Here is a 221,984-nt window from a genome sequence, read left to right as displayed (position 1 = left end):
CATACAATCTCTTTCTGCAAAATTTGATTAACTCTTCGATCGAATATTTAACACGAGTAATTTAAACATGTCAAATATTGTTTCAAGTTATACCTATTTTGATTTTAAACTCTTCTCTCGATAGTGTTAGAATGTTCCTCAAACTTTGTATTACTGGAAGATTTTATTAACCTCCATCTAGTTCTCTAGGGACATTGGTGAAACAACTTACGTTCGTTAACTCCTGCTGCCCCTCCTTTCCCTGAACTCATAATTCAGACTTCTTAGATATGTTTCCAGGTAGTTGTATGAAAGTGAAACGTGATGCCATGACAGGGCCAAGTTCTGCTGCACAACTGCAAATTGTACATGCACACACTTGCACCGATGTGACACTCTCTTGGAGGATTAGTTTTCTACTTTTCTAAAGCAATGCATGCTACATATTGCATAATAGAATGTGCTGGTGGTTTTATGGGATCAGTTGTAGAGAACAGTACAGCTGCAGCATGGAATTAGCAGTGGGCCTCTTCCTTAGCTCTGACCATAGTGCACAGATGATCAATAACTGTTATGTGAGGACTCACAGAAATTGTGGGGTATGTGGAATTTTTCCTCTCCCCTCAGAGCTGTGGCTTGGCTGAGGGCTCAGCCCAGCTCCAGGACTGAGAAGGACGCGTGTGCCCAAGTCCACTTAACCCTTAGTTACCTAGAATGGAGCTAAAACTTATGACTGCAAGCAAACCATAAGGGCTGCTTTAAAGACATTTTTATATCTTTTTATGATTAAAAATTACCAAAGTTAAATTTACAAGTTAAACAATATATACCCAGGAGAAACAATTTATCAAATAGAAATAATAAAGTTTAATCAATTTTTAAAGACTGAGCAAAAGAAAAAAGTTTAGACTTGAGAAGGAAAATAAAGATGGAGCCCCTAGGAAATGTCTGAGGAATTGCCTGGAAATATTCCAGAGCTCCAACCCAAAAGGCCCTGCTACTTCATGGATTCTGTGCATTCAGACCTATGGGATCTATGCCTACACAGAGCCTTATTTGGATTTTGCTAGAGCTCAGCCTCAAGAGTTTGTGTGAGCTGCACCTCCATGAACAAGAGCACATTTCCAAGTGGGTATAGCCCACAACACCATCTTTCATTCTATGACCCCTGCTGTGGTAGCTTCAGGAAGAACTCTCTCTTGGCTCTGCTAGCCGAGTTAGTTTGGCCTCTATACTGTTTGTTTTCCATGTTTATTTCTCTGCTTGCTTCATCTTCTCAGTCTTCTGTTGTTTTTGCATTTTTATTTCCTCTATATCCCCAGTCCCCCACCTTTTTGGTGTGTGGCAGCCCTTGAGGACTTTAAAGGTTAAAATCAGCACTTTGAATGGGGCCCATAGACATATCCGTAGTGCAACTGTTTTAAAATAGGTATGTTATGGGAACAGCATCAAATTAAATACCCATATTTTGCAGAAACTGAAGTTTCTGAACTGTTTTAGGGTAGCTTCACATGAGTACATAGTAGTCCAGCTGGGAGGTCACTAAATCATAAATGAAAGTGACTGGGTCTCTATCATCCAGTAGAAGATGTGGCTTGTGTATTAGTCACAACTGACACAAGGCACTCTGGACCTGAGCCTCCAGGAGCAACCCCAAGCTCATGAGTACTCTGACCACAAACCTGGTCTTTTGCGGGGAGTGTAATCCCACCCAAAGCAGGCATTTCCCCAGGTAATAGGTCCACCCAGTGCCCCACTAATGTAATTTCTGCTGGATTAAGTTTAATTATCAGCCCCTTACTGCCTCACCTGAACCTTATGAAAAGGAGAACTAGAGTAGGGTGTCATGGATAAGGATCTCACCCCAAATGACCCATCTCCTTGGAAAAGGTCAAGCTAGCACCATCGGATCATTCCCTAACACTTGAGAGTTGGTGCAGTGTAGAGGGAACAACTGAGAGCCAGGATGCCTCGCTCTCTCCCTTAGCTGCTATCTGCCGTCTCTTGACAGAACAGGGATCATCTTGCCCTGCCCTGGAGGTTGGTGTAAAGATGACCAAGGAGGACATCAAACATTCAGGAATGGCCAGATGATCCTTAATATTATATTAGAACATTTGGCTATGCATGCCAAGAGTAGTCTGAAATGGGCACATTCTGGCAGATGATGCAGTCAGTCTGGTTTAGAATTTGGAAAAAAATACTTTCTAAAGCAACCATGTGCTTATCATATGAAACAATCATTTGTTTTAAAATTCCACCATGCTGTTAATCTAATTAAAGTCATATGAATCACATCTCCTGATAATAGGCTGACTAAGCCGTGTTCAGTCACATGCAAATAATGTTCTTGAAAGGAGAATCCCATCAGCAACCCCTGTACAGCCGTAGCTTAAGTAGGGAGAAAAAAATTACTCTACTGCACAGGAAATTAATTTAAAGTAAGAGGTTTTTTTAAAATCATGCTCAGAATACATCTTTGAAATAAAAAGATGTATAATACAGGTCATGTTATTTTAAGAATGGTAACATCACTGCATTTTATGAACTCCCATCTCTGCCAAAGAGCAGTCTTTAGATGTTGGCAGCTCAAAAAAGACAGAGCTTTGTTCTGTGATTCTTACTGTCCTCTAATTAAAGTAAGTTTTACTCTTTTTAAAAACAAAACAAAACACAAACCCCTTATTTAAGGAATTAAAGACAAAATCTTTGCAAGAACACATTCCTTGTAAAGTAAATATATTAATTATTATTATTAGCAGCAGCAGTTTTAGATCCACATGCTGATCATTGAAAAGTTACTCATTGGCACCCAGTACAGTTTGCTCCCTCATAGTATTGGGAGACTAATTACGTTACTCTCAATTGCATTTAGAATGTACTCGCTGGGAATTATCCACAATGGCAACATTTGACATTTCTTCATCTGCAAAAGTTTCAACTTTTCTACTGTTTCAGAATTAGCAGCATGATCTCGATGTACAATATAGTGAGCTGGAAAAAAAATGCCATAGAAGTCCAATATTGGCCTTTGTAAAAATTTACATTGGTTAATATTTATAGAGGCTATTGACACAAGCGTGCAAAGAGAGCCCAGCCCACTTTTACACGCTCATATGAACCACCAGGATCGCACCCGATCCTAGTGGCTACATGGTGGCAAACCCACCTATTGAGCCACTTAGTTAAACAAGGTTAAGGGAGCGAGTGCTCCATTGACCTGTTTTTTAAATTGTGTGTCAGCTACAGCTACTTGCAGCTGTGGCTAGCACACTCAGGGGAATCCCAGTAATGCACTGCACACTCGCACGGTGCACTGTTGGGGCTCTGGGGGCAGGGCGACATGTGGCAGCATGTCCTGGCACCCCAACCCTGGGAGCTGAAGTGGGAGCTGCTGGTGGTCTGGGCCGGTGATGTGGAGGTGGTCTGCGGAGCAGGTAGGCTAAACCCATCTTCCCTGCAGCCTGCCCGCGAGCTCTTCTCACTGATTGTGAGAAGAGCTCTATTGAGTCCTTAGTTACAGATTTCTACAAAATACATTGGTTGACGTGATGCACAGCAGTACAGTGCCACTGCACTCTGCGAGCATCGGGCCTGCTGCAAACCCTTAAGGTGTTCACGAGAGTGGCAGTAATTTCAGTAGCATGGACTGCATAGCCACTCATTCCATGCAGTGTTGAGGCTGCTTTTTGAGTCCACGAGAGCCCTGATGCGGTGTGCAACAGTGCCGTTCCACCTGGCATGTCAGCCGCTGTTAGTCTAAAGGAAATCAAGTTTAAAAAATCACATTTATCCTGTCCCCAAGCCACTGGCTGACATCCTGACTAACAGTACGCTTGTGTAAGGGAATTGTGCTAGCCAAGGCTTCTGAGTTAGCTACTTGGGCCAAGTCTGGAACTTGCTTTTCAGACCAGCATGTTTGTGTTTGCACAACAAGTTCACAACCTGTGGCATGCCTCATGTTTTAAGAGTTGGGGGGGACAGGTTGCTTATCTGTAACTGATTATCTTCGAGTGGTCCCTGTGTATTCACAGTTGAAGAATCAACTGAGTGCAGGCACAGCTCCCCAGTAGTATGAATGCACAGAGGACCACAAGAAGTATCTATTATGCAGTGGTGCAACTTCAAAAATCCCCATGGCTCTGTGCAGCTACACAATCTTTTTGCTCAAGTATACTTACTCAAGATCTCTGCCTCTGTCAATTGTTGTGTATGAACAGAAACAGCCTGGATTGGGAAGAAAATCAATCATTCCCTCTGTATTTATTAGCATTTTTTAAAAGTTGGGTTGAAAAGCTTTGCTGATCCAAATGGCAATAATGGGCATTGGGTTTTGCCCCCTCACAAATGTGTCCCACTCTGTACCCCTGTTCACCCACCCAAGACACTGCTATATAGCCACCAATGATAGGCTAGGTTTTACTAAGAAGAGGCAGGGATGGGGGAAAGGCTTATTTTGCTTGTTTTTTACAAGAAAACACCGTGGGAAACATGAGGGCTAAAAATGAGAATTTGAATTACAAGGAAAGGTACCTTGCCCATCACGGTAAGTTCCTCTTGGAAGATGTGGTTAGAATATAATCCATTACACAAGCCCACAAATATCCAGTAGCAATATCTTAGATATAGTGGCTGACAGAGAGCAAGGATGCACTGGTGCAGGGAGCAAGCAGTCTAACAGAACTTCCTGACTAACTGCAGTGGGCTGTGCAAATATGTCTCTGAGGGCTATGCATCTATCTAGGACATATTTTGGGGTGGCACAGTAGGATTCCTGGGGAAGGGGAGGGCATAAACATTGCCGCACCTGTTGGGAAGTTCTGGTCGGTTGCTCTCTTGCTGAACTGGTGCATCCTTACTCTCTCTGTCAGCCAATGCTATGGTTATCTGGAAGTGGGGCAGGGGGCAACTGCCCTCCCCCCCTCAAGAAATTTTCATTGAATTCAATTCAGTGGTGCTGATTCCCAGGTAAGTGGGTCTAGGAGCACACCTTTTTGCACCCCACCCCAGAAGAAGTCCTGCAGACACCCATGACCGATGCCTCACCATTTCTTTAAGATGGAGTAATCCACTATATGAAGGAAAACATGAAGCTGCTTTAAGCTGAGTCAGAGCATTTGTCCATCTAGCCTACCATGGCTGTCTATTTTTCTGGACAGCAGCTCCAAGATCTTGGCAGTGGTTTTTCCTGACCTGATACCTACAATCCTCCAGCTGTATATGCTGGGGACTGAGGATGGGACCTTATGCACACACTGCACTACTGAGCTGGACTCCACAGAAACAGTCATCAGATCGCCCAAAGGCAGCTATTTATCTCTTTCTAGTAACAGCACCTCACCTTGATGCCCAACACAAAATCCCTTCCCCAAGTTCTCAGCTAATGGAAGAGGAGTCAAGGAAGGTGAGATGTGTTTCACTTTGCAAGGGGACCTGACAAATATAAGCAGCAGCAAGTGTCTCCTGTGTTGTTCAGAAGAGACCCGTGCTTCGTGTTGTTTCTTCATCACCACACCCCAGCACAGATTATTATTAATTATTATCATTTATTTGATTTCTATAACGCCCTTCCAAAAATGGCTCAGGGCAGTTTACACAGAGAAACAACAAACAAATAAGATGGCTCTCTGTCCCCAAAGGGCTCACAATCTAAAAAGAAACCATAAGATAGACACCAGCAAAAGTCACTGGAGGGGTGCTGTGCTGGGGGTGGATACGGCCAGTTACTCTTCCCCTGCTAAATAAAGAGAATCACATTAAAAGGTGCGTCTTTGCCAAGTTAGCAGGGGCGAGAAAAGACCCTGCCTCTTCCACAAACCCTCTGCACGCACCAGAAGGTTTTGGTGGTAGATGCTAGCACCAATATGGCTTGTTTGTAGACTAGTGCCTTTCAGCAAGGAGCTCGCAAGGTTTGTATTTTTTAATTATTTTTTTTGGTAAGGATGGTTGATTTTGTAATGGCAGTGATAAACAAATATTGAACCCTCACGTTTAGCTGTTGCACAGTATAAAATACTGAATTTTGTAAAATAGTCTTTATTTTGTATTTAAAAAAAACTTTTCTGAAGTACAGTATCATGCCCTTAAAACTGTTTATTTTAAAATGTATGTCTGAGATTTTGTATGTGCTCAGGGGTGTGTGTGTGTGTATATTCAGGTCAAGGTTCAACAGAGGATTGAGTGTGCTTTTAACCACTGGGTGGCATCCAAATCATTGGTGCAGTGTGAGCACAACCTGCCTGCCATGAATTGAAAGAGCTTCTGTCAATGGCGCACTGCGGTGCCAAAGGTCTGGATGCCACCCATTGGAACAAAGTGCATCTGTGCACACAGCTCTCTGCTGCATTGTGGCCACTAGCACTTAAACAAAGGAATGGATGTCTAAGTAATAACAGCAAACAAGTGAGACTGAATCATCTTTTTAATCGAAATCAAAATCGAACGGTCATAGAAAAAGGACTCACGAGGCTGGAAAACTGGACTGCATTATCTATATAAATTCCAAATTGAAGAAACAAGCATCTTACATAATATTATACAAATAGTACAAGACAGAAAGATATTATTATGTATTTTGTTAGCTAGCATTTATGACTGATCTTGAAGATCATTTGGGTTATGAAATTAGTCACACTGAAACAGAACTAGGAGGCTCTGTACAAACAATTTAGGGTCCATTTAATATGGAAATAGTTAAGAAGAATTGTATATGAGCACGAGTACTTTGATTGCAGACCAACAATTGGGATGTCGTCGTATTTGTATTTCCTAATACTGACTGTTTTAACAAAGGACAAATTGGACAGTAACAACCACATGGTATCTCTTGACATCCTCCTGCAATTTGTTTTTTAACACCAATTTGATGGTTCTACTAAATACTGGCTAGCTGAAAACGGCATTGTTATGAGAAAAATAAAAACGAGTATACTGAGCAAAGCCTTCGAAGTACAAAACCATATATTACAGTTAAGACAAAATTCAGAAAGTCTGGCTTCCCACAGGGCTGCTCCACTTCAGCCCTCCAGCTGTCTTTGAACTACAGCTCCCAGCATCCCCAGCCACAGTGGCCAGTAGTCAGGGATGGTGGGAGTTGTAGGCCAACATCTGCAGGAGGGACGAAGCCGAGCAGCCCTGCTTTACCATGATTGTAGTATTTTTCACAAGCTATTTTTGTCAGCATTTAAAAAAAACAAAAAGCACCTTTAGTGAGAAACACAGGTGAAAATGCATTCCATTTGCCAGTCTCTTTCTCCCACTTCTCATGCCACCAAAGTCACAGCTGGCACGGAAAGGACAGGGGCATCTGTGGAGGCTTCTATTGGAGGGCATAAATTGCACTGAGAAACCCTTGTAATATTGCTGCATAGAGGTCTGGGCTCTGTGGGGCCTGGCACAGGATGCTTTCGACGTGTCTTTTCTGGGTATGCTAGCTGTTCCATGCTTTTTGTAGGTGTAGGCTGCTCTTGGTTTTTAACAGCACCTTTATTTTTTGGCCTAAAGCTGTTATGATGCTGTCTTCTGTAGTCATGCCGTGAGTTACCCTTGGAGGTATTCTGATCGGTTTCATTGCTGGCACTTTGTGACTTAAGGGACCCATTGAGTCGAATGCCGTGATACTGTGCATTAAATCTCCGTCTCTGACTAGAAGACCCATTCTGTCAAGATACGAAATGAACTATTGTTAGTTAACCTCACGAGTTCTGCAGAAGTTAAACTTTCAGCAAAAGGTTAGTTAGACAACATTCCACTATAATTGTCCCATTGCTGGAAACCAGACAGGTGCACTCGGGAAACATTAGCTCACCACAGAAGCTCTGTTTAACCAAATCAAGCAGAGTTCTCCACGTGAGCAAAGGAAAACACACTCCCCACCCCTGCCCTTGACAAACAATTGACGCACATAGCGGGTGTACAGGTGTCAAGTCTGAATAACTAATTGAGGGTACACAAATCTAAGAAACAAGGGTTCTCAACAATCAATATTCTGGTAAACAAGCAAAGGTCAGAGGTGATATGTCCTAAAGATTCCAAAATAGAGGGGAAAGGGGTATAAAGAGAGTGGAAAAAGATAGAAAGGGGTTGCCAGCTCTCCAGAAGAAGCTGCCATGCTAACCCTTCTGGGTTCTGGTCACCTCAGCAGCTGAAAGCAATTGCTTCTTTCCAGTCTTCTGCCTTGGGCCATTAAGCTTGTGGTGAGCATAAGAAAGGAAGTTAATGTATCATTAGCTGAACAACAGTGTCTTGTCTTTTCCCCCCCTGGGTATTAATTAGACAAGTAGTTCTGGAAAACCTAGTTATTATTTCACTGTACTCCTGTAATGATGAATGGCCATACACAACAGAGAATAGTGAACTTTAAAATTAACATTGTAATTTCCTACAAGTGGTGGCAGCTGCTGCTATTCCTTAGCTGTTGGCTGTGGTCCCTGTCAGATTGCGTGGCAGTTGCCTGAGAATGCAGAACCTCAGACACTCTGTGGTGCAAATTAATTGTGCTAAGACTGTCAGGTACAGACTGTGGGGGCTGCCTCAGTTGTGAAACCAGGAGTCCTAGATGCTGTGTTGTGATCCACAGACAGAACACAACTTCCTCCCATGATAAATGAGACTCTTCCCATTGCAAAGCTCATTCTCAAGGAGTTCATCCTGTGCTCAGCAGACGTGGGGAGGAGGGAGCAGAACTAAGCCTGCTGGCCACACCCTCTGATGTAGATATATCCAACATAGACATGCCCCCTGGCCATGCTCCTGGAAGCTATTCTGCATTTATTTGCTGAACATGCAGAGAGAGGGTTTCTCTGCACAATTTGGAACCCAGCCAAAGGAGCATGGCCAGCGGTTAGGGTCCTCTTTCCCCCCTCTGTGTTGACTGAGCATGGGGAGGATTTCTTGCGAATTACACTCAATTATTACACTCTTCTGCATTTGAAGGGAATACCAGTTGGTGAGCTGAGCAACCAAGAAAATGCCAGACAATCAGATCAAGGATGGTGCACTTTAACTAGGGAAAAAAGGGATCTGCCTTGTTCTTAACTATTTCATGACTCCAACTTAGATAATTATAGCTCACAGTTTGTCACCCAACATATTGGGGCCTAGCAGGAAATTTAACCCACAGATTTCCAGACCTACAGATCCTGCTCCCATTGGTCAGCCACCAACAACGTGGCCAGAATGGGGAACTCTTCTTAACGGCTGCTGCAAAGTTGAGGAAGTACAACTGACCCTAAAGGTGAGTGACAGGTGGCAGCTGCCCTCCCCAACTCTATGGGACATTTGTTGGCACAAACATTTGGGTTCAAAGAGGGCATACTAGATTACAGGGCTTTGTCTTTGAAATAATCCCAAGACATCTGCCCAAACAAGGCAAATTAATTGCAGTGGCTGTTGTGCTGAAGGAACAGATTGAAAGATCGTTCTAACCCCCAGGGCTGGATTGGTAATGTAAAAGTAAAAGGCAGCCTGAAACATGTAATCATGAGATGATGGCATTTATGAATCCAGGGGAGATGAGAACAGTGAATAGTAAATGACAGACAGACTTTGAGAGTTGGCTTCTAACCACCTTCGTGCACTGGCTGAGTGGCCCAATGGGAAGCAACGCAGGAGAGCTGCCTTTCTCTTACAGACACTGGTCAGGCTCCAAAGAAGCATATCGCCAAGGTCTACAAAGACAGGGACTGCTGGGAAGTTCCGCCTGCTTGCCCCACACTGCATGTGCAGAGGGGCTGGGGGAGCTGCACGCGGGCTCCAGACACATCCCCACAGCCCTTCCTTATGCCTACGCTTCATTAGTGAGGGCGTTAGCCACGGCTCCTTTCTGGACCTCACCTGTTTGTTTGCTGCCATGTTCTGAGGAGAGGATTCTGTTGCATTGGCAACAACTTGGCTGGAGACCTTAACCGCTGCTGCTTTACCATCAGGAGTCTTGGCCCGATTAGAAGATTTTTGGATGTATGGGCTTCGTGTGCTGGCTACTGTGTGCAAAGTTGCTGACTGCAGCAGTGTGCTGGATGGTGTTCTTGAGGAGTAATTGTTCTTTGGGTGAGAAACTGCAAGGGGAAAAGAAAAAAAAGGCTCAGCATTAACTTCATGTCTCAGCAAATCCTGTTATTGGTTCCCGAGTGCACTAGCCCTGCTATAGCTGATGGCAGAAGGGAGTTCATTGTAATTACCTGCTGGGAAAATAGTCCTATCAACTGTACTGAAAGACAATGTGGGAAGTAACTGAGAGGTTAGTCCTGACAGAACCTCGCTGGCTCTGCTGTCTGTGCATCCCAGATAGGCTTGGCAAGAGGTTATTGTACAAGATAGTCTCATGAACTGTCAGTATTCTGCTGGGAGATTTAAGAGCAAAACTACTTGTTCAAGAGGCACTCGGTCACTGCTGTCACTCTTTCTTCATGGTAACTTTTGGTATAACACAGCATGTGACATGACACCGTTATGCTGTGTGCTTCCCTGCCCTGCCTCAAGTCTCTGGCTGGTGGGAGAACACTCAGAGGTCATTTACACAACTCAAAACTTGGAGGACATGTCTCCTATCCAGGTTTGGGAGCTGTGAGTGCTCCCAGTTTTTGGCTATGAGGGAGCCAGGGGCATAGCCACCATTAGGCGACCGGGTTCAAAGAACCTGGGCCGCCGCCCCTCGGGGCCACCACGTCTGATGTCAGATGCCGGGAGTGATGGTTTAGCTCCCAAGCAGGGCCATGTGGCCCCATTTGGGAGTTTAAAATGGTTGGCGCTGCATTTGCAGCACAGCCAGGTGCGGCTCTTCCCTGCCTTAAAGGCCGGGAGACTCGCTTCTGGCTGTGCTGCGAATGCAGCACCGGCCTGGATCAGGGCGCATGCGTGCCATCCATTTACGTGGTCAGCACTGTGTTGCTGACCACGCAGATGGCCAGCACACCTGCGCCCTCACCATCTCCAGGCTGACGCCAGTCGGGGCTGCAGAAAGGAATGCTGAATCCCTGCACGGCTATTTCTAAAACAAGCACCGGAGGGGGGAAAGTGGTGGGGAGGGGGTGAGCTAACTGTTTTTTAAGGCACACACACATACACCCCCGCCACCTGTTGAGCCGGCTCGAATGCTGGCGTTTGAGCAGGTTCAGTGTTCCAGGGGAGAGGTTATTTTCTGCAATAGCAAATATTGTTTGTTGTTCATGTGCTTACGTTGGTAGTGTAGTCTGATCCTAAAATGCAAAATCAGATCTCAGTCAGATTAGAACGTGGGAAAAGGTTTCTGTTCAAATATTTGCATCACTGGTTGTGACTAATGTTTACTTATCCTTGTTCCCACTGGATTGTTACTGCTTACGTTAGCAGATAAAGGCACTTCTAACTGGGAAATGGAATGTACAAGGAAATTGCTTGCCTATGGGTTTACTCCACCATCATTGTTGGCTATGAATTTTGATCAAACTAGCCTGGCACTCGCCCAAAGAATTTGTGATGTAGCGTGGCAATCCAATAGAAGTGTTATATCAAGGAGATTAATGGTGGGGAAACAACTATTGAATATAAAACCTGACAATTACTTAGATAAGCTTACAGTAGCAAAATACTGTAGAGCCTTCACACCAGCACACTTTGGCGTTTTACCTTCTGATGTGTTGGAAGGCAAGATTTAAGAAGTCCCTTATGCAGAGCACTTCTCTCCTTGCAAGTCAGGAGCTATCGAGACATTAGACAGTGTTGTTATACTGTCGTTTCTATAGAGACACTTGTTATGAATTAATTGTGCCCCTCCTAGCAAACTCCCCTGGCTGCCTGGATGAATTCTGTGTTAGCTATCTTTTATCTGACCGTGATGACAAAATTACTTATGTAGTCACTAGGTTTTGTCGTTGCCATTAGAAATGAAAATAAGAGTGTATCTGTATAGTTGGAGTTCATAAGGTTGATGACTATTTGGATTATTTTATTGTTACTGTTTGAACTGTATGCATATATTTTTCGGGTCAGCGACCATAAACAAACAGAACTGAACTGCTTACCCTTGCACTTAAATTTCACCACAGCTGCCTCAGTTCATTTCCCAATGGATACAGGCATGGATTCTTAATTACTCTCCCCCCACCTTTTTTTTTTTTTTTTGCAGCCTTATAATGGCTAACGGGGGACATTCATGTATGGGGTTCGCCGGCCTCTGCATACAGGTATACCACAGAGTGAGAAACCTATAATAATATTTTCAAATTCCCTGATCAATAACTATTTTGACTTGGAACGAGGGCCACATCTTCCACCACCTCTAGGTAAGGTGCCAACAAGGTTAAAAACCTCTTCAATCTTTCATATTGCCTGAAAGGCAGAGAGAGAGAGCGCGGAGGGCACTGGCAGCAGGAGCATCTCTCCTCCACTTACATAGCCTGCTTTCACTTTCAACCCCCTTTCTCAACTAGCTTGCCAGGAACGAATGCAGGCAGGCAGGGCCAGAAATGGGAGGATGAGTATAGTCTTTAGTCCTCCAAGGTGTAGTCCGAAACATCATGGCTTACTTTCTCCACACTGCTGAATCTGAGTCGTCAACTGCTCAATGTCACAGGAAAAGCGGGCAGATCTCCCCAGTTCTTCATCATATTTACGTTCACTTACAAAGTGCTGCAAGGGGGGGAAAGTTACGTAGTTATACATTGCTGCCTGTGAGAAACCAGATGGCACAGAAACCTCACCTACAAAATCATTATAAAGCCTCATGTGTTGAAACACAAGCATTTGGGGAAGACATTCCCATCTTACAGCCTTTGGGCACATTTTATTCTTTGTAAGTGGCGCAGCGGCGAAATGCTTGACTAACAAGCAGAAGGTTGCTGGTTCGAATCCCTGCTGTTACTATATTGGGCAGCAGCGATATAGGAAGATGCTCAAAGGCGAGGAGGCAATGGGAAACCCCTTCCTGTATTCCACAGAGCTCTGTGGGCGCCAGGAGTTGAAATCAACTTGACGGCACACTTTACCTTTACAATACTTCCACAACTATTGATTCAGCACCAATTGCACAATTGAGGCTGCCAGGTCTCTCAGCTCTCTGCTTCTGATTGTCTTTTTTAATGGTGATTGTTTTTTGGTGTGTTATGTTTTTTATTGTTTCACTGATTTTAAGGTTTCAAATGTAACTTTAGTGGATTTTTAAAAAAATCTAACTTTTGTAAACCGCCTTAAGATGCATTATGAAAGGTAGTATAAACACTGAACAATAAATAAATAAAATAAATACCCTGCACCCACATAATGGGCAGGGGAAGCTTTTAATTTTTTTTAAAAAAGAAAAACCTAAGTGGATAGATGTGTGCTCCAGTGCAGGGTAAACCAAACACAGAATCTTAAAATGATGATAATAAGAATTATGCTGGCTCACATCTGTGCAGCATTAGCAGGGAGGCAGAAAGCAGCGGCCCACAAAAATGCTGTCTTGGAACTCAGCCCAGAGTGCTCCAAGCAGGCAAGCATGTGTGGGGGTGGGAGCAATTTTCGCTGTTCTCTCCTCCCTCCAAAAAATACTTTTAGGCTTCAGAACTATATCCTTGAGGGTTGCACAGCCCTTGGGGACATATTTCTGAAGCCTAAAAGTCCTTTTGGAGGGAGGAGAGAGCAGTGAAAATCACTCTCCCCTCTCCCTCCACATATGTTTGTCTGCTTAGAGTGTGTTGGGGTGAGCTGCGAGACAGAGTTTTCTCCATAATGCCGATCTCTGCAAACCCACTAAGGCTGCACAGAATATGAGCCACTATTATCAGATAATTTAAGAACCAAGAAGTTTCACAAAATTGTGGGGAAAGGAGTGAAACGTGCTTGTTGCTCTTCATGTATTCCACATCTTATTCTGGGTGACACTCCACTTGTTTTAGTATGAAAGTTGGTACTTTAGAGGCAGTTACTGACTGTACTGTACTTGTCCTTTATGGTATTTGCAGGTGGGGGAAAAGTTTTACAGTGCTGCTTATCCTTCAACCTATGTATGTTATTTAAAAGCAAAATTTTAAATAATCAGAGAACAGCCTGGTAATTTCAACAGAATGATGCATGAATATTTAGCTAATAGGTATACACCAGTGCAGGGACACTGAAGAACAATAGTAGTTAATAGAACAATGGCAACAGAGGTTGGTGTGTATCTAGCATAGGAAACATGTTTCGAAGGTTAAATCACAAGAGGTAATAGTCTGAATCTTGCTTTCACCGACCCTTAGTACTTATATGTATACAAAGTTAGGGTTATATATACCCTTTGATCTTGATTTCATGGTAATAAGCCAGAAGACAAAGCAGAGATACCTGGAAGACCAGATCTGCGCTTGCTTTTGAATATCCGGCCCTGATTTTGAGTGCAGAGCTAGCTCTTGAAACTCTGGCTCTGTTATTAGTACAGAGAGGCACAACCTACTTCAAACAGAAATGGCCTGACAAACCAACCTTAATTTCAGCCCTGAGTTCAGCCAACTGTGACTCTGCCATCTGACTCGCTAAATCAGTTAATCTCTTCAATTCTTCAGCTTTTTTCTGACGAGCAGTCAAGATTTCCACTGCCAAACAAGAGGCAAATGCAAAAAATGTTAAAGGTACATTTGATGTCCAGATATGTGCATTTTACATCAGTGTGGGAGGGACACTCTTGATAAGTTAGCAAGTCATCCACTGAAGCCAAACATGATTCTACAAGAAACACGGTTGCTGAAATTGGCACCAGCCTGTCTTATCTCCTCCTTCCTCTAAAACAAATTACCTGCAACTGGCCATTTTGCATTTGTCCCCATTCTACACCATTAGCAGCTGCTGCGGGACGTGGTAAAACACAGAACCTCATAACATCAGGCCATCGATTAAATTGTACTGGATCTTACAAAGTGGGAGAGGGCACTAGACATGTGGGTACTGTTTCTGGCACCACAATAATTGGTTTGGTCCACAGTTGGTAACTTTATTGGGCTATAGGGGCATGCTGCCTCAACCATTTTTTGCTGCTATTGGGAAGTCCGAGCACATCATCAGCAGAGACAAAGAAGACGAAGGATGCGGTGGTGGAGAAGGAAAGAGTGGCAGTGCAGGAGGCAGTGGCCAAGGGCCAGGGACCCTTCCTCCTCCTCCTCCTCCTCCTCCTCCTCCTCCCCTGACAGCAGCAACAGCCACTGCGATAGCCCCCTCTGACCTTGTGTGAATGGGCCCCAGAACCAGTCTCTGCACTAGCCGCTCACCCCAGCAGCCAGGGAGTTCTTCCCATGGCAGGCTTTACCGCAGGTTTTCTGTAAGGCTTTACTGCGAACTTGAAGTTGTCCCAAAAAACTGACACTAAAAGTGGATTTTTTAAAAAAACCTGGATATAAATTGGGCTGCACTCGAACGCACAGTAAAAAAATCCGAATTGTTTGTGACGTGCTCCCCGATAGCTCACAGGGACTTTGGGGTAAATCTGTTCGATATGTGAACGCACCCCCTCCATTCTAAGGGCTTTCAAAGCCCTGTGTGAAAAAACTCCCATGTCCCAGCACATGTCTAGAATGATGATGTCTGGTTTGGCCTACGCTTGGTAGCTTGATGGGGACACTGGGACATCAGCATCTACCCAGAACTGGAACCAGTCTTCAGGACATGTACAGACAGAGGCTATGCATCATTATTGTTCCCAAAAAATTCATTTTATTTTATTTTATTTTATTTCTTTTCTGGTTGTCATTTTGGTTGCTATAGTTGAAACTAAACTACTTTTTAAAATGCTTTACAAAACACCACATCATTTGATAAAATTCAGTGAGATACAGCAAACCTAGCAGAAATAATCCTGTGCCATGAAAAGCTGTATTTTACATTCTCCATAAATTATGCAGGAGCAGAATTACTCAAAGTGTCATAATATATGCAAAGAGAGATACAGAACAGAGTGGCCCAGATCACGAGGCTCCTGTTTTGACCCCGCTCCTGCACCCGTCTTTGGCTTGTGAGAGTTCACCATGCATTAGCCTAGCCCCCTTGTAACTATCTCGGTAGCTAGAAACTTGCTTGCCTCAATAAACATGTCAGTGCTGTGCTATGCTCTCCAGCCGAGAACAGCTTCTGGATGAACTGTGTGATGGCTGGATTCATAAGAGATTTAATTATTCTAATGGCATTTGTAGTAGGGTGGAACATCCACTTCAAAACTTGGGTGAAAATTTCCCCACAATCCAAAACCCGTATATTGTGAAATACACAGCGCTACTTGTGAACACATTAATTATTGTTCTTATTTCTGCAAAAGTAGCAACAATCTTTTCCATTAGTTGCAGACCACATAAAACTCTACTTACTGGCTTCTTCCTTCACCTTGTCAACTTCTGCCATCAAGGCTACTTCTCTGTCTATGATACTGAAAATTAAAAACAAAATTGTTTAGTCCAAGACAATAGGGACGTTACATTTTAAGTACATATCCTGGTTGGAAGGAGTTTCAGATAGTTGTCCTGGCAGTATGTATACATAATACACATTTTCTGGAAATGTTAGGAGGGAAGAAATCAGCACACCTGGACGGGAATCCTTCAGAATGCATTGTTAGTTTGTGAAAATCAGTGATGCCTGATTAATTTATCTTTTTGTACCCACTTTTACTGTACTTATTTTCCTGTAAACAAATAAAATAGAACAAAAAAGCACTATCAGGCTATTGCTAATTCTCTTTTGACCATTCATTTAGTTATTTTGGCTGTCATTTTTTAGTATTTTCATAGTTTGCTAGCTGCTGTGTTTTACCCCTGCTAACTGAGCAAAGAGGCACTTTTTTAAAGCGGTGATTTTTTTTATTAAGCAGGGGGAGAGCAACTGGTCCTATCCATCCCCAGCACAGCATCCCTCCAGTGGCTGAGGCTAGTGTCTATCTTATGTTTTCTTTTTAGACTGTGAACCCTTTGGGGGCAGGAACCCATCCCCCTCCCCTGTAAACTGCTTTGGAAACGTTTGTTGAAAAGAGATCTATAAATATTCATAGTAGTAGTAGTAGTAGTAGTAGTAGTACCAGTACCTATTAGGTATTATTGTTTTTAACTATTACTATATTTTAATGTTAGTTGCCTTAGTATTAAGTTTGATGAATTACAATATAAATGTTTAAAAATAAATTAAACCAATAAAATGATTTCTTTCTTATTGATTTCTTAAATTTGATCCAGAAACTAACTGGACTTGAATTTAAGCCAGTTCTGCCCAACTGATTACACTAAGTTATCTATTAACTTAAATCTCACTTTAGAACTGTTTTGCAAAATGCAGCTATTGAGAGGTTTATAACGGCTGAATAACTCATTCATTCATGTGGCACTAATAAAATGCTCCCATGATCTATGTAACCATTATTTCACCAGCTGAAAGAGAGTAGTTACCATTCTATCTCTTACGTCTGTAAGATAGCTTTAGTTTACACAATGGCCTGTTCTACTTCTACTTCTTTCTACTACTTCTTTGTTTTTTGCTTGGGATGTTTACACACAGCAGGCTTTAATGCTGGTTTACTGGGAGGCTTTACTGCAAACTTGAAGTTGTCCCCAAAACTCAATGAAGTTGCCCCCCAACCCCACAAAATAGTGGATTTTTTTACCCCGGATATAAATCAGGCTACACTCTAACACGCAATGAAAAACCCAAATTGTGTGTGAGCTGTTCCTCGATAACTCTTTTCACAGTTCCACACTGTGAAAAACCCGAATTGTGTGTGAACCGCTCCCTGATAACTCGCAGGGACTTTGGGGTAAATCTAGCCGATATGTGAATGCACCCTGTCCATTCCGGAGGAGAGGCGAGTTAAAGGGCTTTAAAAGCCCCATGTGAAAAACTTCCTGCTGTCAAAAGAAGACACAAAGCAAAATATCTCCTCACATAAAGACATGTGGAAGGTTGCAGGTTTCTGGCCACATGATGAACATCTGGTATTCATTAAAGTGTTCTGTTCTGCTTCATGCCAAGATCCACAGCATAATTCCCTGTGCCTAGCACATATCCTGTGAGCCAAGAGAGGCTAGTTGTACATGGCACATTGTGCCTTGCCAGGAGCCATGTGTATGGTAAAGTTACCAGATGACTCTGCTGATGTGAACTGAAAGAGAGCTGTGAAAAACCCAGGAAAGTGCCTGTTTTGTGTAGGGTCATGCAAATGCCTGGATTTGATTGATGACATACCAAAAAAAGGAAAAGAAAAAAAGCATCACAAATCCAAGACACAAAGGGAGATATTCCAATAGCTCCATTAAACAAAGCACAGCCCCAGTGTGTTTTGACAGAATGTCTTCCTCTGAGGCAATGTTTTAGCTTTCCTCTTATGCTGGTTCCAAATTGAACTAGTAACACCACCCTAATTTGTGCCATGACTTCACAAATGGAGACTTCTGTTGTGCTCAATTAAACTGTTCTCTTTTTGTGCTCTTAATTTGATTTTGCAAAGCAGCTTTGGAAATAATATACCCAGCAGATGGCACCCTTATCATTATCATCATTCTGAACAACATTGTACAGGGCCATCCAAAAACATTTAGTGGTCTAAAAGCTGTGACTTAAATAAAAATTACAAATAGTTTTAGGACAAACATTAGGGAAAAATGTGTTATATATCAGCCCAATCCTAATCCTGTATATTAAGTATGTGTGTATCCTGAAGATATGTTGAAATCTTTTGCATATGGGGTACTCTCTTAGACCACTGAAGTTGTAGCAATATAGGTACAGCAGGCTATTTCTTTACTATTTGTTTGCAAATCAGAGGATAGGTGCATTGCAGTAGCTACTTCAAAACAAGACAGTTGCCCCTGGGTTGCTATGTAGCCCCTGATACATAGCAATGAACTATGAATAGGAAATGTAATGTGAAGTGGCTTCTAGTTTAAAAAAAAAAGCATGAGTTAATTTTCAAAGTACTTTCTGTGATCATAGAGCTAGAAAAGATCTGAGGAGTTATCTAGCTGAGCTCCCTGCTCTGGTCATGATATTCTTAACCCCATAGATCAGGAGTGGGCAGCCTTCCCGAAGTGGTGCACCACGGAGTCTTCATTTATTCACTCTAATTTATGGTTTCATATGCCATTAATATATTTTTAATGTTTAGATGGTGTGTGTGTGTCTGTCTGCATTCACACCATCATGATGATCCTGGTAAGTTAACCAGGATTGCTGAGTCCTGTGGAGCTGATTGTGAGAATTCAGATTTTCTGGGCAGTCCTGGTAAAACCGTTGGAGTTAAACTGCATTTAACCAGGATAACCATGAAAGGAGGATAGGGCAGAGCAGGGACTCAGTGCTGCCTCAACCATTTTTGCTGCTATAGGGGAGTCAGGGCACATCAGCAGCAGAATCAAAGAAGGTGAAGGAGGCGGTGGTGGAGAAGGAAAGAGTGGCAGAGCAGGAGGCCAAAGGCCAGGGACTCTTCATCTTCCTCCCATGGCGGCAGCAGCAGCCAGCCAGCCAGCCAGCCAGCCACCACCGACACTGGGACAGACCCCTCCGGCCATGTGTGCATGGGCCCCAGAACCAGTCTCTACACCAGCCTCCCACCCCAGCAGCCAGGTCCCAGCACTGGTGACTCCCAGCGGACACAGCATGGCCATGGCCATCCATCCAGGGGAAGAGTGGCCTGTCAGCAGCAGCAGCATCAATGGTGGTGCCCACTCACCTCCTAACCTTCAGCTGCTTAGTTGTGTCTCTCCCTTCCCTTCCAGCTGTCCCACCATCCCCATCGGCTTTTCTTCACAGCCAGTGGGTACAGTTCATGGGAGGGGCAGTGGCCTAGGGCAATTGCTCCAATCTGCCCTACCCTAAGGATGGGCCTGATTGGCCATATTGACTAGCCATATGAGTGCCACTCAAAATCATTTTGTATGCCACTTCTGGTATGCATGCCCCACAGGCTGTCGACCTGTGCCTTAGATCTTTTCCAGCTCAATGATCACAGAAACTGCTTGAAATTAAAGAAAGACATATGCCTCCTTAGCTTAAGGACATTTGACAATAACAATTATCTTTTAGAGGCCATTATGGGCTGAATGTGGGCCAACACGCTGAGGCTTAATCCTGTCAAGATGGAGGTGCTTTTAGAGGGGCTGATCTGGGATTGGGTTATTATCTTGTTCTGGATAGAGATGTACTTCCTCTGAAAAAACAGATTCAAAGTTTGGGGGTGGTGGTTCCTGAACCTGGTGTTGCTCCTGGGTGCAGGTTACAGCTGTGGCCAGGAGTGCCTTTGCACAGATTTGGCTGGGGCAAAAGCAGCACCCATTCCTGGAAAGGGAAGATCTGGACAGTTACCCAACTTAATCACATTGTGTTTGGATTTCTGCAACGTATTCTCCATGGGGCCATCCCTGAAGACTATCCAGATACTTCAGCTAGCACAAAATGCAGCTGCCAGGGTTCTCCTTGAGACTGTAGTAAGGGACCACGTTGCAGAGTGCACTGGCAGCCTGTCTGTTTCTAGGCCCAATTCAAGTGCTGGTGATTACCTTTCAAGCCCTTAACAACTTAGGCTCCCAAGCAATGTTCCCTCTAACAGAGAGTCCCAGATGTTGTTGACTACAACTCCCAGAATCCCCAGTTACAATGGCTTTTGCTTGGGGATTCTGGGAGTTGTAGTCAACAACATCTGGGAATCCCTGTTAGAGGGAACACTGCCCCCCAGGTATTTTGAGGACTGCCTTTTCCCTCAGGTGTTTGTCCACCACACGAGATCAGCAGAGGGGGTTCTGCTCCAGATGTGAATACCAAAGGAGGCTCAGTTGTCATGCATGTGGGACAGGGCCCACATTATTGCCCCCAGATTCTGTTATTGCCCCCAGATTGTAGAATGCTCTCCTGGGGCTGTTTGTTCCCTCTCAACCATGTCTAACTTGCAGTTCTGCTCTCTCATGGCTTTGGGCTGACTGCTGTCCTGGTTTGCTGCTTTGGTTATTGAATTTATGCCTTTCTCATTTGGTTGTGATATGTTGCTTTTAATAGTTTTATATATGTTTTATGATGTTGTATTTGTATATTGTATTTTAATTGTCATTAGCCACCTTGAGGTTTGTGATAAAGTGTGATATGAATAATAAACAAGCAAAAGACAGGGACAAGCAATAGCAAGCAGGAAGCCAGGCAGAATCCAGTCAAACATCCAGCAGGCCAAAAGTCTGACAGGATATCATCAAGGAGGGAACCAGGTGGATCTTCTGGGGCAGAGAGTTCCAAATTCTAGGCACAGCAACAGGAAAGGTCCTATCATGTGTTCCCGCCAAATGAGCTTCAAGTGATGGCAGGACAGGAAGGGATAAAAGTAATCCATCTTCTTGAATGCAAACATACCATCTCCCCTCCTTTCCACTAGGGGTGTGCACGGAACCGCGGAGCTGCGGTACGGCACTGGGGGGGGGGGTTTCCATTGAGGGCGGGGGGGCTTTACTTACCCCTCCCAACAATGGCGCCGTATTTACTTGAGCAATCGGGCAGCAGGATACCTCCCTGCCGCCCACTTCAATCCCTGCTTGGCTCTGTTAAGAACTAAAAACCGGGCAGCAGGATACCTCCCTGCCGCCCCCTTCAAACCCAGCTTGGCCGGCGGCCGCCCCCTTCAATCCCTCTGCTGCCCCCAATCCCCCTGCCGCCCCCTTCAATCCCATTCTCAATAGAAATCGGGTGTCAGGATAACTCCCTGTCGCCCCTTTGCCGGCTTGGCTTTTGAGCAGGCAAAGGGGCGGCAGGGAGTTATCCTGCCACCCAATTTCTATTGAGAACGGGATTGAAGGCGGCGGCAGGGGGATTGGGGGCAGCAGAGGGATTGAAGGGGGCAGCCGCTGGCCAAGCTGGGTTTGAAGGGGGCGGCAGGGAGGTATCCTGCTGCCCGGTTTTTAGTTCTTAACAGAGCCAAGCGGGGATTGAAGCGGGCGGCAGGGAGGTATCCTGCCGCCCGATTGCTCAAGTAAATACAGCGCCATTGTTGGGAGGGGTAAGTAAAGCCCCCCCGCCCTTAATGGAACCCCCCACCCAAAACTTGCCGAACCGAACCGCCCGTGTCCGGACCAGTCCGGAGGCCTGTAGAATGGCCTCCGGCCTGGTCCATGCACATCCCTATGCACATCCCTACTTTCCACAACTGCTATCATCTTTGTCTTGAATGCTCTTCAGAGATGGGGATAAAGTTGGTCCTATATATTTACCTTAACAGCAGTAATCTGGCATCATCCACTTGATATGAAAGACATTGGCCGGCACTGGGGCCATTCAGGCAACCTACCAGGCTGGTGTGTGTGGGGGGTGGAAGCTTCACAAACTTTGCCTTCCCCCCAGACGATTCTCTGCTGCTTGGTGGGAGCGTGCTCTGTGCTCCCACACGACCAGCCCTGATCCGTGCAGCATGGAGCAGGGCAGATTGATCGTTGTCCCAGCCACTGTGAATCCCACAATTTGCCAAGTGCAATTCATTGTGCAATTGTGCACAATGCTGTTGAGAAATAGCAGTTGTGCAAGTGAATAGGACAAACTACAGTAGTGCTACTTTTGCAACCACTGAATCTGAACAGCATCAGGGCTGTTCATGAGGCTGCAGCAGTCCCAGGTGGAGCGTTAGGACAATGGGAAGTTTCATGTCATGCTGGCCATTTACCTTAAAGAAAACAAGTTGTTCTAGTAAGAACTAATCGGCCTACTTTCCTGTCACTATCTCTACATCTGGACTAAATCTGGTACAAATCAAGGTCCACACGTTAGATCTCTTGTGTGTTCCTCAAAAGTTCATGCATCTGCCAACTTGGATCATGGTGGATGACATCATTACAAACTGCACCATTGAGGTGTCCCTGTGTGTCACTCACTACAGCTGTTCCATCAGTTAGACAGTCCTCAAGTTAATGCAATTGTGCCTCAAAAATTTATGCATCCAACATCATGGATTAGAGTGGGTGACATCATCACAAACTACACCATTGGAGCATCTCTATGTGTCCATTCAGCTGTAGCAAATTTGGTTCAAATCGGTTAGACTGTCCACAAATTAGTGCACTTGCGACTCAAAAGTTTACATGTCAGCTATCTTGAACTGGGGTGGATGACATCATCACAATCTTCACCATTGAGGTGTCCCTACAGCTGTAGCAAATTTGATTCAAATCAGTTAAGCGGTTCACAAGTTAGCTCACTTGCATCTCAAAAGTTTATGGTTCTGCCATCTTGAATCAGCATAGTTGACATAATCACAGACTACACCACTGACGTGTCCCTGTGTGTCATTCACTGCAACAGTACCCAATTTGGTTCAAATGAGTTAAGCAGTCCACAAACTAGCCCGCTTGTGCCTCAGATGTTCACGCTCCCCCCATTTTTAATTGGAGCCAATGACATAATCACATACCATGCCATTAGGGCATCCCAGTGTGTCCCTACAGCTGTAGCAAATTTGGTTCAAATTGGTTAAGCGGTTCACAAGTTAGCCCACTTGCGCCTCAAAGGTTTATGCATCTACCATCTTGAATCAGTGTGGATGACACCATCACAAACTATGCCATTGAGGTGTCCCTGTGTGTCACTCGCTGCAGCTGTACCAAATTTGATTTAAATAGGTTAGGCAGTCCCTAGGTGTCACTCAGTGCCACCAAATTTGGTTTAAATTGGTTAGCCAGTCCACAAATTAGCTTGCTTGCACCTCAGATTTTCACACAGCTGCCATCTTGAATTGGAGTGGATGATGTCATCACACACCACGCCATTTGGGCATCCCTTTGTGTCCCTACAGCTGTAGCAAATTTGGTTCAAATTGGTTAGATGGTCCACAAGTTAGCCCACATGCACCTCAAAAGTTTACATGTCCACAATCTTGGATTGGGGTGGATGACATCATCACAAACTATGACGTTGAGTAGTCCCTATGTGTCCGTACAATTGTACCCAATTTGGTTCATATCGGTCCAGGCATTGCGAAGTTATTATTATTAATTTGATTTCTATACCGCCCTTCCAAAAATGGCTCAGGGTGGTTTGCACAGAGAAATAACAAGCAAATAAGATGGAACCCTGTCCCCAAAGGGCTCACATTCTAAAAAGAAACACAAGATAGATACCAGCAACAGTCACTGGAGGAAGGACTGTGCTGGGGGTGGATCGGGCCAGTTACTCTCCCCCTGCTAAATAAAGAGAATCACCACTTTAAAAAGGTGCCTCTTTGCTCAGTTAGCAGGGGCATTGATGGTGGGGGGACACATGGTGGTGGGGGGACAAACAGATGGACACATGGACACACAAACAGAATGTCGGGTGATCTCATAAGCCTACTGGACATTAGGCTAAAAAATGAATTTTAATGGCAAAGTTCTTAATATTTTGATGAACAAATTTGGGAAAGTTATGTTACATAGCACACACTGGTATTTGTATCCAAACATTATTTAGGACTAAGAGTAAATAAGATGTATCTTTTGTAGAGCAGCAGGGCCAGAGCAGTGCACCTCCACTGCATTCAATACAAAAGTTTTCCTCTAGAGTTGAGCTTTGAATGCAACAAAACAAAACAAAACCTGGTTCTGAAAGCCTGCAACACAAGCTAGTGGAGGATGACGGGGGTGAGGGGGAGCTGGGCAGACCTGCCAGAGCAGAAAGTTAGTTCAAGTGTGGCTGAACCAAAGTTAGGCTTGCTGGTATGTCCATCTGTCATGCAAACTGCAAAGTCAAAGAGAAATTAGGCTCACATTGAGAGTGAAGAACCTGCTGTGACTTCTCTTTAAATATCAACGTCTGTCTTTGTTCTGAAAAGGATACTTGGGCTTTAGAAGCAGGAAATGGGACTGAAATCTCCAGTGAATGTGGAGTGTTTCCCCATAGCCAATTCAGCAGCTACTGCATGTTTGGCAAGGGGTCAGAGTTCTCAGATAGCATGAAATCAGCCCAGGCAGGATCCAGGCTTAGCATGGGGATGGCTAATTTGGGCTGGCGTCGTGTTGCTCGGAAAAAGCCAAAAGCTGGCTGTCTCACCATATGGCGGACCTTGAACTTGGCAGCTATGATGGGCTTTAGTTAAAACAATGTAAACAGCTTCCTCATTGACAGCTTCAAAATCTGTCATCTGTTTTTACCTTTCATCAGCAAAAACCCAATATTTTAAACTATAGTTCTACCGGACTAATGTAAATAAAAATCAGCTAAAATAACATCTTGAAAACACATCTTGATGGTATAAACATATTTTAAATATAGGATGATTATATAGTATATTCTAGAGGGGACTGGATGGATCTAAAAGGAGAACAGAACTTTCCGTTCTTCATTGACTGACTCAATCATATATTATTAAGTATTGTCAAACTGAATATGGGAGAGGTTGCCATGGCTTTCTATTAGGGATACCAATGAAGTACACAACAAAATGACCAAGTTCCCAAGTTCCCACAATGTGCTCCTAACAAGCATTTTCATGGGTGCTGAGCAAAAATGACAAACCCATTCACACGCAGCAAAGGAAGGGACATTTCAGTGAATCGTAGGTGCAGAGGAAGAGCTTCCTGGTGGAAAAATCCACTATGAAACCGGTAGCGGCCGTGAAAAGAGGGAAGCTGTCAAAAAAGGAAAGCCAGTTTCACCTTTCTTTCATCATTCAACCCTGCCAAATAAATTCAAGCCAAAAGCTTGATTTTATTTTTGCTTTGATTTTTATTTTTTTGAATCCCCTGGAAGTTCCCCACACAGGGCTTATAGTTCACATCTCCTCCGGAATGGAGGTGTGCATTCACATATTGGCCAAATTTACCCTGCAAGCTGCTATCAGGGAGCACTTCACATACAATTTGGGTTTTTCATCGTGTGGTAAGAGTGTAGCCCAATTTATATCCGGGATTTTAAAAAATCCCCTTTTTGTGTTGGTTTTTTGGGGCAACCCGCAGTAAAGCCTGCTGTCTGGGAAAGCTCCTGGTAACATTTGGTTCCGCTCTAATTTCCACTGCCTGCAACATTTGTTTTTATTATGAGTCAAGCACCCTTGCCCTCAAATTTTTACTCTGTTCAAAATTAATGAAACCTATTTTGAGCGTATGTTCCACATTAGTGCTGCCACAGCTGGCATTCCTCAAACCATTCTTCAGTCTCAGTGAGAAACTGCCCTTCCTTCCTGATAGGTGCACTTTACTCCAGCCTGTACAAAAGCGTCTTAAAGCATTATTGTGGAGGAGTGGCTCTCCAGGCTTCAAACCACCCAGTTCCACGGCCTGCCGCTCTGCTTCCTGCTTCTGCTGGAAACACAGGCTGTCCCCTGAGTAACATCAGAGTTCACTTCCACATGGGGAGCAGGGTGTGAGGATTGGGGTGGATGCCCATTGCTGGAATGGGTGCCACATTCTAGGGTGGTGGTTGCCCATCCATCTGGCAGGCAAGACTGCTTCTAATGCCCTGCTCCATGGCAATGCTGCTGGAGCGGCTGATGCCTCCTCCTCCTCCTCCTCCTCCTCCTCCTCCTCCTCCTCCATGTCCCACTGGCTAACCAGTGCCAGGGTAGTGTGATAAAGTGCTGCTGTAGCACAGGGATGTGCTGCTGTTTGCCTACCCCCATACGATACTCCCCAAGCAACACTGTGAGAGTCAGCATGCATGGAAACATTATTTAGAACTGTAAACAAACAAACAAAAGACAACCTGAATCTTGAAGTCAGTAATCAGCAGTGGACGGTTCTAATTGGTGGCCTAAATATGATTAGAGCAGAGAGGGGTTTATAATTACTTCCTTTCATTCTTGCACAGCGGGAAGTATTTAGGAGCTGAACCTTGGAACCATTATGATAGTAGAAGCCAGCAAAAAATTTTTTTAAATCCCACATAAGAAATAAAGGTCAAGATCTTTATCTTGTACAAAATTTGGCAAAGTTATACAGGGCCATAGTAATTTGATATGGAGAGTAATTGTTCCGTGCCCTGCCACAAGATCCTCATTCCTATATTGTTTCTTTTTGGGACAGAAGTGCCTCACACAAGGCCCAAGATATATGAAACTCAACAGAAAGTTGCACCTTCAAAAATTCCTTCTGCTACAAAAACCTTGTCTTCCTTTGCCTCTGGTCATCATATCCTTTATTGGCCATCTAACTACCTAATCCTTTTGCTTCCCAATCAAGAAATGCTGGGAAATGTGTGAGAGAACCTCACCTTACACAGATAATCTTGGATGAAGATCAACTTGTACATAGCATCTTTGGATTACCTGCAACATTCTACCACGGTGACTACTGTATCAGAAAGCATCCAGGAGTTCTGGTCAAAGCCAGAAAACAGGTGCAGGAAATGTTTTCATTGACTTTTGATGGGTCAACATGGGCAACAGCCAACAGTTCTTGGCTGTTGCCCACAACTTATTGAAGTAAGGCTTTTGAAAGGCCATATGATGATTGCTGCAAGTTGAGAGGAATTCAGAAACGGCACTAACAAAAATCCAAACTCTTACCATTGGAGAACATAAGAACAGCCCTGCTGGATCAGGCCCAAGGCCCATCTAGTCCAGCATCCTGTTTCACACAATGGCCCACCAGATGCCACTGGAAGCCTACAGGCAGGAGTTGAGGGCATGCCCCCTCTCCTGCTGTTACTCCCTTGCAACTGGTATTCAGAGGCATCCTGAAAAAATGTAAATATTATTTGATCAAATGCCATGTTAAAAAGCTATCTGTGGCAAAACCTTATTTTAATCACAAGGTAAAAGGGGCATCTTCAATACACACATTTTGCATTTGTTCAATAGAATGTGCAGATCAAGGGACAAAGAATTACTTGTGTGCTTAATGCAAATCTATGCATGACTGCAGATCTAGAAAAGTGATTAGAAGCTTTGTCAAATTGCTGATGAATAAAAGTGCAGCCCGGCTAGAAAAAAACTGCAGTCAGGCTCTCTTTTCAGTTATGATCCCAGGAGGGAAGCTGTTACATTACATATTTTTGCAATGCTTCAATATACAACATTGTTCCATTATTCAATATACACCATTGCTTCAGTATACAACATTGTTTCACTATATTCTGTTTGCACAATGCCCAGGATTTGCATAGCAAACCAGCTTATGCCTCATTTTCATTCTGGCTGCAAAAATAAAGCTTGATGGAAAGAAGACTAAGCACAGAATATAAAGAAAATCAATTGGACAAATCCAGAGTAGTTTTTCTGGTAAAATGGTTTAGATGCGCAAAAACAAAGGGGAAAAGTTATAAGAGAATCAGTCAACTCTAGCAAAAATTTCTATGCTTTAGTCAAAACTGCCCAGAGTACTTGCATTTTGGGTGGTATAAAAATATGTTAAATAATAAGTATGTTAAATAAAATGTTAGGGCCCCACATTTTACAATACAGATCTATTCAACATCACTTTAAAAATATGTTAGAAGTATTAAAAGATTTTTCATTCTATAGTTTTCAAATTATTGCATGTTGTTAAAGTCAAGTGGATAAACCACAACTTGGTACACACAAGAATAACACAAACCCAAACATTTGTCAACTGCAGGCTAATACAGATAAACTATTACTATACAGTGTATTTCCACAGATAAAATATGCACAGAACTACATAATCCCTCTGATGATTCTTAGTAATTTGGTGGGATGTTGACTAAATCTATTTTGAAGTACGTTGAACCTTAACTTCTTAAGTACAGAGTAATGGGTTACAATGCACACATTCTTTTCATTTCCTCCATTGTTTCTAACACTGTAAGAACACCACTATTGTTATCAGAGACTTGGTCCACAAAGCTCAGTATCCTAAGAGTAGCCATCCTAAGAGTATGGGTGCTAAGTGGAAATGAAGCTGAACAGATTCAATGATAATGAACAGATTCATTAAGATAATGACAAAAATATGGTTTTCCCCTAACATTATGTTGGGGGGAAATAGCAGTTTTCTACTCCACATCATGGCTCCCCGCCCCCACTAGGAAGGATCAAGCCCAAACCTCCTCTTGGCAGCCCTGCTATTCCTCCTGTACATCATTTTTCAGGCAGGCCAGCCAGATGAATATATCCCACCACAGGTATCTAGCTTCACAAACACTGCTCTACCCAGCAGTTCAATTTCTGCTACTTATGTTAGAAACAGGGGCAGCTCCCCCAGGAGGCAAGGAGAGCAGCACCTGCACCATGGGGCAGCAGATACGGGCACTGCACACACCCCACCTCACCTGCCCACTTCACCTGCCTGCCTGCCCCATGTCTCCTGTCTGGCCCATGACCCTTCCTTTCGGATTTGTCCCCTTGTGATGTGGATGCCAGCCTCATCTCACTCACTGACATCACCCTTCCCCCCTGCCCATCACCTGGGTGCACCCTTGTTTTAAAGTTCTCGTGAGCAGTGGCAATGAGGAGAGACCACCCCTTCATGCTAGAAGCGCCATCCTTGCCACCAACTTACTTGCACCCAGAAGGTAAGGCCGCCAGGCGATGGGGGGAAAGGGTGGTGAACAAGAGGTTTGCGCTTTATTATTATTGCAAATAACTTTAGAAGCAGCTGGAAGCATATTCTCCAACACATCATTTGAGCTGAAGCCCTCAGCTTGCAGAGCCTAATGATATGCTGTATGTTTTAAGAGCCAATGTTACTCTCTATACGGTGCTCTGTTTTCAGCGGGCCAAGTTAGAAATGGTTTTGCTTTCCACACTAAAGACACCATAGATTGAGCTGAGAGTTGACATCTACAATGCTTAATCTGTTCTAAGATTATAAGCAGGAAAAGAAATGTTGTCACATAAAACACCTGCAGTTTGCAAGAAGCATTTCTGTGCTTTTATTAGCCGGGAGCCATTTATAGCAAATCAAGTGCAGACAAGGATCTAAGGGTGAAACAACACAACCACTCTGAGGCTGGAGGCAGATCGCCCACCAAATAATTGGAGGCAATTTGAGTTGCTATGTCTGGTGTGATGACTCATTTTACTTTCACCTCTGCTGGTGAATTTTGCAGGTATTATTTCAAAAGCCTACAGAAGTATAGACTGGGAACCACAATGGGTCAATAGAAATGTACAGTATGTGTCCACCATGGCAAGTGATAGCTCTCTCAAATCACTTCCAACTCTGTTAAAAACAACCATCCATCTCCAGTTGACTTAATTGGTCTATCACAAGTCCGAAAAATGGAGTAAGTCCTAAGCCACAATCCAACTCAAACCTTTGCTGCAGTTTGATTACAACAGCTTAGGCCTAGCTTGGGCCTGTGGCGAGGCCCAACCTAGCCACAGCAACTTGAAAGTCAGTCTCTTATTTCAATTTACAGTTTATTTCAATGTGCTTAAGACTGCAGTTTTGTGTTTGATGTGCACAAGAGACTGAGCCTTTATGGTGGCTCCCCGGGACTCTCCCTTGTGCTTTTTAAGTGATAGTTGAAGACATTTCTTTCCCCCAAGTGTTAAGAGGTTAGGCAGTGGCAGCCCTTCCATGAAGCAAGGTGAGGCAGCCACTTAGGGTGGCAAAGGGCAGCCAGTGCTGGGCTACCACCACCACTCTGCTGTCCACTGCTGCTGCCCTTCCTCACTCTCCTGGGGCATGCTATTTATTTTCCTTTCCTTGCCCTGCAGAGGTGCACCTCTATTTCCCTGCCCCTTGAACTAGGAGTGCTCCACCACCACTGCCTGGCTTGGTGGTATAGCATGAGAGTGAATGAATGAACGGGTTTATTGGGATCATTGATCAAATACACACTACAACAAAGATACAGTCAGTTTACGAGAATGCTTAAGTGTTGCTGCCACTGCCCCAGCTGCATGGCCTGAGAATGCTGAGCACCCACCCACAGATGTAGGGGGTGGGAAATGTCCTGTTGCTTTTCACTGCAGGCAGCAAAATATCTTGGGTAGTCCCTGAACTTCGGCTATGGTTTGTTCATAGGGATGTGCATGAATCGATTTTTGCCATTCGATTTGAGTTTGAATTTGATTTGATTTGTATTCAAATCAATTTGGCCGAAATCTTAAGGGCTAGAGGGCACCAAAGTAGGTTGAGTGGTAGGGCCCCATGGGCACCAACAACCACCCAACCCCCAAAGGAATCAGGGAAACTGGTGAATTTGTAGGAATTTTTATGTGTGCTGGATTCTTGGTTGTGAAATAACCAAAGGAATGTAAGTGCTCCCTTAGCCCTGACTTTTTAATCGTCTGCCAGCACCGGCTTCTTACAGCTGAGGCTGTGGGGCTCCCACCCATTGCTGGGGGGATATCCACAATGCACTGCACACATGCACAGTGCATTGTGGGAGTTCTGAAGGCAAGGATGCTGTGTCCTGGCCCCTGATCCTCTGCGCTGCCAGAGGATACAGCTGCACATCTGGGCACGTGATCTCTGTACTCAGACCAAGATCAAGGAGGTAAGCTTTTCAAGCCTTCCTCCCCACACGCCCTCTAGCCCTTTCTCACTGATCATGAGAAAGGGCTCTCAATGTTCCAAGCAAGGCAATAGTTAAATCTAAATCTGGTGATGAAGTACCCAGAAAAGATAGGGGAAGAAGACCTCCTGGAATAATCTGGCAGCAAAACACAAGGCACCTGTTAGTATGAAACAAACCAGGAGGTTGGCAAAAGATTAGAGGCAACTGATGAACATGTGCACCCTTCACCTAACAAACTCTATGCAACCTCCATGAAACTGCTTCCATGAACCTGCTCAAGTCTCCACCGGTCTTGAAAAATGTTCCTAGCAAATTCAGAGGAAATCAAGGCTATAAAATTCCATCATGTTTGAGTGTCAGGACAAACCGTTGTTAACACACACTCTCCCTTAGAATGATCACAAGAGGCAACACTGCTTTTAATCATAAGTTGGAGACATAATTACCTAGTTTTCATTTTTCTCTTCTTCCTGTATTTAACTGAAACATACTATGGGAACTGCCTTTTGCTTTCCACACACTTCCTGCTTTTTATTCTACATGAGTTTGAGGGTTTTTTTTTTAGAACTGATAATAATGCCTGGAACTGGTACAGCTCTGAACTACTATCATAAGAACATAAGAACAGCCCTGCTGGATCAAGCCCAAGGCCCATCTAGTCCAGCATCTTGTTTCACAGTGGCCCACCAGATGCCGCTGGAAGCCACAGGCATGCCCTCTCTCCTGCTGTTATTCCTCTGCAACTGGTATTCAGAGGCATCCTGCCCCTGAGGCTGGAGATGGTCTTAAGCCCTCCAACTAGCAGCTGATGATAGACCTCTCCTCCATGAAGTTATCCAAACCCTTCTTAAAGCCATCCAGGTTGTTGGCTGTCACCACATCTTGTGGCAGAGAATTCCACAAGTGGATTATGCATTGTGTGAAAAAGTACTTCCGTTTGGTGGTCCTAGATTTCCTGGCAATCAATTTCATTGGATGACCTCTGGTTCTAGTGTTATGTGAGAGGGAGAAGAATTTCTCTCTATCCACTTTCTCCACCCCATGCATGATTTTATAGACCTCTATCATGTCTCCCCGCAGTCGTCTTTTTTCTAAACTAAAAAGCCCCAGGTGTTGTAGCCTTGCCTCATAAGAAAGGTGCTCTAGGCCCCTGATCATCTTGGTTGCCCTCTTCTGCATCTGTACAGATGGCCCTTGTTATCCGTGGTCCTGGCACCCACAGTTTTGCATATTTGCGGTTGGGTTATAGGGACCAAGTTGCTTAACATGTGGGCTGAAAATACGGTTATTTTCACCTATCTGTGGTTCTTGAATGGCCGGAAATGACTTTTGTCATCATTTCCTGCTGCCATTTTGCAGTGTGGAACCGTTTTGTGACTCTTTTCTGCAAAAAGGAAAAGAAAGAGGAAGAGGAAGAGAAAGAAAAATAGAAAGAGAAAGATAGAAAATGAAAAACCTTTAAAAAGAACAAAAATCGGAGGATTTTAAAGTTTGGGGGGCATTGATGGAGAGCTGAAAAGCAAGGTAATGTGCTTATTTTTGCTTCCCCTGATTTTTCTTCTGATTTTCAGCACACTTCAGCACGATGGAATTTTATAGCCTAGATTTCCTCTGGTTTTGCTGGGAATGGTGCTCAAGACCGGTGGAGACTTGATTAGGTTCATGAAGGTTGCATAGAATTTGTTAGGTGGTGAGCTTAGGAACCTAACCCTCTGATCCCCATAGGATTATGGTCTCTTTATTCATGGTTTTGTTATCCGCGGAAATAGGCAAGAAGGGAATCCCTGTGCACAAAGAGGGCCTCCTGTAGATTTCAAAAGTTTCAATATGCTGGCTTTAGTCTTCAATATATAAGCCATTTGACATATGAACAAATTTGAGATGCAAAGGAAAGGAAATGCATCTCAGGTCTGTTTTGTACACAATGTAATTAAATCGAGACTATACTATTTTCCATGGTTTATTTTCCATTGGTGGTGGAGAACAGACCATATGGGTATATAACAGATGTTTTCTTTTAGTTTTTTAAGACAATTTCATTATACATTTGATACATACACTTATTTTCTTACTGAGAGGTACCTTCTTTCAGTCATGGTGCATTTCAGATATTTCTACAGACTACTTTCAGCACAGGCCCCTCATTCAGTCACTTTAATTGGGAGGTGAGCATATGCCATGTTTTCTTGGCCTGATGTGTGGAAGTACATTTCACTCTATAGTTCTGTGGTTCAAACCTTTTCTCAATTAGTGTAATCCTTTAACACACAGATCCTTCTTGGGTGTGATCCTGCCCATGCATAAAAGGGATGAGGCAAGTTAAAAAACAGAACAAAGAACACTGCGATACTGGCCTAGCTGATATCCTTGCATTAACATCTCACCTTACCTCTTCCTGGGCAAAGTGTCTCAGCATGGAGCTCCAGTTACTACACTACATTTCCTGCTTTCCTATTTGTTTATTTAAAACATTTATACTCTCCACATACACTCCAGGAAGTTCACATCATCAGTCTAAACAATTCCACACAATAAAACAGCCTAAATAAACAGCACCTAAATAAACATGAAAACTGCAAAATGGCAGCAAGATCAGACATTCTCTCCTCCACCTAACCAAAGGCCTTCCAAAACAGATGGAGCCTACAAAATTACCTAAGAATCAGCAGAAATAAACACAGATGAATCTTTTGAGAGAAGCCTTTCCACAAAATTATAGTCACCACTGAGAACCCCTGGCAACGGAACTTCTGGGCAAGAAGGTATTTGAAGCGGACTTCCTGAAGATGATCGTAAAAGGCAAGTAAGCTTCACCTAACACGACTGAAGCTTTAACAGCCCGGCTTGGAATTTCTCCATCGCCTAAGATCACTTTGACTGCCAAATCTCCCCTGTTGGTATTTAGTTTTGCCTCCTGACTTTGCAGGATGCAAAGTCTATGGACATGAGCCTTCTGTAGGTCAGGTGACTGGGTGATATGAGGTTCTCTCGTAGGTCAATAGACTACTTGGCTGCATCAACACCTGTGCCCAGTCTTCAGGAGCTACATGCATTAGGATAGCATCTGGCAGGAACAGTGTACCTTAGCCTCAGAGGCGTATCTAGGGGAAATAGCGCCTAGGGCAAGCACTGAAATTGCGCCCCCTGTCCAAACTTCTGACACCCATCTTTCAGATAACTTTACCATAATATCAGCTGGAAACTACAAGTCTGAAGGTCACATACAAGTCACATATCTGAATATGTGTACAGCAACTTATATTATTATTATTTTTTAAAAAAATTACCTGTAGCCCCTTCAGGGGGCTTCATAAAAGCCATGGGGGGTCCTGCAAAGGTCCCCCCCTTGCTGGCCTCTAGAGCCTCACAGGGACCATTTGAGCATGTGCAGTGGCAATTTCTTTAAAAAAATTTTTTAAATGGCTGCTGAAAACAAAATGGCCACCGCACATGCTCAAATGGCCTCTGTGAGGCCTGGCATGGCCTAGGGCCTCACAGAGGCCATTTGAGCATGCATGGTGACCATTTTGTTTTGGGCAGCCATTTTTTTTTTTTTAAATTAATTTTGAAAAATGGTGTCCCCTTCAAGTAGCGCCCGGGGCACATGCCCTGATACGCCCCTGCTTAGCCCTCTGCTGATGTCAATAATCTCTGCATCAGAGCCTGATCAAAGCTCTAAAATGGTGTCTGCGCGTATATATCTCCACCCCATTCTGGCATGTTTCTAGTTTTAAACAACATTTTCTCTGTTTTGGTGTCGGGTGGGGAGCAGCTTTGGCTCCTACTATCAAGATATCAAGAATAATCACTCTTTTTATTTATGAAAAAGGGAACAAAAACACCACTTGCTGAGCAGGTGACGATTTGAGAGAAAAACAAGAGTAAGCTCACCCAAAGTCATCGTCTCCAGTCAGAAAGATGGTGAGGCTATTCTCACGACTGCTCGAAAGTGGACTAAGGGAGCCCAGCCTGCATTCGAGTGGTCATGAGAACCATTGGGCTCACGGACGGGCCCAGTGGTTCAGTGGTGGCTAGCCCACCTAAGCACCCCTCCCCTAAAATGAGGTTAGTGGTGTGAGAGCTCCGCTAACCCCACTTCCATGATCGTGAGTTGCTGTGGTGTGGCTCCGTGCTGCGGCGACTCATGAAGAGGCCCTGACAGGGAGATCTCCCCAGAATGCCCCGCACATTCACAATCCTGGGACTTCTGGGGGCCAGGTGGCCCCCCAATCCCCGCCACCCCCTACCGGCTCTGTGACGGAGCCAGTAATCTGCTAACCTCATTTTAGGGGAGGGGTACTTTGGAGGGCTAGCAGCCATGAGCCGCAGGGCTCCCAGAGCTGCACACGACCTCCCCAAGCCAGGCTAGGCTCCTTTAGCCCAGTTTGGGGAGGTCGTGAGAATAGCCTCGTGTGACATTTGTGATTATGTTTCTATTATGCCTTTTTTTTTTGGTAAGACCAAGAGCAGCTCTGGGAGGCTGCAAGCTTTACAAACGACTGAAGAGGAAAGGCTTAAGCAGCTCCTCTTTCCTGGCACCAGCCCACTGCTCAAGATGACAACCTCTTTCTTGCAGCTGCATTTGGATTCGATACAATTTAGGAGAAAAGCACACACCGCTGTGTATCGCATGCAGATGTCACCTCAACACACTTGAACATGACGCTAGCATTGTGATGTTAAAAATGAATGGCAAAATGAAGATATCCAGCACCCTTAGTGGCTGCTTTTTCACCACTCCTGTTGCAACTGGTAAGCTGGCGGGGTGCCAGCGGTGGCCCAACGAGGGTGGAGGGAAGGGCTGAACAGGAAAATGATCTGAAGACCAAACTAGATATGGCACTGGCTATTTCTTTCAAGGCAGAGCTGCCTCAATCACATAGAAAAAAGGGGCGAGGGTGAATAGTAAAAAATGTATATGGCTGACGAATGCAGAGCCCTTGCCCCATCAGTGTCTGACCTCCTGGCAGCTTTTCTCTCCAAACACTTTTCTTCTCTCCTGAGCTTTGATATTAGAAATAGCCTCAGCTGAGCAAAAACACTTGGGCAGAGGCCAGGGACCGTAAGGAGAGAACCAGAGCGGGCAGGAGGATTCAGCATCACTCACCCGTGTTCCCTTTTTTGTTAGACCCCCACTCCCTCTTTTTACATGACTGAACAGTATTGTGTGTCTACAGACATGGACCCACTGCTGTCATTTCAGGTTTGATTCTCAGTTACTCTTGGAAGGAATCAGAGATTGATTCAGTGTTCAGTATTGTTATATTCTGTGCTCTCCATTTGTTTGATATATTTAGTGCTTCAAGTCAAATGTAAAGAGTGCAAAGGCCATAAGTGCTCGACCTTCTCTATAGAATGGATATCAGAGAGACCGGGATGGCACCCTTTGTTTTCTAAAATGCCTCGGCTAGCTTCCCCATCCCTCACCTACACAATTCTAGCTTACCAGCTATGTAATTCGGCAAAGGCAGCTTTGATTTTCTTCACAGAATTATCCACCTCCTCTTTAATCGTCATGCGGTATCTAGTTAGTGAAACAGTGCAGCGTTGGAGATCTTTTACGGATTTTTCAATATTTGGACCTATGAAAACAAACGAGCATCAGCCACCATGTTGCTGTCAGATATTGGCTGGAAGTGAGGGAGAGTGGACCACAGCCCGCTAAGCAGCACAAAAGGGAGTGGGCAGGAGAAACAGTCCACAAACGCAAGGCACGGAAACATTTCAGAGTGCAGACACTTTTAGCTGTACTCTTCTTCAGGGATACTTTGAACAAATGAAACAAGCATTGAAACGTGCCTTTTTGGCCAAAGAAAGAATTGCTTCATTTATCTGCGGATATCCTTACCAAGCCGACATATCAGTTCTTCTGAAGTCTCTACATCAGCAGTCAGGCTTGCGAATAAGTTGTTCCTGATGACTGAATATTGCCGTCATGACTGACAAGCCACTCCTAAACACTTATGCTAGGTACCTGCCTGCAGTGCCCCAGTAATATCATGGTTTGCAAACCCTGCATTGGCGCAGCTAGAGTCAGCGCTGATGACCCCAATGTAATCATTACTTGCTGGTGCAGCAAGCCTAAGGGTGGTTATTTATTGAGAGAATGAGATATGCAGAGATACACACCCATGCATGAAGATATGCACACTTTGTAAGGTGAGAATAACTGTCATAATTATTCAGCCTGATAAATGGGCCTGGAAGTAGGGATGTGCTTGACGCGCTTCGGAACCTCTATTTCCAGGGCCTGAAATGATTCAAACTGTCCCAGTTGAATCGTTTTGGCTGGGGGCGAGAAAGCACTTGAAAAGGAGGAACACAGGTCTTACCTGCCCCTTTGTTGCTCCTCCACTGCCCCAGAGTGGCGCTGTTTGCATTAAGCAGCCAAGCTCTCTGTTTGCCCAGCTCTATTTATTTATTTGATTTTGATTTGCTTAGGAGCAGGAAGTTCCCTGTTCCCAGCAGCCTTTGGGCAGTGTCAAGCAGGAAATGGTGTCTCAGCTTGTACAGACGCCATCTTGCGTGGTCAGTCTTGTCTCTCAGCCCTATCTGGAGATACCAGGGAAGGAACTTGGAACGTTCTGCAAGCAAGCATGCAGGTGCTCTTCCCAGAGTGATCTTATCCCCTAAGGGGAATATCTAAGCTACCACAAGACCAGATCTCCTTCCGAAAGGGGTCTCCTCCCCTGACCCTTAAGACCAGGCTGATGAAGTAGATAAACTATGATATACTTTAAGAAGCCTTGGGTCTGGAAGCATCTGATGTCCCCAGGACCTTTTCGCCTATTATATATGAGATACATCAAATTCCCAGTATTTGCTTTTATAGAATAGACAAAAGTATTACAGGGTACTGGAACTGGACAGTTGGGTAACATTTATGGTAATGTTAATAAAAGCTTTGGAAACACTAATACATCTCTATATATCAGATTGCAGTAGGAAGCAGGCAAATTACTACTACCTCTTTTCTTCATTGAATCCTCTGGTTTCATCTCGAGACGGGATGCAGGGATAGGTGATTTAACAGTAGATGTTTTTGCCTTCAGTCTACTTGGGTTTGGACACTGGATTTGGAGGGAGGACTGAAACATATCAGGTAGTTCTGTACTATGTACATATTTTCGGTCTGCTTCTGTAGATATTTGCTTGTGTTCTGCCATTTTATCTGCAAAAAACAAATCCAAACAGAAAATAGTGATAGAGTAGGAAGACCCATAATAGAATAATTGGTATTGGTTTAGGAAATTAAATTAAAGGCTCTTTTTAAAGGAAAGAACTACTAAAGAAAAAGAATTACAAAATGTCTGTGATTAAAAATCAATTTCTATGTTTTAAAATAGTCTAAAAGTAAGGTAAGAACTGACATTTCCATAGAGAAAGTTTGTTTGTTTATTCAAACAAACCCTTCCAAAATGGCTCAAGGCAGTTAAAACAAAACAATTAAAACCAAATTAACAGTTAAAAACAGAGATTATAAAACACCATAAAACAATAACAATTAAAACATTCAAAACAATTTTTAAAAAACCCTGAGAAACCAGGTTACAACATTAAAACCATTTACAACCATTTAAGATTAGGCATGTTTTGTCCAGGAAACTAACACTGTTTTATTCTTTCCGCAATCAGGAATCCCCCAAGGACCTTTCAAATAGGAAACAAGATGGATTATATTTTTAGTGCTTTACTAGCACTAGAGCTGGTCTTGTGGTTAGGGTAGCAAGCATGACTTGTCCCCTTAAGCTAAACAGGATCTGCCCTGGTTGCATATGAAAGGGAGACTAGAAGTGAGAGTGCTGTAAGATATTCCCCTTAAGGGATGGAGCCACTCTGGGAAGAGCATCTAGGCTCAGGTTCCTTCCCTGGCATCGCCAAGATAGGGCTGAGAGAGATTCCTGCCTGCAACCTTGCCAGTCTGTGTAGACAATACTGAGCAAGATGGACCTATGGTCTGACTCAGTATATGGCAGCTTCCGATGTTATGTTCCTATGTAGCCTTGATCTAGCACCAGTGGCCATGATGTTCCATGTCTATGCATTGTGGGAGGACATTCCTTCTTCCTATAAGGGGCACAGCTGTACTGTGGGGGTGATTGGGGAGAGCATATCAATCAATTAAAGATATACAGATTATAGTGAATGTCAACAACTTTATGTCTTTGTTCTTTTCTTGAGGTGCCACTTTCCCACCAAAAATATCTTCTAAGTAGTAACATTTACATGTGAATGTAGACAATCACAATAAATGTTATGGAAATCCCAAAACTCAGACATATACCTGTGAGTGTTGAAAGTCAGTTTAAGTAGTTAAAATGAAACTTTGAGAATACTAATGGAATTGTGCTGGTATGGGTGGAAAGGAGCTGATTGACTTTCAAGTTATGATGTTACAGGCACTTTCCAATAGGTGCTCACTACATTCATACAACCACATGGTATCAAGCCTCTCAGTTGCAACAGATGCACTTTTTGGGAGAGTCACTATTTTTAGCAACTAAATATTGTAGCATGAAAGGTTGTAAATGTAATTTCCCTACAAAAGAAGCACTACCGTGGTGAGAAATATTTAGGGCCTATCCAGACAAGGGTTTATTCTAACACTGCAGCTGATTCCAGATGGCATTTTGTACATTACATAATTTCATTGAGCAAGCTGCCTGCCTGTCAATGAAATAGTAGTTCCTTTTTAAAAACCTGGTCACAGTAGGGGAAAATATTTCACAAAGAGGAAAGGTGTGAATGGATCATAGTGCAGCCTGTAGAGTAGGGTTATGCCTGTAGGTGCTGACATATGAGAAAGTTGGCTCCCAGGGACACACACCCTCAGTCACTTCCACACCTGAGTACACTTTTCTTTTGGTTCTCAGCTGGTGTAGTTTTGTTTTCTTGAACCTGAAGCCAGTTGATCAATTACATAGGTTACTTCCTTCTATTTTTTAAAAAAAGTATTGTTGTTTCTGTTCAATTGCATTTTTCTTCAGCCTCTGGGCAAAGAAGCCTTCTTCCTATCAATTTCTGTTATCATTCTCCTTGTCCCTCTAAATACTCCTTGCTGCTGCTCTTCAATTATTCAGTGTTGCAAACAGTATCAAAGGGTATTGGAAACATCATTTCCTTCTCACTTCTCTGAGATGGCAAAGATCAGGAAGATTTAAATGGCCAAAAATCAAGCCTCAAAACTTTCAAGTGTGTGTTCAGCTGAAATTTGTGTCCAGCTGAAATTCTGCTGGTATAATGGCCTCATAAGAGTTTACCATGTGTTCGGTTAGGTTTCTGACCAGCTATATGTATTTTAGTGATTTTCCACTTCAACCTATGCCCAAAGCATCAAGCAAGGACAGTCAAGGGTAGCAGCCTCTATGCCCTTCTCCTCAGGTTGAAACACTCAACAATCTATCTTTTCTTCTTCCTTTGCTCCCCGAATGGGTTCAACTACAATCATTTACTTTAAAAATACAATACAATACAAAAGCAGTATTTGTACTATAGTATACATTGTCCCACCTCTGCAATAAATGAAAGAGCAGCAATTTAACATTTAAAAAGATGAAATTGTGTTATCATAACAGTTGGTATTTGACACCCAAAAAATTAGCATTAATGTATAAAAATGTTCCAAACAAATGTTGGAAATGTGGACATTGTGAAGGAACTTTTTTTCATATGTGGTGGTCTTGTGGGAAGGCAAAGGCCTTTTGGGATATGATATATAATGAGTTGAAGAAAAAATTTTAAATGACATTTCCTAAGAAACCAGAATCCTTCCTGCTGGGAATAATGCAAGGAGAGTTTTCCAGAAGAAATTTAACAATTTTTATGTATGCAACCACGGAGGCCAGAATAGTATATGCACAGAAATGGAAGGACAATGAAATGCCCTCAAAAGAAGATTGGCTGATAAAAATTTTGGATGGCAAAACTTACAGTACTGATAAGGGATGAAAACTTGGAATGTTTCACCTTAGGGAGCAGTGAAAATGGGAGGGACCAAAACCCACAATGTTCACCTTAGTGCAAACAGAAAATAGCAGGATGCTATAGCAGGGATTCTCAATGTTGGTTCCCCAGATATTATTGGATTTCAACTCCCGTAATCGCCAGCCCCAGTGGCCTTTGACTGGGGATTTTGGGAGTTGAAGTCCAATAACATCTGGGGAACCAACGTTGAGAATCCCTGTGCTATAGCACAGAAACTGCTGCCAGGTGTGGATGTCCAGCAATAACTCTACAAGCAGTTCATTGCAAGAGCTTACAGAAGCTCATGCAAAAATGCCCTCTGGTTAGAAATCCTCCTGGAAGTTATTCAGACATGGCTTCATGCCATGGGATATCTGAAGAGCGAATCTGCTTCACAGATCTGCAGCTGTTTAATTAGGGGGATTAAATGGACTGTTCACATAGGGTCGGCTCCTCTCTGCATTCCCTGCAGATCTTTGTCCTGTGTGTGTTCCCACAGCTTGCTCTGGGTTTTTTCCTCCAACCAATCACATCCCAGAGGAAGAGGCGGCAAGAGACCTTTCTTTTTTGTGTTAGTTTGACAGTTGGCGTTCTGCAAGATTGACTAGTCAAAACAACAGAACGCTTAACCTGAAGCATTGTCTCAGCGAATGTATCTGCATGGATGTTCATAGAGACCACTCCCAATTTTTTTTTGGGGGGGGCGTAATTTTTATCCTTACGACATGAGTAATAACTGAAGGATCCTCTAGGATAATTTATTTGTGTGAACAAAATCAATGGGCTCTATTTTTCAGCGATCGCTTCCCCAACACACACATGAATTATCCCGAAGTTTCCTTTCCCGACTTGCAAAAATGAATGGGAAGTTGGAGAGATGCTGGCCTGGGCTGCTTCTTGACAATGCACATTTTGACAGGGCTTAATTAGTACTAGGGCCCATCTAGAACCATTCCAAACTATGTGAAGCAAGAAAAAAGCCCCTTTGAGCATGTGCAGAGTGCCATTGCAACCGAGTCCCAGACTTGAGTACCAGCACCTCTCATTTGAGAAAATTAAACTCTGAGTTTCCAACACATAGTGAAAAGCCACCCCCTTCATTAGCCCCCCCCCCACAAAAAAGAACCTTGCACCAATCCTTTCTTTATAATGGTCACCACCACCACCACCACCACCACCACCACCACCACCACCTGCCTACACTGTTTTCTGAGCCCAGCCTGGAACAGATTTTCTAGGTTCACCAAACTTTTTTTTTAAAAGCCAGAAGCAAACATGATCTCCCCCTGCCCAAAGCCTACCCGTGGAAATTGTGTTCCCTGCACCACAACTCTACCTCCCCATTGCCAGTGAAAGCATGTATGGCTGGCTCTATTTTGCCAGCGCTCCATCCTAGGTAAACACTGCCAAAGCTGCATGATTGATGACAGGTAGTTTCTCTCTCCTCCAGCCTTTGGTTTCCAGCAGGCTTGCTGGGAAAAGGCAGGCTATGCGGGAGGGGGAAAGAAGGCAGCTTTGAAGAAGTACACAGCAAGCAGTACTTCAAGTGTCCAAAGCCCTTTGCTATATTGCTCTTATTACAGATTCAGAAAGGGCACTGGCTCTCCGTTTAGCCCATTTCAGTAATAGCTTGGATTCTTCCCAAGCAAAGCCAGCCACAGTTGGGAAAGCATACAAAAAGGAGCACAGCTGTCAAACTCCCCTTCCTTGTGGAAGACCGGCGAGATAAGTTGCCAAGCAGCCCCCCTCTGCTGACTCTTAACACTCAGCATATCCACCCAGCAAATATTTTAAAAACAAAGCAAAACATGAAAATGTGAGTTTTGAAAAAAGCCGGTGTATTGGCAATGGCCCCTCCACACATCGTGGAGAAGCATTGGGGGATATCAGAAACCGCGTTTTGCCCCCAGAAAAAGCTGTTGCAAATAGAGGAATTTTTTTTACCCTGGACATAATTCGGGCTAAGCTAGAATGCGCAGCTCTAATTCAGGGAAAGCCAGAATCGTGTGTGAATTTAGGAACATAGGAAGCTGCCATATACTGAGTCAGACCACTGGTTTATCTAGCTCAGTATTGTCTTCACAGACTGGCAGCAGCTTCTCCAAGGTTGCAGGCAGGAAACTCTCTCAGCCCTATCTTGGAGAAGCCAAGGATGGAATTTGGAACCTTCTGCTCTTCCCAAAGCGGCTCCATCCCGAGGGGAAGATCTCATAGTGCTCACATGGAGTCTCCCATTCAAATGCAACCAGAGCGGACCCTGTTTAGCTAAGAGGACAAGTTATGCTTGCTACCACAAGACCAGCTCTCCTCCCTAACTGGTCCCTGATAGCCCGCTGTGATTTCAAGGTAAATCTGGCTGATATGTGAACTCGCACCCTCCATTCCGGAAGAAATGCGAGCTAAAAGCCATATGTGTAAAAGTCCCTGATGCCCCATAAACACTAACAATTGAGCCCCTATTACACAAAAAGAGCCCCGAAGTATATGCTAAAAAAATGGGGGCAAACGGTGGAGAATCAGGCAGTCTTGTTTAAAACAAAAATCACAAAACAGATGGGATATTATTCTTTAGGGAACGTAAGGTATGTAGAAATCAGTGCTCATTTGTATATATGCTTAAAGATTGATTAAAGATGCTAAACACATTTAATGAGATAAAATATATTTGGAAAGCTGGAGTGGGAAGGCAAGGAGAACACATGCCTTCGAACTGCAAATATGCTGCCACTGTTTAGATTTCAGATGCTATTGCCAAACCTGTCACTAATGCTTGAAATGTTATGAGATTCTTACTTTAGATGCAGCACAATATTTATTATTGAGATTAATGAACACACTGGAGGCGCACAAAGAAAGAAGACAAATATAACTCGGATTTTTTCATTCATACCAGTTCATTTTATTGAAAACTTATGAGAGATTTGTGATTCCTGAAAGGAAAAAGAAGGGAGACAAGTGCAAGGAAGTGGGAAATTTGGATAATGAAATGAAATAATGTTGCCTTGCAGTTTTCATGTGATAAATAGATCATAGGAGCATAGGAAGCTGCCATATACTGAGTCAGACCACTGGTCTATCTAGCTCAGGATTGTCTTCACAGACTGACAGCAGCTTCTCCAAGGTTGCAGGCAGGAATCTCTCTCAGCCCTATCTTGGAGAAGCCAGGGAGAGAACTTGGAACCTCCTGCTCTTCCCAGGGCAGCTCCATCCCCTGAGGGGAATATCTTGCAGAGCTCACACATCAAGTCTCCCATTCATATGCAACCAGGGCAGACCCTGCTTAGCTAAGGGGACAAGTCATGCTTGCTACCACAAGACCAGCTCTCTTCTCCCACTCCCTCTCCTCTTCATTCACATTTGTTATAATTGGCAATCCGCCCGCCCAGGGAAGGCGGAATGATCGTCTGTGGGGAGGTAAGGTTGTTAGGGCTTCCTCCCCACAAACCTCACCCGGTTGATTCCTAATTGGAGATCATCCAGCAGGCTGACCAAGGCAGTCTGCACTGCCCAAAACCTGCTTAAAAGCAGGATCTCTCATCCAGTGCAGTGGTCAAACAATTGCCTCCTTAAGACAAGGAGGCACCCTGCCCTCCTTCAGAGAGGCACTAATGATATATTCAGATAACCTCTCCAATAACCTCTCCAATCCAATAACCTCCTTGCTAGATTATACTGGCACAGTCGTGCCTGTATAGTTAAGATGAGGAGTGTTTTCAACTTTCTGCCATTATAAGCCCTGAACATCCTATTGCTTATACAATCAAAATTATCCATCCAATCCCCATGAAATTGTGCACACATCAACGAGGGGTCAAGAGCCACCACTCCTCCATATCTGGTGTAAATTCATTGCAAAATGGCTGAGATACAATAGTTTAGGTTTTTAACTTCTAAACAGAGGGTTCAAAGTGTTGACAACATTTTTTTCACCACAAATAATGAGGCTGTTCAGATGTGCAGCAAAGACCGGGCTTGGCTGCCCAAGCCTGATGTTTGCTGTACATGTAAACCTCTGGGAGCTGCACAGCTCCCAGTGGTGGTGCAGTGATGAACCTGCTTAGGAGGTTCACCACCTAGTCAGGGCGCAAGGGTCCCCTTAACCCGTGCTGATTGTGTGTTGGTGCCTCGTGGCTCCACATGGCACCCACACACCAGCAGCCTCTTGGCCCAATATGCCACTTGCATGGTACATTATGGGCCGGGGGCCTCCCCTCCGGCCGACAAACCTCTATGCTGCTGGGAGCAGCCAGCAATCGTCTAGGTGGGTGATCTGAAGCCTAGCAACGGCGGGGAGATTGTCTGTAGGGAAGGTAAGCATATCGAGGGTTCCTCACCTCACCTCTTTTGGGTCCTTTGTCCCAATCATGAGAAAGGGCTCAATGTATATTTGTAATGTTTTTAATGTTCCCCCAAATTCAAATCCACATTGGACTAGTGCCTTTTGCTGGTTTGAAAAAACATCAATCTAGAAATTTTTAAGTAATTATTGTTTGAAATTCCCATAATAACAGGGAAAATAACTAAGGGCAAGTTAGCGAAGAGCAGAACTGAGTCTGCCCACTGATAATTCTCTAGCCAAAGTTGGAAGGGCAAGAGGAGATCTGGTTTAGGAGAGGAGAGCTGGTCTTGTGGTAGCAAGCATGACTTGTCCCCATAGCTAAGCAGGGTCTGCCATGGTTGCATATGAATGGGAGACTTGAAGTGTGAGCACTGCAAGACATTCCCCTCAGGGGATGCAGCCGCTCTGGGGAGAGCATAAGGTTCCAAGTTCCCTCCCTGGCAGCATCTCCAAGATAGGGCTGAGAGAGATTCCTGCCTGCCACCTTGGAGAAGCCGCTGCCAGTCTGTGAAGACAATACTGAGCTAGATAGACCAATGCTCTGACTCAGTATATAGCAGTTTCCTATGTTCCTATGTAAGTCCTGGCAATTTCTAGCAAGTGACTTCCTGGGTCTGAACATAGTTGCCTGATCAGGACAGAGGTCATTCACATAAGCAAAAACTGTGTTCTACCCAGGTTTGGGAGCTGTGTGTGATCCCAGTTTTCAGTTGTGTGGAAGCAAGGTAGGAGGAAAACTTGGTAGAAGTGATTGTGAGCAAGCAAGGTAGGAGGAACAGCTGGGTAGCTTTTCCTCCTACCTTGCTTCCACACAATCACTTCAACCCAGGTTTTCTCTTACCTTGCTTCCACACAACTAAAAGCTGGGAGCACAGCTCCCAAACCCGAGTAGAACAGTTTTTGACCGTCTATGAGCACTCTGTCTCTTGTATAGTTAAATAACCATTCCTCCCCCCCTTCCTTTCATGGGCATTTTTCTTTCACTCTGCCCCCTTTCTCTCCCTCACCAAAGGGGTGGAAGCAAAGTCTCTTAGCAAAGCTTGGAATAAACAAAGTTTAGAATAAACCCATCCTTTGCCTGGATCAGAGATGCATCAGACAGAAATTCATCAGGGACATCTCTAGGAAGTGATTAGGGAAGCTGCACCTGTTAAAAATCTGCCTGGATGCACTCCCCCAAGACCAAGGCAAAGTGTGGATGCATGGAGCCTCATTTCTAAAGCCATCATCATATACCAGACTGTACAAAGTTTTTACAGCTTATATGGCACAGAAGTTAAGATGGGCACCTTAACTTGCAATTTCCATTCTTTTTAGAGCACGAGTGAACATCTAAAGCATCTTAACTTTCATCTTAAACTGAAGGTTTTTGGATGACTGAATCATATCAGCCATGTTGAGCAAGGGTCAAGAGAACAAGGGTAAGGTGAATCTCTCCAAGCAGCTTGCCTATGTCCTCGGGAGTCACAAACTGAAACTGATCCAGCCTTACCACATAGGGGTTGCTGGACACCTCCATAACAGACTGCAATTCCGGTGGAATCCAGTTTGGCTCAACTCAGAGATTTTATCCACAAAAACCTTATTAAAATCATGTGAAAATTATGGGGGAACATTATGATTGTGTTACCCTGTATTTTTATTATGTTTGTTTAATTGTGATATTTTACTTATTTTGATGTTCCTATTCCATTACGGATTTTTAAGGTGGTTGTTAGCCATGTTGAATATACAGAAATGTAAGAAATATATGTTGAAATAAAACTGGTTGGCATACTGAGGAAATTACTCATAGTGGTCTCATTGAAATTAAAAGGACAAGTTAAAAAATTCTTAATTTTTCATTTCAATGGGATCACTGTGAGTGATCCTTAGCATATCAACCACTAACTAATCATATCAATCTCCTACTTCAAAAGTGGCATGGCCTTGAAATCAGTTCATGCAACAAGTACATGTGTGGACTGCTAACTGGTTGAAGGACAGGAAACAGAGGGTAGGGATAAATTGAGAGTTTTCACAATGGAGGGAAGTAAGAAGTGGTGTCCCCTAGGGATCTGTCCTGGGACCAGTGCTTTTTACTTTATTTAGGAACATAAATGATCTAGAAGTAGGAGTAATCAGCGAGGTGGCCAAATTTGCAGATGATACCAAACTCTTTCAGGAAGTGAAATCAAAAAAATTGTGAGGAGCTCCAAAAGGATCTCTCCAAACTGGGTGAGTAGGTGACAAAATGGCAAATGCGCTTCAATGTTGGCAAGTGTAAAGTGATGCACATTGGGACGAAAAAACTCCAACTTCAAGTATACGTTGATGGGATATGAGCTGTTGGTTACTGACCAGGAGAGGGATCTTGGGGTCATGGTGGACAGATCATTGAAAGTGTCGACTCAATGTGTGGCAGCTGTGAAAAAGGCCAATTCCATGCTAGGGATCATTAGGAAGGGGATTGAAAATAAAATGGCTAATATCATAATGCCCTTATACAAAACGATGGTGTGGCCACACCTGGAGTACTGCGTACAATTCTGGTCACCACATCTAAAAAAGGACATTGTAGAACTGGAAAAGATGCAGAAGAGGGCAACCAAGATGATCAGGGGCCTAGAGCACCTTTCTTATGAGGCAAGGATACAACACCTGGAGCTTTTTAGTTCAGAAAAAAGACGACTGCAGGAAAGTAGATAGAAAAAGAATCTTCTCCCTCTCCCATAACACTAGAACCAGGGGTCATCCCATGAAATTGATTGCCAGGAAATTTAGGACCAGCAAACGGAGGTACTTTTCACACAACCCATAATCCACTTGTGGAATTCTCTGCCACAAGATGTGGTGACAGCCAACAACCTGGATGGCTTTAAGAGGGGCTTGGATAACTTCATGGAGGAGAGATCTATCATCGGCTGCTAGTTGGAGGGCTATAGGCCACCTCCAGCCTCAAAGGCAGGATGCCTCTGAGTACCAGTTGCAGGGGAATAACAGCAGGAGGGAGGGCAACTCCTGCCTGTAGGCTTCCAGAGGCATCTGGTGGGCCACTGTGTGAAACAGGATGCTGGACTAGATGGGCATTGGGCCTGATCCAGCAGGGCTGTTCTTATGTTCTTAACTGCTCATATACGGGGGGATAAGCTCTTCAAGGATTCCTCCCTGCTAACCCTATTGCTCTTTCTTACTGGTTGTGAGAAAGGACTGTGTGAGTTCCATCTGCTGTTTAATTCATAGTATTGATATAGCACTATCAGACATTCCAAGCCCTTCACATACATGTCTATGCTGTTGTCCTTAAAAGAACCATGTACGGCAGGTAAATTCCCCCCCCAGAATAATCATGATTAAAACAGACTGTTAAAGAGAATATTAAAATAGCTTGTCTTCTGCTTTTTAAAAAGCTTCTCAGCTCAACTTTCAAATTTGACTGAGATACAATCTGAACAGATAGAACACTGTGCCAGCTAGGAAAGTTAGCTCTAAAAGACACCAACAATGCTGTCAGCATTACAAACATCAAAAAGTGAAATTGATTGCTGGTATAACAAGGGCTGAGTCACATAATGGTGTAGTGGGGAAGCAACCTGCCTAGAGAGCAGGAGGCAGTTGGTTCAAATCCCTGCTGGAGTGTTTCCGAGAATATGGGAAACACCTATATCGGGCAGCAGCGATATAGGAATGTGCTGAAAGGCATCATCTCACACAGCCCGGGAGGAGGCAGTGGTAAGCCCCTCCTGTATTCTACCAAGAAAACAACATGGCTCTGTGGTTGCCAGGAGTCGACATTGACTCGACGGCACCACCTTTCCTTTCTATAACAAGGGCTAGAAGAGCACACTTTAGGGTCTGTTCCATGAGCGGCTGAAACACTGTCTGAAATGCTGATCTCCAGTGTACTGAGGGCTGAGCATTTATCAGAACAGCTGATAATGGGATGAGCTCAAAGATTCTTGCTTTGAATCCCAAGCTGCCACTTGCCAAGGACTGATTTCTTTATCTTTCTCAACACCTTGATATTTTCAAACCCCTAAAGGAGAAGAAAAGCTCGTACTGAAACACAATCTCCCCCTTAGAAAAGCTACCTTGAAATGTCACCTTGGAGTTGGGAAAGTTGACATGATTTTTTTTTTTTAATGAAAGCAAAACTATAACAAAAAGTGACCTTGAGAAGTTATCCAGACGCACTTCAACCATTTTCAGGTAATATCCAACACACCTTGGATTCTTTTTTCTCTGTATAGCTTTGTATAGAAGACTGAGCCCATTAGAAATAAAGTAGTCAGGATCCTAAATTATCTAATTGTACAGAATTTCTTCCATTTCGGAGTAACGACAGGTTGCTTACCTGTAACTTTGGTTCTTCTAGTGGTCATCTGTCCTTTTACACAAACGGAGTATCATGGCTGAATGGGGATTTGAACTGCACAGAGACCACGTTGGAATCTAACAAGCTCAATTCTACTGCTTTGGGCGGGAACCCCACCTCCAGCCGCTATATGCAGCTGCGCCACTCCACATCCCCTCAGTCACGGAGTCCAGCTTCAGTAGACCCCGCGGGGAGGACGGGAGGACGTTTAAAAGGACAGATGACCTCTAGAAGAACCAAAGTGACAGGTAAGCAACTTGTAGTTCTTCAACCTGGTCTCTGTCTTTTACACCAATGAGTACATAACAAGCTAGCACCCAAGGTGGAGGGAACAAACAGAAACAGGGATGCACGCTGCAAGAAGTATTTATTTCAAGAAAGCAAAGTACATCAACTGAAAACAGACTGCAGGACAGTCCTGCCAAACTTAGCATCATTCCGTGCCCTGGCATCTATAGCATAATGACGAATAAAGGAATGGAGTGAAGCCCAAGTAGCTGCTTGACAGATAGTGTTCAAAGGGACTGCACGATCAAGAGGCCGCCATGGACCTAACTGAGTGCGCCTTAACGGTCGCAAGCAATTGTTTATTTGCCAAGTTGTAGCAAAGTTCAATAGTAGAAACAATCAATCTAGACAGGGACTGAGAAGAAACTTGCAAACCCTTGCGAGGCCCATCATACGGAACAAACAGAGAAGGCGTTTTCCTCCACTCTGCCGATCTCTGAACACAGAAGGACAATGCCCTCCCAACATCCAAACGATGCAACCTGCGTTCTGAATAAGACAAAGTGTTTTGAAAAAATACAGGCAAGGTGAGTGGCAGGGAATGATGAAAGGTAGAAACTACCTTCGGAAGGAACTGGACGTCTGGTCGGAGCACAAACTTATCTTTATGAAACTGAAGGTACGGCTGATCAACCCTTAGGGCCCGCAATTCACCCACTCTCCTAGCGGAGGGGATTGCCACTAAGAAGGCAACCTTCCACATCAAGAGATGAGGTTCAATTGAAGCCAAAGGCTCAAAGGGCGGTCGTAGAAAACTAGCCAATACCACAGACAAATCCCAAGCCGGTGACATGACAGAGTCATCTGGTAAAACATGTGACAAACCCTTCAGAAAACTCTTTATCAGTGGGTCCTTGAACCAGGAAACCTGAGTGGCGGGCGAATGCACCACAATGGCCACCAAATGTACTCTGAGAGAGGAGACCTTCAAACCAGACTCTTTCAAATACAAACGATAGGTACAAACATCCTGAACAGATAGGTTAAGAACATCAAACCCATTTTGAGTAGCAAATGTACGGAAACGAGTCCATTTATGTCCATATGCCTTCCTCGTCAAGGGCTTTCTAGCTGCAAGCAAAATGTCTCTGAGTCTCACCAGGAAGTCGGTGGGATCTTCCAGGCAGTCAGGGGCAGAGACCGGATGTCTGGATGAAGCACCAGACCCTTTTCCTGCGACAGCAAGTAAGGTAGAGCGGGGAGGCGCACACAAGTCACTGCCAGCCGCCTCAGAGCTGCAAACCAAGGCCTACTGGGCCACCAAGGGGCTATCAGGATGGCCCTGGAGCGGTCCTCTCTCAGTTTGCGAAGAACCTTTGGGATGAGGGGGAACAGCGGAAACAGGTGAAGGAAGGGGCCTCTCCAGGACAGGAATCTTCGGCTCGGCAACAAGTAGGACTGTGATACAAGAGAGCCAGCGTGGTGTAGTGGTTAGAGTGCTGGACTAGGACTGGGGAGACCCGAGTTCAAATCCCCATTCAGCCATGAAACTAGCTGGGTGACTCTGGGCCAGTCACTTCTCTCTCAGCCTAACCTACTTCACAGGGTTGTTGTGAGGAGAAACTTCAGTATGTAGTACACCGCTCTGAGCTCCTTGGAGGAAGAGCGGGATATAAAATGTAAAAAAATAAAATAAAAAAATACTTTGAATTCTCTTGTTGTTTTTCTCCTGTTTTCCCTCTTTCACCCCTGATGTTTGTCTATTATGCGCAGTAGCAACTTTTTTCTTGGTGTTTTTATTTTTATGGTGTGTCCCCCGCCATCTTTGTTGGCTCCAATCCTGGCTGAGATGGGGCTTTGTGGCCGGCTGGCCGAAAGTTTCTGTGCAGGGCACAAAGAACTTTAAGAAATGTGTTGGTTGTGGATCTAAGATCCCTTCCCCTGATACACGTACTGAGTGTCTTCTCTGCCTGGGGGAATCCCACATTGTCGAGACCTGCATTCATTGCCAGAGGTTTATGAAGCAGGCTCAAAAAAATAGGGCTTCTCGCTTGCGCACTGCCCTGTGGGACTTGGCCCTCCATTCTTCAGAGGCCTTGTCGTTGAAGCAATCATTTAAAATGGCTTCTTCGATGCAGTCAGAGCATTCAGACTCCGCTCCTCCAGTGCCAGAATTCCTGACTTTGGTACTGGTGCTGTCAATGCCTGCCTCGGACCTGCTCGTGGTTTCATCCCCTTCTATGCTGCTGGATGACTTGCCTAAGTGCACTTTACCTTCAATACCAGACCCCTCTTTGGTCCCTTCGGTACTGAAGAAGAAGAAGAAGAAGAAGAAGAAGAAGAAGAAGAAGAAGAAGAAGAAGAAGAAGAAGAAGCCAGCGCTAGCTCCACATCTATTTATTTATTATTTATTCAATTTTACTGGCAGGACAACATCTACCGCCTAACCCCAAGAAGAAGAAGCCCCCCCAGTCTCTTCTTCAGAGACGCGACTGGTTAAGAAGCTGAAATTGGCCTCTTTGGGGCATGGCTCAGCGGTTGTTGACCAGGCATAAGAAGGTCTGCTGGCCATGGTACAGTTTTCTTCAATACCAAGTTCTACTAACCCTTGCCTTCGTACTAGTTCTCTGGTGGCTTCGATTTCTCCGAGGCAGATGCCTGACCAGACCTTTCCAGGACAGGAACTCTCGGTAGCGGGCGACAAACGGGACTACGCTACATCGGACTCTGAACCCTATTTGCCAGACAAGCCCTCTGTGAATTCGACGTGGCTGCCTAGACATCATTTGTCTCCCATGCGCTGCATGGAACAGCCCCTCCATGGGGATTGGAGGGCGTGTTGGGACTTGGAGGAGCACCCCTCCCAATACAGATATGGGAGAGATTGGGATCGACATGGACCGCCATACACTGGTCGATACTGTGACTCTGCGCGGGGTTAGGTAACGGACCATCCTCCTATGGTGACTGGTGCCAGGAAGCTGTCATTTATAGACAGTATCCCTCTGTTTATTGGTCAGATTGTTCTGACAATGGGAAGCCCCAGTACTGATCTCGGTACCAAGAGGAATTTGCTTAGGAAGACTCCGGGACTAATCATGATTGCCGTAGGGCTCCTTTGCATTCAGAAGGGAGGCCTTGCTCTCCTCGACGAGACCTTCGTGACTGCACTAGTGGGCGTGGATCACCCTTGGAGGTTCCAGTTTGGCCTCCGGTGCCACAACCTTCCTCGGTACCGACTGCGGTGGCAGATTGGGTAACCATCCGGAGCTTCCAGCTGTCCCTCTAGACTTGACCCCGGATCAAGTTGCACCTCTTGAGATGGAAAGTGAAAGTGAACCTGGCTCTCCAGACTCGGACATAGTCTCTCTTGGGTTGTCCCCTTTGGACAATCAATCAGACTCTAAACCTGTGTCTCCAGCGGAAGAGCTGAAGCAATACTTGGCCTATGTGGCCTGCATGGTCTGCTAAGTGGACGACGAAGACTGAGGGGTGTGGCATAGCCGCCTATAGTGGCTGGGGGTGGAGTTCCTGCCTAAGTCAGGAGAATTGAGCTTGTTAGATTCCGACGAGGTCTCTTCGCAGGAGCATAGCCCATTGGTGTAAAAGACAGAGACCACGTCAAAGAACAACGGATATGGCATGTGTCGAGCAATGGGTCCAGTTTGTAAACACCATCGGTATTGTTCAATCCAATCAAACCTCTTCCTTTCCAGGGTTGAGCTCTGGGGCGAAAAGAAACCCCAGTTCTTCTACATTGCAAAAACAAACAAACAAAATCTGTGGACTGTGCCAATTAGCTGCAGGGCAGTCGCCTAGGGTGCCAAATGGGAAGGAGCACTGACAGCCTAGGTCATGTGCCACTCGGCAAGCCAACACGAGTGCCCCCACAGGTGGGTGCATGCACCTCTATTGTCTGAGCAAATGGGTGGGCAACTGACTGGGCACTCCCCATCCCTGTTGCCCAGCTGTCTGCCCACTTGCTCTTCTCGCTGCCTCCTCCCGCTGCCCCTGCACAGCTGGCCTGCCTAGGCGCATTATAATCACATTGCTGCATCACACGGTGATGTCATTATAATGCACGGTGGGAGGCAGGATGCCTAGAAGCAACCAACCATAACAGGAGCAGCAGGCGGAGGCAGCAGAGCCATGAGGATAGCAAGTGGGTGGGCAGTCGACAAGGACTGCCTGCCTGCTTGGACAACGGGGACTGATCACCCACCCACCACCCACTCGGATGATGGGAGGCTCCTGCCCAAGTGGGCAAAGGGGGCGGGGGGCGTCAAAGCCAGACTTTGCCTGGGACGCCAGAAATCTTTGGGGAGGCCCGGATTGGCTGTGATGCCACAAAGACAACCCCCAATGCTCAGACTGTTTTGCAACAACATTTCTGTTCTTTTTGAGCTAAGGGGAAAGATGGATGTATAAGTAAATAAACATACATGCAGCACTTTGAAAACATGCTTTTTAAAAGGAAGGTTTGCTGCCTGATGCATGAGGAGAGCAGGGAAGACTTATGCCTCTCCCAATGCTGAGATGGATTGAATGGATTCACACGCCTGTCATTCGAATTGCCAAGGAAGTCAGTCACAGATACCACAGGTGAAAAACCCATGGTGGCATTACATCTGGCTTTACTGTACTTTCAATGTGAAGTGCTAATTTAAATGCTTTCGGGGACCTTTAAAAGCTTCCCTCTCCCCTGCCCAAATATATACTTTCTAAATGTATGCTATGATACTTGATCTAACTACAGAGAAGATGCCTTCAAAACAATTTCCACATTAAACTGTAGAAACAGCTTGGAAGAAACAGAGTGGAACAAAGTAGCCATATCATGGCTTATTCCAGCACCACATATACACATTCACGTAAACTAAATGAGTGAAACTATCATTAAAGATACAGGTGAAACTCGGAAAATTAGAATATCGTGCAAAAGTCCATTTATTTCAGTAATGCAAATTAAAAGGTGAAACGGATATATGAGACAGACGCATTACATGCAAAGCGAGATAAGTCAAGCCTTAATTTGTTATAATTGTGATTATCATGGCGTACAGCTCATGAAAACCCCAAATCCACAATCTCAGAAAATTAGAATATTACATGGAACCAAGAAGACAAGGATTGAAGAATAGAACAATAGACCTCTGAAAAGTATACAGTGTACTGTGCTTGATTGGCCAGCAAACTCGCCTGACCTGACCCCATAGAGAATCTATGGGGCATTGCCAAGAGAAGGATGAGAGACATGAGACCAAACAATGCAGAATTGCTGAAGGCCGCTAATGAAGCATCCTGGTCTTCCATAATACCTCATCAGTGCCACAGACTGATAGCATCCATGCCACGCCGCATTGAGGCAGTAATTGCTGCAAAAGGGGCCCAAACCAAGTACTGAATACATATGCATGGTTATACTTTTCAGAGGTCCGATATTGTTCTATTCTTCAATCCTTGTCTTCTCGGTTCCATGTAATATTCTAATTTTCTGAGATTGTGGATTTGGGGTTTTCATGAGCTGTACGATCATCACAATTATAACAAATTAAGGCTTGACTTATCTCGCTTTGCATGTAATGCGTCTGTCTCATATATCAGTTTCACCTTTTAATTTGCATTACTGAAATTAATGGACTTTTGCACGATATTCTAATTTTCTGAGTTTCACCTGTACATCAGTTTAAAAAAAAATCTTATCCATAATCTTGAGAGGGACTGGGGTGAGGATGAACAGATCTCCTATGCGTGTTCACTGCACCACTGTAGTTCTGGCCAGAATCCAATTTGCCATTCCTGGCTGCACCCCAGAAGCTTTCTCCATACTACAGTGATTGTCTTTCATGCTATTACTTAAGAACTGCTGCAGAGGTGGACCTGGGCTAGTAAGTGAGAACACCCTTTGCGCCTCCAAGGAAGAGACGGTGACTCAAAAATAAGGAATTGGGATATCTACCATATGGCCTCTGCCATATGAATAGCTTTCCCAAGGAATCAAGGTGCCATTCACATGTTCGTGTTCAAAGGCATCCCTTGTGGAAATTCTCTGCATGGCCTTTTGGATCTTGGCCATTACATGGGATGATTGACCAGTGGCAAGCTACAACAACAGGACCTCTCCTCAAGTATGTGTTTTTTCTTATTCCAGGATAGGATTTCTTTATGATACAAGAGTTATGCATAACTGTTGCATTCTGCTAGACTAATATGTCAGCCAGCAGTTGGCAACACTTTCAAAGTCTTCCTTAAGCATCAAGGAAATTTGTTAAAAGACTGGTATTTATTTAGCATAAACGCTTAAAGCTTATTTTTAAGTAGCATGTCTGTAGTCATGAAGAAGAAACTTTAGGAAAGCTCCATTTACAAAAATAAATAAATACAAATTTTATTTATATTTTTATAGGAAAGTTCCTGTAATGTATTTTTATTTTTATGTATGCTTAGGGCTGAGCAACACAAGTAATAGCATTAAAAAATGATCTAGTCTCCAAAACGTTTGAAACTTTACATATGCAACCATAACTACACATGAACATTACAGGAGCATATCTGAATGAAAGCTGCCAATGTATAGTGTTGCGGAACTGCTATAAAATCCTCTTAGTAAGCATTGTATGTACTGCAACCAGTGTGGTCGTATGGAATAAATTTCTCCTCTTTATGTAGGATTGATGTGGTGGGAGGAGGAGGGATGCCAACATCACTCATGCCAAGATCACTCTTGTAAACAACACATGGTATTCGCTGTCCTGGCAATATTCACCCTTCTCTGTAGTCCAAACAGGTCTAGGACCAAGATGGTCACTCTGCAGCTGCGAGTGGCTGGATGAGTCCTGGATTGCTCATGGATCGGATCCAACATGGATTCAATCAAATCTGATGGATCGAATCCAACATCCTGTGGTATTTTTGGTTAATCCATTCCTTGATCCAGGCCAGCTTTTGAATGGGGCTTTAGTTACTTGTATTCCAGTCCTGGCGTTGAGGCGGGGCTAACAAATAGCCAACAGTAAGAGCACTGAAAAGCAGTCTGCACTTGCCTTTCTGTACATAATGAGGCTATTCTCATGACCGCACAAAACCGGGTTGAGGGAGTCCAGCCTGGTTTTGTGCGGTTGTGTGCAGCACTAGGAGCCACACGGCTCCCGGTTGCCAGTCCTGCTAAATGCCCCGCTCCGTTAAATGAAGTTAGCTGAGCAAGCACTCCTAACCCCATTTGATTGATCGTAAGTCGCCACAGTGCAGCTACGTGCTATGGAGACTTGCGAGGAAACCCCTGACCAGGAGGCTACCATGAACCTCCCGGCCTCAGGGGTCCCCCCAGAATGCACCGTGCACTCCCGCGGGGCATCCTCAGACTTCCAGCGGCCAGGTGGCCCCCGATCCCTGCCGCCCCTACTGGCTCCGTGAGGGAGCCGGTAATCGTGTGGACGGCCGATCCAGTTGCCCAGGGCTAGGTGCAGGATCGTCTGCGAGGAGAATGGGTCAAGCCCACTCTCCCTGCAGAACCCTCCTTGGCTCTCTGCACTGCTAGTGTGGAGAGCCTCAGTATCTATTTCATTGAACTTTTAATATTCCTGATTCCACTCCACTGCCTTGTCCTTGCATATCACAACTCTTTCCCTTGGATTCTACACTCCCCTTAAGCCTGGGCAGGGGACAAGAGGCAGAGGGAAACAAACAAGCTGTTTATCCCCTCGTGCACATAACACTAGAACACAAAAGCTTTTGTAAAGTAAACTCACCTGTGATTTCTGATTTTGTCTCTCCCATGTCCTTGTATTCTAAGCTCTTCTCTTCCAGAGAAATTACTTTTGATTTTTCACTGGCAGGTTTGCTGGGAAAAGTATCCTTATCACAGCCATTCAGATGGCAGCCATTTAGCTCTTGGGATTCCAGAGACACTTTTTCGGCCCCATCATCTTTATCTTTCATATCTTTGCTACGGTAATGCTGTTTAGATTTGCTTCTTTTTCTTTTGCTATTCTGCATAGAAGAAAGATTGCAAGAATTGATAAGTTATTCTGTACAGGTGGAATAACAACAGGAATGACAAACAATCCACACATTTTCATTTTCCAAAATGCAATGTAAATTCTACTCAGTATACCTGCATTATACTAACTGTGATATACTAGATTATAGGATCCACAATCTATGCCCTTTAAAAACCATGTCAAGTTCAGGGTGTTGGTGCAGGGAGGGTGTTGGAGAGAGAACATAAAATATAAGAAACAATTAGTACTGAATATCAGATTTCTTTCCCTGGAAGCATGTAATTTTTTTTTAAACAAAACCAAACCCTGTAAGATCATTTTTAGCTCTTTTAAAGTATCCATTTTGCACTCTAAACAAACATGTTTGCTCTCTCAAAGCAGAGTTACTTGTAGGTATAAAGCACATGCACAAAAAAGGAATAATTAAATTACCCAAAGGCCAGCACATATCCATAAAAGAAAAACCTCTTTACTGTGGATTTTCAGGTTTAATGATTAATGATTAATGATTAATTTTGAGATCTTTTCATTGAGTGTAATCATAAGTGTAAGGCTGCATTACACAAAACTGGAGTTACAAGTTACTGGCAAACCTGTAACTCCAGTTTTGTGCAATGCCTGAATGCACGCAACCACAGCTTCTCAAGCAAACCACAGGGTTCAGTTTACTTCCGAAGCTGGAATTTGTAGCTGGGATTAGTCCTCAGTTTCATTGCTCTAAACCTCTGTTAGATGTTAAGGTCTTGTTGTCTGCATGCATCCACTGATAAAACTGTGGTTTGGAGACCAGTGAGAGGCCAGCTTGGAGCAGAACCAACATGGGTTACGCTCTAGGGCTTACCCAGCACTCCGTGGTGTGTTCCCTGACTGAATGCCAGGCCCCTTCCTGCACTCTTCCTACTTCCTCTGCCTGCCAACAGGCACACCAAGCCCGGCTGCTCTTATAATTAAAGGGCCAGAAGCATTACCAGGGGAGCACTGCTTGAAGTCTGCAATCTTTGCAGCAACAGCAGTAGTAGGTCTATGCTGGACACGCTGGACCTGTAGAAACCCACCCCCACCCCGGTGACTGATTTCCCACAGCTGTGAAGCCATGCTCACAGCCTGGCATCAGCATGGCTGTACAAGTGGGTGAAACCAAGCTCGGAGTACCAGAAAGTGGGAGGGGAAACTCTAACCTTCCTCTGCCATTTCCCAAACTGGAAATGGCGGGGTGGGGTTTGTCTGTGATGCGACCCCCAGTTTAGAATGTTAACTGCAACCTGCAGTTCTTCCTGTGATGTCTGAATGCAGCCAAAATTTTAAATCTCCTCACTTGAGCGTACTCTTGAACAGAAATGTAATCCATATTTTTGGGGAGCAAGCCATAAACATCCATGGCAACTGAATTTTGGACTGCAAACATACTCAGATGCTGTATTCAGATGAGTTTTATTTTTTTCTGCCAAGCACCTGCCATTTGGCACAGTCAGGATAATTTGTAGAGCAGTAATTTGAAGTGCTCACCATAGTTGAAAATTATATATTATGTTTGTTCTGGCATTAATTGCTTGTCGGTTCTCTCTAATTCATTCTCCTGCTTCACGTTAGATACCTTTGAACTGGCAATTGAATGAGCCCCAGATAATTTTATTTTTGAAGAGCAGAATGTTTCTTTGCAGTGATTGGAGACAGATAAGAATTAAGGCTGCATGGCCCACATTCAGTGTCTACTTAATGTAGGCAATACTTCAGACCTTTGCTTGAATTACAGTTTGCATAAACAAAAATGATGAGCACTAGATAGATTCTGTTGAACTAGTGAAGATGTCTTGCTAGAAGAGAATCCACTGTGAATTAATCCCTGATATCAGAAATCTCAGAAGGAGGTCTTCAGGCTGGATCTGGCTTAAAATGTTGAAAATGAGAAGTAAATACTTTTGATGTACCAAGACTGTTGCCAAAGGAAACAAGGAACAGCAAACCACCACATTTTGGGCCCCATCTAAGAGTTGTTGGGGGCACAATGCTCATGTGCACACGCGTGTGCACGCGCGCACACACACACACACACACACACACACACACACACACACACTTTCACTGGGCTGCTGACAACTCTCCAGAGCTGTCAGTAGTTGAGAGCAAAGACCCAATTTTGAACATACACAATGGCTGACATTTTGTGTATACAAGGAGCGTCAATTTTAATTTTCCACCCCCTCCTTCCTTATACAGTCCTCTGTGCCGCCAAAAAATATGTCTTTGAGGGTCCTGCATCCCTCTGGGACATATTTTTGGGAGGCACAGAGCTGGGATTCATGAAAATCACTCTACCCTGTTGCACATGTACAGCATTATTTGGCACAAGCAAAATTACTCTGGATGTCAGCCAACATAGTTATGGGACAATTTGAATGATGCAAAATAGCAAGGAGTGAAATACCAAAGATCCCAAGAATTACTGGGAAAATGTAATTAAAAAGAAGACGACAAACTGATGCTCAGATTATTTATGTATAAAAACAGAGATCCTGCACAGTGTGCAAGTCCCAACAGGGTATGGGTAGAGGTGAGGAGCATAATATATCACAGTGCTCCAGTCATTTGGACTTAGGCTAGCCTGATAAGATGGTCCAGGAGGTCCAACAAAGAGAATAATAAGATCTAGATATTCTGATATAGGGTTTTTCATCTGCGTGTGAACATGAACATCATCCATATTCCCTTAGCACCCTCCCAAAACAAAAAAAGTGGGCAGCAAATTAGGAGTGTGTCTATGCTTCCTTATTAGCTATCCTTGGGGCAGTGCCTTTACCTCAAATGATTAACATGTCTGTCATGGGAGGTTGCTAAAGAACATAAAAACTACCCTTATAGATCAGATCTAACATCCTGAAAAACTCATAAACGGAGCATGAAGACAATAACCTCATTCTACCCCACCCCCACCCCAGTATCTTCCGGCTTACCTAGAGGTATACTTCTCTGCATGTAGAGGATCTATTTAGCTAATGACCAATAGCTGTTGATAGACCCATTTCTGTTTCACATTGGTGGTTTAAAAAAAAGAAAAAAGAAACAGGAAATACAGTCATGGGTCTCCAAAATCTCACCTAGTTTGGCTCTAACAGTATCAATGCATATTCTTGTGATGAGTTCAACAAGCTAATTAAGCTTTGTCTGAAAACACAGTTCCTTTTGTCATTCTAGGCTTCGTAGCCACCGAGAACACTCATGCTTATTAGAGCTGCTATAGGATCTCGAAGAACAGTTTTGTAATCTCTGTATGGATACCCTTAAATTCGGTCAGGACAGGAATCTCAACCTGTGGGTGCAAAAACAGCAACCACAGAGTGGGATTAAAAAATAAAAGCACCTCTTTGTTTTGAAGCTTCTCGAATGCAGACTTGGAACAAGCTCTGCACCATCGTAGAAAACAGGCACCAAAGCCTGGCAATACAGTTGTTGTGCATTTATTTCAAACAAACAAACAAACAAACAAACAAAATAAATAAATTCTAGCAACTCTATGCAGATATAATGGCTTCACTCTCCTTTGGGGATGGAGATGTAGTTCAGGGGGAGAGCATCTGCTTAGCATGCAGGCAGTCCCAGGTTCAATCCCTGGCGGCATCTCCAGGTAGAGCTGAGAAAGATTTCTACCTGAAGCCCCAGAGAGCTGCCACCAATCAGAGTAGACAATACTGAGCTCAGTATGACAGTACTGAACTCAGCAGCTTCCTATGTGTCTTACCTTCTTTTTCCCTGTCATATTCCATTCTTTGAGAACTTGAAGTGCACTGCCTGGAATGGAGACAGAAGGATAAACACACTTCAGCAAGTATTCGTAAGTGATAAAAAGCAATACTGGCTCAAATATCATTCCTTTCTTCCTAAATTGAAATTTACTTAACACATTTTTCTTTGCTTTGGCAGGTGTGTTCCAATAGTGAGGGGATAGGCTAATTTCCTTTGGTTGGTAATATATAAGCTTTAATTCGTGTTATATATTGATATCATGCCAAATCAGTAAAAAGTTGCTATTACTATCAACTGCAGAACTAGGAAAGATGAAGAGAACAAAGTTATAAGTAGTTATGCTGGTCTACATTGATTCTAATAGGATCAGTTTCCTACAGATTTTGTGGCTTCATTCTATTTGAGTCTATAGGGAACAGAAAATGAGAACAGAACAGAACTTTAATATGGTTGTAGACCAATATACAAGAAATACAAACAATGCATCATGTGCGGAAAATGAGAAATGAAAATAAATTAGTAAAGATAGAGGATCTTTTCAAATTAACAACTAATTGAATGAAGTTCATTATAATTAAATTAAATGGAATAACTAAATTAAAAGGTCTTGCACACATCTGGTTGACAGGGATGTAGACTGAATTGCTTTAAATTTATTATTATTATTATTGTTATTTATTTACACAGTCAGACAGGTGTTATTGACTGGTTTGTTTTATCCAGACATCGAGTCCTTCCCAAGGACCTGGGATGGCTGAATTTTATTGTCAATTGTTATAGATATCGTCGCAGAATACAGGCTGTTCCTAGTAAAGCTGCTTTTTGTAATTGGCTGATGGTGATTTCTGTGGCCCCTATGGTGTTGAGGTGCTCTTCAAGGTCTTTTGGAACTGCAACCAGGGCGCCAATGACCACTGGGATTATTTTGGTCTTTTTCTGCCACAGCCTTTCAATTTCAATTTGTAGATCTTTGTATTTGGTGATTTTGTCTATTTCTTTGTCTTCTATTCTGCTATCCCCTGGTATTGCTATGTCGATTATTTTAACTTGTTTTTCTTTCTTCTCGACTACAGCTATATCTTCGGTATTGTGTGGCAGATGTTTGTCTGTTTGTAGTCGGAAGTCCCATAATATTTTTACATCTTCATTTTCTACCACTTTTTCAGTTGTATTGTCCCACCAATTTTTGGCTACAGGTAGCTTGTATTTTTTGCAGATGTTCCAGTGCATCATCCCTGCTACCTTGTCATGCCTTTGTTTGTAGTCAGTCTGTGTGATCTTTTTACAGCAGCTGATTAGGTGGTCCACTGTTTCATCTGCTTCTTTACAAAGGCGGCACTTGCTGTTTGTGGTGGATTTTATGACTTTTGCTCTTATTGCTTTTGTTCTTAGTGCCTGTTCTTGTGCAGCCAGTATTAAACCCTCTGTTTCTTTCTTCAAGTTGCCATTCTTAAGCCATTGCCAGGTCTTGGTGATGTCTGATTTTCCACTTATATTGTGCAAATATTGACCATACTGTGGCTTCTTTTTCCATTTTTCTGCTCGGTTCTTGACTTGTTCTTTCTTGTAGGCCTGCTTTGTTTAATTGGTGTTTAATAGTTTCTCGTTATTGACCATTTGAAGTGCATCTTCTTCACTGTCCTTGATATATTCTTCAAGGCCTCTTTTCTCCTCCTCTACTGTTTGATGGACTTGCACCATTCCTCTTCCACCTGAGCTGCGAGGGAGGTATAGCCTATCGACATCACTGCGGGGGTGGAGAGCATGATTGATGGTCATTATTTTCCTGGTCTTACAATCTAGCGTCTCTAGCTCTGCCTGGGTCCAGTCTATTATTCCTGCAGTGTATCTGATAACAGGTATAGCCCAGGTGTTTATGGCTTGTATGGTGTTCCCGCCATTGAGTTTGGACTTTAGGATTTTTCTAACTCTCCTGATGTATTCAGTTCCAATTTTTCTTTTAACTTCAGTGTGTGCAGTATCAGCCTGGAGAATGCCCAAGTATTAGTAATGTTCTTCTCTTCCAGGTTCTTGATGTTGCTTCCATTGGGCAGTTCTGTTCCTTCTTTTTTTGTTATTTTCCCTCTGTTCATTATTAATGCAGCACACTTGTCTAGTCCAAACTCCACTGCTATATCGCTACTGAATATACGGACAGTGTTTAGCAGTGATTCGATTTCTGACTGGGACTTTCCATACAACTTCAGATCGTCCATGTACAGCAGATGGTTGATTTGACTTGATGTTTTAGATGTTTGGTATCCGAGGCCTGTTTTGTTTAGTATTTGTGAAAGTGGGGTCATGGCAATTACAAACAACAGAGGGGATAGTGAGTCCCCTTGGAAAATGCCTCTTCTAATGCTAACCTGTCCAAGTGTCTCGCTATTGATTGTTAACTGTGTACTCCACATGCTCATTGCTTTTTAAATAAATATCTGAATGTTTTTGCTGACACCAGTTGTTTCTAAACATTTTCGTATCCATGTGTGAGGCAATGAATCGAAGGCTTTCTTGTAGTCAATCCATGCAACACTTAGATTTGTTTTTCTTCTCTTGCAATTTTCTAAAATCATTTTGTCAATCAGCAGCTGGTCTTTTGTGCCTCTGGTGTTCGGACAATATCCTTTCTGTTCAACTGGAAGCTGTTTGTTAGTTAATAAGTGTTGCATCACTTCATCTGCTATTATTCCAGTTAATAATTTGAACATGGTTGGCAGGCAGGTGATCGGTCTATAATTGCTTGGAACTGCACCTTTTGCTGGGTCTTTCATGATGAGATGAGTTTCCCCAGTTGTTAGCCATTGTTCAATGTTCCCAGTTGTTAGCCATTGTTCACCTGCTTGCAAAATGTGATTGAACTGTTTTGATAGTTGTTTATGAAGGCTTGTTAGGTGTTTAAGCCAAAAGCCATGCAGTTCATCTTTGCCTGGAGCAGTCCAATTTTTAATTTTCTTTGCTCTTTCACTTATTAATTCTGGTGTTATTATTAGATCTTGCATTTGTTGATTACATTTTTCGACCTCTTTCATCCAACCTGCTTTTTAAAAATAATCTATTGGATTGTCCCATAATTTCCCCCAGAATTGCACTGTTTCTTCTTTATTTGGTGTTTCTACGTTTCTTGCAGTTTCTCCTTCTATGCTTTGGTAGAAACGTCTCTGATTCAACTGGAATCGGAGATTCTGCCTGTGTTGTGTGATTCTGGCTTCATATCTGCTAACCTTCTTTGACACTGCTGTTATTTGCTGCTTTATTATTTCCAGGACTTCTCTAATTTTCCTTGAATCTAGGTGGTATTTTTGGATCAGATACTGTTTGGTGTTTTCATTCTTCAGCTTCTTGTCTTTCATATCTTTCAATTTACTAGCATCTGATCTGAGCCTGGAGATTTTATTTTCTAATCTAATCTTCCATTTAGGTGATGTACTGCTTTCTTTTTTTACAGGTCCACTGATCTTATATCTGAGCTCTTGTGTTGTTATTGTTGCTGCACTGTACTTTAGTTTGTTTGTTTCTTGCAAATTATTGGTTGTTATTTCTGCAAGTGCAGCATTGACATCTTTTAATGCCTGAGTAAGTTGTTTTTTGGCAACTGTTTTTAGAGCTGGAAGTCAAACCCTGGTGGTTGTTTGGTTCATGTGCTCAGTTATTTTTTGCTTTAGTTCTTGTTGCTTTTCTGTTAAACGGCATTCAGGTTTTTGAGGTGAAGGCAAAGGGGAGGTTGCCTGGTTTTGATTTTGAAACAGTTCAGCAACAGTGGCATCCTCTATTTCCAACACCTCCTCCACCTGCACCTGAGCAACTTCTTCAATTGGTGGTAATTCTTCTTCCATATCTTGAGCCTGTGTTGCTCTTTGCAGTATATTATTATTATTATTATTATTATTATTAATAATAATAATAATTCAATTTCTATACCGCCCTTCCAAAAATGGCTCAGGGCGGCTTACACAGAGAAATAATAAATAAATAAGATGGATCCCTTTCCCCAAAGGGCTCACATTCTAAAAAAACCCAAAACACACAAGATAGACACCAGCAACAGTCACTGGAGGTACTGTGCTGAGGGTGGACTGGGCCAGTTACTCTCCCTCTGCTAAATAAAGAGAATCACCACGGTAAAAGGTGCCTCTTTGCCCAGTTAGCAGGGGATTTAGCTAAGGACTCAAGCTGACATTCGCTGCACATGGTGCGGGCATGCAGGGGAGGTTTTTCTTATAATCATTTTATGTTTGCTGCCTTGAGAGGCTGGACGGGCAGAAGGACGGAGTTCAAACAAAGTGACAAATAAAGGATAGGTTCAGTAGTTGCTGTATATAAGACTGGGCGCCCTTTCTCATGATCTGTGAGAAAGGGCCTTAAGGGGTAGGAGAGGAAGCCTCAAAAAGCTCACCTCCCCTGCGGATGATCCACTCTGTTGGTCTGGGCACGGAGATCGCACACCCAGATGTGCAGCTGCCTTTTCTGGCAGCACAGAGGGTTGGGGCATCACCCTGCCCCCGGAACTACCATAATGCACTGCATGAGTTTGTGGTGCATTACGGGGATTCCCCCGATACCAGCTGGGAGCCCCACTGTCTCCCAGCCCCAGCTGCTGATCAGAGGGTGGCTGGTTTGGCAGTTTTGCCACCGAGGCACCACCAGGATTGGGCGCAATCCCGCCGGTTCTCATGCACGGGCAAGACTGGGCTTGGCTTCACTCACCCGGTTTTGCCTGCCTCTGTTTGTACTCCACCATGTATGTGTTCCATTTACTATTTTACAGAAATATTCATGCTGAAAATTCTAGTCTTCTTTTAAAAAGTAAAAAGAAACTAGTCCTTATGGCTGAAAAGGTAAACTTGAAAATACATAGAAAGTACCTGGTGGCTCCACAGAATAGAATCTGTATTGGAGCAGAAATGGCCTGTTGCACCTTGAAGGCTAACCAATCAATGTTGCTATAACATGAGGAGGAGGCTCATTCATCAGATACAGGAAATGAACAAAAAAGGGCTGGAGATAATGGGTTGTACGCAGAGGTCTCTGGTGGAAGCAACTTCCTTTGGACAAAGGACTCTTTGCTCTGGAAGAGCTCCTTCCACTGGGGAAAGGAAATCTTTGGATGCAATCCCAACACAGTAGTTGTATAATCCTAACACAGTATAGAAGAAGTTTTGCTGGAGCAAGCAATGGCAAATGTTCCTAGCTGATATGGGAAACAACCTTTCCCCTAAATCTGCTTGAAGATACAGCAGAACCCCCACAGTCCAGTGTTCTATCCCATGTGCTTGCATAGTGCTAGAATGCTGGCCTTGATCACTTGATAGCCACATTTGCACTTAACATGAAACCAGAGGTGAAGCAGTCTCTGGTTTCAATTTCTGAATGTCTGAATGAAGGCAACTGCCATTACAACTACAAATGGACCCACGGTTTCCCTCCCCAACCTCCAGTTTGTATCTTCAGAATGTGATGAGGTCTGCCACCTGGACCTCTGGTTTAGTGGTGCCAGCGTTGCGTCCGAATGCAGCACAGTCAGCCTGTTTCACAACCAGAGTTGAGGGAGGAAGCTCCTCCCTTGCTCCAGCTGCTCTTGGCTGCCAGGGCTGTCCTTCAGTCAAGAAGGAAGCCCAGGCAGCCAGTTTCCCCACCTCTCTGCAGTCTCACTGTCTGCAGAGAGGGAGCTCTCCATGACATCCAGAAGTGCGGGGCGGGGGGAGCGGAACTGAGGGGCCACTGGAGCCGCGGTTCCACATTATGGTCAAATGTGGCCTATGTTTTGAGTTTTGACTGTAAGGTGTAAAACTGTCCCATTTTCACTTTTCAACTGATCAGAATGTCTTGATCACCATTTGTGTGCAACAAATCTCTACTTTCTGTTTAGCCTGGACTCTATTAATCTTTTCAAGGTATACTTTCAGGGTATTACCCCTGCTAACCGAACAGAGAGACACCTATATGTAGCAGGGGGAGAGCAACTGGCCTCATCCAACCCCAGCACAGAATCCTTCCAGTGGCTGTGGCTGGTGTCTATCTTATGTTTCTTTTTAGATTGTGAGCCATTTGGGGACAGGAGACCATCTTATTTATGTATTTTTCTATTCCAAAGTTCTGCTTTGATAACTTTGGTTGAAGAGCAGTATATAAATAGTAGCAGCAGCAGCAGTAGTAGTACTATACTTCTTGATCCCACTTGGTTGGGGAGGGAAACCGTAATTTCCAAGCCTCCCTCTCAGACTTTTGTACATATGAACATGTGATCATCCACTAGGCGAGTGCAAAATTTCAATCTTCTGGGTGGTCTGAAACCATTGTAACCATTTGAGGGTACACTGACTTCCACATTTTGTCCCATTTTTAAATGTTTCTAGTAAATGGTGTATCTTACAATAGGCATGTACTAAATTACAGGACTCTAGTTTATTGAAAAATATCTTAACAATTGCAGTAGCTCTATGAGTAAGTCAGTGAGGCCTTAAATCCACACGCAAAGACAGAAACATGCACAGGCAGATAGATACAGGTATGAGAAAAGGAGGGCGGTTTTAGCAAGGGTCACATCCTGATAGCAGAGGCTCAATACAACATCCACACAATTTAAAGCAAAGATCTGAAGCCTCACTAATACCAATGCAATCCATAATCATCCAAACCCCATGCTGCATATGGTGGCACATAAAGGCATGAATAATCATAGACTTGGTGGACAATATCTTCTGTTCAACATTGCGTGTTTGTTGCTGCTGTGGCCTTCCAAAGCATAATTTGAAAGGATACTTTGATAATTGAGAGAATAATTAATTTAATAATTGAAAAAGGATAATTTAGCAAATAATTTGCTATGCCCTGTTGTTAGCAGGGTATAAATAATAAAATGGTGAGATCCAGGAGACCAGAATAGGGCTGAATACAACATCCAGCAGTCAGAGAGTAGTGTTTCAGTTCCATGGCCAGCAAAGAGAAGCAATAATCCTTTTTCAAAACAAAGGTATATATTACACACAGAATGTCTATTACATACTGCTAGTTAGAATCGTAATGCTACTGTGGAGTCAGCCCATTTGGACCACCCACCCAAGTCATTTCAACTTGCTTCAGAATAGCCAGAGATTTTTGTAATAACTCCTAAAAGCAGGCCTAACAAGTGTGCTGTGCCTCCTGCGGTTTTAACAGGATTTCCTCCTTCTGTGAAAAAACACAGTGCAAAGGATTTTATTACAAACCAAAAGAACAGACATCCTAATGGGAAATCAAAATGACCAATGTTACACTTGCAGTAGAAGCGTGTTATTTAAATTCAGTTTTTCTATCAGTTTATTATTGGTCTTCAAAATTCTAACCTGATCTCAGTGAGTTTCTAATTATTTTGGGTTGGTTGATTATGAAAAATAAGGTCTATGTGCAACATTCTAAATGCACACAGAACTGTTTAAAATGTGTGCCTCAAAGTTATTCATGCCTGCTGTCTAGTGCTTATTTCTCCACTGCGGATTGCCTTCTGACTTCTATCGAAAAGGATAATTTAGCAAATAATGCTTGGTGTTTCCATTTCGATTTCTGTTGATTCTTATCAAGAGGAAGTGTAGCTTTGGGATTTTGCGGACAGCTTTGAAAAGCAACCTTCCAGTAGTGGCTGCACAAAGCTGCCGCCTGGCCTGGGGAAGTGATTGTATGTGGCTGCGAAGGGCTCCAGCAAGAATCATTATTGTCTGCTCTGCCTAGTAGAGATGCGCAGGAAGCAGGATTCAAAGCCAAACTGGTTTGTGCTGCTGCCGGTTTGGCAGGTAAAGTGCAGTGTAGGGGGCGGGAGCGAGCAAGACCTTTAAAGGTGAAGGTAGCAGGTCCTTACCTGCTAGCCCACTGCTCCATGCAGCTTCCTGCTACTGTGGTGCTCTCCCCAACAGCTTGCACGTGGTGCCAGCATGCACATGGCTTCCGTACATGCGCAGACACCATTTGCATGGTCAGCTTGGTGTTGCCATTTCAACTTATGGGCGCACCGCACTCGAACCGCCAAACTAGTTTGGTGGCAGCAAAGAACTGGTTCAGCTTTGAACCAGGGCAGGGACCTCGGTTTGTACACATCTCTTCTCCAAATGATCGTGTGAACTGGCTCAATATATGCAATAACTATGGTAGCATAACACCAAAAGGATCTAGACACTGTTCCCTCTAAGGCATGCGCATGTGTGCGCATTCACAAGTTTTTGGATGTCCACTCAGTTCATTTTAGATCCCACTCAGGTTGAATCAGGAAGGCCCCACTCTGCATGCAGGTGCGCACACACTGCCTTGATACTGCCGCCCAGAACAAAGTTCATTCCACACACAGATGAAAAAAATGAGAGAGAGAACACTGGATCTAGAGCCAGTGTATACGTGAAACTCATAAATATTAACTGGGATTTGAAACCAGGGCTTAAGGCTTATTAACAAACTCTATTTAGGAGGCAAACTGGTTAATGTTAACTATAGTTAATGCTGACGTCAGTGCAGTATTTAGCCAGAGTAAGAAGGGCAGGGGAGGGGGAATTCACTCCCAAGAGGAGAAGAAGCACATGAGCACATGGCATGCTGCCAACTTCTTAATCATGGTTAAGAGTCTGGGAGTATTAAGTCTGCATCAGTCCCTAATTGTCTATGCACAACACCAATGAAGGGTTAAGGCAGTGCCCCAATGATTTCAAATTAAGGGCAGCTCCACAGTTTACAAAGCAAACATGTTTGTCACAAGTGTGGTGGTGTTTCCTGCAGCAAAGTGGATAAAATGTGGACTACACATATGCATGCTTATATAACTTATATACATGACTGGAATTTTTTAAAAAAAAAAATTTGGCATGTTTGCTGCAGAAACACTGGTCTATACACAGTGGCTGACATCCTGACTAGGAAAGCACTAAAGCTTCCAGTAAAGCACTGGGGCTGCATGGCTGCTGGTGCTCTGCTCTGGATTAACACAGTGCCTGTGCCAGGGGCTGATTTTCACTGATCTTCCCCACCCTGGAAGCACTACATAAGAACAGCCCTGCTGGATCAGGCCCAAGGCCCATCTAGTCCAGCATCTTGTTTCACACAGTAGCCCACCAGATGCTGCTGAGAAGCCCACAGGCAAGAGCTGAAGGCATGCCCTCTCTCCTACTGTTGCTCCCCTGAAACAAGATGTATTTAGAGGCAGGCTGGAGGTGGCCTATAGCCCTTAGGCTAGTAGCCATTGATAGATTTGTACTCCATGAACTTATCTAAGCCCTTCTTAAAGCCGTCCAGTCTCTTGGCTGTCTCCACAACTTGTGACAAATAATTCCATAGATTGATTATGCATCGTGTGGAAAAATACTTCCCTTTGTGGGTCCTAAATTTCATGGCAATCAATTTCATGGGATGACCTCTGGTTCTAGTGTTATGGGAGAGGGAGAAGAATTTCTCTCTATCCACTTTCTCCACACCATGCATGATTTTATAGACCTCTATCATGTCTCCCCGCAGTCGCCTTTTTTCTAAACTAAATAGCCCCAGGTGTTGTAGCTTTGCCTCATAAGAAAGGTGCTCTAGGCCCCTGATCATCTTGGTTGCCCTCTTCTATACCTTTTCCAGTTCTACAATGTCCTTTTTAAGATGTGGTGACCAGAACGGTATGCAGTACTGACAATGTGGCCTAGGTCGGACAATCCTCAGAACCACAATCCTCTGGGTCTCAGAGTCCTTCTGGTGGCAGGGTAGATAGATTGGGAAAAACCATGCCCCCATGTGACCAGCAGAGCTGCATTAGTCTGCAGAGCAGCAGCACCAAATGCTTTGTCCGTGCCCTGATCCCAGCAACGCAACCTGCACCAGCAAAGTGGCAGTCGGCATGGTGTTGGGGCCATGTTGCCCTGCTGCCAGCAGCAGTTGGGGGTGGGCATGGAGGCAGAAGTGGCCCCTCCTCAGATCTTGCTCCAGGTTTGCCTCCAACCTTCCCACACCCCAGAACTCAGCTCTATGGAAAAAGCTCCTACAGTAGGTTTTAAAACTTAAAACCTGCTTTCTGGCTTCTCTGATGCTCTTTGCTACTGGTGTTAACCCCAGTAATGTGAGAAATCACCCACAGGAGCTCTTTTCACGATTGGTGAGAAGAGCTCTTTCAAAGTCTGCGGGGAGAGCGGGTTTGCCCGATCCTCCCCACAGACGACCACTCGCTCTTTGCTGGGTGGGTGGATCGCCCGCCCAGACGAGCGGGGGCTCTCTTGCGGCTCTCCCGAGCCTTGGCTGGCCACTCCAGGGATCAGATGCAGCAAAGTGCTGCCATGCGCTGCCCCGCCCGCTGGAGTCCCAATAATGCGCTGCGCAAGTGGGCAGTGCATTACTGGGATCCCACCTCCCCCCGAGTGTGCCTGCCACGACTGCAGGTAGCTGTGGCAGACACATGATCAAAAAAATGAGGTTAAGAACAGACGAACAGCCCTGCTGGATCAGGCCCAAGGCCCATCTAGTCCAGCATCCTGTTACACACAGTGGCCCACCAGATGCCTTAAGAACTTGCTCCCATAACCTCATTTAAGCAGGAGGCTTCACAGACGTGTTTGCCACCATGTATCTACTGGGAGCGGGCGTGATCCCGGTGATATGCACAAGTGAGCAAAACCGGGCTGGGCTCCTTAGCCTGGTTTTGTTCACTAGTGTGATCAGCCTCACAGTATTTATACAAGGTTTGCTGGTGTCTATTTCTGCTGGACAACTCTGGCTCTTAAGAAGAAAGAAACCACTTAGATCCTGTATGGAAACAAGAATTCAGGCAAAGATTTATAAAAACAGACAAGGACATCATCACATCCTTGGGAAATGCTGGAGATCCCATTTATATCCCAGGATACAACCACAATCTTCATTCTAGTCATGCAGATAATGCACCATTTGATGCTTAGTATTTCTAAAAGGTCAGTGAAATATGCAAATAGTACAGACCGTCCATAAAAGCTTGTACAGCCTTGTCTACGTTGTTATCAAACTGCTGTAGCACCAGCACTATTTCATTGTTGCTTTTGTTAGGAACTATTGAACGCACTGCATTGATCTACAAGTAAGAGAGATGAACATAATTAAATATAAGATTAGAAATATGTAGGTAATAAACAAAAATGAGCTATACTCCTTTGGCTTTGGATGCGTTCTTCAGCATTCATCTTCACGGCAGTAACCTCTTTTGGGGGAGCAATGTTCCCCTTTTCCACCGGAAACTGGTGTTGACATTTCCATTGATTTGTGTCCTATAGGCTGCTTTTTAAGTCTTAACGGATTTTCAGACAATGGTATACAAGCACAACTGTTAATATATACACATTGTACCAGCCTGGAGATTTTTTTAAAAACACACATTTCAAGTGTGCTAGAGCAGCGTTTTCATGAGGGACATTTTCAGCAAATTTAGATGCACCATGGGGCCTCTTTTCCTTTTTTGCATTCAGTTGCCCAACCGTGCTGGCTATTATGCCTCTTCTGTGTCTGCTATGTGAGATGCAGTGTGGCAGCATGCACCAGAAGACCTCATCCAGCCTTCAGAGGCAAGCTCAGGGTAAGGATTCCAATAACCTAGAGCTGACATAGAGCTCATCAGTGAAGTGCTCTTGGAGAAGAGAAGTCCTCACTAGAGCAGGCAGCAGCAGAGGGGCAAGGAATGGAGTAGCAGAGCTGGCATTAACAATGACAGGAGAGTTCAATGAAAAGGGAGTGGACTAATGAGGATGGTCAGCCTGGCAGATATGCACTAGCTCTTCCTCTATCTGCCAAGGTGACCTATACCTGTCACTGCAGAAAAATAAAAGATGTCCTAGTCTTTATTTCATTACCACTATTTTAAACAAATATTAAAATAAGGAATAATGGGAAATTGTTGTTTATTCTTGAATCAGACTGTCGGGATTTCCTACCCTCCTCCGCGAGACAGGGTTGTTTACCCAGTCAAACGGCAGAGTGCCAAGAGAAACAGGGGGCTCCAGATGCCAGGACAAGCCCAGTAATTACCTTTCAGAAGTCAGGAAGGGCCCAGAGAGGCGGGCAACAGCTGCTGGGGGATGGGCGGGTGCAGCCCAAGAGACAGCAGAATGGTGGAGAGGGAATAGCGATGATATCAGCTCCCCAGCTGCAGACAGGTGTAGAAATGCTAGTGAAGCAGGCGGAGTTGGAGAACAAGGCCCCTTCGGAGACCAGGGATTGGGTGGCCAATCCACTTGCCTGGCCAGGGAAGAAGGAACAAGCTGGAATAGGGGAGGAGTGTCCTAAATGTAGGGTTTTATTTAAGGCAGGGACTGCCAAAGATGAGACGATCAGCAGGGATGGGGTTTGTTGGTCTGATGGACTCCAGGAGAGGAGCTCATACCTTTGCTCCCAATGACAGGCAAAGGAGTGGAGTGACTATACTCCCCTCCTCCCCAAACTCTGAGGCAATGCCCGTGCCTATAATGCAGTGCGAAAGGGGGGGAAGGTTAATTAGAGAATTCCTCCTCCCTAAACACAGACACAGACATTGTAGCTGAAAGTCTGCTTGTCAACAGGAGCATGGATTTACACTAACAGGAGTTTCACTTAATCCTTCTAGGAACCTAGACTTCAAGCCACTCATGGTTTTTAATGCGTTTTGTACTAAAAAGCAGTGCCAGTCATCTATAGATCTTTATAGTTGTAAGCCATTTGCAGGATCTCTGGGAGAGAGAAAATCTGCAGAGACTGGACTGAAAGTTCAAAAGTGTTCCAATTCATGATTTCAAATATAATTTAGTCAAAACGGCATCTCCTCCTTTACATGGGCAGTTGCAGTTCTCCTTGTGTATTTTATGAGTGCAAAGACAGGATGTAAATATTTCAAATATATGAAAATAAGTGAGCAATATATCATGCAGATGGCAAGTGTGTGTGTATGGTGGGGGAGAGGGGTAGCTAGGCTTTTCCTTTAATAGTTCAGACAGTTCAGGGCTTTTATTTCAGATTTGTACCACAAAAGGGGAAGGCAGGTTGAGTTAGGTATCAGTAGCAAAGATAAATTGTTGATGCCAAGAAGCAGTTTTCTGTGCTCTTGACTGCGGCAGGAATGCAGAGCAGTGTTGCAAATTCCCTCCTAGTCTCCTCATGGCATCTATCTACCAAAACTTGCTGATTAAATATTGAACCTCCTTCAGGAAGGGTGCAGCACCAGACCAACATGCAGCGCTTATGGTATAGCATGAAAATTAGAGATCCTACCTTTTCTTTGATGTTTGCTTGTGGGCTGATTTCTGCCATCTCTTAATGGATTTGAATAAGATCTTCAAGCTGAAATAAATAAATGGCAAAATGTAACATTTCATTTTGTGGTTTTGCTGTTTTCTTGGTAATGGTCCTATTTTTGCATTGCTTGAAGTAAGCACATTTTAAAAATGCACTGTGTTGACAAGGAAATGAGTCACCTATATACAGCTTCTTTAAATATTTCTCTTTTTAGAAAACCTGAAAGTGCTTTTAAACTTAGACATTAGATTGCAGATTAAAGTTATCACCCTTTGCTCCTATGTCTTTAACAGCAGCCTAATCCACAGATGTTAAGAGTGATAATGCTATGAAAAGATTCACCTGCATATTTCTGCAGAACAAGCTAAAAACACAGAAACAGTTTGGACCACTGATCAGTTGGCAACCCTAGCAAGACAAGCCATTTCCAGAAACTGTGATTTTCCTGGAGGAAATGTGCTTTCTGATGAATTAGTGTTGGTTGCACATCTGTTGTGGGAAATCACTTTCCGCAGCATTCAGCCTATTAAACATGATTGCTTGAAATTTGTGATTTTTGTTTCAGTAAGTGTGACTATCACCGTAGTTTTGCTCTGGAGGAGGCAAAAGCAAATTAGGCTTCTATCTTGTCTTCACAGGAGCTGGGCGAGGAGAGCGTGCAACAGGATCTAGCAAGATACCGGACTGGAGAAGCAATGGGAAAGCAAAAGGTAACAAGAATGATATGGGTTGCAACCTGGCAAGCCTATCTGCGGTTCTCATTTTTAAACCTTTCAATAAATTAGAAAATATGATTGTCATTAAAAGCATAAGTAGCCAACAGAATTCAGTGGATTTATTAAAGGTGGATGTAAATCTTTGAAGGATAGGAGACATCCTGTTAATTATATTTCTATTTGCAAAACAAAGTAGTTCAGCAGTTCATTAACTGATATAGAATTTCTCCTGAAATGTGCAGCAGAATCAGGCTTTAAAAAATGAGGCCCTTTAAAGTTACAGCAACAATACAAAAACCAAAAAAGAGTCTGCTATGAAAGACCTTTAGCGAATGATTCTTCTTCTTCTGAGAAAGGAAGGTAAAGCATCCCCATTAATCCAAGCCTTGAATACTAAATGCACAGAACATAGTGTACGTATAGACAGCCTACCTAGGAAAAACTTTTCAAGCCTGAATGTCAGCTTCAGTGCTTCGCCTCTTTCTTTTGCAGCATCTCATTCATGTTTCTGATTCTTAAATGTCACTGCATGCTTAGTCTTAAGAAAGAAAGAAAGAAAGAAAGAAAGAAAGAAAGCAAGCAAGCAAGCAAGCAAGCATCTTATTTAAACAGGATCTCACCTTCCAATACTGGTTTCCAAGCACATGTTTCCTGAGACAGAAAAATGGTTTCTATTTACTCCTTACATAGCAGAGACAAGAGGGCAGTTGGCGGTAAACATTCACATTGTGTATTCTCATTCAAAATACACATTCTAGGCTTGCAGAATTGAGAAAGTTTAATATAAAAGCCATGCACTGGGAAAGGCTGTGGAAAGTCTTCCCATGTGATGAAGATTTTCTGCCATATGAGAAGAGCTGTGATTTTCTCCTTTCTCACAGGACAAGAACAAAGAGACATTCAATGAACAGAGGAGTGGCAAACCCTATACTGTGGGGGGACCCAATTACACACAACTGTATTGGAATTTTGAGGCTGGAAGGATGAAAGCAATGTCAAGAGAAGAATTTTGTTTAAAAAGGAAGACATGTTTATAGATACCTTTCCAATTTAAACATGGAAATGTTAATATTAATACTTTTCTCATTGCTTGTGGAATGCATTGCTAACAAACTCTGATGAAATAAAGGCATTCTGAGAAACAGGAAGAAGAACCTTGCTGGAACAAACCAAAGGTCTAACTAGTTCAGAATTCTGCATTCAACAATGGCCAGCCAGATGCCAGTCTACGAAGCTTACAAAGAGGTCAGGAAGAGAACAGTTCTTTGTTGTGTGTCTTCAGCATTGGTATTCAAATGTATACTGCCACTGAAGATGGAGGTTCAATTTAGCTGTCTTTTCCAGCATGCATTATCAGACACTTTTAATGATTAGGTGGATCTGGCTGAACCCTAATAAACTTTGCTTTGGCAATCTAAGCCAAGTATTCTCAAGCTGGGGAACACAAACTCTGGTGAAACTTTACAGCCTCATAGATGGTCCATTGATCCCTCCTGCCTCCCCAACACATTGCACCATTGGCTCCTGGAGGACTTGTCTCACAAGTCAAAATGAGTGCTCTCCAGGAGGAATTGGGAGAAGAGAGGAGTGTCAAAGATCCTGAGCACCCAGCCAGCTACTTACAAAGAAAGGAGAAAGGAGCAGGCAGGGCCAAACCAGGAGTATGCTGTGGAGTCCTGGCCATGAGGATCCAGAGTGCAGGAGGAGGAAGGAAGCCACCCATGTATAGCTGGCATTTCCTTTTGTTTGCCTGATTCCAGTGTAGATTAACGTGGCTCATACTTTCCTTCTACCCATTTTGGCAAGATTCACTTCTTGGGGTATGGGTGTGTGTCACAATTTCCTGGCTCCTTACAGAGTGAAGCTATTCCCACAATCCACAGAAATCGGGCTAAGGGAGCCCAGCCCGGTTTCTGTGGGTTGTGAGAACCACCAGGCTTGCGAGTAAGCCCAGTGGTTCCATGGCAGCTAGCCTGCCCAATTCTCCCTCCCCTTAAACCAGGTTAATGGAGCAAGAACTCTGTTAACCTGGTTTTTTTGGTCGTGAGATGCTGCAGCGCGGCTCCGTGCCATGGTGACTCACAAGGAGACCCCCGACTGGGAGGCTCCAACAAGCCTCCTGGCCTCAGGGGTCTCCCCAGGATGCCCTGTGCCGGGCGGCCTCCAATCCCCGCTGCCCCTACTGACTCCATGACCGTCCAGGGACAATCTGACCGCCCAGGGACAGCTCCCCGCAGAGCCCGGTAAGGCTCTACAGACCGATTGTGTGTAGAGCCTCAGTATTTTATTTCCCATCAACTACAGATCGCATATAGATATGCATGGAGTGTTATGGGAAGTCACCCTTTTGGACACCTCTCTGCACCCCTATATGTGGTGCTGGCATGGAGGACATGTATTTTGACATCCAGGAAAGTTGCATGTACACACTGGCACAGGAAATATAATAAAAGTCACATATATGAGAAACATGGCAACAGATCTCGCATTTTTGCAGAGTCATGCTGATGCCCCAGGATTGACTTTCTGTATCAAAATCTCCTTAGCCTTCCTGAGACTGCTAAATCAGAAGCCCCTTTGTCTGTCTCTGTTTGTTAACGTGTTTGTTTGCACTCCTTTCTGCATTTCCTAGGAAACCCATTAACCATCCTGATCTCTCCGGATTAGTCAGTCATTGGACAAACAAAAGGGCCACCTTCCAGTCCACCTGGCTGATTGATCCAGCAGGTGAAGCCTGTCTGGTGCCAGGGTTGGCACATTTAACTCACATGTTACCTTTACCCAACTCCATCTTCCTTTATCCTGATCCCCAGAGGGTAGGAATTCTTTGGAATTTTCCAGACATATTTTTTGCCCTATTTAAGGGGCCTTCAGTCCCACCCCCCACCCCCGCCACTTTCTGGACTAATCTCAGGTTTGTGACTTCATGCCCAGCCCAATTCTGCAGCAGGTATGTCAGGAGATGCATTGCCCCATCTGTCCTATGTTTCTGGGGATTTTTATTATCCATTCCCCCAAACCTATGCTGTGTATGAATGACTGTGTGTGGATGTGTAGGACTAGCCTGCTAGGAATAGGTTAGAATGATTTAAGGATTTGCCCCTGTGACTTGATTTTTAAAAGGTTTTTGTTCTATTTTTCAGCCAGTTTTGTTGGGGAAGGGAGGCTTAGCCCCTTCCCCTGGGGTGAAAGCATGCTCAGTCTGGGGCAAAACTCATTAGTGGATAATGATGGTTACTATGCTGACTGTATCCCCCATTCTATGAGTGAATCACTCTCTCAGGAGAGTGTTCAGCCATAGAAACGCACATGAGGGCTTTCCCCATCCAACCTGGTTGAAATTTCCATCCAAGCCCCGGGGATGGGTCCCTCAGTAACATCCATCCCGATCCTGTCGGGTACCGCAGACCAAGACTAAAAGTGCCCCCTCTAAGACCACTTTCTTTAACTAACACAGTCCCGTTCCACTGACAGTGTTCACCTGGCTTGCCTGGAATTAACTCTTAGAATCCCTTAACTGTCCCAGAATTCCCTGCTGCGGCTAATTTGCATCTGCTGCAACGTCAGGCCCAGCCAGGATGAATGTAGAGTTAATCCCCATTCTTTCCTGATCTTCATGCTCGAAACTGCTTGGATACATGGAGCGGCCCAGACTTCTTGGGAGTCCAAAGGGTTGAGTGGAAAGGGGAAGGTAAGTGCCAGGAGCCCAAAAATGTGGGGCCCCCTAGGAGGTGGAATGATGTATCTCATGAGTGGGTGATCCAATGAAGACCTGAAGTACATTAAGTGCCCCCTCTCCCATGGATCAACCCTCTCATGAAAAGGGTGAATCCCCTGGCCGGCAGGCCAGCACAAGGCCTAAGTTAGGTAGAGTCTTCCCTGACTGCTTGACCTGGGTCTTGTTGCCTAAGGGCATCCTCAGCTAAAGGAAACCATAGAACTGACCCAAACCCAGAATCCTTTGTCCGCCTTCATATACATATTCCTGCCTAGGTATCCAACAAAAGCCCTTCCTAGAGTACCAGGTAACCAGTTCCCCTGACCATCTCGGTCCAGAATCCGGTGTTTCCCAGGTACTATGAGTTCCATCACTGGCTTCGTTCCTCCGCGTCAAATCAGTTAAAACCAAAGAGTCCAAGCTCGGTTTATTAACACCTCGGCTCATAGGTCTGTCTATCTATCTATCTATCTATCTATCTATCTATCTATCTATCTATCTATCTGTATTTCTAGGTGGTGTGCACAATTTAAAACAACAACTATAAAACAGAGTAAAAACAAAACCATTTCACAGAATTAAAAAGTTAAAACAATTTTATGGGATAAAAACAATCAGTTTAAAATTCATCTCAGTTAAAAGCCTGAGAGAACAGGTGTGTTTTGAAGGTCTTCCTAAAAGCAAACAGAGATGGAGATACTCTTCTTCTGACAAGGAAAATATTCCAAAGCCCCAGGGGAACCAGAGAAGGCCCAGTCCCAAGTCGCCACCAAACAAGCCAGTGGCAACTTGCTGTGTTTCTCATTGTCTCAAACAAAACTGCCCGCCTTTTTGATCCCAGAGGGGAGGGGAAGGTACACCCCATAACAGGATATCTCTCATAACAGGGTTATCTGAGCTGAAGCTTTGAGACAAAGGGACACACTTGTTTACAAAAATGTTGAAAAACTCTTATCTAAGCAATACAAAGAGGAATCCACTGATTATCAATTCAACCTATGATTAGCAATTCAAGAGAGCGAAGTCACCACTTAAAGTGGGCAGAAAACATCCAAATTGTTTGACTTGCCAGCCATTTCAAAATAAGAGTTACTTGGAATCAGACACAAGGGCTCCACTTATGGAGCAGCCTGGATATGGTGCAGGAAAAAGGATGCTTGAGATTTTGTACTGACTATCTTGTGTGTTGCACAGGAAAATATAAGCCGACAGAAGAAGAGACAAATGTGTAAATAATCCAATTTTTGCAATGACAGAGAAAGACTTTAGAGCTATCTCTTTGGAGATCCTGACATAGTAAAGTCTACTCTTCACTTCCCATTGCTTGGGCACAAAGAAAGGAAAGGAAATTAAGGCAACATCAGCACAGACCATACTGTGAGGTGCTTCACATGACATGTGTGAAGTGCCTGAGGGGGTTCTGCGAGAGATCGAGCTTAGCCTGCGAGCCCGGTGGTTCCCACAACCATTGGAAAGCGGGCTAGCTTCTGTGTCTAACTGATGGTCTACTGAGCCTAATGTCTTGCTTCCTACATATCACCAAATCCAGAGACAGGAGCTCCTTTTCCATAACTGTAAAATACAGATTCCAAGGGGTGCTCTTACATTTTATACTAAACAGATTCATTTGATCGAGAAGGATCCTCATGAACAGGCAGAAATTTTTTATTTTGTTACAATTTCGATTTGAAGTTCAGATGTCAAATTTTGGGCCCGAAATCAACAACCAAATGTTGACATCCAAAATATCCAATTGCAAAATGTAAAAATCCACAAATGTTGTGATTCAATCAGTTACATTGACACCAACTTTGAGGGAGCAATAGAGAGCCTTCTAAGGTCAAGGAGGGAGGGATCATTCTTTTCCATACAAAAGCAGAAAAACCCGGTATAGACCCTGATACTGAAGAAACCCCTGTGGCCAATCCTGAATTTTGACCCACTAGAACAGATACCATATGAAGGCCACCCATACCCTGCCCCTCCCTCAAACCTAAACCCCTCAAGGGACTGCCCACCACCTACCCAAAGCATCCTGATTTCCCAGCTTAGCTCACCACAGATGCCAGTGGACCTATTAGGAAACAACTGAATTACACCCAAGCACACGATTCCAAGGTAGGATGCTGCTACCCCTTCTGAGGATGCTACCTGTCTGAGGAGTTCCACTCCGCAGACAAGAGGTGGAAGGAACCTGGGGCAACAGTAGCGGTGGTATGGAGATATAAAGGTTCAGTCATGCTTCCTTTTCCTAGGGCACTGGTTCTCATGATCCAGTGATGTTAGTTATGCCGCTAAAAGTTGAGAAGTGGGGCATACATGCCCCCATGAAAGTTGGTAAAGTGATTGTGTGCTGCTGGCTTCAATGTCAGCTGAGTGCCACATCAGACATTCAGCCATGATCAGCACTGTAGATCAGATCCAAGATCGCTGCTCATGGTTGAATGCCCTGCAAGGCACAGCCCCCAGCTGACATTAGAGCCAGCATAGCATAGTGGTTAGAGTGTTGGATTAGGACAGGGAAGACCTGGGTTCGAATCCCCATTCAACCATGGAACTCACTGGGTGAGTACTCTCCATACACAACAGTCAGGTTGTGCACACTGGTCTAAGCTGCTAGTCAATCATGCCCCAGCTTGTTGCTGCCAGATCCCAGCAGCGGTTGCAGGGAGCCCCAAGCCCTCTTTTCAGAGCAGCGGGCTGCATTTTGGCTGCCAGCGCCTCCTCCACTTTGTATACCCTTTTCCTTTTCCTGCAGCCTTGTGCTCTCCAGAGCATTAGAATCACTCTGTGAGTGCTTCAGCAGCAGCAGCCCCAAACCAAACTCTTTCTGAAAGCTGCCTCTCTCCAGAGCAGCACGCTCCTGCATTTGGGTTGCTGGCAGGCACCTGCTCTGCTTGGCATGCCCTTTTCCTATTCTTGCAGCCACGTGCGCACAGGTGCGTCTGCAGCAGCATGTGGGAAAGACGTTCTTCCAGCACACGGAGCAGAGGAGGAGGTGGCCGTGGCAGCGACTGGAAAGGAGCCCACCGTGCTGTTGGGAAGCAGTGTTCAGAAAGAGTCTGGTTTGGGGCTCCCCACAACCCCAGGTCTGGTCAGCAACGTGGTGAAGTGTGACTGAACAGCAGCTCTGAGTTTGCACGGCCTGATCATCATCCTTGAAGGGCGGCAGCAACACCACCCAGCGCACGCTGCTGGCCACTGAGGAAGGGATGTGATTGAGCAGCAGCTCAGACCACCAGTGCCTTGCCTTTGGAGTGAGGCGGCAGCAGCAACATCCCACCATTTGCACTGCCGGCCTCCCAGGAAGGGGCATCTCAGACTCCAACACACGTCTTATTCAATTAGATATTTGTTCTAACACTGTTTCTATGGGAAAATGTGTTTCGACTTCCAAACAAACTTTTGGAACACAACCGGTCTGTAGGTTGGAGACTTCCTGTATTAGAGGAAATTGCCTGCAGCTTGGGAGCTGTCCTTGGTTCTGTGGATTTTGCCTCTGACTTTTTCTCTGTGCTTGCTTTCTGACCTCACTCCATGACCTGGCCTCTTCAAGGGTGCCTCCCTGCTCATCAGGTGGTATGCTCTCATTTGCTGCTTCCTGTTCATGTGAAGGGTCTACTCCATAGCTCAGTCCAGCTATGCCTGGACATCGACATGCACCAAATAAATCAGTAATAAAGACTTGCTGTGGTATTTCATTTTGACTGCAGTAGCTCATTTGCAGAATGTTCCTTTGTTTCCATATTGCCCCTTCTCATATAAGCTCTGAAAGCATTCTGCAGGGCCATCTTAGTTTTTTCTTTGATTATCCGCAGGGAGGCAGAAATAAGTGCTGTCTGTTTTATTTTTTTAAAAAGTGAAGTGACATGTTGAAGTGACATGTCATTTGGAGCGATTTTCTCTGTACAGATATTACCAAGGGTGCATATTCTCTCTTGATGGTAGCATACTGTGATCTGAATTGTACGAACTGATCAGGGTAGGGGCCAGTCTTGTGGGTGCATAGCTGGCCTCATTGAACTTGATGGTCCTTTGGCCTCTTTCAACCTTGTGTGTCTCTCAACATCCATCTGTGTATCCTCTTAGGTGCTTGCAGGCATAAATCTTAATGTTTTCACATTAGGTGGAGTTTGTGCTGTGAATTCCTATGCTAATCACTGCTAGTTCAAACAAAATACACAGTACTACAGTCATTGCACAAAACCAGTAAAATGAGCTCTCCTATTCCCCACAGTAACAGGTGCCTCTTGTTTCACTTCCCAGGCATGGAACTTCAATTGCTGGGAAAGCTCATGTTGGGATGCAACCCCCATCCCAACCATGTTAATTTGTAAGTCATTCCCAGATGATAACTAGAACAAAAATAGTAACTCCTTCATGATCTTTAGCATCAATAGTGTTTATGTTTTGATATGATTACCAAGGTCTGAAACTAGAAAGACTCTGCTTTCCAGTTAAGCAGTGGCAGTATTCCCCATGGGAAAATATGGCAGAGACTGGCAGAGGAGGAAGGGAGAGTCAAGTTGTCAATGGCTTGCTGTTTGTGATTACTTTATCCCACTGTGATGCCAGGCTTTTAGTATGAGTTTATTTATTTTTATTTTTTTGGTCAGTATTTTTGGTCCAGTCTCAATGGCTAGAACCCACTATTCCACACCAGAGCCCCTGGTGGCGCAGTGGTAAAACTGCTGCCCTGTAACCAGAAGGTTACAAGTTCGATCCTGACCAGGGGCTCAAGGTTGACTCAGCCTTCCATCCTTCCGAGGTAAGTAAAATGAGTACCCAGAATGTTGGGGGCAATATGCTAAATCATTGTAAACCGCTTAGAGAGCTCTGGCTATAGAGCGGTATATAAATGTAAGTGCTATTGCTATTGCTAAAAGCGCCTTCTTAAAACTTTTTGTTAGAATCCAAAATACTGTAAATAAAAATGAATCAATGAAAGTAATTTCCATGAGTTTTTGGCTCAAGATTAGAAATCCCATTATACCCCTAAGCTCAGGAATTTTTCATATTGACTGCAGAATCATTTGATGGGACTGATAATAAAACAGAGCTAATAAACAGAAAGATCAAGCCTTGTACTAAATTGCCCAGTGATTTGTGGAAATGTTTCAGACTGAGTGCTGGCTCAAAAATCATTCTCATGTAAGAGATGGAATAAAACCCTGCTTAACCAGTTCTTAGATATATGAAACCCCTTGATGCTCACTTACTCCATGTCAATGTAACTTGTATGTTACAAGTTAAAATAGAAGTAACCCCTGGAACAGGCAAGATTCATAGGGCATGTTCAGATGTTATTTCTCTCTGATCATTGTATTCAGGCTATGTTTAAGTATGCTGTATGCTGCTCTCCATATCACAGATAGAAGGTAAAAAGTAAACTGGGTGATCCTGCATTATGCCGTATCTCCTTGACCCTGCAAAATAGGATCTATCTTTCTAACAGGCCTGTGCAGAAAGGAGTGCCTCACAGTTTGCAAAGACCACTGGACCAGACAGGGGGCTCAATCCCCGCCCCCTGGCCGTGCACATTGGTGGCTAAAGTAAGGTAACTTTTGGCAGTTGGCGGTGGGGCAGGGCGGGTGCAGTGTGGCGGCAGGAGCCCCCCCATATATGCAGTGGTGCCTCACGCCCGGGGGGGGGCTCACAACAGGGGTGGTCCGGGCACCGGTTTCGCCTAGGTGTGCCACTGCTCATTGGTCACAAGAGCTGCACTAGGATCATCTCATTCATTTTTTTGGAAATGTTTGATGACCTCCCTTTCTCCTGGATGTGCTCTGTGCCAGAAGAAAATATATCCCTGAGTGCTGAGCTACCATCAGGGATCTATTTTCATGTGGAATAGAACACTTATGGGGGAAGGAGAGGTCATCAAAATTCACACATGCCTGCACACACAATCACCACTGCTAAGTTGGTCAAAGCCATTGGGCATGTCACTGCTTCTCATGTAGAAGCGGCACTTCCTTAGCCTGGACATCAGCGATTCTCATTTATTTATTTATTGTTAAAGTTTTATGCCGCCTTTCATTAAAAGACTCTCAAGGCGGTTTACAAAACATTTAAAACAATATAAAACCATTAAAACTGTAATCCATGTAATCCTTGCAGCTACCCTGTAAGGTAGACCAACATTACTATTCCACAAATTTAGGCGGAGGGCAGAGGCAGAGTGCCTTGACTAAGGCCACCCAGCGAGTTCATAGCAGAGGTAAGATTTGGACCAGGGACAGGGTGGAGAGAGATAAATTTCTCTCATGCACACACAACACTAGAACCAGGAGTCATCCAATGAAACTGAAGGTCAGGAAATTTAGGACCGACGAGAAGTACTTTTTCACACAATGCATAATTAATCTATGGAATTCTTTGCCATGGGATGTAGTGATGATGGCCACCAGCTTGGATGGCTTTAAAAGGGGCTTAGACAAAGTCATGAAGGACAGATCTATCAGTGGCTACTAGTCTCGTGGCTGTGGGCCACGTCCAGCCTCAGAGGCACGATGCTTCAATTATTATTTATGTATTATTATTTCTTGTTTACACAGTCAGACAGGTGTTATTGACTGGTTTGTTTTATCCAGACATCGAGTCCTTCCCAAGGACGTGGGATGGCTGAATTTTATTGTCAATGGTTATAGATATCGTCGCAGAATATAGGCTGTTCCCAGTAAAGCTGCTTTTTGTAATTGGCTGATGGCGATTTCTGTGACCCCTATGGTGTTGAGGTGCTCTTCAAGGTCTTTTGGAACTGCACCCAGGGCGCCAATGACCACTGGGATTATTTTGGTCTTTTTCTGCCACAGCCTTTCAATTTCAATTTGTAGATCTTTGTATTCTGCGATTTTTTCTATTTCTTTGTCTTCTATTCTGCTATCCCTTGGTATTGCTATGTCGATTATTTTAACTTGTTTTTCTTTCTTCTCGACTACAGTTATATCTGGTGTATTGTGTGGCAGATGTTTGTCTGTTTGTAGTCGGAAGTCCCATAATATTTTTACATCTTCATTTTCTTCAACTTTTTCAATTTTATGGTCCCACCAATTTTTGGCTACAGGTAGCTTGTATTTTTTGCAGATGTTCCAGTGTATCATCCCAGCTACCTTGTCATGCCTTTGTTTGTAGTCAGTCTGTGCGATCTTTTTACAACAGCTGATTAGGTGGTCCACTGTTTCATCTGCTTCTTTACAAAGGTGGCACTTGCTGTTTGTTGTGGATTTTTCAACTTTTGCTCTTATTGCATTTGTTCTTAGTGCCTGTTCTTGCGCAGCCAGTATTAAACCCTCTGTTTCTTTCTTCAAGTTGCCATTCTTAAGCCATTGCCAGGTCTTGGTGATGTCTGATTTTCCACTTATATTGTGCAAATATTGACCATACTGTGGCTTATTTTTCCATTTTTCTGCTCGGTTCTTGACTTGTTCTTTCTTGTAGGCCTGCTTTCTTTCATTGGTGTTGAATAGTTTCGTGTTATTGACCATCTGAAGTGTTCCCGCCATCTGAAGTGCATCCTCTTCACTGTCCTTGATATATTCTTCAAGGCCTCTTTTCTCCTCCTCTACTGTTTGATGGACTTGCAGCATTCCTCTTCCACCTGAGCCCAACACTCTGGGCTCCAGCCTCACTTCTTGGGGAATTGTTACAGAACAGAGGGCCTACTGTTTCCTTTCCTATTCTAGAAATTTCCTTTCATATTCCTTCAGTGCAAGACAACCCAAAAGAACCCACCACCATCTAACAATGTCTATGAACAAATTGTAATACTCTTTCATCTTTTAAGAAGCAGGCTTTCATGGGTATCCCCTTTCCAATAATTGTCTCTTCAAGTTTAGAGCCTGCTTCTTAATTCTCAGTAGGGAATCTCTGGTCTTCCCGGTCTTAGTCCAACACTCTAACCACTACTCTATGCTGTATTTGTATTAGTGGTATTCTTTACATACAGTTATTTATTCATTGAGATAATGCATTATTTGTTTATAGAGATAGTTTGAAATCTTATTGGCAGCAAATTAAACACCTTGCTCCACATGAGAGCACAGCTGCTGCTTGGGGACTACTGTAGTCCGACTACAAGGATTCCTGTCATAGTGCCACTGAGGAAGGTCTATTATAGGCCGAAATGAGTTTGGAGAAAAAATGACGGATATCCCCCATATGTGGCTTGCGACGGATGTCAATATCCCATAGGATTTGAATTTCATATGAGCATCTGATTTGAGGACAATTGGACTTTCCCTCAATTTATACTGGATTTCCAGCCACTGGGAAGTTTGACTCATGGAAGACTGACCCACAAGTCATGATATTCTTTTCATGTCTATTTTGGGGACCTTGGCAGCAAGGCTGATTGTAAATTCTTAACCTATAAATTTGTGTTCTTATATTTGTTATATTTATGCACTTTTACTATTTTATGCATTTTGTCTATATGTATGTGCTATAGGAGAGTGTCCATTAAATGTTTTTCTATACTATTTTTCCATCCCATGGTTTTTAGAGGTTCTATATATTTCCACTATTTATAACTTCAACAGCTTTTGTATCTTCCATGCATACTTTTTTTAATACTTTAGTATCCAGGTTGTTAGATGGTGGTGGGTTCTTTTTGGGTTGCCTTGTGCTTCAGGTTGAACCCTTTCAGGTCCTTTTTCTATTCCTTCAGGAGTGTGTGATAAATCAATGTAGGGTCCTAACTAGCAGCTGGATGCATCTGAATGCACTGTTTTAACCTACCTTCTGTCACAGGAACAAAGGAAGCTGCCTGATACCAAATCAGACCATTGGTCCATTTAGCTCAGTATTGTATTGTCTACACTGACTGGCAGCAGCTTCTCCACGATTTCACACAGGAGTCTTTCCTCATCCTACTTGGCGATGCCAAGGATTGAACCTGAGACCTTCTGCATGCAAAGCAGCTGCTCTACCACTGAGCTACAGCCCCATCCCCAAAGATGGTACACGTGGGTCTCCCATCTAGGCATACCAAGACCTACTTAGCTTCAGCAAGGTGGTCAACCCCAAGTAACTGGGCAAAGAGGTACCTTTTTAATGTGGTGATTCTCTTTACTGAGCAGGGGGAGAGGTTCTGGCCCTATCCACCCCCAGCACAGTACCTCCAGTAACTGTTACTGGTATCTATCTCATGGTTCTTTTTAGATTGTGAGCCCTTTGGGGACAGGGAGCCATCTTATTTATTATTAATTATTTGTCTCTAAACCGCTTTGGAAACTTTTGTTGAAAAGCGGTATATAAATATTTGTTGTTGTCATATATCATGTACACATGCTTTTATTTATTTATTTATTTATTTATTAATCAATCATAGTTTTATTCCACCTGATATGTACATCTCTAGGTGGTGACCTAGAGGACCCAAATATACAGTATTAATACTTAGGGAAACAGAAATGCAGAATTAGAATCTTTATTACAGTCATCAACCAGGTTAAAACACACACACATACACACAATAGATAAGTCGTAACCTCCAGCAATCATAATTTAGCCAGTACTTTCTTGCAAAACACAGTTTAGAATACAGAGTACAACCAATACTCATGATTTTGCCAATTGCTTTCTTACACAGCTTGCAATGAAGCAAAATTTTGTCACCTTGGTGGAAACATAAATATCACTGTCGAACAAAAGAAGAGACACACAAAAGGCCGATGGCCTACATGGGAATTTAGACAGAATAGGTAACAGAAGTGCTAGCCGAATATCTCTACAGAACAAAGCAACATATGCTCGATCGTCTCAACCACTCCTGACCGACATGGGCATAACCATTGAGAAAAAGGAATACCAAGGGTCTAAGAGAGCTGAGGGCAGCGTATTCAAGCATGCCAAGGCAAATGCCCTTCTCAATTTGGCAAGAACAAGCTTATGTAAATATTTAGCTGGTCTATGGGGCTGAGCTACCTAAGAAGGGTAAGTGTCTGACTTGGACCCTAACTTCCTGAGCCACAATATCCCAAATCTACTAGGGCAGGGATCCTCAACGTTGGGCCCCCAGATGTTCTTGGACTTCAACTCCCATAATCCCCAGGCCCATTGGCTGGGGATTATGGGAGCTGAAGTCCAAGAACATCTGGGGGCCCAACGTCGAGGATCCCTGTACTAGGGTATCTCCTTGGCTTTTAAAACCCCTAAGGAGACCCACATTGGGATACAAAACCCATAACTTCCTAATTTCCTCTCAACTCCCTCTTTCCATGCAGATACAAAGTTGTCAATCAGGACCAAAGGTGTGAGGCCTGCTCGACCCTTAGGAAAGCATATACCACAGTATTTCAGGTGGTAGTGGTGGTGGTGGTGGTGGTGGAATCACGATCTGAAATAAAAATTACTTTCCACAGTCAATCATGGCAAAGTAAGCAATTGTCCTAGTCTTCCTTAAAAACTTTAAAGGATTGCATTGGACATGACAGTGGCATGATTCATGCACTGGCCCATACACGAGTTGTGTTGACCCCTCCCCCATTCATACTTTCCCCCATAAACTGCCTCCCCCCTTTGCCTCTGGCAAGGTTTAGTTCTGGCACTGGACCCCAGTTGGGAAACAAAAAAATGTGGGAGAGAGAGAGTGAGAGAGAGAAAGAGAGGGAGAGCTGAGGTGGGGGCATATGAGCAGAGAACAGGGTTCAACCCCCTATTTCTGCCTGCCCCCTGTGTGTGAAATATCCCCACCCCCACTCCACTTTATATGTATGTTCAGTAGCAACCCATGCTCTAATCTAAAACATGCCTCTGCCATTATCACATGCAGGTAGCCCTTTAGTGACCAAAAAAAAAAAAGCAAAAAGCAATGAAATGACTAAAACAAGACAGCTCACAATTCAGTTTCTCTCTGCAGCATATTTGTCTCTTTCCTGAAGAAAGTGTGTCCAGGGTTCAGTTCTTACAGTTTGCCACGGAGCAAATCTCTGCAAGTCTTGCCAGGCTTCTGAGTCACTCAAAAGCATTCGCATTGGCACAAACTTCTTTTACTTTGCAATGACTTGCCAAGAGCCCAAATGCAAAAATTTGTCTCAGCTGTGCCTGCCCAGTTTTTTTAAACATTTGATGGCAGCTTGTGAATGCAGTGTAAAGACTGTCTGAAAGGATATTTTTCCTTCTTGTTGAGGAAATATACACACACAGAGAGAAGACAGATAGATATTTACACACACAGAATACTTCTTCCCATCTATTCACCTGGCTGCTGCTTCAGTGGCAGATGAGAGTAAGGTCTACATCTCCACTCGCCTGGTGGCAGCAAGAGGAGTGCTACCAGCATGGTGTAGTGGTTAGAGTGCTGGACTAGGACCGGGGAGACCCAAGTTCAAACCCCCATTCAGCCATGAAACTAGCTGGGTGACTCTGGGCCAGTCACTTCTCTCTCAGCCTAACCTACTTCACAGGGTTGTTGTGAGGAGAAATCTAAGTATGTAGTACACCGCTCTGGGCTCGGATATAAAATGTAAAATAATAATAATAAGAAGAAGAACTGCATGGCTTTTGGCTTAAACACCTAACAAGCCTTCATAAGCAACTATCAAAACAGTTCAATCACATTTTGCAAGGAGGTGATACTGAACAATGGCTAACAACTGGGAAAACTCATCTCATAATGAAAGACCCAGCAAAAGGTGCAGTTCCAAGTAATTATAGACCGATAACCTGCCTGCCAACCATGTTCAAATTATTAACTGGAATAATAGCAGATGAAGTGATGCAACACTTATTAACTAACAAACAGCTTCCAGTTGAACAGAAAGGAAATTGCCCAAACACCAGAGGCACAAAAGACCAGCTGCTGATTGACAAAATGATTTTAGAAAATTGCAAGAGAAGAAAAACCAATCTAAGTGTTGCATGGATTGACTACAAGAAAGCCTTCGACTCATTGCCTCACACATGGATATGAAAATGTTTAGAAACAACTGGTGTCAGCAAAAACATTCAGATATTTATTTAAAAAGCAATGAGCATGTGGAGTACACAGTAAACAATCAATAGCGAGACACTTGGACAGGTTAGCATTAGACGAGGTATTTTCCATGGGGACTCACTATCCCCTCTGTTGTTTGTAATTGCCATGACTCCACTTTCACAAATACTAAACAAAACAGGCCTCGGATACCAAACATCTAAAACATCAAGTCAAATCAACCATCTGCTGTACATAGATGATCTGAAGTTGTATGGAAAGTCCCAGTCAGAAATCGAATCACTGCTAAACACTGTCCGTATATTCAGTAGCGATATAACAATGGAGTTTGGACTAGACAAGTGTGCTGCATTAATAATGAACAGAGGAAAAATAACAAAAAAAAGAAGGAGCAGAACTGCCCAATGGAAGCAAGATCAAGAACCTGGAAGAGAAGAACATTACAAATACTTGGGCATTCTCCAGGCTGATAACACTGCAAATGCTGAAGTTAAAAGAAAAATTGGAAGTGAATACATCAGGAGAGTTAGAAAAATCCTCAAGTCCAAACTCAATGGCGGGAACACCATACAAGCCATAAACACCTGGGCTATACCTGTTATCAGATACACTGCAGGAATAATAGACTGGACCCAGGCAGAGCTAGAGAAGCTAGATTGTAAGACCAGGAAAATAATGACCATCAATCATGCTCTGCACCCCCGCAGTGATATAGATAGGCTCTACCTCCCTTGCAGCTCAGGTGGAAGAGGAATGCTGCCAGTCCATCAAACAGTAGGAGGAGAAAAGAGGCCTTGAAGAATATATCAAGGACAGTGAAGAAGATGCACTTAAAATGGTCAATAATGAGAAACTATTCAACACCAATGAAACAGAGCAGGCCTACAAGAAAGAACAAGTCAAGAACCGAGCAGAAAAATGGAAAAATAAGCCACTGCATGGTCAATATTTGCACAATATAAGTGGAAAACCAGACATCACCAAGACCTGGCAATGGCTTAAGAATGGCAACCCGAAGAAAGAAACAGAGGGTTTAATACTGGCTGCTCAAGAACAGGTACTAAGAACAAATGCAATAAGAGCAAAAGTCGAAAAATCCACCACAAACAGCAAGTGCCGCCTTTGTAAAGAAGCAGATGAAACAGTGGACCACCTAATCAGCTGTTGTAAAAAGATCGCACAGACTGACTACAAACAAAGGCATGACAAGGTAGCAGGGATGATACTGGAACATCTGCAAAAAATACAAGCTACCTGTAGCCAAAAATTGGTGGGACAATACAATTGAAAAGTTGTAGAAAATTAAGATGTAAAAATATTATGGGACTTCCGACTACAAACAGACAAACATCTGCCACACAATACACCAGATATAACTGTAGTTGAGAAGAAAGAAAAACAAGTTAAAATAATCGACATAGCAATACCAGAGGATAGCAGACTAGAAGAAAAAGAAGTAGAAAAAATCACAGAATACAAAGATCTACAAATTGAAATTGAAAGGCTGTGGCAGAAGAAGACCAAAATAATCCCAGTGGTAATTGGCACCCTAGGTGCAATTCCAAAACAACTTGAAGAGCACCTCAACACCATAGGGGCCACAGAAATCACCATCAGCCAATTACAAAAAGCAGCTTTACTGGGAACAGCCTATATTTTGCGACGATATCTATAATAACCAACAGTATTGATAATAAAATTCAGCCATCCCACGTCCTTGGGAAGGACTCGATGTCTGGATAAAACAAACCAGTCAATAACACCTGTCTGACTGTGTAAACAAGAAATAATAATAATAAATTTCCCAGCATTCCTGGTGCACATTCCTGGTGTCATAATGGCCCCAAGCAATGGGCTCCTAGGGGAGGGGGGAGAAAGTGAGACCTCCTTTCCTCCTCCTCCAGAGGGCAGAATGCAAGTGAGTGGGATTGGACTGGAGGGGAGTTAGTGGGTTGGTACTGCTGCACTCCTGCGGATGTCACTGGAAGCATGCCAGGATCAAATTCAGTCCATAATGGGATTTAGAATAAACTGAACTTATTTCCTATTTGGGGAGTGGGAAATAGCTCAGTTTGCCGAGCCCAGTTACAATCTGAACCAGAGATAAAGGGTTGCTCATGTTCTGTATTTATTCTAGCATGTAAAACAAGTATTATATAAAAATAAATGCATGCCATAAAACAAAGAACTCCCCTGACATTTCTTATTGGTTTGTAATTTGTCTGTGTCATATCCATTTTAGCTAGCTGATATGGATTACTCTTGTTGTATCTGCTGATGATTAAAAAAACCCAGTCAAGTCACAGGACCTAGTTTTATTTTTCCAGTCCTCTGTATACAGACTTGCCATATGACTAGTCTTAATGGAGATTATGCTGATAGAATGGTATTTTAAAAAAAGGCACCCAGGACTAATTTCATGACCTCTTCCTCTGGAGCAGTACCATTCATGGGGCTGTAGGTCGGAGGCAGGGCATCTGCTTGGCATGCATAGGGTCCCAAGTTCAATCCTTGGTTTCTCCAGGTAGGACTGGAAAAGATTTCTCCTGCCTGACACCTTGGAGAGCTGCTGCCAGTCGGTGTAGAAGACAATCCTGAGCTACATGGAGCCATGGTTTGACTGAGTATATGGCAGCTTCTTATATTCCTACTGAAATCAAGACAGTTTTTATTTAAATGCAACTCAGTGACCACTTACCACTCTCATGTAAGCCTGCACCATACAGTGTTGATGTAAATCCAAGCCACAGTCTTCCTAAGCCACAGCCTTCGCGGTTTTCTTGTAGTCACATGCAAATGCCAAAAAGGGTTCTGCTCTTGGAAGTCAGAAAATCAGAGTGCAAACAGATGGTCACAAACCAGGTTGATTCTGGCAAAGAAGAAGAAAGAATTGAATGTTATATGGAAGGTGAACAGAAATGTTCATGAAATAAATGTCTGGCTATTAAACAAACATAATCTGGAAAAAAATTTTTGTCTAAGCAAGTCAACTTATTAGTCATTCCTCCTTCCTGCAATGGAGCACATGCACGCACGTACGCACACACACTTATTCTTAAATGTGTTTAAAATTAATAAATACATTTATTATTTAATAAATAAATTTATTATTAATTATACACACAAAAGGTACTGACAAACATATTATTCCCCATATCCATTCTAAATATTTGAGGACACATTTGCGTGTTTCATAAGAACATACAAACAGCCCTGCTGGATCAGGCACAAGGCCTATCTAGTCCAGCATCCTGTTTTACACACTGGCCCACCAGATGCCTCTGGGGAGCCCACAAGCAAGAGGTATGTGCATGCCATCTCTCTTGCTGTTGCTCCCCTGGAACTGGTACTGAGAGGCATCGTGCCTCTGAGGCTGGAAGTGGCCCACAGCCACCAGACTAGTAGCCATTGATAGACTTGTCCTCCATGAATAGGTCTAAGCTCCTTTTAAAGCCATCCAAGCTGGTGGCCATCATCACCACATCCCATGGCAAAGAATTCCATAGATTAATTATGCGCTGTGTGAAAAAGTACTTCCTCTTGTCAGTCCTAAATTTCCCAACCTTCAGTTTCATGAGATGACCACTGTTTCTAGTGTTGTTAAGAGAGAGAGAGAAATTTATCTCTATCCAATCTCTCCACTACATACATAATTTTGTACACCTCAATCATGTCTTCGCTTAGTCACCTCTTTTCCAAAGTAAAGAGCCCCAGATGCTGTAGGTTAGCCTCAAAAGAAAGGTGCTCTAGGCCCCTGATCATTTTGGTTGCCCTCTTCCGCACCTTTTCCAGTTCTACAATGTCCTTCTTAAGATACAGTGACCAAAACTGTATACAGTACTCTAGATGTGGCAGCACCATAGATTCGTATGAGGACATTATAATATTAGCATTTTTATTTTCAGTCCCCTTTCTAATGATTCCTAGCACAGAATTGGCTTTTCCACAGCTGCCATGCACTGAATCAACACTTTCAATGGGCTGTCCACCATGATCCCAAGATGTCTCTCCTGTTCATTCACTGACAGCTCAGATTCCATCAGCATATATGTGAAGTTGGGGCTTTTTGCCCCAATATGCATCATTTTACACTTGCTTAAATTGAACGTTATTTGCCATTGTGTTGCCTACTCCCCCGGTTTGGAGAGATCATTTTGGAGCTCCGCAAAATCTGTTGTAGATTTCACTACCCTAAATAGTTTAGTGTTATCTGCAAATTTGGCCACTTCGCTGCTTACTCCAACTTCTAGATCATTTATATACAAGTTAAAGAACACTGGTCCCAGTACTGATCCCTGGGGGACCCCACTTCCTACCTACCTACCTACCTCCACTGTGAAAACAGTCCCTACTCTCTGTTTCCTGTCTTTCAACCAGTTACCAATCCACACATGAACCTGTCCCCTTATTCCATGACTACTAAGTTTACTCAAGAGGGAACTTTGTCCAGAGCTTTTTGGAAGTCCAAGTATACTATGTCAACTAGATCACCTTTATCCAAATGCCTGTTGACACTCTCAAAGAACTCCAAAAGGTTAGTGAGGCAAGACTTTCCCTTGCAGAAGCCACGCTGGTTCTCCTTCAGCAAGTCCTTTTCTTCTATATGTTTAACAATTTTGTCCTTAAGTATGCTTTCCATCAATTTACCCGGCACTAAAGTTGCCCTCTGCTTGCCTGAAATACATCCATGTTGTGTGCATTGCATGATTGTGGGGTTCAGTTTCCTGAGAAATGTTTGCAAGTGAGGAAAGGCCTACCTTTCAAAGCCTAAGAGTAAGAAGAGTCGTTCCTCACCTATCGTGGGTTTCCCAATGGTGGATTTGAGTATCCGTGGTTGGGAAACTGTCACCACCCTTGCCAACTCTGACCCAAGTAGTCGTGCTATGGTGCCATTTAAAAAATTTTGGGGGGTGGTTTTGGGGGTGGGATTTCCAGGGGTCAGGAAGTCATTTCCGGGGGCCAGGGGATCATTTTCAGGGGTCAGGGGGTGGTTTCTCTATTTCCCCCCTTTTATTTTCAGGTACTTTCCCAACTGCAATTCCCCTAACTCCCTATTTCCCATGCAAGTCAATGTCTTGCCTACCACGAATTCACCAACCACAAGGGTTTTCAGGAACTGAACCCTTGCGGTTGGTGAGGGATGATTGTATCACAAGCCTTGGGTGGTAGGCCTTTCCTTCCTTAGACAGCTGCACCCCCCCCCCAAAAAAGCTACTGGCCAACAGTGGACAAGAGATAAAAATTAAGGGATTTGTAAGATCTGCAACAAATCCAGAAACCAGCTCTGTCCACATATCCACTCAGGTGACACTATTACAAGACAAAATAACAACGATCATAACAGGAGGGGCTCATCTTCCAACATGACATAAGCCACCACCAGCCAGTAATGCCCTTCTGGTGTCTACAAGGCACAGGACAAAGAGAATAAATGGACACAAATCTGACTTTTAAAAAGACAACCTTGAGAAACCTGTGAGAGAACATTTCAATCTCCCAAGATACTCAGCTACTGACCTCAAATGTTCTTCAACAGAAATAATTCAAAGGGAGGCGCCAACATGAATTGCCGAACTAGAACTTATCAGTAAATGAGATTATATTCAATTCAGACTTAATGGGGGCTGTGGATTTCCAACCTACCTCCCGCAACTTGTATAAAACTAGCATACTTAATATTATCACTACATAATGCTGCAGTGAATGAGTCAATCTGTTCTTTCTGTAAATATATTTTGGTTCTGCACAGAAATGGCACAGGCTTGTATTTTTGGGCCCACTATTCATTCCCCCCCTTATGCAATATTGTTTGTTAACTACCATGCAGAAACTTTCCATTCCTTTCCACACTTCAAATTATCCTTTCGTTTCTGACATAATATTTTGCTATTATCTAGCAAGATAATTCAATATTTGAACAGAACAATGACTATATGCTTGGCCAAAATCTAGCAGGGGGTGGGACTTGGTTTTATTTCACACAACTTGGTTTCAGATACTTTATTTATTTATTTATCTATTTAGGCCTTAATCAGTGGTGATTATTATGGTTCCTGGATTCGCGGTTGTTAAATGTTTAAATATAATAGGATGCTTCATCCACAATAAAATCCTCTTTAATTATACACATGCAAGCAAATTTGGGATTTTGCCATACAATAGCTTTATTTAATAGCCCACAAAAGACCATTTTCAAAGAAAAACAACTCCGCAAAGCACCACAGGTGATCTCCTTTTATGGCATAGTTAAGATTTGTCAGGCTTATTTAACCACTGAAGAAAGTAAATATGTTAGTGAACATGCCAAAGAACCAGAAGCTTGATTTGGTTCAACATTATTAAGACAATGAGATGCAGGCAGATGTTCCATGGCTCTTAATCAGAGAATGTTCTTGAAGAACAGCATGATTGAAAGACATACGATTTTGTTGTTGTTGATGAATTAGGGTACTGAAAGAGAAAAAAGGTACATGGCAATATTATCAATGAAGCCTCATGTTCTGAATCCCAGCTCCAGTTTTGAACTGTACATACTGATGGTCTTCTTGCTGATGGGGGTGTGGCAAAAAGTACTTCCTTATATATGAAGTCCATTTTGGATATTGATTAGTTGTCTTAAGCGAAAAGTGACTCTGACTTCATGAGTCCCCCAGTAACCTCACACCTCCACCTTGAGTAACCTTTGTCTGGCCCCAGGACAGTCAGCATGAAGAATCTTGTCTGGCACATTCAACTGAAGTTTTGGAGTTCCCCTCTGAAGAACAGGGAAAGTTGACTTCACTCTCTCTCTCTTTCAGAAAAACCCTGCTGTGCCTATGAGTCATCTAGAAGGAGATGGATACTCAAGGATCAACACAAATGTCTCTGTAATACTATTTAGTATAGTGCCTTATAGTCAGTGTGCAAGGCTAGGGCAGGGGGCCCTAGATCATTTTAGAAAACTATATCTGAAATTAGAAACTACTTACGATGTGATGCTTCGCACTGAGTCAAGGCCAAACTCAGTATGAACCATCAATTTTAAACAACCCTTTTCCTTCTTCACCATCATAGGGCCTCCCAGATCTGGCTCTTGGTAACAATATGTGGCAAGGGGTGATCATAATACTTGCCCCTTGTGCCATTTTCATCGTGAAAATCCCCTTCAGCAGCTAATGGTCCTGAAGTAGCCGTTTGCTACAAGGCAGATGCAGAAGATAGATAAGTACATATGATTTTGCAACTGAAGGAGAGCAAGAAATACGGCAGAGTTGTGAAGCAATGACCCGAACAACCATACTAACTGAGGAAAGAGGCACATTTTCAAGTGGTGACTCTGCAGGGGGAGAGCAACTGCCCCTATAGCACAGCATCCCTCCAGTGGCTATTGCTGGTGTCTTAGATCACAATCTAATTCTTCTAGTTTGTGAGTCCTTTTGGGACACTGGACCAGTTTATTTATTTTTCTATGTGAACTGCTTTGAGAACCTTTTTGTTGAAAAGAGGTATATAAATATTAATAATAAACCAACAACAACCACGATAATAATGAATACTCTGAGTTTTTGGTTGTAGTACTTTGGAGGGAGGAAAAGTCCTTAGAAGGAAAAACATCCTTCTTCAACCAGCTGATAAAGCATCAGATTAATACTCAGACTTAAACCCACATAGCTTTATCGATTTCACCTTCAAAATGAATAGCTCCAATAACTGGTTTAAGGATAATACTGCAAGATTTCTTGCATGAGGTGATTCAAAAGTTCCCTGTGTTTTTTCAGCCTTTATTTGCCAAAGGACATGATATCTTATATCCATTTGATTCTGTATACCTGTTCTGCTTTAAGTACTGCTGACATCATTCACACACAAACACACACTCACACACACTTCATATGTTCAGAGAATTACATTCCTCAAAGAGAGATCAACACTGGCAATAAAGTCATTTTGGGCTTTTATAAGTTATATAAACTAATCTTTCCCAAATGCAATCCTTTATCTCACTAATTTTCTTTTATGTAAGCACCTGGCATACTACTGTTTCCCTAAAAGCACAAGAAGTGCAAATTCAGCACATCTCTCTGTTTAACAACCAAAATACAGAGTCTGGTATGGACCATAAAGCAAAGGGCAATCTTCTCACTCCATCTAAAGGCAACAGGTAGGGTGGGGGAACTAACAGACAAATGATATAAACAAAAATGAACAATACAGACAAAATGAGAACCAAATAGATGTGGAAACTGCTCAAACCAGCTGCACTGCAGCAGTTAACAGGCAGCTGAAATCCCTCATGTCAGCACATTTGGGTGGGAGCATTGAGTGTGAGAGCTGCTTACAAAGTCCATTATCAGGACAATTCTGTGTTGTATTGGCATCACATTCAAATAAATAACTTGTATAATAAGCCCCAGTATACAGTACCCCATCCAAAAATCTGCAAGAGCATTACAGGAGCAGTTCCACACTGACCCCTAGAATCCTGCATTCTGAAGCAGCCCTGCTACTGAAGTCACTATAAGGCTACAGGAAAGCTGATTGGCCAGGGGGGCAGGGAGGTCAGGAGGGCCAGAGAGAGTCCGAAGAGGTCCACTGAAGGACCTGAATGCTGCCAGGAACACTTAATTAAGAGTCTGACAGTGCTTGAGAGGTACTAGACTTCAGAGCTGTAGCACCTCCTTCCCAACCAGCAATCAGCAACACATATACAATGTTTGCAGCATTCAGATTAGAGAATCCTGCCATATTACATCATTCCTACTTAAAAGAACCTATCCTCTCTGTTATTTTAAGACTAGGAGATAAAGAGAAGGGTGCTAACACAGCTGCCTCATAACTACTGTAATATGGACACTCAGTCACCTCTGCCAGCCTGCTATCTCTACCAGCTGCCTGCCTGCCTGCTTTGTTGGTGGGCAGACGGCCATTCTTACTAGTTGCAGGTGGCAGCTGTGGTGCTGCCGCAGCCACATGTCCTCCTCTTACTCCTCCGTCCCGTTCCCTGATGTTTGAAAAGGTGGAGAGAGGGGAGGATACAGAGTGTAAGGAAGTGGGATGTCGTCTAGGCACTCCCTCCCACTCTGGGGTCATTTGCTACTTCCTTGTCCTCCCATCAGGCAGTCTGTTCTGTTTGTTGCCAGTTGTTCCTGAGCAGCCAAGGTAGTATGGGAAATGGGAAAACCACTCTTCATGTTGCTTCAGAAAAAGTATTACCCTTTACCAAGTGCTGTCATTCCTAGCTGTCTAATGATTTGCCTGGATCTAAAGGCCTTTGGAGCCTGCCTCCCCGGCTGCAAGTTAAGCATAATTCCCAGGCACGCACACACACACACACACACACACACACACACACACACCCTGACACACGCAGCATTTGTAACTCGTGGGTTCTTGAGGGCGCAAACAGCAACTGAACTCACAAAAATGGAAGAAGATAAAACAGGCATATTTATGCAAATATCTATTTATGTATTTAACATATTTTTATACCTCCCAAAACTTGACACACAACTTAACATATTCCCCTCCCACATATTTATTTCCCCACTTCCCCCTCTGGCTCTAAAACAGAGATCATGCTCGGCCGCCTGGTGCAACCACACGACCCGGGACAGACTAAAGAGGATTTGGGGGCCCACAGGGGGTGTAGGAGCCCTGAATTTCAGCCCAGAAGTCCAAGGGTAAGAGCACCTCTGGGAATGTGTAGTGGTAATGCCAATGCCAACTCCTGCTTGGAACTCTGAGTTCAGCTTTAAGGCCATCCTTCTATAGTGCAAATTGTGTGGTTTCATATTTCCAAGGATTTACTTTAGAGGCTAATGAGAAACATTTTATGGAAAATGCATGGGAATATTTGGCTGTTTTTATATCCCACATGTTAGTTGTTTTCTCATGGGAAGGTTTTGCACAAAGTATTCAGAGAAATGCTTGGTTTGTTGATTTTGAGATCAATTAATTTTGCACACAAGCGGACACATAACAACAAACTTGGGGGACTGAGATTTATTTATTTATTTATTTATCCGTTCGATTTCTATACCGCCCTTCCAAAAATGGCTCAGGGCGGTTTACACAGAGAAATAACAAATAAGTAAGATGGCTCCCTGTCCCCAAAGGGCTCACATTCTAAAAAGAAACATAAGATAAAACTTCAGCAACAGTTACTGGAAGTACTGTGCTGGGGATGGATAGGGCCAGTTACTCCCCCCCCGCTAAATAGAGAATCACCACGTTAAAAGGTGCCTCTTTGCCAAGTTAGCAGGGGTTTGTGCCATTGATATGTATGTGCTAAGGCTGTTGAGTATGATATGAATGTTGGGAAGCACATTCATTTTGAAAAATTTTGACTGAATGGAGTTGAAGAGGATCCCCAGAAATTATACTGTCCTGGACGAACGGAGCTTGGACTTTTCGTAATTCACCTGTAGGCCCAGGTTGGAGAGGAGGTCGATGACTGTGCATAGGTCGCTCAGGAGGGACTGTGGATTGTCAGCTACCACGAGCCAGTCGTCGAGGTACGGAAAAATTTGAATGTTCTGTTGTTGCAGGGTCGCTACCACTGAAGCCATACACTTACTTGTTGAACACCTGCGGCGCGGATACCAACCCGAAGGGTAGGTTGCCATCACCTTAGCAGCTCCTTCTGTAGAGTGGCGAATTGCATGGAGCTCCTGCTTTGAGATTTGCATGGCTTCATGTAGGAAGACTTTTGCAGGGCCCTGATGCTCTTCAGGCAAATGATCTAGAAAGGGAGCAACATGGTCCACAGAAAAGACTGATATCTGGCGTAGTAGGCCTGATAATTTGTAATTCTTGTTAATAAAGAGGATATGGAATATAAACGCCTTCCAAATGTGTCCAATTTCTTTCCTTCGTTGTCAGGTGGGGTGGAGGAGGTGTACCCATGGAATTTAGAGAGTGAAGACACTACTACAGTGGAGTCGGTAGAAGGGTGCTGCTTTAGAAAGAAGTCATCCTGGTCAGGCGAGGCATGTACCTTATAGAAGGAGTCAAGTCTCTTTGACGTCTGGGGGAGGAAGGAAAACTTGGTCCAGGAGGCCTTGGAGACTTTGAGGATGGACGGGTTCAAGGGAAGCGATACCAAGGGACGGGCAACATCTTCAATCAATTGAAATAGGGGGTCCGGTTCGGATTTATCCCCCTGGGATAGTTGGACTCCCAGAGAAGCTGCCATGCGGGAGACAAAATCTGTGTATATTCTGAAATCTTCCAATGGGGAGCTGGGCCTAGGCTCCATTAAAAGTGTAGGCGGCGAGGAGCCCAATGATATCCTGTTGGACAAAGAAGACTCTGGGCCTTCTTCATCTGAGGATGAATCCGACGAGTCACTCGAGACCGGAGAAGGAAGGGGTCGGATTCGAAGCCGAGTGGGTGTCGGTCTGGAGTCTGGGGTGATTGTGGCTGTGGCCGCCTGCACAGGGGAGTTTCTGGGTGGAACCCGTGGTGGGAGCAGAGACATGGTTCGAGGTGGAGGAGGCGGAGGGAGGGTTGCTGTCCCCAAACGAGGGCTTGGTATTGAGGTCGGTACCAAAGACGATGGTATTGCAGGGCAGGGTGAGGCAGAACATTGAAGAGGCAGTTCTGTGGCGGCCGAGGCCAGGCGGTGTTGACAAAACTCCTGGTGCACGTAAAAATAGTTTGCCTCCTCCTCTACCTGTAGGGCGTAGTGCTCGTCATGGGCAGCTTCGAGCTCTCTATTGGTCCACCGACAGGGTTGCTCCGGAGGAAGTTCCTCAGGTTCAGAGTCCCACTCAGACTCACATACGGGATCGTGAGGACTAGATGCATAGCCTACATCCACATCCAGAATGGTTTCCATCTGAAGCATACGGGATCGATGTTTGGTATCGTACATCAATTTCTGCCTTTTCTTAGCGGGCTCCGAAGGAGCACGACGGTCCTTCTTTCTCTTTTTAGCAGTTTGGACGGAACGTGGCTCAATGAGTGCTGCTGTCGAGATCAACACTGCCACGGAACTCCTCGGTACCAAAGTCGAAGCCCGAGACACGGGATCGATCGGTACATTAGCCTCTGGAGTGGCTACTGAGATCCCCATTGGGGACGAAACGGGCTGTAAGCCCAGGCCGAAGGCCTGCATGGTAGGCAGTTTGTCCAAGCCCGACCACTTGAAGGCTTGTTCCCAAAGCCAAGAATGAAGTCGAGACACTCAATTCTTGCGCGCCTGCTTGGTGAAGGCTGCACAGTGTGGGCAAGAGCCAACCTTATAGGCCTCGCCCAGGCAAAAAAGGCAAAGTTCGCGGCCATCGGTTGAAGGGATCTTAGATTTGCAGCAACCACACTGCTTGAATTTTGTAGTCTTGGCCACAGGCTGGAGAAGTAACAGAGAAAAAACGGAGATGAGGGAACCGTAGCACGCCGGGCCCGAGGGCCACGATGGGACAGTGCTCCAAGAAAAGATTGAAAGGGGGGGGGTACGGGGGACAAAATAAAAATGCTAACAAAAGGGAGTACTGAACAAAATATCGGGTAAAAGTGGTAAAAGGTTTGTACTTAGCAAAGTGATATCTAGCAAGGAGTGCTCGACAATGTCTCTTCTATTGTGGACGAAGAAAGACTGGAGAGGGAAGCCCACGCAGCTGCCTATATACTGAGGGGGCGGGGTTACCGCCAAAAGTTGAGAAATCTAGCTTGGAAGCTCTGACGTGGTCTCTCTGCGCAGGCGCAAAGCCCATTCGTATAAAGCACAGAGACCACATCGAAGAACCAGGATGTCTCTCACCACTCATGCTTCCTGCTGATTCAAGAGCAGCCTACCTTGCATGGAGATCTGGTCAACCAATAGGCTTTTACAATTCTCTGCCCTCTGCCTCTGTTTTCCCTCCACAGGTATGGAACATGGCCCTGTGAAGGTGGAACTATAAAAGTAGTAGAAGTCCAGGAAGAGGGCAGTAAGAAACCAAACATAATTTGGGGGTGGTGTGGTGGTGAATGGTGTTGTTTTCTGGAGAACTGAGAAGTCCAGGCAGCATGTGGATCTGCTCAGCCCTCCAGAAAGAAGACAGCTGGTCCCAAGGGAGGAAGGACTTCCTTTCCATCTCATACTTAAAGCCCAGCTGTCATTGGGAGCAGAGGTTCTACTTCAGGCTCTCACTAATAGAAATGAATTATTCAGGTTAGTGCAAGGCACCACTTGAGCCTTCATTGATATAGCAATGAACACCAGAGGCCATGCCCTATGTCAACTTGTGGAGTCAGTCTAACACTAAGTTCAGTTAATGCTTATGTCCTGAGAGGTGGGCTAGAATAAAACCCCAGGGGGACCCAGGAAAAAGGCCTCCTATGGATGCCAAGACCCTGTGGGGAACATAAGAACAGCCCTGCTGGATCAGGCACAAAGCCCATCTAGTCCAGCATCCTGTTTCACACACTAGCCCACCAGATGCCTCTGGGGAGCCCACAAACAAGAGGTATGTGCATGTCCTCTCTCCTGCTGTTGCTCCCCTGGAACTGGTATTGAGAGGCATCATGCCTCTGAATCTGGAGATGGCCCATAGCCACTAGACTAGTAGCCATTGATAGACCTGTCCACCATGAATCTGTCTAAACCCCTTTCAAAGCCATCCAAGCTGGTGGCCATCATCACCACATCCCATGGCAAAGAATTCCATAGATTAATTATGCGCTGTGTGAAAAAGTACTTCCTCTTGTAAGTCCTAAATTTCCCCACCTTCAGTTTCATGGGTGACCCCTGGTTCTAGTGTTGTGAGAGAGGGAGAAACATTTCTCTCTGTCCACCCTCTCCACTCCATGCATAATTTTATACACCTCGAGCATGTCTCCCCTTAGTTGCCTCTTTTCCATGGAAAAGAGCCCCAGACGCTGTAGCCTAGCCTCAAAAGGAAGGTGTTCCAGGCCCCTGATCATTTTATTTGTCCTCTTCTGCACCTTTTCCAGTTCTACAACATCCTTCTTAAGATACAGTGACCAAAGCTGTACACAGTACTCCAGATGTGGCCACACCCTAGATTTTTATAAGGGCATTATAATATTAGCATTTTTATTTTCACTGCCCTTCCTAATGATTCCTAGCATGGAATTAGCACACATAGAAGCAGTGTGCTGCAATCCACTTTTTAGAATATGTATTTGTAAAACCCAAGGGAAAGAGTTGTGGTATGCAAGGACAAGGCAGTGGCGTGGAATCAGGAGTATTAATAGTTTAATTAGATAGATATTATTTACAGAGAGGCAAATGCAGACTGCTTTTCAGTGCTCTTGCTGCTGGCTATTTGTTAGTCCCACCTCTTCTCTAGGACTGAAACCACCCTGAGTCACTTTTGGAAGGGCGGTATAGAAAGCAAATAAAATAAAATAAAATAAAATAAAATAAAATAAAATAAAATAAAATAAAATAAAATAAAAGTAACTAAAGCCCCATTCAAAAGCTGGCCTGGATCAAGGAATGGATTAACCAAAAACACCACTATATTATTACTACTTCTACTAACAACAACATATTTAATATAGTGCATGTTTCATCTTTGGAAAATAATGCATTCCAAAGCAATAGTCCAGACTTTGCAGTCATTCCCTTAACATTCATGAAAAATGTGGTATCTAAACCACTGGGGGGTATTAATTTAACCCTCATCTGAAATCATGATTTTTTATGAACAAGCTCCCAAGTAGTGCCATTCATTACACTGGATGCCCCCCAGCCTTTTCAGGCCACAGCACCCACAAAAATTTAATTTTTCATTCCAAAGGAGTACAGCAGTGACCCCCATACCCCAAGCATGGCGCTTGTGTGACTGCAAACCCAATGAGAATGTGAATTGTTAGTAAAGAAAAATTTACATTTCAAACCCCACACTAATGAGGATCTATATTCAAGCTCACCAACTTGCTCTTTAATGGATTCTTTTTAAAAATGCTGTTGAATTAGTATGTTGAGAAGCATATTTTAAAGCATCCAAAACACTTTGAGCTCTGAATACCACTAAAACAAATAGATAGTTGTTACCTAAATCAAAGATAAGCTTTTCCATATTGTTCCAGTAAACTTTCTTAGAGCATCTGGCTTCTTGTATGATACAGGTATATTGGACAAAACAGTTTTAAATACCTCCCCCCGCCCCCATTACATATCTGTAAAGCCTTCATAGATTACAGAACAAGGCCCTCTCGAAATAAACACTGTGATATATCTTCCTTATGAGGGTTCCCTACAACTTCAGATTTCATGGAATCTGAGTTAACAGTAAAGGAGCCACAACTAGTCTGTTTTGGACATTTTATTCGGTGGTTCCATTTTTCCTAAGCATCACAGAGTATTTAGTCCAATACTCTATACTAAGGCAGACTTCTCCATACCCAAACATTTCTAAAATTTCAGTCTTCAACCAACCCTCTCTCTCTCTCTCTCCATCTTACTAGAACCTATTTGACTCACTATCATATTTTAAATTCACCTAGTGAGAATGCATACTTGAGATCTCTTGATAGTTAAGGCATAACTCGTCCATTCTAAGTGATCCTGAGCATGTACCTTTGTTTAAGAACACAAGAGCTGCAGTGGATCAGATGAGCTCCAGCATTAATGCAAGAATCCCAGCATTTCCAGAAATAACAAAATGTGTTCATTATTAGAACAGCAAATACAGAGCAGAAGAGATACTTCTTCAACATACTCTAAATGGTATCAAATTTATGTAAGTCATATTACTATTACATTGTAGACAAATCTAAAAATCAATGTAACCCAATTTAAAATGATTGTATTGGGAAATATAATAACACAAATAGTATCTATAAAAAGAAAAGGTCACTATGCCATCATTTAAGGGTCACTGTTATAAGTAACGATAATGGATTAAGTGCAGCGAAAACCTGAGCAATAAAGCAAGCATTCTGAGAAATTTTAGTTTGTTTTTGGAAGATTAGCACAAGGGGCTATTTTACTTTTAAGATGTATCTGACAAAAACAGAATAAATTTATGTGTGATGCCGAGATATGGGCATCACCTGGGAAATTTCCCACCCTTTTTGCTGAAACCCTCTTTCCCCACTCCTCTCCACTGAGTTCCCTTAGCTCCACCCATCTGCTTCTCTTAACTGCTCACAAACATTCCATCCCACTGACTACCATGGGGGCAGTTTGGGGGGATTTTGGCCCTTTTAAGGATTTTTCTTCATATTCTTAGGAAACTGACATATCTGTGGATCACACCAAGGCTGCCAGTACCTTCCACTTGCCCATAGGCACTCCAATTCCCCATCCCAAAGGATCGTAATGTTTCCAGCTCTTTCAGAAATAGTATATATATTCACCAGATGCCCTAAAAATATACCTGATAGAAGCTAGTTGACATTTCATTGGCTCAGAAACATTAAGATGCCCTTGCAGAGAAATGGATTAGAAAATACGATTGAATGTGACCCAATTCCACCTGGGCAGGTTAAATGAAAAATAAATGAAAAGCTTACAGATGTTAATATGCAATAGGATATAAAGATGGCAAGATCCTCTCAGTGCTCCCCCTTTCTAAAATGCATATGTGAAATATTATTTGAATGAGAAAGTGGTATGAATAAAGTTTTGAACTGCAAGTTTAAGGCTTCATTAATATATGTTTTCTAGAGATTGCTATGGAGCAGCAATAATTCAAGAAAAGGACATGCTAATGGGGAATTAATATAGTAGAAGGTTTGAACAATTATGGATCTTCCCATTATTTAACAAAAATAACTTGTAGAAAACAATAAAAACTGGACAAAATAGTCAAGGAAAATCAGTTTGCCTACTATCTACCTTCATATTTCTTTTTTTAGATTGTGAGCCCTTTGGAGACAGGAAGCTATTTTATTTATTTATTATATCGTTGTAAACCCCTTTGGGAACTTTTGTTGAAAAGTATATAAATACTTGTCATATTTGTATTCATACGGTGGCTTGGTGAGAGTCATAATGTGAATAAACAGACAATACACTAATTTAACTTGCTATCTTCATTGTCTTGAACCTCACTGGAACAGCAACAAGTACATCACAGTCACGGATTTTGCAATTGTCAAAGATTCAATTCAAGGGTGACCCTTTGAAGTGTCAAAATCATCATAACTAGGCGACCCCGTACAGAGCATCTGTGCGTTCTTTGGGGCTAGCGGTTACCTCTCCCCTCCCTTCTGCCCCAGTCTCTGCTTCCAGGCCCAGCCACCTCTCCTCCCCACTGCCACTTCTGCCCCCCCTTTCTTTCCCCCCTCCTGGGCCTTGCCTCCGTGGCCAGGCCGGGCCCGCCACCTCTGGCCTCCATGGCCAGGCCGCAGCGGTGGCAACCAATCCTCCTGGGTGCACCTCAGCCAATCAGGTGTGTCTGCTGCTCAGCCAATCAGCTCAGCTCTGGGATGCATATTCTAAGGCACACCCAGAAGAATTAATATAATAGATGACCATGCCATATCAAGAATGAAGAAACACAGACTATGTTTTCCTAGCATCCTGATCCTAAATACAGGCTTTACTTGGAATTAAGCCCACTTGATTTCAGTGGAACTCACTTTAAAGTTAAGATTAGACTGGGTCACTCACCTGTCAGGTCTGTCACATCCTCAGAGCCCTTCAGATATTACAGGCATAGGCTACAAATAATAATGTCTTGCTAATAAAATAAGCACCTTTCTTTTTGATAAAATAAATGCTTGCACAACATCACCTCACTGGACAATTCACTCCCCATCCCTAAGACCCCACATGCGCATTCATAATGGCCTGAGAGGCCGGGACTGGAGAAAGAGGGACAGACACATAGATTGCATGACTGTATATGGATGAAATTACTGGATCCAATCCGATACCAATGTGATGAACACAATTATTAAACTGTGCAACCAATAATTGTACCAACCCAAATTGTTCGATGTATCAGTATCAGGTTAATGGGTTCCGGAGAAGCAGGCAAATCTCCCCTCCCCTTTCATATTTCTGCTTTGCTTAGAATTTTTCTTTAATTGGAGGCTTGGAGGAAAGCCCCTCTTAGGACAACTTTGTCCCCCAAAGTGCAGGCTAATATCTCCCAGGGTGTCTGATAAGAAGGCACAGGCAGGGCATTGGAGGTGTGTCGCTTTTGAGAAGCAGCAATTGTGTAATGAAACACTGAAGTCCAAATGGGTAGGGAAGTGAATAGTTTTTGAGGAGCAGCAGTTGTTCCAATGGCATGGACACAGAAGCACTCAAGTATGTATAGAGTTTGATACCGCCTGATACGATACAGAAAATATCATTTCTGAACTGTTTGTTGCTGTTGCTGATCTGTTTGGGGTTTTATTGTTTTTATATGTTTTTAAACTCTTAAATAGAGATGTAGTATTTTTATATCTAATTTTAATATTTGTATCTTTAATTGTGTAGTTTAATTGTGCATTGTTTTTAGCCTACTTTCCAGTAAGCTTATGAGATCACCCAGCATTCTGTGTGTGTGTCCTTGTCTCCCCCCCACCCATCAACTACGCAACACTTGGACCAATATGAACCAAATCAGGTAAAGTTGTAGGGACACACAGGGACACCGCAACGGCATAGTTTGTGATGATGTCATCCACCCTGATCCAAGATGGCAGACATGTCAACTTTGGGGGTGCAAGTGAACTGCGCCTTATGAACCGCGTAACCGATTTGAACCAAAGTTGCTACAGCTGTAGGGACACATAGGAACACCTCAATGGCGTAGTTTGTGATGATGTCATCGCCAATTCAAGATGGTGGACACATCTGAGGACTGTCTAACTGATTTGAACCAAATTTGGTATAGTTGTAGTGAGTTACTCACAGGGGCACCTCAATGGTATAGTTTGTAATGATGCCATCCACCCCGATCCAAAATAGCAGAACCTTTGAGGTGCAAGAGATCTAACTTGTGGACCTCGATTTGAACCATATTTAGTCCAATTGTAGAGACAGTGAAAGGAAAGTAGGCTGATTAGTTCTTACTAGAACAACTTGTAATTATATTGTAAGCTGCCCAAGGCAGTTCACAATATTATTTTAATGAAAGGTGGTATACAAATTAAACAATCAATCAATATAAACAATTATATGAACCTCCCGCCAAGCACTGTGATTGAAAGGGAGACAAATCATGGCAGCATGAGCAGTTGCAAGCATGAAGAAGTATTGAATTGAAGCAGGGATGTCAGTCTCATAACAGCTGTCTCCCCCTCCCCACCTCAGCATTTCCTATATATGGCACATTACAGATTCAGTGACAAGCAAGTTTGTTACACTACCAACAGAGAAAAGCAGCATGAAAATAGCTGTGCCATTTTAGCCGTGCCAGGTAGATTTCAGTAGATGATCCCCGCCCCAGCAGCCGTGATGGGGGGCGGGGGATGCAGACTCCTGCCACCATTTGGAGCTCCGAATGCTTCAAAGTTCCCTGAACGGCGTCAAAGAACTCCAACCCAAACTAGGCGTTTCTAGGTCAGAATATCCCTGATACCCTCTGACCTGGTCCATCTGGGGCTATGTTTGACCTCCCCAATCCAACACTGCACAGATCTAATAAACTGTCATTTTTTATTGCTGTCTGCATCTTTTTGAATATGCTTCAAGTTTCTCTTTATTCCAAGAACACAAGCCTCTTTTCTGTGCAGTTCTTGACCTATTTGGTTCTTGACCTATTTGGTTATCTGGTGGGTTGGCTTTTTTGTCCCCTATTTTTCTTTTAGCAAAACAAATCTTTTTCTCACAAAGCATTTTCATTTTATAGGGCATGAATTTTTATGGGACAGTTCCCAGCACAGAAGTAGTAGGAAAAAATTGATTCAGAGTTAGTCTTATATCAGGCTTTGCTTATTTTACTACATTTCTAAGTTTGAGTTATTGTTCTTTCTTTGTAGAGGCTGATCAGACCTTTTCATTCAGGCCACTTGCATTGCAGCTCATTCAATGGAGAATGCAAGATTTAGAACTGGTGTAATACAACAAGCACTGAACTCCTATTAGTGTAATGTCCCAGTCACTGATCACTTGCTTTCTCATTCAGGTTGGTATGCAATGCTGTATTATTTGACCTCTCTCTTGGTGTTTGCATAGTTCACATGAATTGCTTTAACCGGGTGGTGGTATTTATCTACTGTTTATTTAGTTTACTTTCTTACACATATATTGGTTTTTTTCTACTACACATATGTAATACCCAGTGTTTGTTTTAGGGTTAAAATAATTAACCCTGATGTGAAAGATTTCATAGCTCTCTGGAAGTCATTTTTATCCCTTTTATTTGAGTGTCAAATACTGTATATAATAAACTTCTCCTGCACAATGCAACAGCAAAGCCTTTCCTAGTATTTGCTGTAATGAGAACACAGAGTGAAATTTTGCCATCTCTGCATCCATTTTTCTATCCCTTGCCTATAGAACCATCTACATACACTTTAGAAACCCATGATGAGCCATTTTAAAATTAGAGGTCACCATTTGTACTCTTCACTTCTGTAGTAGAAAGCAAGGCAGTCATTTTCTTCAGAAACTTCTCTTTGCTTTTCTTGGTAGCTACCAGGCCTCTATTTCTTTCACCTTGTCACCAGAATTCATGCCTGTGCTTGTGCAGAAAATTTGGATTCAGATTCGGCCCAATCTGAATTTGACAATATCAGGTTTGGATTCTGTGGGCTCTTGCAATGTTGGATATCAGATCGGATTCAAAAATCGACTGAAAATTCTGACTTAAATTTGGATTCCTCCCACCCACCCACATAGTGGTCAAGTTCTTGCTTGAAACAAGCCAGATTTCACCATTTGTAGCCATTCTTTTTTTAAAAAAATTCAAAAATCCACCAAAAATCAGGGGATTGTCCAATTCTCTAAAAATTCACTACAGGGGACCCTCGGAGGTTCCTCTCAGTTAAGGCTGGGCCACCCAGTGTCAGGGTGGAAACAGGCTTTCTCCCCACTCCAGCTGTGTTCTAGGGATGTGCACGAATCACAATTCCAACAGCAATTTGCAGCACAGACCCGGCACCTTTAAAACGAAGGAGAGAGAGAGGTCCATACCTGCTCCTCTGCCACTCGCCGCAGCTTCCTGTTTTGGCAGCACTCCCCCCAGCTACCACCACATGCCCATCACAAAGTGCCGGGGCTGTGCTGCGAATCACTGTTTGGATCATGATTTGTGCACATCCCTATGGTGTCCCTGAGTACACCCCTTGACTTTCTCCCATATCAGCAAATAGCTGCATTCAGGGACATCACTAGAATGGCAGCTAAACCTGCTTCTGGTGGCCCATTATCTGAAGTGAAAGGCAGGTTTTGCTCCCTCTCAGCTGTGTCTCAGATTCCAGACCAGGCTTTATCCGAAAGAACTCAACATGAGCCTTGTGAACTAAGTCACTCCCTATTCAACACAAATCTGTCCTCCATTCAGTTTCTTGGTGGTGCAAGCTAGAGCAGGATGCTAACGCTGGGTAGAATGCAGGGAACGGGCTTATATAGATACATTTCAAACATTGTAATTCCTTGTGGGGAGGGGGGATAGTTAAAGCTCTCTGGGACTTGTTCTCCTCAGAATAAATCTTTGTGCACAATTTGGAATATGCTGCTGCCTTAATGTACAACTCTTTGCAAATTACACTAATCTCCAGCAGCTACTACTGGCATTTCCTTTAGTGAGACAAATGGGTCAAAACTGAATCCACATACATCCTTTTTTTTTTTTTTGGCATCCTATGCTCCCTCAGTCAATAACATTAGTCCATGACATTAACTAATACATCATACAGATATAAACTATTTTAAAGTTGTAAAACACAAAAGGAATAATCTGATGTCATTAATTCTTTTATTCTCTCCAGTCTTGCAGTTTAAAAATAGCAAGTGTTTTTAAACCTATGAAAGTAAATTAAGGATGAAACAAATAAAAGATTTAGCTGATATAAAAAGCCTCTTCCAGAACAATACCATATATGTCATGTTTGATCAAATGAGACATAACTCCTTGGGCGCGAGGAACAGATTCATATGAGACTCTTTTCTTTATAATGTAATTACTTCCCTGACTGTTTTGTTCTAACTAAATGTTCCATAGCACATCATCAAAGAAAATACTGCCAGAAATAATGACTGGAGGGAGAGGAGAGGAAAGTGAGGAGTAAAAAGTACCCATTCTGTTTTGCTCAGTAAGAGTTCACTTTCTACACTCTTTAGGAATATTTAAGGCTTCAACCATAGTTCATGGCCACATGAACATGACATGCCACACACCCCATCCTGACCTGCCTTTGGGATGTGCTGGAGTAGGGAGTAGAATACCCTTGCTGCTGTTTGCCTCCTTTAAAAAAAAAAAAGCATGCCACATGTACAGTTCCACACAGGAATTGCAGCAGAAGTCTTCCAAAAAGCTAATATAAGACTACAAATCCTTGAAAACATCAAGAAAAAGAAACTTTTAACATGTATTTGGTTGGGGGTGGGAATGGAAAAGCACATTGATGAAATGAATGAAATGTGATTGGGGATAGTGAAGCTGTGTCACTGTTCACAAGTTATGTCACAAATGGTATGCAGTTACGTGCTCATGTGTAGGGATGTGCATGAATCACAATTTGAGGGGTGATTCATAACACATCCCTCAGACTTTTAAAACAAAGGAGAGCCAGGTGCATACCTGTTCCCCTGCTGCTCGATGCCAGTTCCTGAATTGGTGCCCCTCCTCCCAATTATCTTGGTGTGCTAGCGGTGCTCTCCCCCAGCTGCCCCGATGCGATGCCAGCACGCACGTGGCCTCTGTGCATGTGTGGAGGCCTTTTACATGGTCAGCATGGTTGCTGACGACACAAATGGCTGCTGCGCATGCATGGAGGCCACATGTGTGCTGGTGTCACATGGGGGCATCTGGGGGAGAGCACCACTGGTGCACCAAGATAGCTGGGAGGAGCACTGCTGATTCAGGAAGTGGTAGCAAGTGGCAGAGAAGCAGGTATGAACCTGCTTTCTTCCATTTTAAAGGAGCAGAGGATGTGTTACAAATCACCCTTTACCTGGCAGGGGAGACACCATGATCATGAAGGTGGTTTTCCCAGGGTGAGGATCATCCATTGCACTCCAGGTGTGCTGAACTCTGTGATTTCCCCAAATGCGGGAAACTCAACTGCATAATTTGTGGTAGATTATGACAGATGAACTGCCATATTTTGCACGGAATTTACAATGCTAACAAATGCTTTTTCTGCAAGAGGCATTGCATTTTTCCAGGTACTCAACAGAATGATTTACCCTAAGGGTAGACATGCAGATTGAGTGCAACAACTTAAAACAAAACACAAATTTACTTTTTATACAGAACCCCATCCCCAATTCTTCAGGGTGAACTTTAACTTTTCATTAGGCATATCTTAAACTCAGTTGGTGGAACTTCTTGTTATAAGTATTTACCTAGAGCTTTTCAACAAAAAAGTTCCCCAAGCAGTTTACACAGAAAAATAAATAATATAAATATAAATAATATATTCAGTTCCAGGGCATTAGATATTGTTAGCTTACAAGCAATTTTATATGTGCTGTCTGAGTAATGGACATAGCAGAAAGAACTTCAATCCTGTAGCTTACAGATTTTATATTGCCTATCAGTTTATCAAAAGATGTGAAATGTGAAGCTGTTATTAAATCTGTGCTTTTATTTTTTAAGTTGGGAAATACCTACGGTTGGATACAAGTTTTTTTATTGTTGAGAATGGTATGAGAGAGTAGGGGCATATGTTTCGGATACAAAACGTTTTGGGCCCAAACCAGGCCAATTTGGCTGTTTTGTAGCCAAAACAAAACACCCAATGCTCAAAACAAAATTTTTTGTAGCTAAAACAAAACACCCCTGTTTTGGATACAAAACGTTTTGTTGTTTCGGCTGTTTCAGAACTCCATGTTTCGGGTGTTTCAGAACTCCATCACGAAAAGTCTTTCTCCTTCAGTCTCCATTTTGAGTTTTGACATCTGTTTGAATTTCCGGCTCTTCCAGCCTGCAGATTGGCCAGCGAAAGCACGGGCTGATCTGCTGGCAATTGCCTCCTTATTCCTTTTAAGGAAATTTAAGGGTAAAATTTACCCTCATTGGCCAGTGGGGCAGTGTGCATTTACTGCCATTGGCCAGTGGGGAAGTGTATTTCATTGTTGTTGTTCCACACTGTTGTGTGTAGATCAATTGCATTTCTGGGGGGCGGGATGTGGATGTGCATGACCTTTGGAAATCTGCCTGGTTCTTTGCAAAGCTCTGCTGTTGTTGATGTGCGATGTTGCTGTTATTTGGGGTCGATTCAAGGCAGAAAGGGGGGCTTTGGGGGCAGGTGCGGAGCCAACCAAGCGGCGGCCTGCGTCCAGCCCCGCAGAGTGGCCCCCTCCAATATACCCGTGCGCGTGACATCATGTACATAGGTGCATGACTCGGGCTCCGGAGGAACCCAGAGCGCACTCTCCCCCCCCACATGCCTGGGCTGCCAAGAGCCTGGGCAAACTCTTTCCCAGTTATTTCAGGCAGCTCCAACTGCCCAATAGAACATTTTTCCTTTCCTCTCTGGTGGAAGAGAAAGGGGAAAACACCCTATCAGGCAGCCGACACTGCCTGAATTGACAAGCTGAGAGCTCATTCGGGCTCTTAGCAGCCCAGGCCACGCCCCCTTGTACTTGACAAGGGGGTGTGGCCTGAGCTGCTGAGAACCCAAACAAGCTCTCAGCTTTGTTAGAGGTTGTTGATTTTTACCCACAATAGGTAAAACAGCAGAGCACTAAGGAATGAGCACACACTCCAGTTACAGAGTAGGTAGCAGAGGATGGTTTGGATATTGCAGCTATTTAGAGAAAACACATGGAGATCCTTGTATGACTAAACACTAAATATTTATTGGTTAAATACACTTAGATAGGAAAGACCTATATCTAATCTAAAGGACTACATAATGGATAGGTAAGGAGAGAGAGAGATGTTTCCATCTGCTCTCTAGGAGGAAAGGAAGGATTGTGACTCAGCACAGGAAGTCCTGCAGAGTCAGTTCAAGGGTCATAGAGTAGGGACAGACAGGGAGACCCTGACTTACTGTCTCTACTCCCCATGCCCCTAGTGGTCATTAGGACAGTTGGTGCAAAAAGTCGATGCACTGGACGTTCATCTCCAACAAGCTTGTCATTTCAGGCAGTGTCTGCTGCCTGATAGGATGTTTTCCCCTTTCTCTCCCACCAGAGAGGGAGAGGAAGGGAAAAACGTTCTATCGGGCAGTTGGAACTGCCTGAAATAATTGGGAAAGAGTTCACCTAGGCTCTTGGCAGCCCAGGCATGGGAGGGGGAAGTTCGCTTTGAGCTCCTATGGAGCCCGAGCCATGGAGCTTAGTGGCCTTTCCCCATTGGCGGCCTGGGTTCTTTGAGCCCTTTCGCTCAATGGTGGCTCCGCCCCATTTGGGGGCAGAAGAGTGGGTCAGGTGGTAGTGCCCCAAGGGGTGCCTGCCACAACCCAGATTCCAAAGGAATTGGGCAAAGGGCTGATTTCTTAGGAATTGTTGAAGTTTATGGTCTTTAAGGTTCCCCCCCCCTAGGAAATAATGGAGGTTTCAGCAGACCCATAACTCCACCTAGGGGGCACTGGGGTGGCTGGGAGTGAGTGGTGGTGTAGTGCACATAGGGTGCCAAGCACCCGCATGGGTTGCTAACCCATGGGGTGCTGGGTTCTGTTGTTTCTGAGGTGTTTTGAGTGTAGATTCTCTGTAGCAAATGAGATTTTCAATGACAATCCACTCTCATATGCTACCAGACAATCTACACTCAAAACATCTCAGAAACAACAGAACCCAGTACCCCATGGGTTAGCAAAGCACGGGGGTGGTTGGCACCCTATGTGCTCTATACCACCACTTGCTCTGGGCCACCCCAGTGCCCCCCCAGGTGCAGTTATGGGGCTGCTGAAACCTCCATCATTCCCTATGGGGAAGAACTTTAAAGATGCGTAAACTCCAATAAACCTTTAAAAATCAGTCCTCTGCCCAATTCCTTTGAAATAATTCTGGCAGTTTCCTTGCCCCAACTGGGCTCTACCACCCACCCTACTCTGGGCCACCCCTTTCCCCCTGATGTGAAGCTATACTTTTGCTGAAACCTCCATTCTTCCCTATGGGAAAAATCTTAAACTTCAAAAATTCACCAAAAATCAGCCCTTTGCCCAATTCCTCTGAAATTTGGGTGGTAGCTTCCATCCATTGGATACTACAACCCCCACCCACTAGTTTTGCCCCAGGGCCAGTTTTTTAAATCCAAAACATTTCAGATCCGGATTTTGCAATTTCGAACAAAGAACCAAATTAGGGTGTTTCAGATTGGCTGATTTTGAACAAAGAACAAAATGGGGGTGTTTCGGATTTGGACCAAAAACAAAATGGGGGGGGGACGCAAAACCCTATGAGAGAGGCTGTATTGCCCAGGATGTTTCATTATTTATTCTGGTAAACTAATGTTTCAGGTTTTGTACTAAAACCTCTTTTACTACAGAGGATGGTGTGATACAAAAGAAACGTATGTGCACAACAAAGACTCTTAACATACCCCTTTCAATTATCTTAAAATTTATGTCTGTCTCCAGCCAGGTTGTTACACAGGATGCAGTCTTGAAGCGAATGTCCTATTGACTTCAGTTTGAAATATACAGTATGGGCTGCAGAATGGTAGCTTAATTTTTAGTATTTACCAAAAATCCTTTGTAGCATGAACATTTACCTAGAAATTATACAAGAAATTTTGTGAAACTTTATCCTGCCTTAAGAAGGAAAAGTAAAGAAAGATGTAGGAGATTTGCTTTAATTTCCCCTGAGTTTTGTAATACTTCAGGACAGAAGTGGAAGTAGGTTTGCTATTTATTTTGCTCAAAAGTTGTGCAAATGATTGGTTGTAACCAAGCAACACAAGAGAGCTTGAAAGCTCTAAAAGAATCACCATGTACCCAGATTAATTAAATGTACAGTGAGTCCTGCTCCTTATAGACATCAGCAGGACAAGAAGAGATTCAGCACCTTTTAGATTGTGGTTATGGCTGTCTTGCAGACATGGGCAAAAGGATCTTGCTTAGATGCATGGCTCACATCTTAAGAGATGTCAGCAGCTGGTGTTTCTGCTTGGGATCTGCGTTTCTTAACAAGAGTCCTGTAATTCCATTGTGAGCTTTCTGTGAACACTTTACAATGCTGAAATAACTGCCTCATTTGTCAAAGGGCTATTATTGTAAATGAATGTGAGGAAGAATGGTGTGAAGGCAGAGGAAGAGTCTGTCTTGACTTGGAAAGCACATACTTTTATTTTTTTAAAGGAACACCACAGAATAATGAAGATGTTTCCACTACAGAGTGTTCAAATGTTCTAACAAGTACACAGGATAGCAAATTTATTATTTTCACATGAAGGTATTTTTTTAAAGCAACTTTCTAGTGGGCTGCAAAACATAAACTATAATGTCTTAACTATGGGCATTGTACTGAAGGCATCTAACTTAATATCTCATTAATATCTAGCAAGCCAAAGCAATTAGCCATTAATCTATTGTGATTAATGACGGCCAGAGTGCCTCACAATTTCTTTTCAAATGTGATCATAACTGCTTATAATTAGCACCAATCTTTAAACAGTCCCTCCACCTTCCAGAGAACAGAAGGTTCTGAATTCAGATGGCATTCTGTTATGTTTTCTGATTAAGTTAGGGCTGTTCTGCCTATTCTTTCCTGATTGAAGGGCTGTCAGAAGTTACAGATTGACGACTTCAGCCATTCTACCAACATTTCTCTGATAACTGTCCCAAAGGGCATTTTTTTAAAAAAATAAACAAATAAATTCAGCTATACCTTGAAATGTATTCTGAGTATCCTTTGATGTCGGACTATGAATTTTACACTACTCTGAAAAATGAACTGCTAATCAAATAATGAAATTCTAAACAGGAAAAAAAGACAGAATATGTAAGCGGCTTTAAATAAGGCTATTTCCAGATGGAGTTTTTTCTAGGTTACACCTAAGGGCTGACAACTGCAAGCCACACAGGAACTGAGTGCTAAATGAAAACAATGTCAAAATACAGGCTTCAACTTTCCCTATTTACCAGAGACACTCCCTAATTTCTGGAATCTGTCTCTGGTAAATCACTGTGCCTCTTATGTTCCTGTTTTTGCCTTGTGGGGATGCCAATTTTCATGGGAGTTGCTAGAGTTGTCGTTCAACTCGGCCCCCAGATGTCTCTAATGCACCTGAATGTAAACGGGTGCACAACATTAAGGAACTATGCAGTGCACAGTATACAGCGGGTGGAACCCAGCACTGTGGGTAGGGGACTTGGGCAGTAATCCTTGGTAAGAGAATTAGTTTCTCATAAGTATATCCTTATTTTCATCTGCAAAATAAAAGGAGGGAAGGAGAGAAGAGAGAGAGACAGACAGACCAGAAAGCTGCCACCATCTGGCTACCATGCCCCAACGGAAGTAGCCCCTCCCTCCCCCAACAGCCACAACAGAGCAACCAGAGACCAGTGGTCCCTGTAATTTTTTTCATCTTTGTGTGGAATGAATTTTGTTCTGGGCGGCTGTATCAAGGCGGTGTGTGTCCATGTGCATTCCAGAGTGGGGCCTTCCAGACTCAACCTGAATGGGATCTAAAATTGACTGAGCGGACATCAGAAAACTTGTGAGCGCATGCATGTGCGCATGCCTTAGAGGGAACAGTGCCAGGGACTATCTTGCTCTGAGGGGAGGGGAGACGAAAGAAGTGAGACTAAGGTCCATGTAAAAATGTAAATGTGTGGTTTGATATATTGTTCTTTATTTAAGTTTTTTGTAAACCGTTTTGGGAGTTTCCCCTGAAAAGCGGTATATAAATGATAGATAGATAGATAGATAGACAGACAGACATGAAGAAGGGTGATGGGCCTGGCTCATCTGCTTTGGTACTCTGGAATAATGTGATCTGCATGCCCTTTATTCCCTGCTTTCCATTGGTAGCATGCTTGTAGTCAGAGCCAGCGTGGTGTAGTGGCTAGAGTGCTGGACTAGGACCGGGAAGACCCGAGTTCAAATCCCCATTCAGCCTTGATACTTGCTGGGTGACTCTGGGCCAGTCACTTCTCTCTCAGCCTAACCTACTTCACAGGGTTGTTGTGAGGAGAAACCGGAGTATGTAGTACACCGCTCTGGGCTCCTTGGAGGAAGAGTGGGATATAAAATGTAAAAAAAAAAAAAAAAAAAAACACTGTACGCCATGCCTCCCAGGCTGCCTGATCATGCCCTCACAGGCACGTCCCTATTTTCATCAGGTATGGTTAAAAGGGCATGGTTAAAAGCCTTATTCAATAGCATGTTTAAGACTGTCCACATTAGTGCAGGGGGAAGGGGGTGGGGTTAACCTTTTCCTACCGTGTCATTTTGTTACTAAAAACTGCTCCCTTAAGTTGCTGTTGCCTCTGGAGCTGCAATAAATAGCAGTTGGGGGTGATTTGGGGCAGGAAAACAGCGCGGCAGAGGGAGGATTATCCTGAACTGGCTTACCCCTCCCCTGGATGCTTCTTGTTAAGGAAGATGTGGTCAGTCTTAAGCATGCGGTTTAAAAATGCTTTTATGTTTGGTCCTGAATTCTGCCCCCCCTTGTTAAACCCTGCTAACCCAAACGGCAAACTGGGAACTTGCAGAATCAACATAGGTAACACTGTTCAAAAGAAGTACCACTGCACAAAACACCACTACTGACTGCTACCTTTTTCCCTTCAGTGTCTGTTCCAAAGATTACTTTCAAATTCCTTTTAGTACTACATTACAAAACCAGCCCTTGCAGAAGCTGCCTGCCTTTGAAGGGACACACCCTGCAAACTAGAGTAAGGCCAAGTGTCCAGGACACAAAGAATGCACCAAATTCTTAAGCAGGATGGAAATTACCAAGGCTGTTCCGCAACAGAGCAGGTGGTGTTTTTTAGACACCCACAGTGGGCTGTGTGGTTCTGAACAGCCCACCTTACACCAAACAACATGTCAGTCAACCAATATAAATGACTGCATGATTTAAAAAATTACTTCTTACATTAAAGTATTGTTGATTAAGTGAGAACTGCAGGTTGGGGATCAAGGAAAAGAATAGGAGAACCATACTAATCACAACAGATTATTATTATTTTACATTTATATCCCGCTCTTCTTCCAAGGAGCCCAGAGCGGTGTACTACATACTGAAGTTTCTCCTCACAACAACCTTGTGAAGTAGGTTAGACTGAGAGAGAAGTGACTAGCCCAAAGTCACCCAGCTAGTATCATGGCTGAATGGGGATTTGAACTCGGGTCTCCCTGGTCATAGTCCAGCACTCTAACCACTACAACCACACTGGCTTTCTTTTAATGAAGATTAAAAATCACACGTTTTTATTTTGGAGGCACATGCTCGCTTAAGAGAAGAGCTTTCAGTATGTAAAAGAGAATCAAGCTTGCTTCATCCGAAGGCCTTGCAGGGGTTTCGGAATTTCATGTTACCACCTATATTTCTCTCTTCACATCCATCCTAAATTCAGCCACCTTTTCTGTGAAGCTTTGGATTTCTTCCCTTTTGGAATGTCATGTTACCACCTATATTTCTCTCTTCACATCCATCCTAAATTCAGCTACCTTTTCTGTGAAGCTTTGGATTTCTTCCCTTTTGGAATGTCATGTTACCACCTATATTTCTCTCTTCACATCCATTCTAAATTCAGCCACCTTTTCTGTGAAGCTTTGGATTTCTTCCCTTTTGGTTCTCTTCAACCAAACGAAAGCCAAAGTACAAACACATTACTGCATGTTCTCACATTCTCCCTTTGTTATCCTTGCTTCTTGCAGTTCTATATTCCCTCTGATGTATGTTACCCTACACATTACCTTTACCTTCTTCCCCCATCCTTCACTTTGTCTTGGGGTGGAGAGCTGTTTGTTTATTTGTTCATTCGTTCACAAAACTGCAAAGCACTATGCACATTAAGGGCAAATGCAAACACAATTAATTACAAAAACACATGTGTGAAAGGCACCATTTAAAAAAATGCAGTGTTGCTCAAAGCCACAGGACTGATGTGCTTTACAGAGTTTTGAGTGTGCATAAAACTTCTTTGGATTGTATTCAGAATGCCCAACTGAAATCAAGGGCCATCACCCTCTTTCCCTGTGATATCAGATACTGCCAGCAGTTGATTTTCACAGCTCCTTGAAGGGAGCTTTTCAGAGAGATATTACCACCTTTTTACCTGTGGTCCTCAGTGAGAGCACTGTTTGTGTTCTTCTGGTCCCAAATTGCATCCATGTCCTCTCCAACACTCATTTCTCTTTATTCAATGGATTATTCTGTTCCAGAACCCCAAATCAAGAAGTTCCATCTATAATAAATACACTGCCTGATAAAAATGTCTCTAGACATATCAATGTCAACTAAATATGCATACAGAGGGACAAGGAAGAAACTTCTCTTTACAATATACACTTTTTAAAAAACAGTATTGAAGTGCAACTGTGCTGTCTGATCAGTAAACAGAAATGAATACTGGAGTGTTCGGTGTGTAAATGCATCATTCAACTTTTGATATTTGAATTTTGGAGGAGGAGTGAAATTACAAGCAAGAATTTTGCTGGAATCAGTAATGAGTGCAGTAAGAAAATACATCCCCATGTGGTCAGCACTTTACATCACAAGAAAAAACATAACTTTCTGAATCCCAGCCAGCATCTCTGTGAAATTATAATAATTTGTGAGTCAAAGCAGTCATTTCATGGGAATTATACACAAATAAAGAGCTTGGGCAAATTCAAAACATGATATTTCCATGAGATTCCTCAATAGTTTTGCCTGTTTGACCGATACCACTAAACTCTTGGGAGTTTTATTCAGGGCTGCAGACCAGACAGCATTATGCTACAGAGGGAGTAGTATACCCTTGGATAAAATATGAATCAAAGCTTTCATTATGAAGGGAATTTACCAAAGTTATTTTCTGTCACTTGCCACAAAAGGGATTTTAGAAATAATGTTGGAATGGTGAGATGGAGAGACAAGAGGAAGATAAGCTTCAAGATGATATGTGTCTTTACATAACATGAAAAGTTATAGGAACTAGTAGCTTCTGAAAAGAAATTAAAGGGGGAGGGAGGAAAAGGGTAGTGACCAAACAGAACTGACGACATTGAAATCCCAGAATAAAAAGGTACACTAACAGTCTGATTCTATGCATGCTTACTTGGAAGTAAGTCTCACTGAGTCCATGGGACTCCAAAAAAGTGCACAGAGAATTGTGGCTAAACAGCCTACTCTATTATTTTGAACAACAGAAGGAGAGCAGAGGATTGCCTCCTGGTCTTCCAACAATGATGCAGGAGGAAACATTTGGCATCTTTGTGATATGTATTAGGTACATAATACATGAAATATATTAAGTACATTTTGGTAAAGAAGTGGTGAGTGACAGTAACTGGCTGACATGCAGACTAGCACTGTGCTGGTGCAATTCAGTGCCTGACATCCAGACTAATGCTGCACCACTGCATGAGGGGGAAGGACACTTCTTGACGATCTCCCCTTCACTCTGAAGCCCACTGTGCCTGCCAAAAATATGTCTCTAAAGGCTATACAACCTTCAGGGACAAACTTTTGGGAGGAACCGTGGGCTTTAGAGGCAAGGGGAAATAACTGAAAATTGCCCTTTCTCCTTCTCACAACAGTGCAGCATTAGTCTGGACGTCGGCCACTGTTGAACCAGCACAGTGCTAGTCTGGATGTCAGCCGGTTATTGTTACTCAACATGAGACTAATAGCTCATGATACTGGTCATCTAGTAATTTAAATTTAGAAGTTTTGGTACATTAAGATTTCTAATAGGCTTCCAATTTACTAACCATATGATTCCACTTTATTACCTACATTACAGGTGAAACTCGGAAAATTAGACTATCGTGCAAAAGTCCATTCATTTCAGTAATGCAAATTAAAAGGTGAAACTGATATATGAGACAGACGCATTACATGCAAAGCGAGATAAGTCAAGCCTTAATTTGTTACAATTGTGATGATCATGGTGTACAGCTCATGAAAACCCCAAATCCACAATCTCAGAAAATTAGAATATTACATGGAACCAAGAAGACAAGGATTGACGAATAGAACAATATCGGACCTCTGAAAAGTATTCAGTATACTGTGCTTGATTGGCCAGCAAACTCGCCTGACCTGACCCCATAGAGAATCTATGGGGCATTGCCAAGAGAAGGATGAGAGACATGAGACCAAACAATGCAGAATTGCTGAAGGCCGCTAATGAAGCATCCTGGTCTTCCATAACACCTCATCAGTGCCACAGGCTGATAGCATCCATGCCACGCCGCATTGAGGCAGTAATTGCTGCAAAAGGGGCCCAAACCAAATACTGAATACATATACATGCTTATACTTTTCAGAGGTCCGATATTGTTCTGTTCTTCAATCCTTGTCTTCTTGGTTCCATGTAATATTCTAATTTTCTGAGATTGTGGATTTGGGGTTTTCATGAGCTGTACGCCATGATCATCACAATTATAACAAATTAAGGCTTGACTTATCTCGCTTTGCATGTAATGCGTCTGTCTCATATATCAGTTTCACCTTTTAATTTGCATTACTGAAATTAATGGACTTTTGCACGATATTCTAATTTTCCGAGTTTCACCTGTATGTGGATAATAATTACAATTTGATCATTCATTACATGATAGTTGGTCAATTTTTAGCAAGTTCGTGATTATCTGCATTTGAATAGTATGTATTATAGCATAGTATATACAGTATCCTATGACATTTGTAATAAAGAAGAGGGAGAAATCAAAGGTTCCACCCCCCAAAACATAAGACTTATGCACGTTTACTCAAAAACAAGTTCCACTGTGTTCAATGGATTTTATTCCCATGAAAGAAATAGGACTGCAGCTTTAGAGCCTTAAAACCCAAGGCCCAATCCAGGAGCCAGAATCTGAATCTAGAGAGTTCAATCCCATTGATATCAGTAATGTTAAGAGTTTCAAAACATCAGTTTCATGGAAAACTGAACTCAAGCTCACAGCCCCAATTGCAGGATTGGACTTTCAATATTCAAGCAACTTTGATGGGTTATACACATTAACTCTGATAGCTGTCCCTCCAGCATAGATCTTTTGTGTATTGTAAATGGCTTTTGAAAATTAATTGCCCTTTTTGACAAAAATAGCAAAAGGGGTGAAAAACATAATAAGATTCATCTACCTGAACCTGTGATGATTGATGTCAATATACGATAAAGATATCCCCACATGTGGTGTGCGTGTGTGTATATATATGTATATATGGATGAAATGTCATCTTTGATATGCGCTGGTGCTCCTTATAAAGAGTACAGAATAAATCAGACCTTTAAAAAAACACAACTATCCCAAGTACTCAAATACCAAAAGATAAAGAAAGGAAGAGAAGATAGATCTAAGAATGTCTCAACACTTCTGAACTTCAGCATGCTGTCACAGACATGAACTTGCTCTTCCCCTTTTGGGCATGGGGAAAAATTAGTGGCAAGCCCAAGGTGCATAGACAAATTTAAGGAAGTGGATATGGTCAATATTCTCACTCCTTTGGTTCATAGTTGAAAAAATATTGCAAATTAAATTTTTTAAAGCCAAACCTAAACCTGGCTTAAAACAACATTCCAAATTCCTAGATGCAGTTCCAAGATGCAACTAAGTGTCTAGGAATTTTCCAGTCCTTCATATAGCCATGATTCAATAATTTTTAGGACATTTCCCTTAACATCACTTTGTGTGACCTAAGTAGAATTGCAAGGCCCAGTTTAGAGGGAACTGCAGCAGAAATGGCACCATGGGCCAAGGAGTCCTGTATATAGTGAACTGTGGTTTGGGGTATGTCTGGATGGACAGGGGGAAATCGTTTAGAGCATGGAATGGTGACGTGAAGAGAAGGGGTCTGGAGGGTAGAATGTTGGGGAAAGGAGACAGGATTTGACAATTGGGGGCATCAGTTGGAGAGATGAAAGTGGAGAGTAGATAGGAATTGTAGGTTAGGAGTAAGTTAGGAAATTGATTGGTTCATTTGAAACTGTGTCTTTGTAGAAAATAAAAGACAACGCAAGATACACAAAACTAGAAGTGAAGTAACTAGCACAGTAAGAACTATGACACCTGATGGAAATAGTTAGTTAGTTACTTGGCAACATAACAAATTTCCTGCTCCAGTGTACTAACAATGATTTGCAATCATAATTTAGGTGAGTGAATGCAGTATAATTTATCTGATTAGGCTCAACCCCCAACACCACTAAAGATTAATGGATGATTCTGGGCAAGTCACTGGTTTTGGTTGCAGTTTTCCATGTAGAAAATGAGAATAATGACCTCCCTCACAAGGATGTGACGAGAATCAATGTAACAATTGTGCAACAATTTACAGTTAAAGTACTACGGTATGGATGTATAGCAACATAATAGCGGTCCTTGTGGGACCCAGCTGATGAACTCTTATGTTTTGCCAAGGTTTTTTATCCAACAAAGAACCATTTTTAAAAATATACTGTCTCTTGGGGGAAATACAGTTGTAGTAATTCTAACAGCTGGTAACACAGAAGTAGGTCAAATATACATGTTTTCTAGCAATTTAACCCAGAGTCGTGCAGAATACCATAAAGTAGTTAAGTACTGTTATTTAACTCAGTATGTTATTTCATGCACAATACTTAGTTAGGTGGTCAAACATTCAATTGAGAGAATGCTCCCTTATAGCTGGTATTTGTTTTTCACAATGCATTTTTATGATACAAATAATAACCAAGCCAAGGTTCCAAGAGAAACTCTTCCCATATCCAGCACTTGCCTCTGCAGACAAGCACTGAATGTGGAGACACCCAGGGGAGTGGTCAGAGGCATAGCTAGCGGGTGTGCTTCCACGCCTCACCTTTCCCCGTGTTCAGTGAACATGAGGAGATGAGTTCTGAAGAGGGCTGTGGGACAGGGGGCAGGGGAAACTCCATCAAGACCTCTCCTGTAAGGATTCTATCTGCCAACAGTCCAGCAGGTCCTCCAAAACAGACATCAAATGAAGGGGAGGAGTCTGTTGGTTTGTTCTTGCATGGGAGATCTACATATGGAAGCCCATCCCTACTGAAACTGTAAACAATTTTATTTCTTGTAAGTGTTTTCTGTTGGAAGTGAAGGACTATGTGCTGTCTCTTGTCTCAATGACCGTGGAGGACAGACTAGTGAGTCAGAGGGCTAGAGGGTCAAGACATTGGTCATCTCTTCTTTATTGCTCTGACACTATCCCTTTGGAATGTAGATTGCTACTCTCAGGGGCACTTCCTTCCTTCCAGCCACTTCCTTCCTTCCTCTCTCTCTCTTTCTCTTCCCTTCCTTCTACCTTGCAACATGCAAGCTCCTCTCCCCTGCACCATGTGTACGGAGATCTGCATCTGCATCTAGCTAAATACAGTAGATAGATTAGAGATCCCATCTCCTCACTTTCCTATCTAGAATGGAGTTCTCTTATAAATACCACTGAATATTGATTTGAAACTATGAACTGGCTCCAAGTTACTTTACTCTCAGCATACATGCATGCCTAACTAAATTCCGCTGTGTTGTGCCTCTGTGCACTCTGCTATAATGAAAAAGGGTTTCTTTTACCAGAGAGAATTCCAAAAATTTCAGAGATCTAAATGGTGGAAAGGCAGGATAGAAATCAGTCAAATTATATATAACTAGTACCTAAAAACTGACTTCTAGGATTTTGGAAAACCATTCAAGGCCTGAAAGTAATAATCAGGGTGGGGGGGGGTGATAAGAAAAGCTTATAGCTGATGCAGATTATAATCTTAAAGTGTCAGTGTTGTTCAAGCATAATTTTTAAAATAAATAAATAAAAAGCAATTGTTTTGAATATATAAGGTGTTAATTCTCCTTTTCAATCTAGAAAATTAAGTATATCATATAGCCCTGCACTGCTTCTTCGACGCCTGCCAATTTTCTATGCCCCTTTCTATAACATTTCACTTCTATGTCCAAGTCCTGCAACCCTCCTTCTGACCATTTTTAAGTTCTCTCTCTGATTCTTTCATACCCTCCCCAAATGTCAGTTCACCACCAGCCTGGGCCAGTGACCGCCAGGAATCTGTGGCTCTTTCAGTCAGGTGGTTTAAACCAAAAAGACTGGGCTGGGCGATTATTTGTAACTGCCCCCTTGCACCATTGTCAGTGTTCATAAATTGGGGGCAGGACTTCTCTTTTGTGAGGGAGACAGGAAATTTTCTTTAACAAGACTGAAATTTTGATAGAGAAATAATATACTTAGTTAAGCCTACTTTTGCCAATTTTGAGTTCACTGCACTTCCTGTCTTTTGAATCTGCATAGTGGTTCCAAAATGTATTTCTGAGTGGGTGACTATCCTAGTCATATATTCTCTCTCTCTCTCTCTCTCTCTCTCTCTCTCTCTCTCTCTCTCTCTCTCTCACACACACACACACCCCATGACATGAGGCGAGACAATTCTAATATATGGCACTGATCTCACATCTTCCAATGATCTCATCCCACAGACATTGGACTATTACCATTGCCTTACAATTTCACTACATACTTTCATCAGAACAATTTTCATATTGAGCCATCTTCATTTGATTCAAAACTAATATTTACAATCGTTTTCAAACTCTTATTTAGAAGGAGCCAGTGTTCTAGACTATTTTCTCCTGATCAGTCCACTTCTGCTTTGTGTGCTGCCTCTCCTCTTCACCCTATGCCTCAACTACTTCCCACTCCTCAGCTTCATTCCTGTTCACATGTCCCTCTTTGCCATAAAGCAACAAATTCTGCAAAAGATCAAATACTATTTGAATGAAGTATGCAAATAAAACAAGTCTGTGGCCAAAAAAAAGTGCATTTTTTATTCACATAACTTATTTTTGAGTATAGAATCTGTATTTTCTTGATACAGAAATTGGATTTCCCCTCTTATTTCTTAGCAGCATAGTATATAGGCTGTAAAAAAATAAATCAGTTCCCCATTGATCAGTCAGTGAGTATGGAAGACTTCCAAGTACATTTTAAAATCTTTTTTTTTTAGGAAAGAAAAAATGTCCTTCCATTGTGTAAAGCTTCCTTTGTTTTATAGGCTCGCTCCTGTATCATATTTACTACTGTTATTACTTCGAATAATATCTAAAAGATCCTAAGAAGGGCCCTGCTGGATCAGACCCAAAGTTCACCTTGTGCAGTATCCTGCTTCTCACAGTGGCTATCTCACAGTGAAAATCTTCTCACAGTGACATTCTTCTCAGATGTCTCCGAGAAGCCCACCAGGGGCACTTGAAGGCAACTTGCCTTCCTCCCGTTTGGTCCCAGCAACTGGCATTCTGTACTAGCATGCCTATTAACATGGAGGTTCTATGTAACCATTTTGGCTAAGAAGCCAATAATAAAAGGTTTGCCTGAAACTGGGAATCCATCATGTTAGACTGCTGAAAGGGACTCTTAAGGAGAATGTTTGGCAGAATCAACACACACACAACCAAAATTGACTCAAAAACTCATATGAAACACACAACAGGAACTGTGTTGAGATTTATAAATTAACTGGCTCTTGTTCTTCCATTTGTAGACAATGAGAACTGGTCCAAAAAGAAGACAGAAACACACTATACCACAAAGAACTTTGGCATGTTCTCTTTTAGAAATGAGGCTATACCAGACGCTTTCATCCGATTCCCAAACGTTCAAAGGGAATATTTAGATTTCTCCTTATGGTCTAGTCCCTTTTAAATATAGAAGCTAGAGATTAAGGTCTCATCCAATTGAGGACCAAACATCCTAAAAGGAGTTTAGTGCATTTGGATATGGGGTTTTCGGTTTGGCTCATTTCTGATTTTGTGATGTTGCTCTCCTTTTGCGACCACCAAAAACAGTGAAATCACTTAAGCTCTGTCTAGGGCACATCTACACAACTTCGGCCCTCCTGTTGTTTTTGGACTACTACTACTCCTGTCATCCCCAGCCACAGTGGCCAATAGCCAGGGATGATGGGAGTTGTAGTCCAACACATTCAAGAGGGCCAAAATTGTGTAGCCCTGATCTAGGGGCTTGATGTTTGTGGTAGAAATTTTGCCAAAGAACTGAGCAAAGAGCCAAGATTAAATATAATTACAGTATATTTTCAAATGTCATACATCTAAGTATTCTCCAGTCTTTCATATGACTCTAGTCTTTTGGGATTTTAACTGCTTGCAAGGTATGGGGGTGGACTTGGCCATCTTACCTGATTGTAAATGCCTAATATATCCTAAATGTTCAGGTGATAGATGGGACGAGGGCATACTATGGAGGGACCTTATGTGCTGAATAATCTTGCTGAAGTAGTGGAATGGATCTTGGGCTACTCTGAGCCACCTTTAGACAACAGTTTGCAAATAAAAATAAATAAAAGCAACCCTGGGTGGGAAGAGCAGCTGTACTAGATCAGGCCATTTAGCTCAGCCTCCCAGCATTACCAACAGTGGCCAAACCTACATATATTTCAAGAAATGGTAGCAGTGCAGACTGCTAACAACAGGGGACTCCCTTCCAGCTTATGAAAATTGAGAGCAACAGGGAACAGGCTAAACATTAAAATGTCCTGAGTGTCCTGTCTAACAGCTGAAAATCTACACTCTTATTAACAATTTTAAAATCTGCGGTAATTCTCACAAAGCTTGCTTCTTCAATGCATTGAGTTCCTTCGAACTGCCGCAAAGTCAATGGAAGCCATGCAACTGAAACTCAACTCAAAACCATCTTTCAACAACAACTGGTCTAAGCCTGAACAGATTTAATATATTTAAATAAATTTTAATTTTACAGGTTGCTGAAAATGCAATAAACCATGAAGCAGTGCCAGTTACTTCCAGGGAATGAAGGGTAGAAATTCTAATACAAATGACAACTATGATGGCTCTATATGAGCCCCAGCTGTTGCCCCACACAAAGTGAAGCAATTGTGTCACACACTAGATAGAACAGAAAACCACCTGTATAGTAAATCTTGATCTATTAACATGGCAAGTTATTTACTCTTTCCACCAATGTGGGGAGATTTGGCTACAATGACCTTCAACACATGAGGCTATACTCATGAAGCTGGGGAGTAACAGCAGGAGAGAGGGCATGCCCTCAACTCCTGCCTGTGGCTTCCAGCGGCATCTGGTGGGCCACTGTGCGAAACAGGATGCTGGACTAGATGGGCTTCCTTGGGCCTGATCCAGCAGGCCTATTCTTATGTTTTTACGAGCAGCTGAAACCAAGCTAAGGGAGCCAGCTCGGGTTCAGCTGCTCATGTGCAGCAACAGGAACTCTGTGGCTCCCAGCGGCAAGCCCCCTAATTTCCCCCCCACCACCACCATTAAGCTCCGCTAACCCTGGTTTTTTGGTAGTGTGTCGCTGTGGTGACTCACAAGTAGACCTCCAACCGGATGGCTAGAACAAGCCTCCTGGCATGGGGTGGGGGGCTCCCCAGAATGCCCTGTGCACACAGAGCATGCTGGGACTTCTGGGGGCCAGGAGGCCCCGACCCCTGCCGCCCCAACCAACTCTGTGATGGAGCTCATAATCGTGTGGGCAGCCGATCTGGCCACCCAGGGCGGGCTGCCTGCTCGTGTGTGGGGAGAGCAGGCTTGGCCTGTTCTGGTGCTTCATACTGTTTATGCGAAGCACCTCAATATCTGTATTCACATTTTATGTTCAACCATCATACAATTGTACAGTGTGCACAGGTACAGATTCACACGTTATGCTGAACACACAGGTACAGAAACACTTCTCCTCCCTGCAAGCCAATATTCCTGCTTGGCTAGGACCCTCGGGCATAGGGACAATGGAGCAGGATGGCGGGGATGTCACTGGGCTGTGCCAAGGCATCCCTCAACTCTGCGCTCCATTACCCTCCCCCCGCTGCACTTCCCACCATCCTCTGCTGAGGCCATACGCACTACAACAGGTGCTGTCATATGCCAGCCACACCCCTGTCCCATGTGTCATCACCCTCACCCACTCCAGCCAGCAAAACACTTTCTCCTCCAGTCAGATGATTCCTTTGTCTCTCTGGCTTGGGAGCACACTCTGTGGCCTCAGCGGCTTGTCCTGCTGAGAACCCTGCTATGCCTCTGCTGGGAGCCATGGTTTGATTGAGCCTGTAGTGAAGCTCTAGCTCCAAACTGGACAGCAAGGAACTGAAGGGACTGAGCACAGGTGAAAAAGTACAGTAGTGCCAGTGCTTGAGGAATGGCGCAAGGACCCCTTAAGGAACTGAACCTTTCCAAGGAAAGGGGTGAGTCCAATTCACCCTCCGTAAGCATCAGCTTTAAGACCCAGCAGTCTGCTGCTAGACCCTGCTGGAGCAACATTCTCCGGTGTTGCTTGGCCCAGCTCTTGTTGTTCCACTTGGCTCTGGCTCTTGGAACTATCCAAGATCTGGTGCACTTGTGGAGACCCTGCTGAGCCTGGAATAGGATATGGTGTCCTTTCACTTGAGATCTCTCTCAGGCCCTCAGATCAGCTGGGAGCCAGGGCTTGGCAGTCAAGCCCCAACTCTGAGTTGAGCAATAGGAGTGAGAGAACAGGTGGAAGGGCACAGCAATGAATCTCCACCCCCCACTCACTTCCATTATTTTTATGAGTCCCCACTTGTTCTGAATATTTTTAATATTTTTAATGTGGATAGTTGTTTTCAAACCAAAACTACACTTACTGCTAGCATATGCTGAGGTCATTCACACAATCAAAAACTAACTGTGTTCTACCCAGGTTTGGCAGCTGTATGTGCTCTCAGTTTCTGGTTATGTGGGAGCAAGGTAAGAGGAAAACCTGGGTAGAAGTAATTGAGCCGGGTCTCACAACCAGTGAGACCCAGTTTAGCAGGGTGAGTGGGGAGAGCGGGCTAAGCCCGCTCTCCCCGCACACAAGCAGGGAGGGAGCCCTGGGTGGCCGGATCGGCCACCCACACGATTGCCAGCTCCGTGACGGAGCCGGTGGGGGTTGGGGAGTTCAAGGGCCGTGCGGCCCCCAGAAGCTCCAGTATGCCCTGTGCGAGCACACAAGGCATACAGGGGAGACCCCCGGAGCTGGGAGGCGGCTTTTCCCCTCCCATCAGGGAGTCTCCTCGTGAGTAGCCATGGTGCGGAGTCGCACCAGGGCTACTCACAATCAGAAAGGAGAGGGCTAAAAAAGCGGCCTAGCCGCTTGTAAGCCACCGAGCTCGCCTGCAAGCCCGGTGGTTTACACGATCAGCCAAAATCAGGCTAGGCTCTCCTAGCCCGATTTTTGCTGATCATGAGAATAGCCCCATTGTGTGGAAGCAAGGAAGGAGGAAAAGCTACCAAGGTTTTGCTCCTACCTTGTTTCCACAAAATCACTTCTACCCAGGTTTTCCTCTTACCTTGCTTCCACATAACCAGAAACTGAGAGCACACACAGCTGCCAATCCCAGGTTGAACATAGTTCTTGATTGTGTGAATGACCTCACTATCTTTGAACAATGATCTTGAAAATCTAGCCTAAATGCACATAGGCACTTTACAGTTCCATTTCCATTGCAGTGAACTACCTCCTTTTACAGGAACAGCCGCAATTACTTTCTAATTAACAAACTGCATTTCCAAATGGCAATTGATCAATTCATTGTACACATTGATGCTTTCCAACACTAAACTGCTAAATAAATGATAAATAGCAACAGTAATAATAACCCTTATCATTTTGCACTCTGGATAACTGCCAAACTAGCCCCAAATGGATAGATGGGTTGGAAAAGTCAGGCATGGTGATGATCAAATCACTTTTTCACATGTTGCATCCTGTTCTTTCACAACACAGAAAGTAGCCCTATTGGGAGGGCTGTGTGAATGCTACGATTCTACACAAATGCAGAACTGGGGAAGCAGAAAACTCAGCTTTCCTTTTTAAAAAGGGGTTTCTAACCTATATGGGTAGAAAGGTTGCTGGAAAGTAGGAGGCGTGGTGAAAACTCAGAAGCCAGAGGGCTTCTAAGAAGAATTTCCATGATCAAAGAACAAGACTTCAGTTACTCGATACGAGGGTTGGGTCTGAGTGTATCCATGTTTTTCCCAGAGCAAGCCCCCTTCCCAAGGAAGAGACTGTAAGCTACAGGTAAGTGGATTGTGGGTAATGCAGACAAATATTTATTCTTTTCACTTTCAAAGAGAGTATCTCCCCCCACTTCCCCCAAGCCCTTGTCTAGTTTCTTAGTACACTCGCTGTTCAGGTACATCAGTAAGTTCAGGTTAGATGATAATATCTTCACAACTTGAAAAGTAGTCCTGCCTAGCATGTTCAGACAGAAACACCCAGCAGAAGGCAGTCACACCTCCTGCTGGTAGGGTGAAAAAGCCTGCTCCTATGGAACACCAGGCACTGGCTGGCTGAGGCAGCTCTGCCTCGAGGTAACAAGTTGTTCTAGTAAGAACCAATCTGCCTACTTTCCTTTCACTATCCCTTCAACTGGACTAGAGATTTGATTCAAATTGGTTAGGCGGTTCGCAAGTTAGCCTACTTCCGCCTCAAACATTCATGTGTATGCATCTTGAATTGGGGGGGGGGGATGACATCATCACAAACTATGTGCTTGAGGTGTCTCTACATGTCCCTATAACTGTACCAACTTGCACCTCAGATGCACACATGTCCACAATCTTGAATCAGGGTTGATGACATTATTAGAAACTACACCCTTGAAATGTTCCTATGAGCCTACACTTGTAGCAAATTTGCTTCAGATCAGTTAAGCAGCCCACAAGTCAGCCTCAAACATCCACGCATCCACCATCTTGAATTGGGGTGAATGATTGTAGCAGATTAAAGCCTTTGTATCAGAGTAAGCTCACATGAGGGAAAGAAATGCTGAATCATCCCTGCTGAGCTGCCTGGCTAGGCTTCTCCTAAAACTATTCTGTATTATTGGTAGGTTCAAAATGCTGCCGCCGCCACCTCTTTTGTCTACAGAAACTCTCTGGGCTTGGGGTGGAATAACCCAGAAGAAAAACTCTCTTAATTTGGCTCTTGGACAAGTACAAAAATCTTCCACATGCAAGCTTACACATGGTGAGGAAACTGATAGCTGCTGAATGTTTGAGGACATGTTTGCCCCAGAGGCTTGTAAAAAGAAAAGAACTAAAAAAAAAAATAGTTTTATTCAATTAGTACAGACTCCTTCCATCTGAGGTTTTCTCAGCTGTTATATACAGTTAAGAATACTTAGTAGGATTACAAAAATAGTTTGTCTTAATGCATGCTTAAATGTTTATAGTCTTTTGCAACACCTTAGGTACGATGGGCGCAGGCTAGTGTTTCTTTTTTTTAATTACATTGCAAGTAAACTATAATAGAACAGTATCCAGAATATGCAGAGCACACCCTAAAGAAATATAACTTCCCTAACACAAAGTGTGACTAAAACTTTTCCCTATGCTAAACTTCCCAACGCCATAAACCCTGGCTCCTTGCCTTGCACTCACCAAACTCCTGATGAGAATTCAAGCTTCCTGCCCTCCTGTATTTCAAGGATCTGTAGAGTTATTCTCCTGCAGCCAACCTCCATGGCCACATGTCCTCCTGTGCACCTCCAGCTTAGCTTCTTCTCACAAAGAACTCCCTTCTACCTGTCCACAGCTCTCTAGGTCCCACCCACCTGGCGTGCTGATTGGCTGAGCCCTGGAGTTCACCAGCCTGTCAGTTAAGACAGGGTTCACTTCCGGTTAACTCTTTAGGGGGAGGGGAGACTGGTCACTACAATGACATCATTACGAACTGTACCACTGAGATGTCCCTACATGTCACTCACTACAACTGCACCAAATTTGGTTCAAATTGGTTAGATGGTCCACAAGTTAGCCCACTTGCTCTTCAAAAGTTTAAATGTCCACCATCCTGAATCATGCTGGATGACATCATCACAAGCTACGTCACTGAGGTGTCCTGTAGCAAATTTGGTTCAAAATGGTAAGGTGGTTCACAGGTTAGCCCTCTTGCACCTCAAATGTTTATTCGTCAGCTATCTTGAATCGGGGTGGATGATATCATTACAAACTATGCCGTTTCAAATCAGTTAGACAGTCCACAAGTTAGCCTACTTGTACCTCAAATATTCACACATTTGCCATCTTCAATCAGGGTGGATGACATCATCACAAATTACACCACTGAGTATTTCCTACAGCTGTAGCAAATTTGGTTCAAATCAGTTAGGCAGTTCACAGGTTAGCCCTCTATACCTCAAACATTTATACATCCACCATCTTGAATCGGGGTGGATGACATGGCCACAAGCTATGTCATTGAGGTGTCCCTATATGTCTCCACCAGTGTACCTGATTTGGTTCATATTGGTCCAGGCATTGCAAATAATCCTACTGGAAAGTAGGCTAGGAATCAGCTCAGTCTAGGATAGTGATCACTAGTTTTGGAGCAGGAGACTGTGAGGACCTGAGGTTGGGACTGGGGGATTAGTTTTTAAAATACACAGATATTACTATAAACAATATGTTTGTGAACCTTTGGTTTGTTTTAAACCAATACTTAATTTTGTTTATTTATTTATTTATTATGCAGCCACCACCAGATTAAATCCTAATTTGGGTTTTCTAACACTAACTTTGGTATAGTGCCCGCGTGGTAATGTAAGAGACACAGTTGAAAACAGTTTTAAAGTTCTAAACCAAAGAAAATCACTTTATTCTTGTACAATAGCTTCAGTGGTTTCTTATTCACTACAAAATGTAGGGTCAAACATGTATGTAATGGTTTCTGAGAGAAAGTAACAGCCTTGGAACTGACTAGACTATACCCACCTCTTATATTTCAAACTTGTATTTATACTCAGGTACTTATATAAGATTATGTCAACACATCAATAAAGGCTTTACTTTCCAGCTACTGAAGAGACTGTTTAGAAATAACAAGCTCCTTTAGACCTTCAGCACCTTTACTGGTATACAACCTCTCTGGCTGTATAGCCTGTGTAACCAACCATACACTCCCAGCATTTACATTTGATAGTCAAGCTTGCTCTACAGAGGTCATGCCTGCTGTGTAAAACCTACCCACCAACCTCCCAATTCCACCCTCAGTCCTATCCTAGAGACCCTAACCAGAGATCCTATCTCTCTAGCCCTAACCATCCCTATCTCTGGTTCATCCAAGTCCTATCTGAACCTGTCCGTTAACTCCAACTAGAGTTTCCTCTAACTTTTTTCATCTTTGTGCGGAATGAGTTTCGTTCTGGGTGGGAGGTTCCTAAGTTTAAATTCCTCTTGACTGACAATGATTACTAGCCAATCACCACAGGGCCACAGTAGCAGCCAGTGAGACAGGCCGGGGGGGGGGGGTGAGCAGTGATGAGGACAATACACAATTTTGTTATATCCAGAATAAGGCATAAGAAAGGTCCAAAGTACTTTTATTAAAAGCAGTTCCAACACAACAGCAGTACAAAATGACCTACACTGGAGAGCCTCCCTGCTGCTTCCTATTCCCCCTTTTATCTACTGACTAAGGCTTACACTTTCAAGCCACTTAAAGGCACAGTACAGGTCAAATCTTTAAAGCACAACCTACCATAGATTCTTTTTTAAAAGCCATTCTTCACTGCCTTGGGCACCCGGGAGCCTCTGGGACCCAGTGGTGACTTATCCTGCATTCCGCGGAGAGGCTGCCCCACCCCAAGCACTCACTAGCCTCTGTGCATGTGCAGAATACTGGGGTTTGTTTTTTTTAAAAAGGAATTGAACAGCACCAAGGGGGCAGGAGGAGGGGAGTGGGAGAGAATGCATGTGAGTGTTGTGGCCATGGCTGCAGGAGAAAAGAGAGAGAGTGCATGAGGGGCAGGAGGAGGAGAGCCAGAGAGTGCATTTGCAGTGGCTAGAACTAGAGGCGGCTAGTTCTAGGGAACTAAAGGCAGCTAGAGGAAGGGGAGAGGCAAGCCAGGGCCACCACTGGGATAGATGCAGGCTGCCTGTGGCCCATGGGCCATGCAATGAAGAACTATGGTCTAGTGCAGGGCTGCTCAACTTCGGCCCTCCTGCAGATGTTGGCCTACAGTTCTCATAATCCCAGGCTACTGGCCACTGTGGCTGGGGATTATGGGAGTTGTAGTTCAAAAACAGCTGGGGGGGGCTAAGTTGAGCAGGCCTGGTCTAGTGGCTCTGCTCTCACATCCTGCTGCTGGCCCCCTCTCGCCTTCTGCCCCTCCCAGCAGGCTTCTGAAGCTCTGGGCTCCGCCTCCTCATTCCGAAGCAGCCAAGCAGGCATGGAGACATATGAAGTGATCTTATTCTGAGCCAGACCATTGGTTCATTTAGCCCAGTACTATCTACAATGGCTGACAGCAGCTCACCAGAGCTTCAAGACAGGGAACTTTCCCCCATCCCACCTGGAGATGCCATGAACTGAACCAAGGACCTTCTACATGCAATGCATGTGTTCAGTTTCTGAGGGGCTGTCTCTGCAGTTCTTTTGCAGCCTCAGTGGGACTTTTCACCTGGGAATGGCTCCCTACCCTGAAGCCCAGAGAGACTTACCACTGTAGGGACCCATGAGGCCTGGATTGGATTCCTCTCTCCATCAGAAACCCAACAATGTGAAGTGTGCAGCTTGAAGACTCACACCAGCAGAGCCCTTTGCACCTTGCCATGACCAACAGAATTATACACAGTAAATCCATGCAAATGTGCTTAATTTTATACGTTAGCTTTTCTTGATAGGAATTTAGGTGAGCGGGGAGCATCTGTCAAAAATAAGCAAAGTTTGCATAGCCCTGACTTTTCCATATTAGCAAACAATATAAATTATGCTGGCTCTTCATTGAACAAGGTTACAACAGTTTTGTGGCAGAATCTCACTAATATATCTATAATTTGGTAGTGGACAAATGTTACTTTGGATCACAAATGTTCATATAACATTTTTGAAAGGTTTGTGTGCGAGCAAGAATGTAGGGTATCTGCAATAATTCAGGGTATCTGAGACCTGTATTCAGGTCTTAAAATGTAGTATAAGCATCACAGGCTACTGAGATCTCCTTCCTCCCCCTGCCCTGCCCCGACTCCCAGAAAGGAAGCAACTGACACTGTTCATTTACATTTGTGCAGCAAAGAGAGCTGCATTTTAATGATATGGAATAAAACTAATCTTCTTGTTGCCAATGCCAACCCTAGGTAGACAGGAAAGGATCTCACAATATCAATTGCAGTTTTTCATGCCCTGTAGAGCAAGACATGGAACCTGAAACACCTTCTAAAAGTGCTATTTAAAAACAAAGGCATTTCAATGGACAGAGCAGGTACAGCTCATTCACCTTTGCATATGCCTTTTGCTCTCAGCACATTTCTGCAGCAACGTTTAGGTAACTCCTACAGAATATGTAATGCAATCTTTCATGAAAAATTACAGTGCTGCCTCAGCATATTTTCCTGCAGTTTCTAGGGGCAGCACCTTCGCTTTTTACTTAGGCATCCTTCCAAATATTAAGTATTCCACAAAACCATTCAGCTGTAATACTGATATCCATTAAAGAGTTTGTAGGGAAGAGATTACAATGAGGGAGCTAGAGAAATGTGGTTAATATATGACTCATAACATTCCGGCTTTCAGAGCACTGGGTTGCATCAATAGTGTACTGTACTGTGTAATAGATCTAACCTCAAAAGCAAAACAGGGTTTAGCAGCTACTGCCTAGCCAGCTAATAACAAAGGGCCCGATCAAACCCTCTGCTGAGATCTAAGGGTGCTTCTTGCAGGAGTGCCAGAAACAGATCCCACTGATGCTTATATTAGCCAGAGTGTCTTGCTTAATTTAAGTATGCACTTTCCAAAAGCTGCAAGTGTACGTATGGGTGTTTGGACAGAATGCAAGAAAGTAACACTCCATTTAGGAGGAGGGTAGAGTTGCCAACCCTCCAGCACTGACCTGGGCCGAGGGTCTCTTGGAATCAACATCAATCTCCATAGCGGCAGGCGACTGTTGACAGCAATTCTGGTGATTTTAATGGTCTGATATTGTGAATTGGCGAGGGGGGTAACCCCCCCCCCAATAGCTTCTGTCAGAGTTGGCGCCCGGGGAGGTGTTGGGTCACTAGCCTGAATTCTCCTAACCAAAACCATATTCTACCCCCTTAGGCACCCTATATAATCCTCTGCGTAAACTGTTCCCTAGAAAAGGTGGGACTGGTTGGGGGCACTTGAACGACTGGGAAAATTCGGGATCCTTCCAGCCGGCGACGGATCCCAACTCCACACGCCACCCAATCCCGGCTTCACCGGAGGGCAAAATCCAGCCCCAAACGCGCCCGACCCGCCTCAGCCCGCAAACGCCAGCACGTCGTGGCGCCATTTGCCCCGGGAGAGGCGGCAAGGAAAGGAGTGTGTGCAGCGAAGTGCCCGGGGCGGCGGCGAGTGCCTTACCTCACGCTCAGCTTTTGGTAGTCAGTCTGCTGCTCCCGCCTCGGGCGTTGTTGGGACCGACCAGACAGGGATGGATGGAGGGAAGGACTCTGTGCCCAATCGAGAAAGGAAAGGCGGGCTAAAAACAGCGGGACTGTGCGGAAAACGCGCCTTCCTTGCCTCTAGTTCCCCCCACAGTTCGTCAAACGGTGGATGGAGAGCGCCGTCCTTTGCCTCCGGAGCTGGATTCCTACAGCGCTTCCTCACGCGCGCACATAGGCACTCCTCAGTCACTCCCCCTCTTGCACATAACCCTTCCTTCCCTCCTACACCCCCTCTTTGCTTTTAAACAGCAGATAAGATATATATACTAGTTTTTATATATGTGTGTGTAACTCGGCTATTCACTGGCTGCCCTCACCAACTAAAATGTCTTCTCACGCTTGCTGCAACAGCCGTTCTTGTGTTCTACCACTGCCAGAATGCAAAAGGTGGCTTTTTAGATTGCGTTTTTGGACTTGCGAAGGAAAAGCGTGAGAGAGAGCGGGAGAGCGCCCAGTGGGACACAGCCAGCATATTTTCGAGATGAGGCATTCTATAAGGAAAAATAACGAGGAGTTTCTCACAGCTGAGCGAGACACTAGATAGAACACATCTTCCCCTCCCTAACAGGACGCTGAAGAAGACAGCCTATTTCCACTTTGGGAGCCCTGCCCTTCGCTGAGCGGTTGTTGAAATCTGACTTGGACTTCATGTCTCATAATCTGTGCCTTCCCCACAAAGTCCGATTGTGAGGCACGATTTTCGTGTGATGTTAGCCTATTACTGCTGACACCAAGAGCCCACCAAGTCCTTTTTGGTTATGAATGGATAGGGCTGTCGTCATGGTAAACGCCCTCCCCTAATAGCAAAGTTAAATACTGGACTCCTTGGGTGTCAGTAAAAAAAATTGGGGGGCGGGGAGGAAAAAAACACACTAGTGAAAGAGGGCAAGAGTTCAGCAACAACAAGCCTGCTAATTGCACAAAAGATCAAGCTGGGTGACTTGCAGATACTTCAACAGGCCCAATACGCTCCTTCAACCACATTCTCAGAAAGAAATCTGCCCCCTCCTCCACCCTGCCCGCCTCAAGTCATATAAACAGATCATATTTACATTCCCAAGATCTGCTTACCACATTAATCCATTAAGGAATCTAAGAGTGTCTCATCCACTGCACACTATAGAAATGGCATTGCTTCCTATACTTCAGGTAAAACAGAGCTATACATGCAAATATGGCTCCAGAACAACAAAGTCTGTATCAGATTTATTTCTGTTCCTTTGTTGGTGTTTAACACCACAATTACCATATTTGGTTAACAAATACAGTTCAAGTACTTTGTAATTGCCAATTGAAAGTATGGTTATTCTTGGATTCTCAAAAGTGAACTTAGTGGGTGTTTTTAATGTACAGTATTTTAGAGGAGTGCAGTAGAAACACCATGATGGTTTGCAGTAGAAGCGCCGTGATGGCTAAAAAAAAACACCCCATCTTTTTCTTGCCCTTCAGTTCCTGTCCTCTTAGGCTGAAATCCTGTTCCATTAAAATCAGTGTTACTGTTGACTTTAAAGGGAGAAGGATAATTCTCCCTAGTCTCTTCCTTAGCCTTTCAAATCTTTGTTATGTCTTTTGTGGTGTTGCAGTTATTATGTTCAACTAAATGTGGCATTTCCAGCTAATGTCTAGAAGCTAAATCCAAGGGATGGGTCACAAATTACATTTTTAAGGAACACCAACAAAATGCATCATATGTACTGTACACAAGAACAGGTAATGAACGCAACAAATGTGTTTGCAAACCAGATGTATGAAGTTGCCAAGGAAATGGAACTGAGTATTATCCAGTGGGTTTGTTGACAATGACCTAGTTCAGATGATCATGTACTGTGAGTGAGCCGCAAGAAGCCAAAGGCTCACCACGCTTCCCCTCCTCTCCCTTTCTTCACATGTGAAACTTTTGCTTTCACTTTAAGAACAAATGGCAGCTCCATGTTACATATAAACTCAGGCAACTGCAATTGTTAACCAGAATAAGAATAAACCAGGATCAAACCTTGGTTTTATCATCTGAGCTGGGCCAAAATGAAGCATATGAAGCAGCCCTGATACTTTTGACTATGATTGTTTGTATAATCTAGTTCTCTTTCTGTCTCTTTGGGCGAGCTCTCACAAAAAACAAATTAAGCAGTATGCCTGTTCTGAACTATACCATTTCAGGCTGAAGGCTGGGGTTCACATGATTGAATGCATTCTTCTTCTTCTTTTTAAGTCCTTGCATATAGAAAATTAGATGTCAAGGAGAAAGGTCCTTTTTTCTGACATGCTAGTTTTCTAAATGCAGGGTGGTTGGTTTTTTTGGTATGGAAAAGCATTCAGTCACCTAAGTGCCCAACTGCATTCTGAAGTGATATAGCCCAGAAATAAGTTTACTACCTTGCCTACTGTTTGCAATAACCAGGCCTCTGACACCTCCTTTGTTGTGTTTAGTGACTTCTTCTCAGGATTCCTCATATTTTGCACTGAATGTGCACAAGGGAGAGTGGAGTCATATGCCCACTAATCCTGCCCCCCGCTCTAGCCAACCATCCTTGCTCCCACTGCTTTACACATTCAGCATACCTGTGATGGAGCTTCCATGCATACAGAGTGTATGTTCATAAGCTCTGAATATGCAGTGAGGGACTCTTGAATAGCCAGGGTCTTTGATTGCACTTAAAGAGCTTTATGCACTGGTTATGCCAAATATGCATGGGAATGGGGATAAGCTTGACAGGCGTGAGTGGGCACAATTCCACTCACTGTCAATGCATGTTCAGGGTAACATGTGAAGTAGGAGAGGCAAGAGCCTGATTCAGACATTTATTTATTTAACATATTTTTATACCACCCAAAACTTAAGGCAGTTTACAACAAAATTGTGCTGTGTGCGTGGCGTGTACAGATGTACACTTGTACACATGTTTGTGTGAATGAATGTACCTGTGTTCATTTAAAAAGTGAACCTGGATACAGGCCCTTCAAATGCATGGTACAGATAGGAAATGAACTTCTATACCTGTGCACAGATCTGTACCTGTGTACATTATATACTCATTGCACGAGTGTTGACCATAACATGTGAACGGGTCTGAATCAGGCTCTTGTCTCTCCAACTTCACATGGGAGGCACACACAGCTGGTTTCTTGTTCAGCTACTTGCCCCCTATGTACATTATCTATAGGTGTTATAATTCATTTTCATGGGGCCCCACAAGGAAACATTTTTTGTTTTCTATCTGCATCAGGCAAGTTTGTTGTGGCTAACCACACCCTCTTTCATTAGTCTTCACTGCCACTCAATATTGTAGCCCCATCTTTAACTTAGCTCTAGTGTGAAATTTATATATAAGCTGAGGTACTCTTACCCCTGGACTTCGGGCTGAAGTCCAGAGCCTCCACACACCCTGGGGGCCTCCAAATCCTTTTTAGTCTGTCCCAGGTAGTGTGGTCACATTAAAAATGTGTTTAAAATACTGTTTGTGTGGGTGGGTGGGCCTCCAAAAGCCTTTAGGTCCAGGCTCCAAAATTACCTAGGTGCACCTCTGCATATAAGATAAGCATTCCTGAATATAGTTGAGGAATAAAGATGAAATGAATAATTTGGATTGCTTGCACTTACATATTTGCTTTCATTTACCTATCACATATGTATCCTGCCCTTCCTTCGAAGAACTCAGGCTGGTGTACGTGCAGTTTTAAGTTTTGCCCTTGTAACAACCCTGTGGGGGAAAGATTAAACTGAGACAGTAGGTTACATTCTGCACAGCCACCCAAGAGAAACTTAGGCTCACTGGCTTTGTGACACTCACCAGCATGTGGGCATTCCTACCAATGGCAGGAGAGGTTCCATGCTCAAATGTGCTGTGTCAAAGCCACTGAAACCTACTCCCATCGTTCTCAATGGGAGTAGATTGCAGCTGCTCTGACACAAGATGCACAGAGCCTCCCCCGCCATCAGTAGGAGCATCCACACCAGTGTCACTGAGCCAGCAAGCCCACATTCCTTGTGGGTGTGCAGCTGGATGCATGAAATGTAAGCCAGTCTCTTTCCTATGACCACTCTATATGCTTCACAGCTGAAATGGGGATTTGAACTTACATCTCCTTAATACAAGTGCCAGTCTTGTACTCCATCCACCGGCTGTCGTCGTGTACTCTTTGGCATATTTCTTTCTTTCTTTATTTATTATAAATATCTATATCCCGCTTTTCCTTTTTTTTTTTAAACACCCAAGGCCGCTCACAAGATATAACATTGCAATAAAAAAATACAAAAAACCCCCACACATTTAAAATAAATTCATACAACCTACTAGGGAAAGAGGATCAAAATAAATATAATTTAGAACCTCTGAATTTTCTAAACTTAAACATTTGAATTACCATGCATTTTGAATTTCCAGACTTACGTTCTTTTCTAGTTGCAAAGTTCAAACATGCGTCTTATATTATACAACATGATGGGAATTTGGGGAATAACAGAATACTTACGGAACAAAACTGTTATTGCAAACCAGCTGGCAAAACAGGATTTACAAAAGACTTGGATGACAGTTCTGAGACAGAATGCTAACTATAAGATAAAAGGCTATAAAAGCTTTTCAAATTATATATGGTTGTGGGAAAGTGAAGAGAGAAATGTGGAAGAGTGAGTGAAAAAAGTGGCCTGCTGTTTAGTTCATACATCAGCTATGTGTGTTCAGCCAAAGGTCAGTCATTTTATTTTTCCATTCATTTCACAATATGAATTGAAATATATTAATATATAGTATGTATTGCTACAATAGTAAAGTACATGAGGAAACAGGACATCATAGTGTCCAAGAGTTTAAGTATCACTTTTACTTATCTAAAGCATTTAGTTTTTATGTTGTAGTTTTTCATTCTTAACCACTGCTCCATTGCTGTGTTTCTTAAAAGCCATTAGTCATTTGGTTTATGTGAAAGGAAACATTTTAAATTTGGCCCAGTGCTACTTTTGTCTGCCAGGAAAAATCCAAATACCCAGAGATGTCAAACCCCCATAATGATAATTTAATACAAGTTGTTCTGGTAAGAACAACTTAATCTGTGTACTTTCCTTCCACTACAATCTTAATTGATAATTACCATCTTCACAAGTTAGTCCACTTCAGCCTTAAATGTTCACACGTCTGCCATCTTGAATTGAGGGGATGACATCATCACAAACTATGCCATTGAGGCGGCCCTATGTGTCACTCACTACAACTGTACCAAATTTGGTTCAAATCGGTTAGGTCGTCCACAAGTTGGCCCACTTGTGCCTCAAATTTTCACGCCACCACCATCTTGAATTGGGGTGGATGACATAACAAACTACGTCCTTGAGCCATCCCTACTGTATGTGTCCCTACAGTTGTAGCAAATTTGGTTCAAATTGGTTAGGTGGTTCACAAGTTAGCCCAGCTATACCTCAAACATTCATGTATCTGCCATCTTGAATTGGGGTGGATGACATCATTTCAAACGATGCCGTTGAGGTGTCCCTGTGTGTCAGTCACTACAACTGTACCAAATTTGGTTTAGATTGGTTAGACGACAAATATTTATATACTGCTTTTCAACAAAAAGTTCCAAATAACTAAAAATAAATAACTAGATGGTCTACTAGTTAGCCCACTTGCGCCTCAAAAGTTTATACTTCTGCTATCTTGAATCAGGGTGGATGACATCATCACAAACTATGCCATTGAGGTGTCTCTACGTGTCCCTACAACTGAACCCAATTTGGTTCATAGTGCTCAAGGAACTGCAAAGTTCATAGACACACACATACAGGTGAAACTCGGAAAATTAGAATATTGTGCAAAAGTCCATTAATTTCAGTAATGCAAATTAAAAGGTGAAACTGATATATGAGACAGACGCATTACATGCAAAGCGAGATAAGTCAAGCCTTAATTTGTTATAATTGTGATGATCATGGCGTACAGCTCATGAAAACCCCAAATCCACAATCTCAGAAAATTAGAATATTACATGGAACCAAGAAGACAAGGATTGTAGAATAGAACAATATCAGACCTCTGAAAAGTATAAGCATACATATGTATTCAGTACTTGGTTTGGGCCCCTTTTGCAGCAATTACTGCCTTAATGCGGCGTGGCATGGATGCTATCAGCCTGTGGCACTGATGAGGTGTTATGGAAGACCAGGCTGCTTCATTAGCGGCCTTCAGCAATTCTGCATTGTTTGGTCTCATGTCTCTCATCCTTCTCTTGGCAATGCCCCATAGATTCTCTATGGGGTCAGGTCAGGCGAGTTTGCTGGCCAATCAAGCACAGTACACTGTATACTTTTCAGAGGTCCGATATTGTTCTATTCTACAATCCTTGTCTTCTTGGTTCCATGTAATATTCTAATTTTCTGGGATTGTGGATTTGGGGTTTTCATGAGCAGTACGCCATGATCATCACAATTATAACAAATTAAGGCTTGACTTATCTCACTTTGCATGTAATGCGTCTGTCTCATATATCAGTTTCACCTTTTAATTTGCATTACTGAAATTAATGGACTTTTGCACAATATTCTAATTTTCTGAGTTTCACCTGTACACATGGACGCACAGAGAAAGAATAATAGGTTATCTCATAAGCTCACTTTCCTTAAGGAAAGTAGACTTAAAAACTACTCCTTTACGTTGCTAACTACAAGTTGCACAGTAAGGCATGTAACTGTGTCCTGATGTGATTTTTTTAAGGCCAAAGAAGCTTTGGGAGTGGGGTAACTCAGACCAAAGAAGTGGCAGGAAAAGGAGAAGAGGTGCTTTAAACTTTTCCTTGATACCTGTTTCCTGCTGCTGTTTCTCTATTCAAAATCACTTTCTTACTATTCCCCCACCCAGATTTTGAGATACATATTTATGAAGGCGAACTTGTGAAAACTCTCTGGGGCAAATAATAATAATAAATGGTGCTGGAAAAGCAATTTTGACTGGGAAAATTGGAGTAAGGGAGAGGATCAATATGCCATTTAACCTGTCTGTCAATTCTGCTCTAAATTACCTGCACCTGGAGCTGCTATGATCTTTAAAAATGACACTGGACACTAACATGTGTTACCATGTTTAATTAGCCCAGATAAGCTTCTGCTGAAGTACGTGAAAGTAATAATGCTACCAAATCTTATTATGGTTTGGAATATGAATGTTTCCAGTTTGTAGTGCCTGTTATGTATGTCTACTTGAAAGCCATTTACTTCAGAAGTTCTTCTCTGGCTCAATAGGTAAAACAAGATTCTGCACATCAGGTTCAGTAGATCAGGCAACCCAAGCCAGCTGCTTTGTAAGAACATGCCCAAGTATTTTGTAATTGTAAACCCTTACCCTCAATGAAATACTGATTGTTGTGAACTATGTGCCTAAATCACCTAAACAGTCTTTTGTTTGATGAGTAATTTCTGTCTGAGTCAATTCTCTTGATTGCTTTCCTCAAACATTTCATATTGTTGCTCTCTCCCATCAGATCTAAAACACTCCCTTCGTGCTTGTTTTTGTTTTGGACCAGTTAAAATTCCTAGCAGCTCTCAGCCAAGAGTGGTGCTGGCAACTACCGTTCTCAAAGAGCAATATGACAAAGCACATGAATGTTGTATAATCAACATGCATTCACCAACATTACAAGCCAGGAAATAATTTTTGAAAAACAGATGAGCTTTGCCTGAATACTTGCTGAAAAGCTTGTAAATACTAAGCCAATCTCAAGCTGAACCAAGAAGAGGGTGCTCTTTACTATGAGAAAGTACTAAAATACCAGTGGTTATTAAAATTTATGTATATGAGAAAATTACCTATACAAATTAATGTGTTGTCATGACAGTGTTTTCAACAAGGCCTTGTATAAATTAGTTAATCAATGAGTATTTGTTAATGTCAAAGAGTCTGGGACTTGAACAAGGAACCTCACAACTTACCTGGGACTGTGTGTTTTCAAGTCTTGGAGCCCTCTTCAGGCTAAAGCGAACAAAGATATGCAACACTGGCCCTTCTGATTGAAAATCAGTATGAAACTTCTAGAATTGAAAAGGCTGAAGTTAACTTCTGCCCTTGCATGGTCAACAGAGCAGAATCTCTGCCCATCAAGGTCTAAAGATCATTTACACAACCGCTTGGGCTGGGGTTGGGGAGGGCTGGAGGGAAGGTAGGATCCTAACAACGTTCCCTCCGCCCATGATCCTTTCTCCTTCAGGCACCAGCATTCATGCACCAACATGATTGGCACTGCAGCAAGTGGCACGCTGATCCAGAGGTCGTGGTAAGGCTGCCCAGCCTCCAGATATCTCACAATGTATTGTGCGAGCCGCGTGGTGCATTGTGGAAATTCCTGAGCCTGGGTCACTCCTTCTCCTGGTCTCTATGGCTTTAATGGCTGCTGGCAGCCCAAAAGGAGTTGCTAGCAGCCTGTGAGCCCACACAACCACGCGGTGAGGTAGGAAGCATACCCTCCAACCTCACCTTTAGCTTCGGTACAAAATCTGGGCTACCCGGTGAAGGGATGCCTGAAAAGGGACCAATCCCAGCACTTCTCATAACCAATCCTGTCTGGTTTGGGCTGGTTGTGAGAACAGCCTTCTAGTCTTGCTGCTTCCAGTTTCTATATACCCTCCAAGTTTAGATTTGAGTATGACTGCCCACAGATTCAGCCAGAACCTGATAGCTAAACATTGAGGGGGAATGTCAAGATTGTGGTGACAGTCTGTGGCCTATATGCTCATGACCGTCTTCCTGCAATCTAGGTTGTTGAGTGAATATGTATATTTGGCCCTGCCTTTGGAAGAATTTGCTGTCCTGTGGCTATTTTTGCACTTTTGCACAAACACATTGTTCCTCCACTGGACCTACCCAGGGCCTCCTGCTGGGGATCAGCTGCAGGGATGTGCTCGGAACTGGTGGTTTTGCCAGTTCGAAGGCGGCGAGGGTCTCCCTTTAAGAGCAGGGGAGTGTGCACTTACTCCTCCTGTCACTTTCCCCCACCAACACCCGTGTTTCTTAAAGCCAATCGGGGCAGCAACGTACCTCCCTGCCGCCCATTGCCCTCATCTTCCAGATACAGCTGGAAGTTGCTGACGCGCTTGCATGCACCAGCAGAGACATGCGTGACATGTGCCTGTGCCGTGCATCGGCAACTTCCGGTCATATCCGGAAGATGGGGGCAACGGGGAAGTACGCTGCCGCCCCAATGGGCATTAAGAAAGACAGACGCCGGTGGGGGGGAAGCAGCGGGAGGGGTAAGTGCACCCTCCCCTGCTCTTAAAGGAAGACCCCTGCCACCTTCAAGCCTCCCTGCCGTGGTTTCATGCACATCCCTAATCAGCTGTAATTCCCAGCCAAGCCTCAGGTGAAAGGGGAGGAACTTAGCAGCACCCGTGTCCTCCTGTGTAGGCACATTCTATCAGGGGCTAGCTCTTCACCGGGAGACTCTCCACTGTGTCTGATCCTCATCATGGGCTGACTTATTTTAAAGCTGCTTCGCAAGCTGAACACTCCAGCCTCTCTCGTCCAATACCCACCCCCATAGTCTTTATTAATGCCCTCAACTCATCCCTTTCCCTTCCTTCCCTCTGCTCACTTGCCTCCCATAGGTGAAACTAGGGGGGGCAGCCAGGGCACGTGCCCTAGGTGCCACTGGGGGGGTGCCAATGCCATGCTGGCCCCTCCCCCCATTCTCGGATTTTTTTTAAATTAAAAAAAAAATTACCTGTAGCCCCTTCGGGGGCTTCCTAAGGGCCATGGGGGGGGGTCTGCAAGGGTCTCCCCTCCCCCCGCCGGCCTCTTAGATCACTGCTGCAGCCTTTCTCGGGCTAATTTTCAGGCCTGTTTGGGACTACAAAGATCAGTGCGGTGGCCAGTCTGGAGGTCACCGCACATGCTCAAAAGGCCTCTGTGAGGCCTGGCAAGGCACAGAACCTCGCAGGGACCATTGAGCTGCTGAAAATAAAAATGGCCACCACACATGCTCAAACGGCCTCTGCAAGACCCAAGTCTAGATTTTTACCTGATCTAGGGAGTCAGAAGAATGCAAAGTTGTTGGCAAGGGCAACCTGAGCATTTAAAAAACAGATATAAATGGTACAAAAGTAAGTAGACAAAATATCCCTTAAAAAGAGAATGTTGGTTTAATACCTTGTAAGTTGGCAAAACTGAAGGGTGGTGGGGAGAGGCAAGGAATAAAATGGAAATATTCACTCGCATGCTGTTTAATTCTCTATACCGAGCTCTATCTTTATCTGAATATTTGTCAAGCAATCTGATTATAAGGTTTGTCAGATTTCAGACTTGGAAAGTGCTTGCCTTTAACTTGTGTGGTGCTTTAAAAAACCCCCACTGAATATCACACTGTTTTGCTGCTCTGTGGCTAGTTGCAACTTCCACCTTCTTCCTGATCAGGCTGCTGGATCCAAGCCTATTGTAAGCTGCTGGATAATTTCAGATTGTTTGGGGCCCCTAGGATTTCCCATTGCAACCATCTCCCTTTAAGGCAAAAGCTGTTTGGACAGAAAAAAACCCATCCCTGAATTTCTTGGAGGCAGCAACCTGTAGTGAGGTGTGCTGAGGTGGCAGAGCATTTGCTAAAGAGAGCTTTCACTGCTTAGCTCTATGGAGGCATGCCCAGCACATGGATGTGCTGCGTTTCCTTGAGAAAGCGACTGGCACATATGTGCCTCATGTGTGGTTGTATGTGTGTGTGTGTATGTATGCATGTGTGTGTTGCTTAGAACCTGTTTCTCCTGAAAGTGTCTGAACTTAAAGATGGGTGTGAGATGTTTGGACAGGGGCGCAATTTCAGTGATTGCCCTAGGCGCTATTCTCCCTAGATATGCCTCTGTTCCCTCCCCTTCCCCACTCTGATAACTTCTGCTTATCTCAGCCTCGTCGCTCTGCTGGAGTAATCATCGGGTGCCGTCCAGCCCATCGGGCCAGCTCCTCGAGTCTGGCTGCCCGCTCTTCTGCCAGTCAACCTGGGGACATAGCCTGCCTCACCCAGTCTCCCACCTGACTTCCCTCCCAGCCCCCGCATGCTCCCATTTTCTTGGGGCCCCTTTTGCAGTAAGCAAGGATGGCAGGTGGGCTGGATACACATTAATTTGGGACTTCCCACCTATTCTTTCATTACTCCTTGAAAACCCCTCAAAATGATCTGAAATTTAATCTCTTTTTATTGAGGCTCAGAACATTTTAGAGTCCTTAACTGCACACACACACAACACGTACTGAATGATAAAATCTTGTACCTTATGTAATATTGCCTTAGAAAATAAAATTATCTTTTCGTAACTGAATGCAGCTGCTGACAATCTGGCCAAATCTCTGTATCCACACATTTCCCCACCCTAAAAATAGCCTGTACAGATGACATTTATGTGCTTTTTCATAGCAGAACTGCAGCCTAGAGCTCTTGAATGAGTATTCATGATAATGTATTAGAACTCACAGCTCTGCACTGATAAACATCCTGAGCCATTTTGGAAGGGCAGTATATAAATCAAATAAATAATAAAAAAACAACAACACACAAATATACTGTGATTTAGAACCTCACCTCACAGAGTATAGTTTTCACAAAACTTCCTTGAAGGTTGGTTAGGACCTTGTGACTATAACCTTAAAAGGTATTCACAAGACCACTCTCCAATACTATGCAAAAAAGTAAATTGTCTCAGGGCTGATTCAGATAAATCCTCTTAAAGTGCCAAGGCCCTCATTTGAGGACTTAACTTGGGGACTTAACTACCACAGCTTCACATATTGAGGTAATGAAATTGCCCCGACATGAAAAGAGTGGCACTTAACACACTAGAAAGAACAACCAAGAGTCTTGTGGCTTATGCTTTTGCCACAAGGCATCTTTGAGCAGCCAGAAGACAAGACCCTTTGGGTTTGTTTTTGTTTTTGTTCCTTTGCTGCTACCAAAAAGCAGTCAAAGACCATTTCTCCATTCTAGTACTGCTATGCTATTACTATCACATTATTAGAAAGACATTTGCTATAAGGGCATGCTGGCAGGTGTTTGAGCCTGGACATAATCAAGCTCAGTGAGTATGTGACCCTCACAATCAGCACATTGCCTTGTGTCCCACTTAGGTTGGCCTGCCCTGCAGACAAGTGCGATCATAATGTTGGGGATGGCCAAAAGTGGTGGTGCCACAAGGTATCTTTGCAAAAGGGGATGCACAATAGTGAATGCTGAATATGATGTTATCAGATAAATTGTCTATGGAAGTAAAGTTTTGGAGGAAGAAGAAGAAGAACCATAAGCAGGAGTCCTGAGTCAAGAGCCTGACAAATAGTGAAGTGACTGCTTGGCTGTTTAGACATGGGCACCAAAGTTATATACATTTTGTGACTAGCCTGTTTATTTATTTATTTTATTATTTTATTTTACATATTTCTATACCGCCCAAAACTTACGTCTCTGTATAGTGCCAGTGAGGAGAGAGATGTTCTAGAATCTACAACGTGTGCCAGTGCTCAGCAGGAGGGAGGGTGGCCCTCAGCTCCTGCCTGTGGCCTTCCAGTGGCATCTGGTGGGCCACTGTGTGGAACAAGATGCTGGACTAGATGGGCCTTCTTGGGCCTGATCCAGCAGGGCTGTTCTTATGTTCTTAAGTGCAGCTGTCCCCTTAAAATAAGGAAACTCTTGCACAGGAGGTGAAGGCAGAAGAGAAAGGAACAGAGAGATGGGAGCTAGTATACTTGACTGTGCAGTTTTGTTCAGTAAAGTTATGAGAGAGTTTGGAATAACTAAAAATGTTTGAGCATTTATTTGTGAGCAGCAGGTTTCACCTTTCTGAGGGCAAATGTTTTGGCCTCCTCAACTGATAGGGGCAGCTTTGTAGCCAAGTGCTATTAAAGAAGGCTCCCAGCACCTCTGCTACCGAGTGCCCTGAACAGCTATACTAGACAGTCCTGGCTCAAGACCCATCTTGAAACGTCATGATGTTCAGTGAACTGGAGAACATGGTATCAGGACCTAGTGGATTCAACTACCTGGCATTATTCCTGGGAAGGATTTCTTGTGTTCTCAGGACTACAGGAGATCAGATGGCAGAATATCACCTGCATTTCTTAAAGCTTAAGAATAGCTGTGGAGGAGGATGAATTGGGTTGCAACCATGTTGCTAGAGGATAGAAGCTTAGCCCTTTCCCTATTCACCATTTTCCCTGTTAAAATGGTCCCACTTATGAAGGAAACCTACCAATATGGTACCGGTATGTTTATCCCTGTAGGGCACATAGCAGCTTTTGGGGAATTTAGCTTAGAAAAGCACCATGGGGGAAAAGCTAACCTTATTTTCCAACCAATTTACCTTGTCCCAACTGCTGTTAAAACAAACAAACAAACAAACAAACAAACAACAACCCTCTGGACCTCTTGCCATCTCATTTGGCTTGGTCCTTACTTTGTTTATATCATTCCAGATGTGGTCATGATGAATGCTAGTATAGACAGGTTTTAGAGTTATAGCAGCTAGTCTTACCATGTCACTGCACATTTGTATGCAATTGTGATTTATTTAATGAGTGGTACCATTTAATGCTCACATACAATGGGCTTCACTCAGTGGCATAACTAGGGAAAATGGCGCCCAGGTCAAGCACTGAAATTGCGCCCCCCCCGCCGCCCCCCCACATACATCTGACTGACACACATGTTTCAGAAAACTTTTATTTTAAAAATTTAAAAAATTACAAAAATTACCAATATCATACATGTGGTCAAGCTCCTATCTACCACTTCAGATTTATTTTTTAAAACTATCCAAATTGTGGGGCTATCATTAATTTGTTTGGATAGCTCAGGTTAAAATGCTGGAAAACGACAAATTTCAGTATGCTGGGGCTCATGAAATCCCCAAATATTATGTGGAGTTGTACTTGGAAAAACTAAAAGAAGTGCCTGTCTAATTCTCTGCTATGCATTGTAGCATCACGATTACATAAGTTTTAAAAATAAATGGAGAATTTGACTTTTCCCAGATACTCTGAAAATAATTAAATGATATGCAGAGTAAACTGTGTCACTGCTTGGAATATATTCTAGTATTTCAGAAAGACAGTAAAAATGAGAGAAAGAGCAAGAAACTCCCAGTGGGCCTTAATACTAAGGATTTCACATTGATTCAAAGACAAACTGATCATTAATAGCCATATTATTAAGACATCACATTTAACTCACTTATCACAAGAAGCAAAGTAAGAGCAAATGGATACAATCTTAGCTCATAAACTTCAGCTCAGTATTCACAAGCCCTTATTCTCTGTACATAGTGCCAATCTGAATATGTGTACAGTGACATATTATATTAATTTTTTAAAAAAATTACCTGTAGCCCCTTCGGGGGACATCTTAAAGGCTGTGGGGATTCTGCAAAGTTTCCCCCTCCTCCCACTGGCCTCTAGGGCCTCACAGGCATCATTTAAGCATGTGCGGTGGTCATTTTAAAAAATATATATATTTTAAAAATAGCCGCTGAAAACAAAATGGCCACTGTGCATGCTCAAATGGCCTCTGCGAGGCGTGGCATGCCCTAGCGCCTCACAGAGGCCATTTGAGCATGCCCAGTGGCCATTTTGTTTTTGGTGGCCATTTTTAAAAAATTATTTAATTTTAAGAAATTGCGCCCCCCCTTCAAGTAGTGCCTGGGGCACGTGCCCCCCCTGCCCCCCTATAGATACGCCCCTGGCTTCACTTTAAATATTCGAGCAAGGGCAAAGCACAGCACAGCAAGAGAGCATACAGAGGAGCATATGCTCAAAGAGGAAATGGAGTAAGTGGGAAAGGACTGAACTGCAGCTGAAAGGCTGAATATATTTCGAAGTGGTGCTGGGTGAAATCCTGACCATATATTATAAACAGAACTTTCCTGTGCTATAAACATGCTCCTTGTGATAGCTGAGTCATGGGAGAGCGCTACAGTTTATGAAATAAACAGTTCTATGGACATTGTATAACAAGGAAAATTTTAAGATAATTATATCTCACAGTGTAGAATGTTCGGATAATTCTGTTCTCCATTACTGAAACATTTTAGGGTACTTACAATTATTCAGCAAAAATGGGCAGCAGTGTCTAATATATTTTATTTCACTTTGCAATTAACAATACATGCAGAATATTAATGCAAATGGATGTTGTTACTTATCAGTACTACATGTGCAGAATATACTCCTAGAGGTGGGCCATCAGCATTATGTACCTCCTTATATCAATACTGCCAGCAGATTCTTTTGCTATAACCATGTGTCAAGAGCCCAGATGTCAACCCTTATCTGCAGTTCAAAAAGGTTAGCAGTAATAACCTGTGTGTATGAATGAGCCATCACAGAACTAATATGGCAGATGATGTGACCCCAAACACAATACTTTTTTATTGAAGTCAGTTTATACAGTGTTGATTAATTAAGCGATCAAATGTGTGAGTGAAACAGCCCTGAGTGATTTTTTAAGGGAATATCCCCCCCCCCCAAAAAAACATGTGGTATTGGGTTGGGTGCTGTTTTCAGAAGAGGGTAGTATTTGAAATATTTCCATGGCTGATCCTGGGCTTGGGCAGATTTCAGGTCTGTTGTTCTGTGACAGCACTATGGGTGACATCATACACATGGAAATCCCCTTGCACCCCATACAATATAGTCTCCCAGTCCTGATACTTCCCTGAGAAAAGATATTTTCAGCCTGCACCTTGCCCAATTGAGTTTAAAGTCACTGATTTCGGCCCTAATTGCATGATCCTTCCAAATCAGCAACTTTATGATCATATTCATATTATTGGATTGACACTGGTCTAGAAACTTAATTTTGGCTAGATTTTGTCATATGATGCTAACAGGCAATAGGATGTAACTTAACAATAAAAAGTAGTCAGTTGAGGAATCAAAAGAATTCATACCAGTGGCTGATATCCTGGCTACATTACTCAGTGGAAGTAATTAATTTCCTATTGACATTAAGTAGTCCTTTAGAGTAATTCCTGAGTAGTAGTACTGAAGAACTTAGTCTGGATGTCAGCCAATGTCTGCATTCCTGAAGTGCTGGCTCTCGAGCTGTGGTGAAGTCACAGAGCTGTAAGTAGATTGCCATGTTGCCTCCAGCTGGTTGCTGGGGTGAGGCAAGAAGATGGGGAAATATGCCTCAATGGGAATTTATTAAAGCTTCCTAATACAGCTCACCCAGTCTTTTCAGAATATAGTTGTGAAATCCAATACATTGTCAGAAATTAAAGATTTTGATTAAAATTTACTTCTAAAAGCCAGCTTCAGGAGATATTGTGTGCTCTATCAAGAACCTCCTTGTTGTGGTCTCGTGCAATTGGTTTGCTCATTTTCATTATCCTCAGGATCCCACTTTGACTGAATGATTTAAACGGTGTGTGTTTACTAGCATGGACAGTTGCTGATATTTGTGTAAAAATACTCAGAGCTTCTTCTGTGCCATGGTATATCATTAATGAATTTGTCACATCAGTTCACAGAACCATCCTTAGTTGCAGTTTGTCCCATCTCATGTTAAACATGTGCCGTACATAATGCCAACTTGGGAGTTATTTTTATTTATAGTTTTAATGATAGTTGATAACTGTGAAATACGATATGGCTATGCACACAGGCAGCCAAGCCAAGGCTTGGGCAGCCCAGCTGGGTTTGGCTGCTCGTGTGTACTGCTGAGCCCAATCCCGGCACTGCTGTGGCCCCAAGACTGAGTTTCGTACCAGGCATGTACCAGGACTGGGATCGTGTGTGTGCTGCTTGGGCTGCTTGCAGCCTGAGCACTCACAGAGTCGGGCGCCTAGAGCACCTGACTCACGGGGGATTCCCCCAATGCACTGCTCTCACCGTGCAGTGGATGGTGGGATATCCAGAGACCAGGATGCATTGTCTGGGCCTCCAGAGATCCACACTGCTTCCACGCTGCTTTAAGCAGTGTGAGCATGTGTGGTCTGCATGTCCCACCAACACACTTGGATCATCTGGGAGGAAGGTCAGCTCATCCTTGGCTGCCTGCCCGCCTGCCCACCCAGTTCCAGGTCATGTGAATAGCCTTATTGTCTGACTTCCAGTATGTGGCTGACATCCAGACTACGTTACTCAATAGGACTCAATTGTTACTCTATAACAATTACTCTATAACAATTGTTACTCTATAACAAATAGGACTCAAGAGTTACTCTAAAGGAGCCTTAATTTCAATAGGACTTCAGCGGAGTGATTTAATCAGTGTATTTTTTGCAACCCTACTTGAAATGTATTCTCGCTTTTGGAGTTTAAAATAGCCATTCGTAAATATGTAACATCAGAACCCTTAATATGCTGTATTACAGGCACAGGATTAGTAACTAGAGTCTGAGAGCTGCAGCATCTCTGCCTTCCTCACATGTAATCCAGCAGAACAGCTGAGCAACTTAAGTTGGCTTACTACGTCATTTGTTTTGTTTATTATAACCCAAGCATGGAAAACAGGAATCCTCCACAGGGGACTTTCCTGCCTTCTGTCTGTTGCCAATAGAATCTCCAAGAGCAAGCCAGGGCACCTTGTCTCCACAACGTTTTTAGGGTTCTCCGTTTGTTAGGCCCACATTTAGGGTTCTCAGCTCTTGAAATCAAATATCCTGATACTTCAGTGAAGTCTGAGGCTGGAGCCCGTTAGGTGCCTCTCCCACTCCAGCACAGCATCCCTCCAGTGGCTGTTGCTGATGTCTACCTTATGTTTCTTTTAAACTGTGAGTCCTTTGGGGACAGGGACCCATCTTATTGGTTCATTATTTATTTTTCTATGGAAACTGCTTAGAAAACTTTGGTTGAAAAGCAGTATATAAATATTTGTTGTTGTCGTCGTGGGTGACAACATAAAAGCAAGAGCTGCCAAAGTGTGAGAACTAGAGAACTTTGTGTTTTTGTTTGAACGAAACTGGATGCAGAGCCCTGTGTGGTAGGTCTGGGGCTACAGTCTGACATTGATGGCAGATTCAGGGGCAAAGCTCAGCTGTTGTTGTTGTTTGGCAACGTCTGGGGTGGAGCCTACTTCAAAAGCTGCCTGTTAATCTAAGACAAGCCTGCACAACATAAGGCCCCGGGCCTGGATCCAGCTCATGGGGCCTTTTTTTGCTCATCTGCATCAGGGATATCCTGTATCAGCAGCAGGATAGGGATGTGCAAACTGGTTCGAGTTCGAACTGGTTCAGTTTGACAGTTCAAACTCAGACCAAACCGGGCATTGGTTTTGCCCTGCCAGTCTGAGTTCAAACCAAACTGGCCCCGGTTCAAAGCTCCTAGGGTCCATTTTAGGTCTGCCCTCCATTTTGTGACACTTTGTTTTGCTCAATTCGGCTCATCAGCTGTCCTCCATTTTGTGAGACTTGTTTTGCTCAATTTGCTGACTTTGCATTGGCTGAGCTATTGATTCTGTGATTGCCAGCAGTATGTTGGTGTGTTGTTTTTGCCTTGTGCCTAAATTCTTTGCAGTTTGCATGCCGGGTTGGTTGGTTTGACTGCCTTGAGCCATCTAGTTAGGTCTTGTTGGTTTGTGGCTGTTGTTGTGTAGCTAGTCTGTGCTGTTGTGGTGTTTGGTTTGATCCCCTTGGCTTTGCAGTTCTTTCTGTGATTTTTTTTTGGTTCCCAGTTGGCTGGCTTCTTAGTTGTGTCAGTGTGTGGGTGGGTGGGTATCATGATAGGGGCACAAAAGTGGGGTGGGTGGTAGGCACCCAGGGGTGCCTACCACCCACCAAACCCCAAGGCAATCAGACACCTCTGATTATTAGTGAATTTCTGAAGTATTTTTTATTTTCCATAGGGAATAATGGGGATTTGTGGCAGCCCCACCCCACCCCTTTGGGTCTAGCCAGGGCATCCCAAAGTTGTCCTGGGAGCACTGAAGGGCTGGCCTCAGCTGCCCCATGCACCCCCAAGTTGCTAGGAATTATTGTTATTTATTTATGAATTTTTAAATAATTAATTTTGGGCTGCATAGGAAACTATTGCTAGACCTTTCACCTACTGACCTAGTTAATTTAAGGTCATAGTACAGTGTATTCTTCTGAATAAAAAAGGCACAGCAATGTTTTCCTATGGAGCCTGAAATTAATTCTTTGGGCTGACACCCCAATTTCTCCTTATCATCATCATCATCATCATCATCATCATCATCATCATCATGAAGTGGCATTTACTCCCTAAACACCTGCCTACGGGCAATAATGGGATGGATGAGGGATAACAATTGAAGCTGAATCCAAGCAAGCAAGATGGAGGTGCTCATTGTGGGGGATCAGAATTTAAGGGATGAGTTCGATCTTCCTGTGCTGGATGGGGTTACACTCCACCAGAAGGAACATGTACGCAGCTTGGGAGTGCTCTTGGATCCTGGCCTCACCCTGGTATCTTAGGTGGAGGCTATGGCCAGGAGCGCTTTCTATCAACTTTGGTTGATTCGACAGCTGCATCCATTCCTTGAAGAGAATGTTCTCAAAACAGTGGTGCTTCAGCTGGTAACGTTCAAGCTTGACTATTGCAATGCGCTCCATGTGGGGCTGCCTTTGTATTGTACATAGTTTGGAAACTTTGGTTAGTTCAAAATGCAGCAGCCAGACTGGTCTCTGGGGTAACCCAGAGAGACCATATTATTCCTGTCTTAAAACAGTTGCACTGGCTGCTGATATGTTTCCAGGCGAAATACAAAGTGCTGGTTATTACCTTTAAAGCTCTGAATGGCTTGGGTCTGGGCTACCTTAGAGAGCGCTTTCTTCTATATGTTCCCCATCGCAAGTTGAGGTCATCTGGAGAGGTCCGTCTCCAGCTGCCACCGGTACGTCTGGTGGCAACTCAGAACCAGGCCTTTTCTGTAGCAGCTCCTGGCCTATGGAATGCACTCCCCACAGATATCTGCAGTTTAGGCTCGCTGTCGGCCTTTAAGAGAGACCTAAAAACTTACTTGTTTGGCCTGGCCTTCCAGGGTTTGTAAATTGTTTTTAAAGCATTTTAATTAGTTTTAAATAGTTTTAAAAATTGTTTTTGAATTGTTTTTATATTGTTCATAGCACTGTGTGTTAAATGGTGTGTGTTTTTATGTCTTTTTAAATTTGTTGTACACCACCCAGAGTCTTTGGATGGGGCGGTTTATAAATGTAATAAATAAATAAATAAATAAATAATCTTCACCCCTCTCGCTTCACTGGTTGCAAGAGCCTCATTTATAGAAAAAGATGGACAAGCATCCCCCTGCCTGGGTTAGAAGGGAGCCTAGTGCTGCAAACGGTCCTCTAGTCCAAAATGGAATCCTGCCCATATGTGTGAATGCACACCCTCCTCTGTCAGCACTTTTAATGGTGGTGGTGGTGGGTAGCAGCAGTGATGGCTGGAGTGGGATGGACCTGCAGTGGCAGCAGCATCTGGTGGACACAGGCAGAACACACCCCAGAAAAGTAGAGGGTCACTCTTTCAGTCAGCTCCCTCTTCTCTGAGAGGAGATCTGTTACAGATTTAACCCAGCCTTTGCTTTAGAACAAGCTCACATGAGGGGAAGAAAAATGGTGAATCATCCTCTCCCTTGCTTTCACCCACAAAGACTGCTTCCCAAAACTTTCCTGGTAGATAATATGCTGCCACCACTCCCACTTATCAAGAGCTTATTCCCCCCTGGCTTGAGTGAATTTCCAGGGAAGCTCTCCTTCTCTTTACTATTGGAAAAGTACACAAAGACCACACAAAAAGCCATGTGCAGGCTTAAACATGGTGAGAAAACTTGGTAGAGTTGCTGAGCAATCAAACCTGATTTGTGTGTTGCACCAGAGCAAGCCCTTTCCGAGCCCCCACTTTCCTGAGTTTAAAATCCACCCAGAGAGGCTTTTTAAAGTTGCAAACAGCAAAAAGAAAAACCCCGGGTGGGGTGGGGGGAACGTCATTCAAAATACTATAGATTGTTTCCGTCTGAGGCTTTCTCCGCTTCTAGTTACAGGTAAAAGGAACACTCAGTAGGTTACACGATTACTTCCAAAGAGCACACCTGTTGCAAAGAATAGGGAGGTAGGAAAATCCAAAAGCACTTTTAAAAGTTTACAAAGTCTTTTACAATGCCCTGTTGGAATGGAACAGGTTCACCATTTCTTAGCTTAGTTACATTACAGATAAAACACCATAGAACAGTTGTAAGGATACACAAAGCACACAAAAGCAAAGATAAGTTTCTGACGCAAACTGACAAGCACACGGCTCCCTAGATTAAATTTTCAGAAGCCAGAAAGCCCTGGCTTCCTTCTCCCTTGAACTCACCCGAAACTCCGGGATTGAGAATTCAAGCCCCTGTAGTCCTATCTCCCTGGGGCTGCAGTCATCCCTTTTGCAGCCATTTTCCCTGGCTGCATGTCCTGCTCTCTCCTCCAGCCTAGCTTCTTCTGCATAAAGAAGACGCCTCATGGCCCTCAAGGTCCTTCCCACCATGTGCTGAGTAGCTGATCCATAGAGGTCACTGCCTGTCAGTCAGGACAGGGTTTACTCTTTAGGGGAAAGGAGGGGCTGTTCAGTGACTGATCACTACAGGGTCATTTTCCCTCCTCTCTGGAAATTGCTTTACAGCACTGTCTTCTTCATGTTTACTGGGAAATATGTCCAGTGATGTATCCAGTGAGGCTAACTCCCAAGTAAGCCACCTGAAAGCAACACATTTTAGGAGCGGTCTCTGTTTGGGGCTGACATACACCCAGGTGTTTGGGGCTGGCATATACACACCGAACACCCAGGTACTCCACTAATAGTGATGTGCACAGAACCGGTTCGGGGGCCCTATTGGCCTCCGATCCAGTTCAAAGAACTGGTGGTTCTGCTGGTTTGAAAGCGGCAGGGGGTCTATCTTTAAGAGTGGGGGATGGTGCACTTACCCCTCCCACCGTTTCCCCTCTGCTGGCATCTGTGTTTTACAAAGCCCATTGGGGCAGCCTTGTTGCCCCTGCCGTCTTGTTGCCCCTGTCTTCCGGATATGACCAGAAGTCTCCTGTGCACCAACACCTGTGCCGGGACGCGCAGTCACATCGGCGACCTCTGGTCACATCTGGAAGACAGGGGCAAGAGGGCATCAGGGAGATATGCTGCTGCCCTGATGAGCTTTGTAAAACATGAATACTAGTGGGGGGGGAAGCAGCTGAAGGGGTAAGTGCACCCACCTCTGCTCTTAAAGATAGGCCCCTGCTGCCTTTGAGCCTCCCCGCTGCGGTTCCGTGCACATCCCTACCCACTAACAGAGGAGGGACAGGGCCTAGTTTCTGGTTACTATCTTTGGTTAAAATGGGGTTTCTTGTGGGCTCCTTGATGGGCAAGCAGGAAGATCCACAAGTAACTGTCAAGATGATACTCTTCTGTGCAAAAAGGGTACAGCTTCCGGGAATAAATTATCCCAGTCTACACCTCTTTAACGTGAAACAAATATCCTCTGTTAATACAGGGGTATAGTTTGGACAAATTATAGGTTGGGGCTTTTTCTCTTCTGTACATAGCTTTTATTGTCTAACAAAATCCAATATAAACCATATAATGCAGAGTTTTGGTATGAAATACAAATTTTACAATGAAAAGGCTTGCATCAAAAGAAGTGCATAGATTAGAATAGATCATCTTTAAACATAAGCATGCAAAAATTAAATAATAAACAATCAAGGCTTGAAAAAACTCTCTCTCTCTCCTGATCTAAAAGGGTACTTGAAATAATACTGTATTTTGGCTCCAAAACGCTGACACTAGCTTGCATACAAAAGATAGTTCATCCTAGCATCTCAAAAAACATGCGTAAAGGATATAATATACAGTTAATTTTGCTTCTTTAAAAGTATCTTTAAAAGTTACATTTCTCAGCCATAGGGCTGGGCTGACTGCCTGGTCAGCTCCTGATGCCTTCTGTATGTGCTCTAGAGCCCTATGGCTAATTATGGAGAAACTTTCACTCCAATAGCCCCTCCTAATTCAAGCCATTTAATTTATGTTATTTAGTCCTTGAAACGTTGCTGTGAGTGGAGGCAGGGATATTGTTTGGGTTAGTTGCATTTTTTTGGTCCTCATTAAGGTCAGACTGGTCCCTTATCAATGTAATGCCTTAAGTACAGAGAAACTGCTGAACAGCACAAAGGTAGAAAGGTTATTTTTTTCCAGCTTCCAAGCAGTTCTGGCACAAAAATGGCTCCTGTCATGTCAAGCAGGAAGGCCAGATTGCCTTTATCCATGACATAACTAATAATTCATTTCATTGATATCTTCAATAATTAATGTTAATGTAGTAATTAATACACTTAACATTGACCTCAGCCACACACCCCCCACACACCAAACCTTGGTTGGTTCAGCCCACTGCGTCATATTATCCAAGTTATTACAAATAGTAGCTTCATCTATCTTAATATGGCAGTTGTGGATGTCACTAATTGACCCTGCATTCAGTCTGCATTCTAATCAGCTTATCTTCATGAGTAGTCCTATAATATTTCTCTGCTTTCACTTCCAGTGATGGTGCATTTTATTTTAATGAAGGGCTGATACATGTTGCTGTAGTGGCATTTTGCGAGGGTTGGGGGAGATCATTGAAACGGTTTTGCTCTGAGAAACTTGCACAATGCATCATAAATCATTACATTTTAATCCTTTGCAGCTGGTACAGTAGACATGTTTATGCATTTTTCCTTATTGAAAATGGTCTTTCTAAATGCATTGCTTGATCGGGATTAGGAATGCAACGTGTCCTCAAAATTGGATGAAACTTTTATAGCACTCTGCACAAATATCTGGAAATGTCAGATGTTACTTGAAAAGGTTGTGGCTCTGATTCAGGAGTTCTCTTTACCTTCTGCAGTTTTTCAGAGTAAAATAATGACTCTACTCAAGCTGGGTAACACAAAAACATTATTTGTGTAGCTCAACGATGGTTTATGTCAATGTCTAAACCCAAGCCTGCCCACAAACAGTAGTTTGTTTAAGACCAGCAAACCAGGGTCCAAAACCATAGAATGGTTGGAGTTGGTTTGCAGACCACAGTTTGGGCTAACTACAGTTCTGCATTATGTTTGAATTCATAGTCTATTGACAAACCAATTAGGGCAAGATCTGCTTCAGAGGAGACAAGAGTTAACTTATGAAGCTGAGTCCTCCTGAGCTGATGGGAAAGTCAAGCAGCTCTAAACTAGACACCTCTGGCAAATTTTTGTTAGACCTAGGAACCACCCCCTAAATTTTGGAGCCAGGCAATGGACACAGTGGCACACCTAGGTCATTTTGGAGCCTGGACCTGAAGGGCTTCGGAGCTCCCTCCAACCCACCATGAGCCCCCCCCCGCCGCCGCAAGCCCCACCACCACAAGCCCCCCCCCGCGATTAAAAGAAGCCCTGTGCTGCACTGATCCTTTGCATGGCCGAGGGGGTGGCGGGTGAGTTGAGCAGGCCTCCCCCATGGTGGTCCTCTTCCTCCTCAGGCCTCCCCGTGGGCAGCCACGGCAGGCCATGGAGGCCAGTACCAGCCAGGGGAGCCGCGTTAGCCAAAGGTAAGAGTGTCTCTGAGTACCCCTTATTAAATTGCTGTAACATGTTGATCATCCTTTAACAGCGTGTGGCAAGGCTCCAAACATTTTTCTTGGCTTGGGTAAGCTCATTATGGCAAATGTTTGAGAGCTGTATTCTATGCATACTTGTTCAGGGCTCTGATTCCTCACTTTGCCATGCTCAGTCTGCCCCAGTGCATGAAATGAGAAAAGATTAAATTCTTCTGGACACTATTTATTATCTTTTTATTCTTCTGTCCCTTCAAGGAAGCCAATGTAGCCTATTTGGATCTCCTCACCTCCTGCTCCTCCTGCTCCTCCTCCTCAATTTTATACTCACAAAAACCCAATGAGAAGCCTGACTAAGCCAAGGTCACCCAGTGAGGTTTATGACTGACTGGGAATTTGAAGCCAGTTGTGAAGGAATGAGGCCTGGACCTCTTGGGTTTCAGTGGATAAGCCTGCCCCTGTATTGTGTCATGTATTAATGTTCTCAAACCTCTTGTAAATAAGCCCTGATAAATGAATTGTGTTACAGTATATTCATAAAAACTCTGCAGTATTGTAAATAGGATTTCTATATGTATGCAAATCCCTGAACATGGAGAAGGCTGGCAGGGTCAAAATGTCATTCTTGGTTTTCTATAGTTTCCCTTTTGGTTTAGCATTTTGACAGTTGATTTTTGGAGGGAAATTCAAGAAATGGAGGGAATTTTTGTTTGTTCTAATTGGATGGCTTAAAAAACTGTTGGGCCAGAGAAACTGTGTGTATTGGGAGTGTTTTGCGAAGGAGGTTAGTGAAGTCAACAGAGTCCTGAGAGAGAGAGAGAGAGAGAGAGAGAGAGAGAGAGAGAGAGTCTGCTGGAGAGAATCTTGGAAGCCAGAGAAGTCAAGTCTCCTGGAGAGAATCAGAGCTGAAGGTTGAAGAAGACGGAGAGTCCTGGGAGTCAGTCTGCTGGGGAGAGAAATCCAACTGAAGTCACAAAGAAGAAAAAGAAGAGCCAGGCTGGATTGAGCCCCAGACCTATGCTGTGATCAGAATCACCCAGCAAGCCAGAAGCTGACAAGAAAGCACAGAGGATTCTGAGTAGGAACCAGTATAGAGTCAGGCAGTAGATGTGTTTTCCCAGTTTTTATTTTCCCTGACCTGCTCTGTTTGTTTGAATTTGTGTTTGTTTGTTTTTTGCTGCAAAAGTAATGTTTTAATTGAACCAATTTTTCCAAAAGTTTTTTTAAAAAAAATAGAAGCTCCCCCACCACCCGCCACACACACACACCTATAAGCCTTTCCACACTACTGAGGATTTTTTGTTTTTTGTTTGGAAGGGCTGTTGTAGTGGATCCAACCACATCAAAAGTCCACTTGGTGGCAGTGGTAAAAAGGTTAGGAGGAACAGAGGGCTGTTCCTCCATACGTGGTGGTAGCACTGGGATAGCTGTTCTTCCACACCTGGTCTTCTAATTCTTAGAGACGAGTCTCATGATCAGTGAGACTTGCCAGATGGGGTTAGGTGGAGAGAGCGGGCTTAGCCCACTCTCCCCGCAGATGAGCAAGCCTGCAGCCCTGGGCGGCTGGATCGGCTGCCCACATGACTGCTGGCTCCATCATGGAGCCGGCAGGTGCGGAGGGGATCAAGGGCCGTGTGGCCCCCAGAAGTTCCGGAATGCACCGCGTGCGTGTGCGGGGCACCTTGGAGAGCCCAGCCTCCCGGTTGGGGGTCTACTCATGTGTCATTGCGCTCCACAGCGACACACAAGCAGAACGCCGAGGTTAACAGAGCACTCACTCCGTTAACCTCGGCTAAGGGGAGGGGTAGTTTTGGTGGTTTGCTGCTGGGAGGGGTTTGCTGCCGTTGGTTTGCTGCCAGGAGCTGCGTGGCTCCTGTGTCAGCACACGATTGTCAAAAAGCAGGCTAGGCTCGCTTATCTCGCTTTTTGGCGATCATGAGAATCACCTCTTAGTCTGATACTCTACCCTCGACAACACATAGATCATAAGAGCCTGCTGGGCACTGGTCGGGCTGTCATTCAGGTTTAATTAAATGGATGGGGGCAAGCTGATTTCAGTAGGGGATAAAATTTAGCAAGGTTCACAGTGTCCATCAATCAGTGGTGTCACAGTGTCCATCAATCACGGTTAAATTGCAAGAAGAAAAGGGTGTTTTGTATTGTTTTGTCTTTTAAAGCAGTTGTGATTGCTTTCCTTGTTATGGATGAGAAAATAATGTATGGTATTCTGAAGCATTGCCTCCTGCTTCATGCCTTGTATATGTATTCATATATGAAATTCATGCCTCATATATATAAATCTTGCACAGTCCTGTTTAGTTGTGCATAGCAATTATCATGCAGAGTGTAGGATCTGTGAGCTGTCCAGAGATGTGGGTGCTCTTGAGGAACAAGCATATGTGGATCTGAAGCCTAGCAGAGGAAGCCAGGGGCAGGGACATGACAATGTCTGTTGACCTCCTAAATGATGCCATTGGGGATTAGCCAATGCCAGCATTGACACAGGTGTCAACCTCATTTACAGGTGCCTGAGCCTGCCCTGTCCCCACCATTCCTATTGTACCAATGGCCCATTGTGTGGTACTGTTGTACCAGTGTCGTACTGAGTCTACCACACCAATCTGAAGAGCTTTCATCTATGAGTGTAAGGGATTGCATCCCAGGTTGGTAAGTTAATGCTTCTTTTTTTAAAAAAACAACACGCTGCCCCATAATTAGATGGCTTTAGCAAAAACATTGCACTTACCTTCTTTAATCTGTATAGCTATTAAGGAAAACTATTCTATCACCCAACAAAAAGATTTGCATGCCTCACCTTGATATATTCAGTGCTGCATGCACTCTCGAAAAGGATTTCATTAATAATCCATGTTTTAAAAAGAGAAAGAAATGAACAGAATCTACCGAGTACAAAAGCCTAACAAACTGATTTCCTGAGTACAAGCTGATGTCATCAAAATGCAAATGAACCAATTCCAGTAATATATTTATAGCCTGACAGTGATGTGGCTGATTGGGGATGCTTTATTTAATGCTGCTGGAAAAGTAGAAATACAGTGTCTTTTCTGTTTCTTTCTTTTTTCTTAGTCACAATAAACGAGTTGGCATATAAATGAGCCCTCTCGGGAGATAGATAGATATTTAAAGCAAGGAAGCAGATTAACAAAGCCTTTAAATGCCACAAAGCAGAAAAGTGGTGCATCTGTTTCACCATTATCCTGGACATAACACTCTCTGAGAAATCTAAGCCAAAAGACTCGATATCGAAGATTTCATCTCAGCAAATGTCTTCCAGCTACTAATGTAGGTCACACACATTTGGCATCCTATGAAGGTTTCCAGCTGTCTGGTGATGAATATGGAAAGGGGAGGAATGTGTTTCAGTAACAAAGTACCAGTGATAGCATAAACTATATCTATATATTGGAGGTGCACAGAGGGGGAAATGTTCATCCTAGGGCAGTGAACTTTGGCCTAAATTTATAGATTTCTAAAAGAAACATAATATGTATTACACATTAATGCTCCCATCCTAAATGGGATCAGGAACAGCTCTTTACATACATTAGTGCTACACACACACATACACGTCATGCACATGACCAAATGAGAGTGGGACTGGTGGGGACACAAGCTCTTGCCTCCCTGCACATGAGCGATTTTGCTCTCTTGGCTCTGCCACTCACCCAGCACACAATCAATGCCGCAGCGAGCGTCAGAGCAGGGAGCTGGAGGTGGAAGTCCTCCGGCATCCCTCAAAGCACTGTGCCAGGAGCACTGTGCACTGAAGGATTCCCCCCTCTGCCAGGTGCTTCTGCCTAGGAGTGTGCATGGACCAGTCCAGGGCCACACAAAAGGCCTCCGGACCGGTCTGGAATTCGACCGGTTTGGCGGGGGGGAGTATATCTTTAAGGGGGGGATAGCACTCCCCCCCTGCCGCTCTTCCCCCTCCAGCGCTGGACTTTCTTAAAACGTTCTTGGGGCGGCAGAATTCCTCCCTGCCGCCCCTGCCCCCGTCATTGTCTTTAAAGTTAGCAAGCCAAAAAAGCTGGAACCACGCATGTGCCCTTTGTGGCGCGCATGTGCTTGTTGCTGCCTCTGGCACGCGCGTGCCACATAAATCATTGGGATGTATGTGGTGCGTGCGCCGGCGGCGGCATTGAGCATGTGCGCACACTGCGGAGGGCGCATGCATGGCTCCAGCTTTTTCGGCTTGCTAACTTTAAAGACAACGACGGGGGCAGGGGCAGCAGGGAGGAATTCTGCTGCCCCAAGAATGTTTTAAGAAAGTCCAGTGCCGGAGGGGGAAGAGTGGTGGTGGGGGGGTAAGTGCTACCCCCCCTAAAGACACACTCCCCCCCAGAGCCGGACCATGCCTCCGTGGTTCCGTGCATATCCCTACTCCTGCCACCCAATGCCTTGTGTGTGCTGGCTGCCTGCAGCCCATGCAGACACATGACCCAGAACCTGGGGTTAAGGGCCCTCTGGTGCCCTTAAACCCAGGTTAAGCTTGGGTGAATTCCTGGGCTTGGGGCTGAGGTAGCGCCAGGATGTGGCTTGATCCCAGCGGTGCACACGGTGCCCTTATGAATAGCCTCACAGTATATACATACATACTGGTAAAAGGGCTTGCAATTTGCAAACATTCATCCTGTACAACAAAGTGACCATGCACTCTCCCCTTCACTCCTTGCTAGTTGACCACCAGAAGAGCTGCTTTGTTTTGAGCATGTAATAGTTTGGCTGCCAAGAACCCCTAAAAAGACAAAGTCTAGGAGACTGAATGAGACAGATGAACCAAGATATCTAATGAAACAGTTTTCGTGTTTTCGATTTGTTACTCACATTTCATGGAAATCTGACACGGACAGAAATCCAGTTGAAACAATATAGCTTCTTTGTTTCTGCATCATTCTGTGAAATTCTGGACTTTCTGTCTGTAAAAGTACCCGAGAAAACTACCAAAGTTTGTCGGAAGGCATAATTTCCTGTGTTTTTCCAATGGGAGAGTTTCTCCATTTTCTGGAAAATTAGGATTATTCTGGTGGTGTGGATGAGGTCTGGAACCTGCCTGTAAAACAGCATGTTTCTGTCTTTTGTGGTTTGGTTTGGGAGTTTCATATCAGTGAGTGAGTGAGTGAGGCCCAAGCAGCTTTATAGATATAGATATACTGTAGGTTTAGATATAAATTGCTAGAAGGAGGAGGAGGAGGAGAAAACCAAGTACAAGGACCTTCAGAATGAAACTGAGTGACTCTGGAAAAAGAAAACAATAGTGGTGCCAATAGTTGTTGGTGCCCTTGGTGCAGTACCAAAAGAACTTGAACACCATCTCGGCATGCTGGGCATCAAAACAATTACAACACATCAACTACAGAAGGCCACACTACCTGGGACAGCACAAATGCTACAACGATATCTTCTTTAATTCTTGTATAGTTATCCTAGACCCTTGGAAAGGACTTGATAATTAAAGTACCAAATCCAGTCAATAACATCTGGTAGACTGTGTGTAAATAGCATCATCATAATAATTAATATAATAAAATATTTATTTGCTAGCTGCCCCATAATAAATTGTTCTCTGAGTGGCTCACAACCCACCATTAAAAAGCAGCCAATATAAACACATAAAACACAACAAAACAAAACTTCCCTGCAGCCGACCCCTGGAGTGTCCGAGTGAGGGGCGGGAGCACCGCAAGGAAGCAGCTGCTCATCTGGGTGGGCAATCCGCCTGTCCAGAGACCAATGGAGGATCATCTGCGGGGAAGGGAAGGTTAACCCTCCTTCCCCACAGTTAGCCCCAAAGCTCTTCTCACCGATTGTGAGAAGAGCTTCAGTGCGTGTGAATAATAGATCTGTATCCTTCAGCACCCATATACAAGTGCCTGGAATGTTTACTAGTCACACTTTGTGTTGTTATCCTATTGTTATTATTGTTACTATTTATATGTCACTTTACAATCTCAGATTCTCAAAGCAGTTTACATAGAGAAACAAGAAGAAGGTGGTTCTCTGTCCCTACAGGCCTCACAGTCTAAAAAGAAATACAAGGCAGACATCAGCAACACCCACTAGAAGGACACTATACTGGAACTGAATAGGGACAGTTGCTCTCTCACTGTTAAGTAGAATTAATCACCACTTTGAAAGGTGTCCAGTTAGCAAGGAAATACCAAGAAACTAATGTGTCCCCAAATATGATTGCCATATAAAGGAGGGTTGTCATCTGGATGCTCCTAGGCCTTTAACAGCAGCTTGATATGTAGAATTTAGCAGATGACACTTCTAGTGGCATAGAGATAAACGTGATTAAAGTAAAGTTGTGCCACTGAGTCGGTGTTGACTCCTGGCAACCACAGAGCCCTGTGGTTGTCTTTGGTAGAATACAAGAGGGGTTTACCATTGCCATCTCCTGTGCAGTCAGAGATGATGCCTTTCAGCATCTTCCTATATCGCTGCTGCCCAATATAGGTGTTTCTAGGAACATACTAGCGGGGATTTGAATCAGCAACCTCTTGCTCCCTAGGCAAGCTACTTCCCCGCTGCACCATTGCTGCAGAACAAACTGCTGTTAAAGGGACAACTAACAGTCAGGTTCAAAAGTCTTTAACAAATAAAGTGTAAAGCTGATCTTTTGCACACTATTTAAAAGGCACGGACTTCAGAACCTTCACTTCACTTTCACCAGTCATTTAACCCTCCTCCTGGCTAATCAGTAATTATTTCTATACAAGCTAATCAACTTGCATGCTTTGACAAGTAGCATAATTACACAAGTAATTAGCACTTCAGCTTCTGAATAGGCAGGTAAATAGATCAATTTGCATAGGCAGAGAAACCTAAAGCTAATGGTGAATGAGGGTGTAAAGAAAAAGTTCAAGACAGAAATACAGTCTCCAATCTTGATATCATTAATTGAAAATAAAGGCTCTTTTAAATGTTTTTGAGAATTCATTTGGCAAGTTTGAGAAGATATTTAACAACTGCAGTCCCTCCAAGACGCTGAGGCTATTCTGACAATTGCCAGAAAGCGGTCTAAGGGAGCCTAGCCCACTTTCTGCTGCTTGTTGGGACCACCGGGCTCGCAGGCGAGCCCAGTGGATACAAGGTGGCTAGCTCGCCTAAATCCCCCTCCCCTTAAATGAGGTTAATGGAGCGAGTGCTTCATAAACCTTGTTTATTTGCTCGTGTGCCACCACGTAGTGATATATAAGTAGACCCCTGGCCAGGAGGCTACAAGCAGCCTCCCAGTTCCAAGAGTCCCTCCCAGAATGCCCTGCGATCCCCGCAGCCACCACCTGCTTTGGGACAGAGTGGGGAATCGTATGGGTGGCCGATCCGGCCGCCCAGGGCTACATGTTTGATCGTCTGCAGGGATAGCAGGCAATGGCCACACTCCCTGCAAACCACCGCGAGGTGCTTCACATCACTCATGTGAAGCGCCTCATTATGTGTTTTGTTCATGTTTCCTGAAGTTTTTAATAATCTTTAATTTTTTTAATAAACTGCTAAAAGTTTTTTTGTGTTTTGTTTTATAATCTGCTCTATTCCACTGAAACAGAGCAGACTACATACATATTTGATGGAAAGCAACCCACCCCAAAGAGTCAAATATCTATTTTTAAAGACTGCTAGTTATGTTATATTTGAAATAGATAGGGTTGCTATTGAGAAGAGCACTTACATCTAATGATCCGTGGGGAGTAGCTATCTTAATCCCCATTTATAAAAAAGGGAAACATGACGATCCTGCTAATTATCGACCCATAAGCCTCTTAAATATAATCAGCAAACTATACACCAAACATCTATTAGGTAAACTGACTGAGTGGATGGAATCTAACAATGTTTTAGCTTCTGAACAGGCTGGCTTTAGACCGGGCCGGTCCACCATAGAGCATGCCTTTACCCTCCAATTTTTAGCAGCCAAATACATGCAAAACCCTGGCTCTGCTCTCTATGTAGCCTTTATTGATTTAAAGTCAGCTTTTGACTACATTTCTAGGGAAAGACTTTGGATGAAATGGATGACACCCGCCTTCTGCTATTAATTATTAATCTACACAAGAATTCTTGTCTAAAGGTTCGATATACCCCAAGAGGTCATTTATCCTCAAAAATTTCAACCTTTAGAGGAGTAAGACAGGGCTGCATATTGGCACCTATCTTATTTAACATTTATATCAATTCTGTAGTTTCCCGTCTTTCGACTCCTGCTGTCCACCCTCCAAAATTGGCCAATAGACATGTTCCCATTCTTCTATACGCAGATGATATGGCCATCATGACTCAGACCCCCATAAGATTAAAACGTGCCCTTGGTATATTATATGATTTTTGTAGAGAGGAATCCATTGAGGTCAATTACCACAAAACGAAAATCTTAGTGTTTGCCAAACATCCAAGATATCACAATTGGGTTATGCAGGGGCACAAAATCGAACAGGTCAACTCGTTTAAATATCTCGGAATTGTCTTCCAGTCTTCTGGCTTACAAAATGCCCACTTAAATTTGACCATACAAAATGCTCAAATTTCTACAAACAAAATAAAATCATTTCATTTTACGAGAGGGGCCTCATTCATCCCAGCGGCAATTAAGTTATTTGTTGCTAAAGTGTATCCCTTATTTTTTATGGTGCCCAATTGGGGCCCCCCAGTAATTTTGGCCCACTGGAAGCTGTACAGTCTAAATTTATTAGAGCTATTCTTCAAGTTCCCCCCTGCATTCCCAATTCTCTCACCAGACGAGAAGTTGGTCTCGCTAGGGTTGAATCGGGTTACTGGACCTGTATTATAAAGTTTTGGTTAAAACTGGTTTTTGCCAATGTAGGTCTGGCTTCCCTGGTAATGATTGATGACTTTAACCATAAGTGGAAGACCTTGGTTATTAAGCAGCGTATTGCTGATACAGAATTACAAGCGGATACAGCCCGTCTAAGGAGTGGTATCTATCTGGGGAAACAACTTTTTAATTCCAAACCGGCAGCATATTTAGATAATATTCTTATCCCTAAATTTAGGTGCCCATTTATTCTTGCCCGCCTAAACACCCTTCCGACGGCTGTTAGGGATGGTAGATACAAAGGAATTCCGTTTAACTTAAGGATTTGCCCCGTGGAATGGGTGCTGTAGAAACTACCCCTCATGTTATTTTATATTGTAAATTTTACAGTAATGCTCATTTAAAACTAATTTCTCCTCTCCTGGGGAAGTTTCCAGGGCACTCTGATGTATTTCACTTAGAGTTTTTGCTATCCAATTTTTGTAAAGCGATTACCTTCAATGTGGCTAGGTTTTGCTACATTGTTTGTAGTATACGTTGTAGTCTCGTGTAATATTTTTTCTTTTCTTTTTTCTCTCTTCTTTCCCCTCTTTTCTGTTGTTGTTGTACTGTCTGATCTACAATCGTGATAAAGTTACTCACTCTTACTCTAATGATCCGTGAAAATGCAATGAATGGTAGAGCTTGCGGGCACGGGGAACAATCTGGGTCCTATGAACTTTGCTTCCAAAGTTTTGTCGTATTACATGACTCTCCCATATAGTTGCTGATATTACACCAACCTTGTGTCAAAAGTATTCTTGCATCTCTACAAAAGCCAGAGTAAATTAAACCATTTAGTTTATTCAGTGATTCCATGTTGATCATTATTATCATCTCATGCCCTCTGGGTTACCATCACCCCCATTTTTTTCGTACAGTGTTGGATCTTTTTATTTGCATGTTTAGATGCTGAATGAAGTGATAACTTCTTGAATTATGTTACTTGTGACAGCATGGAACTTGATTAGGTTGCACTGATGAATCTAAAATATTAAGTCTGAAAGCTATGAAGTATAATAGGATATGTAGATAAAGTATGTTGGGTGACATAATGAAAGCAAATGAGCACCTTTAAAAATTCAAATGAAAGGGTCTCTTAATTGTAATCTGTCAGAGATGGGCAAAACAGTATTCAAAATGAATATGCAAGTCTTACTTTGTGTTCCTACCAAATGACATAGATTTAGTGGTAGTCAAAACAGAAAAAGGGCTATGACTGAAATCCACATGATAATGCATGAAGGCTCCTGGACCACTTAGGATTACCCAGAAGAGTATTTTTTTTACTAGTTGTGCCTTTTTGCATCACAATATTGCGGCAGGAGAATTTGCAGATCAATCCTGTGCATGTTCACGGTCTGTCCCATTGAACACAAAGAGACCATCCTACTTCCAAGTAAGTGTGCTTACGATTGTAGCCTAACAGAAGTAAAGCCCACAGGGCATCAGTGGGACTTATTCTCAAGTAAGTCTACATAAGATTGCAGCCTTAGTGGAATTTCCCTATTTTTAGCCTACGTACTTTCCTTAAAGAAAGTAAGCTTGTGAAATCACCCAGCTTTCTGTGTGAACCGAAATGTTCTGATTTGAACCAAATTTGGTACAGTTGTAGGGACACATAGAGGCACCTCAACAGCGTAGTTTGTGATTATGTCATCCACCCCAATTCAAGATAGGAGTGTGCAAACCAGGTTGAGCTTGAACTGGGTTTGAGTCAAACTGACCTGATTTGACTGGTTTGAGCTTGAACTGGACCGGCCCTCCAAAAAGTGGGGCTGGTCCACGTTTGAGCCAAACCAGGCCCAGTTTGACTGGTTCAGATGCTTGTAAAGGGGAATCCAGTAAGGATTCCCCTTTACAAATATTGGGGGCGGGGTGCTGAAAAAGAGTGGGCAGGGGACAAGCAGGCGATTTCCTTACACATGGTGGCAGTGGCACAGCTACTCCTTGGTGGGAGCGGCAGCTCCCCTATGCCCAGCCAGTGTCATCTCCTCATCAGCCCGGCCTGGCAGGGGCCCGGTTTGGTCCTCTGTGGAAGCACAGAGGGCATTAGAGTGACCTTGGCACATATGCAAAGGCCATTTGCATCACCATGCAAATAGGATTACAGCCTACTCTTCTCCACCACCGCCCCTCATAACCTGAGTGGCCAGATTTGGCTTTGTAAAAGCTAAATTCTGGCTTACGGCCCATTTGACCCATGAGTATACCCCTTAAGTTCTGGCAACCGAGCTGGCTGCATTTAAGGCTGTTTCACAAGCGGAACATTCTACTCCCTCCCTTCCCATTTCCACCCCCATAGCCTCCACATAATTGGAGTCTCCCAGACGCTTGGTGCTGGGGGACTTCAATGTTCATTTTGGGACCAATCTGTCCAGGGTAGCTCAGGAGTTCATAGCGGCCAGTAAAATTCCAAGAAGCCTTGGAGGGATTCACTGTTGGCTTTGCCGGTGATCCTGTTGATGCCCTGGTTGAGAATTGGAACAACTTGCTCACCAGGGCAGTAGATACGATTGCTTCCAAGAGCCCCTGGTGGCGCAGTGGTAAAACTGCCGCCCTGTAACCAGAAGGTTACAAGTTCAATCCTGACCAGGGGCTCAAGGTTGACTCAGCCTTCCATCCTTCCGAGGTCGGTAAAATGAGTACCCAGAATGTTGGGGGGCAATATGCTAAATCATTGTAAACCGCTTAGAGAGCTTCCAGCTATAGAGCGGTATATAAATGTAAGTGCTATTGCTATTGCTATTGCTATTGCTATTCCAAGCGTCCCCTCTGACTCACTTCAAAAATTGGCCCCTTGGTATACAGAAGATCTACGGGGGCTGAAGCGGCAAGGTAGGCGACTGGAGCGCAAGAGGAGAAAGACTAGACTCGAATCCAACAGACTGAGACACAGAGCACATCTAAAGATTTATGCTCAGACAATACGTGCGGCAAAGAGGCAGTTCTTTTCTGCCCATATTGCCTCTGTGAGTTCACGTCCAGCGGAGTTGTTCAGGGTTGTGAGGGGATTAGTATCTGCTCCCCCTCCCCTGAACCAGAATTTGGAGTCATCAGTTACTGTTGTAAATCTGTTAGCTCGGCTAACCCAACAGGATTTATAACCCCTTTCAGCACTCCCCCTGTGACTTAACAGAAAGTAGCAGCGAAGCTGCACGGAGGGAAACAAAAAGGCTCACAAAGCAAATAGTAAATGAATCAAGTCCCCCTGAACTGAACTAGGTACCCCGCTCTAACAATAACTGAGTAATAACTGAAAAGAAAACAACAGAGCAAGGAATTAAAAAGAACAAAGGATACCAGTGCAAAGAATTAACGGAACAAGAGCTCAGAGCAGGAAAGAACAGAACAAGGGCAAACTGGAACTCAAAAAGTTAAGAATTCAAAATAGAATACTGTTCGCGGTCAGCGAAAGTTGCAGCATTGGTAGAAATCACAGACTGCTTGATATATGGCTCATGAGAACCAGCAGCCAATCAGGCTTCCCTGAGTCAGCACTTCTGCTTCCTCTCTTGTGATCTCCTGCGCCTGCGTGTCTCCCACTGAGCTTTCCTCTTGAGACGTCTTCTCAAGACAAGTGAAATCCCAGCCTCCTCCCATGGAACATCACCCTGATCAGAGTGAAAGACCAAATCAAGCGTGTGACCTGCAATATGCGTCGGTCCGCAGACCACTTGGGATTAGGCCCATAGTTGTCATGGCCACTATGATTCAGTTGCTACCTAATGTCAGCTTAACGGGTCTGATGGAAGCCTTCATTCTGGTCAGTTCCTGGTCTTCACTGGCCAGTTAATGCTTTAGCTCTCAGCAGGGGTGTAACTATAAGAGGGCAAGGGGAGACAGTTGTCTGGGGGTCCACTGCCTTGGGGGGGCCCCCAGAGGCAAGTCACATGACTGACTCCCCCAGCCGCACACCTGCCCAGGCTTCCTTCAGTTGTATTCATCCTCCAAAACTGATGTGAGTTCTAAGACCTGGAGCTACCAGAACAGCATGTCTTTCTCTAGTACCATTAAATGACTTGCATCGTCCACAATGTACAAAACCTTTAAAAAAATAATTTAGAATGATATTCTATTGTGGCACATAGGATAGATAGATAGATAGATAGATAGATAGATAGATAGATAGATAGATAGATAGATAGATTTTACTCTGCTTTTTGTTACCACTATTCAGCCTCATTTAAGATTTCTTTACTTCATGAGCTGAGCTTCAGTGAGTGGGGGAGGGGCATTTTAAAATCTTGTCTCTGGGTCCACTCCAATCTTGCTATGCCCCTGGGCCAGACCAATTCAAGTCGCCTCTTTAAAGGGGTCTTGAGAGCAGCTCAATGTTCAGCTTTCCCTCTCAGTCTTCTAGTGATTAAGCGCTCTGCATTCTTCCTCTGCTGCTCTGGTGGTCTTCTCCCTCCTGTAACCAATGATGACTACCACTATTACTACTACTTCTGGAGAGATAATGGTGCAGCAAGTCCAAAATGGCCCTATATCCACCACCTACTGTCCACAAAAGGAATTTCCTCATTTACAACCATTCATAAACTCCAATAGCACATGGAAACCTTCATAGTGGCTGCATCTGCACATAATGTGAAATCACAGTTAAATGGGGCAGAAGCTGGAATTTGTGTACGTCCAAATGCATGAAACGGTGGTCACTGTTTCCAGGAGGCCACGGGCAGTGCAAAGCGTCTTATTTGTTTGTTTGTTTATTTATTTAATATACTGCCTGCTCCAAAGGCTCTAGGCAGTTCACAACCATAAATACAATAAAAATGCAATAAAGCAAACTATTAAAACAACAATGAGGTTGAATTTAAAAAACATTCAAAGATTATTAAATCCAGGCTAAAAAAACTGTGTCTTAAGGATGCTTATAAAGGCTAACAAAGATGTTAGGCCATGTATATCTATAGGGAGTGTATTCCACAGCCCAGGAATGACTACAGAGAAGACCCGCTCCCGAGTTGCTGCCTGATGAGCTGGCAGCATCTGGAGATGGACCTCACTCGGTGACCTTAATGTGCAGAGGGGATCATGCAGAAGGAGCTGCTCTCCTAGGTAACCAGTCCTACGCCATTTATGGATTTAAAAATAATTACCAGCACTTTGTATTTTGCCCAGAAACCTATTGGCAGCCATTGCAATTGTTTTAAAACAGGCATAATGTGATCTCTCTGAGAAACCCCAGAGACCAATCCAGCTGCTGCATTTTGGACCAAGTGAAGTTTCTGAACTACTAATACTAAGTCAGCCCCATGTAGAGCACATCGCAGTAGTCAAGCCTAGAAGTTACCAGAGAGTGCACCACAGTTCTGAGATCATTCTCTTCAAGGAATGGACACAGCTGTTACATCAACCAAAGTTGATAACGCTCCTGGCCATAGCCTCAACCTGAGAAATCAGAGTGAGGCCAGGGTCCAGAAGCACTGTCAAGCTATGTACCTGTTCCTTCGGCGGGAGTGCAACCCCATTCAAAACAGAAAGATCTATCATGTCCCTCAAAGTATGACCCCATATCATGAGTACTTCTGTCTTGTTTGGATTCAGTTTCAATTTATTATCCCTCATCCAGTCCATTACTGCCTGTAGGCAGGCTTTTAGGAGGGTTATGCCATTCATGGATAAATAGATTTAGGTGTCATCAGCATACTGATAACACCCTGCTTCCTGCTCCAAATCTCCTGTTGATCTCACCCAGCGGTTTCATATAGATGTTAAAAGGCATTGGAGATAGGATGGAGCCCTGAGAGACACCACATAATAGCTCTCATTTCAGAGAGTAACTGTCTCTTAGTGACACCATCTAGAATCTGCCCAAGAGATAGAAATGGAGCCACTCTAATTAAGTACCACCTATTCCCAAATCCCTCAAACGATCCAGAAGGATACCATGATCAATAGTATCAAAAGCCACAGAAAGGTCCAAAAGAACCAACACACTCCCTCTGTCCATTCCTTGGTAGAGATCAGGCCGACCAAGGCTGTCTCCACCCCAGAGCCTGCTCTAAAGCCAGTATGAAATGTCCATTCCTTGGTAGAGATCTGTCCATTCCTTGGTAGAGATCAGGCCGACCAAGGCTGTCTCCACCCCAGAGCCTGCTCTAAAGCCAGTATGAAATGCAACTAAATAAACAGTATCACCCAAAGCAGTATCATCTAAATAAACAGTCCCCAAACTGCCCTGAATGCTATCAACACCACTATAAGCAATCTTTACAAAGTGAATTCTCCACACATTTCAATTTTAGACAGGAAGCACCGATAACAAGCTTCTGAACTATATAGCATAGCAACACCATAATACTAGACCAACTTGAGAAATTAAACCTGGAATCACATACAAGAGAGTGACTGTTAAAGCTAGCACTCCGATTCACAAAGCTGCAACCTGGCTGGTTTTTTATTAGAATGCTTGAGCATGCGAAAGAGGACAGCAAGTGAACTCACTGTACAACTCTGAGTAGCACCTACAAGACACAACATTATATAGGGCAAAATTACACACATTCTATAGATTCCTTTTACCATGCAAGGAGCTGTTTTTCATTTTGTTTATACCTCTCCCCCTACCCTATTTTTCCTCACCTCTCCCTTTACTCAGTAATAGTTTAGACACAGATATAAAGAAAAATACCATTTGAGAATGCAAGTAATACAACTGTCATACATTCCAAGGGGCAATAAAACCATGAACAACTACTGCACCAGCTGTACCAAGGGGGGAAACAAGACAATAAAACAATAAAGGTTCCAGGGCTGCATCTTGTTGGTCCATTTCCCCAGGGCCTAACCAGTTCACCAAAAGTTCAATACATCTTGGATTAAGGACACTCTTGCTGGTAACTTGGCATAGAAGCTATGGCAAAAAGGTACTCAGGCCTAACACTTCTTGCTACAGATGCCAACCAAATTAGCTGGCGCACCATATGACGTAGTGCACATGACCTTACTGGGGAAGGTGGGCTGGCTGTGGGGGAAAGCAGGAGCTGCCTGCCTTCCACAGCAGATGAACGCCCACTGTCCTCCCATCCGCTGCGCCCTGTGCCCACACGAACAGCAGTGCAGCGAAGGGAGATGCTGGGAGCAGGAGAACATCCCCCTTCCACATCTCAGGGAGCCCAGGGGCATGAGAACAGCAGCTGCTCTCTACCCTTAGTGAGATGCATGGGATACTGTGGCGCTTACTGTTGAGTAAATATGCATAGACTTGAGCTGTAAGATTGCAATCTAGTCACACTTACTTGGACATAAGACTAATTGAATTCAATGTGATGTACTTCTGAGAAAATGTGAATAGGATTGAGATGCACAAACAATAACAGAGCAGTACAGCGGCCTACAGTACCAAGCTGAAAAAAAGTAGAAGTAATGATTCCTGTCCAAGTATTTGTCAGCTGTTACACAAATCAGCAGGAAAAGCAGTCTCTGTGACCTGATTTGAGCCTGATTCGAGCAAATGCCTGATTCGAGCAAATCTGAATGAGAGAGATTTATGCAGCTATGACAAGGCAAGAATTAAGCTAAAGGTGGTTGATGTTGCCTTCCAAAACTAAAATAAAAAGCAGTTGCCAACAGTGAAGCATGTCTTCTATGTAACCTGGTGACACCATTTGAGCAAATGAATGAAGTTATTCCAGTGTGGGATGGCTCCAGCCAATTCGACTTGCATATAAACATGTCGCCATTTCCACTGTTCATCTTGTGGCTGCAGTCCTGTCAATGAACGATGCAGCATAGTGTAAGGGGTAATTTATTTGTTTGTTTATTTGTTTAGCATATTTATATACTTCAAAAAACTCACATCTGAGCAATTTACAATAAAACAACACAGATTAAAACAAAAATTAAAACTGTAAACATTAAAACAATTTTGAAATGATGAATTCTATGTCTAATTAAAAGTTTAGATTAGTAAATGCATCTTAACAGCCTTTTTAAAAGCTGCCAGAGATGGGGAGGCTCTTATTTTCAGCAGGGAGCACATTCCAAAACCTTGGGGTGGAAATGGAGAAGGCCCATCCCTGAGTAGCCACAAGATGAGATGGTGGCAACTATAGAGGGCAGACAGACTTCCCCAAATGATCTCAATGGGTGGCAGCGCTCATAACAATCTCAGAAATTATACAAATTAAGGGGAATACAAATGAAGGAATGGAAATAGGGGAGGATAACTTAAGAACAACCCTGCTGGATCAGGACCAAGGCCCATCAAGTCCACCATCCTGTTTCACAATGTGGCCCATCAGATGCCCCTGAGAAACCCATAAACAAGAAGTGAAGGCATGCTCTCTCTCCTGCTCTTGCTCCCCTGCAATAAGTATTTAGAGGCATTGTGCCTCTGAGGCTGGACGTGGCCCATAGACACCAGACTAGTAGCCATTGATAGACCTGCCCTCCATGAATTTGTCTAAGCCCCTTATAAAGCCAGCCAAGCTAGTGGCCATCACCACATCCTGTGGCAGAGAATTCCACTGATTAATTATGTGCTGTGTGAAAAAGTGCTTCCTTTTATTGGTCCTAAATTTCCCAGTCTTTAGTTTCATGGGATGACCCCTGGTTCTAGTGCTGTGAGAGAGGGAGAAAAATTTCTTTCTGTCTACTCTCTCTACTCTATACATAATTTTATACACTTCTATCTCCCCATAAGGAAGGTACTCCAGGTTGCCCTCTTCTGCACCTTTTCCAGTTCTGCAATGTCCTTTTAAAAATACGGTGACCAGAACTGTACACAGTATTCCAAATGTGGCCGCACCATAGATTTGTATAATGGCATTATAATATTAGTATTTGTAATTGCAATCCTCCTAATGATTCCTAGAATGGAATTTGCCCTTTTCACATCTGCCGTGCACTGAGTCAACACTTTCAATGAGCTGTCCACCACAACTGCAATATCTCTCTCCCAGTCAGTCACTGCATTTGCCATTTTGTGACCCACTCACCCAGTTTGGAGAGATCCTTTTGGAGCTCCTCACAATCTGTTTTGGATTTCACTACCCTAAATAATTTAGTGTCATCTGCAAATTTAGCCACTTTGCTGCTTACTCCAACTTCTAGATTATGTATGAACAAGTTAAAGAGCACTGGTCCCAGTGCTGATCCATGGGGACCCCAATTCCCTCCATTGTAAAAACTGTCCTTTTATTCCTACCCTCTGTTTCATCTCCTTCAACCAGTTACCTATCCACACATGAACCTGTGCCCTTATCCTATGACTGCTAAGTTTACTCAAGAAAGAGTCTTTGGTGGGGAACTTTGTCCAAAGCTTTTTGGAAGTCCAAGTATACTATGTTGACCAGATCAGCTTTTTCCACATGCTGCACACTCTCAAAGAACTCCAAAAGGTTAGTGAGGTGAGATTTGCCCTTGCAGAAGCCATGCTGGTTCTCCTTCAGCAAGTCCTGTTCTCTATGTTTAACCATTTTGACCTTAAGTATGCCTTATTTCTCCTTCTTTATTCAATTTATATGCTGAACATATACTGAGAGAAGCTGGATTGGAAGAGTATATGCGTGGTTTTAAAGCTGGAGGAAGAAACATCAACAACCTGTGCTACGTTGATGACACAACTCTGATAGTTGAGAATGCAGATGATCTGCAAGCTCTAGTAATGAAAGTCAAAGAGCACAGTGAAAAAATGGGACTACAACTAAATGTAAAGAAGACTAAACTAATGACAACGGGTACAGCAACCAGCCTCAGAATTGACAATGAAGACATTGAAGTAGTGGATAGCTTCTGCCTTTTAGGTTCGACTGTCAACAGTAAAGGATCCAGCTGTCAAGAAATACGCCGCAGACTAGCACTTGGTAGGGTTGCAATGAAGGCCTTGGAAAGGATATTTAGATGCTGTGACATGTTCATATCTACAAAGATTAGAATCGTTTGGACAATGGTTTTCCTCGTGACACTCTATGGATGTGAAAGCTGGACTTTGAAGAAGCAAGATAGAAAAACCATTGACGCTTTTGAACTTTGGTGCTGGAGAAGACTTTTGAGGATACCATGGACAGCCAGGAAAACAAACAAATGGATCGTAGAACAAATCAATCCAGAATTTTCACTCGAGGCACAAATGACCAGGCTCAAACTATCCTACTATGGACACATTATGTGAAAATCCAGCTCCCTTGAGAAGTTCATAATGCTGGGAAAGGTTGAAGGAAAGAGAAGAAGAGGACGACTAGCAGCAAGGTGGATGGACTCGATTATGACAGCAATGAATGCACCATGGAGAGACCTTAAAGGCCAAGTTGAAGACAGATCATTCTGGAGAGAATCTATCTATGTGGTCGCTAAGAGTCAACACTGACTTGAAGGCACTTAATCAATTAATCATGCCTTAACAGTTTACCTGGCACAGAAGTTAAACTAACCAGACTGCAATTTCCTGGATGCCCCCTGGATCCCTTTTTGAAAATCAGAATTACGTTAGCTACTTTCCAGTCCTCTTGTACAGAGCCTGATTTTAGGGACAAATTTCATATTTTTGTTATGAGATCAGCAATTTCACCTTTTAGTTCATTCAGAACTCTTGGGTGGATGCCATCTGGCCCTGGCGATTTGTTAATTTTTTAGTTTTTCAAGACAGTTTAGAATATCCTTTCTTGCCTCCTCAAATTGTCCCAGTTCTTCAGCCTCCAAGCCTGAGAAGCTCAGTTCTGAAGTGGATAAATAGTCAATATCCTCCGCTGTGAAGACAAAGAACTCATTCAGCTTCTCTGCAATCTCCTTATCCTGCTTAATAATCCCTTTCATGCCCTAATCATCTAAGGGTCCAACCACATCCCTGGCAGGTTTTCTGCTTCTGATATATTTAAAGAAGTTTTTGTTATTCTCCTTGACAATTCTAGCTATATGCTCCCCAAACTCTCTTTTTGCATCCCTTATTGTCTCCTTGTGTTTCTTTTGCCAGGGTTTATGTTCCTTTCTGTTCTCCTCACTTGGGCAGGACTTCCATTTTCTGAAGGGAGTCTTCTTCCCTTTTATGAGTCTACTTGTTAGCCACGTGAGTGTCTTTCTGAACTTGGTGGTACCTTTCCTCCTTCTTGGTATACATTCCAACTGAGTTTCTATTGTTGTGGTTTTGAATAGCTTCCATGCTTTCTGGAGTGATTTGACCCTTTAGCTTCCTTTTTACTAGTCCCCTCATTTTTGAGAAGTTTCCTCTTCTGAAGTCCAACACATCTGTTGAGTTCTGAAGTCCAACACATCTGTTTCCTCTTCTGAAGTCCAATACATCTGAAGTCCAACACATCTGAAGTCCAACACATCCAACACATCTGTGTTGGACTTCCTTGACAATTCTCCACTCGCATATATGCTGAATTGGATCACACTATGGTCACTGCTACCCAATAGTTCTGCAACTCTGACATCTCACATCAGGTCCTGGGCACCACACAGGATTAAATCCAAAGTTGCCATCTCTCTGGTTGGTTCTGCAACTAACTGTTCTAAGGCACAGTCATTTAGCACATCTAGAAATCTGGACTCTCTGTCATTACCTGAATGTGAATTTACCCAATCTATGCATGGATAGTTGAAATCACCCATTATTACTGCCCTGTCTGTCTTTGATGCCTCTCTGATTTCCTTCTCCAACTCCAGGTCACTCTTAGCATTTTGATCCGGAAGGCAATAGCATGTCCCTAGTAACACATTTCCTTTCAGTCCTCATATTGCCACCCATAATGATTCTGTGGAGGACTCCATGACCAGTCCTCCCCTCCCAGTCTTTTCCATAGAGTTTGTATCCAGGAATAACAGTGTCCCACTGGTTCCCGCCATTCCACCAGGTTTCTGTTATGCCCACTATATCTATGTTTTCATTAGCATCCCAGCACTCCAGCTTACCCATCTTGACTCAGAGGTTTCTGGCATTGGTATATAAACACCTCTGTGCTGATTCTTTTACCTATTTTAAGCGTGTGCTATCTCCCTTACTGTAATTTGTTCTTTTTGACCAGCTGCCATGTGTTTCCAACTGCTCTACTCCTGGTTCTGCTCTGTCCCCTTCTGGTTTATCTGAAATGTTTGCACTTTTGCATCTTAGGGGATTTTTTTGCAGAACCAGATACCACCCAGTTCCTGTCAGCAATCCCCTAGGGTGTCATTTTTAAAACTGCTCTGCGGCCTTTTTAATTTTAAGCACCAACTGTTTGGTTCCATCTTGGTTCAAGTGAAGCATGTCCCTTTTGTACAGGCTTTGCTTGCCCCAAGATGTGTCCCAGTGTATAACAAATCAAAACCTCTCCTTCCAGCACCACCATCTCATCCACACATTGATATGCCTTAGCTCTGCTTGTCTCTGGCCCTGCGCGTGGAACAGGTAGCACTTCAAAGAACGCTACCCTTGTGGTCCTGAATATGCTATCTAGCATCCTAGAATTGGCTTCCAGGACCTCCCAACTGCATTTCCCTACATCATTGGTGCTGACATGCATCACAACAGCTGACTCCTCCCCAGCACTGCCTAACAACCTATATAGATGCTGTGTAACGTTCGCAAGCTTCGCACCAGGCAGGCAAGTCACAGTACAGTCTACACGCAGATCACAAACCCATCTCTATATGCCCCTAATGACCGAATCACCTACTACTAGGAGACCCCCAACCCACAGAGGAGTATCCTCTGTGCTAGAGGATATGGGTGCATCAGCCAATGAAAGGGTCCCTTCTAAGCCAGCATTCCCTTCTTCCTCAGACTGATGTCTTCCTTCCCTGAGACCTTTGTTCACCAAGGCAGCAGAGGAGCTGCCAGCCTGGGAGTGAGATGCCTCTATCACATCCCTGAGGGTCTCACCCGCATACCTCTCTGCCTCCCTGAGCTTCTCCAGATCAGCCACCTTGCTTCAAGGAAACAGACTAGTTCCCTGAGAGCCAGAAGCTCTTTGCACTGAGCACACACCCAGGACTTCTGCCTCTCAGGCAGATAGTCATAAATGAACACTCGGAGCAATACACTGGGAAGTACCCCATCCCCTGCTGGCATTCTACCTTCATAACCCATTTTACTGGCTATTTAGAATGTTTAGAGCTTGTAAGAAATTACAAAAGTGGCATAGTACTCACCTTTCCCTCATTCTGAGTGTCTCTTTTGTGATAAATAGGACCGCTTCTCTGCCTCCCCATTCACTTCCCACTAAATTCCAAGCAAACACCCTTCAATAGATGTTTGCCAAGTCCTGTTCGCAAAGTTCACCTGGGCTGAGCCTTGTCTTCTCAAGCTGCTTTTATACTGAGCTACCTCAGGAATGTGGCCCCTACCAAAAGTTGTGTGACCCACCTGCAGCTAATCCCCCACCCAAACAAACTGCCCTATCAAAAACAAACCTCTAGTCAGCCAGAAATAAAACCCTAGAAAAGACCAGCCCTAACAAGCTTATCTTGTCCTCCCCCACCCTGTGTTGTCTTGTTTATTTATTTATTTATTTGCTTGCTTGCTCTCTTCTTTAGGAAAGAAAACAAAAGTTTTCTGCCTCCCCTGGTCTGCGTATGCACAGATGCCATGTGTGTGCTGGTGCTGCGCGGGGGTATTTGGGCCGAGTGCTGCTCCAGCAGGAAGCTACAAGGGGCAGTGGAGAGCAGGTAAGGACCTGCTCTCCTCTTTTTTAAAGCTCCACCGCACCACTTCCAAAATGTGCTTGAAGTATGTAATTAAGTATGTATACAGTACTAATAATTAGCGTTTACATAGCTAGGTGTGTAAGTTATCACAAGATTACTTATGTGAAGCAATAGGTATCACCTAAGTTATCTTGTGCTTCATGCTTTGAACCGTGCTTTGGGCACATCCCTACACTAATGCAACAATAGCCTGCAACTGTTCAGAAGCACTGATACTCCACAGGTGCATCTCCCGTTGCACCAATGCTTCATTAGTCAGAATGTCATCCCTTGTTGATATGCCATACTAGTTTTACTGCAGGACCAACCTCTCAAAACCAATCAAGGTATCTCATCTATTCCACTACCATGGGAAAATACGAACACAGTTATACCTACTCCAGCAACTTTATTGCCAACTAGTGTTTGTAAGCCCGTTGGATAACGGGTGCTAGTGGAGCTGTGCGCTCCGGACTCCCGCCGCCATTCCCCCTCCCGTCACCCACCGCCGCCCGCGGCTGCAGCTGGGCCCGCCACCCACCACCGCCCGCGGCTCCAGCCGGGCCCGCCACCTACCGCCGCCCACGGCTCCCCCCGGGCCCACCGGTGCCCGGGCCCACCGCCGCATTGAGCTTCCCCTGCCGCCTCGTCCAGCGGCCATGTTGGGCAGCCAGAAGCGGCCGCCCCGAAGAAGCCGGGTATGTGGTGGCGTGGCCAAGCCTCGGCCATGGCTCCGCCGCACCTCGGCCAGTGTCCCCCACCGCCGCTTACCCGGCTTCTTCAGGGCGGCCGCTTCTGGCCGCCCAACATGGCCGCCGGGTGCCGGCGTTCACGGCTGCCTTGCTCTGTTCTGGGCATGCGCTTCGCGCATGCCCAGAACAGGCCAGGCACGAACGCACGCTTGGTGTCCGTCCACAGACGGACACCAAGCGTTTTATTAGAGAGGATAACTGAAGACAACTCTACTACAGGTGCACACCCAGCAAAAATAAATATTATGTTTCTAAAGAGAGCTTCAGCCACTATCATAACACTCTATGTTTAAGTATATCTGGCCTGCCAAGAAGAGAGAAAACACACGCAACAGTCTCCATTAACTATTTCAGTTTTTAGATGCTCCTAGTCACATGACTGGAAATTATAGTAATGTTATGGTCTCTACAACAGCACATGAGCCACAGTAGAACAACCACTGTGAACGAATGGGTTATGTCGCTGGTAATCTATATGTCTACACAACCATTTCCAGCAATCCAGCTGGAAGAGAATGAGAGCCAGCCTGCCTGTGGAGATGCACACTGCTTGTGTTCCTGCAGAATATGGACATGTGAGAGATTGTCATCACCCTGCTGCTCGAAGATTTTGAATACCAGAATACAAGTCCTAGAAGGTCATTCTCTGAATACACTATTTTATTTTCCCCCAGTGCAATTATATTTTCATAGTATGTAGCCACTTAGAACATATGACCGTGACTGTGTGAAAATGAGTTCTGTGACCTCACATTGAAAACAGTATTTATTTGTTGATTTGACTTGAGTTAGCCTTCTTGACAGAGCTGACCCCTAAAGCAGACAGCAGTACATTTGGTGTGCCTGCAATTTGTTTGGAATGGCCATTGGTTTTACTGTAGCATTTAATATCCGTGAGGTTCTTATCTCTAGGCAAACCTGCCAAATAAGGGTAAGTCATCTTACCCTATGTGTAACAGCTCTGCAGATTGGACATAAACTAAATAACCAGGGAGTGAGTGTTATGGAGAAAACCAGCACATGCATATACATATCACACTGATAATCCCAACCTTCCTCCAAGGAGCTCAGAGCAGTGCATTTTATCTATACAACAGTCCTTTGACTTGGGTTTGGCAGAGTTAGAGTGATTTGCTCAAGGCAATCCAGTGAGTTTATGAGTAAACATAGCCAGGAAAGATTTGGGTTCAGCTGAATATACCCTATCCACTACACACTGCTTCATATATTGGAAGGAGAGCTGGTCTTGAGGTAGCAAGCATGATTTGTTCCTTTTGCTAAGTAGGGTACACCCTGGTTTGCATTTGAATGGGAGACTACATGTGTGAGCACTGTAAGATATTCCCCTCGGGGGTGGGACTGTTCTGGGATGAGATGGTTCCAGTTCCCTCCCTGGCATCTCCAAGATAGGGCTGAGAGAGACTCCTGCCTACAACCTTGGAGAAGTTACTGCCAGTCTGGGTAGACACTACTGAGCTAGATGGACCAATGGTCTGACTCAGTATAAGGCAGCTGCCTATGTGCCACCAATGGAATTATAATTCCTTGTTGTCTTAAATTAGTCTTATGATTATTTTTTCAAAAACTTCCCAGAGCCTCCTAACTGGAAAAAAGATTTCACAGATTTGGAGTGGGAGTGCATGTGGGAATGCATGTGGGAAACAACTACACTGCTGTTGAAAAATTCATCTGAATTTTCAAGAAATGACCTATTACACTATTAGACACTTTCTGAGTCAGCATCTTTCCACAGGGATTTCCTGTACGTAATGTGTACTATGTATGTACTATGTATGTACTATGTATGTATTAATATAATATTGCAGTACTACATATTAATGCTTCCTAGATATTCCCCCCTCCCCACAAAAAGTTTAATTTTTGGAGTGAGTTTTATGTAAAATTCCAAGCAAATGCTATTAATATCCAAGTAGCAGTAGTAAAAGTAATAGTACCAGCAACAGAAAATATCCACACAAATTTTACAATTGCAATATAATACTCTCCACATGTTTTTCTCCCATGGAATCTTTCCAAAAGGGTCCTGGGAAGAAAATGTTGTGGTGGCAAATGGAAACAGCCCAGAGACAAAGAGATGACTGCCCAATCCTGTGAGCAAATGAGATGACCTGCAGCAATGATTTTTTCAGGTTGCAAAAATATTTCTTAAGACTCATCAATTTTAAAAAATGCTACTATGATTCAAAACATACTGTGTATGTATTATGTACGTAATGTGTTAATATAATATTGCAGTACTATATATTAATGCCTCCTGGATTATTCACCCCTCCTTGCAAAAAGTTTAATTTTTGGAGTGAGTTTTACATAAAATTCCAAGCAAATGCCATTAATATCCAAGTAGCAGTAGTAAAAGTAATAGTACTGGCAAGAGAAAATATCCACACAAATTTATCATTTATCATTTATCATCACCCCTACATGCTGCTTAGCATGCAGGATGTTCAATCCCCAGAACTGTTTGTTCCTGATAAATGTACAGTAAGAGCAAGTTCTGGGGGCTTGTGTGTTCTGTCTGGTGTGAGAGAGGAGCAGAGCCATTTCACACCTGCCAAAAGCAACGTCTTAGGACAGGTCCATATAAAAGGCAAGAATGTCTGGAGTGAAAGAGAGAGATAATATATATCCTTGGCCAAGGTCAATAGCAATGAGTAGCAAAAGCCAGGGAAAACATATCCCATGCATTACATTAAGAATGTGTTTGATGTTAAACTAAAAGAGGGAATAATGTGGAGTAAGTATGAGAAGGAGAAGAGGAGGGAATCTAAAAAATCTAGTTACATATTTTGAGCTGCTAGTCTGCTGTTACAACAAAACTGGAAATTGTCTCCAGAAATATCATGAGTCCAACTCTAAATGAATGCTGCACACATCCTCACTATTGTAGGAGGATCCAGTATGAGTTCTATCTTCTGTCTCCACCACAGCACCTGCAATGAGATATTCTGTGTAGGTGTTTATTCATTCAATAACCAGGGAGAAAATCACAGTCAGGTCTGGTTCATACATGTGAACCAGCCTCTCTTTTTCCTATGTGAGCCCTCTCAACTGTCTGTGATCATGGGATCATATGGGGGAACGGAATATGTGAATCAATGGTGGGCTTTGCTATACGGATAAACTGTATTATCCTCCATTATGGAACTTGGAACTATTAAAATTGTTGTCACAGGAGCAGCAGTCAGCAGAAAGTATCCACACAGTGAGAAGAATTCACCAATGAATCACAAGTCTTCACCCATATCCTGGACCCAGAGAGAGGTCTGGCCATGGGTAGAAATGGGTACAACCTGAATACAAATGATGCAGAACCTTGCAGAAGCTAAGCTGGCCTGGGTTTGGTCAGTGCTCCATTGGGAGACCAACAAGGATGGAACTCTGTTCCATCCATACCACATACTCTACTCTACTCTCTCTCTCTCTCTCTCTCTCTCTCTCTCTGCATTTGCATCTCAATCAACTTCTTTTATTCCCTGCTTTGCCACCCAAAGACCTTTCTTCAGCTCCATTTCCCAGTTGCTACCTCTTTCTTCTCTCAGCTCTCTGCATCACACTATACCTTTCTGCACCTCAACACTTTTTCTGTTCCCTACACCCCATAGTTCGCTTTGTATCCCCATTTCCCATTGTGCCTCTTTCTTTCTTTCTTTCTTTCTTTCTTTCTTTCTTTCTTTCTTTCTTTCTTTCTTTCTTTCTTTCTTTCTCCACTCTGTAGCCCTTTCTGCATCATACGTGTTCTCTTTCCACCTCCTATAATGTGTTATCTCTGAAATCCCCTCTTTCTGCCTCCTCGTCTCTCTTCTCTTTCTGACCCCACCCAATAACACTTGCTCTTCTCTTTCTTTTTCTCTCTTCATCACTATATTTCATTTACCCCTTCTTTTCCTCCTCTCCCACACCTCTTCACCCTATTACCTCCTTTTTCTAGGCATCACATAAATTAAATCCCTCTGTATCCCCATCTGTGTTCACTCCCCCACCCCACCCCCGCTTCAAGCTTCTTCCATATTCTTCACCCACCCTTCTTGTTGGTACTGATGACTTCAGCAGCAGCAGCAGAAGCAGCAGCACACAAGACTATCACTCTCCCAGCAATTTGCATTCTGAGGATGTCTCGGGCACAGGTTGGTTATGCAGCATGGCTGCAACAGACTAGAAAAACCAACTCTTAATCCAGGGAGGAAGGGATTAATGCAAATACAGTGATGCAGGCATTCTCCCATTCCCTCTTTTGATGGACCCGGGAGGGAAAGAGACACAAACAAGGAATATCTGCAGTTCCCCCCAGGGGGTTGCAAACAATTTAGCTTGTGGGCCTTGTGTTCTGTAGTTCTGGCAAAGAGTAATGATCGGATATGTTAGAATGAATACAATAACTTTATCATGCCAAACTGAATTCTGCAGCCTCTTCCAGGCCAAGTTGACTTCATTCCCCCATGACAACAGGCAGGGATCTGCTCTGCATCTGGCATACTTCCTTAATGAATCTTTCCCCACACTTTCCCCTTCAAATGTCAATGGCATGCAAATGAGCTCCATATGGACAAATCAAATGCAAATGAACTACACAGTGAATGGTGGAAAAATGCCCTGTACTTCCACTTTGGAGTCTCTGGGCAAAGAAGGCATGATTGGTTAGGTTTTATTGCTGGGCCGGGGTGGGGGGCTGGGATACCAGGAACATAGACAGATTTGGGCTTATTGTACCTCAAGGCTGTTCTCATGCACAGCATAGCCTGGTTTAAGCTGTGTGTGTGAAGCACTAGGAGCCACATGGATCCCAATGCTCCCGACCAGCCTAACTTTACTTTTAAGCCCGGCTTTTATCCAGGGTTAAGGGTGCGAGTACACCCTTAACCCAGCTGCCGGGAGTGTGTGTGCTTGGGTTGCTTACAGCCCGAGCACACACAGAGACGGGTGCCTAGAGCGCCCATTTCACAGGGGTACCTGCTAATGCACTGTGCTCATTACACAGTGCATTGTAGGATCTGTGGAGGCCAAGGTGTCACATCCTGGCCTCCAGAGCTCCACACTGCATGCAGCAGTGCAGATTGCGTGGGAGCATGCTTCGCACTTCCCTCCAACATGGGATGCTTGATTGGGAGGAAAGTAAGTTTTGTGTAGCGTTCCGCCGCTTACCCACTTGCTGCATCGGCAGTGTGAATACCCTTAGCCCACCTTTCAGAAAACACATTCTGAAATCACAAAGAAATCCTGTCCGTGAGTTAGCCTGCTGGTCAGGTTAGGATTGCTGCTAAATCCCCTTGAGTCAGTGGAGCAGAACAATATGTCGAGCCTAGCCCGATTTTAGCGGACCGTGAGAAGCACCGGGCTCAAAGGCGAGCCCGGTTGCCGCAAAGCAGGTAACCCGCTTGTGAGACCCTCCCCTAAGCCCAGGTTAGCGGAGTGAGCGCTCTGCTCACTCCTGGGCTCCACAATCATGTGTTGCCATGGCGCAGCTCCACGCCGTGGCAACTCATGAGGACACTCCCAACCGGGAGGCTAAAAAGCAGCCTCCCGGCTCGGGGGTCTCTCCAGCATGCTCTGCGCACTTGCGCAGAGCATGCCGGAACTTCCAGGGGCTGTGCAGCCCCCAATCCCCGCCAGCTCCGTGATGGACCCGGCAGTCGTGTGGGTGGCCAATCCAGCCACCCAAGGCTGCAGCCTGCTTGTGTGTGGGGAGAGCGGGCTAAGCTCGCTCTCCCTACTAACCCTCTCAAGGCGGGTCTCACTGATCGTGAGACCCGCCTCATTGATGTGTAGTGAATCTATGCTGCTGGTATCAGTACCCTTGCTCATGCATAAACTTCCAGCAGCAAAATCAGCAGAGATGTAACCTCACCTAACTAAATTAAAAATTAAAAATGTAATGCTTTGGGCAGGGCCTGTGTTCTCTCTTGGAAGTGTCCAGTAGCTGGTGTAGTGTAGTGATAAGGAGAATGACATAGAAATCAGGAAGTGCCTCCCTGGTTCAAATCTCAGTCTTTTATGAACTCTCTAGGTGGCCTTGGGCTAGCCTCAACCTTCCATCTTCAATATGGGGATAGTAATACTCACTTACCTTATGGGATGGTTCTGTGGATTTCCATAAGATAACTTACTTGAAGCCTGTTGCTTCACATAGGTTATCTTGTGATAGCGTACGCACCTAGCTATGTAAATGCTAATTCTTAGTACTGTATACATACTTAATAATACATATTAGCATAAGTTCTCAATGTAGCAACAGATTAGTAATATTATCTCCAATGAAAACCAGGGGTATTGTTTGTGAAGGCACCCCCCCCGCCCCGGATAATTCTTTCACATAAAATAATGGGACCCATGTATAGAGTATTGAACTGCAATCACAAAGCTCATCCAAACTCTAGTTTTAAAAAATGCTTGAGTTCCAAATACATGCAGATCACCCAAACCATTTGTGAATGTTATCTAATATGTGTATATTATGCACATACAATATGTGTATAATATGTGGGGAAATGCTGTATTGGCTGTGTTACAACACCCTGCCACATCCATTTCAATCTAGAAAACTATTCTGCAGAGAACCAAGAAGACAGTTTCCAACTTTCCATCTTGTTATCATGCAGCTTCTTTGCACTCTTTGGGTTTTTTTCTTGTGTCTCCCAGCAGTTCGGAAACCTTCCTTCAGGAAAGCTTTTATCACAACAACAGGACAGACCATTGTGGTGTTTTTGGTTAATCAATTCATTGATCCAGGCTGTCTTCTGAATGATGCTTTACTTACTTTTATTCCAGACCAATAGGAGAAGCAGGGCTAACAAACAGCCAGCAGCAAGAGCACTGAAGGCAGACTGCACTTGCCTCTCTGTAAATAATATCTATCTCATTAAACCATTAATATTTCTGATTCAACTCCACTGTCATGTTCTTGCATACCTCAACTCTCTCCTCTGGATTCTACACTGGTGACAAGAGTGGCTAAGAGCCCCTCCATAAACCAACCAACTAACAAAATTCCCTTCTCAATAACAGACAGCAACAGAGAGAGGGAAAAGCCTACAAAACACAGAAAGGACAAAAGAAAGGCAAGGGACAGAAACAGAGACACACCATTCTACTAACCAGGTATCTTTGTCTCTCCCTCACTTGGAATTCTGAATTTTTCTTTATAGAGATAGCATATATGTAACACAAGACTTTTGTAGTAGCCCGCTTTTGAGTGCAGCAGCCATCTCATCTACCGTATAATCTCTTAGCTCTGCCTGAAGGAGTGGAGTGGCAGCTGTTTTGAGTGATTCTTTGATTCAGTGGCACAGCATACTTTTCCAGCAGGGACTGGTTCCTCTTCCAGTTTAAGGAGCTTCTGCCTTTGTTAACATCACTATGCTTCCTGCTTTTCATGAATTTGTTGTTCATAACTCCCACTCTACATTCATGGTAGAGTGCACCAGCAGCGGTTTCTGAGTAAGTGCATCATAGTCACATTGGCCATTGCATTTATAGTTGTGCCTGTATCAATTAAAACATGAACCTTGTGTGGAAACATTCTATGAAAACACATATTGGGACCGAGATGGGACCACAGGCTTGAAAGACTGGAAAATCTGTTTCTTGTAATAAAGTAAAATGACTCCACCACCAAGCAGGCAATGCTGTTACATTCTGCAGGCAGTGAAGTTCACTACATTTTCAAACTGTGTTTTTGATCATTCAAGTGATGATTATGAAAAGGAAAAGCTAACACTCACCAAGTATTATAAGCCCTGCAAAAACATAGACTTTGAGCAGTATATGTTCCGGAAAGCATGTCAAAAGGAAGAAGAAAGTAATGGTGCATATCACACTTGTCTTCATCATCTTACACCATCCTGTGCATTCACAAACACATAAGGGCACAGATAATTCAAGAATGTTCCTCAGCCAAGCTTCGGCGACAAATTCTACGTGAACCCCAGATGACTCCCACCAAAATATTGGACACTGCTCAAGCAAATGAAGTGACTGAACAACATGCCGAACTGATTGAGCAAGGCAGCCATGCTCCACGTATGGAAACTGTACAAAAGCTTCAGGGACACCCCAGTTACATAGGAACATAGGAAACTGCCATATACTGAGTCAGACCATTGGTCTATCTAGTTCAGTACTGTCTTCACAGACTGGCAGCGGCTTCTCCAAGGTTGCAGGCAGGAATCTCTCTCAGCCCTATCTTGCAGAAGCTAGGGAGGGAACTTGAAACCTTCTGCTCTTCCCAGAGCGGCTTCATCCCCTGAGGGGAATCTCTTGCAGTGCTCACACATCAAGTCTCCCATTCATATGCAACCAGGGCAGACCCTGCTTAGCTATGGGGACAAGTCATGCTTGCTACCACAAGACCAGCTCTCCTCTATCTCCTCTAGTTGCAAGCAGCCAACACTTTCTTGAGCTACCCATCCATCTTTAACCTTGCAGCATGTGCCTGGGCAGACAGCCCAATGAGTTTGTTACAACTGTGGTGGATCTTATCCCCACAAGGGTGTTTGCCCTGCCAGGGGCACAACATGCCATGTCTGTGGGAAGAAGAACCACGATGCAGGGGTCTGCAGGTCCTCACAGATTACCTCATGTTCTCACCAGCAGGGTCATGGGCAGGCAAATACTCTTCCATCTGATCTTCCTGAGGAAGGTAACTCATACATCTATACCGCCTGTTCTCCAGCCCCAACCATAAGGGTCTGCCTCATCACTGTGTTTTCATAGAACGTTTCCACACAAGGTTCATGTTTTAATTGATACAGGCACAACTATAAATGCAATGGCCAATGTGACTATGATGCACTTACTCAGAAACCGCTGCTGGTGCACTCAACCATGAAAGTGTACCCCTATGCAACTCCAACTCCGTTGCCTCTGTGTGGCATGTTCCAGACGCACTTCACCTACCAGGACACGCCTGTTATACGTTCCACGTATGTTGCACCTAGTGGTGATACCTTGATCACCTATGTAACCGCCAACGCCTTGGGATTCATCACAATGCTCCGGACTATACTCCCTGATCCACTTCCTTTAAACCTCCACCAGTAAAAGCACGTTTTCAAGGCATTGGAAAGTTGAAAAGGAAGCAAGTAAAACTTCACATTGATGAAACAGTTCAACCAGTTGCCCTGCCATGCAGGTGTATTCCTCTCCATATTAGGAAACTGGCTGAAGAAGAGTTGAGACACTTGGAGGAACTTGATATCATTGAGTGTGTGGATGGCCCTACCCCATGGGTCTCCCCCATAGTTGTACCCAAAAACCTAAACAGCTGGGCAAAATCAGGATATGTGTGGATATGTGCCTCCCCAGTCGAGCCATCAAGCAGGAGAGACACATTACTCCCACGGTGGATGACATCATTGCTGAATGCTGATCTTAATGGAACCAATTTTTTCTCCAACCTTTATCTTACGGCCATCAACTTGAACTCCACCCTGATTCCGGAGATATCATGACATTTTCATCTCATGTGGGCCTTCGCCGCTACAAACGCCTCAGTTTTGGCATTTCTTCTGCTTTGGAAATATTTCAGAATATAGTTCATGACATGCTAGTTGGACTCCCAGGTATGCTCATGCTCAATGTCAGTGATATTTTGATGTTTGGCACCACAGAAGAGGAGCATGACTCTTGTCTTACTGCAGTTTTGTTTTGTTTTGTTTTGTTTTGTTTATTTCTTTGATTTCTATACCACCCTTCCAAAAATGGCTCAGGGTGGTTTACATTAATTTACATTAATTTTACATTAATTCAGGGTGATTTACACAATATTATTTGATTTCTATACTGACCTTCCAAAAATGGTGCAGGGCAGTTTTAGGGTGTTTGCAGGAGGAGACTCTTAACCAGGGCAAATGAAAATTAAAACACCACCACCACCTTGGAGCTTTTTGGTTATATCTTTTCCAAAGATGGCATTTCTGCAGACCTCTCAAAAGGTAATGGCAATACACAATGCTGCTGTACCCACTCCTCCCACTAAAGTTTGTAGCCTTTGGGGCCTTGCAAATTATTGTGGCAGATTCATCCTGCGGCTTGCCACAATTTCCCAGCCTCTCAGGGATCTTACCAAAAAAAATCAACCATGGGAATGGTTGGCTAAACAGAGCTTAAGAATGCCTTTGCAAGTGATGTTGTCATGTCATACTTTGACCCCAACAGACAGACTGAACTTTTGGTGGACGCTAGCCCTGTTGGCCTGGGTGCTGTCCCCACAAAAGTAGATCAGCATGGCCATATTTCTACCGTAGTGTATGCTAGCAAAGCTCTTTCATCCACAGAACGACAGTATTCTCAAACAGAGAGGGAGACACTTGCAATTGACTGGGCATGTTCTCATTTTCACTTATACATTTATGGCTGTCCTTTCACAGTGATAACTGATCACAAGCCTCCGGAACCTATGTTCAACAATCCATCCCCACACAAGTAGATCAGCATGGCCATATTTCTACCGTAGTGTATGCTAGCAAAGCTCTTTCATTCACAGAACGACAGTATTCTCAAACAGAGAGGGAGACACTTGCAACTGACTGGGCATGTTCTCATTTTCACTTATACATTTATGGCTGTCCTTTCACAGTGATAACTGATCACAAGCCTCCGGAACCTATGTTCAACAATCCATCCTTTCAACCTCCAGTGCATATTGAATGCTGGGTGCTTACATTGCAGGGATATGACTACAGGGTCATCTCTTGCTCAGGTAAAGATAATCCAGTCAATTACTTTTCCAGACATCCTATCTCCAGCACAGCTTCTGATTATGACACTACAACCAAGGCAGAGGCATATATCAACTTTGTTCTCTCCCACACAGTTCCCAAAGCTCTCTCTTTGCAGGAGATAGAGACTGCTAAGCGTAATGACTCCTGCGTACAGATTGTCATTAAGACCATTCACAGTGATCAGTGGAAAGCACTTTTTGAATGATTTAGCACATTTGACTTCTGAAGCACAAGCCAGCATTTGATCCTTTGCCAATGTGCCCAGTGAACTTATGGTCACAGCCAATGATCTCCTCCTTTGGGGCACTCGACTGGTTATTCCACAGGCTCTAGGGAACCATGCCATTGATTTGGCTCATGATGGTCACCAAGGTGTGGTGAAATCCAAAGCATTGTTAAGAGAGAAAGTATGGTTTCCTGGAATTGGTGCCCTTGCTGAACAATGTGTGCAATCTTGCTCTCTGTGCCAGGCTGTGGTTCCTCTCAGTCACTCGGCTCTACTGCAAGTTTCTCCTCTTCCTTCCTCACCATTAGTGGAGGTCAATGTTGGTTTTTTGTGATAATGGTGGGCATATGTTGGTTATCACTGATGTTTACAGCCATTTTCAAGAGGTCGAAATGTTTACCAGCACTCCAGCTAATCATGTAATCCCAAAATTTGATATTTTCTCTTCATATGGCATACCAGCTGTTCTCAAAAGTGACAATGGACCACCTTCCCAGAGCCCCCAGTTTGCTCAATTTGAAGGCTATCTAGACTTCAAACATCGAAAAATCACACCATACTGGCCACAGGCCAACGGGGAAGTTGAGAGGTTCATGAGGACATTCAAGGAAGTTCTCCAGATTGCCGAAGCAGAGGGTGCCAATCTGAAACAAGAATGATTTCCTTTCCTCTGCAGCTACAGGCCCACTCCTCACTGCTCTACTGGTGTGGCACCAGCTCCCCTTATGTTTGGCAGACAAGCTCAGACAAAACTGCCTCCTCAACTTGACATTCCATATCAGGACCCTGTTTTACGTCAACGTGATGAACATGCAAAGAGTGCAATGAAACGGTACACTGATCATCGCTGGCGAGCCACTGTGCTACCACTGAAAGTCAGTGATGTTGTTCTAGTGAAAAGCTTCACTAGAAAGCGTCACCTTCAGCCTTAGAACAAATTGCCACTGCTCTTTTATCCCGAACCATATCGGATAACCCAGATAAAAAGTACCATGATCATAGCCCAGAGGGGTAATCACAAAGTCCATCAGTGTCTGCAGCCCCATGGGATCCTGAGCAGTGCCATTTACATTAACCACAGTTGTCGAGCTCGAAGCTATTTGCAGGACTATACTACATAGCAGTAGCTGGTCATGAATCTGTGGACCAACTTTGATCTCTGTTCTTGTTTTATGTGCATAGTTTTGTGTTCTGAATTTTGCTAGTATTTTGATGGGTCTTTTATTTGGGAGGGAAGGAGGGAAGTGGTGTTTTTGGTTAATTTGTTCATTGATCCAGGCCAGCTTTTGAATGGGGCTTTAGTTACTTTTATTCCAGTCCTAGAGGAGAGGCGGGGCTAACAAACAGTCAGCTGCAAGAGCACTGAAGGCAGACTGCACTTGTCTCTCTGTATCTCATTAAATCGTTAATGTTCCTGATTCAACCTCTGGATTCTACAGCCATGACAAAAAGTGTCCAGTGCTTTCTGCAGTGTGGACTTTGAGAGGGGGAGGCAGGCAAAGATATTTCAATAAAGGGTGATTGCAGAGTTCTCAGCAAGTTTTAGAACCCATTCATTGGCTATAACCAAGAATAGAAGGCCAAATAAAAAGCTGTATATTTTCAGTGCATGTGTTGTGGTTTCTGCAGCTGAAGAACTAGCAATGACAGCTCTTCAGAATATAATCTCTCTCGACGCATATGTAAGAGACATATAAGATATCACAAAATGGTGCCTATTCCCCAAGTATCGGAAGTTGCAACAACTTGCAAAGAGAATGGGAAGGCAAGACAGCTTTGAAAAGAGAATCCCTTTGGAGCTCTTCCACAGATGGAGTATTTGGTCATTGACCACTCAGAGAAGAAATCTCTGTTTGCTTCTTCTCAAAGAGGAAGCTGTGTGCCGCTTTGTGGATACATACAGACACTGTGCTCCTAGACTTTTGTTTGAGAGGTGAATCCCATCTTGTCTTCTTGTGATTATTTTAACTTTGTTTGCCTTCACTTTACATAACTACTTTTGGACTTGACTCATGAAGAGAAGACTGAGAGACTAAAAGTAATTAGTTCTGAGTTCATTTTGCCATATGTGGAATAATGCTTAGAAGCCAAGTATTTTGATATCTGATCTGTATCACAGGAAGTGCTAAAACTAGGGATGGAAAAAATAAAGTAATTTATTATAAATGAACGCTAGTATCCAAACGTTTCTGCAACTTTGGAACAAGGACATGTTTCTGGGCATTTCACAAAATCCTGGCAAACTAGTCATTCTTGTCTATGATAACTCTTAGAATCAACTCTTAGAATCAACATTAATTATTATATCTTCGTTCTTTTCTTTAGTTGTTAAGCATGAAGACACATCTGTTTTCTGTATTTTGAGGGCTTGTATTAAAAAAGAATATCTTCCAACTGTATGTGAGGAAATCATTACATGCATTTATTGAATCAGGAAGAGGCAACATTTTATTCTAAAATCTCTGTTATTTTAGCCACTCAAATATCCCTTGAAGATCAGCCATATATAACTTATTTTCTTTTTAAAAAGAGAGCGAGTGGGCAGGATTTTCTTGAATTCAGCTCAGTTACTAAAATTACCGATTCCTGAACAGAATATCTGTGGGTGTGCCTGCTTCAGTTGTGCTCTCAGCTCAGTACTTCTGCAGTCAACCAGAAAACTTCAGGAAAAATCCATTTAAAGCATTCTCAAGGGTGTGTGCATGCGTGATGTGTGTTTTACGTATAAACATGTCCCAGTAAAAAAGATCCCTTTCCTGCTCGTCTGATATCACTAATTCATAAGAGCTATTCCCTGGTTTCAATCTGTATACATTATCTTGCTCAGTTGCTATTCAAGACCGTTTTGCCCACCCATGGTTTTCCATCTTAGAGTGCAGAATACTGCACCAAGAAAAATAAATGAGACAGGAAGGAGTTATTATTGTGTGGGTAAGGGCAGCTAAATTCACATACTATAGGACAGAAATAAGTAGCATGGTTGAACAGAAATGGAAACCATTCAGATGTATATGATGCTAAGAATGAGATTTATAGGCTTTTCCATGAGAGGAGGAACTGTAGAGGTTATCACCTTGTGAGATTAATGCAATGTCTGGAAGCAATTCTGCTATCCCACTTTTAATAACATTTATCTGTCCACATTCATTCACATAATCAAAATAGTTAAGTAGTGTAGTCAATAACTGTGAGGCTATATCTTATAGCAGAGGTAGCTATATACACTATACATCTAGTCTGGAAAACCATAGTCTACAGTAGTCTCAATCTCAGGGTTCACCATTTGTAATATGGGCAAAATATTTTCCGGGAGTGCCTAAATCTTTGATCATGTAATGCAGGGATTCTCAAACTTGGGTCCTCAGGTGTTATTGGACTTCAGCTCCCATAATCCCCAGCCTCAGTGGCCTTTGGTTGGGGATTATGGGAGTTGAAGTCCAATAACACCTGAGGACCCAAGTTTGAGAATCACTGATGTAATGCATGTGTTGGGCAATTTGGAGTCTGTGGCTTGGCTTATCATACATTACCTGTTCTGCTTGTAGATTATATCCTATTTCCTGATTGTGGTACAGTTGCAGTTTGGATTGTGTGCAAAAGACCCTCAGTGTGAGTGCCATTTCCTACTGTGCTGGCCTCTGCTGCTTTTTGCCCAGTAATGGGGAAGACCCTTTAAGAGAAAGTGAGCCTTGTTGAGCCCCAGTGCCATCTTGGGAGGCACACAGAGAATGTTGGGATATGTAGAGCTTCCCAGCGCTTTCTCTAGAGAGGTCTATAAAGAACGTGCTGGGAAGGATGCTTCCCAGTGCTCCATATGTACCTTCCAAGACAGCACTGGCATTTGGCAGGCCTTTATTTCCCATAAAGCGGGGCAAAGGCAGCATACTGGGAATGGTTCCCTCCACTACATAGTGATAGGGGAGCTGTGTAGAGTATTCGGCTTTGGCTGAAGTTTCGCACAGGCCTAGTAAACAATTTTTTAGAAAGCTGCACTTATAATTGATGGGAACCACTGTTGGCCTTGCAAAGAACACTGTCTTAGATGAACAGAGTGTTTTCTGTGGGCTCTGCCCCCAAACACATTGAAGTTCCACTTCTAGGCATGCAGGGGTTCTGCGTTGTTCTCAATAAAACTCCCACTCAGATATCAGAAAGTTTTCTTTCAAGTGTCAATATCAGTATCAATATATTGTTGCAGAGTAATGACTTATCCTCTATAAGTAATTGAAGAAGAAGCCGAATTTAACTGAGAAACAAGAGTTTGATAATTATTACTAATAGGCTGAGAAAACAATAAACAGACTAACAGTCTCTTATGCAGAGAGAGGGAGAACCTCTTAGTTTGAATTCAAGGCAACAAGTGATGACCAAGCAAACAAACAGTGTGACTCCACCCCCAAGCCAGTACACAGACACATTCAAATCAAGAAGCCTGCTCCATACAAATAATGGAGATAATGTCTATGGAAAAATCCCAACATAGGGATTTTGCTGGACTGCATTCACTGTGGCTTGATGAGTTACAAGCTGTGCTCTGAATAATGATGAGATGGAGCAACGTTCTGGAGCCCTCTTAAGGAGGCCTCTGTGTTCCTGAACGCAGATGACAGTCTTATCCTAAAGATATTTCCAACATTTCAGGACAGTTTTCTGAGAAAACAAATCTCAGGCTTCTTTCTTACTTATCCACTGGCTTGTTTTCTCTGCATCTCCCTTTCCAACGATCTGGGTAAAATTGATGTTTCATTTCCCTTGCTAGCAAATTGTAAAGTGCTTCATTCAAACACATTCAAGGCTACATCTTGGAAGGCAGCAGCATTCTTTTATGGCTATATAAATATGGATGGAAGAAAAACAAACAATAAAGTTTATATAGGCCGCATTTTTTTCTCAGATGCACCTCTGCAAATCTGTTGAACATTAAACACAACACATATTAAATAATAGAATTTGATAAGAATGGTCTGTAAGTTGCATGGTCAAAAATGACACCGCCCCCCCCAGTATGCTGTATATAATTATCGATATTAATGTTGTATTTTCCAAGCTGTAGCTGACATTTATTCATTTATTATTTTCCATGCTCTCCTTTAAGCTGCAGAATCATCAAAAGAAGTTTAATTCCCTACTCATATTTCATCAGATGTATTTTTCAGATGTATTTTTCACCCCCATAGTGATACAGCACATGCTTTGCATGTGGACAGACCCAGATTTCAAACAAAGCACCTCCAGTTAAAAGAATCTTATGTAAGAGGGCTGGAAACTAAAGTATCGAGCAATGGTAGAGAGAGACTGCCACAGGCTGCAACTGTCCCTATTTTCATCTAGGCACAGTCCCTGCTTTCTGGAATCTGCTCCTGGTAAATCATTGTCCCTATTTTGTCCTTGTTTTGCCCCTTGGAACTGTCTTGTTCAATTTCCCCCAATGTGAATTGCTATAATTGCCATTCCTCAGAATTCAACTCCCCCTCCCCACCCCAAGTTTCTACCCAAATGGGTGGATGAGTGCATGGTGTCTCCAGTGCATCTGCACATAAATGGATGCACAAAATACAAGCATATAGTGGGTAGCTAAGCTGGTTTCGTGCCTCGTATGCACGAGCTGGTTTCATGCTTCCTCTTGGAAGTGGCAAACTGGCTCGGGTGCCTGAACCAGTTCTGTGGGGTGGGGAGCGGTTCCCTTAAAAAGCAGGTAAGGAGCTCCTGCCCTGCTCATCCCCACCCTGCTGCTTTTCTGGTGGCAGCACCCACTCTCCATAAGGCCACACGCAGCTGTGGGACTGTTCCCTGCAGCCTCTACACAGCATTGGTGTGTGCTTGCCGATGCCGCGCTGAAGCTTCAGGGAACAGTGCTGCAGCCACACACAGCCTTTTGGAGAGCAGGTGCCTGCAGCTGCCTGAGCCATTCGTGCACATCCCTAATCGTGGGTGGAATCTCGTCTTCAGCAATGTGTAATAGTGGGTGGGGCGACTGAGCAAGAATTCTTGGTCGGAGAATTGGTTTTTACAAGTGTATCCCTGTTTTCATCTGCAGAATGTTGCCGGGTAATGGGCTTGGCTCATCTGTTTTTGTAATCTGGAATAATATGCCCTGCATGCACTTTATTATGACAAGCATTTGTGGCATGCTTGTAGTCAGAACTATATGCTGCCCCTCCTGAGCTGCTTGGCCACAAACCAAACATATTCACAGGCACAGGCATCATCAGTGGCATGTTGGAAAGTATGCACTGCCAGGTAGGTCACTTCTGGAAAGCAATAAAATGCTCTGGAACAGGTAGTTTGGGGTTTTTTTTTACACTGTTATAAGAAACCGTATTATTATTATTATTAATTTATATTATTTATTTACACAGTCAGACAAGTGTTATTGACTGGTTTGTTTTAGCCAGACATCGAGTCCTTCCCAAGGACCTGGGATGGCTGAATTATATTATCAATGTTGTTGCTGTTATTATAGATATCGTCGCAGAATATAGGCTGTTCCCAGTAAAGTTACTTTTTGTAATTGGCTGATGGTGATTTCTGTGGCCCCTATGGTGTTGAGGTGCTCTTCAAGGTCTTTTGGAACTGCACCCAGGGCGCCAATTACCACTGGGATTATTTTGGTCTTTTTCTGCCACAGCCTTTCAATTTCCATTTGTAGAGCTTCGTATTTTGTGATTTTTTTCTATTTCTTTTTCTTCTGTTCTGCTATCCCCTGGTATTGCTATGTTGATTATTTTGACTTGTTTTTCTTTCTTCTCGACTACAGTGATATCTGGTGTATTGTGTGGCAGATGTTTGTCTGTTTGTAGTCAGAAGTCCCATAATATTTTTACATCTTCATTTTCGACAACTTTTTCAATTTTATGGTCCCACCAATTTTTGGCTACAGGTAGCTTGTGTTTTTTTGCAGATGTTCCAGTGTATCATCCCTGCTACCTTGTCATGCCATTGTTTGTAGTCAGTCTGTGCGATCTTTTTACAACAGCTGATTAGGTGGTCCACTGTTTCATCTGCTTCTTTACAAAGGCAGCACTTGCTGTTTGTGGTTGACTTTTCGACTTTTGCTCTTATTGCATTTGTTCTTAGTGCCTGTTCTTGTGCAGCCAGTATTAAACCCTCTGTTTCTTTCTTCAAGTTGCCATTCTTAAGCCATTGCCAGGTCTTGGTGATGTCTGGTTTTCCACTTATATTGTGCAAATATTGACCATGCAGGGGCTTCTTTTTCCATTTTTCTGCTCGGTTCTTGACTTGTTCTTTCTTGTAGGCCTGCTTTGTTTCATTGGTGTTGAATAGTTTCTCATTATTGACCATTTGAAGTGCATCTTCTTCACTGTCCTTGATATATTCTTCAAGGCCTCTTTTCTCCTCCTCTACTGTTTGATGGACTTGCAGCATTCCTCTTCCACCTGACCTGCGAGGGAGGTAGAGCCTATCTACATCACTGCGGGGGTGCTGAGCATGATTGATGGTCATTATTTTCCTGCTCTTACGATCTTGCATCTCTAGCTCTGCCTGGGTCCAGTCTATTATTCCTCAGGCAGAGCTAGGGATGATGATGATGATGATGATGATGATGATGATTTTAGGGATGTGCTCAAAACATGATTCAGCATCCGAATCATGGGCACGTCCCTTTAAAACTGAGGGCTTACACAGCCCCTTTAACACGCAGGGGAGCAGTCCCATACCTGCTGCTCCGATTGCCACCATTGCCGTAACCCTGGTGCCACCCGCTCAGCTATGCCCGCATCCTGACAGGGTGTCTCCCAACTGCCCCTGTGTGATGCTGGCATGCACATGGCCTCCGCGCATGCTTAAGCAATGATGCTCAGGACCCCATATTGCATCTGGACCAAGTGTGGTTTCCGACTGCTTAACACACTGCAAGTCTTTAGAGAGTTAAATTGTGGCTTCAAAACACACTATTCGCTTTTTATTGCTGTCTGAAAGTGGCCTTAGAAAACAATACAGGGCTAGAAGGACCCATGGTCTGATTCAGTATTGGGCAGCTTTATATGTTTATATGAACACAAACTGGCTTGCGACATCCTCTCTACCCCTCAGCCATGGTCTGTATCAAGATAGCAACTTTAATTTATTTATGTTTAAATCCAGAGGCCCTGCAATGTTACTCAAGCAAAAATGGGCCCAGCTGTCCTCTTGGCTTCTTTGGAAAAGGCTACATAATTGTTTTCAATTTTTATTTATATTTTTATTTATATAGCACCATTGGTGCACACTGTGGAAGTGTTCTTAATTGTCTGAGCTTGCTTAAAGCCATTTTTTGTTAGATGGATGCACCATGTACACAGAACAAGGAAATCTGTAAATGTTTCACCTTGTAAGGATGTTGCTCGGGTTGCAAGGTGATAGTCAATCTGGTTAGTGGATGTTGCTCAGCTAGCAAGTTAATAGGCAATCCGGTTAAAGGTTAGTTATCTAAGTTGTTTGTGGAACCATAGGATTGAATACAACCTGGGAGAGAATGTGATGTACCAAGGACTATAAAAACAGCTGCGGCACCAGCCAAAGGTTAGAGAACAGAAACCGATGCTTTGCTTTCTGTGTCTTTCTGAGCTTGTACAATAAAGCATGAGATACCTATCAGCTGGGAGACTGCGTAAGCTTTAAAGGGTCCACAAGACCCCCTCAGAGGGAATCCCTCAAGAACCACAAGGCAAAAGCATAAGCAAATGAGATAGCTCCAAAGAGTAAACAGTTTACAATTTTAAAGTGAAGAAATAATTGCATTGGCATCTTTGGAGGGAATTCCAACCACTCTGGGCAGCAAGGGAGAATGAACAAAGCTGTTTAGGAAAGCAGGAGACTATGGTGTGGCTGTGAGAGTGGTAGAATTGAGGCAGGTTGAATTGTTTTGGTTACGAGCTGGATTATCTTGAGAAATAAGGGCATGTTATTTCGAACATGAAGCAACAAATGGTAGTATTTTAAAGAGGTATGGCTATATATTCTGAGTGGGTATGTAACTTACTTTTATCTATGAGGTTTGCTTTTGGGTAGACCAACTTAAGCTTGGTTGCAGAGCTGGTAACTGCTGGTCTGATCCCGTTAACTTGACTGGAAAGTCGCTCTTGCGCTGCAACGGCTGTGGCGTGTCCATCGCACAGGGTAACATTGCACAGGTAGCATAATGTACTTTTTGTGTATTACAACCATCCCTCCCCTCTACAATGTATGTCACAGAGTCCAATTTCTGAAGCACTTTGGAAAGGATCCCAGAAAGGGGAACCATAATTCCATACCAGCACCATCTGCCCCACCTGAAACCGACGATGGGAATCCAGCAGAGGCGTATCTAGGGAAAACAGCGCCTAGGGCAAGCACTGAAATTGTGCCCTCTGTCCAAACATCCGACACCTATCTTTCAGATAACTTTACCATAATATCAGCTCAAAAATACAAGTCAAACTCATTAATCTTTTAATATTTCAAAAACTATTTAGCAGAGGTCGTAGCCTGACCAAAAAATGCTAGAAAACTACAAATTTCAGTATGTTGGGGCTCATGAAATACCCAAATACTATGTGGAGGTATACTTAGAAAACTAAACAGAAGTGCATGTCTAATTCTCTACTATGCATTGTAGCATCACTATTACATAAGTTTTAAAAATAAATGGAGAATTTGACTTTCCCCAGATACTCTGAAAATAATTAAAGAGATATGCAGAGTAAACTGTGTCACTGTGTTGGAATATATTCAGTTAAAATGAGAGAAAGAGAGCAAGAAACTCCCAGTGGCCTTAATACTAAGGATTTGACACTGATTCAAAGACAAACTCACCATTAATAGCCATATTATTAAGACATCACATTTAACTCACTTATCACAAGAAGCAAAGTAAGAGCAAATGAACACAATCCTAGCTCATAAGCTTCGGCTCAGTATTCACAAGCCCTGATTCTCTGTACATAGTGCCAAACTGAATATGTGTACAGTAACTTATATTATTTTTTTTTTACCTGTAGCCCCTTTGGGGGGCTTCCTAAAGGCTGGGGGTGTGTGTCTGCAAAGGATCCCCCTCGCCCCGCTGGTCTCTTAATTCACCACTGCAGCCCGTCTTGGGCTGATTTACGGGCCTGTTTGGGCCTGCAAAGATCAGCGTCATGGCCATTTTTGAGGCTGCTACGCATGCTCAAATGGCCTCTGCGAGGCCTAGCAAGGACTAGGGCCTCGCAGGGACCATTTGAGCCTGTGCGGTGGCCATTTTTAAAGATTTTTTTAAAATAAAAAATGGCCACCAAAAACAAAATGGCAGCTGTGCATGCTCAAATGGCCTATGTGAGGCCTAACATGGCCTAACATTTGAGCATGTGTGGTGGCCATTTTGTTTTTGGTGGCCATTTAAAAAAAATCATTTTAAAAAATGGTGCCCCCCCTTCAAGTGGCGCCCGGGGCACGTGCCCTGCCTGCCCTACCCTAGATATGCCCCTGGAATCCAGAAACACAGCCCTTTGTGGCCTGGGGGTCCCCATCTGAGGGGCTATCTCTCATGAGTCCTGCTGGGGATGCAACAATGAAAGCAAGGTACACAACTCTCTACCTAAAAAGAAGGAAGTGGGAGTCTTGCTTGTAGAGCTATGGGGAGTAGTTTGCTAATTGAACAGAAATGAGTCAAAGAACCTTTGAAGGCCACCTGCTTGGGGTTATACTTTTTCCAGGCCTATTTAATTGACTGAACCACCCGTTCTGCTGCCCCATTAGAGGAAGGATGATAAGGTGTGGTGGTCATGTGAAGAATAGCCAGTTGTTGGAAAAAAGTATGTAATAACTCAGAGTGGAAAGGAGGGCCATTGTCTGAGACTATCTCCTCTGGCAGCCCATAAGAAGCCACTAAGTTCCACAGTTTATGGATGATGGCCTGTGCATCAGCAGTTTTCAGAAGAAAGACCTTGATCCATTTGGAATAAACATCCCATAACACCAAAAGCTTCTGACCTTGCTTCCCCCAAAAGTCCATGTGCAGTCATTGCCAGGGACGGTCAGCCTACCCCCGCATTGGAACTGGCGCTGAAATAGGGCATGCACGATTTAGCTGACAGGGGGTGCAGCCTTGTACCCCCTTGTAGATATTGTGATATCCTTATTCAGATGGGCCACCAAACTATACTACAAGTTCTGGCTTTCATTTTAGAAATGCTCCAGTGACCATCATGTAGCTGTGCTAAGACCACCTCCTGAAGAGGTTCAGGAATTACTGTCCTAAATCCCCAGAGCAGGTACCATTTTTCTACCATTACTTCCCACTTCCGGTCAAAAAAAAAAAAAGGTGAGAACATGGTTTCAGTAACGTGACCAGGCCAATCTTCTGTGATCTAGCAAACTACCACACTTAAGATAAGAGCTGCTTGTGTAGCACCTGCCACCTCTGTTGCTGACAAAGGGAACCGTTCCAAAAAATCCACCCGACACTGCATATTGACTGGCGAGGCCCTCCCTGGTAGTGGTAGATGTGACAAGGCATCTGCATTGGCATGCTGGGCAGAGGGTTTGAAGGTCAAGTCATAACAATAGATATCCAGGATTAAGACCCAATGCTGGAACCTAGCAGCTGCCAAGGACAAAACTCCTACTTTGGGGCCCAAAATCCAAAGCAAGGGCTTGTGATCTGTAATAATCATGAACATAGAGATACTCATGAAATTTTGTGACCCAAGGCCTCTTTTTCTATCTGTGCATATGCCAATTCTGTTTTGGAGAGTGTCCACAATGCATATGCTATTGGCCACTCTGACCCATCTGGCATGGAGAAATCACAGCCCCCACCCTCACAGGTGAAGCTTCACAAGCTAGCAGCACTGGAAGAGAAGAGTCAAAGTGTACCAACAGAGAGGCACTATTTGGGGTCTTTGGGTAACTGAAATGCCTGCTGACAAGCTGGTAACTGAAATGCCTGCTGACAAGCTGGGGACCAACTCTAGGGTTGTCCTTGACCTAGCAGTTCACATAATGGTTTCATCATGGTGGAAAGCTTTGAGATAAATTGTGCATAATAAGTCAACAATGCTAGAATTGAATGCAAGTCTGAGACACTGGCAGGGCTAGAGTCTCTATGATAGCGTAAACCTTTTCTTGTTGTGGGGCAATTCCCAAACTATGCATTACATGACCCAAATATTTAACCTAGGGGGGGAAAGCACTTCTACTCATTTACTTTTAGCCCAGCAGTTTGTAATACCTGTGATATACACTTTACTACATACGCCTTCATTCACCATGACTCCTTCACCACTGCAGGAGGTGTTCCACAAGAGAGAAAAAGTATTTGCATGGTTTTTAACTAAAGTAGACCTAAATCTAAATGCTAGAACATCTGAGCGACTTTCTGCGTTAAATATTGCCACATCTTTATTTGTACTGCCTGGGCACATACTTGATTCACACTATTATACTGCTAGAGAATTTCAGGAAGGGAGATATATTTATCTGCCCCAACTACAGAAGAAGTACACAGTTAAGGGAGCACTGCTAGTGCTAATTAGTATTATCTATCTATCTATCTATCTAATTTATAAACTGCCCCATTTGAAGGCTCTAAGCGGTATATAGCAAGTTTAAAAAGACACAAAACCACACACCATTTAAAACACAGTGGTCAAAACAATATAAAAACAATTTAAAAGCAATTCAAAACCATTTAAAACCAATTAAAATACTTTAAAAACAATTTTAAAAGTTTTAAAATTTCAAAACCTTGGAAGGCCAGGCCAAACAAGTAAGTTTTTAGGGCTCACTTAAAGGCCGACAGCGAGCCTAAACTGCGGATATCTGCTGGGAGTGCATTCCATAGGCCAGGAACGGCTACAGAAAAGGCCCAGTTCCGAGTCGCCACCAGATTTGCTGGTGGTAACTGGAGATGGACCTCTCCAGATGACCTCAATTTGTGATGGGGAACATACAGAAGAAGGTGCTCTCTAAGGTAGCCCGGACCCAAGCCATTCAGGGCTTTAAAGGTAATAACCAGCACTTTGTATTTCACCCGGAAACATATTGGCAGCCAGTGCAATTGTTTTAAAACAGGAATAATATGGTCTCTCCAGGTTACCCCAGAGACCAGTCTGGCTGCCACATTTTGAACTAACTGAAGTTTATGAACTACAGACAAAGGCAGCCCCATGTAGAGCTCATTGCAACAGTCAAGCCTGGAGGTTACCAGCTGATGCACAATTGTTTTGAGATCTTTCTCTTCAAGGAATGGATGCAGCTGTCGAATCAGCTGAAGTTGATAGAAAGCGCTCCTGGCCATATCCTCCACCTGAGATACCAGGGTGAGGCCTGGATCCAAGAGCACTCCCAAGCTGCGTACCTGTTCCTTCTGGTGGAGTGTAACCCCATCCAGCACAGGAAGATCTAACTCATCCCTCAAATTCCGAACCCCCAACCTGAGCACCTCCATCTGGGAGAATGGAGATTGGCCCATAACTATCCATCACTGAAATTGGAAACAATTTCCAGTTAAAGTTCCAAATAAAGTAGTTTATTTAGGAAATCCATCCGGGATAGATTAAGACCTGTTATGCCTCATGGCTAGCTACATACAGGAAGTGGGAAAGGGAGAAGAACAAAGTCTCTATTCCTCAGGTGAGAGAATGTTAGACTATCAGTCTAACAAAGGGAAAGTAGAGTAGAGAAAGCATGGTCAGAGAGGGGATTCCCTTGCTCACTATCTTCTGTACCCTTACTGCCCCTAGTGGTCAATAGGGGTTGCTGGTGCTAAGAGTCAATGCCATCAGTGGCTGCATCTCCAACATATACTTGGTAATACTTTGTGAAGCATTTAGTCTTTATACTATGCAGCCTTCCCTAGCTGTCCACATCTGAATCCTTTTCAATTTTGTCCCACACCAAACAGGAGAAAACCCAAATAAAACAGCCTGGCCAAAGTATTTTCTTTTCTATCAATTGGTAGCAATGCAAGATGCAAAGACTGCCCTCCCCTCCCTCTGCCCGCTTTTGTTTTAGCCATATATTTTAGTGGCTTAATAACTTTTGCATTGGCCTCTGTCCCTGGATTCTGCAAAAACATTTAGGCAGTGCACCTTGGGTTTATCACCAGAGCCACTGTGGGCGCTGTTCCCAGACCCTGCCCACATACCAGGAACTTTGATTATAGTGGTTGGTAACCCTAGTCCAAGTATGTCTATGATGCAACCAGTGTGGAATGTGAGACCTTTGTTCTGAAAAATTAGGCATAGTTCTTGGTGGAGCACATAGTTGAATGCTGAGGAGGAGCAGAGTCTTGGTCCTGAGACGCTCTGCATCACGATCTATACGGATTTTTTAAAAGGTGATTATTCAGTTATCACATGGAGTTGATGAGAAACAAGTATTTGATTTCAGCCCCATTTTGCTGACATGCCATCAGGTGCAGAATAGCATGAAATATCACATACACCAACTGACAGAATGCAACTCATATAATATACAGAGCAGTCTCTTTCCCTCCTTCATACCAAATGTTTTTCCTACTGACACAATACCATGATGAGAGAATATTTCTGCACTGCTGACGAAACAAAGGGAACTTCCAATCTGACCCAGGCAGGCTTTGCAAGGAGCCAGGAGGGAGGTTGCTAGCTCCTTTCTTTCCTTGCCTTGCATACTATAGTCACCAGAACTAAACTATTTGGCTGTCCAAATCGACAGCACCTCCCTTTAAATTTGAGGGCTTACAAAGCCCCTATAAAGTGGAAGAGAGCAGGTCCATATCTGCTCCTCCTCCATCACCACCACCCCAGTGTTCCCCCAGCTATGCCTGTTCGCCAGTGGGGCATCTCCCAGCTGCCCCTGGGTGGCACCGGCATGCACAGGGCTTCTGCAATGTGCAGAGGCCATGTGCCTGCTGGCACTACACGTGGCAGCTGGGAGATGCCTCACCGGTGTGCAGGCATAGCTGGGGGGAGTGTTGGGATGGCGGCAGTGGCAATGGCGGTGAGCAGAGGAGGAGCAGGTAAGGATCTGCTCTCCTCCGCTTAAAGGGGCTGTGTAAGCCCTCAAATTCAAAGGGAGGTGCCGGGGATTCGGACAGCTGAATCACATTTCAGCACATCCCTAACTAGAACCGGTTTGGGAGGGTGGTGAACCTGGTGCCAGCCAGATGAGAGGGTGGGCCAGCTGAGGCTGCCCATTTGCCACCTGTGTCAATCTGCCATCTGAAGTGACTGCCTCATTTGGCCTCATTGAGGGGCCAGCTGTGGAAATCCCTACTCAGCAATAACATTTCTTGAATCACTAACTCACAGCCGAAGCTCTCTCACAGGATTTTTGTGAGGATTTAAAAAAGACCCATGTACTTTGCCCTCAGCATCTTGGTGGAAAGGTGGCATAAAGATATAATTAATGGCCATTCCTCTAGAACTGTTATTTTAGCTTATTGATTGATTGATTTGATTTGTATACCGCCCTTCCAAAATGGCTCAGGGCGGTTAAGGCGCAGATGGCTTTTCCACTACATACTTGAGTTAATATTAATATGTATTTATTTATGGAAATTTTAATGTAATAAGTACATATGTAGAGATGATGGTCAGCAGAAATAATTGTTCATGATTCTTGCTTAATAGTATGTTTCTTATTTGTAATTTTATAAATTATTGTTCTTTGAGTTGTTTCGTGCAAGCTTGCAATTTCATTTTAATATGTAAACTGAAAGCTGACATGTATTCCAAACCAGGATATAAATTGGTTCCAGAAACATGTGAAACTGGGCCTTGTATTTCTCTGCAATGTAATGCTTTGATTAAAGCTGACCAAACTTTAAGTTACCTACCAAGGGTCTCTGTCTGCATGCTTGTCTGTAGGGGTGTGTATGAATCAGATTCTGCTATTCGATTCAAGCTCAAATTGAATCGCAAAATCATTGAATTGATTTGTCAAAAAGAGCTGATGAATCAGCCTCAATTCAATCAGAATAGATTCAGGTGATCCAAGTGCCAGTTTTTCTGAAAAATTGGGCCTCAAAATGGCACTTTCCCCCAGAGAGAGCTGGTCTACCAACTGGAGTCAGCGGGTAAACCTGCCTTCTGCTCCAGACTTGGCACATCTGCCCACCATGGAGGGCTGGTCTACCAGGTAGACCAGTCCTCTGAGGTAGGCAGATGTACTAAGTCTGGAGCAGAGGGCTAGTGTAGCTGCCCACCTCAATTGGTACATCAACTCTCCCTGGGAAAATTGTGCCATTTTGAGGCTTGTTTTTCCAGGGAGAGCTAGTCTACTAATTGGAGTTGGTGGGTAGACCAGTTCTCCACTCCAGACTTTGTGCATCTGCCCGCCTTGGAGGACTGGTCTACTAGGTAGACCAGCCCTCCAAGGTGGGCAGACATGCCAAGTCTGGAGCGGAGGGCTGGTCTACTCGCCGACCCCACTTGATAGACCAGCTCTCCCCAGAAAAAGCACAATTTTGAGGCCCATTTCACCAGCAAAATGGGTCTCAAAAATGGCACTTGAATCACCTGAATCAATTTGGGTCAAATTGGGGGTGATTCTCTTCGAACCCAAATTGACCCTCTATTTTGATGGTGATTCAGTTCGAGATTGAATCAGTGCATTGCCCCCAATTTGACCTGAACTGATTCAAGGTTGAATTGAAATGCACATCTTAGAGAGCGCCTTCTTTTACATGATCCCCACCGCACTTTAAGGTAATCTGGGGAGGTCCGTCTCCAGTTGTCACCGGTTCGTTTAGTGACGACTCAGAGGTGGGCCTTCTCTGTAGCTGCTCCTGGACTGTGGAATGCACTCCCGGCGGAAATTCATAATCTTGATTCTTTAATGTCCTTCAAGAGAGCCCTTAAAACCTATCTGTTTGGCCTGGCCTTTCAAGGTTTTTAATCAGTTTTAATTGTTTTAATACCTGGTTTTCAGGGTTTTAATTGTTTTGATAGTTTAATTGTTTTTTAAGTTGTTTTAAATTGGTATTTATATTTGTATCTCTGTTTTAATTGTTTTTAATGTTTTCTGTTTTAATTGTAAACCGCCCTGAGCCATTTCGGAAGGGCGGTATATAAATCAAATAAATAAATAAATAAATAAATAAATAAATAATAAGTCTCTGTGTGCACATTTCAAATGGAGGAGAGTTGGTCTTGTGGTAGTGAACATGAATTGACCCCTTTGCAGGGTCTGCCTAGGTTTGCATTTGGATAGGAGACTACATGAGAGTGCTGTAAGATATTCCCCTTAGGGAATGGTGACATAGCTCAGTGGAAGAGCATCTGAGATCCCAGTTTCACTCCCTGGTATTTCCAGGCAAAGCTGAGAGAGCTGCTGCCAGTCACTGTAGACATGGTCTACATGTCTGAGCTAGATGGTCTAACTCGGTATAAGGCAGCTTCCTATGCGAGAACTTGCCCTTCCTTTCGGACAGATGCCACTGCATGCATTCAAAGCCCAAGAACATTGTTCCGCATATGTATAACCTTGAGATTGTTGAAAGAATTCTAACTGTAGGATAAGAGAAGTGTTACATGTTTCTGAAAATTATTAATACTCTGATATTGAGAAGCAAGCAGAAGTGTGCTAGAAGAACTGGTGAAAGGGCTCATTTGCTGCTTTTTGCCTGAGAATGCCATTATTTGCAAATGGAATGCAAGAACTGACACCTAATAAACGTGTTTTTAATGAATAATAATTCAAATCTAGTTAGAGTATCAAATGGCCTTCTCACTGAAGTTGGGCCTCGCTCACCAGAAATATTAAAACTCAACTATACAAATCACCACTCCAGAATACAGAACAGGAACTATTTTTGCAACTGACAAAAAGATGGATTAAATCACTTAATAGGTTTCCCCATCCTTATTACCCACCATATAATCCTGCAATCACATACATGTTATATTCAGAAATTCTGCACTGAATCACAGGCAAAAAAAAAAGATTATCTCTGTACTGGGTGGGCGCTCCAACACCTCTTTTTCCATTTCCTCCCTTTTTTTAACTAGCTGCTATTGTGTTCCGAGTTGCAATTGCTTATATCTATGATAATCATTTTCAAAGTGATCTCTGCCAATTCCAATAGAGAACAAGCATCTATATATTTAGTCCAAGACTTGTCACTCTGTCTGTCTATCTATCTCTTCTATCACCTTCTATATATTTATTTCTCCTAGGTGTACCCGTCGCTAATCCCATGTGTGGCAGCTCTCATGAGAGCAGCTGCCTGGGGGATAGTGACAGGGACGGAGAGACAATGGCAGCGGCGGTGGGCCAGGCCTGCCGGGAACAGGAGGCTGCGGTGGGCCAACCGCCAGGAACAGGAGAGAACAAGAGCAGGAGGCAGCGGTGAGCTGGCCTGGCCCAGCTGCTGGGAGGAGGAGGTGGCAGCGGGCCGGCCTAGCTGCCAGGAATTGGCGGGTGGGTGGGCCGACCAGCCAGAAAGCACCGGATGCATGGGGAGAAGAAGCGGGCTGGGCTTGGGAGGGGGGGGAGCAGCAGGTGGGCGGGGAAGAAGCAGCAGGCGGGGGCGAGGGAGAAGCAGGCCAGTGGAGGCGCAGATGCTTTGTGCCCGGCCCAGCTAGTTCTGATGAATTGCCCAAGGCAGCATACAAAAGAGATCAGTCAAAAAGCAAGAAGAATAAAATAAATAAATAAACACTATCAACAGATAAAGCTATCTAAATGGTATATGAAGTGAATGCATAATTAAAATTAGTATGTGACTACCTGTTTCCTGTCGGTTTAGTAAGTCTGGAGGACAGATGTGTTCATTGTTAGAAATTGGTTTACATAAAACATTAAAATCACTGAAACAGTAATTACAGATATGCAAGAGAAAAGCTCAGTATGGATGTCTCACCAGCCTAAGGGTCTTTGCACAGAGCAGTGGGCTGTGCATGGACTGGTATTTGTAAGCGCCTCCCTCTTCCCCAACCAGCATATATGGACGGTTGATAGTCCACCAGGAGAGTTCAGCTGTGCAATGAACAGGAGTTGCAGAAGAGCACCAGCCTTTGATCTTGCACAGCTCCCATTCACTTCAGTGGAGCTTGCACAGAACTCCCTTCCCAGTAAGTGTGCCTTATGTGTTGTTCACTTCAGGCCAGGGTTTTTGTTGTTGAATGGCTGTATTGAATAAATTAGTTAAACATATACTATGTGGGAGTTCTAATGATGTGGGGTTACATGGATTCAAGAGACAAACTTTTAACTTAATTTCCTTAGTTCATTCCTAACACTAGGAATGATTGTTAAACATTCTTGCTTCATTTCTCAGGCGAAAGCCGAGTTAAGAGAGTTTGGCTGCCTTATCTAACGATACAGTGGCTGCAGATCTAGAATGAAGCTCCTATTTGTAAAATGACTTGTTTACAGTAGCGACTGGACAATTCGGATGATTAAATCTACCCTCATGGGTATCTTGTTTGACCTGCTATATGGCCTCAAGATGCCAAGGCTTCTCCCCATTATGCATCTCATCTGATTTCTTGCATACAAGGCAAATCTGTCCTCTCCTAGGAGCAAAGGCTTTGTCACAGCTCTCTCTCTATGCAATGTATCTCCTCACTCTTATTTCTCTCACTGGCATTGGTTTGCACACTGAAGTGAGCAGCTGCTGAGCTGCATTATAGAAAATTCTGATGCAGCATTCATTGGTCACTATATGTGTAGGACAGGAGGAGTTTAAAAAACTCTCCATTCTGTCTTAATTCACAAGAGAATGAGTCTGAGGGTAGAGCAAATGTGGATGGCCCTGAACTCATTTCAAAATACAACTTGGCAGCCAAGGTTCATAGCACAACAAATGTCTTGTTGATTTTTTAATAATCTAAAATAAATTCCTTTCAAATTGCATTGCAGGTTGTGGGGTGGACAAAGATTTTGGTTCTAAGCTATATGCGAGGGTAGCATGTTGTACACAACAAATCATTTAACCAGTATAATTTAAACATGAACACCACACACATTTTAAACATGAACAATCACACACATTTTGAATGTGGAGGTTAGAAAGAGATCGTCCACTGTTTACACCCCCATCTATCACATGTTTCTATTGCATTGCTACATTTGATATTTTCTTAGGAACATAGGAAACTTCCTTCTACTGAGTCAGACCATTGGTCTCTCTAGCTCAGAATGGTCTACTCTGACTGGCAGCAGTTTTTACCAGCTGAGCTTATTCTGCTCACTCCCAGAAGCCTCCCTGATTGCAACAGCATCTCCAGGCTTACAGATTGCACTTTTGCTATGCTCAGGAGCTGCACTGCAATGTGAGCTCCCAGTCTATGTTATACATGGGGACAAGTCGCTTAGTTGGCAGTGGACTGGTTGCCCCTAGATTTGACTACAAGCCCCCAAAACTGGAAAGGGGATTAGCTTCACACTCTCTATGAGGGGTGCCCAGCTAAGCAGACTCCCAGGACTAGCTACTGCAAGTGTCTGGCATCTAAGATCATTTCAGCCTTGGAATGAAATTTAAACTCCCCTCTTCCTCAAAGAGAGACAATTCCAGGCCAGGAAGGCAAGGAAGATAAGACAACAGACTCCATAACAATAGGGATGAGTCGGTGATGTAACTTTGAAGAGGTGCCCATTGAAACTCTTGACAGAATTATGGGAAGCAGTTCCCAGCACAGGATATTCTTTAAATGCACCTGCATACTCTAATTGTCCTCACAATCAGCCTTGAATGCCATAGGCGATTCACACACATTCCTGCACAGGAAGGACTAAGACACAATGCATTCCAAAAAATGGTTGTCTGGGCTCCCCTGTTCAGCAGAGCAGGACAAAAGATAAGTGCCTTCAAGGCACATTTTGGGCTATTGATTGATTAATTTAGTGCCGTCAAGTTGGTGTCGACTCTTAGCGACCACATAGATAGATACTCTCCAAGATGATCTGTCTTCAAATTGGCCTTTAAGGTCTCTCAGTGGTGCATTCATTGCTGTTGTAATTGAGTCCATCCACCTTGCTGCTGGTCATCCTCTTCTTCTCTTTCCTTCAACTTTCCCCAGCATTATAAACTTCTTAAGGGAGCTGGATCTTCACATAATGTGTCCGAAGTATGATAGTTTGAGCCTGGTCATTTGAAAATTCTGAATTGATCTGTTCTATGATCATTTGTTTGTTTTCCTGGCTGTCCATGGTATCTTCAAAAGTCTTCTCCAGCACTAAAGTTCTAAAGCATCAATGCTTTTCCTATCTTGCTTCTTCAAAGTCCAGCTTTCACATCCATAGAGTGTCACAGGGAAAATCATTGTCCGAACGATTTTAATCTTTGTAGGTGTAGACACATCATGGCATCTAAATATCCTTTCCAAGGCCTTCTTTGCAACCCTGCCAAGTGCTAGTCTGTGGCGTATTTCTTGACTGCTGGATCCTTTACTGTTGAAGGTTGATCCTAAAAGGCAGAAGCTATCCACCACTACAATGTCTTCATTGACAATTCTGAGGCTGGTTGCTGTACCCATTGTCATTAGTCTTCTTTACATTTAATTGTAGTCCAATTTTTTCACTATGCTCCTTGACCATTACTAGAGCTTGCAGATCATCCGCATTCTCAGCTGTCAGAGTGGTGTCATCAGCGTAGTGCAGGGTATTGATCTTTCTTCCTCCAACTTTAAAATACGCTCATCTTCTTCCAATCCAGCTTCTCTCAGTATATTTTCAGCATATAAATTGAATAAAGGAGAAAGTATACAGCCTTGTCTTATTCCTTTGCTGATCTGGAACCAGTCTGTTTCACCATGTTCTGTCTAGACTGTGGCTTCCTGCCCTTTATATAGGTATCTCATGAGAACAATGAGATGTTCTGGGACGCCCATTTTCCTAAGGCTATTTCACAACTTGACATGGTCAATGCAATCAAAGGCTTTTCTGTAGTCAATAAAGCACATATTTACTTCTTTTTGGTATTCTTTGGCTTTCTAAATTATCCAGCGTGCATCAGCAATAATGTCTCTTGTTTCTTGGCCTCTTCTGAAACCAACTTGAACATCCCTTTCCATGTAGGGCTCTAATCTGCATTGGATGATCCTGAGCATTATTTTGCTAGCATGTGAAATTAAGGATATCGTGTGATGGTTTGCGTAATCTGTTAAGTCTCCTTTCTTTGGTATGGGTATGTAGACTGACCTCTTCCAATCTGTCGGCCACTATGTCATTCTCCAAATTTGCTGGCATAGTTGGGTTAGAGCCTTGACTGATTCTTCTTCTGTTGCCTGCCATATTTCTGTAGCTATTCCATCAATTCCTGTAGCCTTCCAACTTGGTAATGATCGGAGTGCTGATCT

The 221,984-nt window shown here is 43.6% G+C and overlaps 1 protein-coding gene and 1 non-coding gene across 11 annotated transcripts; one reads left to right on the top strand and one right to left on the bottom strand.

The window, feature by feature from the left end:
• Positions 1 to 6,382: 6,382 nt before the first annotated feature.
• On the bottom strand, positions 6,383 to 196,009 carry SPATS2L (spermatogenesis associated serine rich 2 like). Of its 10 annotated transcripts, none has more exons than XM_053278979.1 (14): positions 140,984 to 141,468; positions 140,490 to 140,555; positions 94,216 to 94,386; positions 75,122 to 75,190; positions 72,851 to 72,959; positions 61,923 to 61,972; positions 57,935 to 58,175; positions 38,267 to 38,473; positions 36,749 to 36,884; positions 16,266 to 16,324; positions 14,398 to 14,507; positions 12,483 to 12,585; positions 9,814 to 10,034; positions 6,383 to 7,637 (listed from the first exon to the last, which is right to left on the bottom strand). In XM_053278979.1, the coding sequence occupies exons 4-14, from the start codon at positions 75,158 to 75,160 to the stop codon at positions 7,242 to 7,244; spliced, it is 1,671 nt and encodes a 556-aa protein (XP_053134954.1). In that variant the 5' UTR covers positions 75,161 to 75,190; positions 94,216 to 94,386; positions 140,490 to 140,555; positions 140,984 to 141,468; the 3' UTR covers positions 6,383 to 7,241. The 10 variants fall into 10 exon arrangements, with proteins under 10 accessions (XP_053134954.1, XP_053134947.1, XP_053134970.1 ...); XM_053278972.1 differs by lacking the exon at positions 140,490 to 140,555 and adding an exon at positions 76,294 to 76,399; XM_053278995.1 differs by lacking the exons at positions 140,490 to 140,555; positions 140,984 to 141,468 and adding an exon at positions 195,886 to 196,009.
• On the top strand, positions 114,502 to 114,662 carry LOC128341409 (U1 spliceosomal RNA). Its single transcript, XR_008314412.1, has one exon. It is a non-coding gene; the product is annotated as a U1 spliceosomal RNA (small nuclear RNA).
• Positions 196,010 to 221,984: the final 25,975 nt, after the last annotated feature.

The sequence above is a fragment of the Hemicordylus capensis genome, chromosome 1 (assembly GCF_027244095.1).
Source record: "Hemicordylus capensis ecotype Gifberg chromosome 1, rHemCap1.1.pri, whole genome shotgun sequence".
Lineage (NCBI taxonomy): Eukaryota > Metazoa > Chordata > Lepidosauria > Squamata > Cordylidae > Hemicordylus > Hemicordylus capensis.
This window is presented reverse-complemented; position numbering and strand designations above follow the sequence as displayed.

Coding starts and splice junctions, on each gene's coding strand:
- SPATS2L (XM_053278995.1), bottom strand. CDS start 75,160: ATGGCAGAAATCAGCCCACAAGCAAACATCAAAGAAAAG. Junction 72,960..75,121: donor AAGCAAACATCAAAGAAAAG/GTAGGATCTCTA, acceptor TCTTACTTGTAG/ATCAATGCAGTGCGTTCAAT. Junction 58,176..61,922: donor ATATGACAGGGAAAAAGAAG/GTAAGACACATA, acceptor TCTTCTATGCAG/AATAGCAAAAGAAAAAGAAG.